Source organism: Camelus bactrianus, chromosome 2 (assembly GCF_048773025.1).
Source record: "Camelus bactrianus isolate YW-2024 breed Bactrian camel chromosome 2, ASM4877302v1, whole genome shotgun sequence".
NCBI lineage: Eukaryota > Metazoa > Chordata > Mammalia > Artiodactyla > Camelidae > Camelus > Camelus bactrianus.
In genome coordinates, this window is record NC_133540.1 from 38,330,853 (window position 1) to 38,619,210 (window position 288,358).

At 36.4% G+C, this 288,358-nt stretch overlaps 2 long non-coding RNA genes and 1 pseudogene across 2 annotated transcripts; 1 reads left to right on the forward strand and 2 right to left on the reverse strand.

Annotated features, from left to right (window-relative positions):
* The first annotated feature begins 20,362 nt into the window (after positions 1–20,362).
* Positions 20,363–150,366, forward strand: LOC123616717 (uncharacterized). The gene is made up of 4 exons (XR_006724722.2): positions 20,363–21,792; positions 31,879–32,002; positions 53,765–53,872; positions 147,154–150,366. It is a non-coding gene; the product is annotated as an uncharacterized LOC123616717 (long non-coding RNA).
* Positions 150,367–162,431: 12,065 nt separating this feature from the next.
* LOC141579794 (uncharacterized) lies at positions 162,432–164,070 on the reverse strand. The gene is made up of 2 exons (XR_012511794.1): positions 163,942–164,070; positions 162,432–163,909 (listed from the first exon to the last, which is right to left on the reverse strand). It is a non-coding gene; the product is annotated as an uncharacterized LOC141579794 (long non-coding RNA).
* A 56,943-nt stretch (positions 164,071–221,013) lies between these two features.
* Positions 221,014–221,849, reverse strand: LOC105070494 (calmodulin-binding transcription activator 2 pseudogene; annotated as a pseudogene).
* Positions 221,850–288,358: the final 66,509 nt, after the last annotated feature.

The window sequence follows — 288,358 nt, forward strand, 5'->3', positions numbered from 1 at the left end:
GATCCATTTACATAAGGTAAGACAGGGGGAGCTGGAATCAATAGAGGCAGAGACTCAAAGAGAGGCACACCAGAAGGAAAGGGAGGGACAGAAGGAAGGGGACAGAGGGAAGGAAGGAGAGAGAAAGAGGGAGGGAGGGATAGGGAAGAGACAGTGATAGAGAGACTGATTTTCTCATGGGATTTAGGTCATGGAGCATTATTCTATGATTCCAGGAAGAAAAGGTCTGGAAAATGTACATCCACATGCATTCACTAGCAAAGTGTCCAATAAAATCTCCTAGGATCTGAGCATTTCACAGCAACACTCTTCCTCTTGGTTGAAGAAAAGTGAAACTTGTTGGGTGCATTCTGTAGCCAACACTTGACACATTGCAGAGGCTAGTCGTTGAATGTTGAAATGAAGAGGTGGCAGTAAGGATGGATGGATCTTCTAATATTTCAAATGGATTTGAGGTAGATTAGGGTATTTTTTTTTTAAGAAATAAAATCTTTGGCTTTTATTCATCACTATATTAAGTCTTTTCCCCAACCAACTGGAAGATTTATTATCAAATTTTCGTGCATAAATTTTATGAATAATATTAATGAATTCTAACATGTAACAGATCTCTGAGAAGCATGTATCTGAATTATCATATTAATAGTCACAAAATGGACAAAACTAACACTTCAAATGGACAATCCTCTGTTGTACTGACAGCTTTACTAACTACTATTTGCATTATTTTACAAACAACTTTTAAGGATGTTATGGTTTACTGGAGTAATACATTTGTATTATCATGGCTTTTCTGGCTGTTATAAAATTCCCTTTTGTGAACACATCAGAAGATATTTCTGACTTTAAAAATTCAGGTCAAATTATGAAAATTAAAACAATCCTAAACTCAAAACTGACCATGGAAGGAGTGAATAAAATTCAGCAAGAGGAAGAAAAGTGAAAGCAATCTGTAGTAGTTTAAAAGAAAAAAAAATAGGATTTTTGTATAAGAAGAGAATTCTTTACCGGCTTAATCCGTTATTAAAGGTGACCATTCATCCTTAGTAATCAGATCAATTTGTGCTGAAAATTTAGTTCTATATGTGTGAATTGGAAGTGATCTTATTAGTGTTCTACTACATCAAGTTTGATAAAATCCCCAATCCATTTCAGTTAAGTTTCTATTGATCCACTTAAGAGATCAATTTCAACTTGTTCGATTCTTTTGTCAAGGGATTTCATCAGGCTTGAGTTTAACGTTATGAAATAAACATGATTTAGAAATGTAAGATGGAATAAAAAAGAGTCCAGAAGAGTGCTGACAATTATTTGAACTCAAGAATTTGCATTTGAGCATTTGATAGGGCACTGGCACTTAGAAATGGACTAGAAATACAATAGGACAAAGAAGTCAGAGTGCCTTTCAAAGTAGTGAGGAGTCATACCTCCCCTCGCTTACACTAGTCATTATGTTTCTGTGTCATTTAACAGTTTGAAGTCTATTTGTCAATAAAAAGAGAGTTTTAGCTTTATTCTTAAATATGTTTTACATCGAATTATATACTGCCTTTCATGAACTAAATACTTCCTTCATTTCTATTTTTAATTTCCTATTATTGTCTGCATTTCACCCTAATTTTTCTTAGGAGAGGATGAATGGATGTTAAAACTGTGTGAAGATCTCAGGAACAATGACAGGAGTTCCTCCTGATAACCATTTTTCTGTCTCCTTCTTCTCTTCAGGAGCAGTTTTAGAAGGGGTGCTAAAAAAGAGAACTGCCCGGAAACATTTCTCTTTCATACCTAATTCTATTCTCATCTTCACAGAATAGACAAGGAATTCCTTTTAGCAGGAAGCAGTCTTCAAGACCTTCTGTTGCACCTGGTAAATAACATGTGTGCAGGTAGGCAGTGATTCAATGTATTGCATTGTCGGGGAAGTTCAAAGTAAACCGAGGACAAAGATTTAAAGGTAGAGACCAAACATGCAAACAGATCAGAGGCTATAAATGCTGGTCAACGTGATGTGTCTGTCATGCCATTGTACCATCAGCTTTCAGTTAGGAGAACAGAGCTCCTCTAAGTACCATGGGATAAAGAATTTATTAGAATTTGTGGAAGAAATTAGACCATAGACTAACATGGGGGCTTGCTGAGGAAGTGATGTTCTGGAAGTGTGATATTGGAAAATTAGGGAAGCAGTTACTAAAAGTCATGCAAGTCCTGGTACAAGCAGACAAACTGAATCTTGTGGGCAACCCGAGAAACTAAGCCCTCGTGGCAGTCAAAGTGGGACCAGACATGCGTGCACACACTCTCCCGCAGGTTCCAACAGCGTAACAAAGAGGAGGAAAAAATGATGAAGAAGACAAGTTCCTGGGTGAGGACTGAGATAAGAGGCCCCCTTTCATCACGTTTTTATTTCAATTATTGTGATTATTAGTTATTCAAGGTAGATTGGAAAGACTTCTGTGATGACTGTTTCTCACATTCGTTGGTTTACTAGATGAAAGGCAACAGGCTACTTAAAAAGTGTCACCCAGACATACAGCGAAGTTTTGGGGGTTCAACTTGTTCCATTTTACAGATAAGTAAGTTGAGACCTAGAAATGTAAAGCGATTCATGCAATATGACATAGTCAAGATAGAGTTCTGTCAGCCAGCTCCTACCTCAGTGCTCTTCCCGCTATACATCATTCCTCCTGGAAGAGACATTTTGATTTAAACTGCTGGTCTTGTACTTCAGAACTCTTTGATCCTGTAACTGGTCTTATTGACCTCTACCTTAGCAAATCCACTTTTCAAGGCTTAGGTCCCAAGTGGCAGGATGGTGTCTTGCTTCTGTGAAGACCATGTTGAAAGAGGTGGGAGATAAAGTATAATTTACTGTATTCTTACAACATAAGAATGTTCATCTTTAACCAGTTTCACCCAGCAATTCTGAGAACCTGTTCTGTGCCATATACTGTACTAGACAGTATGAAGAGATACAGAAAGAATCAGAACTGACCCCCTGAGTGAGGATTGATGTAAGTTTCAGATAATTCTACTGGTTCATCCTGTTTTCTTGTGTTGCCTTCAGCTGGTTTCTCGCCAGCTTTTTCATGACTGGAAATGCTCACTGTGCTGGCGAGCTTATACACCCCCTCAAGTTTATCCCAGCAGGTAGAAAAATCAAGGGTGTGAAAAGGGGTTAAGCAAAGTATTTTTGTCAAGGAGAGCAAAAATAGTGGGAAAAGGACTTGCAGTAATTGCAGACTATGTTTTTGGCATAAGAAAACTTTACGTCCTTGAAAATGGGAACATGTTATGAACCAAACTTTATCCTGAAATTTTACAACTTAAAATCAAACTCTGATGGTGCAGTAGTAATGAAAATCAGAACGCCTAGACTTCTGTACCCTTTGCTACCTCTTTTGTCTTCCATTTTCAGGAGATTTCTAAGATTACCTGAATGAATTACAACCCAATTTAGTTGCACTTGCTGATTTTTCACAATTGCTCTGTTTCTGTCACGTGAAGTAGCAGGTTGCTGATGCCATTGATTAATTCTCACAGCAAAACTTGGGAGCTTAATCTGATCTTCAGAAGGATTTTTTTTAGATGTCTAGAGAGTTTTTTTTTTTAGTTGAACTATAGTTGATTTACAATGTTGTGTTAGTTTCAGGTGTACAGCAAAGTGATTCAGTTATACATATGCATATATATCTATTCTTTTACAGATTCTTTTCCATTATAGGTCATTATAAGATCTTGAATTTAGTTTCCCATGCTCTACAGTAAGCCCTTGTTGTTTATCTATTTTATATAGTAGTGTGTATCTGCTAACCCCAAATTCCTAATTTATCCCTCCCCCCACCACTGTTCCCTTTGGTAACCATCATTTGTTTTCTATGTCTGTGAATCTATTTCTGGTAAAACAATTTATTTCTTTTGTGTAGTTTACAGCCAATGCTGCAATAGAGATTTTTCTTTTCATACATTTAAAAATCACAGAGGAATCATGTTTCTTTTTCCGTCAGGGTGATGGGCTGTTGCTTCCCTGACTTTCTGGAAGTGGTTGATAGGAATGAATTATTGTTAGCTTTTCAATAAGTTTCTGAAGATGGAATCCACTTTTCAGGAAAATAGTGGCCTTTCTACCACCCTGTTTCTTATGTCAAGAGGTTGAGAGCAAAAGTACGTTTGGGCAAATGAAAATACAACTAATGGAAGTGATGCAGCATCAATTCCCAGGAGACAGTTACTGAAGAAGGAATGGGCGGAGAGGGAAGGGGGGGGGGGGTGTATGCTTAACACGCTGAGGCATTTCTGCTCCAGACTGTGTCTTGTGTACTCTTCTTGATTTCTTCTGCTTCCTGTTGCCGAAAGCCCTCCCCTAAACCCGTGTGTTCTGGTCTGTTCTGCAGCTCCGCTTCTGCTCCATGTGCTGCCCTATCTGCTGTGACATCTGAGCTAGTTCCCCGCTGTTCCTTCTGGCTGGAAGGGCTTCTACAAGCACAGGGATGCGGCTGGAATCCAGGCCTGAAGTGGGTATCGGGGGTTTGGCTGATTTGTATCACAGGGAAAGCACAAGGGAGAAAAGGGGGAAGAGACTCCCAGGGCCAGGTCCCCACTCTTTCTGCTTTGACAGCATCCCCTCAACAAGCTGAAGACGCGGGGCTTACACTCTGCTTTGTTTCAGTTGCTTTTGTGAGATCTCCTCTGTTTCATTCCCTCATAGATTTTCTTGATGTTCATTTTAACCATACCTCATAGGGGAGTAGGGAAACCAATTTTGATTTGCCCCAGGTCTGATGCCTCTGCCCTTTTGAGAGCACCATTACACTGAACTGAGAGAGCTTCCCAATGGTCAAGGAAGGGCCTAAAGATGATAAAATTAGAGGGAGGTAGAGACCTATGAGAAAAATCTATTGAGTCATTTTTCATAAAGAAATGAAAAAAGAACAGAGACAATGAACATGTGGTGGCAAAGATTCCAGGCAACCAGCGAACAGTGCCTAAATAGAAACATGAAACAGCTAAGAGTGCATAGGATGGAAACATAAACCCCAAATTGTATTATTGGACCCTTGGTAAGGAATTGGAAGTGATTCCCTGGTTCTCATATGTTGAAATCACATTATATTTCTCAATCACATTTTTAAAAGACTCCCCTCCAATGCTACCTTTTCACAGGTCTTTATTTCTCCTGCTAGATAACCCTTCCATTGTGTGCCTCGTGAGACAATGTCATCTCTTCTGTGGCACTGACAACCTGCCACCAGTTATTACAGAAGTTTTTATTCAGCCGTATTGCTTTCATGGTGACTTTCCATAAGGACCCTGAGCTCTGTGAAAACAGGAATCATATTTCTTAAATATTTTTATAATTGAAAATCTGTCATACTGCTTCATGTATAATTGGTGCTCATTGAGTATTTTTTTAAAAGTCATCTGAAAGAATTTGTTAGACAATTCGCTTGATTTTGAAACAAAGACTTTAGTGAAAAAAAAAAAAGGTTTAATATAGGGATCTCTCTGGAGCATTAGGCAATGGGCAACTCAGCTGGTCACATCTTTGTACCAGCCTTGAGTCTTTTTCCAGCTTCTGGCCTTTTCCCACCATCTTCTCAGATCCTTATCAGCAGTCCTAACTGGCTACAGAAACTTGATAATTAGCAATCAAAATGAACTCAAATCAAAGTTTTAAAACCCCAAATAATGGAAAAGAAAATGAGGACATAGAAGTGGTCCACTGCCATTCACCCACGATTCAATGACTTTTCAGTAGAATCTAGGGCACCATATGGATGTGCTGAATGAACTGATTCTCTGGGCAAGAAAACTGAAGCAGCAACTCTTTGTGCATCTATGGGAACAAAATAGTACCAAGAACATGTCCTCTGTTGGAAATTGGCCCACAGGACTAGGAAGGCCATTTATTCAATATTCAGTTATTTGTATAACCAGTCACAATTATTTCCTATAAATAAAAGTGACCAATATAAATATTCAGAACTAATCCTCCAATCCTTATCCTAAGTACATGTAGTATATTCTTACCTTCATTAAAAACTGAACCAAAACAAAATGCTGACCCCGTGAAGTTTGTTTTTGACACTTAGGTCAGCATCTCCTTTCCTCTGATATTCTCCACATACCGCCTTCGCGCTCTGCTTTTTGAGGGCATGGCCACCATGTTTAATACAGCACTCCTTCGTATAAGTGAGTTTAATTGTTAGGTCTAATTGAGCAAAGGAATGCCATGTTCCTTTTTAAAGGATTTTGGGAAAAATAATAGAAATCAGGGCTTCAGTGAACACATAAAAAGGGAAACAATATATTTGCATTGGGGTGAGGAGACCATTCAACGGCACTGAAATCTGAGTCGGTGGGTGACCACCTCATCTGGATAGGTAGGCTGGTCATGGCATTCAGCAACAGAGGATAGCAAGCAGGATTTTGAAATATTTGTTCAAGTTTAATAGTTGATTCACTTCCCTGAATGGCTGGTTTCTTAAAGAAGCTTTTAATCTGAGCTTTATTGTATCCTGACTACATGAGGGGATATGAGTCCGTTAGTAAATAAATAGGCTTTCTATGTTCTAAATGAGTGCAGTATTGACCTCTCCTCTTCCCAGCAGTGTAGTGGAGCAGAGTGGTGGAGATGACTTATGAGGCGAGCCTACCACATTAATTTAGGTGACACCCTCTTCCCTTCACAAATAGCTTCCACATTCTCTGCCCACACAGCAAGTGTCTTCTTTTGAGTCAGCAGTAATGAAACATTTGCTCACTTCCACACATTTAAATGACTGGTTTATAAAAAGCCTCATAGTTTGTTTAAACATATATTTTTAAAAATTCTGTTTTTGTGAAACTTCATATTTTGCACTGGCCTTTCAATGACTGTTTTTAGTTACAACATTAATTTTTGAAACATTTTAATTGGAAATGAAGATATGCAAATAAAAGCAAAGCATATATGTCATAGCATTACTAGGAATAGGAAGGTTTTGGAAATAAAAAGAAGTTATGACAAAATTTCATTACACTTGCAATGATTTTGCTGTTAATTAGCTTCAAGTTCTAAGTTTCCATCTTATTTTAGTGAAAGAACTACATAGTTTAAAGGTGTGTAGGGTCTTTCAAATGCTGAATAGCCAATAGTGTATCAGAGTTATAGTTTATTTTCTTGATGCATGCCTGTAGCCTTGGAAAAGAAGGTCCTTAATGAATATGACCACTCTGCATTTCTTAGAATCATCCAGCTCTGTATTACAAAGAATTTTGAAAGCCAAGACTTCTTATCTTTATACTTTATGATAGAATTGTAAAAGTGAAGTGGCCAGGTGAGACTTTTATTTACCTTACCCTTTAGAGGAAAAAAAGATTAAAATGAATAAATGACTTCCTTCAACTTCCATTCTACTTTTAAGAAAATATACTAAAAGTGACAGTTACTTTTTTACTTAATAATATTATGTTCCTGTGTAATATACTTGACTTTAGGATATCAAACTGTAAATAAGAGTGGATTACTTTAATTTTATGTTTATTATTTATACCCTTCATTGTTAAAATAAAAAGTATTTAAAGGGGCTTATAGGATACCATTTTTAAAGCAATAAAATGGGAGAATAGGTAAATAAGTAGAAAAAATAAAATAAATCTGGGGATAGTTTTAACCATAAAATATATTTCATAATGTCCAATAGACTTTGCTATAGCTTGGCTGAAAATTTTACTTCAGTTGTCCTAGCAGCTAACACAGAGAATATTCACGGAGTGCTTTATTCATGTCAGCAGTATAAGATTTTTCCTATGGATCCTACATTATTTATGTGAAATATATATTTTAAGCATATATTTCCAAAATGGTGGATGTAACAGAAGGGTAATATAGTGAAATATATTGTTCACTTAAGTAAGAAAGCAGACTAAATTTTAATCAAAACATAACCTAAATTAGTCTTGGTATCAGACTTTTAGGTGGGATGAAATAGTTTCCTGGCTATGCCAAGAAAAACTGAAGAGAATATTAAAATGGACATTTCTATATTTCTGCAGTGATATTTATTAAATACCTTCCATATATCATGAGAATATAGTGAATAATTTTATTCTGACAAGTTAGAAAATTGATTGACTAGGCCCATGAAGAACTGTAGATAACAAGATATATTCAGCTTATATTGAATATTTATCTCTATAAAACCTATTGTGGGGATGCCAGTGATGCTGGCCAACTGAAAGAACATCCAGAGAAATATTCTGACCCTGAAACCCCTTTCCTTGTTCCGTATCATGCAAATATTTGTTCCCTACAAATGTTCCCTACAGATGTTAGTTAAAATAATGTTAATAATATTTATTGAGCAACAGTTTCACATCAGAGTTTGTAGTTGCTACAGTTGATATTAAGAAAGAACGCATCCACAACTTACAGTGTATATAATATAGTAAAGGTACAAGATAAATAAATCAACTGTAAAATACCAAAAAAATGCAATACACAGTCAGCATAAAAAAGGTGATCGAGAAATACCAACCGTGTCTGATGAAATGAAAATGAGGGAAGGTCACTTCTTTTGAAGGGATAGGAACAGGTTTCATGGAGAAGATTGTCTTTGAGATGGGTCTTGAAGAATGGGTTTGATTGGAACCAGTGGAGGGAGATGCTCTTTGCAGAAAGAGTGTTATGAGTAGGAGAACCAAGGTGGCATTTAGTTCCATTATATCCTTAACCCTGTCCTCGGCCACCCAGAGAAGCAGCCCCTGTAGGAATTCATTTTATCCCTCCCCTCATTTATATGGCTTTAGACTGCATCTCAGCCCCTCCACTGTCAAATGTTTCTGGTCCTATCTCTGTCTTCCTGGTTTCATCACAGAACCCTCATTTCTGCAGCACTCATTGAAACTGCCAACTTATATGGATGGTCTGCCTGACTTTTCTCATTGGCAACTCAGAGATGATCTGGCTCAGATCACTTTCTTAGTTGCACACCAGCTGCCTGTTGATAAGATTACAAGGAACACCTCTTCCTTCCTAGGCCCCTCCCTCCCTTCTCTTTGAAACAGGCATCTAACAGCCCATCATACTCTAGACTAGTTGACTCCAGGGCCCTGATTCTCTGCTTATCTAGGAGGCAGGATCAGATAATCTGAAAGTGCCAATGACACAGGAACTGTGAGTAATCTTGTTTCCTAGGAATATGAGATACACTCAGGAGATTGGTAAAACATAGGCTGGAAAGATAATCTAGGTTCATATTGCAGGAGTCCCTGAATGACATGCTAAGAAAATTGTATTTGATTTGATAAGAAATGGGAATCCAATGGAGGATTTTGAGCAGGATTTACTGTGTGCATGCATTTCTCTCTCTCTCTCTCTGTCTCTCTAGTGTGTGTGTGTGTGCGCGTGTATGTGCGGGGGTGTGTATGTGTGTGTGTGTGGGTGTGTGTGTGTGATACGTCTTACAGTAGAAAGGAAGGGGTCTATTAGATTTTCTTTATGGTGCCATTCATAACTGTGTGCACACAAGAAAGGCCTTGTAGAGATGAGGGTGAGGATGAAAGCTGGGAAAGTTTGTTAGACCTTAATACTATTCAGACTGACATCTTCATAAAAGGCTCAAGCATCCTTGAGAGGGAAGTGCACCGCTTGTAAAAGAGTAAGTAGACAATGCCAGTAAAAATGGAAATATGTATTTACCCCGGTGGAAGTCTTTAGTTTTAACTGGCAGAGACTGGATGGAAACTGAAACAAATCTCAGAGTTTCATGCTCTGCTGACAGCAGAGATGTGGTTCAGTTAGCTTCTAGCCGAGCATTTAAGGGATATTGAAACCCTTCCAGTTTACAGTACATTTGGCAGCTCTCTCTTGGATAATCTTTTTTATGTGGATTCTGTTTGGAAGTAAATTGGACACCAGTTATTTTAAGTAGTATTTTTTTAATCTGTTGCTGTGTTAATTATAGCAAAGACAGCGGCAACACAGTCATAGACTGATGGGAATATTTTATGCAATGAACCAAAGAAATATCCACCCGGGCTGTACAGAAATGGCAGTGGACTGAAAATAATCAAATATGAATGGGTTTAGGTAGCCAATGGCACTGACAGCTTATGAAGCTGAACACCAGATTTTTTTTTTTTTTTTTTTTTTGCTTCTGCAGTTTATATGAGAGTCACTGAAGAAAGAAACCCTTGGCGTGATTATATTTTCTTGTGGAATGTAACTAATTTCACAGTGGAATAATTTTGACAAGAGTTCTTCATTTCCTTCCATATGTTTTATTTCATTTTCTAGAAAAGGGGTCCTTGCCCTGGCACATTTGAGTGCTATTGAGCGCCATAGGAAAGCTGTTTATTTTTTTGTGCAACCATCGGTCGCAAAAAAAAAAAAAAAAAAAAAAAAAAAAAGATACAAACAAACAAAAAGGGAAGGTGAGTCTGGGTGAGTCACTATTCAGCGGTCACATGCTAGTACAGAGACCTCAAATCCTTACAAAACAAGGGGACATCTTGGCTCCTCATTAAGGTCTGAACCAAAGAGAAAATTATGGATGAACATGGGTGTGGAATTCTACGCCTTCCTCCCACCCCGGCTGAGCAAGTAGACAACAACCTTTGTTGTCAGTGTGTCTTTGTTCAACTCCAGAAACACTTGTGAAGCAATAGCATGAGAATAAGTGGCTGATACTAGAAAATTAAAGTTTCATTTTTTTTTCTACAAAAAGATAGCCTAAAATTTGTGTCTAGAATAGGCAAGGAGGGAAATAAAGAACAAACAGAGGTGGTACTGAGTGATGTTAGATTCACTGAAGGGTAGGCTTCTTATTTCCTTGAATTTTCTGTTGATTGACTTCAAAGTATCATTTCTAAATAGATTTCTGGGACTAGGAATCTTTTATTTTTTTTAATTGAAGTACAGTCAGTTACAATGTGCCAGTTTCTGGTGTTCAGCACAATGTCCCAATCATGCATATACATACATATATTCATTTTCATATTCTTTTTCATTAAAGGTTGTTACAAGATACTGAATATAGTTCCCTGTGCTATACAGAAGAAATCTGGGGATAGAAATCTTGGCACAAAATCTTCAGCATGTTTCAGGAGGTTTTACTGTGACACTTGGTCATTTTATATATTAAAAAAGAAACTTACATCCTTCAACGGTTACATGAACTTGCCTCCTCCACTCCATCCCCCCCCACACGTGTGTGAATACACTTACACACTCACTCATGACATTTTTGGAATTGGACCCCAAGTAAAAACCAATCTGCTGAATAACTTCTGCTTGTTATTGTTCAGTTAAGTATCAGCAGAATAGGAAAGGCAAAAGCAGTGCCACAACACAGCACTGCTGTAAAGGCTGTTTATTTAATAAATGTAGCTAACACGTCTTAGCCTTTCCAGTTTAGCATTCTTTTAAGCTTAAAAGGGAAAAACAAACAAGCGAGCAAACGCTAATGCTTTATTCACAGAAAATTTATTGCTGACTTGTAAGTGCCTGGCATTGTGCGAATGTGCAGAAGGAAAGTTGAGTAAGAAATGTTATCTGTTCTGAGATCCTCCAAGTCTAATAGCAATAGCATTTTATGTAATAGCAAATATAGACACATTTGTGACATAATATACTGAGTTCAATAGTAAATAAATAGGTAATGGACAGCTAGAAAATTAGGTGGATTACTATAAAGAGAGTCAAAAGCAAACAGTACAAACTGGAAAAAAACCTGCAGCTCATTTAACAGAAAAAAAGACCTGATTTCCCTAAAATGTAAAGAGCATCTCTAAATGAATGAGGTTACCCAGGAGAAAATGCGGAAATGATACTAACAAAAACTTCATTAAAAAGGAGATATTCATAACCTTAAAACTATGAAATGGTACTCAATTTTAATCGTAATAAAATAAATGAAAACTAGTATCACACCAAAATAACATCTATTACCTATTAAGATTGACAAAGATACGTAAGTTTGATAATACTGTGTTTATTGTGTTATCAAGAATGGGGAGCGAATAAGCACTTCACATATTATTACTTGAGAAAGTATAAATTTCTACAACACATATGTGCAGGGCTTTTTAAAATGTTTATCAAAATTTCATACTCTCTGATAGAACAACTCCAATTTATTCTGTAAGTATAATAGTACATATGTGCAAAAACATTATGAGACTGTTAATTGAATCATTGCTCAAAACAGCAAGTTAGAAACAACTTGAATTTCCATCAGTAGGAAACTAATTAAATACACTATGTTATAACCCTGCAATAAAATACTATACATAAGAGAATATAAGAGAATTATGCTATACTCTATATATTAATATGAAAGCATCTCTCTCCAAAACACATCATTAAGTGGGAAAAAAAAAAGCAATGTGCAAAACATACTGTGGAGTATGCTAAAAGTTGTGTAAAGCTAGAAGAAACTTATGCTTGTCTTTGCTGCGTAAGTACCTTTGGAGACCCCAAAATCAACTGATGGGAAGAAAATTTGGGTGACAGAAAACAATGATGTAAAGGAGACTTCACTGCATGCCCATTTGTATTTTTGGCTTTTGAACTCTGTGGATTCATTCCCTGTTTGAAAAACTAAATATATTTTTTAAAAAGAAAAGAGACAAGAGCAAGTCATTCCAGCCTGGATGGTCAGGAAAGACTTTAGAAAGGACGTGGTATTTGAGGTCAGTCTTGGAAGATAAGAAATTCAAGCAGAGAGGAGGCAAGAAAAGAATATCATGAGCAAATACTCAAAAGTATGAAAATATGTGGAGGGTCAGCAGAGCCATAAAGTGGCACTTAGAAGGAAGCTTCAAAGAACCCAGACGAGAGCAGTGACATATAAAACAGAGGGAATGGGAGGTTCGGAAGGAGGGCACGGTCATTAGCATCAGGAGCTGCAGGGAGGTCACTGGGGCTGCGCACCTCTGCAGTTCACCTGCAGCTGATTTTACTTTCAGCCCAACTTTTAGTCACTGGACTCTGGTGAAGGGTGTTGGTTTTATTTCTAGTTTCATTAACCAGTCATCTGCAGATTGTTTTCTGTAAATGCGTCTCTTTGTAAGACATCTGCATAATAAAAAGGTAATAGGAGGTGTAACAGGCGACTTCAAAAGTTTTAAAGTCTGTTTTGTGAGAGAAATTGCACATGCTAGGCAACTTGCAGATGGCTGTGAAGCAGTCTGTCTAAAAAATGCAAAGTCGTACAAATTCTTGATTTTCCCAGCACTCGGTTTATTTAAGATGCTTCATAGTTCTTGTTGACTGGTCATTGAACAAAGTAACATGTGGGTTAATAAACCACTATAGATTGCCATATAAATATAAGAAATGATGATGGAGAGGATGATGATGACATAATCACGATAATGGTGATGAGACTGGGAACCCTGAAGTGAAGTGAATGTTTCCGCCTAGCTTTGGCTTTTCTCTCTGAAGCCAGTTCCTTCCTGTGTTTTCCTTCAGACTTTGGGTAAGTGCTCAGCTGTGTGGTGACATAAATAAAATTTCCTGGGATTCCAAAAGGGCTTTGTGGATTTATCCTGGGAAAATGAATAGGACATAATCAGGAGAAGAGAGGGGATCAGGTAATGGAGACAGAAGAAATAACAGCAAGAGCAAAACTGTCGTCTCCTGAAAGGGACTGATGTGTTGCAGTGTCAGGAGCAGGGGGAGTTTTACTTCTGACCTGGTCATTGCCTGGGTGGGCGACATTGGCTTGATCATTTCACCTTTCTCAACTTCAGTCTATTTACTTGTAAAATGAGGAGTATGGACAAGATCCATGGTTCTTCATTTTTCCCTTAACAGTACCATTTTATTTTCCCAAAAGAAACTCCACTTAAAAGACCAATAACAGATAGACACTACTGTATATAAAATAGGTAAACAACAAGGACCTACTGTATAGCACAGGGAACTATATTCAATATCTTGTAATAACCTATAATGGAAAAGAATCTGAAAAAGAGTATATATGTATAACTGAGTCACTTTGCTGTACACCTCAATGCTTTCCTTCATTTTAGTATTTTTTTCAACTTTTCATTGCATTAAAGCCATTTACCTGAGTATCCTGGCGGTTTAGGTCACCCTACTGAGCTTACTGAGAAATGGATCTACCAACTGCAAAATCTTATAACTGAAAGCTATGTGGACTGGCCATTATATAATATACAAATTCCAAAAGCAAAGGTAATTTGAGCCATTTAAAACAATCTCACCTTAATTTCATATTATATTTATTGGCATTATACTATTCTATTATTCTCTTATATCTGTAGGGTGGTCAATTATTTTAGAACAGAGGAGTAATGTATCAAAAAGTTCATTTTCCTTACAGTGTGGCCAGCTTTCTATCTACAGTTGATTATGACACACACATTAAAAGGTCATGAAATCTAAAGTGTCATCACAATTTGGGCTAAACTTTTAGGCTATTCTTGAAGCAGCCCAAGTTAGTTTATTATAGAGAAATGGTACCAGCCAAAGAGTTAATTGATCCATATTTCTAAACCTCTTGCGTTGTTTAACTCCAAGTTGTAAGTCAGCTTCTTGTTTACCAGAAAGATGGACTGACGTTGCCTAACTGAAATCGACCAACATTCTCAGAGCATTTGCTGAAACGAATTGTTTAGGAGAAGAACTCATGGTGCTTTAACACCCAATTTACTCAATGAAATGGACTGGAAAGGGTTAACTGCTGGTGGGTGAGGACTGTGGTGCCTTGGGGTGCCTCTTGAGAGCAGGGACGGGCATGTATCAGCAACATGTTTTATCTTGGGCTGAGAAGTCAGGAGATACCCTTGTACCTGTGCCCAGGACTGGCTCCTGTGGCTGAAATAAATACTGTCATGTTGCGTAGTCCTCACAGTTCTTAGTGAGTGCTGTGCGTGATTGGCATGTGTTCCAGAAAGCAGCGGGGCTGGAGCTGAGGCAGAAGGGAAAGCAAGAATGATATCAGGAAGCCCCCACAGGGGATTTATTTTAAAGTCTGCCATCTTGTCAACATTGTTTCAATATGACAGCTGAGGCTTTTGCCAAGTATTGAACATCTGACCCCATTTGGCTCGTCACTTTAAGCTGTGCCATAGTCTAAATGCAAGGGCTGACCCTCTGAGGAGCCGTAGTCTGAATGTGAGCTTGGTTCATCACTAAATTCAGGATGATTATCTGAAGTTTGTTTGAACCTCAGGGGAGAATACAATTGAACTGAAAATCTCACCAGAGTGAAATTCTCTAGTGATTGTTGGCCTTTCAGCTTTGGCTTAGAAATGACATGAAAGCAGCTCTGTTTTCTGGCCACTTGAGACTGGATGGTAGTTTCCAAATATATCATATGCCATTCTGGGGTGAATCCATCTGGGAAAGAAATGTATTTGATCATTTCTAAAATGATAAATAGGACATAGACTTTAGTGTCAGGTTTGAACCTTGTTTTAAATTGTGTTTCTTTAGCTGACAGGTAATTGTCATATACAACAGTGTATATTTCAGCCCCTAGAGACTGAGATTTTTCCTACTAAAACTTCAACAACTAGGATTAGTGAAAACTCGCAGAAATAGTCAATAAGAATGCAAACTTTGATGTTAGACCTGAGTTTGAATTTTGGCTTTACCACTTCTTAGGGATGAAACCAAGAGCAAGTTACTAACCTCTCTGAATTTCTACCTGCTTATGTTTGAAATAGGACTGGCAGTGTCTCCTCTACAGGTTAAACATAATGTCTGGATCCTAGTAAGTTCTCTAGACATGTTAACTATGTTTATGTTAATAGAGCACACTGTAGACACATAATCTATGCAATTAACCTACAAATACTTTTAGTCACATTTACCACTGTCCCTTCCAAGGCAAGAGGTTTTATTGAAAACAATAATGACAGTAATGCAATGCTGACTTTGGAGGGAATTATTATACTAAATATTGCCATTATCAAACATTATAATGTTTGTAAGATAGGAATCATATTATATTTCACTGCATGTTGTTGGTATTTGATCATTTTTGCCTTTAAAAGAAAAAATCCATCATGCCACTGTACTCTACCAGTCAATATTTTAACAATTTTTAAGGAACAATAATTCTGTTCAGAATGATGAGACATGGGAGGCTTTGTTTACATTAAAAATTACAATTTAAGGAGTTTTGACCCTAAGACTCCTGTCTTCCTAAATGGAGGAACATGACCATTCTTTGGATTGTAAACGACTATGTCAAGAGTGAGTAATAGTCCCAAGCTGGCTGCAGAATTTGCACTAGTATTGAGCTGGTTTAAAGTGGCAATTAACTAAAATATATTAACTAGCTTGAGACATTTCACCTGCACAGGATAGGCCACTTTTCTTCCTAAATGTTTATCTGATGATATAGAGGAGCCTCACGTAACCAAATCAATAGTAAACTAGTAGATTAGGGCATTGGCTCATGACAATTCACAAAGCACATTATGACACCAATATTTAAAGACCATGAATCTGTATTTAAATTGCTAGTTCTGAGTTTTTAAATATTTTTAATTCTTTTAATTTAATTGTATGGCTCTGTGAATAAAATGAGGAGGCAGCAAATATTCTGAGTAAATAATATTTGTTTGGCTGTATTGGGGGAAGCAGCAGAATTTGAGCTGTTACACGGGATACGGCAAAGCTCCAGTGCCCGATTTCCTGTACAGCGTGTATTACGTATGAAGTCAGTTCTGAAGTGGTGTTTTCAAAATAATTAGGACAAAGTCATCATTAGAGTAATAGCTTCTTGTGGCGATCACCTTGAGGGAAAATACCCATTTATTATGTGACAGGTAGTTTTAACACTTAAACACTTATATGGTCACATATTTCATTGTTTTTATTTAAGAACTTTTAGTCTTTCTCCTGAATATTAGCCTTATGCTGCCCGTTTTCCCTGTCACTTCATTAGACACCTGAAAATTCTGAAATAATAATTAAAAACTCTTCTAAGTTCCATATAAAAAGAAAACCACTGGTTGCTAGTAGCCAGTGATTATGTTGTCCTAGTCATCCTTAAACATCAGTCAGACTTCACAGGAAGAGAATACAACGGAGGCCTTGATTGTTTTTGGTTCTCTAAAAATAGGTACTTCATTTCTTTCAAAGGAAAACAAAAACACCCCCCCCCCCCAATATTGACTAGTTAAGTGTATGAATAATCAAAGCAACCAATTTGGGAGCAAAAGACAGTTGCTTATGATTCAGTCCATTTACTAAGTGCACAAACTTATTTTCTAAACTGTATCATAAGAATAGTAATAGGAATGGCCATCATGAATAGGCCTATAAGAAGGATGGCGTTCAAATGTTTCACATGACAGTGCATGTGTTGATAAAGACTCAAAGGCTGGTGTCTTTCAGGTTCTGTGTGTGTGGTCCTAGATTCAACTTCATTCTCTCGTATTACATTCTCAATTTTTTTTTATTGTATGTTCTTTGGAATTATGAAAACACAGAGTTACCCCTTCTTGCTGAAGTCTGCTACATGGTAGACGATCCTCTGGGTATAATACATGCTATTCCTTCAAAAAAAAAATACACACACACACATATAATTTAATCTATTCTCTCCTCTAACCTCTGTGAATACTTCTATCTCCCTGATGAATTGAGAGAGTAAACTGACCACTGTTTTGCCAGATGTCTAACCATTCCAGTGGCTCCTGGATTATCCAGATTTTCCCCCAAAAGATGACTGTATGCAATAGGAAAATTATTTCTTTTTTCTTCTTCATCACATGAAAGCCAATGATGTTCCTGCTATTTTTCTTTTAACAATAGTATTGCCTTGTTGATAACTATTTCTTTTAATCCTACCAAAAGGCATTAAAAAAAAAACAAACAAGTTGTTCTACTCACCCTCTTTGTAACTGTGTTCTTTCAGTTTTGGGTCACCTCTCCATTTCATCAGTGCTACTTTGAACACCACTTCAATCTAAGAATGGCTGGGTACTTGGAAGGTGAGGGAAAAAAAAAATGAAGGAATTGGATTTAATGATCACTAAAACCACCATGAACGTTTTATTCTCTCTTTATTAATGTGTGTGATCCCATCTCAGAGGGGATTTATCTTATTTCTCATTGAATGATGGAGTTGACAAAATGCTGTAATTCAAATTCCACTCAGGTTAATCTTAAAAACTTAATTGTCTTTTGTGCAGCCAGTTTTAGGCTTCAAATCTCTACCATGCTTTCTAATTTACTCTTATGGCTCCATGAGCACACACAACACAGCCATGTCTTCTGTGGGTTATTATGAACTAAAATGAGATGCTTACTGAGTGCGCAGTGCCACTGGCCTGTGTCTTTATAACGTTGCTGCTCTTAAACACATTCTGTTAATGGGAGGGGGTGCTTTAGACCTATTTTTCTTTCTTGTTCCAGTAATTCTTTCTTCCATTTTTCTATTATTAACTGGTACCAAGGAGTAGTGCTTTCACGTAGCGTCCAGTATTATCCTCTTTAACCAGCCACCTTGGTGTTCCTGTCTCCCCTGCACCCTCCCTCCTGGCAGGGGTTCAGTTTCTCATCTGATCTCACACAAAGATGAGGAGACGTTTTCCTCCCTGGGCTTTTCAGAGTCTTTTAATGACTCTTAACGTTGCTCAAAGATACTTCTTTCCAACCTGGAGTCTTTAGAAATCCTGATTTCATTTTTTTTCCTTGTTTGTACTTTGAACTGATAGGCTTTGCTTGGAAAGTTAAAATTCCTAGTCTAAAACTTTGAACATGACAAGCTGAATATCAATTTCCCAATCACTATTAGAAGATGGACCGTTATAGAACATGGGAAAATATTTAGTTTGTGAAGAAAACAGACAAATTCGGTCATAGCGATTGAGCCAAAGAAATGAAAGAAACTTGACAAGTTGAGGTAAAAGAATGTTTTCCAGTTTAGAAAAAGTAATTCATATTCTAGGTCTGTGGAAATCTCTTTTAGAGTAGTGCAGAGGCCAGAAAATATACAATTATTTCTCTCCCCTGAGAGTGGTTTAGGACTGGAACAACAGAATAATTTAGGGGAAAAATAAATCACTTCAGTTATATTTGTGCTTTGTTCCCATGAACCATTTCCCTTGGCTGCAGCCAAAGGGCTACTAACCTAGTCTGTGAAATTTTGCGGTGCCCTGGAATCCTGTTTTCTGTGAACAGCTAAAACTATCTGGCATACTAGGCATAAAATGAAATTTCAGCAACTGAACCCACAATCTTAAGATCTTAGGAGGGGATGATAATCAACGGAATTAATGACAGGGTTCGATTTCATGCAGCAATTTTCACAAAAGGCAGCGCGCCGTGGTATGCGTCGGGGTTGGGCTCCTCTTGTAATCCATGAAGGCCCTTAATTTATTGAAACTAATTTCGAAATCTTGGTACTGTGCATACTGTCTACTGTAGAAATAATTTATAAACATTCATTGCAGGAAAGAGAGGAGCCATTTGCTTCAAAGAGCCCATCAGCAAGCTGTCCTTCCTGTTTTATCAGTAAGCAAAGCTGAGAGCAAATAACAGATGGAACCGTCCCTTGGCAGTGGCACAGAGCACTCATGAAATATAGCACAATCTTCCTCCAGTGTGTTCTGTTTTTAACAGGGGAAGATCAGAAGCAGGCACGGTGTGGGCTGGGACGAATGACCGGCCCTAATGAAACAGCCTTTTCTTCTAGGAAGATGCCCATGGCAGATTGGGCTTTGGCAGTTGGTCTCAGCGGCTTGATAGAGTGTCATTACAGAATGCACCTGGAAGATTCTGTGGGGGAGGGACAAACCTCAGAAGACCAAGGTGAAACTGAGGCCTGATGTGTCCTCTTAATGGGTGGTTAAATTCTCGTTCCTTTAAGTAGCCATCAAAGGCACCGCAAAACCAAAGAGAAAGCTGTCCCAGACACGGAAATTTGGTACTCATTTACCATCTGTCAGCATCATTTCATGCTCCTGCAATATTTTATTCTACTTACTATAACTACAAGAAGGTATCTGTGCATTTGATGTGTGTGGGTGTCTGGCTAATATTTTCTTCTGCATCTGTTGTTTGTATAATTACATTGAAGGCTGTTACCAGAGTGGGGAAGCTGAATTCAGTATATACTTTTCCTTTTTCCCCCAATGGAAAAATTATCAGCCCAACTTCGGTGAGTATTCAGAGACAGCTTTTTCAAAAAGGAAGGGGTCCTCAATTCCACTAGCAGATCCTGTATTCGAGCCTAATTCATTATTACTTTTCAGAGTAGCTTTTCTCAATGTTCCCACTCATCCGCCCATTCCTAACTCTGCCTTTAATACTGAACACACTCTGATCTGTAAGAGGAAACAGATCAAGGCTGTCTGAGAGAATTACATCAATAAACAATTGCAACCTGCCCCTCCAACTCATACTATCCTCAACTTCATTAATTCCCTCACTTTCCCCAGTTTTAGGGAGAAATTTACCCTCCTTCTTTATAAAGTTAATCCAGACACATGTGTTATTAATTTTATCCTTCTATTCATTCTTCAGTTATTCCTTAATTACTAAAATATTCAGCCTTTTTCTCTTAAATACATCCTCTGATTGACTTGCATTTACCCCGTAGAAAGGAAAAGAAACAAAACGTTGCTTCCAAAACTAATTGCCTTTCCGGCTGCTGTTGCTTCTATTCCTACAAAAGTTCTTGAAAGATTAGTCTGCAGTTTCTGTCATCTTTCCTCTTTCTTTGCTTTTCTCTTTTTTGTAATCTCTTTTTCTCTTCCCCATTCTTTGAAACTATGCTATGCAAGTGCACAGTTCCTATCGAGTACTGTTGTCATGGTTGTGGACTATAAGTCATCTGAGTGCTCTTTCTGCTAAGGGTGAATTCTTGAGTTTTCACATCTTGGCAGAAGGCAGGGTTCATGCACAGGGATGAAGAGATCAGATGCTATGTCTTTCTACGCCCAGGCACCTAGGGCCAGGTATGCAGTCTTGGCTTGGCAGTCAGATGATCCTACCTGGGGACAGAAGAGAAATTCTTAACAGAGGAGTGGCAGCCACAGAACAGAGCCTGGGACGCAGACACTCGAGTCCATGGTGTCCCAAACTGGACTTTTCCTCTGCAGTGTTTTCTGTTGACTCATCTCTTTGATTTCTTCCTACTTTCTTCCTCTCTTTCTTTTAAATTGTACATTTTATTTATTTATTTATTTATTTTTGTTTATGTATTGTTTAGTTTTTTGGAGGGAGAGGTAATTAGGTTTATTTATTTACTTCTCACAGAGGCACTGGGGATTGAACCCAGGACCTCACGCATGCTAAGCTCACACTCTACCTCTGAGCCACACCCTTCCTCTCTCCTTCTTAGTTTCTGAGCCTGGTTTTCCAAGTTTCATGTAATTCTGTGAGCTAACTAATATCTTTTCTGTAAATGTCTTTCATCCCTTAATTGAAACACATTTGGGTTACGTTCCTTTGAGTTAAAGACCTCACTGATATAGAAAGTGGTACTTGGGAATGGGTTTAATGCAGTGGATCCTTAGGGAAAGTGGGGTGAAGAGTGAGGATGTAGGACTCAGTATCAGACTGGGGATGAAAACAATGAATTCTGTTCGTCTTTGGTGACAGGACTCTGGCAGCCCATTGCGTACTGTGATGAAGAGCTAATGAAACAAAGCCTCTGGTCTCTGGAATGAAAGACTCCCTTGGAATGAAATGCCTATTCTTGAAGGCTTTGGGGAAACTTACCCCCAAACTTAACTAAATTACCAGTGTCATTAAACAGATAAAATAGAAGACTTTGGGCGTACTGGGAATGTTTTGAGAACATTGAACATCTGACAAAGGTAATAAGTTTCTCCCCTTAAATTCTTGGTTATGGGGAAGACTGGATCTCAGGAACTCTAACAATGCTAAAAGAGTCTCCATTCTCTCAGCTTCTTTCAACTTCCATGTACTTGCAAATGAAACTCAGGGTTTGATAGGTTTGCTGAATTATAATACCAATGAACTTTACAATCCTGCTGGTCATTATGTGAGAGTGGCAGCACTGGCCAGAAAAATGTAGAATCCTAGGCATCAGAACTGGACCACGTGAGCTGATTCTAAAGACTTGCAATGCCCTGAACCCCAGGCTTTTCCTCCCGTCTGCAGTGGTGTGTTGGGGCCAGCTCTTTATGGCTCATGAGGGCTGAGTGCATTACCTCTTCCCATTCCCATGCTCAGTGATGTCACGTGGACAACTTGAAGTCAACTATGGTGGAAGTATTTTAAATGTTACAGGTCAGAACTCCCTATCCCCCTCTTGCTGGAGAGTGGGTTGTTAAACATTTACCAGCACATCACTGTGCTTGGGATTTCAGAAGTGTCTTTTACCTTGTTTGGTAGGGCCGTCTCTTCTTCTTGTCTGGAGGCTGGATTTCTTTTTCTCCAGGGCTGACTTTGTAAGGGAGAGCCAATTCACCACCTGGAACCTACAGATCTCCCATTATCTCCAGGCTTCTAACTACTGGTTAGATGCCGACATGTCCCAGAGGAGTCAATTGTGTTGTAAAGCCTGGGTGGAGAAGCTTTTTCCTTTTATTTTTTCACAAAACTTGAGTCTATATGTAAGAACAGTAAGACTAATAAGAGTGATTGAAAAAAAAAAAAAGAGTGATTGACCTTGAACAGATAAAGCATAGTTTTTCAAAGAGGTGGTCGTATCCAGTCTGAGCTGGCAGGAGTGTGTCTGATCCTTGGCTCATTTGCTTGACTATCATCTGAATTCACTGAAGACTTAGGACAGTAAAGCTGAGATTCTAGAAATCCTTATAAATAACACAGAGAAGGGTAGCAAGTGCTCTGGAGTAAAACTGTCATATACAAATCACTGTCACTCCAGTTTGTCCCCCAAGAGGTTCAGGATCAGTACCAAGTTCTTAAGAAATGTGCTGGTGAGGGGAGTGGCAGAAGTTTTGAACAGTTTGTGCTACTGTCCTTTCTAGGCTCTAGGCTCAGGGTGTTGGTGGCAGATGCTATGGTTGAGATGGTTTCCCTGATTGAAATGAGGAGGAAACTTCTGTAGGGTCACTGGGGCCACATGGCAGCATTCAAAAGTAAAATTGTTGTGGTTACCATAATATGCAGCAGGGCAGATTCATCAGTCGGAATGTTCTGAATTACAGGAATTTTTGGTAGTGCTTGGTGGCTCGTAGGGCCCCTTGTTTGAAATATGTGCTAGTCCTTCTTGATTTGTGTTGTGGAAAACACTCCACAACTGGGAAGTATACGCCTGACATGGTCCACCGTTACAGGGAGTCTCTCATTTTCACTCAGTTCTCAGCTTTGAGTTATCTCCATAATCAAGAATTACTTGATGATGGGCTTGGCAATAATATCACCTGCATGTGCAATAAATCGCCTTCCTAGACTTCACCAAAAAAATCTGTGGCCATTTCCTCTGTATTGCAGATAAACAGCCCTTCCTCTGGTTAGCCTATTCTTTGTTCTGGGTTTATTCAGAGTGGCTGGGAAATGCTGTCTTTTTGGAGAAAGAATTTCAAAGAACTATCGCTCTTTCATGCCAACGATCTAGCAAGCATTAAGAATAGCACTATTACATCCTAAGGGTAATGGGCTTGCACGGGTCAACATTCACATAAACATTTTCAGGTACCAAACGTTATTGTTTTGACTTTGTAACAAAAATAGACTGCTTGCATTTCAGGTCACGCTGCTACAAACACATCCTAGAATCCGGCTACACAGACATTTCACGCTAGGTAGTATCTGTATATGAATAGAATGCAAAAGAGCTGTAACATTCCATATAGTAACTATATATACAAGACATGCCCTGGGAAAGGGGGAAAAAAAAACCCCGGAGCTTTGAGATTCTGATAAACACTGATTCTGAGCTACCTAATTCCTGAAGACTAAGAAAACTACTGATTGGAACAGCAAATTGTACCTCCAGTTATAGATGGAGTTTTCATCTGAGTCTGCCTCTAGGTGGTCCAGTCCTGCAGTTGTTTTTCTGAATACATGAGAGGAATACGTCTCTTAAGCAATTGGCACGATTCCCCTATTGGCTCCCTGTACCATGAGTAGGGCTATTATGATTGGAAAAGCTAAGCTTCTGGAGTTGTCTTTACCTACCAAAGTACTAAAATCCAAAGGTATTGCATCCAGAGGTGAATCACAAAAATTAAAGACATCATCAAAAGCATAAAAGATGATTATTCTCATGTCTCTATTTAGGTCATCTAGAAGATGAACATGCTTGGAAGACATGGAGAGATATTGAGTGATTATAAATTATACCCAGTTATCCATTTCATACAGATTTATTTGGTACCAACCAAGGTTCCTGCCCTGTGCTACATGTCAAAGGTATAATTATGAGCAAATCCTGACATGCCTTTGCTTTTGTGGCACAGATATTTTGGTTGGGGAGACTGGCACTGCTCAAGATAATTCTATGAGCTTGTTTTGTAGGAGACCCCTGTATTGTCCTGGTGTTTGTGTGTATGTGTGTGTAGAGGGGATTTGGAGGAGGGAAGATGAGCAAAGTCCTCCTTTAGCAAGTGACACTTAGACGAGCTCTGAGGCAGAGATAGGTGTTAGCTAGGTAAAGGGAAGGGCCAAAACACTGTAGACAGCAGGAAAGGAGTGTGTGCTTGAGGAACCAAATGAAAGACGTATACTTGGAGTGATGGGTGTGAGGGGCAAAGTGGCAAGAGAAGAGCCTGAAGTAGTAGACGGGGGCTAAACGTGCAGGATTTGCTCCTATCTGACTATCCCTAAAGTCAAGTGCATGGTTATTAGTAGGGAAGATGTCACAATCAGATATTTAAAAGACTTCTCTGGCTGCAATAGAGGTTTCTGCAGAGTGCCAAGGTATGTTATTGAGCTGTTGCAGCAATCCAAATGCGAGCTTGTGGTATGGACATAGAAATAGGGGGGTAGATTTATGAGACATCTAGGAGGCGCTCTTAACAGGATTGGTGATGGTCTGTTGATGATGGATTGCATATTGGGCAGGCAGCAGTGGAAAATGTAAAGCAATATTCTCATATTTCTGGCTTGTATAGCAAAAGATTATCTATCTGTATCTATGTATGTGTATATACTATCTGAACTGGCTGGAGTAGGTCTAATTTTTGGCTCATTTGCTTTATTATAATCTGGATTCAGTGGAAAATATCTGTCTATCTGTCTATCTACCTGCGTATCACTGAGTGAGAATAAAACTGGGGCAATGATTATATGTTAATTCTTGGGCCCGTAGAGATTAAGGGGCATGACACATGGGAAAATGTTGAGTGAAAAATTAGACATAAAGATGAGGGATGAGAACTGGTTTGGTGATGAAATAAATAATAAAGATGGAGGTCACTGGCCCATAGGTGGGAAGTGAGGCCAGAGGTGTGGAGAAATGCTCAGTGAGGAGAGAAGAGCCTGGCACTGTGCCCTGAAGGAATCCGGCAGATAAGGCGCAGGTGCCCCTGGGAGGCAGTCAGTATCACATGATGCACTGCCAAGAATTCACTAAAGGTTTATGGGCTTAAAAAAATAAAAAACAAGAAACAAAACTGATAGAAAAATAGAGCACCTCGTTAGGCCCTCTCACTTTTTCCTAGCTTACTCTAAAATAGTAAAAATAAACGCAGAACATTCCAACTTGGATTGTAATGTTTTGCTCAGTTCCTCTGTTCTGATAATGTTGGCTACTAAGTATTGGATCTGGTGATTCAAATAAAGTTTAAAATGTTTCTCATTTATCCAATGACTTTCTGATTCTCTCTGTTTTACTCCCATCCCCGCATTTCTTTGAGATGACTTTCAGTACTTAGAAAACTCTGCTTTATATTTGATTTGCTCAGCTGGAAATCTGTCCACCCTCCAGACCTGTGAAATTTGGCAGAGGACACTCTTGTTTCATTCACCTTTGTGTTCACAGTGCTGGTGGGGTGCCTCGCTGATAGTAAGTGCTCTGTCTCTTATGAACATTTAACTTTTTTTTTTTTTTAAATGTGTTTCAATCCCTAATGTAAAAAAAAAAAAAAGTATATATATTTTATATGTAATATACATATTTTTTCAAATTTGCAAAAAATTAAATACAAACTCTCCATTTTATTATTTGGCTTAAAAGTAAACATCAGGTACATTAATAAGCTAATGATGTTCTTTGCATATTTCACCCAGATGGTCCCGTTTTCCTTTCCTTACTATAAAAGTGCATTTCCAAAACTTGGCCACTGGGGGGAAGCATGGTGCAAAGCTAGCGTTTTGTTCATTCTTCCCATAACCAGTGGAGACTCTCAGTAAAATCTCCCTGTCATAGACTCATACTGTGCCTTTAATGGAAGCAGAGCTTTTGTCTGTCTGTCTGCCTGACTGTCCATCCGTCTGTCAGTGGTCAGATTTCCTTTGTCAAATTCTTTCCTCTGCCTCTTTTTCCAGGTTTTAAAATTTATTTTTTATTTTGAAACTTAATAGTTTCAGGAGCTTAATTAATAAACATGAAAACCCATTCAAAGCTGGCACCGTGCCCTTTTTTGGCTCAACCACATGGGCATGTGAGGGTAATTGTAGTTATTTACATTTGGCATCCAGCTGACTCCAGGAGCAACATTGCCTTTTTTTTTTTCCCTATGAGTACTGAAGCTATTAAATTAAACAGGTTAATGTGGCTACAGCATTTCGCCCCCTACTATCCCCACAGCTATAGTAAATCTGCCACCTGTTTATTTCCATAAAAATTCAATTACAGCACCACCAGTTATTCTTCTTATGCGAGCAATTAACTTCAGGCCGTTTCAGGCCCCAAAGAAAGGCCAGGCTGGCCTGCTCCTTTTTTACCTCTTTGCTGCCTTTAGCCGCCGGTGGTTTCCTTGGCTGAGTGACTGTGCACCCCTGCACCAGTGAAAAATGAAAGAATAGACTAGACTGCTGTGCACTGTCATTTCAGTGAAAAAAAAAACTGAAAAAATCACAAACAACCCTTCTGCCTCCTCCTGTCCAAGCAGTCGGGGAGCCTTAGAGGCCAGAGAAGTGAACAGCAAGCCCGCAGCCAGGGCTGCACAGACAGCCCAGCATTGCCGGAAAACACACCCAAATAAAGAAGGAATTGCTTTAAAAATTGTTCGTTTTCTTTCTTCTTTATCTTTGTAAAAGATGTGTCTGGGTAGGGAAAGGTTGGTAAAATGCATCACATCCTGGCTAAATCAACAACATAATTAAGAAGAGAGAAAACCACATTCATCTGTGCTTCCCAACAAAATTGATATAACCAAAGGCACCGTGAGGCAGCTGCATTTCTTTTCCCCTTTAAGAGGAATGAGTCCTTAGTACCAGGTTGAAAACGCTGACTTTTATCTCTCTCTCTTTTTTTTTTAAATGCCTGCTTTCTCTTTGTCATATTTCTTTCTCTCTTCTCAAAAATCTACCAGTAAAAATTATGATTACCAAATCTTACCTGAAGTGATTTTCTATGTGATTTAATATTTCTTGAACAGTGATTATGGTATTTGCTTCCCATGAATCCCTTTAAAACTACTGACACTGATTTTGTTCAAATAAATAGTATTGATAGTAAATGTGTAAACATAGCTTTAAAAGCAAATTAGGCTGAGATGATCATTAATTAAATCATACCTAGGTTTCAGGATAAAACAAATGCTTCTCATAAGTGGGTTCTTACTAACTACTATTGAGGTGTAGTTATTATGAATAAATTCAGAGAATGAGAGAACATCAAAAAGGAAAGAAATAGGGTGTGAGTAGATGATAGAACCCCTGGTGACTCTACCTGCTGGCTCAGACAGGGGAGTGGGAGACTCTGGTGGCTCCTCCCAGTTGTCACATGTCCCAGTTGATCCTTGAGCAGTAATTACTCAGGTGTGTTGCTGGGGCTGGCATGGATGTCCGATGTCAGCTGGTTCCAAAATACTCCCAGGGGATAAATGAGTATATAAATATCTCCTTCTCTTCCTCCTGCATCTTGAACGTGCCCTGTGCCAGCCAGCATTAGTACGCTTCTGCTTTGGTAGAAGAATGTGATAAAGTGAACTTTGAAGGCAGCATATCCCAGGAAAAAGATACAGTCTAATTAAATTTAATCTTCTTTTAAATGCTTACTCAAAAGAGAGACTCTATTTGAAGTTCAGAAGGGCTTACATAAACCCTCCCCAGGCAAGTCCCTACCTAGTGCTAACTCATGGCAGGTGGAAGACTGCGGGAGATTTTAGGACCTGTGTTTTATCTTGATAGGGCTGATGGGACTTTAATGAAGAAAGACCAGTATTCCGTGGCCCTGAAACCACATCCTCTGCTGTCAAATGGGTGCAAGTTCATGGTCTTGAAAATTGTACTTTTCCTGTCTTCAGATGTTCTCATGTGTCCTTTTCTTTTCAGTTCAAAGTAGAAATTAAAATGGGTTTTAAGTGTTTATTCTTCAGCCTAGATTTTGGGCAGATGCCTAATTTCCACTGCTTCCTTACGTCCTGAAGAGTTTACAGGCTTTTTGCTTCTGCCAAAATGAAGCAAACATACAGCTTGGTACTTTGAAGTCTGAGTTAAAGCAAAACTAAATGGACCATGTTTATCTGATCAATTAAGGCATTGCCTACATCCTTAAAACTGATGTTTCTCATTTAGGCAGCATTCTATACAATCCTCAGGAAATTAACAACAGAGACTGAGTTTGGGGAATGGAGGTCATTATACAAAAAAAGCAGGGAGAGTGTGGGAGAAATTGACTAGGCTCCAACACAAGCTTCATAAATTGACTGGGCTCCAATATAAACTGAAGAATGTCTTTGTAGAAGTGGGGCTGTAGAAAATATTAATGACAGTTCCCAAAATAGAAGTTTGATGTAAAGGTCCTATTATGTAAAGTGATCTACTAGATTCAATAGTCTTTAGCACGATGGACGTTTATAATTACAAAAGCCTTGTCTTTTTCTCAGAGATTAGCAAGTGCGCAGTTCGGTTTAACCACAGTTCAACGGGGCATGCTCTCTAAACAGCACCAGGCTGAGCAGAGCAACAGATTTAGAAAAACAAAAAGAGCTTATATTAAAAGTCTCTTAGAAGTTTACAATTTTTCTTTTGGAAACCAAACTGATCACCACCAATTAATTAGAGTGATATGAAATGGTAGGTAATTGAACCCTCAGGCTGTCCCCCATTAACCTCCTAGCCCACTCTTCTCAGAAATAGTTTGAAATAGCCCTTCTTTGGCTTCCTTTCCAGCTACCCCAGGACCTGGGAATGTGACCTATTCCAGAAAGACAGCTTTCACTCTTTCCTTAGAAACTCGGCTAGGTTCTTTAACTCCTTGGTTTGAGTGAGCTACATCATCCAGTTGGCGCCAACAGATTTAACTTTAAGCTGTATGAGGATAATGGTTGTGTTTTTTTTCCCACTTGGCAGTCTATGAAGATTGCCTTCCAAATTCTAAGGTTTGTCTCCAGAATTGTGGCTTGGCAGGAATACCAATGTACAATTTTCCTGTGTAGGTTTTTGGGTTTTTTTGGTGGATTTTAATGCTATAGGTCTAGAGGCAACCTGGAATTTTATAAAATAGCTTTCCTCAAGGGCCATGTTTTAAGCCCTCATACTCTTCTACCATAAATGGTGGGGGTAATGGGGGATGGCAAATGCAAGGCTATTAAACTCTCTGACCCATACTTCCCCCTAAAATTTGCACCACCCCCAACCAGTTTGATTTTCTAAATGATTTATTTTATGCATCTATCACTCCTACCAAGGAGAGGATGCCTGTTCAGATTTTTAATTAAGTTGTAATTACCCTTTTACTTGACTGTATACTACACATTTTTATATATTATATTATATACTTTTGTGGGTACCTGTAGAAGAGAAAGCTGCTCTGGGGAAAACTGTTTTAAGATGGTACATTTCTTGACAAAGAGCTGTGTCAATTTAATGAAAAACTTATTTCTCATTGGATTGATACATAAACTTTTTTTGTATATATGTTTATTGAAGTATAGTCAGTTTACAACATGTCAATTTCTGGTGTACAGCATAATGCTTCAGTCATACATGAACATACCTATATTTGTTTTCATATTCTTTTTCCCCATAAGTTACTACAAGATATCCCTGTGCTATATAGCATGAACTTATTGTTTATCTATTTTATATATATTAGTTAGTATCTGCAAATCTCGAACTCCCAATCTATCCCTTCCCACCTCCTTCCCTTCCTGGTAACTATGTTTGTTTTCTATGTCTGTCAGTCTGTTGACACATACACTTTTGTATCATTAAATGGCAGCCTATGGGGCAAATTTGGAAAGCTATTCACTTATATATATAAAAAAATTCATGTATATTTTAACCCCTGAGACAATGCTACTGGTTATATTATATGAACTTATTTGCTTTGTTTCAGCCCGAGATGAAATATCGTGGTTTGTCTGGCGTGGATGTAGGTGTTCTTGACTCTGCCTATTATCCTTCTGTAGACTAGTGAGATGACAATTCTGAAAAGAGTGAGAAGGAGTAAGAAAAGTTTTTATTCTATTATCTCCTATTTTTTTAAGACTATTTCAAACTGCCTTCACTGTTTTAAAAGTGAAGATTCTTCTCTTATCAACAGATGATTAATAAAATCTGGTCTAGTTCATGTTTGGAAAAATGTGGGTCTTGGACGTAATGTTCCTAGTTTGACAAGTGCTATATGAGAAAAGAAAAGAAAAAAAAAGAAACAGCAGCAAAATAGAAAATCAGTGAGGCAAGTGAGACAGAATCATGAAAGGCTACTCCAGATCTTAACCTATTTAACCTTTTTGCATTTTGCTTCCAAATACTCAATATACTATAAGCTTTGGTATAGATGTTGGGTTCGTACTTTCAACTAGCATTGAGCTACATTTCGCTTGACTGTTAATTGGCCATCTCAGTAATGTGGTATTTTTCTTTCTCTTTCTGGCTTAACTTCACTTAGAATGATGATCTCTGGATCTATGTTGCTGCAAATGGCATTTTATTCTTTTTATTGGTTGAGTAGTATTCCATTGTATAAATATACCACAGCTTCTTTATCTAGTCATCTGTCAATGGACATTTAGGTTATTTCCATGTCTTGGCTATTGTATATAATGCTGCTATGAACATTGGGGTGCATGTACCTTTTTGAATTTGAGTTTCCTTTGGATATATGCCCAGGAGTGGGATTGCTGGATCATATAATATATCTGTTTCTATTTTTTTGAGGACTCTCCATACTCTTTTCCATAATGGCTGCACCAAACTGAGGGGTCCATGTTGAATGGCACTGGTAGAGGCTGTGGTCTGTGGTTTAGGGCTTTGGGAGTTTGATCAATAGGTTGTTCTTTTATTATAGCAAAATTGTAATGAGTATTCAGGGAAGATGCGTTTCTTTCTAAAGGAAAACTTTTAGCCCTGCTTTATAGAAATAAGATATATATCTATTCAGGATGGAATTGTGGATTTTTTAAAAAAGGTTGTCAACACTACCATTTACTAATTAGTCTGCTGTGTCTTATAACACAGAATACGTGTCTATAGTCCAGTAATTTGCGAGAGAATTTAACCTTGGAATCCAACTCCTGTCAGAAATCTATGTGGAAGAAAATATTATATCCTCTAGATGTCTTTTAGATATTCCAGGCTATGGTTTAAGTTTTATTTGCTTATTTGCTTTTCACTTGAAGTGAGTCAAATCATCAAATATCTGAGTATGTGAATCACAGTGCCTTGACTACTGGTAGAATCATTTAGCTGAGATAATTACAAATCATGCCCCTGGCGTCTATTTAGAAATGACATAAAAATATGCTTGCCAAATTCAAGTATTACATTCTCTTCAGGTATTTGGGGGGACATTTTCCATTTCATATTCTGTGTTTGAAATTTCATGTGAATAATCAAGTTTATTTCATTTTTTGTAGAGAAGAAACTCTTTTGCAAGTTATTTTTTAGACCCAATGCACCTCGACGTTGAATGAGAATGAGTTGTTAATCTAGTCCAGGCTCAGATGTTACTGGAGCATTATTCATCTATCCATTCAGCAAGTAAGTATTAAGTGCTTACTGTATGCTGGACATGGTACATAAGTCCTGCTAATTCAATGGTGAGTAAATAAGGCTTTTTTTTCTTTTTTTGCTCTCAAAGAATAAAGAGTTAGTGGTGGAGAGAGGCATGTAGTTAAGTAATAAAACAAATAAATGTAAACATGAGTATGGTAAGTACTCTAGAAGGAAAGTACATTGTTATAGACATGCATTTAATTGTTTGGTTATTCAGCAAGAAGAGATGCAAACATGTTCCTCTCCTCCATTCCCTTGTTCTGTGCCACTAGGTCATGATGACTGTTTGGTTTAATACATAGCATGCAAATCATCCCTGTGATATCAGCAACCGTGTGGTGTTGTGAGTCTCTAAGAAGAGAGACAGTCAATTCAGACAGTGTTTCTGCAGGGAGACAGTTGATGCACTGGTGAATCTAATAAACTTGGCTAATGTGGGTGGTTCTTAGCATACATGGCTGTGGTGTTGCTAGAGAGAGTAGTCTGGGGGGTGGGGTGGGGGTGGGGAGGCTAAGTGGTGACTTCAAACAGCATAATGGGACCAGGCTTGGAGAGTCCCTCCTTGCGGGTCAGGGCCAGCACTCTTATAGGCCGTGACTACAAGGCCATCTCCTAGAGCCTGGAGGTCCATGTGGACATGGAAGAGCTCTAGCTAGGGTCAGGAAAGTTACGTCACAAAATAAGCTTGTTTCCTATTGTAGCTGCAGACCACAAGGGGACCAGGATAAGTGCTAACAGATTGCTTTTGTGGCAAGATGTCGGGTTTTGCATTATTAGTCCTGAACCTTGGTAGGCAGCATCGGATGAGCTGCTAACGATTCCACTTATCTTCATCTTGTTGAGACTTTTATTAATCTTTTACCTTTTTCTCCTGTTTCTTAACCTTGGCTGGGGAATAGTGCAGCCAGGTCCTGCTGGAGCAATACTATCAAAGGTGGGAAGGAAAATTTATGCTGACGCCAGGGTGGTGGAGGTTAGCCAATATCTGGGAAATAAAATGCTGAAAAAAAGGTGAGATCAGGACAGAGCATCTGGCCAAGATTGTTGCTTCTCTTTGGGTCTCTAGCAGCTCAGGTTTGGGAGGGTCAAGGGGAAGAACACAGAGATAAATAAAGACACTCTGGGGCTTCCTCGGGTTTTAACAAAGAGCAAATGGCAGCACCACTAACCTCTAATGGAAAAAAAAAATCATAACTTTAAAGAAACTTTAATACCTGCCTGGTTAAAATTCAAATATATGTTATAATGGTTGATGATAAAGTCTTAGAGGGAATAAAAGTGGGTTAGTAAATAATCTCCAAACAGTGACTACAAATGTGTTAAAAATTGCCCAAGAAGCATAAAGGCCTTATTCAGGTTGAATCCTCGTGTGTTCTGCAATTTATCTTTATGAATTTGCCTTCCTATATATTTTACGAAGAAGAGCAGAAACTCTCCTTTGATGTTTGGTGCTTAGCTATGAAGGTTTTGTTGTTTTCCCTGTGAACTGCAAGCTGTGATTGCAAGCAAGCCTTATGAAACATACATGTTAGGAAATCGTATTTGTTCACTTATATTTATAGACTGTCATCAGTAGTTGAATTTTATCACTAACTTTGTGATAATTAACCTAAGGGCTTATGACTTCCTGGTCTTACCTTTACTTAAACTACCAGTATAAAAACTCTGTACATTTTCTTGTTAGTTAGAGGATACCTTGGATCTTGGGTCTGTTTTTCTTTTCTCCTATTGATCATGTAGGAGAATAAATGGAATGACCTACAGCAGAGATGGCTACTGTCCCACAATATCCACGCCATTTTTTTCCTTAGTAACAGAACTCCAACTTTATTCGATGCAGCAGTGTGCCTAGCTGGCTAAGAACCCTTTGTGTTTTCTCAATATTATTAAGGACCAGGGATTATCATGTACTAACCTGCCTACTGACACAGGAAAGACTTGCATGGTTCAGTTCAACTTTGGAAACGTTTAAAGAGTTTCACTTATTTCGGTGGTGGCTGTATTTTTCAAACCTCACAATGCCTGTTGAAAGCCCTCCATTCGCCCTGACTTCTGAATGAAATCATGGAGCTGAACTAAGCCGCAACAGGAAATTGTGAAGGAAAGGATATTGGACTTCAATATTTTACCACTTTAACTTACACAAAGATGGGGCTTTTATTTGGCCTTTTAATTTCTGTGTGGTAAAATGATAATGGAATATAGTTCATTATGTTCAAATTTGGGAAAACGTTCCATTCCTGTATTTGGACTGTGATGACCAATTGTGTGCCTGAGACATCTGTCATTTCGGTTATTAACAAACAACCAAATAGCAAGATGATAGATTTAAAATCAGGCATATAGAAAGTTAAATTTTAAATTTAACTGAACTGAAAATTCTATTTAAAGGCAGAGATAATCAAAATAGATTAAAAAGTAAACAAGACCCACCTATATCCTTCCCACTCCCTGCCTCCGCCTCCTTTGCTAATAAAACACTCTTGTTTTGCTTTATTGAGCATCCTTCAACAATTCTCAGGTCATGGCATTGGGGATGGTTGATCTTTTCTCTGTCTGCAGGGCTGGGGCAATTCCAAGTCCTGGCCAGCCAGAGTCACGAGACTCTTGTTTCAGGAATAGGCATGTGACATAAGCCTTTAGGTCATCTCTCTTGCAGGATTAGTGAGGCAGACGGATGTACACACTGAGATGCTATTGATTCGCTTTTTAAGGAGCCTGCCTGGGAATGAAGCCCGTACAAAGGTAGAAGGACTGAAAGATGGAGATCGATCAAATCCCGATGTCATACTTGGCAGCACATGTCTGAGGCTGCACCATATCTGAATTTCTCAGTTACATGAAACCATACTTTCCTTTCTTTGTGTCAGCTTTGTTTGGGATGGTGTTCTGTTACTTGTAATAGAAAGAATTCTGACTAACATATGGTGCCCTACCACTGTCTAGCTCTTTCTTATGTACCAAGTTGGGCCATGCAGCTGGGCACAAATTGGGATTAGAAGCAAAATAGGGGGAGAATTTAATCTAGTATTAAATGTGTTTTAGAGTTAATGTTTGGTGGCTGTTCTGACCTACTTCAGAGACTTAGTGGGAGAAAACTTAATTTCCCACTCCACAAGGCCTCGGAGGCTACAGAAGGAGCACTTCTCCTAAAAGAGACACCGTTTCCCTGGTTGAAACTTTATTGTTGGCTGTAGATTAAAATGGAATAAAAATGAGAGGGTACTAGAGAGATGTGGGGATATTGGACTGTCTCAAGCCACATTCAGCTCTGCTAATGCCTCTCTTCCAAGAGAGGAAGAGACGCCAGTGTGGTGCGTCAGTGTGCAGAGCCGGTACCGGGCCACGCTGATTTGTGGGTGGAGTTACTGTGCATTGAAACCCTGTGCACGTTTGTGCAGCTGGTGGGTCTATTTGTGTGAAGGCCCTTCCTGGGACATGGTACTTTTCTTCTGCTCTGGTTCTCCCTCTTTGTTCCTCTCCTCCTCGTCCTTTCTCAGCCATGCATGGGTGTAATGTTCTTAAGACTTTAGATCCACAGATTAAGTGGTTCTGCTTGGAGCACTTAAACCATGTCCTCCAGCTCAGACTTTACCAGAGTTCTGAAATTAAGGGTCAGAAGCTGGCATACCTTTGAATGTAGGGGTACTTTGATTCACATTCTGCTATGGTTATGTGGACAAGCAATAGTACATTTATACAATAAGAATGGGGTGGATAAACACATGTTCTTTTTGCATAATCTGTCATGAAGCTCTAAGCCAAATGTGTGCCTTAATTTTTCTATATGTGAAGAACCCTTAGGCTTTATCTGTATTTGTAAGGTGATGTGCAGGTGTCACTGGGCTGCATTCTCATCTGGAAGCTCGATTAGGGGAGGCCACTTCTATTCCCATTCAGGTCATTGGCAGAGTTCATTTCCCTGTAGCTATATGACTTACGGCCCTGGCTTTTTGCTGAGTGCCAGCCAGAGGTTGTTCTTAGCTCCTAGAGGTTGCCTGCAATTCTCTGCCACGTGGTCCTCTCCATAGTAGTTCAAAATATGGCCATTTGCTTCTTTGAAGCCAGCAAGGCAGTATCACATACCAGTCTGCTCAGAAGGAATCTTATCCAACAATGTAATCATAGATGTGACCTCCCATTACTTTTGCTGTATAATGAAACCTAACCAAAGGATGGATATCCTATTAACTTTGCCATATTCAATCGGGGAGAGGAAGGTCACAGGTTCTATCCATTTTCAAAGGGAGGGGATTCTGCAGAGTGTAACATTAAGAGGTGGAGATCATGGGGGTCATCCTAGAATTCTGTCTACCATAATCAATATTTCTCAAAGTGTGTTTCATTGAAGATTACTCCCATAGGTTTTAGGTCTGTATTCATCAATTCATTTTCAAAGGGGAATGTCTAGCTCAAGTGGTAGAGCACATGCTTAGCATGCAGGAGGTCCTAGGTTCAATCCTATGTACCTCCATTAAGGAAAAAAAGTAAATAAATAAACTTAATTACCTACCTCCTCCCCCACCAAAGACTCATTTTCAAGTAACAAAGTGGCAGGAGACTGATTCAAAACATCTTAAGAAAATAAACAAAAATGTAATGTTATTTATTCATAGAACAGAAAATCTGAGCTTTAGGCAGACCGGACAACAATGCAATTAGGATTGAGAAGGACTCTGCTTCAGTAGAACCTTGATACAGTGAATAACAAGAGCATAGCAGGAATGGGACATTACACATTGAACAGCACTCAGGGAAAGATCTAATAGAGGAATCAGACATTAACACTGGGTGTGCTGTGGCTAGGATCAAGGGCAATCCACTTGCATTCCCTGTGACTGACACTAAATCTGTGCCATGTGCAGGATGAGAAAGGAGGAGGACACAGGATCACGTCTGGCCACCGGTCATAGTCTCCTATACAAACAAAGCATTGTCCATTATACCTTCTGCATTTGTAAATGTCGTTGCTTTTGCTTCTACAATAGTCTTTGCTCAACTCATCCTTGCCTACTATGCACCTGAAAAACTCCTATTCATTTTTCTGTGATTCAGTTCAGTAACTGTAAGATGTCTTCTCTCATCCCTGTTTGTCATTTAGGTAGATTTGGGTGCCACCCACTGTGTGCCCATAATTTGGGAGACACTGCTCTAAGCTCAACCAATTCCCCATTCTAACCCTCGTCTTTCTTAATATCTCTAGCCAGTCACAGCCATCTGACATGGTTCTTGCCAATGAGACATAAGCTAAATTTTGATGTGGGAAAAGCTTTTGTTTTCTTGAAACAGGAGTCTACTTTTTCTCACTCTATTGTCCTCTGATATTAAACACACACATAATGGCCAGGGCCACACTAGTGATCTTGTGACTGTGGGACTCCATGGTGGAAACGACAGAAGACTCGTAAAGATCTGCTCTCCTACATCCTTAAGCTGATGAGTCAGCCCAGCAATGAACTCTCACTTTACTTCCTATATGTAAAACAGAACAAAACAAAAACTAACCTTTAACTGTTAAAGCCATTACAGTTGGGTTTTTAAACTCGCCACCTAATAAGATCCTAAATGAAATACAGTCTTATGCATTTCAAGATGACAGCACTGATGTTAGAACAGGCAGTTACGTATGTAACTTTCCACCTATCCTGTGGCACCATAATGAACTGTTTCGTGTTATAAAGTTTGTCTTGTTATTTCTATCTTATTCATAGTAGCATCCATATTCTTAGAAGAGTACCTGGCACATAGTAAACATTCATCAAATATTTGTTAAATGTTTCATCTTCCAAATTTTAACAGCTTATTTGGAGAGAATAATGTATCTTTGATAATCACCATAAAAGATGTCTAGTTGTATGATTTATCTAGGTTTTTAGTTATTTTTTTTTCAGCATGTTGTCAATAGCTTAGAAATGCAGAGAATGCAGATGAATAAAATCTGTAGGTGTTGCAAAACTGTAACTATAGCTAAACTATGGATGATAAAAGCAGTATTCAAAATGAAATGCTAAAAAACTTGGGAAAATCTCATCCTAAGTGTGGTAAATTCAAAAGGAATAAATGAACTTAGATCCAAAACAACCACCACAAAAAAACCTCAAAATGGCAATTTTGGATCCAGAGTAGATCAGAAGCAAAAACTAACAAACTTGTTGGCTGAATGCGAGGCACTTCCAGGTTAACACTGGATGGAAGAGCGCTGACAGAATGAAGAACCTGTAACTTGGGAACGATGAGTCTTGTAGATATGGAAAGGGTAGTGAGAGAGAATATTTATAACCTGTGACATATCTGAAGCACTTTCTTTTAGGAGATGAGTTACATTTATTCAATATAGTTTCAAAGGGACTAAGAGAAAAATTTTGGGAACAAAGTATGGAAGCTTCAGGTTGAGAAATTGGAGATCAACATGAGGAAGATGTTAGCAATACAAAATCCCCCAGAGTGGATCTGTCTGACTTGTGAGGCCCAGAGCTGTGCTGGCAGCATCAATTGGCAACAAGTTGTCATGTAACAACCCACTGAGGATAACGCCAACGCTTGCTGCTTTTGTTAGGAACTTGACTAACTTGCCAGTTAAGATGCTTTCATCTAGGATAAAACAAGTCGACAGATTTTTATTGCTTGTTGGAATTTGGGGTTTTTTTTTCTGAAATAAAATGACAAGTTTTTGGTAGTTATGAAGTGAGGACTTGTTAATCAAAGTCTTTGTTCAACTTGGTTCCTATAATAAGGGGGTTCCCTGTGCTGCTCCGTAGTTTTCTCAGGAGGAAAGCGCATCTGATGCTGCCTGTTGGTGTTGGGGGAGGCAGGCGCTACGGTGCTTGCCTATTTCACGTTCCGTGTTGGTGGTTACTTATATACAAACACAAGCATGTTCACATTCTGAGAATCACTAAGCCGGAGGTCATAGTATACCTATCAGCATGCCTATAGCCTATTTTTAATTTGGCTAGTACAGTTTTGGACTTTTTTTGAATTTTAATGCTTTTGAAGGTGTAATCAATGATGGACAAAAGGGGGTCTGCTCCAGGTTTTCCAGCCTTTGTTGTATTTCATTCTTTCCAGAAAGCATTAGCTTTTGCAATCCCTGGAAGCTGTTTTAATTTCCAGGGATAAATCTGAATTTGGCATAATGGGGATGCGTTATTGATCTGATAACTCAGGAATTAGTATTTCTGGCCCTCACTGTCTAGACCCAAGGCAGTATGTATTTACCACATTTCTAGTGCTCAGTGGCCCCAGGTGGCTGGTGGCCACTGCACTGCACAGAAAGGGCACAGAAGCTTCCCTGTATTTGCCATGTGAACAAACCCTCTTTCTGAACCCTACCTCTTCTGCTTCCTCTGTATCTCTCTCTCTCTCTCTTTTTTAAAAAACGCCTTTAAGTCTCCTATGGTCCTGTATACTTCTCTTTCCAAAATAATTTACACCATTTTTAGAAACCATTGAGTACCAAATCCACTTTTGTGTCATGTAAGTTGAAGAACAGTGATTCAGTAATTCAGTACTTGTGTTCACTGCAAAATCCCCCAAACCTAGAACAGTTACCGACACATAGACAGGAGTTAAGAAAAATTGGTCAAGTGAATGAATAGGTGAATGAATGAATTCATGCTCTAGAATTAGCCATGGATTGAAAAATGTTTCCAGTTCTACCAGACTTCTGTAGACTCTGTTCCACCAGATTTACCTGTTTGGGGAGAAGAATAGTCTCTTGGGTGAAGAAGGGATGACCCAGCTTGGCAGACCACTCCCTCGGCTCCTCCAGGAATACTTTTTAAAATCTAATATCCCAGACTATGGAGATTAGTTTCCTCAGTAAGATAGTTTCATCTCATTATCAAGAGATATTGACTCTTTTCCTGATGCAGGTTATGTTATAAATCCTCTTCAATTAATTAGGAAATGAAGGGGTCCAGGTCTGCTATTATTGCTCATATCTTGCTACAGTGCTATTAAAAAGGCTAAGCTTATCAAATATATTTTAAATGTATATACCTTGAGGGCTATGACTACCTTTTTTTCCTTTACTAGCTTAGCCAGGTGCCTTCAACATAGTAGGCAGTCAGTAGACATCTTTCAATCATGCAACAGAGCCAAGCACCATCCAAGTCACAAGAGTACCTCAGTCAACAAACCAGGTGAAGATCCCAGCCCTCATGGAGCTCACATTTAAGCAGAAGAATAGGAAGAAAGAAAGACAATAAGCCACACTCACAATAAATAAGATAAAAATATAATTTATTAGAAAGTGATTGGTGTGATAGAAATAACTAGTAGAACAGGAAAAAGAATCATGATGGGGGAAGGGATAGCAGTGAATTAAGACATTTTGATGGAGGCCACTATGCTTTGATCTTATATAATATAATATGATTTTTAAAAGAGAATATAGCAATAACATGCACACGTTTTTTCCATGTATTACATGCAACTGAGTTAATTTTAAACTGAAATTTTATTTGTATAATATTACTTGGCCGTCCTTTAGCTTGGATGAGACTGAATTGCTATAAACAGAGGTAATAATAGAGGGCTTTGCAACCAACTGAGAAAAATATAATAAAGGAAAATATTATACGCCTTACTCAATAATCCTTGGTTGGAAAAGGATAGAAAAATCATGCCAACAAATTGTTACTGCAAATACCAGTTATGAGAAACCAATAATAACAATGAACTAAAAAGGGTAAAATTACAAAATGGAATTCTACTTGAAAAAGACATGTAACATACAGAATCAAAATTATAGAGATTTAGAAAACAGTAATGAGGAAACAGGAGCTATAACAACTTAGAAATTACATATATTAAGTGTTTTTTTTTTTCAGATTATATGTTAAAAATGAGCCATTGGAGCAGGTTGCTGCCCAGATGTACGCATCCTCATTCATAACTAGATACAAATTAACTTTTTAGCCATATTAGAACAACCATTAAATTGAGAACAATAGTTTAAAAAAGTAGCATGGTAGAAGAAATTATAGTGCTCTGTCATCAAAAGATGTGAACTTGGTCTCACCTCTGACAAGTGACCTCTCATATTTGTAGCTATAAATGAAATGGTTGGGCCAAATGCCCAGTGAGTTCACTTCTAACTCTAGAATTATATGAGTCCAAATATTCTTCTGGATTATTTCAATTAATAGAAATAATTATCTGGGCTTAGAGAACTGGGTTGATGCTATTTAAAATCATGTAATTTCCGTCATAAACCGAAGGAACATTAATAGCATAAATACTCCTTTTAGTTGGCCTCTTCTGCAATCTGAAGCCTTTCTTTCATTTCTGATACCAATCTATTCTGTCATTATGTTGGAAATAATAATGGTGGAGGATTAAATGGGCATATAGCTATATGGTTAGTCCTGATGCAAAACATACTTGTAAACATATTTTTTCTTAAATCAAATAGGTAGCAGAGAAATAACGATGCCCCTAGTCACAGTGGCCTCAAGACCAGGGATATGACAATAAACTAGTGGGATACAAAAAATAAAAGCCACTGATAGAAGGACTTTAAATAGTGTTGGACCATCATCATGTTGTCTTACCTTTAAGACTGAAGCCCAGGAGAGCTATACTTTCAAGACACGAGCATGAAGAGTTCAGTGAATTGAAAACCCAATGAAACAAACAAGGCTAGTGCAAACTATAAAAAATAGTAATCCAATCATTTAAGTTTTCTGGAAATAGTCCTAAGGGCATACAGCAAAGCAGTGGAGGGAGAAACATTTATTCAATAAAATCTACTAAAACACAGTAAGATGAGTGAGACTCTGTGATATTTGAATCACAACCCACTTCATCTTGCTCCCTTTTTCTAGCTCAGACTGGCAGAAGCTTCACCCTCAGTGGGTGTGGCCAAGAAGATGCGGCTCCCTCTCCCCTCAGTTCCCAGTCAAAGCTTACCTTATTGCACTGAGGGGGAAAGTTATCAGAATTTCTCATCCCTTCCAACTCCATGTTGAAGAAGCTAAGTTTCTGGTGAGTGTGGCCGAGAGGTTGGGGGCTACTTTCTTCCACCCCGCTCCTATCCACAGGTTGAAGACTCGACCCCACACAGGGAAGGTTGAGAATACCTGGACCAAGACTGCCCTCCCTCCAGTTTACCTTAGGAAAGAGGTAGCGTCATGTGGAGAGGCAAGCTGAGAAGACCACATGCTGCCACCATGCCCGGTGCCCAGAGCAGTGGCTCAGCTCGTCCAGGGGAAGAGGCAGTCCATAGGAAAATAAAGTTCTGCAGCTCTTCCCAAAGGAACTGATCCACTTGAAGCAGAGTGTGGAGAAGTATAAGGCTGAGGGATCCCCTGCCAACGATAGTTCCTTTTTATTAAGAACAACACTCAAAACCATAGGTGAGCTAGTTCAACAGACAACTAGGAAAAGAACCACCTATGAAAACCCCCCTAAGATCAGTATAAAGCTCAAAGATTGGCCTCAGAAAACGACCCTTACAAGGGAGCCCACATTAAATTGGATTAGACTGCCGAGCAACGTGTTCTCAGTCAACAAAAACAGTCAGCTGGTGATTAGAAAAGCCCAAGGGGTGGGGGCTAACACCAAGTGAAGCAGACAGCTTATCGGAGAAACCTAGGAAAGAGACAGCCCTGTTAAAACTGCTGTTATCTCAGGATGGTTCTGCCCCACCCTAAGCTGCACCCAGGGAAGGATGAAAAAGGTAGGAACAGATTTCACTGAAAGAGCCAAACCAAGTCACCAAAATATAAACAAACAAACAAAAAACAGACCTGGGGGGGGGGTGAGAATTAGTATCCAGAGTTGCTACAATAAAATGTCCTAAAACCTAAAAACCTAAAATGTCCAGTTTTCAGCAAAATATTATAAGGCCAGCAATGAAACAGGAAAGTGTGATCCACATATATGAAAATAAGAAAAAAGCAGAAACAGAAACTGTGAGAGGAACTGGTATCAGATTAAACAGGCAGAAGAGAAAGAACAGAAAACAATAGAAGGAATCTTTGGAGGCTACCGAAGACTGAAGTCAAGAAAACCATACAGCCACTTAGGAGGTGGGACAGGGTTATCTGTACATTTGCTCTCAGCTCCACTTCTGATCCTCTGTGCACTGCTCTGAATCAAGGCTGGATGCCTGAAAACTGTCTTCTGAGATTTCTTTGCCAGCTGGCTCTGTTAGGCTCTGACAGTGTGGCAGAGGCACTGGCAGGTGATTAGAGGTTGCAGGAAGGAAAAAAGCCAAAATCCTGTACCTTTTTTGATGGGGAGGGTAGGGCTTTTAGCACAGCCTTCAGCAGCATTTGCAGATGGTGGTGGTGAGCACTTGGGCCCCTCCTCAGGCAGCATGCTTCCAGCGGCAGCAGCAGCCCAGGCTTTGTGGGGCGCAGCAAGGCAGGGGCAGCAGCAGGTACTTCAGCGGCTGTGGCTCGTGTGCCCGGACTCCGTTGATTCCCGTGCCAGCTGCAAGGAACCTTGGGCCCCGGGATTCCTGCACTAGCAGCAGGAGAATGGCCCATGGATTTCTGTAAGACGGCTTCAGCAGTGCTCAACAGTGGAGGCTGCAGTAGGGCTCCAGCCGGGCAGCGAGCACGTGCTGTGGGTGACAGCCTTTCCCCTCTGCTCCGAGAGGGGGCGTCGGAGGGCAGCGGCTTACTGCAGATACTAATGGTTGGGGAACGTTTCCTTTTCCCTTCCAGATGTTTTGTAACTTATTCCCTGTATTAAATTTCCTTCAATTGAACAGCCAATCAAAGTTTCTGTGGTCCTGACTCGACGATGATACCAGATACATGATGAAAGCACAATACTGCAGAAACCAAACCGGTTTTTCCTTTGTCTTTTCTTCCACAATTACTCACAATTTAATTTAGTATTAGGTATTTTAAAATTTGCATATATGGAATAAATCATCTCATTGATTTAATACATAGTGTGTAAATAAATGAACAAAAAATGCATAGTAAAATATATACCAAATAGAAATAAGACTATTAAGTCAAAAATCTTTTATTTTTTGTATTTTAATAAAGATGTACTAAGTATACTTAATAGTATATTGAAAATATCCTTACTATAGTTAAATACTAAAATATACTAAGTCTTCCTGGAATTTAATACATGGAATATAAATAGTAATGACTTAAATCAAGATAGGAATCACGTAAGTAAATACATCTTCCTTTCTCCTAGTTCTTTATTTGGCACATATAGAGAAGAAACTATAATTATGCTGTTAGACTAGAAATCTCTTCTAATATTGTACACTTGAATCCAAATTCCAAATTTTGATTTTTTGTGACTTGTCACGATGAACCGATTAACAAGTATTGTACTTCCTGATTGTGTTTGAATTATGATAGTAGCCTATTTCTCCATTGAGTTTCAAGGATCATGATGTGATTCATTATGTATACTTTGAGTTGCAAATACAATTACAGAGAGAAACAATACATATAAAATGAAAACGTAACTTAGGCATAGGAGAAAAGCTTAACTTTTATGAACATTACCAGTGAAACATGTGACACAACAAGAGAGAAACACACCATGACATAAGAGAATGTGCTAGCCTAGTTTTGTGCATTCTCGTGCATTCCTATATCTGGAAAAGTTCTCAACATCCAGGAATAATAGATAATTGTATAGGAAAGTTCTTTGATCCAGGATTTTCAGAGGATGACTAAAAGATTTGTTGAAAATGATTGAAACTTCAATCAGAATTAGAACTATAAATTTCACTACACTGAATTAAGCACTAGTCAATATATTTGTACATTTACAGGTGATATTTTGATAAGAGATTTCTACTTTTTTCTTTCAGTTCTTTGTATGCAGCTGATCCCCTTATGGATCAGTACAGATTGTTTTTAGGTGCTGTAACAGAGAGGGCAAAGAGTGTGGGCTCTGGATGCAATCTGTCTGGCTTTGATTCCTGGTTTCATCACCAACTGTCCAGTCCTGAGTGAATTTCTTAATCTTCCTTCAGTAACATCATTTGTTAAATGTTATGAGTGTAAAATGGATCACACACGCCAAGTACTTTGCAAGATGTCTGCTCTAGTCTCAGTATATTACTGCATTAAGATGGTTATAGCTGGAATTCCGAGGACAAAGTAATCAAGGTCAACTCTTTCCACTATAAAACAGGCTCTTGAAGTCCATTTCATACATTAAGTGACTAAAACTAGGCTTTCAGTTGTAAAGGACACTTGAGAACAGTTTTCTAAATTATCGAATCTTCTCTTTAAACATCACATCAGGAACAAAAGCTTGGAAGATTGAACATGAAGTTTTTACTACAAACTATGGAACAGGAGGAATGATTTGGGGCAATTTCCTGCTGAACAGTGATTAGATAAAAGTCCTTGGCTAGGAGAAATCATTGAAGCAAGAGAGAGAAGAGCACACTGAGGCTTCAAAGGGAAGCCTGCTCCCATATCTTAGGTAAATTTCAGGGAGAGGGAGTGTGTTCTCTGTTTCCATCTGGGAGGCAAGGCTTTACAATGCTCCCCAAATGGGATGACCGTAGGATTTTTCTGTGGCAGTTTTGCACATTCATGCAGAAACAGGGCTTGGATTACATCCTTGCTGCATTGCAGATTTCTGAAAGGCCTGGTATGGAGAAAATCACAAAATTGCTTCATGCCCAAAGAGAGAACGTCCGATTGTAAGAAGGTTAGTAGATCTTTGGAGGCCTGGGGTTGACATAAGGAGCAAAATAAGAGCATAGACATCAAGGCCATGCTAGGGGCTCTGATCACCACTCCCTCTGTTGTGATGACCTGTCAGTGACTTCTTGCTTTTCAAAGCTTTCCTCCAGAGGAGCAGGTTAAGAGGCAAGTACACAAGAGGAGAGCACATCATTAACATTGCTATCAAGTACATACTGAAGAGAACCAAAGGGAACGTTGTTTCAACCAGATGTGACTAAATTACTTGCAGAAGACTGAATTACCTGGATTATATTTACTAGAAAAAGAGACTTTAGTTTATAGAGCAGTTTTAGGTTCACAGCAAAATTGAATGGAAGGTACAAATATTTTCCATACAGCTCTTGCCCTACACATGCATAGCTACCACCAGTGTCCACAACCTCCATCACACTGGAACATTTGTTAAAATTGATAAACTCACAATAATACACCAGTCTCAGTGAGAGTCCAAAAACCTGAGGGTTTTTCTAAGAGTCTTTATTTGTCCCTTACTTTGGAAGGATGATTTTGCAGGATACAGGTCACTGGGTTGGTGGTTTTTTTCTCTCAGCACTTTAAATATTGCTTTCCTCTCTCTTCTTGCTTGCTGGTTTCTGAGAAGTCAGATGGAATTCTTATCTTTGTTCCTCTGTCAGTAAGGTGTTTGTTCTCATGGTGTATTTTAGAATTTTTCTTTATCTTTGATTTTATGTAGTTTGAAAATTATATCCTTAGCTGTACATTTTAGGGGTATTTATCCTGCTTAGCATTCTCTGAGCTTTGTGGATCTGTACTTTGGTGTCTAATATTAATTTGGGGGAAATTATCAATCATTAATTTTCCAGTATTTTTTCTGTTAATTTCTCTTTTCTTCTTCCTGTTTCCACTACATGTTTGTTACACCTTTGGGAGTTGTCCTGTAGTTTGTGTATGTTCCTTTCTGTTTGTCTTTATTTCAGTCTTTTTCTATTTGCTTTTCAGTTTTGGAAGTTTCTAGTAAGATATGCTCAATTGCAGGCATTCTTTCCTCACCTGTGTCCAATCTGCTAATAAACCCATTAAGGCAGTCTTCATTTCTGTTACAGTGTTTTTATTCTCTAGCATTTCTTTTTGGGTCTTAGGATTTCCATCTCTGCTTATATTGCCCATCTATCTTACATGCTGTCTACTTTATCCTTTCAAATGCTTAAAATCTTAATAATAATTATTTTAAGTTCCTGGTCTGATAATTTCAATATCCCTGCCATATCTGTTTCTAATGCTTGCTGTGTCTCTTCAAAGTGTGATTTCACCTTGTAGTATGTTTTGTTTTGTTTTGTTTTTGTAACCAGATGTAGTATGCTGAGCAAAAGGAACTATATTGTCAATAGGCTGTTAGTAATGTGGGGGGAGTTCTGGGGGAAGGGAGGCATGCTATAGCCCTTGATTAGGTCTCGTCCTTTCAGTGAGCCTCTGTTTCTTGATTGTGAGTTTCACGTGTGCTTTTCAATTACACACCCTGTTACTGGGAGGAGGGGAATAAGAGTTACCTCAGTTCTTAGTCACCCGAAAAAAATGAATTTTTAATAAGAGACAGAAAGCATGATATAACAAGATTTTATTAGTAAAATAAAAAAAGTAATAAAATATAGTACACTCCCAAAAATTGGAAGCAGGCCAATCCAAGAGAGGACAAATGGCGCCACTCCTTTGTTTTTCCTGTTTTTATATCCTGGCTTAGGGGGCGGGCCTTTTCGTGATTGATTGGTTGATTTCCATCTAGGCTCAGGTTTTTTGCGTGCTCAGCCTAATTGACAGCTCAGATTGCTTGTGCTCAGGCTGATTGACAGCTCATGTGCCTTGTGCTCAGGCACGCCTATCTCTTTTGCGCATGTTCTTACCCATGATGCACATGGAAAAACCGACGGGAGGGGCTCAAACTGCAATGTTAATTATTGAGCACTGGGCCGGCTTAAGCCGGTCCGTCTCTCTTGCGCAGCCGCAGTGTTCCATCCCAGTCGGCTTTGTTGGCCCTCATTTAGAGAAAGTAAGTTTTTGGAGCCCCTTGTCCTAAGCACGTGTGTACTTTTATTTTCTGGGTTGCTCCCTCCCCCTTCCTCTCCCCTGTCCGGGTGCTCCTTTCTATGTAACAGCCTAACACCCCCATCTCCCTATCTTCAACCCATCAGGCGGGACAGGGAGGCAAGAGTGGGCTGGAACTGGGAACTGCCCTTCCCCCAGGTCAGTTAGACACTGATGAAGCCCAGCAGGTGAGGCTCAGGTTAAATAGCTTCTCCTTGTTAAGAAAATCAGAACGCTCTGGTGTACTTCAAAATGGCCTCCTCTTCGTCCGCTGCTAAAGGCAGGCGAGGATTTCCCCCTGCTGTCAGACCCTGGTAGACCTCCAGAAGGTCAAACTCACAAAAGTGTGGGGTCCTCGCATTGGCTGGGTCCTCCTGGAGTTTTCATCGCTCAGACTTGTCCACACGGACGAGCAATTCGTCAGTTACAGTTCAGGTTTTCATACCCCGGCACTGGTTCCCACAGAGGTTTCTGCTCCTGGGCTTCTGCGCCGGTAAGTTGTGATTCTTTGTATTCGCCTGTCAGTGAATTTGGTAGCAGCAGTTTGTCCTGTGACCTCACTTCACTTAGGGGTCTAAGAAGAGTTGTTGGTTTTTCACTTGGTTCAGCTTTTCACTTCTTGTTAGGACAGAATGGCAACTTGCAAACTTCTCTTGCATGGAACAGGGAACTGGAAGTCTGTATTACATTTTTAAAAGGAAGCTCAGAGAGCAGGTTGAACGCAGCAGGGAGAAATAAGTAAAGTTATTTTTCTGCCCATCTGAATCAGAATGCATAAGTATCAAACTTGCTATAAGTAAAAATAGCACCATACAGCACACTGAAACAGGAACACGTGCGGGAAAGGAAAGGGCTCCTCTTCCAGGTGCTTCTCTTTCTGTCTGCATTGTCCTCCTGCACAGCTCTCCTCCCTCCCTTGCCCCAGGCTGTGTAGGGCTGAGATACTACTTCATTTTAAAGTCTTGCTTCCTGACTTCTTAGTCATTGAATTTGAAAACACTTGATATTCCCTGCCTGCATGGGGTTTATATTTGCATTGTTTTTCTCGGTTATGTTATTCTTTAGCCTTGGTGACGATTTCTACGTGTTTCTAGGTTCTGCAGCTCTGTCTAAAGCAAACACCCTTAATCCCACATCTCCCTCCTCTGTTTCTGCCTTGTCCTGCTATACAATCACGTTCTGGGTGATGCATCAGCGAGAGGGTCATAGTAAATCACCTTTGTCAGGATGACTTGGTTTGTGCTTAGAGTTGAACTGAAAGGTGATTCCTCATTGCAGAGCGAGATAGCGATTCCTATTTAAACATTTAATGTTCCCATGCCAGCAGCAGCTAGCAGATGTTACCCCTCCAGCATTTTCCATCTGATAGTGTTTAAGTGATACAGGAAAAACAGATGTGGGGCGTGAGGAGGGCCCTGTCTGGGTCTCATTTGAACCCCTGGGACATACCCCCCAAGTGTGGGTCCTTGGCTTTGTGCAGGAAAGAATTCAAGAGCGAGCCACAGTTGAGTAAAGATAGAATAATTTAGAGAAATACATACTGCATAGAGTGTGGGCTGTTTCAGAAAGCCAGAGAAGGGCCACGAGGTGTGGGGGTTGGGTGCTCAGGTTAAAGTAAAGTAGACAGAGTGCAGGCCATCTCTGAAGATGGAGCGAGAGAGGTGGCTGCCAGGCGCAGTGTTGCCAGTTTTTATGGGCTTGGTAGCTTCATATGCTAACAAGTGGGAGGACCATTTCAACCACCCTGGTAAAGGGGCTGGGATTCCCAGGAATTGTGCCACTGCCCACTCTCACCTTTTGTGGCTAGCCTTGAAACTGTCATGGCACCTGTGGGCATGTTATTTATCATGCTAATATGTTACAGTGAGTTTATAATGAAGCTCAAGGTCTACTAGAAGTTGAATCTCCCACCATTTTGAGCCTCAAGGCTCACTGGGGGTTGAATCTTCCGCCTTTTTGGTGTTAACTGCTGTGTCCTTTCCTTGAATGGCTGTGCCCTGCCCCCTTCCCTCTTGTCTCATAGGCTACTAAAGATCTAATGTAGAAATGATAATACTTTTCATTGTGAAGATTAAGAATGCTGTTTTGTGGTATTCGTTTTATAAGACAAATTGAAAAACAATTTATGGCTTGCTACTGTTTTTAATTTTCAGTAGTTTTGAGTGGATTTGAAAGGTATGGACTATAAGTCACTGAAGAAATTAATCTTCCTTGTTGAGGAAAGATAATCACAAAGGAGCCGAAGTTAAGTTTCACACACCAATTTTGATTACCTTTCTACAAGCAGTTAGAATGTTATTTTCTAAGCTGCAGAGCAATTAATGGCTAGAACTGCAGGAAGTATTTAATTGAGTATTGATTTAAGTCCAAGCTGTTGTTTGGCTGAGGTATTGCATTATAATTAATAGACCTTAACCAGAGTTTAATTTTTCTACACTATACCTGAATTTTCAAGGATTGTAATAACAACCCTCAAACAATCTATAGAGGGAGCCTTGAAGTTTTCCTAGGCTTTAACTTTTTAAAGTTTTAACTGAATTTTTAACATACCCAGAAGACTTTTAGCTTTTGATAGTAACTTCAAAGTCTGCTGCCTTTTGCATACATTGAAGATTAAATTCTCCCATTGACATATTGCAAATTATTCAATAAATTCATTCATACAAATTTAGTACAGGGTAATATTATTAACAGCATGATTTATTGAAGAGGACTGTGCCTGATCCTCCCCTGGAGTTCTGTAAAGGAAGGACAAATTCATTTTTGTTTGAAATAGTCCTAAATGCTGAAGTAATGCTGAATGCTTACCTGAAGGGCCAAGGATGGGCAAAAATTCCTTTCAAGGGCTCATCAATAATAACATCCAATGATTAGTCCCCAGAGAAAGACAGAACTATATGAGTTTGTAATTTTAAGAATAACCATCTGGCCACTTTCTGATTTAGCACATCACTTAAACTCTAGCCTTGCTGTGTTCAAGATGATGTCTTAAATTTTTATCAACTTAAGTATCAAATGCATAGCCTCCTTGGGATCTACAAGCACACAAAAATGAACAGACAGATGGGAGTGACCACCGCTATGGATGGCCAGGATGGAAGAGGGCAGGGCACAGCCACTCAAGGAATGACAGCAGTTTAACACCACAGTGGTGAAAGATTCACCAGAATGGTGGAAGATTCATTTCCTAGTTGATCTTGAGGATTGAGAGGTTTGGCTTCTAGTAGATCTTGAACTTCATTATATGCTCATTGTAACAGCGTGATAAATAACATACCTGCAGGCGCCGTGACAGTTCCAAGGCTAACTGCAAAAGGCCAAAGAATGGGCGGTGGCCCAATTCCTGGTAACCTCAGCCCCTTCCCCTGGGCAGTTGGAATGGTGCCACTTGGAGGCGTGTGAAGCTACTGAGACCATAAAAACTGGCAACACCACGCCTAGTGGCCTCTTTTTCACTCCCTCCCCTTGGGAGATGGCCCGCACTCTGTCTATAGAGTGTGTACCTTCTTTTACTTTAACCTGAGCACCTGATTCCCACACTTCTTTCCTTGCCTTTCTCTTGCCTTACACTCAATGCAGCATCCCTCTAAATAAATCTGCCTTTACTCAACAGTGGCTCGCGCTTGAATTCTTTCCTGTGCGAAGCCAAGGACCCACATTTGGCGGGGCACGTCCCAGGGGCTCAACCGAGACCTGGGACACAGCCCTCCTCATGCCCCACATCCGTTTTCCTGCATCATCTCTCCTGCCCCCTTCCATCCGGTCTCATATGCATGTTAGAGCCTATTTTGAATATAAACATTGCAAAAATAACTAAACCATATAGCAATATGTGATACATGTTATAATAAAGAATGCCTTATTAAATTTGTTAACAAAATCTTCTAAAGTGATCAGCCATCTCATTTTCTGGGTCCTGTTTGCAAGTCCTTACCTTTCTCTCCAGTCACTCTTAGAGATACATCCCCTTAATTTCAGGTCTTATCCATGTTACCCGACAGTTGCCTCAAAGGATTCTGCGAAGTAAAGGTTTCAGTCTCTTCAATCTCATCTTGCTATTTTAACATACGAGCCTAGCTAGCTGTTTGTTTCTGCTGCAGGGTGTTTTGGGAATTGGTTGTAATCCCAGCAGCAATTTCAAGTCTGGCAGCTGGTACTCCCTTTGTGAAGTGTGGAACAGCTACTCGGTGTCAGCTCCCCGGAGAGCTTAACTTTGGGGAAAAAGCAGTGAAACACTTGCAGGAAGGGTTATACTCACTGCATTTTAAAACACTTAAACGGATTCAAGTACATTTTAACGATAATGGAGCCCAGAGCATGACTGGTTGAATCTATCAGATAGTAGGTGTTCAGGATTAACCTTGAGGATTTTAGCTATGAGTCACTGAGTGACCTTTAATTTATTCTGCATCTTCAAAATTAGGTGGTGTGAAGAAAAATGAGGAGGTAAATTGTAGGTATATTTCCATTGCAGATCAACTAAGTTACCTGCTGGTAAAACAGCATAAAAATTAGCATGTTTATAACTATACTCATTTCGGTTTCCAATCAGTACATTTTAGGGGATGGAACTGTGTTGGAAAACGTAGGTACTGATGAAAAGGGTAATTCTTATCTTTTTGTGAATGTGTTTTATGTATAAACAAGTCTGAATGTCACTTAACACTTGTAGAATTGTCAGTTCACTTAGGGAATTGCACTTTTTCCTCTTTAAACCCTGGTATTTATTCCTATAGCATTTGAAATATATGATGAAAAATCTAAACCTTTTTGAGTTTGTGTTTCTATGACTTGGTTGTCGAGCAATGTTATAGAAGAAAACACTTTCTTAAATACTGATTATCAACATACTAGTTCCAATAGCATTGTGCCTTTTATTTTTATATTGAAGTATTTTCACTAGGAGCACAGAGAATTATAGCAGTATTGCAGAAGCAGAGGAATTCTGGACTCTGAGCTTTTCCTAACTGACTGAGTTAGCAATTGAGAAGCATGTATCAAAAGCAAGTGCTCTTACAAGCCGATGAGAACATGGCTTCTCCTGGGGAAGGAGTGGGCATTTGGGCCTCCAAGTGCTTGTGGGTTACATGGTTACCATTTGGGGCACAACTAGGGTGAATTGGGTAGAGAGTGGGTACCTTGTTCAATGAATGAGTGAATGAATGATAAAATGAGAGAACAGGCAGGACTTTTGTTGACCCCCATGATTAAGTTATACTTTCTGTCACCCACCTGTGTTTCCTCAGGGCGCATAGAAGACCGGGGAAATACTTCTTGAGGTGATCTATCTAAGTAACAGTAACAATGATATCAAAAAGACTGGACACTGACAGGGGAGGCCCTAGGAGTAGTAACCCAAGCCTCCCCTTTCCCTGCCAGGGATTCTGTAGAGGTGGAAGCACAGACTGCAGCTAGAACAGGCTGTTTTTTCAAAGCTCGGTGTACTGTTTTTGTTTTTGTTTTTGTATTTTGCTATGTAAACCACAGGTAAATAACTTAGCCCCTGCCTCTCAATTTCTTCATCTTAAAAAGAGGATACTAATTGTTCCTACCTCAAAGAGGTGGTTTGAGTATCAAATGAGATAATTTATATAAACTATTGAGAGTACCCCTTGACAAACTGGAAAATTTTTCTAAGTATCATCAATGATTATTTTCACCACCGCCAACTACATCATTGCTTCATCGGTGGAATCCTGAAGGTTTTATTGATTCCCTTTTGTAGCCTTTAAAATAATCTTTCCGAAAATGGTGTTGGGCATTTGTGTTCCTGTCCTTACCTACTGTCCATGTGACTCTGACGGGGACACTGATCTGAACCACACTGCTGTTCTCGGGATGTCCCAGCTCTGATGTCACTCTCCCTTTCCTTGTGTGGTTCCTAATGTTTGTCCTCTCTGAAGTTTTTAGCTGAGGGAAAGGATGTCCTATTAATGTAGGGCTGGCATTCTCAGTTTCTCATAATACCTTGATATTAACACAGTACTTACTAGCCTTTCCCTTTCTCTTGTAGGTATCTGTGCAAGATTCTCTAGGAATCCGTTGGAAAACAGTAAAAGGTGACGCTCACTCCACTAGCTAGCAGCCCAGGCTGGACCTCAGCCACTGGCCTCCCCTGCAGGTATGTTTGCTCAGCACTCAGACTGCACCTTAAGGTTTCATAGAATGTCTTACTTGAAAGACATTTTGTGCTTTTGACTATTTGAGTCATTTTGAAGAGGCTAAGTGCCAGTCTAGATAGTGACCAAACAGGGGAAAGTGTTGCTTTTTTTTTTTAATGATAAAAATCCAGTGGAGTGGATAAAGAGGCTAATTTGTTACTCTGTCATGAGAGATTTCAGCAAAAAATCGCCACCATTCAATAGTATTGACTGGAGCATCATTATGGGAACAAAGTATGTAAAAGAATGAAATGCATAGAGAGACAGAAATGATGAAAAGGAAAGGCATTGCTCCAAAACTACAATCTTTCTCATTCTTAAAAGGGATATGAGAATGTGAAATAAAGTGATGACTTTGAAAGCAGATGTACAGTGCTGTGTGTGCTGTTCTGTTGGTATAAATCATAAAAATGCTCCACAGTGTAAATGTTGAGGATACTTTTGTTGAATTACTGCAACAATACTAACGTGCTATGAAAGAAAGGCATCCATATATATGCTAATGAAGAAAAGGCAACACACTGTAACTACGGCACAAATCATAAAATACTCACTTTGTGTTTGTTGAGAATCCAAAGAGGTTCTGTTTTAACTTGATACAAGGTGCAATTTGGCTGGAAAAGAGGTGTATGTGAAACAGATTGTTAAATGCTCTTTTACTGCTACTCGCTGTTTAACAAGGTGCTCCAGTGTGATGAGAGGGAAGGACAACTTGACTTAAATATGCTTTTAAATCACTTTGATGAGTCTGGAGGAGGATATTGACCCCAAAAGAAGTGGCTTTGGAAATCCCTTTGATGAGTGTGAAGTCTGTTGGGTAGCCATTGACCAAGTGGATGTGGTTGAATAGTTGGAATGGTTGGCTATACATTTGGTTGTACCTGTTTTTTTATCTGCCTGTTAAACTCAGAATGAAAGATTCTCATGAGCCCCCTAACGCATTCTTGAAGTGGCCTTAAAGGTATCCCACCAAATTGTCATTGTTCTTTCTACATCTGGGCATGAGGGAATTTAACTATACGTGACTGAAATGTGTCATTTCCATTGTCACATTTTAGGGTGCATTGAAATGAGTTGACAAAATATACTGTATCTTTTCTCATTTGTTGCTTTATATCTCTTTTAGAATGTTAATATTTCAATATTTCTAGTCTTTGAGCCAGACTTATAAAACTTTTGGACCCTGAACTTTACGTTTTCTAAGTAACATGCCTAAATTACTTTTGCTTCTGCGACTTTGTAGATAATAAAATTTGCTCCTTAACTCCTTTCCCTCCCATACCGATCACACGGGCGCTGTCTTCAGAGTTGGTGAGGAGATAGCGAAAATGGCTCAGCGCACCATGCTCAGAACTGCTGTTTGGGGAGCTCCACACACCCTTTCACCTGCTGGTGACTCTCTTTGTGTTCCGAGTCCTGTAATGATCAGGGCAGTTTTAGCCTGGTGCTAATAATTTTGTAGACCAACTGCTTTAACTTAGTTTCCTCGCTATGGCATAAATCCTGGTCCCAGCAAAATTGCTAGTAGAGGTCAGAAATTACCTGAGTTGTGTCGAGGGTTTTGCACCAAGTAGTGCTCTGGCCTAAGGAATTCCTCAGAGGGTATGTCTGCAGGGACACTTTATAGAAGAGAAGCGCATTTTGTATCCTAATTATAAATTTGCTAATAAAAACCCTCAAGGCTGGACAAGGCATATAGATTCAGCTCATCATCTGAAAGAACCTGGTCTTACTCTAGCTGATTAGAAATATATTTGAAATGTATCCAGAGTGCAGACTTTTTCTCTTCCCATCAGGTCATGTTTACTCAATGTGGAGACTACTTTGAATTAATGCTAGAGGGATCTTTTGAGTCTTGTTCCTTTTTTACGTCTCCCTTCTGGAAGTTCCAGTTTTATCCCTCCCACTCCCTTTGTAATGAAGCCAGCTCATCTCATTTTTGTTGTCTCTCCCGGAATTGGCGTGAGAAGACTCGTTTTGCTCTGAATGTCACCTCCTGCGGAGTGGAGTGTTAATGATATGATGGTGGCTTTGTAAGGTGTCACCTTGGCCAGGATGAACTAACTTCCTAAAATTGCTTTTCCTGTATGTTTCTGGTTAGGATGAGATTAGGAGAGATTCTTGTGGGAGATGAGGAGGCGGGAGGTGAAGCAGTAGCCGTATCTTGCACATGTCACTGACCTGCTGGGGCATCTCGTGGGTGGGAGGCAGTAGTGGGGCTGCTAATACTCCACCTTCTGCTCGATCCTGTGTCAGCTTCTCTGACTCCTGGGCCAAGTGTGTGTGCTCGGCACCATGAAGAAGGGTCCTAGCCTCTGTAGGACACCCATATCACCAAGGTCACACAAGCATATAGAACCGATGTGGGTTTCCATTTGTCATTGTGGGACATGGCTTAATATTCATCTGTATTTATAGCCTTATCTACATATCTATCCTAGTGAAGGCAATTAATTGTCAAAGTAGACATGCTTATCATAAGATACAGTATATAGCTACCTGGTATATAGCTATTCACCTGCACAAAAAACGCAAGAAGTAGTATATTTTCAACTGGCAGGGCTGATGATACACTTCCACTGTCCTACTTCAGGGATATATGAACTTCATATGTTACAGTCTGTGCCACAGAGATCCCCAGCAGTTCTGTTCCACAGGACAATAGCCTTGTCCATTACAGCAATTACATACTTCTGGTTGGGCTGGTGTGCGGGAAATAGCAACCACTCTAAGCATATTGGTAAGGTACGTGAATGATGGTGAGAAATAAAATGCGCCAAAATCGTCTGCTAGCTTGGAGAAATTTCTAGGCATCCAGCTATAGAGGGGCATGCTGAGATAGCCCTTTCAAGGTGAAGGGCAGGTTATAGCATCTGACTCATCCAACCACCCAGAAAAAGGAACAGTATCTAAGCAGGCGTTTTTGGGTTCTGAAAACAACACATGACTCCTTTGTGAGTGTTACTCTGACCCATTTACTGAGCGACCCAGTAAGTGGCCAGCTTTGAGTGAGGCTCAGGACAGACCAGGCTCTGTACCAGGGCCAGCGGTGCACAGCCTGCTTTGCCAAACGGACCATGTGACGTTTCCTTTGGAGGGACCTTCTGTGTGCTTTGTTTGTGTTTCTGCCTCTTCTCTGTACAAAACTCAGAGCCACTGTTCCAGAGCTGGAACAGTGACCTACTTGTTTCGGCATGACCTCCTGCATTATGGGCAGGGCACTGGGCAGGACGGGCAGTTTTGACCTTTTTGCTTACCTCTCCTAACCTGAAGCCTCTACCCATTGAAGGAGCTGGGGTGAGGACGCCTGAGACCCCCATGTTCTCAGCCCCCTGTGTCTGGGCTAGAGCCTCTGCCAAATAGTGGGGGCTGCTTGGAGAGCCCCCAACCCCTTATCTGCACTCATCTGGCATTTAGCCTGATACAGGCTGTGGGGCGGTGGGAAACACTAGAAGCTTGCCTGTCTGGGGGGCTGCACAGCCCTTGACCCGAGGGGCAGTGGAGTTCCCTCTTCTTGGCCACACCCACCTGAGTGCATCTCCCATTAGCTGACCTGTGGAGGGGACAGGGTGAGCAGGTCATGCCTCAAGTGCTCCAGGCTCTTATTGTCCCTATCAAGATGAAACAGACTTTTGAATCAAGTTGTCTTCATTTGATATATGTCCCTAGAACAGTTTCCGAGACACTTCTTTGGTAATTTTTACCAACTAAAATTCCTCACACTGCCTTCCTGGTCGTGTATCTCTATGCTCCATGTTAACTTGCTTTTTTTTTTTTTTTTTTTTTAAGTGAAGTATAGTTTACAATGTTGTCAATTTCTGGTGTACAGAATAATGCTTCTTTCATTCATGAACATACATATATTTGTTTTCATATTCTTTTTCACCATAAGTTACTGCAAGATATTGAATATAGTTCCCTGTGCTATACAGAAGAAACTTGTTTATCTATTTTATATATAGTATTTAGTATCTGCAAATCTCAAACTCCCAATTTATCCCTTCCCACTCCCTTTAACACTGGTAACCATAAGTTTTTCTCTATGTGATTCTGTTTCTGTTCTGTAAATAAATTCATTTACGTCTTTTTTTTTTTTTTTGGATTCCACATATAAGTGATATCATATGATATTTTTCTTTCTCTTTCTGGCTTACTTCGCTTAGAATGACAATCTCCAGGTCCATGCATCTTGATGCATATGGCATTATTCTATTTTTATGGCTGAGTAGTATCCCATTGTGTAAATATACCACAGCTTCTTTATCCAGTCATCTGCCGATGGACGTTTGGGTTGTTTCCATGTCTTGGCTATTGTTTATAGTGCTGCTGTGAACATAAGGGTCATGTTAGCTTGCTTTTGATTGCACTTGATATTTTATTGTATCTCATTAAGTGGAGGTGTGGCTTTGCTTTGATCTTTATTTGGAAGTTGAGGATGGTTTAATGAAATGTCTGTGTATACCAAATTCAGAAGGGGTTGATCATGGTCATTGTGTGTTGTGTCCATTTGGCTAGGCTGAAATACATTTCCCAGAACTCTCTTTTCTGTATGTATCTGGTTAGGGTGGGCTGCATGAGACATTCTTCTGGGATATATAAAATACAGCAATAGCTATTTCACACACACTGTTGCTTATTTGACGATTCATGTTATTGTTGTGAGGGAGCCACAGGCCTGTGACTGTCCCAGCTTTCTCTGGAGCCGCGCTCAGTTTCTCTGGTTCCTAGTCTGAGGTGTGGCTTTAAGATGTCCCAGCTTCTGGAGTTCCACCGAGTTCCAGTGCAACAAGTCATGGGTTTCTGTGTGTGGTCATGGGCTTTGCTTGTGTTTGTGGTTCCAGTGTATTCGTGCTCTTCCTCCCAGACTTTTAGCTCCAGCATCAGATAGGAAGGCAGCCCTTCACAGACACTGCTTAACCAGCTCCCGCAAATCTATAAAGTCAAATTCCTATTTAAAAAACCATTATCTATCTCCTAGTGTTTCTGCTTCTTTGAAACCTAAATAATATAAACATCAGCAAACCTTCCTCTTGTTTACACTGAGGAGCTTTCTAAACATGACTCCAAAGCACAACCGTGCAAAAACAGTAAACATAAACACTTGAGTGTCTTTGAGGGGGCCAAAGCATCTGCTGTGGAAAATAAACTTCAGGACCTCTCCTATTGTAGAGGGGACGTGAAGAAACTTGAGTCAGAACGTTGTGAAAACCTCATGCCTCTTCTGAGGGACACTGCCCTTCTCAGAAACATGACCAAGATGCTCTTCCATTGGCTTTAGTGGAGCGCTGGTGACCTAAGACGGTGTTTAGATGAACGATTTCTAAAAAGGAAAGAAAAACCTCAAACAAAGCTGTTGTTTCAGACACACTTGGATGAGTTGGAGACTTTTCCACAGAAACACATAATGGGTGAGAATGTTGGCTTCACCCATTTGAGACCTTGAGCAAGTTGTTTAACCACCTGGCATCTCAGTTTCCTTGTAACACATAGACTTTTGTTAGGATTGCAGAGTTCATGCTAGCTACTTACTGGGATTTGCTCCCCTCCCTCAGCCCTTCAGTTCACCTCTGCAAAGGAAGTTTGGGATAAACTAAGGAGATTCTCTGGCAATCCTTCCCAGCTGACTAATCCGGGGCTTTTTAGGTCCTGCTCTTGGGGTCACTGGCTTTCTCAAGCACTAGTGTTTCTATTCTTGGGTTCTTTCATTTCCAGATCTTGCTCTGGTCTTCTTGGCGTCCCTTGTTGTTGGCCCAACATCCAAACTCTTTGCTTAGGACAAATGTAAGTTTTGCTCCTAGAGGAAATAGTCTTTCCCTACAATATAATGTTTCTTTGTGACCTTCTGAGGGGTTTGGGCCTTTGGGATGCTGAAGAACGCTGCTTTTATAGGTGTATTGCCCCCTCTGCTGGCGACATTTATAATAACAGCAATAGCTGAGAGCTGAACTCTTCCCATGTTCCTGGTGCAGTGCGAGATTTGTACATACCACATCATTTAACTTCACACCAGCTCTATCAATCCTATCTTATGGACAAGGAAACTAATGCTTGGAGGGAGTAACTTGACATCACACAACTGGTGAACCAGCATAGGACCCAGGTAGTCTGGTTCTAGAAATTGCTCATTTCATCAGTATTCTACACAAAGAGCTGCTTTGAGCTCTGTTAGGATTGGCGTATAAATCTTTGCTACCTGCTGACAAACATTGAACTCTTATCCCACGCGGGACCTTCCCAAAGGAACCTAAACTCACGTAATCAGATAAAAATATCTATCTCATGAGATTGTTGTGAGGATCAAGGAAATTTTAATGTAAACAATCAGCATAATATCTGACATGTAGTAGGTCCTAAATAAATACTGCTTAATTTTCTCCCAGGTCTATCCAGTGTCTTTGCACTTCTAGCTGCCATGGGAAATTTTCCTAACAGCCCTGTAGCCTTTAAGCATCTTTCTAGAGAACTAAAGATATTTTAATCCCTTTTTATTACAGAATATTAAGCTTCATGGTGTTTGAAACTGTCCTTAATTCTAAAATCTCCATTCACCATTTTTCCCACCCTCATCCTTTTCATAAGACTTATAGCCCTTGATGCAAATTAGAGCCCTGATGATTTGCCTTGATACCTCAGGGTGACAAGACAGAGACAAGATCAGTTTGCTTTTCATACAGGTAAACCAAGGACTATCATATAGCAGGATACACACTGTGCAACTAGTACACAAAATGAAGTTCAGGTTCACTAGGTACCTCATTTAGGAATACTTGCAGCTGCAAGTAAGAGATTTACTGTGGCTTAAACAGAGTTATTTACCTTGTCTATTCCCTCAGGCTTGTCACATTATGACACCAAAATGGCTGCTGTAGCTCCAGGCATCATGTCCACATTCAAGGCAGGAAAAAAGGGAAAGGAATTTTGGATCATCAGCTGATAAGTGCATAGGTAGACATGGTAAAATGTTATATTATGTTTTTCCACTTCTCAGGAAAAGCAAAAAAAAAAAAAAAAAAAATCAGTTTGCTCCTTCATTCCCTGTGTCCTTGTTCTAGATTGAGTGATGTCAAGACTAATTCATGTTTGCAAAACTCTTTTTAAGTCCAGGTTTTTGTTTGTCTGTTTGTTTTTTCCTGGGCAAACGAGGTGATTCAGGATGCCTGGCATTTAGTTTAGCATGTAATGTAGTCATTTGGATGAGTCAGTGGAAACTATGAGTCCCCATACCTGCTATTAGATCCAAATATGAGTGCACACCTGCTCTCATATCAGAATGGCTTACAACATATATGGTCATTGTTTCAAGAAAGTGAGGGAATTTGAGTGCCTTTGTTTCCAGTGCCGACTTTGCTAAGTGAGGGATATTTAAACATGCTAGGCCTTTGCCTTTTAACCTTTTTGTGCAAATTAGAGGGGTTGGAACCAGTGATCTCTAAAGTTCATTTCTCTTGAATTCAGCGGTTATCAAATTTCAGATCTCTTCCTGCAGAGTTACTAGCAAAAACCTTGACATCCTGCTGGGTGTTTGTCTATCAGATTCAGAAATAGGCACTAGAGTTATTGTTTGCATATAACTTGAAACTATAATAACATAGAAATTAAATTTATAATACTTCTAGTGACATTTTACAATGTTTTTATTGCAAGTGAATCGTTTTCTTAAATCTTGGGTTATCAATTATCATTAAAAACTTGAATACAAAAGCTTGGCTGAGCTGGCCAAGGAGAGGTTAGATGACTGAGAAACAAAGGATTCTTGGTGAAACTGAAGACTTCATTTGAGAACCAAAAATCTTATCAAATAATCTCTTGGACCTTGAGCCACATATTTTCCCTGAAAAGTATGCATTTTTTTCCAGCGAAATTTTGTTGAGGTTTATGTTATTGAGGAATGAACTGAGATGAAGATATAGAAATGTTATTTAATGGCATACTGTCCTAGAAATCTGGAGACCTGCAGGAGATTTAAAAATTCCAAGCCTTGTGATAACTTTTCAAAAGACTGTCAAATTATCAAAATGCACATGAATCAAGTTTTAATATACTTGATGGGTGGGTGAGGCTGTCCTTTGTACCATTTCTTTCTTTGAATTCTCAAGCATGGTTTGGCAGTGCAAGAACTCTGTAACTTTAACAAATTCAATGAAAAGTGAATATATGGGGGAAAAAAGAACTTTTATGTAACTCTTGATAGAAAAGTGTACTAGGTTTGAAATACAATGGAAAATATTTTATAACTCTAGAGGTCACAGTTGTAATTTATTTTATTCTATTTTTATTGAAGTACCATCATTTACAATGTGTCAATTTCTGGTGTACGGCACAGTGTCCCAGTCATGCACGTATATACATATATTCATTTTCATATTTTTTATTAAAGGTTATTACAAGATATTGAACATAGTTCCCCCTGATATACAGCAGAACCTTTTTTTAAAATCTATTTTTATATATAGTGGCTGACATCTGTAAATCTCAAACTCCCAAATGTATCCCTTCCCGCCCTCTTTCCCCTGGTAACCATAAGGTTGTTTACTATGTCTGAGAGTCTGTTTCTGTTTTGTAGATGAACACAGTTGTATTTTAAAATTGTAACATACTATCTCTTACTACAGTATCACCATTCCATGTATAATTACGGATATTGCTGAATAATTTAAGTAGATTAGTTAAAATATACCTTGACAAGAACGTTTTAGGTTTGTTACCCCTTAGTGGGAGGATAGTTGGCGTCCTTGAGGCTAGTGATCTGTGGTTCTGATCCAGATCTTCTTTATAAGACATGAATAAACTTCAAAGAATTTGAGGATAATCTTATCAAAAAGGGTTAAAAAATATAGTAGAGGAAATATGATTTGTCTGAAGATGATTCACACAGTTCTAACTTCGCACAGTATAGTACAACAGACTGATTACAGCTTCTAGCTTATCAGGATTAAATATTATAATTTCAAAACTGCTCAGGTATATTAAACCCTTGCCTAGCCACTCTTTGGCTTGTTGACATTTTGTGTTGTAATTAGCATGCAAAGGAAGTTTACACGTGTCTATTGTAGGAGACTCCATACCTGCTCCCCCTGGCTATCTCTTTCAACAGATTGCATTAAGGACAATACAAAATACTTTGATTTTACAAATAGTCGTCTTAGTAATATGGCACTGCTCGGATAACTAATCAATTATTCTACATCTCAAACCCGGTGGCCAGGAAGACAAGGAAGTTCCAACAGCAGTGAGGGGAAGGAGACTCACACTCACAACAGCAGGACTGGCGTGCCATTCTGCCTGCGTGGAATCAACCTGTAGTGTTTTCTATTTGTGTATTTAAGAAAAATAAGTGAAATCAAGAAATTTGAATTTATGTGTCTCAGGGAAAGCCCAGTAAACTTTGCTTATATTGAAAAGTTAAGAACAACTAGGTAGACTTCTACCTCTCACCACTTGCTACCAACTGTAACACTGTGCCCTTCCAAGGCCATTCATTTCCCTCTCAGGACATGGGACCTGGTGTCCTACGGCACATTTATCATGCACCAGCATGATTTATATGCCTACATCTTAGAATTCCCTTGCTTCAGAGATGAAACAGCAACCGAATACAAAGTTAAATATTTGGGGTTGGAGTGTCAATACACAGAAATAGTGAAAGTCTTAGTATTAATTGTTATATAACTTAAATAGAGTAAGGAGCAGAGGAGAGTTCAAAAAAGAGAGCAAACAAAATAAAGCCTTTAAGGTACTTTGCTTATCTGCATTTCTTATTCCAGCTATAACTTGCCTTATAAATCAGTACTTTCAGATCTCGCTCTTGATGCAACGCTCGAGCTGACTGGGCTGAATAACAATTTTGTCCTTAGGTGGAGAGAAATGAAGAAGGGGTAAACAGGCCTTCTAGGTAATTGCATCAGCCTTCTCCACTGTTCCAATGCCATGCTAACATTTCAAGTAATGTCCCTTTTGTCTCGCTGAGAAAAATCATTTCATGATTTATTACACTGGATTAAAGACCGTATACTCTCTGGAGCTAGAACATGATTAAAGGGCAATCCGGCAGGAAGGATGTCGACAAAGTTGGTATGTTTAAATTTTTCTGAATTCCTAAAATAAATTTTTGGGGCTACTTTCTCAAGAAGGCAATCGGATGATAAAACAGACATGAGTTACATAAATATAGATGATGATGCCTGCCTTGTTATCTCCATATTCTAGAATTAAGATAAGAAATCGGTTCTGCAGAAAGCTTGCTTTTTTTGAGATGTGTGTTTCATCACCATTTGTCAAAATGAATTTCATAATGCGGACTTCTTTCAACAGCTTTCATTGTCCTTGAGGTCAAGAGCCTGAGGTTTTGCACCCGTTGCTCAAATGTGCAGAAAATGCCATAAAAATGAGCCTTTGATTTTTTTTCTAGATATCACTTTTAAAAAGTATGAAAATCACAGTTTATTATGGCTTTCTGTGTTCTCCATGCCTGAAATAAGAGAGGGGCTTCAGTCAGTATGGGAGTGATGAAATGTGATTTCTCATTTCTGTGATGGTTTCGCTCCAGATAAGAAAGTTAGCCATTTTATCTACTTATTACTCAGTGACGGCCTCTTTGATTAAATAAGATGACAAGTTTCCTTCTTAATATGAACTTTAAATTTTTAAAAGCAAAAGAAATATATTATTTTCAATGCTTTGTGTGGAAAGCTGAATCCTCTACTATATACTCCAATACGTGGAATATTTAAATAGTTAGAGGTTTCAGCAGAATCCAGTTCTACTCTTCCAAGAACACAGTCCATCCACTCTTTTCCACTCAGGCATTTCACAAAATTTTGTAAACAGAAAGAGAAAACCTGCTTAGCCAGCCAATTATCTGTTTAAGTCAGATTATTTATCACAGAGGGTGATGGGTATTGTGTTCCATTCCCATTCATTCATGTGTATCATTTGTACACTTTATTAAAACATAAATTCAAAATAAAAAGGGAGCCATGACATATCATCATCACCAACAAAGTTACACTAATCACAGAAACCTTATGTTTTCTAGGGACTAATCTACTCTGAAAGCATAATTTTCAAAATAGTTAAGACTTGATTTTTACGTAAGTTGAATGAGCATGAATAAAAGGTTATTTAACTCATTAACAAGGTAACCAAAAGGATGATCAAACTAATTAAAAATTTACAGACTGACATATTTATAATCACTGAAAGATAGTATTTGGGCATACAACTGCTAAATTAAATAAAAATGTTATCAATGCCTTTCTGGGATTTGTGGGTATGGCTTTTGACTGATGGAATAAACCTTCATGAGACTCACTGAGGGCCACAAAGTTCTTCCCATACTTGGACTGAAAGAGAGAGGGACAGTACAAAATGAAAGCAGGTCACTCAGCCCCAGAAAGCAGGCTGAGAAAACTAGTTAGTGGCAAGCTTGTGCCAAATTTCTCAAAGGAAACATTTTGATAAAGATTTGTTGCTTCCAGTCATTATGTTTTGGAGGAATTTGTTACTCAGCTGTAGATAACTAAGATACAATGAAAGATTCAATGTTGTATTTTAAATAAGTGACTTACACATAATTTAGCAATAGAGATGAGAGGTGCGCAGACGTCCGTAACACAAATTAAGAAAGATAAGGATCAAAAGAGAAGCTCATAGGAAGACTTACACTAGCTCATTGAAAAAGAATGAGCAAGGAGCACATCTGACCATGGGGACAGGAACAGGCAAGCCAGATGTGTAAGGAGTCACTGAAAACACAGGAGCTGGACTTGAACCCTGACTGCTGATTATGAGTAGTGCATCTGGGTCTAGTCAACTTCCTTTACCAGTTTCTCTACATATAAGATGTGAGGGTTAAACAGGATGAAGATGCATCTTGTTTGCCAGGGACAGTCTGCCTTTATGCCACTTCCTTAGCATGTGTATTAATAAGTGATCTCTTTCACTCTCAACACGGTCTTGATTTGGATGCTAAATTATATGGTGAAATTATTAATTGAAATAATACATATGCAATTTTGCAAGTTATATTAAAGAAAAAAGACCCCAAATTTACTCTTCACAACAAACATAATTAACATTTAGTGAGTTTTATCCAGTTAACCCTTTGCACGTACATATAGACATGTACAGAGATATCATCTGTTTTTGCATGTGAGTCTATACGTGAATGTACACACACTATATGCCTATAGAACATATAAAATTAGAAACCATGTTTACACAACAGTTTAGAAGACTAGTTTGTTGATGGTAAGTCATCTAACTCAGAGGAGGGGATGGATATCACAGCAGATCTGGTACTGGGTTATCCCACTTCATGTACAAGATGGATCTGTTTCTATCTGATGGGATGTAACGTGTGAAATGAGAACTTTTACAGTCAGTCACAGCTGTAGTGATGTCACACCCAGAATAAAATATTTAAAAAGTAAACCCAACAAAACAAAGAGCTAAACTTCAAGCAGAATCAGCTGGGGGTGGGGGGTGGTGGAGGCAATGGGAATAGGAATTAAGAAGTAACCAGTCACCTCTGTTTTCATCAAGTATCACTTTGGTGATGAGGACTTTGATTATTCTTACAACAACTAAGGGTACATAGACATGAACACCTTATTTGGGGGTTTGGATATTCATCCTGTTATAACTTTATACAAAACAAGTTCTTAAAACTACTTTAGTGTCACACTCACCCTTCAGTGACGATGAGGAGTGGTACTCAGCTGACTTCACCTTGCTGATTATGGAGAGTAGTTTATGGAATCACTCCTACTGTCACTCCAAGGTGATTCACTGGAAATCTAAGTCTTCAGAATTAAAGCATTAAGAAGAGTGTTTAATAAAATCTTTAACTTAAAAAAAAGTTCATTGTCTTGGGTACTGTCTCAGGACATGGATTTAACAGTCTGGCAGGACCATGGGTGTGGGGCAAACTCGCCACTCGTGTAGCTTTTAGAAAACTTGAGAAAGTGATAACCAAGTGAACAAAGGAAAATGTGTGTGGCAGATGGTAAAAGAAGTAATAAAAGGCTTAGATGTGAATGCTGCAATGTATGTATGCAGTGAGACCGGAACACTTGCCAGAGGATTATTTTCCATTGGTGTAGGGGGAGGCGGGGTCCAGAGGACAGACCAGTCCCCAGGGCCACCAGGAACAGCACCAGCATCACTGAACTCAGTGTGGCCGCCCCCGCAGACCAGGGCTGCCTACCTCACGTGAGGGGTTACTTCCCTGTGTGTCGTAGTCTAAGAAGCACAGCTGCCGACTTCATGCTTTTAAGACAGTGCTCATTCCCTGAAATTCTCTCAAGGCTGGTTCTTAAGCCCGAACTGTACAAAATTACTGTTAATGTACTTTTTCTTAAGAAAACAATTGCTTTTCTCTTTGTACTAATGTATTTCTTGACTTCTAGAAATTACTGTCCATAGAATATCATCATAATATCCTGAGTGGTCAGAAAAGTTTAGTAGAAATGAGCACAGGTCTCAAATTAGAAAGAGCTTTTTTTTTTTTTTCTTTTTTTGTTACCAGATATGTAATTTTGTCTATAAAAGTCTCTAACTTTTAAATTCCTTATATTTAATAATAATAACAACAACAGCAGCAGCAGCAGCAGCAACAACAAACAGTGACATTTATTGAGTGCGTAATTTGTGCAAAGCACACGTCGAAGCACCTTACCTGGAATTATTTGTTCAATCCTCATAAAACCCCATGAAGTTTGTACTGTTACCTCCAGTTTACTGATGAAGAGACTGAGGGAAGGCAAAATTGGTAACTAGTAACATGACCAAGTTTGCAATGGTTAGATCATTCCAGAATGTCTGACTTCAGGACCCACAGTTCTTAGTCATATGATAACTTGCCTTTCCACTTTGATTCATTATTTGAAAAAGTGTTTATTAAGTTCTTACTCTGGTCAAAGTCCCGTGAATACAGTAGAAAATCAAATAGAAAAGGTCTCTACTCTCTTGTAGCTCACATTCCAGTGAAGAGATGAAAATAATGAGAGGATTGTTGTCAGGTTCAAATACATAATCCAGGGTGCCTGGAACATGGGATGAATTTTTAATACCTTCCTCCCTTGAAATGTCAGAGGAAAGAATTAATATTTGACAAAGAACTGAAAAATTCAGAATAGATGGAATCCCAAGACTTGCCATTGTGAATTTTGGCAAAATGCAGTAAAATTTATGATTTAGTGATTGAGGTTTGATGCAAACTACTGCTCCTCTGTGCATAATAACAAGCTTGTTACAGGCAAATAATTCTGTATATTAAATGATAGCTTTTCCACATTTTAGGTGAATCATTATCTCTTCAATCTCTGACGTCATAACAGCTTTCATGTTTATACACTTTTTATCAAATTTGCCTTGATACGAAAGGCTTTTACAAATTTACTGATTATATCATGTATGATGTTATTGGGAGTAGAATAGAAATATAAAATAGATTTTCATCTTGAATGAATTTATAATCGAAAGTAGGGTGGAAGGGAGAGAAACCTGTAGCAGAATATTTCACTGGCAGCTTTGTGGTAATATATATAATTTTAAGGAAAAGTACAGAGAAAGAAGGAATTGGTGTGTACTGACATGGATTTAGCAAGTTTTACTATATAGACTGGCATTCTGACATTCACTGATTTTTAATTCCTGTCATCAGAAAAAAAATTATGAGGGTCCTCAGAAAGGACAATATAATCTACTGATGTTTCTTAAATGTATAACATAGAAATGATATGTCTAACCACAAGTAAAATTCATATTAACGACAAGTTAAAAAAAAAACGACTTCACACAAAAAAGCAAACACCAGGTGAAACAATAAGACTGTATTAATTTTCAGGATTTTCTTTTTGTTGTTAAGCCACATGTAATTTAGATTTGTCCTGTAGATTTGCAATAAATGATTGATATAACAAAATTTATGGATTATAATTGCTTACTGGGCTCATGCTGCGCATAGAACAAATACATATATTTTTAAAATTTAATGACGGTTCACTTATCAGAATTCAACCAGCTGCTCATTATGGAACCTGATGGTCCTACCCTTAGGCCCCGCAGGGAGATGTCTGTAATGTGGTGCTAACCCGGCAAATAATGAAGAACCTTTAGTCCTTATTTGGCTCAAGTAGGCACTGAAGATCTTTTTGAGGAATATAGACATAAGTTGCTATTTTATATATATATATTTGACATTTCCAGTCTCTGTTACAAGCACACATTAGCCAACTGCTGAAGTACAGATGTTGCTGGGTGACTGTGTCTGGAAACAACCTATGATCACTGCAAAGGATGGCGTTCTCAACATACTTGTTATGGTTGTCAAGGAAGGCATGATAAATACATAAAGGCTGCCCAACAGGGGGAAGGATTAAAACTGTAAATTTATTTTTACTTCAATAGAAAATTGTCTAAGCAGAAGGAAGCAAATATTAATTCTTCGAGAGTCTATTGCAATGTTAATTTTAACTTAATATTTTTACTTTGTGATCTATTTTTAGTAGAGCAAAACTTGGTTGATATTGTGAGTATTGATACTGAGTTAAATTTTTGACTGTCTGGGTAAGTATTACTCCTATGATGATACCCTTGCTTTTGTGTTGGAAACAAATGGGAAAATAAAATTCACTAAAAGCAAAACAAACCAATAGATTTCTCCCAAACTGAGAAGTATTTTCTCATTTTTTTCCACCACTACCATTCCATCGCAATGACCACCTCTTTTCTTTTCACTTTAAAGTGTCGTTTGGCCAAAGTTGATAGCACAGTTCTAGACTTCTGAAGTGTCCAAGCACATAAATTAACAGTCCCTGTGTCACTGCCTTAAGATTGACAGGTTAATCCTTGGATATTCCCATCTGAGCATCTATCCTCAAAGAGAAAAGATCTGTGGGAGTTCTTGAGCCCCAGTGCTTCTTTCAGAAAGCACACGTCTCTTTCCAGGAAGCAAATGTTTTGAAACTCAGTGAATTAAAATTCCCACTGACTCCTCATACTCCTCACTTCTTTCCAGAAACACTGGCTGAAGACGTGCAGTATTCTCCCAGGATCAGTTCAGACTCTATCCAGTCAGCCACACATGTCAAGTACACTTGGACAAACTGATGCTTCATACTGTTTTTAAATGATGGACACCTAAAGGCTCCTCAAGGGTTCCTCTAGCCAAGCAGTACTGATTATTTTATGCCAAACATTATTATTGAGCACATAATGTGCCCCAGGCATTGGGGGATATGAGGGAGAAAAATGAACAAGATTTTTCCATAACAGCAATTATGGTTCCGTTACAGTATTGTGTGCAGTAGCTTCATTCTATTTCTCATGTATATTGAGCTTTCTTTTCCAAGATGATTTATACTGATGCAATTTCTAACTAAAATATTTTGGGGAAACTACTGAATTTATTTGAAGAAGTGCAAAGGGCAAAATACAGGCCTGTTCCTCAGTTCATATTTGTCTAATAAACCAAGGGAGAGGGCTAAGTATAACTTGTTCGGCAGGCAGTATCACAGACTGTAAGAAGAGTAGCTTACTTATATTAACTCCAAGCACCTTCCAGAGAGAGAAAGGAAAAGACCATTATGTGGCCTGATGGAGAAGTTGGCCAACTTCTCCTTTTCCCGGGTGGGTAGTCTTGAAAGGATAGAGCCTTAACTCAAGAGATTGATTTTCTTTTCCAGCTGTCCTAACAGTGGAGTGAACACAATTAACTGTGAACTATTCTAATCAATTGCTCAATGATTGACTCAAATAGACTAGAAAAGAGTTAATTCTTTGTCATGGATATTTAGATACCTTGATGTTTCTATTTTGAACTCACTAGAAAGGCAGTCTATACCTACTGTATAGAAGATTCAAAGCTAAAAATCGTTGATTCTCATGTGATTTTTTTACAGTAACTTTATGACAATGAGATTAAAATTTTACACACATTGGTCTTTTTTTGCTCCAATATTTTATTGGTCTTCCTGAGCAAGACTCAGAAAGGAGAACAGCTATTACATAAAATACTATAATTTTGACTTTCTCTGCCATTCTTACTTAGAAGTTTCCTTCATCTTTATTTTTTCTTGGATGTCTAGGATGAAACAGACCAAACTGTATTACAAATAAAGTATTTTGAGGGAAAAAATATATATATAAATTTTGAGAATGCCAAGAAATTAAGATAATGCTTTAATAACAAAGATGATTCTAGTTCTATAATTAGTACTGAATTTTAAAAGATACTAACGATGAATAAGAATTTTCTTTTTTTAACATTTTTTTTTAATTGAAGTATAGTCAGTTTACAATGTGCCAATTCCTGGTGTACAGCACAATGCTTCAGTCATACATGAATATACATACATTCGTTTTCAGATTCTTTTTCATTATAGGTTACTACAAGATATGAATATAGTTCCCTGTGCTATACAGAAGAAACTTGTTGTTTATCTGTTTTATATATAGTAGTTAGTATCTGCAAATCCCGAACTCCCAATTTATCCCTTCCCACCCCCTTCCCCTCTGGTAACCTGCAGTTTGTTTTCTCTGTCTGTGAGTCTGTTTCTGTTTTGTAAATACAACTGCCTTTTATATGAAGCATCTGCTTCTCCATGCCCAAAACAAAAGCCTTTTCCAAAAGCATGTTTCTGTGTTCTGGAGCCCAGGGCCCTTTGCTTTCTTAAACATCTGACTTTACCTATGTTACAACACTGCATGAGTTTTATTTGCAAATCTCAAATTCCCAACTTATCCCTTCCCACCCCTTTTCCCCCCTGTAACCGTAAGTTTGTTTACTATGTCTGTAAGTCTGTTTCTGTTTTGTAGATGTTTGTTAGTGTCTTCTTTTTTCTTTTTTTAGATCCCACATATGAGTGATACCATATGGTATTTTTCTTTCTCTTTCTGGCTTACTTCACTTAGAATGAAATTTTCCAGGTCCATCCATGTTGCTGCAAATGGCATTGTTTTATTCTTTTTTATGGCTGAGTAGTATTCCATTGTATAAATAAACCACAGCTTCTTTATCCAAAGTCATCTGTTGATGGACATTTAGGTTGTTTCCATGTTTTGACTATTGTATATAGTGCTGCTGTGAACATTGGGATGCATGTGTCTTTTCGAATTAGAGTTCCCTCTGGATATATGCCGAGGAGTGAGATTGCTGGATGATATGGTAGTTAGATTTTTAGTCTTTTGAGGATTCTCCATACTGTTTTCTATAACCACTGCACTGGACTACATTCCCACCGGCAGTGTAGGAGGGTTCCCTTTTCTCCACACCCTCTCCAGCATTTATCATTTGTGGACTTTTGAATGATGGCCATTCTGACTGGTGTAATACATCATTGTAGTTTTGACTTGCATTTTTCTGATAATTAGCAATATTGAATTTTTTTCATGTGCTTATTAGTCATTTGTATGTCTTCAGTGCTTGTTTAGGTCATCTTCCCATTTGGATTGGGGTTTTTTGTTGTTGTTGTTCTTGTTATTAAGTTGTATGAGCTATTTATATATTCTGGAAATTAAACCTTTGTCAGTCACATCATTTGCAAATATTTTCTCCCATTCCATAGGTTGTCTTTTTGTTTTGCTTATTGTTTCCTTTGTTGTACAAAAGCTTATAAGTTTAATTAGGTTCCATTTGTTTATTTTTGCTTTTAATCTATTGTCTGGGTAGATTGCCCTAGGAGAACATTGCTAAGATTTATGTCAGAGAATGTTTTGCTTACATTTTCTTCTAGGAGTTTTATTCTGTCCTGTCTTATGTTTAAGTCCTTAAGCCATTTTGAGTTTGTTTTTGTGTGTGGTGTGAGGGAGTATTCTAATTTCCTTAATTTTCATGTAGCTATTCAATTTTCCCAACATCACTTGCTGAAGAGACTGTCTTTTCTCCATTGTATATTCTTGCCTCCTTTGTCGAAGATGAATTGACCATAGGTCTGTGGGTTTATTTCTGGGATCTCTAGTCTGTTCCATGATCTATTTTGGGGATAATACCATGCTGTTTTGACTACTGTAGCTCTGTGGTATTGTCTGAAGTCTGGGAGGGTTATTCTTCCAGCTTCATTCTTTTTCTTCAGTATTGCTTTGGAAATTTTGGGTCTTTTGTGATTCCACATACATTTTAGGATTATTTGTTCTAGTTCTGTAAAAAATGTCCTGGGTAATTTGATAGGGATCACATTAAATCTGTAGATTGCTTGGGCAGTATGGCCCTTTTAACAATATTAATTCTTGCAATCTGAAAGCATGGGATATCCTATTTCTTTTTTTTTTTTTTTTAAATATGAGAATACAGATTTACTATACATACACGTAACATAATGCCTTATACAGAGTCAACATCTAGGAGACATTTCCCATTTCTTTAAGTTATCTTTAATTTCCTTAATTAATGTTTTGTAGTTCTCTGCATATAAGTCTTTCATCTCCTTGGTCAGATTTATCCCTTAGTATTTTATTGTTTTGGATGTGATTTTAAAAGGTACTTTCTTTACCTTCTTTATCTGGTATTTCATTGTTATTTCTGTATGTTAATCTTGTATCCTGCTACCTTGCCCAGTTCTTTTATCAGCTTTAGTAGTTTTTGTGTGGAGCCTTTAGGGGTTTCTATATATAGTACTATGTTATCCTCTTATAGTGACAGTTTTACCTCCTCTCTTCCAATTTGAATCCCTTTTATTTCTTTTTATTGCCTGACTGATATGGTGAGGACTTCCATTACCATACTGAATAGAAGTGGTGAGAGTGGCATCCTTGTCTTGTTCCAGGTTTTAAGAGGAAAGTTTTCAGTTTTTCACCATTGAGTACTATGCTGGCTGTAGGTTCGTCATACATAGCTTTATTATGTTGAGATATGTTCCCTCTGTACCCACTCTTGTAAGAGTTTTTATCATAGATGGGTGTTGAATTTTATCAAATGCTTTTTCTGCATCTATTGAGATGATCATGTGATTTTTATCCTTTTCTTGTTGATATGGTGTATCACATTAATTGAGGTGCATATGTTGACCCATCCCTGCATCCCTGGGATGAATCCAACTTGATCATAGTGTATGATCTTTTTATGTTTTGTTGGATTCTGTTCTTCCTTCCTTCTTTCTCTGCTTCTGTATTTTTAAATTAAGTGTAACACGTATACCAAAAACTGCACAAAATATAAACAGCTCAATCATCTTATATTTTGTTGAGGATTTTTACATCTATGTTCATCAATGTTACTGGCCTGTGATTTTCTTTTTTGGTGGTGTGTTTGTCTGGTTTTTATTTAGGGTGATGGTTGCTTCAGGTGAATAAGAATTTTCTAAAATAGTACACTTTTATCATTAACTAATCATTGAATAATTAAGTATATATTTACATAAATATTATAATCTTCATTCAAGTTAATGCAAATATTGTAAGTAATAAAAACCTTCCAATGGAAAACAGTTTTTAAAAATATGCCTTCACCACCCTTAGTTTTCTGAGGCAAGAGAGTTTTTAAATTATAGTTTTGATAACTCAAAAATTAGAAGAAAATGTTATAATAAGAGTCTTTGTAACATTAATAAGGAGTGTAAGGGAAGAGGAAAAAGAGCAAACATTTTGAGTGCTCACTTTTGACTAAGTACTGAGTTGCATATGTGATATATGGTATTTCATATGTTATAAAGATAATACTTTCCATTTTCTACAACCAGGGATAATGAGACACACAGAGGTCAGTGTCATTTGCATACAAATGATTACACCCATTGGACATTTTGAAAGGGATCAGTGGTAAAACCATTCTGCTCTCAACATTGCCATTGACATAGTAGTTCTGTGTTCCCCAGTGTGCATTTTCTCTTCACCTGTCCCAGCCTAGCCATGTGCCAGCTGTTGAACCCATTAATTCAAACAATAGAAATGCTAACTCAGGAACCATTTCCACTGGGTCCTTACACAGAGCACCTTCTCCTTAGCAAGAAGCTAAAATCCACGTGCATCAGAAGGAAGTTTTCACTAGTAAATGTCTCCTTATAGATGGACTTGTCACAGTACTTTGGTCATGCTTAAAGTCTGATATATGGCACTTTGATACAGCAGTTTGGATTTGGGGACTATTTTAACTTGCTTGAAAAATTAACTGTTGGACTTGTAGCTCTAAAATTTCCTAAGTCACATGTGAAACCCACATTCTTAGTTTCCCCCAGAGTCTTACCTGCTCCCTGCCTGAGTGTTAGGGATGTAATTAAAAAAAAAAAAAAAATTGGTAAGAGAAACAATGAATATGAAGACTGAGTTAAAGTTAAGGATTGACTATGGCTTATGTCTCTTATACATATTACTTGGTAGTAAAAGATGATATATACAGGCTTAAATTATGAAGCTTCTCATTATTCTGAGACTCTTATCTACAAAAAGATAAATGAGGATACCACCCAGAAGCTTACAGAAAACAATGTGGAATAAACTAGGAGAGAATCTACAAAATGTAAAACTTTTATTTCTATTTTAAAATCTTATTGGACTAATTTGAACTTCTAGAAAAATGTAAAAATTAAATAACAATAATAGACTTCTTTCTGATTTAAATGTGAATTCTTAGAGCATTCATCATATAAAACCAATTTTAACTATAATTTAGAAGTTGCTTTGATATACTTTTATCATGTTAAGAAATTTTCTTCTTAAAACTTAAAAATCATTAGCAAATTTTATTAAATATTTTCCCCAATCTGAAGAGAATTTCTTAACTTTTAGAATTATTAATGTGATATAATATTTAATAACTTTTCTAACATTAAAGCATGCTTGACATTCTACTTCTAAATTTATTTTGCTACAAATTCATTAAAATTTTATACTAACAGTCACAACATTAATATGCAATCTTTTAAGTGATACTTTCTTATAAGAATTATTTTGCTCAATAAAATAAATTGGGAGGCTTAATGTATTTTTATTTTGAAATACTATTATATATAGGGTGACAATTATTACTTCTTTGAAAATCTGAAAGAACTAATACCTAAAGCATTTGGAGATAATACCATAGGCATTTGTATTGACTTCCTACCATTGGTCTGTTTAAGATTCCTTCCTCCCTCCCTCCCTCCCTTGCTTCCTTTCTTCTTTCCCTCCTTCTGTGTTTTTACATTAAGTATAACATGTATGCCAAAAACTGCACAGAATATAAACAGATCAATCATCTTAAAAAATATATATGTATATTCTTTCCCTGCAAATGTAAACACTGTCTCAGAGTTTCCAAACCTCAGCACTATAGACATTTTGTACCAGATAGTTCTTTGCTGAAGGGAGCCCTCCTGGGCATTGTAGGAAGTTAAGCAGCATCACTGGTCTCTGCCGACTAGATGTTAGTGGAACACTCTGTCCTCCTCTGACTCACCCGCTCCCCTTAGCCCCACAATTGTGACAAGCCAACATGTCTCCAGACGTTGCCAAATGACAGGCTGTTGCGGGGAGGGATCACCCCTAGGTGAGAATCGCTGCACTACACTGACCTTTCTGGGAATCACTTCCTGTCTTTAGTCTTCTACAGCATAACCATGTATCCTTAAACATCATCAGGTAGTATTGCTTGAAGGGGATTCTTTATAGAATAATTTTACCTGTTAAGTAGGCTCCTGATCATGGGCCCCTAAAATGGTCCTTATAGGTGATCATATAATTTATAACCCAAACTGGAGCCACAGACATTAAACATGATGGTTAAACCTTCATGCTCACCCTACTTCTACGGGATATCAGCCGTGAGCATTATCCTCACAGCACACACATTGAGGTCTTCCTTTTCCAGTGGATAATAGTGCATAAAATGAGAGCAGAACAGTGAAAAACAAGGTATCCCCAAGGGCAAAATAAGGCCCAACTCAAAGCATTAAGGATAAAAAGTTGCAGGATACAGCATTCATCCAATTTGGGTCTTAAAAAGGTGATATTCTTCAAATGATTTTCTCTACCACTCTATATAATAACTGTGTTCACCACATTAGCACAACATACTTACTAAAATAAATGTCTTCCAAGATTTGCACATAATTTCAAAAAAGAATCAGTTATCACGTGTAAGAGATTTGGGGTCGGCATGTGTGTTTTATTGTGGTATAATTCATACAACATTCAGTTCACACATCTGAAGTTTTTAGTATATTCATAGATTTATGTGTGCACCTATCATTACTGTCTAATTTCAGAATATTTTTTAACACCCCAAACACAAGCCCCAAACCATTTAACGGTTCCAGTTCGTCTCTCCCCGTAGTCAGGCAACCACTGATCTACTTTCTGTCTGTATAGGTTTGCCTATTCTGGACATTTCATATAAAAGGAATCATAGAACGTGTCGTTGTGACTGAATTCTCAGATGTAGCATATTGGTTTCAAGGTTCATTCATGCTGTAGCATGTATTGGTATGTTATTCCTTTTCATTGTCAAATAATATCACGTGTATATATATTTTGCACTTTGTTCAGGCACTCATCAGTTGATCGACATTTGTATTTTTTCCAAATCTTAGCTATTATGAATAAGGCTGCCGTGAACGTTCATGTACAAGTTTATGTGTGAATGTATGCTTTCATTTCTCTTTGTTCTATACCTGTGAGTAAAATTTCTGGTCATAGGGCGACTCTATGTTTTACATTTTGAAGAATTGACAAATTGCTCTCCAGTGTGGCTGCATCCCTTTACAATCCCATAGCAATGTCAGCATTACAGTTTCTTTATATCCGTCAACACGTGTTATTGTTGATCTTTTTTATTTTGTCATCCTAGTGGGTGTGAAGTGGTACATCATTATAATTTTGATTTGCATTTCTCTTGTGGCTAATGACATTAAGCATCTTCTCACATTATTTAGCCGTTTATTTATCTTCCTTGGAAAAATGTCTATAAAGATTTTTTCCCCAATTTTGAATTGGGTTGTCTTTTCATTACTAAATTATGAGTTGTTATATACTAAATCTTTATCTGAGTTATATGTCTTATAATTTTCAAATATTTTTTCCCATTCTGTGGATTGTTGTAATAAAAAGTTTGACTCTTTTTAAAAAAATTTTTTTTTTTTTGCTGAATTCCCCTTCTCCACAAGAAGCTTTGAACAAGCTGATATTTTCTTGTAAGAGTTTTATCACTTACCCTTAGTCTGTGATCCATTTGAACTAATTTTTGTATATGATGTGAAGGAAGGATACAATTTCATTCTTTCGCATGTGGGTATCCAGTTGTCCTAATACTATTTGTTGAGAAGACTATTTCCCCCCACATTGAATTGTCTTGCCACACTTGTTGAAAATCAACTGACCATAAATGTTAAAGTTAATGTCTGGACTTTCAATTCTATCTCATTGGTCTATATCTCTATTCTTACGGCAGTATCATATCATCTTGATTGGCATATCTTTGTAGTAAGTTTTAAAGTTAAAAAAAAAAGTGAGTCTTCCAAATTGTTCATTTTCCAGATTGTTTTCGCTATTCTAATCCTTTCCAATTCCGTATGAATTTCAGGAACATCTTGTCAACTCTTAAAAAAAGAAAGCTAGAATTTTGATAGGGATTACCTTGAAAAGATCCATTTGGGGAGTATAGTCATTGTAGCAGTATCAACTTTTAAATCTATGAACATGGATAGTTTTCCCATTTGTTTATATCTTCTTTAATTTCTTTCAAGAGTTCTGTAGTTTTCAATGTACAAGTCTTACGCATCTTTTGCTAAATGTATTTCTATTTTTTTTTTTTGATGCTATTGTAAATAAAAAATGTTTTCTTTTTTCCCCCGGCTTTATTGAGGTATAAGTAGAAAGTGTTTTCTTAATTGTGTTTTTGGATTGTTCATTGTTAGGTATACAAACACAATTGATATTTTATCCCACCACCTTAATGAATTTGTTAATTTGTTTTAATATTTCTTCTGTTCATGCGTTTGGATTTTCTATGCACAAAATAATATCTATAGATAGAGGTAGTTTAACTTCTTCCTTTTCCAATATGGATGACTCTTATTTCATTTTCGTGACTAACTGCCCTCCCTAGATCTACTCCAGTACAGTGTTGAATATAAGTGATGATACCAGTCTTGTATTTTTTCTTATTTTAAGGGAAAAGCATTTAGTCTTTCATGATTAAATATGATGGCATTTGTCAGATTTAATCAGTGTCCTTTATCAGGTTGAGGAAATTTCTTTCTATTCCTAGTTTGTTGAGTGATTTATCGTGAAGGACTGTTGAGTTTTGTCAAATGCTTCTTCTGCACCTATTTAGGTAATCATGCAGTTTTTTTCTTTTAATTCTGTCAATATGGTGTGGAACATTGACTAATTTTCAAATGTTAAAGCAACCTTACTTCCCTGGCATAAATCTCACTTGGTCATACTGCTTAATTATCTTTGTATGTGTTGGATTCTGTTTGCTAATACTTTTGTGAAGATTTTGCATTTTTGTTCTTTAGGGATCTTGTTCTGTTGTTAGCTTTTATTGTGATATCATTATTTGGTTTTGGTAACAGGATAGACGTGACCTCAGAATGTATTGGAAAGTGATTTCTCCTCTTCTGTATTTTGATAGAGAATGTGAAGGATTGATATTAATTTTTAAAGGAATAGTAGAATTCAAAAGTGAGCAGTTTGGTCCTGGCTTTTCTTTTGGGGAAAAAAATGTTTATTACTAATCCAATATATTTACTTGTTATGGTTCTATTCAGATTTTCTAGTTTTTAAGATAGTTCTAGCAGTTTATATGTCTTTCTAGGAGTTTCTTCATCTAGGTTATCTAATTTGTTTGAATACAGTTGCTTGTAATAATCTATAATTCTTTTCATTTCTTAAGGTTAGTAGTAATGTTTCTCGTTACTGATTTTACTAATTTGAATCTTCTCTCTTCTTGGTCAATGTAAAGTTTTGTTATTTTTTAAAAAACTTTTTATGGGATATACATTCTCTTTTGCATGGCTCATAAGTTTTTGATAAAAACTGAACAATTAAAATAATAATAGCGTAAATCTTGAAAATCACATGTACTTCCCTTGGTTGTTTTTTTTTTTTTTTTTTTTTTTTGGTCATTGTTGCTTTTACTGTTTATTTTTAGTGACTTTATAGGAGAAATTCTGTTAAAACTACATTCTTTTGTCATATGCTACTACTGAATTCTCTGGCAGTTAGCTTAGTTGTCAGCTAATAATTGAATAGAAATTTCTTTAAATACACTGAAGATATTAAAGCCTCCCCCCACCCCCACCTTCTGTTCTGTGCATATGATGGGGCATACTTTCATTGCTCTGGCAGATTACAATTCTGCCTTAGTTTATACTTCCTTCTTGTACAGAGATGAAAGTCAGCCAGAGTGAGAGATTAAGGTCTTCTCAATCTTTCATGGTCATGTGCACAGCACTAGACATGTAAGTGACCATCTTTATTCCCTGGAGTATGTTGGAGGTTTTCAAAGCCCCCTATAGACATCTCATTTGCCAGATGTTCCTAATACTTTTTTTTTGTTCCTGTTTGCTCAATTTTGTTTCACTGCTTCAAGCAGCTGCAGTTTTAAATAATTGCTGTTGATTATTTTTGATAAACATCCTGGGGATAGAGTTTTTCTCCCTGAATGAGCTGTGAGTCAGTTCAAATAAAGACAAGCTGTATATATGAGATTTTTCCAAGTAACTCCCAGATCAGATAGAATTTTCTGACGTAAGGCTTTCGGAGAGATCTAAACCCATACCCCCACTCCTTTGGCTGTAGGCTGCTGGTTTTCAATACTGTGGTCACGATGCTATTGATTTGCAAAGCTACCACACAGGGGTTAGAAATAGAACAGATTAACATGCTGCGAAGCTCATTGTTCTTACATGGTATCCAGCTCTTCTACTGAATAAATCCTCTCAGATTGCTGCAAGTCTTTAGTTAATTTCCAGAGTTCAGAAAAGTCAATTTTGAAAAGTTCTGCCATTGTTAATGCTTTTGTGAAACAGCATGTTTTCTGAGCATTTTGGAAATGCTTCTTTTTTTAAAATAATTTCGGAGTTTTATGTTTTTCTAGAAGTCATATAATTCACTAAGAATTTTCATATTATTAGGATATAACAAACATTATCTTTTAATATTACTTTTATTCAATATAATGTTACTTTGATGTTTTCTGATGGTGCTTTTTCCCCCAGTGGATTTCAGCATTTTAATACTCCTTTTGGATATAGTTTTCCTTATAAATTATTATTTATTACTTTAATTCTAATCTTTATTATTCTTGCCTTTGTTTTTTAATTTGTTAGTTATTCAATTACTTTTTTTCTGATTAAATAAATACAGTTATATTCACATGAGAGTACATCAGTTTTCCCCAATAGCTGTCCTTTTTTTCCTCAGTGATAGATCCTTGAATATTAATTGAGTATATATAGCTTAGAATAAAGGCAACATTTTTTCAGCTATCCTTACAACTTGCTGTTCAAGTGGGAACAGCACATGCAATTTCTGGGTCATGTCTTTAAAGGAAACCATTGCCTTTCTTCTCGATTTTTTACTCATTCATTTTCTGCAAAGCAAAAATGTGGTAGCTGATGCTAGAACAAACATATTGGAACAGCAAGCTGGAAGGATACTGATTACCCTCAAGTTGATTTACTAATTTTGGATTTCTTGTTTTCAGTATTTTTTCTTTAATGGGAAAGAGAAAATTCCATTTTGTTTAAAGTACTTGTTATAGAGGTTCTGTCAATTACAGATGAAAATAATCCTAACAGAAACAATCCCTAAGTGCTGGTTTCATTAAATCCTATATGTTTAATGTAGTGTTACTTTTATTACTTTCCAAGAAATCTCATTTCTATGTGATTCTATCATTTACTCAGTTATTATTCAGAAAAGCCTCATTTTATTAAAATTAAAAATGACTTGGGGTTTATGTCTTATAATTTATTTCTAGTTTTTTTTTTTTTTTTTTTAGAAGCATATTATAGACATTTGGGTAGAATAGTAAGAGGTCACATGAAACAAATACATCACACACAATGTATTGGCCTTTTGGAATGGCCACATAAGGAGCTCTGTGGATTGCTCTCCAGTGAAACAACTACATGGAGAAAATTATGTTAAAAACAACCATACAGTGTCTCTGAAAGTTGTCCTAAGGGCGTACAACAAATGAATATTTACTTATTTTAAAAAATCAACTAAATCTTGCAAGAATAGTGAGTGTCTGTAGCACTTGAGCTACAACCTATTTTTCCCTCCACCAATGCCCCCAGTTTAGTGGGATGGAAGCTCCATCCTGAACAGAAGTGCAAAGAGGTTGAGGATACCTCTTCCTGCCCTGTCCAAGTCAAGAACTACAGTACTTCCTGAAGAGGGGAAGATGGCCAACATGTCTTTCACCTCTGTGTTGCAGAGGATAAATAGCAGGTGCATGCAGTCAGTAGGTTTGGGCCCCTGTCTTCCACCAATCCCTAACACACAGGCAGAGACTGCATTTCAGGCATGGCTGACTGGGAATACCCTTACATTTACTGTCAGTTCAAAGTGTGCCATGAAAATTCAGTGGAGGAAAGAGTAGTCTTTCCATCAGTGGTACTGGAACAACTGGCTAGTCCTATGAAAAAGAGAAGCTGGACCCATTCTTCACACCACATACAAAAATCAACTCAAAATAGACTACAGACCTAAATATATTAGTTAAAACTCTAAAGCTTAAAGGAGAGCATAGGAGTAGATTTGTGATTCTGGATTAGTAGTGGTTTATATGATATGAAACTGAAAACAGAAGCAATGAAGAGAAAAATGGATTAAATTCTACTTCATCAAAATTAAAAATTTTTGTCCTTCAAAGGACACAGTCAAGAAAGTGAAAACACAACACATAGAATGGGAAAAAAATATGTGCAAATCGTATACGTGATAAGGAACTTCTATGCAGATTATATACAGAATGCTTTCTATTCAATAATAAAAAGTCAAATAATCCAATTAAAATGAGCAAAGCATTTGAAAAGCTATTTCTTCCAACATAATATATCTATGGCCAATGAACACATGAAAAGATTCTCAACAAAAGACGCTCAAGGCAGATTTTTTACTACACAGAGAGTGAGCACCCCTAACCCCTCATTGTTCAAGGGTCAACATGTATTCATGATAAAAAATTGGTTCACATAATTATAGAGACTGAGAAGTCCCGAGATCTGCACCCAGGATTGCTGGTATGTAATTCCATTCCAAGCCTGAAGGCCTGAGAACCAGGAGAGCTAGTGGTCTAAGTCCCAGTCCAACAGCCAACAGGCTGAAGACCCAAAAAGAGCCAATGTTCCAGTCCAAGTCCGAAAGCCAGAGAAGACCGGTGTCCTAGATCAAGCAGTCAGGCAAGAGGAGTTTCTTCTTACTCAGTATTTTTGTTCTGTTCAGGTCTTCAACTGATAAGGCCGACCCACTTTAGGGAGAACAGTCAGCTTTAGTCAGACTACCAATTCAAATACTAATCTCACCCATAAACACCTTCACAGACACACCAGAATAATGTTTGACCAGTTACTTCTGGGTACCCAATGGCCCAGTCAGGTTGACACATAAAATGGCCCATCACAGAAAGTTAAAGGGACAGAATACTGCCCCCTCCATCTTCTAGAAGTTACCAATGTCCAGATCCTGTGACCTATGACTGTGTTACGTTACACAGCAAAAAATAATTGATGTTGCAGATGAATTAATGTTGCTAAACAGCATATAGAGAGATTATTCATATTATCCAGGTGGGTCCAATGAAATCCCAAGAGTTCTTAAAAGTGGAAGAAAGAGGCAGAAAAGATCAGAGTCCCTTGTTTCTGATGAGAAATTAGTCTTCATTCTTATTGTTAATCCTACATATGGAATGAGCTTTTTCTTGGGCTTCTTTTAAATTTGTCTTTTTATATTTGGTTTCTAGCAGTTTGATTATGATGTATCTAGGTGTGTATTCCTTTCTTTGTCCTTCTTGTTGTTCACTGAGATTCTTGGAGCTGAAGGCAGTTGTTTTGCATCAAATTTAGACATCTTTGGTTATTATTTCTTAAGTAGTTTTGCTCCATTGTTTCTGGAATTCTAACTACATGAATGTCAGACTACATGTTACAGTCCCATGGGTCAGTAAGTTATATGCAATCATTATAACTGTATTTATTATATTATTATGATAAATAATTATTATTATTTCTCTATGTGCTTAAATTTGGATAGTTTCTGTTTACATGTCTACAGGTCAGTGATCTTTTCCTTTGCAGAGTCTAATTACAAGGCTGCTGTAACTCTTCTGAAATTCTTCATTGTTTGATTATATTTACCTTTTTCTGGACATTTTAAATGTATTTATAATAGTTATTAAATAACATTGCTAATTCCAATATCAAGATCCTCTTCAGATCAGCTTCTCTTGATTATGGATTGTATTTTCTTCCTTCTTTGTATAACTAAAATTTGATCTACCACTGGTAACTCTGGATGATATGCTGTGAGACTCCAGATTATGTATTTTTTCTAAAGAAAATTGAACTTTGCACTATCAGACAATTACATTACTAATCACCTTGCTCTGGTGGAAGCTTGATTGTAGGGTTTATTAGAACAACAGGCAAATTTCAGTTTTGGACCTTAACATAGTGGGTGACCCTGATTCCTTGGCTATTTTCCTTATTCTGAATGTGTGCCTTTTCTGGGGTAACTGTTTTTCAAGCTTCCCTAACTTGGTTGGACTTGGTGGGATCTACGGACTGTGTCCTAGGTATTGGGCAGCTGCTGAAAATCTCTATTTAGCTCTTTAGCTTCCAGATGTTTGTTTCTTTGGATTCTTGAGAATATCTTTCTGTGCATACACAGATTAAGAATCAGCTAAAGGTTTGAGGGGAATTTATATGCAGGATTACTCCTTTCTGAGATTACCCATTGCGATTCTCCATTCTATAAGCATCAATATTCACCTTTTGACAACATCTCAACCTTCTGAGATTTAGCTCTCTCCTCCAAGTACTATACGAACTGGGCAGTGCTTTCATGTTCTGGATCTCAATCAGTAGGATTTTCATTTCTCTTATGAGCCACATCCCCTCATTTCTGCTACATTTTGTACACTCTCCCATAACTTTCAGCAGTTATCTTTTTACTTTTCTTCTAGGCTTTTCATTGTTATTTTCGGGAAGTTTAGTGCTAGATAGGCTGATACGCCATTAGTTAAGGAAAACTCTCAATTTTTTATTGAGAAAAAATTATCTGGTTGGAGAGTCATTAAGTACACTAACATAAGACAATATCTAAAAGAATCAAGTCTATTATGATGCTGGAAGCATAGGCAACAAAAGAAAAAAATAGGTAAATTGGGCTTTATCAGAACTGAAAAATTTTGTATATCAAAGGGCATTATCAAGACAGTGAAAAGACACAGAATGGAAGAGAACATTTGCAAGCCATTTATCTGATAAAGGATTAATATCCAGGATACATAAAGAACTCCTACAACTTAGCAACAAAAACTAATAACTTAATTAAAAAATGGGCAAAAGATTTAAATAGACATTTTTTTTTCCCAAAGAAAATACACAAATGGCCAAGCACAAGAAAAGATGCTTAACATCATCAGTTATTAAGGTAATGAAAATCAAAACCACAATGAGATAGCTCTTCACATTCATTAGGATGGCTATAAACAACCAACCAAAAGCCAGAAAATAACAAGTGTTGGCATAGATGTGAAGAAATTGGAACCTCATAGACTTCCAGTAGGAATGTAAAATGGTTCAGTCACTGTGTAAAACAACTTGGCAGATCTTCAAAATCTAACATAAATTACTATATGATTCAGTAATTTCATCCTTGGTATATACCCAAAAGAATTGAAAGCAGAGACTCAAATAGATATTTGTACACCAGCATTCATAGCAGCATTATTCATAATAAGTAAAAGGTGAAAGCAACCCAAAACTTCAGCAACAGATGAACTGATTTTAAAAAGTAATATATACATACAATGGGATATTACTCAGCCACAAAAAATAAAAATTCTGGTACATGTGTAAACCTGGAAAACACTTTAAATGAAATTAACCAGATGTGAAAGGACAAATATTGTACGATTCCACTTACATGTGGTCCCGGAATAGGCAAATTCACAGAAACAGAAAGTAAAGTAGTTACCAGAGGCCAGGAGGAGGGGAAAATGGGGAGAGGACTTATTATTTAAATGAGTATGGAGCTTCTGTTTGGGATGGTAAGTTCCTGAAGTCGATGTGATGTTTACACAACATTGTGAATATATTTAATTCCACTTAAAATGCCAGTTAAACTGTTTAGAATGGTAAATTTTATATCATGTGTATGTTACCACAATAAAAATTCAAATCTACCCTTAAAATGAGGCTTTGTTGTTAAGTGAGGATATTCAGTGGTAGTTGAAAAAATTCAATAGTATTTGCCAGCAAAGAAAGCATTCTCAAAAGCAATTTGAAAACCAACCAAAATCAACCATCTTGTGACAGAAAATATATGGTGAGATACACTTTTGAGTAATGTATGTCTTATAGCTCCAGCTGTTTTAAGTTCTTATAAGCATAGAATTTGTCTTATTTTGACTCATTCATTCATATTCACTGAACAGTGTTTCATAGTAATGCTTTTCTTATACATATGACTTTATTTTCTTTTTGCCCTTCACATAAATTCACATTCAGAAAAAAAAAAAAAAAAAAAAACCACTTCATGAATTCATCTATGTTTTAATAGGTTTTTGGAGAGTTTTTATGTTTTCTGCTATTATGGTTCATTTAACTATCTATAAAATGTCTTTTTCTTGTAAGTTATTCATCCTATTTTGTGTTATGATATTTTATGTGATTATTTTGTTAGGCATATAATCGGTGGATGTTTAGTAAGACACTGTTTTACGACTGACTCTCTTCATCCTTAGTAATTGCTTTGTCAACACAAATCATCCAAACCCTTTGCCTAATCATTTCTCAGAAATTCCCCAGCAGGTTAAAGACAATTTTTGGTTATGTAAATGGGTCAAATAGTTTGAAATTTATTTTTAATATGAAATTTATTTTTAATATTGTCTTTTTTTCTGTGTTAATTTTATTATGAATCAAATAAATGTACTTAAAAGGTATTTAGTAGTAGACGTGTACTTCAGAAGTAAGTCAAATATTTATGATAGCATCTACAAGGGGTATGGTACATCTGGAAATGTCTTATTAACTATTGTCACTGTATTTTTTTCCTTTAGTGTCTTTGTGTTCAAGTAACTCAGTTTTCATCCTTTAGGGAATCTCTTTCCATTAAACATAATTCTCTTTTCTTCTTTTTTTGTCATGTAATTCCATTTTGACTCCCACCCACAAGAACTTACTATTTCCTAACAATAAACTTACTCTTTGAAGAAGTGTTTCTATAGCCTAGGCAATGTTTTAACAAATCCAAGATTATTTTCTCATTCTTTTATTCCTCAGATGTTCTATGACATTGAATTCTAGTTTTAGGTTAGAAGAATAGGAAAAATAATCACTAATATTTATGGTTGCTGAATTTTGCTAATGAAAGTATAAGACACCTGTTAAATTAGAATCTTAGATAATCAACACATACCTCTTTTTAGTATAAGTATGTTCCATGCAATATTTTGGATATGCTTATACTAAAAATTTTTGTTTTTTAAAATTCAAAATTAACATTTAACTGAGTGTCTTGTATTTTATCCGGTAATCCTACTGATATACCCAAGATACCAGTAATTTTAGTTTCTCTTGGGGTGATAATTTTTTAGAAACTTATGATTTCTGAACTCCAAAGTGTTTCTCATGGCAAATAACATTCATATTTGAATACTGTCCAGTGAGTAACTCTATAGCAAACTCTTAAAGCATTTTAGATCAGTTTTATATTGTTTTCAATGAATAAATCAAAATTCTTTTACAAATTAGGAGTCATATGTATTTTAGTGGAATTAAAATGAAGAAACAAAGAAATGTGAAAACATAACTATCACCTAGATTTATTGAATTTCCTGTAAACTACACACAAGTATGTTTCCATTTTGAAAAGAATAAAACACACCTGCAAACATTTTTATGGAACTACATTGGTTTTAGGGGGAAAAAAAACGTTTATTTTTATCGTGAAAATGAAGACCTACATGCTCATCAGTTTTGAAATAGCTTTTTTCCAAATTTGTCTTTTTAGAGCTAAAAATAAAGAGCTTCATAGCTCATATCATGTACTCTAAACATGTACAGCCCAGAGCACAATTTTACAGCTGAATTTTAAGCCCCTGTGAAATGGGGTTTCTAATGGAAATGCTGACAGACTGCTAGCTACAGGGACATCAGCAGGCACCATTATAATAAATGGGTCTGAGGGAGACATGATACAGGCCCACAGGTAATTAATGGCAGGAGTAAAATAAAATATAGGCACACCATCCCCCTGAGAGCATGATGCAATGGAAAAAACTTGTAATAAAACACACAGAATGTCTTTAGCAAAGAACTGTGAGGAAAGACTTGTAAAATAAATCATGAGCCAGAACTGTAGCTATAAGCAGTCACTGCATATTCCTTTATAATTAGGATTTTTAAAAAACACACTATAAAAATCATTTTTGGCTAAGCAAAAATTATTCTGTATAATGGATTGAGAAGTCAATGAAATATACTCTACTTAAACAGCTAATAATATACACTACTCAAGCAGCTAATAATAACCAGGGCTTTCCATTTGGAAAGCTAGCTGTAAAAGGTCCAAGATTATGACTCCATTTTGCAGAAGAACTGATTGTAATGTATGTTCTTAAACTCTGGAGACCAAGAAGATCCTAAGAACTTTGGGGCATAATTCTTGAGCTTTGAAATCTGTTGTAAATTTTGGTTCTTTTTTCCCCTTGATTAGTGGATAGCTGACATCAATTTTAGTGACTGAAATCAACTTTAACTTCATCTCTACATGGGACTTTAGCTCAGCCATTTTCCAGAAAGAATCAGTGTTTTAAATGTACACCTATTCCTTTCTAGACTGAAATGTGTCTTAGAAGATAGAGCATGCAGATTAAGACACTACCGCTCACTTGAAAGGATACATGGTGGGGTGTGTGGTAGGTGGCGGAGGACAGTAAGAAAGGAAGGAAGGAAGGAAGGAAGGAGGGAAGGAAGGAAGGAAGGAGGAAAGAAGGAAAGAAGGAAAGAAGGAAAGAAGGAAAGGAAAGAAAGGAAAGAAAGGAAAGAAAGAAAGAAAAAATTACTATGACAGATTATTGACCTAAATCTTGAAAAAGATTTCCATCAATCCTCCATCTTGTTTCCTGGCCTCAGGGTGCTAATAAATTAATTCTATATGTTTAATGAAATCACTGAGTCCCTAAAAGTTTGGGTGACCTGCCAAGGTCTCATAGCCAAGAAACTAGAGAAGTAATGACAAATATCAACCACATCCTCCTGCTAAAGTTTTTCCATTTTAACATATTGCCCTTGTAATTTCAAAAAAGAGTAAAATTTTTGCCTGAGTTAGAGATATTCTTAATTGATTTATAAGCAGAGATTTGGGCTGAATAATTCAGATAAACTGGCTTCTGCATTTTTTGATAGTATGTGCTTCCAATTTCCCAGCTTGAAGAATTATAATTTTGGAGTTGGAATGTGGTGATACCTAAATTGTTTTCAAATTGTTTATCTTAAGAATACAGTGGAAATATAGTGGTCAGTATTTTAAAATTCTATTTTAATTGCATTTCAGACCTTGTATGAATGTACGGAAACTCCTTTAAGATGAAAAATAAATAGAATGTAGGGATCTAGGGAGATGAACAGGGTGAGATGAGAGACTCTACCATCTCTGATCACCTTACACTTCTGTTTTGACAGCCACATGAGGTGACAGTTGTAGGAGGCAAAATCGAGCCCCACCCAACATAGGATATTGGCTGGAAAGCATGTCATAAGGGCCAAAGGGGGTACCTTCAGTGAAAGAATGAACTCGAGGGAGCCCACTCTACGGAGAGAGGTGGTAGGGAACCTGGCCTTTTTTCCCCAAGTGGAGGAACATTATTTCCTGTGAAATAACTTCATGGAAAATTTGTAAGGCATCTTTCATATGAATTTGTAGCCCAAGCACACATGCTTTTTTGTTCCAAAATACCTTCAGCCCAGTGTTTAGTTTTAAGTGACCTCTGATATATAAAGCATTCACTATGTAGCCAGTGAACTTACTGTATCTCAGGGTTTTCATTTCTTCACATTAGGGTGTGTTCATTAAAGTCCTCAATCAATAAACCAGGTTCCAGGCCTCATAAGATTATCAAAGCATAAGTAATAATTTGGCTTCAAGTTATTTATAAAAATGATATTTACCTTTGTATTTTTTATGGATATATACTAAAGCAATGGAAATTCAATTATTAGTGTCTAATTGGAATTTTAGTATGTAAAATGACTATTTGCATCACTCACGTTTAAATTAATAATTGACTTATTAAAACTACAGATTTTAAGAACTACTTTTATCAAGTTTAAGTGTAACATAAGTTTTGCTTCTAATTTACGAATCTGATAGGTTTTGTAAAAATATTAAAAGTTATTAATTCCTTGATCATTATTAAATTAACTCAGTTATTTTACAGGTTAAAATCTTCTTTAATGTATTACATCATTTACATAGTTGATTACATTTATAAATATATTTCAAACTATAGTCACAAATTTACTATATTTTAATCTCAAGACTTTGAATACCAAAAAGATAAATTTACAAATCTACCAATGCACTTAAGCTCACAAATTAATGTCTAATTTTTTTTTCCAAGCATGGTTTGAAAACCTAAACATTTAAAATTAAATCCAAAGCCTTACTATGGTAGGTCTTCAAATATATCAGATTTTTAAAAGTATCTCAAATGTTTAAATGACAGAATGATCACCATAGTTAGAAAACATATTGCTAAGTTTAATACAAAGCTATTAATACTGTTCTGATTTTTTCCCTTATTTTTGTATTTATTTCTGTACTTTCTAGGGATTACAAACTGATTTATAATAAAAATAAAGAGATTGGAATTAAGATCTCAGACTAGCTAAAGTTTCTTGATCTCAGACTTGGTGCCAAAATATATTTACAGATTTGGGTTATGGCCCAAGATTCTGGACAGGCATGTGGGATCTGGGGTTGATTACTTGATAATTTCCAGCCGAGCTGCAGGTTAATGTGGCTATTTTAGGAATGGAGTTCTGTCTGTATTGAAGAAATCAAGGGGAAGTGAAGACTTAACAGTCATACTTTTCAACTTGAACTTTGTATTTTAATTTTTCAACTCAGTGCATAAAGAGTTCCCTTGGTAACTTTTAAGACTCATCCTTATTATATTTTGTTTTTAACCTGTTTTGAATTTTTAACCTTATTTGGAAGATGGGATGCTGAATCCTACAACCAAGTGCAACTGATCTTGCTCTTGGATTGCAATGAATAAAATTCATACTGCAGATCCTGATAATAAAACTCTTCGTTGCTCAAGTGAAAAATAATTGATTTCATCATGCTTTATATATTTTACTTTCTCATCTGTCTAATTGATTATCATTCTTTCTATACTTACTGAACTAAATAACAAATTACTTTCAAAACTGCTGAATTATAAACGAGTGAATGAAAATAACCTTTTTTTTTTTTTTCTTGTTGATCATAGTCTTGTAAGCCAGGAATTTGGAAGGGGTCCAGCTGTTGGCTGTGGCTGTAGGTATTTTTAGGCTTGACTGGGTTGAGCATCCAACATGACTCACTCAGGTGACAGGCAGCTGATGCTGACTGTTGGCTGGGAGTTCAGCTGGAGCAGTCAACTAGAGAGCCTGCACACAGCCTCTCCTTACGGTGGCTCATAGGATGGTGGCTTTAGGGTAGTTGAATTTCTTATAGGGTGGCTCAGAGCACCACTGTGAGTGGCCCCATGGGTAGGTTGGAAGCTGCATTTCTTTTATGACCTAGCCCTGGAAATTAAATAATTTCACTCTCTCTGTGTGCTACTAGTCAAAATAGTCACAAATCTAAACAGATTCAAGTGGAGAGCTTAGACCCCATCTCTAAGTAAGAGAAGTGTCAAAGACATTGTTGCCACTAAAAAAAAAATTCTGTACGTATCTATTGATAAAGCTGAAATCACTTCAATGAAATTGATATAAAAACTAAGACATCCAAACCTACAATTATATCTTGTTACGTGGGCTTTTTCATTCAGGTCAAAATTCAGGAAAACTCTGTGTGTGTGTGTGTGTGTGTGTGTGTGTGTGTGTGTGTGTGTACGTACTGTTTCATTCGTTAAATTTGCTACCCAATGTAAATTAAATGGTACTTCTATAACTTATTTATAAGAAAAGATAGGAAACTATGATTCACTCTCACAACGCTTTTCCATTTAAGAATACTTTAATTTTGACATTATTTTAACAAAGTATTTTCTTACTACTAGAAATAAGACATTCTTTACTTGATTAATAAAACTTTAAGGGCCTTATTACAGATGTTACAAATAATTTATCAAAGGCACTTCACTCATCAAGAAAGCAGAATGATAGTGCTTGAACATAAGGTACATCAAATCACACAGGTAACAATGCAAATCAAGTGTTGCTCCAAACTGGAAGACAAGGCAGATGCTTATGAAGAATAAAATGGCAAAGACACTTTTAATACTAATGTTTTGATTTGTGGTGATCAGGTTGTCTTTAACCAAAGAGTTTGCTCAGGAATAGGATGTTTTCTGACACTTTGCAGCGGCTCAAGACTGGATTCTCACACGACTGCTGAATTGCAGGGAGTCTAAGCTGGAAGTATGTAGCATAATTGGAATCTGGCTGGAAATTGATACCTCTTTGTGTTCATGAATCTCTCAGACCTCTCCCCTCATGTTAGTTTTCTGAATTACTTTTGTTTCTAAAGTACTTATAAAAAGACTTTTTTTTTCTTTTTAATTTTGAGATAAATGCAGATTCACATGCAGTAGTAAGAGAATGCAGAGTGCCCTTCACCCAGTTTGCCCCAGCGGTAACATCTTGCAGTAGTGGACTATGATACCACAATCAGCAAGTTGACATGGGTATCATCTGGCAACCTTACTCAGATTTCACCAGTTCTACATGAACTTGTGTGTATGTGTATTTAGTTCTATTCAGATTTCTAACATATAGGTTTATTTATTTATCGTCATAGTCAAGATACAGGAAAGTTGCATCACCATGGGGATCCCTGTGCTGTCCTTTTATATTTACACTCTCCTTCCCTTCCCCCACTTATTTGCTATTAGATTCAACAGACATAAAATTACATTTTAATAAGCATAACTAATACAACTAAAATATAAGGTGAAAAATGAGAATTACAGAAATTGCAGAGATTTTTAATAGGAAGTATTCTTCGAGATGATTAACATGGAGAATTACTATCACACTTGTAATTTTGTTGTTCCACAAATGCAACAAACAAAATGTGTAAATAAAATAGCAATTCCCCTTATTAAATGCCTATATGAATACTTTGAATGAACATTGTGCATATGATTATGTCAGATTTTAAGTGACCAAGTATTTACTTCCTGTTTGCTGATTTATATACTCCAGAATTTTTTGTGTGTTGTTCTAACAGCACTCATAGAAGAGGAACAGTCTCACAATGGTATGTTAAGGGGAATGACAGAAGAGTTTTTAAAGTAATTTTAGTTGTTGGTCTAAAACAAAAAGACTGCTAGGTATTTCTCCAGCAAAGATGGGTTTATCTGGATTAGCAGAGAATTGAAATTCAGGGTCTGCAACCATAGCGAGACACGTGCAAGTCCCCCGCATGGCAAGGGAAAGAGAACACTTTTATAGAGGGGAAAGGAAAAACTTGGTGAGGGGGCTATGGTAAACAGAGTCCAAGGCTCTTCCTTGACTGAGTCCCTGCCAGAAAAGAAGAGGAGTCATTCTTCCTGTTGGGCTTTGCTGTTGTCATGGGGTGTGAGTTCCCCCTTCTGGTCTCCTGACTCTATTTAACTGTGGATTCTGTTTATCAATTTTTTACATAGCAATCTCAGGACATTTATTATTTTTTATCCAAAATGAGGCAAGTGATTCTTTATTTTCAAAACTCATCTTAAATTCTTGGTCAGTATTTATTTCCAATAATTTAGCCTTTAAAACTAGGTTCAAACTTAAATTATCTTTAGTTGAATAAAATGGACTTTGGATCTATTACTTTCACATGTTTGGATCTTCTTTTGATGAAGAATAAAAATTTTTAAATTCATAAGTCATACTTAATAACTTTCACTAACTGCAATATTATCTCCATGTCCATCATCTGTTTCACTGTTCTTTCATATGTCTAACTTTGTTTTAGTCCTTCAGTCTTATCTTTCATTAAGAAATACCTGAAGCATTTATGATTGCTTAGATATATTAAGATAAATTTTAAAATACCTAAACTATCAGGCAAATAATCAAGTGTGGTGAAATAATTTACATTTTTTTACAATTTGGACAAAACTTAAATTTATTTTCAGCCATGCTAGAAGTTTGTTCCATGATTCAACAATAGAATCTTTCTCCTGGATAATAGTCGTACATCAGTATGCAATAACATTTATTTATAATCAGTTTCCATTATCATACAGTGAAGAGCATAATCTGTAATTCAGCGCATTAGCCTTTATATAATTCACAATTTTTGCTGTGGTATGAAACACACTGTCTAGTTTAGCTGACATTCATCAGATTTTCTGTGAAAAAAGCAATGAGTTGATTTACATTCTGGTGCAATCTTCTTAATCTGAGTATCGACTCAGAACTATTTTCCTGTGGTTATAGCTGGACTAACAGAAGTTAATCCTGTCCAGAACTAAACTCCAAACCACATGTACTGACATTGAGGACATATTTAGGTGTCACAACAAAGTCAGATTATTATAAAGTGCACACTCAGTTTCTGAATTTAGCTGACTGATGGGTTTAACTTGTGTGTGTGTGTGTGTGTGTGTGTGTGTGTGTGTGTCTCAGTGTGTACCAGCACTGGTCTGTATGTCTTTCACACACACAGTAACACTGTTTCAGATCCTTTCTCAGCCTAGTATTAACGCTTTTCCATGTCTCCTGAGAGTGAAGACATGCTAAATTATCACACTTAATATTCCTTAAGAAGCATTTTGGGGGGACCCAAAATATTAAATTTTAAAAACACATACCTTCATATTTTTAAACTTTCTAAGGTGAACGATTTGAGGGAAAATTACTTCTGTACTTTTCAATATAATGAAAGGTTTATTAGAAAAGTTTATCTCAAATATACCACCCATCAAGTAGCTCTTCCTTTCATTTACAAACTGAATAACATGTCAGGAAATGGCTAGAAATATTGCCCTAAAATTTCACTTTTGATGTATCTTGCCTTAGCTTTCCTTTGCTTTTTATTTTAGTGTGTCTCATCACTGTCAGTGCTCTGATTAGTTTCCCCTGGTATGAAATAAAAGTGATTCGCACATCATCTGTTAGGTGTGATCCTTTCATATGCTGTCCTTAATCTCAGACACAACTTAAAAATTGTCCTGGAAAGAGAATCCCTTTTCAGTTCAATTTTGGTCAAGTACAAACAGGTTGTACGTACAGTCAATTCTGCTGTATCCTTGAGCAGAGTATAAACCCAGTTTCAGGTATTTTTTTTTTAAGTTGCAATCATAATACACATTTATAGTTTTATGTTTGTAGTTAAGCAGCCTTTGAATTATTAAAGGCACACTGAACGGTTTGTGGAACTATTGTTGACATGTTTCTTCTAGTAATGTAGTTTCCTTTATACACAGATTAACAAGACAACTGATCATTAAATCTTTCTCCATACGTAATTTCTGAATTTTATTCTTCCTGCATAGCTAGAAAATATTTTTAAATGCATTTTAAATGGCATACACGGTATCCAAATAATAATATCCTGGGCTAGATTTTAAGAACAATATTACCTGCTTTGGAAACGTCTCACACACAGCAGCAAACTTTTGAGCTGAGGCGAGTATGGTAGCGCAGTGCCATTCAGGATATGCCAGTAGAAAATCTGAATATCGTAAATGTAAATGCCAAAATGTTTTAAATTGTACTGATTACATTTCACATGGAAAATTGTGTCATTTTACATTTTATTAGAAGCAGGAGAAACTATATCCATTTCTCTTATTTATTCAACCTAAAGTTCTTCATATTCAAAATACTACTTATTTGCCTTTTGGAATGACATATTTGTTAGCAGTATGGAAAACTACCTCTAAGGGTATAACATAAGAATTGAAGGTCTTTCATAGTTTAAATTTATTCTGTGAACCACTTCTGCTCATGCATGCAAATGGGCTTACAGTGCTGTGACTGTCATTAACCCAGAGTCACCTGCAAAATACGACGCTGAGAGATGATTTTCCGTGATTATAGTCTTGGACTTTCAGTTCCATGGCCTATTTTTGAGTGTAATGTCTGTTTTTTGATTTTTTTTTTTTTGTCTCTTAGCAAAACACAAAGATTTTGCTAAAATGAATTAACCCTGTGGTTGATTGCCTCCCAATTGCAGATTCTCTCAACGGCAGCTACTGTCTCTCCCCAAGCTCAGTGTGTTGCTGTAGGTCGTGCCCCAGTAAGTCACTGGCATACCTTTAAATGTGCTTGTCTCCGTCAGTCCACTGAGTGGCATGTCCTGTTCGTCATCGATTCTTTTCACATGACCCACCTAGCAAATCTGAATCCCAGTGAGCAGCACCTGGGTGCTGAGGAAGTCCCTGTTCTGCAGCACGTTGCTGCATCCTTCTATTTCATGGTAGGGATTTTTTAAAGTATGTAGGTGGTTTTAGTAAAAGCAGCTAGCATCTGAGCAAAATTTTAGACTAAAATATGAATGTTTTATAGTTCACTGGAATTTGTATGTTGGCCCTTGAAAGCTAACTTCATCTGGAATTATATCCCTTGCTCATTTATCTTTATAATATCTATATCGTACCTATAGGTAGAGCTAATCATTTCATCCGAAACTCTCTTATATTCCTACATCTGAGTTTTGTCAGAATCATTGCTGCTCGTCACCAGATGTGAAAGTCGGGAGCCATCTCTACCTCCTTGTTCACCCTTAGCTAACCGTTCCCACTCTGTCACTCAGTAAGTCTTGTTTTTACTTCTTGTGTTCCTCAAATGACTTTGCATCACTGTGTTTCACCCCTTCAGTGACTCCCTCCCTGTTTCACGCAGTAAGAACTGAAGTCCTTACGTGACACACCTAGGGAGAAGTAGAGCATGGTCAAGTGGCAGGCTCAGGCTACTTATGACAAGGGCACATTTCCTAAGAAAATCTGAGATGAGCACAAGATTTTATGTATAAATGTACTGTACACATTGAAAATTGCTTTTAATGATGATCTTTCTTCCGATGGCTGTTCTTTGTGTCATTGCTTCCAATGAAGTCATGTATATTCAGGGTGTCCTTGGTAGAAATTCAGCTTTGGAGAATCTTCACAGAAAATTATAATTTTCAGATTCCTTGAAATTCCTTCCGAGTCCACTTTTATCATCATTTCAACCTAATATTGTCTCATGGATCTTCATTCTGATTTCATACATGCTGTATCTTCTTGCATTATTTTTTGGAATGGCAAATGCTTTCCTGAAATTTTTTTCTGGATACAGCAGTAGAGTATTTTCAGAGGTGTTTAGTTTTCATAAATCTTTAGGATGTTTTCGTGGCCCCTTTCTTTTTTTTTTTTGTAGTGTTCATCAACCACGAGGACTTTTTCTTTCCTTTCTTTCCTTTTCCTCCCTTCTTTTCTTGCTTGCTTGCTTCCTTCCTCCCTCCCCTTCTCTTTTCCTTTTTTCCCTCCCTCATTTTAAAGTGAGATAACCTCCCATAAGACTCAGTTTTGCTTAGGAGGTAAAAGGTTGGAATGTCCTTGCCTTGGCTCCCTGTTGTCTGGGTGGTGTTTGCAGGTTCCTCCAGCCCCACAGCTGAATTTAGGTTGATTTGTTCAGGTGCCAGTCCAACACTCAATTTCTGGAAAACATTCTTTTCATTTGAAATGTAATTTTTCCTACCCCTATTACTCTAAAAAGACACTAAAACAAAAAACAAATAAAACCTTTCATTCTCCAAACTCGTTATCATTAGGGTTGTATTTTCTCAAAAATACTGCACTTTACTTTTTGGAATCATTTGTCCCAGAAGTGGTGTAACACTGGCAACATCCCTTCCCAAAAACCCATTTTCCTTACTCCCCACTCCCACGTGGTTTGTTCCAGGTCTGTTGACTTTAAGGCCAGCTGTTTCAGGCTTTCAGCTTTCACCATTGAGTATTATGTTGGCTGTGGGCTTGTCGTAAGTAGCTTTTATTATGTTGAGATACGTTCTTTCCCTACCCACTTTGGTAAGAGTTTTTATCATGAATGGGTGTTGAATTTTATCAAATGCCTTTTCTGCATCTGTTGAGATGATCATGTGATTTTGTCCTTTTGTTGATGTGGTGTACCACATTGATTGATTTGCATGTGTTAAACCAACCTTGTGACCTGGGGATGAATTCGACTTGATCTTAGTATAGCTGTTTCAGAATTAATGTAGAAAGCTAGAATTCTGGGTGTGGAGAAGAACTCTGCCTCAAAAAAAAAAAAAATTGATTAAGATGACTGCCTGTTTTTTTCTGATTGGTAAAAATTCTAGATCTAAGGTAGAGGCAACTTGCCAGGTTGTGAGCCTGTGCTATAATATTACATGTGTATATTACCAGGGCAAAGCTATGATTTGCTAAGACCAGTGCTACTTTTTAATAACAAGTAAGTATTCTCCCAAATTTCTGGAATAAGTTGTCTTTGAGCCTTATTTTTAAGGTTTCATATTTTCTGTGTCATTTAAAATATTTTAGGAATCTGAAAGAGGTAAGGCAGATAACATTTAAGCTGAGGAATCTTGTGGTCTTGGTTTGGCTCACTTGTTTTTAGATACATTCCCAGAATTTCACTGCAGCCTTCCTTTTCAGATCTCAGTTGTGAGAGCAGATTATTCAGTTTGAGCTCTGTTCTAAATGCAGTAGTAGATAAACTCTGGGCTGCAGACAGTTCAGCCATATTGTTTTAAAGCTGTTGAATTGGGAATATTTCTGGCCATTAAGATATGTAAAAATGTGAGCTCAACTAATTTAATTTAACAGCAATGATTCTCTAGTAGAATACTATAAGAGGTGGAAAAATTGAATACCATTTCAAGAGGGTAGATAGAATCATAATGAAACATTTGGCAATGATGAGCGTAATATTTTCATATGTGAGAAAAAATAAGGCACAATGCAGGTCAGTCACTCTAGCAGAGACCTGAAATGAGTGCTGAACTGAAATTTGAGATCGGCAGCTCTATGGACTTAGTAACTGCTCTGTTTGTAGCCCCTAATAAGGAAGTGTGAAATTGCTGATGGAACAGAGAATGTGATTTCTGACCTTAGGAAATTTGCAATTTGATGGATATTCCAACCTTTTGATGTTATGCAGACCAAATAACTCAAATATATTTTTTAGAAAGCAAAGCCATATACATAGCTGATCCCTGAAATGCTGATTTTTCAGCACAGATCAAAACAGCAATAAACAGAGAAAGGAAATGGCATATTTTCCTACAAAGGGTAGATGATTTAAAAGAACTTATACTCTGAAGGTTTCATCAAGTCAGTTTATTTTAAGTGAATTTAATTTGTTCATAGATACTTACCTTCCATTAGAATCTGTTGACTACACTGAACTTCCAAAGGTTAGGAACACATGATACTGAATACATAGTAGACTTTTTAAAATGTTTCTTGCTTGGTAACTAAATGAATGAACATATAATGTTATTTTGAATAAGGGAACAAGATTTACCTGCATTTAAAATATTTTTCTATGGAAAAAGTTTTTGACCAATTTCTTTAAAACTCTGTTAAATGCCTAAGAAACGTACAGGTGGTTAAGCTGTTCTTCCGCATTGTTTGAACAATAAGCAATCGATTAGTGTGATAAAAGTTATGCTTTGACTCATTATTAACCTCTTAATGCCTACAATTCTGATTTTGTGTTTTCTTACTATTCAGTAAAATCTGCTATGAGAGGTTGCCATGGATCTTTATAATGTTGGGTTTTAGTTTAGCAGAATCCTAGCCGCATGTTTGTTTGCCAGAAAACAGACTAAAAATCTAGGAACCTACTCCAAAATTCCGCATGCTAGATCAATCCCATTTGCCCCTCCATGTCGGCTCTCTGTTCTTCTCTGCCTTGTTCTCTGCTCCTGGAAGGCTGAGTAGGGTGGACAACGTCATTGGCTTCCAAAAGAGTTTGGGCAATGGGGAACCTAAGAAGCAAATCGAAAGAAAAGGGGAGTGGGATATGGAGACCTTTTGAAAGAAGGTTACAGTTTCTCTCAAGGCAGCTCTTCCTGGTAACTATAGCAGCCTTGACTCCTCCAGCCTAGCTTTAGGGACATAGGGACAGCCCTGTGATCTGACATTCCTTCTAATGATTTCTTTACACACTTTACACTTGTTTATTAATACTTTGTTAAATTCTGTTGGAATAATCATAATTTGAGCATTCAATTTGTTTCCTATTGGGATCCCACAAGAAGAAAGTTTTCTTACTTTTATGCTCAATACTACAGTATCAAAACATTACCTTTCTCAAAAAAGACTACAACATAACATGATAACGTTAAGAGAACCTTTAGGAAAAGTAATAAAAATACCTTTAAATCCTTATTTGAATCTCTGCAAAGCTTTCTTCTTTTTTTTTTTTTTTCTTTTTCAAAATGAAATTACTGAAAGACAGAAAAATTTCTCATTCGGTGACTTTTTTCTTTCTCTTTTTTACAAGCTTATTTACAGAAAGAATGCAACAGTTATGCATTATGAAGGGAAGTTGTTCAGTGGGAAATGCTCACAGACATCTGAATTAATGAACTAAATCTGTCAATTTCAAAATGCTAAACTCATTGGGTTTTTCAAGGAAATGAAATCAGGTCTACTGCCTGAAAATTTTTTTAAAAGAGATAACAGATTCAGTTGAAACACTGCAATTGGCATTATAAAACCTATTTTAACAATGCAGTCAAGGGACTTTTTATTAGTGTTGTATAAATCAAACTGCTTCACAATATTATTCATCAGATTTTTACTTTGAGAATGTTATTTGCCCTTGAGTTCAGGCTGTATAAATCAATTTATACTCAGGATCTTGAGGTAAACACAATCCACATTAATCTTTTGGTCACATGATATTTTCTTAACGCCCATGCGAGAGCCTCTATACATCATGTGTACTTGCTTATTGCTGCCTTAATCCTTTTTTCAAGCTGTTTCCCATGAGAAAAATTTCATCTCTCTTTCAGGATTATGAGGGTCTTTTGTTCATGGACTGTGTTACATACTACTTTAGGATTCTCTAAAGTTCATGTTGCAGTTCATGTGTACGCTACAAATGTTTATTGTTAGAGTTCAATGATTAAAGCCATTAACTTATAACTTCAGTGAGCTTATTTTATGACTTAAAATATGGTAGACAACCCCTAAGCGTTTTAGCTTATTCAAATTTAAACATTTAGGAGGAGCTCTCATAAAGTAAGTTATGCTGAGAGTCAAGGCTCCACTGCTACCATATTGAAACTGAGAAACTTAGATATTCCTTCTTCCAACAGCTGGGAAAGAAAGACATAATGTGCTGAGACTTTGAATCTTAAGGATTTAAAGCAAATACATAGGGAGATTAAGACATTATTTTTGGCATTGAGGTTGAGGTACGAAGCAGCAGAGACACACAGCACATCTCATTCAGACTGTTTCTGGAACCAACCTGGACTATTTTCCTGTTTCCTAGCATCCCTGGATCCTGCTTCTATCCCAGGCCTGATTCTACAGGCTTCATTAATTATGTAAGTTCTTTGTCTCCTGAAGTTATCTAGAGTTGGTTCAGTAACTTGCAGTCAAGAAATGAAATGGATGTATAAGATAGAAAAAAACTAAACTGTATACAGATATTTAGAGAGTTAAACATTACTCATGGTAGTATCTGTATGTGACATAAAGGATGAGTGTGGATCTGGTTTTCATGAAAGGTTCCATGGATTAGAAGATATATGTGTTGAAATTTGATGAATGAGTAGAATTGAATAAGTAGAAATAGAGAAGGGAAGGAATTCCAGGCCATACAAGCAACATTGCCAATGCCAATGGTTCAGGAATGAGTGGGGTTATGGAGAGGCAGTGTCTTTTTTTCCAGAATGAAATTAATTGTCATTATTTCTTTTGAATCTCACTATAAGTTTCTTACATATTTTAGTCTTATTAATTTATATATAATCTCCAAATTTGTTAAAAAAAAAATCTCGTGATGAGCAGTATACAGTATGGTTTATGTATATTTAGAAAACAAACATCAATAGATTATTAACTACATATGTATGTGAATCACACACACACATGCTCATATATGAACACTTTCTTACTGAATCAATTAAACTCCATCTTTTGGGTTCTTTCATTTAATGAATCCCCAGCTGCTGCCCACTGTCCTTGCCGTGTGGTGGCAGTGGGAGGAGGCAGGTATAGGTACTTAAGAAGGACTTTGAGCCAACCATCTCTTGAACTCCTGATCCAAGGCCAGATCAAAGCTATTTCAATGACTTTGGGTAATGTTTACAGAGGTTAAGTAAATAAGGTTAAATTTAATTATATCAGGTTGAGATCGAACAACAGAAAACTGAAGTTCAAACTCACACATTTTTATATAAAGAGGTGCTTTGAAAAGGTGCTTTCTTCCTCTCAGGTATTTAGTTAATTGTTCTATCCACGCTTCTCAATTTCAAAAAACATGATAAACATGAAAAACAAGTTTCATTAAGCCTATTTTAGTCAATGAATAAGAGCCAGATATTAAAATTTGATTGAAACTGGCTAAAAGTAAGCAAATGTTTGTAATTTAAAATTCAATTAAGTTAAGCAAAATTTTATTAAGTATCTTCCAAATGCTAGTTAATGACTTAGTGGGAGAAGAGCAATGATAAGTAGGAGGAAATCCTGGGCTTCAAGAGGCTTGCATCCCAGAAAAAAGGACATTATTTTGTCCCACCCTTGGGGTCAGGGTGGGCTTCATGAAGGCTTATAAATGGGAACTCACCTGCTATGTTTCAGGCCAACATTTTTTTCCCATTAAATGTGGGAAATCCTCAAGCAAGTGCAATTCCAAAAATGCTACCTCAAGAATATGCCCCTCCCCCTACCTAGGGATTAATATTTCTCAGTTAAAAATTGGTAGGTAAATTACTTTTTATCAGAGTCATCAGACACATTTTATAACTGTTTTTATGATTCTTCAGGAAGGAGGAAATGAAGTCTGAATCTAGGGGCACCTTGTCTCTTAAACTTAGAGCTGCCTCTGAATTCATGTTTAATAAGTTTTCTATGCTAAACCACTATTTAATAATACCCTTCAGATGTCTCATTGTTTTAATGATAGCAGGTCTTTCCTGATAAGTTGCTATAAAGGAAGTACAGCAGAGACTAAGTCTCAAAATTCTTACTGTAGTCTTAGTTCTTGTGCTTACAAGCTGTGCAACCTTTAAAGAGCGCAATAATCACACCCAATTTTCCTTCATCAGAAGCTTGTTGTAGGATTATATATAATAATGAATATAAAATCTCAAGTGAACTGTGAAATGCTACAAATAGAAGCAATTATATTTTTAAGATTTTTAAAAGATGCTCAGTAGAAAATGGTACAGTACATTTAACAATTAGTTTCTACTCTTTATGGTCCCTGACGTTGGAGAGCTTATGATTTCTTAGGGGAGAAAGACAGGGTTCTATGTTTACCTTACATATAATAAGATAGTGCTATTATCCAACAATGCTTGGTATAAATTTTTCACAGAAAGAAATAATTCAGCAAGGATTCATAAAAGAGGTAAATTAACCTTAGTTCAGCTTGCCAAGATGTACGCCCTGACCCTGGACTACATCAGCCTTGAGGAGGGGATACTTCTTAAATTTGTACCTACTTCTAATTTTCACATGATTGTTGGGTGTGTTAGGGGCATCCTAAGTGCCTTCTATAGATTAGGAATGAATTAAAATTATCAATTTTTATTTCTATTGTCCACAGTATAATGTTGTCCATAGTACATTTTGGAGATCTAACATCAGGTTTATTACTTGAGTGAGATTAAAGAAATTGTTCTGATGATTTTTTTTTGTTCTTCTTAAGACTAACAAACATAATGTGTCCTACCTCTATACTTTGGTAAATTTAATAAACCTATCAAATTGTAACATTTAAATTATAAACATTGTTACTTAGCTATTTAAGATTATCAAAATATGGTGACAAACAAGTATTCCTCTGTGATCTAATAGTAACTATATTTAACTACTGATCATCTTAATGATTAATTTATTAATCTTTCAAATTTATAAAACAATGACTTCTCATTTATTATACTGTGTATCTCGAATTATACTGAATTTTTGTTACCCTTCAGTATATTTGCTACACCAGTGATTACTGCTTGAAAGCTCAATGAATATGAGCTTTGAACACTATGATGAATTAGGTAACCATTTAGTAAGAACCATATAAAATCAATAAATATGTGTGTCCTATATTAAAAATATTCTACATACTCTTATTCAAAAATCTTGCAGAAAGCAAAAAGATTGCTCCCCTTCAAATTTATTATCTGTAGGATGTTTTTTTCATTGTAAACTTGTCTACTAAAATTTCAAAATAGTACAATATTCAACAGGGACATAGCATTCAACACTTCATGTCTCTTCTTGTGCTGGTGAGAAACACACATTGCATAGTCACAATCACATTCAACTTTGTGTATATTTTTACCGAAGTAACATGCTGAACTTTAAAACAAAAATAAATATTTTAATCCACTCTGCTTTCTCTGCTTTATTATTTCATCAAAGTGACCCCTTCTCTGTGAAATCCAGATGAGACATCATAATGGAAAATGCCATCAATAATGGAGTATCTGTCTTTTCATAGAGAAGAATAACAAGGCAGCCTAAAATTCTGAGACTGCCTCCTCTCATTTGTCTACTAAAGGGTCTCCTCTCCTTGCTGGATAAAGTTTCTTACACACGTACTTACATTTTAGTATTAGAATAATCACAAAATGCATACTAGTAATTAGTTTAAATATTTAAACAAGCAGTCCCACTGATATTTAATTAGTTTTAATTATTAGGATAGAACTTAATATATTCTTTTTGTTATTTTTCAAGGATTGCCAGATTTTGTTCAGAAATTAAATATTAATCATTTTCATTTGGAGGACTTGTAATAGTACTCCCTAAAGAAGATCCTACAAAATAATTTTTCTAATGAATTTCACATGCTGTAATGAACAGTTAAGATATTCTGGAGACTTGAGTTCAAGTAACACACATGCACATCATGTGTAATAAGACATGACTTTTCAAAGCCCCAAGAAAGATGATATTATAAACCTTTTCTGGGATAAAACCTTTTTGTATGATGTAGTTCATGATCTTCTCCTGGGAGGAAATTAACTTTCCTGATAAAAAGCTTAAAAATATATAATGAATTACAGTGAGACTAAAACTTGTTTTTAGGAAACTACTCACTCACCTAATTGATTCTCAGTTGACTATGAAACAGACTGTCTTTAAAAATGCATTCATTTCTTTTTGTATGTAGTTTAACAGTGACTATTGAATAATTCTTTCCCTATAAAACACCAAAAGTGAATCTTTGAATTCATCTTAGTATTTTTTGTTTGTTTGTTTGTTTTAATTTTTAGAGCAGCTTTAGGGTCATAACAAAATGTAGAGGGAGGTAGGGAGATTTCCCATATGTTCCCTGTCCCCACACATGCATAGCCTTCCCCATTATCAGTAACCAACACCAGACTATTACATTTGGTGCACTCAGTGAACCTGCACTGACACATCATCACCCACAGCTCACAGCTTACATTAGGATTCTTGGTGCTGTACATTTGGGTTTGGACAAATGTATCACGACATGTATCCACCATTAAAATAACATGCAGAGTATCTTCACTGTCTTAAAAACTCCTATGATTTTCCTAGTCATCCTCCCCCCACCCCCAACCCCTGGCTACCATTGATCTTTTTACTGTCTCTACAGTTTTGCTTTTTCCAGAATGTCAGATAGTTAGAACCATACATTACTATGTAGCCCTTTCAGATTCACTTCTTCCACTTATAATATGCATTTAAGTTTCCTCTGTCTTGATAGAGGAAGTTTCATGGCTTGATAGCTCATTTCTCTTATGGAATGGAATAATATTCTATCGTCTGGATATACAATAGATTATTATCCATTCACCTATTGTAGGTCATCCTGGTTGCTTCCAAGTTTTGGCATTTATGAATAAAATGACTATAAACATCCGTGTACAGATTTTTGTGGGGGGCATAGTTTTAAACTTCTTTAGGTAAATAGATTGCTGGGTCCTAAGATGAGGGTGTGATTAGTTTTGTAAGGAATGGCTAAACTGTCCTCTACAATAGCTATACTATTTTATATTTCCACAATTAATGAATGAGAGTTCCTATAGTTCCACATCTTCACCAGCATTTGGTGGTGTCAGTGTTCCAGGTGTTGACCATTGTGATAGGTGTGTAGTGGCATCTCACTGTTGTTGTAATTTGCATTTCCCTGATGATATATGATGTTGAGCATCTTTTAATATGCTTATTTGCCATCTGTATATCTTCTTTGTGGTGTTTCTGTTTAGGTCTTTGACTTTTTTTAACTTGGGTTGGTTATTTTCTTATTGTTGAGTTTTAAGAGTTCTTTGTGTATTACGGATAATAGTTCTTTATGAGATGTGTCTTTTGCAAAGATTTTCTTTCAGTATAAGGCTTGTTTTCTTCTTTCTTGATATTATCTTTTACAGAGCAGAAGTTTATAATATTAATGAAATCCAGTTGATCAGTTTTTTCTTTCTAGACTGTGCCCTTGGTTTTATATCTAAAAAATCATCACCATGCTTAAGGTCATCTAGGTTTTCTCCTATGTTATCTTCTAGGCACTTTATAATTTTACATCTTACTTTTAGGTCTATGATCCATTTTGAGTTAAGTTTTGTGAAGAGTGTTAGATCTGTGTCTAGGTTCTTTTTTTTTTTTTTTTTAATGTGAATGTCCAGTTGTTACAGCACTAATTGTTGAAGAGATTATCTTTGCCCCATTGTATTGCCTTAGCTCTTTTGTCAAGGAGTGGTTGACTGTATGCGTGAGTGGCCATTTCTGGACTCTCTATTCTGTTCCATTGATCTATAATTGAATTGTAGCCTTATAATAAGTCATGACATCAGGTAGCGTCAGTCTTCCAACTTTGATCTTCTCCTTCAATACTGTGTTGAATAGTCTAAGTCTTTTGCCTCTCCATAGAAACCTTAGAATCAGTTAGTTGATACCCACAAAATAACTTCCTGAATTTGCTAGTGGATTTTAGCATTAAATTATACTGAAAAAAATACCTAAATGGGCCAAGCAAATGGGGGAAAAGATCAATTATTCTAGTAACTCATAATTCAAAGTTATTAAAACGTAAATTATTGTTGAACTCTTCAAATCGAATGCACCTGGCTAAAGCATGAATTGGTAACTTGCATTGGCTCAGAAACTGAGGCAGAGATTCCTAATGAGTTTATCAGGTGTGCATAACCAGATATTTGTCCCATGTTTGCTTTTAGTAGTATCTTTATTAAGTAATTTGGAATGATAGGAAGAAGATTAAAAGAAGTCTGGAGGGAAGAATTTTAAAATGTTTATACTGTACTTGAAATACATAGAAAAAGAGAAATATGACATATGTGAAAGATTAACCCACCACGGAAAAGATTTTGCCTACTAATTATGAGGGGTATCTTTTAGTATGAGATGTTAAAATATTGACATATTGTTGATGTTTGACTTCCTTGGTATATAGCATTTTAATTAACAAGAAAAGGAATGCAATAGCAAAATGAAAAACATATTAAAAGGGAGGCATAAGATGGTATTTTTGCATATGTATTAAGTTTTGGGTAGAGTTTGTATGCAGAAAAGATCTCATGGGTTTATCATTTATATATTTAATATACAGATACATAAAGCTACAGTTCCAAACCTAATTCTTTTTTATGCTTTTAAGTTCAGCATGGAAATATTACTATATTTTATAAAACTCAGATTTTAGTAATTATTTTCATTTCAACATTGAGTCATGTCTGGTCTCATTTAAAATTATATTTAAACATTTTCCAATATTTTAAACTTCATAAGTTTAATATTCAGTTTAAGTAGTTCAGTTTTTAAATACCTTTCTGCATATTTAAGGAATACTTAGAAATGTACTAAATTAAACTTAAATAGAATGAAGCTTAAAGTCTCCTTGAAGTTTGAAAATTGACTATAAATATCTTTATTTATAATCACAAATCCAAGCTCGTTACTTTACTACATATTAGAACTTAAAGTTACAGGATTCTAATTCTTGTCAGAAAAATGTCAAATGTTTGGAAAAGACATGAGAAATTACTGGCTATGGAGTTCTGGGCCATGTCAACTAGACTTTCTAGACACTATAAGGTTCCATAGTGCGGGTGCACTTTTGATTAACTGATTTACAACTTGATAGAGATAGAAGTTACATTGTAGAAACTGATAACAATTCATGTTTGTTGACCATTGAAACACAAATCACTCCTGCAGATGATAATACAATTGAGTTTTTGTCTGATAGAGAATAGAAAGTTCAGCAAGGCGAATTCTTATTTGAACCAGTTTTAACATCTTGTGGGTTCCATCAGCAATTAGTAAGTTAAATACAATCTTTGACAGTGTTCATTTTGTATTTGTATGATAGGATTTTACTCTGTTGAAAATTCCTCTTTGCCACTCCAATAGGCCACATTATCTAAAATATATTCAAATATGTAAAATAATTATTTTAAAGGAACAGGTTCCTTCATAACACAAAGCTATAAATACTAGGGTTTTATTTTAAACGTTACTGTAACTGGTTTCCTCTCCAGAGTTAAAAGGTGTGTACACACTAAAAAGGACACAGAGGAATCCAGATAAATCATGTCAACAGAAATTTTGGCCTAAGGCTGGAAGTATCTGTAGTTGCTTCTCAACTCCCTAGCTATCACACTGAGCTCCTTTTTAGAACTGTAATATCCTGGGCTAAAAAAATCATAACCTACTAACATCACCTAATTGGCATTTTCTCCTCAGTCTGCAGCTCTTACTAAGTTATTCACATGATGGAATTATTTATTGTGTTTTCTCTTAAAACAGTATCAGTGTCTTCTCTTTGAGTCTAAAAACCTTAGAACTTAATGAAATCCTGAACTCTTGCATATTTTCAGTATCAACTTCGGAGGCTATTTAAGATATTATGTAACTGATTTATAGATACTTCACATTATTTTATCTTTGTTAGGTTATTCTGTGACAGGTTAAACTCTTCATAAACATCCACATGCATTTTTAACAAATATTTGATAAAAAAATAATTTTAGGAGAGATGGTTCAACCTTACAGTCTAGTTGAGTGTCTTTAAAAGGAAAGGACATAAACATGTTCATGTTTTATAAAGGTTTTTTGGAATAAAAATTGGAGCTTTTATTGCAATTATATATTATAGAAATGCTGCTTTATTCAAACTTTCAATCAGGAAAACATTTTCACGCTGAATTAAGTAAATTTCAGAAGATCTGTTTTTCTACTGTTACTAGCCAAATCATATGAATAAAATCACAGATAGATTACATTAAAAGTTGAAAGTCCATTTGATATATTTAAGATATTTAAAATACTTAGATCCTACGAACTCAGAAGATTTTCATGAGTATTTACAAAAATCAGTAGTTGACCTTGACTAGTGACTTGAACTCTTATTTTAAGCCCAGAAATGGACACTTTTATTCAGCATGGGTTTGGAAATCATAAGGTCCTTTGCTTTGGGGAACTTCAAGGCAATTGCACTAGTTTGAAAAAATAATGAGCTCTCTATAAGGCTGACTATGGAAACTTATCTGTCATTCTGACATGTTAGAAGAAATCTGCTGGAAATGTTTGTGGCAAGAACATGAAATGGACTTGTTGAGATATAAGATATCCAAAAGGAGATACATTTAAAGACATCCCATTAATCAAACTGACAATGGAAAAGCCCAAACAGAGAAAAAAATATTACAGATGTCTTACTAAACCATGGCTCATTAGTTTTTCCTTTTCCCTCCCTTTCCTTCGCTACATTTTCCATTAGAATGTTTCTGAATATAGTCAGTTTCACATGGATGATTTAAAGCTTGGCAGTTCCATTACATAGCAATTTATTTTAGAAATGTAAATATTTTTTTAAAATTTAATCTTACTCTCAAGATTCAAATTTCTTTTTTCTAATCTAGGATGAAAAATAGCATATAATGAAATGTTAGATGGGAGATCTGTAACGTTTCCACGCACAAGTGGAATCCAAAGTGTTAATAAGCCACGTGCTTTGCAAAGAGTGTCATAGTCAATGTTAGTCAAAGTGCTGACTCTGACATTAGCAATAACTAAAGTCTAAACATGATGTAAGTTTTAAAAGACATTTAAAAACTTATCTTTTAAATGTTTTATTATTTTAATACATTGTAATATAGTAAACTATATAATTAAATAAAAGATGTAATTGTATATAATATATAGTTGAACAAACATAATTCATGAAATGTGAACATAAAGAATCTTTTTTCTTCCACTGCCACTTTAGATTTTGTGATTCCAGTTCTTCTAACTAGATGAAAAGAGTACTTTGTCTTTTTTTGTGAATATTAAGTATAAGAAAGTTCTTTGACTGCTTAGATTCACAGAAAACAGATTCGGTTGAGGAGTCGATATGCCTGGTTCAGTGCAACAGTTATAGAAGTTCAAATTCCACTCGAGTCTCCACTTTTGGAGCCAAGTCAGTCTGTCACAGAGCTAGCAAGGTCAGGCTCTTCTCACTCTACTTTGTCAGTTCCAACCTTTCTACTCAGCCATGACTTCTGATCCTGGAAAAGAAAAGGAAGGAAAGGGACAGGAGCAGTTGTACCTATGAGGCACTGTTCTGGAATTATCCTTTTCTGAACCTAGTAGACTCTCATCAGGTGCTTTCATTTTTCTTTTGAAAATGTTCCCATCTGCCATCCCCCAATCTCAGTGAATTGGTCAACTGTAGTTTCCTTGAAAGAGTAAATAAATCACTGTTTCCCCTGGTTCCTTATTTGTTCTTCAGTGGCTATGCATCCATTATCAACTTCAGCTTATTTTTGCTAAGGTTTTGTTGTTGTTGTTGTTGTTGTTGTTTTACTTTTACTTTTATCTGGGTGTTTGTCTTGAAGTATCCAACACGATCCCATACCAGCTCTTTCATCTAATTAGGGCCCATAGTTGGTCCAAGGAGATACTAGTTCTCTCTCCTTGCTAATGTTGAAAACGAAATCCTAAAACTATGGCTTGTGTTCTGCTCTTTTGAAGACCCTCAGCCAGCCCCTCTATCCATTTAAATTTCTAAGGAATGGCTCAGACAGTAGTTTATTGATCATCTCACAAATAACAGAGATGTTGACCAAGATTTCTACTGAATAGTTTGGAAGCCCTTTCACTGGGCTTGTGTTCAGGAGGTATAGTAAACTCTGTATTCCTCTTTGGAGTGGTGAGACTCGTAGAGAAACTCTTTTCAAATAAATCCTCTTTGAGTTCCAATTTAAGTTTCTAGGAACTTTTAGTTTAGAAGTGTGTGATTAAGTAAGAGTATATGACTGGTTTTCTTACAACTTCTTTGCAAGTCCTGCATCTTGGTCTCAAACCTAATTACCCCTCATCCCCCCCCTCCAAAAAAAAACCCTAAAAAAAAAAAAAATCAGACCAAGATACCTTTAGGAGACAAAACAAATATGGATGGTCCTGAGGCTCATTTCTTCCCATTTCTGGCAATTTAACAGAGTTGGACCAATAGCAGAACAGGGAATTATAAGTTATTGAGAAAACTTCTCCACCAGGAGCCTTCCATTGCTACATAGATGTTCCTTGATCCTATTCCTTATAAATGATAGGGCATTTTGAAGATCAAGTTTTTCTCTATTGGAATATTTGTCATGGTGCATACAGTCTAACTCTATCCGGTCTAAGTATTCCTCTCTGGAAAAAAATAAAGTCTGGAGGTTAGAGTGTGCTCTGCTACTTCATTAATTATTTTTTCTTAACAAGCCCTATTTTTATACTTTTACTAGCTGGATGGGTGTGCCATTTATGAAAGAGTTGGCAACAATGAAAGGACAAACATTATACTGTCCCTGTGCAATATATTCTTGTAAGTAGTAGTGTTCAACTGGCTTATCTTGGAGATGAGAAACATCCCCTCCTAGGGACAGTGGCTGTAGGGAGACTATAAAAAAGTGGCAGAAATGCTGAGAAAACCACTTTTCCTGCCACTGGTAGGGGACCACAATGTTATTTCATAGCCTAGGATCAAGCTGGGTGGGCCAAGTATTCAGAAGCCCTAGAGTAAGCAGGATAACCATGGAATCCAGAAGCCAGGACCTGTGGTGGCTGCTCAGTTATCATAGTCAAGGCCTGGAATGGGGGGGGGTACTCAGTCACTTTTCCCCCCAGACAAGCAAGAATCTTTACAGAGAAGTAAGTCATAAAAGTGAATCATGGATAATTGGAACTGCAGATCAGCAGTGAAAAGGAGGCTAGCTTTTGCAGTGTGGGGGGAATCTGCAAGAATAGTCATATGTTGTGGCTGAAAACTGGGAGGTGACACAATCACAAGGGTGAGTCACCTTAGCTATTGTTGCAGACCTTTCTCATAATATGAAAGGGACAAACAGTCTTAGTTCAAATGGATCTTAACCAGCTCATGGAAAGAAAACCAAACCCTGGAATTGTTTTCCTTGGCTATTTCTAGGGGGCAAAGGACACAAAAAAAACCAGTTGGTTGAACAAAAATCCAGACTTCAGAGAACTGTGTTGACAGAATAAGCTAGAGCATGTCCAAGACCTAGTGCACACAATCTGAACTCCCTAGAGGAATCCCTCCAAATTCTTAAACTTGGTGGCTACCAGAGCTAAGGTGGCTGTTGTTTTAGCTTTTTGTTTTGGGATTTGCTGGCTGTTTTTGATGTCAGGCTGTATAACTGATAATAATACCCAGGTGTGTGAATGTGTGTTATTGTTGATGAGATAAATTCATTTACAACCTGCTGTAGGATTCTGTAATTGTGAACCACATGTATAGTCAAGAAAGTCTTAAAAGCCTAGAGGTCACCAGGATTGAACAATGGAGACATTATTCCTGTGCTAAGAGGAGAACAAGAATTTAGTCTTTTTATTACAAGGCTTAAAATAGGTGGGGATGACATGCAGTGCTGTCTTTTACTTTAACAGCCCTGTCTGGCTGGTGAAAATGACTGGTTCTGTACACCACAGAGGAAGTAGTCTCCATCGTTCCTCCTGTGCCTGACATCATGGCAAATTGCAAACACTGTTGGCCCTTGACATGCTCTTTTGAATATTACTAATACTTTCTTTTTTAATTTCTCTTTTTTATTGAAGTATAGTCAGCTTACAATGTTGTGTCAGTTTCTGGTATACAGCATAATAGTTCAGTCATAAATATACATACAAATACTCATTTTTATATTCTTTTTCACCATAAGTTACAACAAGATATTGAATATAGTTCCCTGTGCTATACAGAAGAAACTTGTTGTTTATCTATTTTATATATAGTAGTTGGTATCTGCAAATCTCAAACTCCCGATTTATCCTTCCCCACCCCCTTCCCTGCTGTTAATGGTAAGTGTGTTTTCTATGTCTGTGAGCCTGTTTTGTAAATAAGTTCATGTCTTTTTAGATTCCACATATAAGTGATATGTGGTATTTTTATTTCTCTTTCTGGCTTATTTCACTTAGAATGACAATCTCCAGGTCCATCCATGTCGATGAAAATGGCATTATTTTGTTATTTTTTATGGCTGAGTAGTATCCCATTGTAGAAATATACCACTGCTTCTTTATCCAGTCATCTGTTGGACATTTAGGTTGTTTCCATGTCTTGGCTATTGTAAATAGTGCTGCTATGAACATTGGGGTGCATGTGTCTTTTCAAATTAGAGTTCCCTCTGGATATATGCCCAGGAGTGGGATTCCTGGATCATATTTAATTTCTTTCTTTTAATTGAAGTATAGTTGATTTGTAATATTATATTAGCTTCAGGTGTACAGCATAGTAGTTCAGTATTTTTACAGTTCTAGCTACAGCAATCAGACAAGAAAAAGAAATAAAAGTCATCAAAATTGGAAGGGAAGTAATAAAACTGTCACTATTTGCAGATGACATGATACTTCATATATAAAACCCTGAAGTCTCCAACAAAGGCAATTAGAACTAATACATGGCTTCAGCAAAGTTACAGAATACAAGAATATTATATGGATATCTGTTGATTTTCCATATACTAATAATGAGCTATCAGATAGAAAAAGTAAAAAAAGAAAACATTAAAAATTGCATCAAAAAGAATAAAATACCTATGAATAAACTTAACCAAGGAGGTATAAGACCTATACTCTGAAAACTATAAAACACTGATGAAAGAAATTGAAGATACGAAGAAGTGGAAAGACCCCATGCTCTTAGATTGGAAGAATTAACATTGTTAAAACGACCATACTGCCTAAAGTGATTGAATGCAATCCCTATCAAGATATCCATGACATTTTTCATAGAACTAGAACAAATAGTTCTAAAATTCATATGAACCCATAAAAGACACTGAATTGTAAATCAGTCTTAAGGAAAAAGGACAATGCTGGAGGTATCACTGTCCCAGACTTCAGACTATAGTACAAAGCTACATCAAAATAGCATGATATGGGCACACCAGACACACAGATCAATGGAATAAATAGAGAGCTCAGAAATAAACCCATGTACCTATGCTCAATTAATTTATGACAAAGGAGAAAAGAATATCAGTGGAGAAAAGACCGTCTCTTCCGTAAATGCTGCTGGAAAAACTGGACATCTACATGTAAAACAGTGGGATTTGAACATTTTCTCACACCATACAGAAAAATAAATTCAAAATGGACTAAGGACCTAAATGTAAGATTTGAAGCCATAAAACTTCTAGAAGAGAACATTGACAGAACACTCTTTGACATAAATTGTAGAAGGTTTTTTTTTTTGGTTTTTTTTTTTTTTTTTTTTTTTTTGGCTCTGGCTCTGGCTCCTAAGGCAAAAGAAAGAAAAACAAAAATAAACAATCGGGACCACATTAAACTTAAAAGCTTTCACTCAGCAAAGGAAACTATCTACAAAATATATAAACAGCTCATACAGCTCAATATCAAAAAAAACCCAGCCCAATCAAAAATGGGCAGGAGACTGGAATAGACATTTTTTTTCCCAAAGAAGACATACAGATGGCTAACAGGCAAATGAAAAGATGTTCAGCATAGCTAATTACTAGAAAATGCAAATTAAAACCTCAATGAAACACCACCTCACACCTGTCAGAATGGTTATCATCAAAAAGTCTACAGGTAACAAGTGTTAGTGAGGATGTGGACAAAAGAGAACCCTTGTACACTGTTGGTAGGAATGTAAATTGGTGCAGCTGCTGTGGAAAACAATATGGAGTTCCTCAGCCATATGATCCAGCAATTCCACTCCTGGATTTGTACCCCAAAAAACCAAAACCACTAATTCGAAAATAGACATGCACCCCACTGCTGATAGCTAATGCTGTCTTTTTAAAACACTTTTCCAAAAACACAGTCGATGTCTGTTTGCCTTCATTCAGAAAGGTATTCCATAGACTGTTACTACTTGAAATCCCAAACTATGTTATCAATCAGTTGGACCAACTGTAGAATACTATACTGCTAGTTGAAATTTGAACATTCCATTACACTGATGAGATGCTGATAGTCTTAGAAATACTGATAAAAATGGCTTCATTATATTGTAAGTCATCCAAGCCAGTTGACTATAAATGGGCCATGGATGGGGTCGGTATCTAAGGCTCTGCATTCCAGTGATTGCCTCAGAATCCAAGGGGACATTCCATCTCCTCCTCTTAATAATAACAACAAAAACAACAGCAACAATTCTATATCTCTAGTTACTGAATACAAAGATAGAGGCTTGATCCTTGATTGGGCTTTTACATTTTGGAAATGGTACATTCTAGACCTGGACATTTTATTAAATCCTCTCTACCAACTCACCAAACAAATCTGAGTGAGTCCCCTACAGTAAGAAACTTTGGAACCAATCATGAGAGCTGTGATAACAAAGTCTTCTCTGGAGCCACATATTTCCTTCAAAATCTGTAAATTACAGGTGTTTTTGACCAGGTTTTTGGTGTTTGGACGCAAAAATTTCACAACTAGTTGGTGCTTTTGGTACTGATCCTCACCTGTGCTTTAGGTGTAGAGCACAGCCCTCCTCCCCTTAGCCCACCGCTGTGTGCTAAGTCTGAATCTGTTACTAGGCCCCAGTAGAGAGCTGACTTATCTGATAGGAAGTCAGGACCCTCAGGAGTTTTACGCAATATCCAACTCTCTAATGCATCCTTTCTAAATCACAACCACATAGGCTGGACAAAGTCCTAAGAAGTTTCATTGTGAGATGGAACTTGTGCCTCTGATCAAGGGACAGCCTCCATATACTTTAAACAATGCACATCAGGAGAAAATAAAAACCAATAAAAAAACAGAAAATTGAACCAAACCTACTGAAAGTTTAATGTAGAAAATTATCTTTGCAATATATATACAAGTAAATATTTGATCCATGGGGATCTCCTCTATAAGACCTGCTTGCCCAACCAAAAACAATTATTTTCTTAGTGTGTAGAATTAAGTAATTGTGCAAATTTCAGTAGAGATCTAAAAACTATAAAAATAACCCCAAATGACTTCTACAACTAATAGACACCATAATGAAAGTAAAAATAAATAAATAAATGAATGAGAACTAAAATTAAGCTGAGTAGACAGAGCAGAAGAGAGAATAAATGAACTGCAAAACAGATGAGAAAGAAATATCCAAAATGTGGTGTAGATAGATATGTAGCAGGAAAATAAAGGGAAAAAACACCTTTCACCAAAGGTAGAGTAAAATGGTTGAATAGTCACACAATCTGCTTCTTAGGAGGAGGAGGGAGAATTGGGGTAGAAGTAATATTTAAGGAAATAATGGCTAAGAATTCATCAAAACATTACACATAATAAACTCTCAAAATTTTCCTGAACTCTATTCTTGTGTCTATGGGTCTGAGGTTCACCACCAAATGGAGTGACATGTCTACTGAGGGAAATAATAATGGTCCCAATCAATTTGAAATAAAACCTTGGAAACGTGGGCTCCTTATTACATACGAGAACACAATTTTGTGTTTGTTTTATATAAAGGTAGACAAATTTACATTGTTGGATGAATAAATGACTAATTTTCAATAGTAAATAATATTTCTGCTGCCTAGTGGAGGCCAAATACACTAAGGGTAAAATGCAGATGATTTCCAAGTGTATATTTATCTTACCATTTGTAAGAATAACTGAACATTACAGGGCAACTACAACATGGACTTAGATTCATCTGTAATAAAGATAATCTGGCAAGGAGTCTTCTCGGAAGTACTGGCTCAATGCCTGTAGAACATAGAAATGGGTAAAGGAAAGACCTGTTAACTAGCTGCAGAGGTTCATACCCACTAATGAGATTCATAGTAATTTCTTCTTTTCTTAAAATTAAATAGGAATTACAATTATTGAATGTTATGTTTGCTTTCCCCAATCATTCTGTACAGGATATATTGGTAATGACTAAAAATGTCAAAGGTCACAGAATGGCGTTAACATCAGGATTGGCTTTTGATACTAAAAAGAGCATAGGCCATGAAACTGTATCATTAATATGGGATGAGTTGTCTGAAGGTCTGAGGAGAGAGCAGGTGTCTTTAATCAAACATGGGATAATATTATGTGTATGAGTAATATTAAAAAATATTGGTAATCATGGTACTGAATTATTATTTCTCATTCCTGCTGGCTCGCCATCCATCCTGTCTGTTCAGCCATGTGGGTGAGCAATAATTTACACCATGTAATGACCCCTCCCTCTCACTCTTATAGCCGACCAGAGTTGATTGAATTTGATCTAAGAAAATCAACCAATCAACAGATTAGATACATATAATTTATGTACTGATTAAACAAAAGCTTTCAGGAAATATTTCTCTTTTGGTTGAATAGAGATTTGGGGAAATAGTCAATAGTAGAAATAGAGTCTAAATATAGACTAAAGATGGGTCTAGGGAAGCAATTATGGTCAAGCTGCTGGTCTCATGAGTTATTATTGCATGTTTATTTATATCCTTAAGTTTTCCTACAGTAATTATTCATGCTAAGGTGTGGAAAATTTAGAGGAGCCAGTCTCTATTTCTCCAGAGGAAAAATCTGAAGACAATGATGGTACATTTCTATATCCTTCCAGGATCAATATTCACAGAATTGGATATAGGTCAGTAATACTGGGAATTCCTAACTTTGAATAGAGGCAATAGTGAAAATACAAACCAAGTTTTCCCTATTGAGATTGGATTCATGCTTCTCTTTCAAGTTAGAATTAGTTCATTACAACTTAGAACTTTGAGATGAGGATAAACTAAGAGGTAAAAAGCAAAGCAAATCCATTTTTTCTCTCTCAAATCAAATCAAACCTTAGCAAGATTTTTCTGGATTTAAATACTATATAAGTATCTTCTGCAAAGTGCAGAAAGACTGAAAAGAAATCGGGATGGGAATTCAGGAAATGCAGAATAAAGCCAGTAGAAGAGAGAGAATAAAAGACGGCAGGATTTGGTTTTGGTTTTCATTGCTGTTTGGTGTTTTATTTTGACCTTGAAGGAGTCAACTGAAAATGGAAAGTTCACAGCTGAACACAAAAGCCAGTTTTTAATCACATTTTTGACAAACTTAATTCCTTCCCCCCTTCCCCAACAATTACACAAGTACATACACATGCCACAAAGCCCTTCATCAATGTACCGTCTAGTCTTCCTAGGTTTCAAGTAACTTTATGTAAAAGGGTCTGTGTTAAGTGTATTTGTGGACTGTGTTAGAACTGAAATTTCCCACGAAATGAAGAAACATTGGGTACTTTCTTTCCTCAAGAGTCCCATAATTTCTCTTTCTCTCTCTTTTGCAAAATCCTAGGACAACCACCATGGTGCTCACCCCCCACCACATACAGATATATGAACGCTGTTCTTACCAAGCCTTCTGGGAATCTGATCCTGTCAAGAATCTCCTCTTTCTTAAAAACTACTTTTTCCTTGGTTTCTGATTTACCTCTTATCATTTCAAGTAGTTCTCTGCATCCTGGAATATGAACTCTATTTCATCTTATGTAAAGAACTCTCAAAGCTGGAGCTTCAAAATCAGTTTCTGTAATTCTTTCCTACAACTTTAACTTTCACCTCTATGTGACTGTTTCATGAATTCTTGTTTTCGTTTCAAACAAATCAACTGTTTATTTTAAATTTCTAAACACTAGTGTATTGTATATCAGTCTTAATGAATGTTTGGTGCTTGAAGAAGTCAAAAAATACGACTCATTTTCCTATTCTGAGTTCTGAACTAATTGACAAAACACAATAGGCAAACTGAGAAGCCAAATAGAAACCTTATGAATGGTAAAGCTGTTTTGGAAGATGTGGCTTATGCCTAATCCTAATATTAAGACCCAGAATCAGACAGATCTAGCCACCTCATCACTGACAGCTTTGGCCTGGGGCAGGGCCCGCACTGAGAGGTTCAAGATTGATTCTCTAGAACTGGTGGCTTGGCGGTGGGGCAGAGCAGAATACTCTCTAGAGCTCATCCCAAAGGAAACAGGGAGGAAAGGATGGGGATACTCTGCCAAGATCCTCTTTAAATCATTCCTCCATCCTTTGGGAGGAGTGAGTGAGTAGGAGAAGCCAGGAAGGCTATATGAATGACCTGCCCTCCACAGGGGAGAGAAACTCAAGGAGGAGAAAGAATGGATATTTACACCGCAGGGATATGTAACTGAATTCATTCATGACCACTTCTTCCTTTCAGTCTTTTTCTTTTATGATTTAAGGTGTTTTGTCTTCTGCCAAAGAAACTGGATATTTCCACTTCACATTTTTCGGGGTATTTATTTATTTTTACATTTCACTCCATGTTCTCTCGTTTTGGCCATCTACCATTTTCTTTTCTTTTGTTTCCCATCAACAGTAATACATTCTGTACTCTTCATCTTGTGCCTTGGTTGTTGTAATAACTTTTCTCATTTATTTTTTTCTCCCTTCATTACACCTGCCTTCAATCTACATTTCAGGCTAACAAGTCTTCTTCTATATACACAATTTTCACTATGTTTGTTTATTTGATTCTCCTTTCATACTCCATATTTAGGGAGGATATTGTCTAAACGAGATAGGGCTGAATGATAGTTATTACAGTGGTTAAGAGCATGAGCAATGGAATCAATGAAACCTTAGCTAAATTTTTGTCTCTGTCAGTAAATGGCAACAGAAAATTGGGTAAATTACTTTTCTCTCTGAGAATGAGAAAAAAGAATTTGAACAGATCAATAAGCAATAAAGAAACTGAAATGGTCATTGAAGTTTTCCTCTCTCGCAAGGCTACAGCATGAGGAGGTTTTATGTGTGAGTTCTACCAAACTTTCAAAAAAGAGCTATTTCCTATTTTATATTAGTGGAAAGAAATGTAAAATTTATAAATAAATCATTGGCTAAATGAATGTAATAATCCATTTAAAATAACAGATGAAGAAAATGTAGATTTTATCACAAAAATGTAAGTTTTTTGATATCATAAATTTGATTACTGTATTTAAGGATGTGAATAGGCTAAATAAGAAAAGTCATAAACAACTTCAATCAGTGTAGAAAAAGCATTTAATCAAGTTAAACATTTATTTTTTGTTAAAAATAAAACTCTTAGCATATTAGGATAAGGGAAAAAACTTCATTAATTTGAAAAGGTTTTATATCCCAATCCCTAATGAAATATTATTCATTCCCTTTAAGATAGGAAACACGACAAAGATGCCCACTATCTTTACTAGTATTTAAAAGAATACTGACAATTATGTCTAATTGCATAAGGAAAGAAACATAAAAGAGCAGCATTGAAGGAGAAGAGAAACAGCTCACTCTTTACAGACTATGTGACCATCTACCTAGAAATGGCAACAACAAAACCAACAAACAATTAGAACTTAGCAGTGTGATCTATTAGCTCTGGAAAGAAAAACAATTTACAAAAGCAATCACCAAGAGGAAAAAAATTGTAAACTGAACTGTTCTTTATAATGACACACTGTAAAATACCAAGAATTTAACCTAATTGAAATTACAAATGTACTGTCTGGGGACCTGGAAAGACAGTAGATGATCTGGCATTACCAGGAGACATTCCATGCGCCTCTGTGGTGAGTTAGTAGTATGTTAACGCCAATTCACAACCATTGCCAAGTTGTGCTCAGTGTTGCTGGGCATCCTTCTAGATGATGTCCACACAAGTCACTTCAGTGTAGACCTGAGCCGGACACTGAAACACACACTCGAGGAGTGCAGGAAGGACAAGGGAACCTACTGGAGAAAAGCTATACATTGTTGTAGAAAAAAGAATCTATGAACCAAGAAGGAGGAGGAGGAGAAGAAATGATGATGATGATGTTGTTGTTGTGGACCTTGGTGAGAGAAAAACTGGATTTTCTTCTGTGTAGTGCTTTTAGAAAGCACATCCCTCAAGTACTATTAAGGGGTGAAATGGAATATGTGATTGGGGGTGATAACAGGGATGCAAAGGGATTAGCAGTGTGCCATTTCTTAAGCTGATGCTTATGCACAGTTGTTTATTTTATTATTGTTTAAAAAATACATACAAGTGGCAGGGAAGGGTGTAGCTCAATGGTAGAGTGCGTGCATACAGGAGGTCCTGGGTTCAATCCCAGAACCTCTGTTAAAAATAAACGATCTAATTACCCCCCCAAACAATTCATATAAGTTACATAAATTTCTATGTACTCTTCCATTTATTTAAAACACTCCATTTATATAAAAAGGAAAAAATATATGCATGTTTTCATATATAAGCATGAAATGTTACTATATTTAAAATTTTATAACATTGGACACTTGTTTAAGGGAAAATGTTTTGAAGAAGAGAAATTAGAGAAAGACTTGACTTTTGAACTGCATAATTATATTAAATGTTAAATAGTAAGTTAATAAAATAATTTAAAATAAAGGTTGAAAAAGTCTACTGAAATAGCAGCAAATTTAGACAAATTAGAAATAAAGGATTGAAAAAATCATGAAACAATAGTAAGAAACTAAAAATAATGTCAAGATGTAAAAGGAGTAAAATATCTAATTGTATGGGAAGAATAAGTTAATCAGTATCTCAAAGATGTCAATTCACTGAATTACTCTATATATTCAGTCAAAAACCCAAAGAATTTTTAATGGAACTCAGTAAGTCTATTTTTCAAGTATCATGGAAGGGTATATTATAGCCAGAATAATTCTGACAAAAGAAAGAACAGATGGTAGACCTGTTCTACCAAATACCAAGAAAAACTGAAGACATAATTATTAGGACAGCGTGGCTGGTTTACAGATACAGAAGGGGACTCATGGAATGAAACAGAAAACAAAAAAATAGGCCCATATAGTTATAGATTGGTAATAAATGACAGGGCTGCCACTGATGATCTGGATAAGAGAAAAGACAGTTTAATAAATGATACTGGGACAACTGATAAACTCATAGCAAAAATCTATTCTAAACATTTAAAGATACAAATTTGAAGGTAAGAATTATAAAAATTAGAAGGAAATTTAGGACAGTATCTTCCTGATTTTGGGGTAGGGAAGCTTTTCTTAAAAAAGGAAGCTTCAAAAAGAGATTGATAAATTCAGTTAAACTAAATTTTAAAACTGTATTCATCAGCAAATAACAGTACAAGATGAAAAGACAGCCTGCAGACTGGAGAAAATTTTCACAAATACTAGTATTGAGAATTTATAAAGATTTCCCACAAATCAATAAGAAAAGGACAATTCTACAGAATACTCAAATATATATACAGACATTTCCTAAAAGAGGAAACCTGAATTATTATAAAGAAATGAAACAATGCTCTACCTGATGAGTAATCAGATAAATGAAGCTTGAAGCCTCAGTGATACTGTTTCATACACTCGAGAAATCAGGAAATATTAAAATATTAGAATACCAGTATTGGTAAGAATGTAGACTATTGTGAACGCATTAACTCCCCTTGTGATACTGTGAATTGCTTCAACTACATTACTTTAAAAAAAAAATTGGCAGTTAGGTTAAAAATGCATATACACTTTTCCCAGGCAATTTCTCTCCTGGGAAGAGTCAAATTTAGATAAATATTTTCAGGCACAAGAATGCTGAGAGCTGCATTTTTTATAGTTAAGAAATTTTAAAAATCCTTGAAATACCATAGTTAAGGAATGCTGTGGAATGATTAAATTAAGACTAATAAATATCTGTATCTAGCATCTATTTATAAATGTTATAATTCTCAGAAACTCTGAAAAAAACAAATTTCTGAAAGGTACAAATAAGTTAATACAGTTTCTATAAATTGAATAAATATTCAAACAATATTGTATATTATTTAGACATACATGCATATATAGTAAACACAGATGAACATATAACTAATACCTTTCTAAGATTATTTATCTCTGGTAGATGTAGGAAAGGAATATGATCAGGGAGAGTGTCTTGGGTTGGGTTTCCTAGAAACAGAGGTTGAGATGGGAATTTTTATGAAAATGACTTATTAAGAAAATGCTCTCAGTGTGGGGAAGGTGAGGTAAGCAGGACAGGGCGGGAAGAAGAAAGCAGAGACTCTGGTCTCTGCTGGAAAGTAGGTTAAGCCTGGTGCCATAGGAGTGCTGGAGCACAAATTGTATGTCATAGGACAGCACCCCACTGGTCCCACCTGGAGGCCTCATATCCATGTCAGTCATTGGCCAAGGATTGCTGGTGGGGAATTAGCTGCTTTTTTGCAGGAACAGTTCTCCAGAGAATGGGTAGCTATGACTCTGATGGTGATACTCATAGCAGGTAATTGAGGGATGAAGTCCTGGTCTGGAAAAGGGGATCTGGATGGGGTACCAAGAGCATCTCTTATTGTCTACCACTTGCACCACTCAGGTCCTCTTGCTTCTTACATTTAGTTTACTACATTCAGGCACAGCTTATTTACTGACAGTGGCAATGAGTATAAAATGGTCACTGTGATCATTACTTTTGTTGGGAGATGTTGGAAAGATTTAATGAGATCCTTTATTTGCAGTTAGCAGTCTTGTGATGATTGGGACACAGTAGATATTGAATGAATGGTTATTCCACTCCTTCTAAACTCTAATGTCGAGGGATTTATTCTAAGTTCTAAAATCCTCTGTGTTTTTACCTACATTTTATAATGGAAGCTCAACTTTAAAAGTCATTCAATTAAAAGAATTCCAATATCTTTTTTAAAAAAGTTCTGCTTATCTGTGTGAACTATGTACACCTAAGTAAATATCAGCCACCTTGAGTCTCAAAAAAAAAAAAAAGTTTCTGGTTGGCCACAATTTCTAGGAAACATATATAAGAGGATGGTTTGTGGGATGGACCACAACCCTAGTTGTTTGTTCCTGAGGAGGTAACTACTCTTCTCTCCTCCACCACCCACTCTATATTCCCTCCCTCCTTTGGCTAGCATTTCTGTTTATCTAGATGGCTTGCCTGGTGGAGTAACTTTCTGATAGGTCATTGGTTATGAGGCTCTTCTTATGAGGCTCTTCTTATTGGCTGCTATACTTGTGCATTTACAATTAAAATTGGATATAGGAGTACCATGCTTCCACAGACTATCCGAGTACCAAACATACTTGTTCCTGTCATCCAGTTTGTAGCAGCAGTCTTAACATCATCACGAAGATGAGGGTCAGTTGGCCCTGCCAGTATGGCAATTCCTTTCTGTTTCTGCTGATCCACTTACACGAGGAACTCAAAATGGCCAGGCAATAGCTCTTTCTTTAAGTTTAGTGGGACTCATACTGTGTCCCCTGGAAGAAACCTCCCTCTTCTGGGAGATAGTTCCTCCAGGATGTCAGAACCTAAAGCTTCAGGGACTAAAGGCATAAATTTCTCAAGTTGGATACTGTGAGGTTACCACAACTATTTCCACCCCTTGTTTCCCAGACCTTTCCTTTCTGACATCAATCTATTGATAACATTGAATCATATAATGTTTCTTGGTTTAGGGTTTATGCCTCATCCTGAAGTAGGACTCCCATCCTTCCAGGGTGTCCTCTCTAAACTAGTGCCCCAGCTGTGCTCCCAAGAGACTAATACTCTGTCAAGTCATCAGCTTCTGGATAGTGTGGTGTATGGTAGAAACATTGGGCAGCATGGTCACGACACACCTCCTTTGCTGTAAAGTAGGTCCCTTGCTTTGAGGCAATGTTAGAAGGACTCCTGTTAAGATAAGCCAGTCTCTCCACAAGTCCTCTGATAGTGATAGTGATATTGCCTAAGGTTTTGTGAGCAGGAAAGATAAACCCATCAGTTCCATCAGAATGAAAGGTTGTCCCTGTCAATGTGGAAAGAGTCCAGTATTGTCATTTTGCACCAAGTAGCTGGCTAATCTTCTCAAGGGACCATCCTCCTTTAGGGTTCAGGTTTTGCCTCTGTTGTTGGATTGTCAAACACTCCTCAGTGACAGTACCTAGATCTCTCTTGTTGAGAGTCCATGCAATTGGCCTCATGTAGAGCCTCCACCTCTGTAACATTCCTACTTTGTCTATGAGTCTATTACACAAGTACTGAGGACAAATGCCATCTGACACCATTTTGAATAACAGCTTTGGTTATTTTGTATAATGACTACACGTTGTACCAGGAGCTGCTCTAGTGAAATGATCACAGCTGAAACAGCAGTGATAACTGGGATTAATCTTGGTTAGGTTTACAGTAGTCTACTTTCATTGACCACATTTTACCTAGTTTTCCCAGGGGCCAAACTGATGACTTAAAAAGGAATATGATCCCTCTGCATCCTTGTGCCATTGGAGGTGGCACTTGTTTCTGCCATTCCTCACCAATTGCAATTGTTTTTTAATTTATTATCTAGGCTAGTGGGTGCTGTTTCAGGGTGTGGTAGGCAGAATTTTGTGATGGCCTCTGTGGTAGATGGAGTAATGGGCCCCTAAAAATGTCAATGCCCTGATCCCCAGAACCTGTAAATGTGTTAGGTTACATGGCAAAGGGTAATTGATGTTGCAGATGGAATTATGAATGCTAATGCTTACCTTAAAATAGGATAACATGGATTGTCTGGCTGGGCCTGATGTAATCAAAAAGTTCTTAAAAGGAAAAGAGGGCGGCAAAAGGAACCAGAGAGATGGCAATGTAAGAAAGACTGAGTTTGATATTGCTGATTTTGAAGGGACAGTGAGCTAAGGAATTAGGACTGACTCTAGAAGCTAGAAAAGGCAATAAAAACAGATTCCCCCCTAGGGTCTCCAGAAGTAATGCAGCCCTGCCAACACTTTGATTTAAACCCAGTGAGACCCATTTGAGATTTTGACCTCCAGAACCATAAGACAATAAATTTGTATCATTTAAGCCATTTTGTGTTTGTTGGCAGAGCAGTAGGAAACTGATCCAGTCTGCAAGATCTTTGGCCCCATACATTACTTCCATGATGGGGCTACATGACACGGTAAAAGAGAGATTATCTGGGTGGTCCTAATCAAATTATATGAGCCCTTTAAAGCAGTGTTTTTCCCAACTTGTGGCAAAAGAAGTCAGAGAAATTCCCGTAAGAGCGACTGAACTGAGGGAGGCTCTCCATGGCTGAGATAGAAGGGGCACAGGGCAAGGACAAGATGGTAGCCTCTAGGAGCTGACGTCCATCAAGAAAACAAGACCATCAGTGCTACAGCTGAAGGAAGATGAACTGTCTCCCAAACTCTAATGAGCCTGGAAGGGGATCCTTCAGAGCCTTCTGATAAGAGAACAGTTCAGCCTTGTGAGACTCTCAGCAAAGATTACAGTTGAGCCCACCTGGACCTTTGACATTAAGTCTCTGTGGTAATCTCATTTAATGCAGCATGGATAACTAATGCATAGAGCTTCCATTTCACCTCTCTACTACAATAGCTCTTACTTTATAGGTCAAGGAACCTATAGGAGGGTTTTACCAACTGTAAGTCTGTTCATTTCAATCATACATTTGAGAACCTTGGAAATTACTACTGCTTGGGTCTGTATACCCAGTGGACCTACCATGAGATGGATCCAAGCCTAAGCTGGGACTCCACTTATTGCCTGACTCCATATACTCTCACTTTAACAGAGGAGCCAGGAGGGCACTTTGGCGTTCCAGATACTGGGGTCAGATCCAACTCTATTCAACAGCCCTAGAAAGATCTGAACAGTCCTCTTCTCAAGGTATAGTTACCTAAGTATGTGACTATAGGTCCCTCAAGGGAAAAGGACTGGGAAAATTACCACTGTATGTAATTAGCGTGGTGTTTCATAGTCCTTCTGAATGGGGACTTGGTCACTCTTTCAGTTAGTGGGCTCTGAGTTTGAGGACTGGCTTAGGTTTGGAAACTAGGGGAAAGGATCATGATTTTCCATTTGTATAGCTGACCTCAGCCTTTTCGTCTATACCTGCTTTTTTTGATTATGTATGTTAAGAAATATCCTTATGGCCACCCATCTAACATGCCCATAGGAAATTTTCCATGACAATAGATCCCTACAGATTGATCTTTTTAAAACTGTGTTCTGACCTTGCTGCTCATTCCAATAATGATATCCACTGTTGTTTGGGGTACTGTGGTCTCACTGCTACTAGGAAGCCTTATTCTTTGTTAGCGTCTCTTCCCATCAGTCCCAGCCTTCAGAGAGCAACTGTTGGTGAGCTTCTCAGCGATGCGAGTGCCCCTTTGCAATCTGCTTTTCTCACTGCTGTGGTAAATGGAGTGTGTTCCAGGCTCTTCCAAAAAGTGCAGTCAATTATTGTTTTCTTAATACTTAAATAGTAGAACCATTCTAGAATGCCCACCACTCTAAGTTTTTTATTTCTTCCTCCATGGTCTCAATTGGCAGCGCTGGCATCTCTACTTTATTTAATTTGAGCCCATCACCTTTTGTAAGCTTCTAAAAGCTGTACCAAGCCATGTATTTGGCTCATCTTCTCAGGGATGTTCAATCTTGTGTCATGGGAGTGTGTCTCCTATACTGACAAACTCTCTCCTATCTAGTTTGATATTCTACCTCTATTGATCCAGCACTCTCAGAATTCACTCCCAGGAGTATTCTTGTTTCCTGCTATTACATGTTAGCTAGATTCTGCAGTGCCTTTGATATGTAACCTCTGTCCTCTCTTGGTAGACTTAGAACACTGTTGGTCAGATTTTGCTGAAATTTGACCCTAATTGTGGATGCAGGGGGCCAAGAATGGAGGTGGAGGTAGATCCTAAGGGGAACAAGCATTGTCTTACAGGGTTATGTATGGGAACTCTACATGGGCTTTAAGTAAAGGGTTTACCCTATCTTCAAAGGAACGTGGGCTCCATCTGTCATCACACAGGGTTCAGGGGAATCTGGAAGTTCAAGAACTCAAGGGGATCTATCCCAGGTGAGTCCATCCAAAGTCTTAGGATTCCCACTTCTTGTCTAGTAGGGCTGTGACTTTGTTATGGAATACTTGGCTAAGCCAAGAATGCATTTTTCTTTCAACTTCTGCCTCTCTTACAATTAAGACTCATGCCAGAATTTCAGCTCTCCTGCCCTTCAGCTACAGTGAATTGTTGGCATTTTAAATGCTGCCAAGAAAGCTCTGACTCATACTTTGATTGAAACGTTTTTATTATTAAATGTGAGCCTCTCATTTTCTCTTCCCAATATGACAGAACACTTTGCCATAGCACCTAACTCCCCAGTACTGACAGTTCCTGTATCCCTCTTATTGCACCAGCTAGTCCATGCCCTTCCACTTAGATGCTGTCTCAGTTCACCCAATGCAAAGGAATAAAGATGGTGAAGGGGGCACCAGCACAAGGTTTCTGCTGGAGGCATGCTTCAAACTGGTCCCCTGGAAGATCTGAAGTATGAACTGCACCATGGAGTTGGTCCCATGTTGAGGTACCCTAGGTAGATCCGTTATTGGCTACTGGTTGCCTCCATCCTCCATGGAGTCTTAACCTTCTGGGAAAGGTAGCTCCCAGTTGGCCATGGGCAATTCTCTATAGGAGGAGAGATCCATGAACTGTCAACAGTCATCATTCATAGCAACTGAGGGATGATCTTGCACCTGTTCTGTGAGTGGGATCTGGATAGGGCATTGCTAGCACCTACTGCAGCAGATACTAGCAGCACTTCGACTATTTTATTAGTTGACGTGGATTATGGGTTACCTGATTTCTTAATCAATTTTTATGTTATACTTAATGTTGTAATATTTTAGAATAGTGATAAGATATGGTTTTTGGTTTATTCAGACTTGAAGCAATGATGAAGAAGATGGATAATATAATTTTATCCCCTCTCACTAACATATTAAATGGTATATCTCCATTTATTATGAACAGGTAGCTGAATTGTGTAATTAAAAAGAAAACATCATTTATTCTTCCAGACAATGTTACTGAATTTTAAAAAGGCATTTATTTTTAAAGATTCTAGGGTATGAAGCATATAAAAAGAGTTTAGTGATTAGTTTATGCTGTAGCGAAAGCAGACCTATTCTTAGGGCTAGGAGGTAATTTCCCCCTATTTTCTGCATAGCCTCTGTATTAGCCTGCCCGGGCTGCCGTAACAAATCCACAGACAGGCGGCCGGATAGAGAATTACTAGCACCTGCTACAGCAGGATGCTAAGAGGACTTTGACAGATCATTTTAACAACAATGATTAAAACAAAGGAACTTTATTTTCTGCCAGCTCTGGAGGTTAGACATCTGAGATCGAGGTTGGTTTCTTCTGAGGGGTGTGAGGGAAGGGTCTGTTCCAGGCCTCTCTTCTTGGCTTGTAGATGGACAATTTCTCCCTGTGTCTTCACATACTCTTCTCTCTGTATCTGTGTCCACCTTTCCTCTGCTTATAAGGACACGGGTCATGTTGGATTAGAGCCCACCATAACAATTTCACTTTCATTTAATTATCTCTTTAAAAGCTCTGTCTCTAAATATGGTCGAATTCTGAAGTATGGGGGTTAGGACATCAAAATATGAATTTTAAGGAGGACACAATTTAACTCATAACAGCACCCTAGCTTAATTTACTCTTTAAAGGTTTTCTGGTATTCAAAATTGGTGCTCTTTTAGAACATAAATGATTACAGGGACATTTTTCATTTTGGGACTGGAAAAGGATGAGAGTGATTCCAATTTAGTTCTCATTTTCCCTTTTATACTATAAAGGAATCATCTTTGAATAGAAAAATTAAATTAATATTAAAATGAATAAATGGTACAATCCTGTCTTTTCTTGACATGATTAAGTAAAAGAATAACATCAGGTACAGACTTGTATTTCTGAAAAGCTGGCAGAGGAATTATTTTTGCAGGAATTTAAGTACCAAGAACCAAACATGGTTTATCTTTATTTAAATGAAAGGTTCTAGTTAATTAGAAATGGAAGGAGAAGGAAATACATTTCCAACATATTAATAAAATATTACTTAGTTCAAATTTGAATACAGTTTTCCTACATTGCATGTTTTCAAAGCTTAAATTAACTGAGATCAAAACTATATAAAACCTCAGTGGCCTATCCTTGAAGACCGTCCTTGGTATAGCAATGACAGGAGTCGTGTTTTTTTTTTTTAATTGAAGTATAGTTGATTTACAATGTTGTGTTCATTTCTGATGTACAGCATAGTGACTCAGTTGTACGTATATATTCTTTCTCATTATATGTTATTACCAGATATTGACAATAGTTCCCTGTGCTAAGCAGGAGGACCCTGCTGTTCATCTATTTTATGTACAGTAGTTTGTATCCACCAATCCCAAACTCCTAATTTATCCCTTTCCTCAACCAGGAGTCATGGTTTTGATCACTAAGAAATAAGTACTCCAATGGACAAATTTCTATTAGCAAATAAAAACCTTGTTTTTTTTTTTTTTAGAATTTCTGTCACCTTTAATTTCCACAAACACCATTTTAAAAAAGCTTACAGTAATGTAGGAAAAGAAGAAAAACTGTTGACAGAAAGAAATCAAAGTGAATTCATACACCAAGGCAGAAGAAATAGGAACTAATGAAAAGTATTTTACACAAAAGTTCTATGAATAAAGAAGTAATGATACGAATGTTTGTATTTTACAAAACATTATCACATATACTAGATATCGCTTCTTTAAACTATCATATGAAGCAGCAGGATTACTTTTGTTCTCAGTCTGCAGATCAGGAAGTTAGAGCTCATGCTAGCTCATCTGTTTGTTTCCAAAAATCTGTGAAAGCAGATTATAGCTTAACTACCCTCTGCTAAGTAGGAAGAACCATTACCTAAGGATAATGATGGTAGTAGGTGATCTAGTTACTGGGGACAAAGTGATGATCAAAAATCCCGGAAGTCCCTACTCTTTTGGAGCTTAGAGTTGATACTAAGAAAAGACTCACCTTCCTTCCCAGGAACTGATCAAAATATGCAGAGAGACAAAAATGGGGAATTAGAACCATCCCCATATACACAGATAGGGAAATGGTGCTAAACACAGATATAATGTAGAAATAAAAACAAAAGTTAAAAACATGTAATAAAATCAAGTCAGCCTCATAGGAAACAATAGGAGTGGCCAATGAAATGGGCGCAAATTGATAGGTTCTGAGGTCACAGAGGGAGATAGAAGACAAACTGGGAAGAGAAGTCTCCAGAAAGGGAGACTTAGCACCGAAGGAAAGTTTTCTGCTTGGGTGTCTAACTTACATTATTTAGGAAAATGGTCTGTATGATGTCATGATGGACACTGTGTCTGTGAAGGATTGAGGTCAATTAAGTAACCTGCAAGAGAAATCCTTAGAGATGGGTGCTGGTTATATATATCTATTCAATCAAATATTTTCCACATGTATTTTCTGTTGTTTATTTAATGTTTTATTTGGACTTTAAGTGCCCCTCTTCAGTAATCCCTTGCAAAGATATTGGGGACCTTTTTGGGAGTAGGGGAAACAAACACATAGTTTAGATTTCTTTGCAGAGATTTTTTTGACTGTTGATATTCTATAAATGATTTGAATTTTTTAAATGTTGTTTGTATTTTTAAAATCTATTTTTTTAATCTCTTGAAGGACTTTGCTTCTGTAGTCATATATTTTTAGGGATAATAAATGATTAATAGTGTTAATTACACCTCGAATTGGGATCTGCCTTGTCGATTTCCAGAGAATTTAAAAATATTTTTTCAACTTGGATTTTGAGAAGCTTTTGTGTTTCAAGTTGGTGGATTCCTTCTAAAACAAACCCATATAAAAATGTTTGTATTCTTAGGAACTGACAAGAGAAGACCAAGGATTGCTCTGACTTTATGTTGACATCTAAGGGAAGATGAACCTCTTCATCCAGGCAGGGTTGAAAGTTGATGTTTAATGTGCTAAAGTGCAGATACAGGGCTTACACTCGAAGGACCTCGGACCTGAAGATAAACATGGGGAAAGTGCCAAGAAAGGACAGGAAGTCAGCCAGTACTTTCACATTTATTATAGGCATTTGGAAAAAAGAGTTGTGTGGATAGCAATAGCTGGTGCAAATGGTGAGCTGATTCATTACCTCCTTGCTTTAAACGTATCAGCAATATGAAACAACTGAGTGGCCATAAGCAAGAATACTGGTGACCTAGAGCTACAGTGTCTCAGGGCTCTGGTCATCAATAGCGCTGAGACCTTGGGCAAGTTAATTAATCTCTGTCCCTGTTTCTTCTTTAACATCATAGCGATAATATTGTTCTCATTAAGCTATTGTGGAGATTAAATGAGATGATGTGTGACAAGCTTCAACACAGAGCCTGGTAATGATTAGCATTTGAAAATGATAATTTAAAATTTTAATTGCTCCATTCTTTCTCTCCTACTCTCGATGCAATTCCACCTAGACTGGATCCCTTTGGAGTTGTTAAAAGAATTCTGTGTTAGGCTATTCATAGAAATTCTTGTTAAAAGCAACAGAAATGGACTCTTACTGATGAAGGAGGAAAAGCGTTTATTTTTATTTTTTCAAAGGGTAACTCATAGAATGCTAAGGTGACTAAATAAACAGGCCCAAGACTCAGCTTCCAGGAACATTGCCCCAAACCATGCTGCAGACCTGGCTTGCTGACTGAACTGCTGCCACACCCGCCCTCCACACCTCTCTGCCTGGAATTCCAGTTTACTGCCACCCCTACTGGAATTATTTCAGAGCCAGGTATGCAGGTATGCAGTCTTGCAACCTTAGAGAAGCTCTGTTCTCGTTCATAAGTGAAGGGTCTGCTTGATTTGTAGTGCTTTGCCTCTGATTCAGCTCAGAACATTTTGGCTACTTGTCTCATGATGTATTAGAATCCACTTCTTCCCTTTGCATCATTCAGTAGGACATTTAAAACCCTATGCAAAGGTAGACATGCTGATATGGACAGCTGCTAAATGATCTGTACATATTGTGAGCAGTTTGGCTAATAAATACGTATATTAGGATTTCACACATAAAGATTCCATTCAGCATGGAATAAAGGTAAATGACTTAAATACAATGCCTTGATGAGTTTGCTGATAATCATGATTTGATATTAGTTAAAACTTCCTCTGGTTCAGCATGATGAAACAGCAAAGGAATGAGTCCTGGATAACAAGTTCTATCACAGTAAATGCTACACAACGGAATGAGGGAACCAGAGAAATGTTATTAAAATTTTGTGACCCAAGGAGAACATAATAGAAATGGTTAAAATTTTTATCTTTCAGTTGATAGAGTTACTATAACATAATCTATGTTTAAAAGAATATGCATAAGAAAAAATCTATAAAGTTATGTCCAGAACTGTAACCTTCAATACTCCTGAGAGGCAATCTAAAAACAGCAAGAGTAAATATTTTACCTTTATTCTATAGAAAAAAAGAAATTGCATTTTTTCCCCCAGATGAGCCAATTCACAGGAAGGTTCTTTTCATACAAGTTACTATTAATTTTAATTTCTTGCATTTGGCTCTCTTGGGCATTTGTACCTAATGTGCACTGTAGGTTCATCTATTTTTAATTACAGTAAGTGATAAAGATTTTTAACTGAGGTTAGAGGAACTGAAGCTTATATGTCAGATTTACTAATGCTACGACTTTAAGTGAACAAGATTTCAACTTAAGCAAGAACTTTCCTCTCTCTCAATTCAACTGTCTAATATAGCATAACATTAACATTAGTTGGTTTGTTTTTGCCAAGCATTTTCTGTCCCCTGTTTTATGGAGAAGAGGAATCTGACACTGCAAAAGTGGAGTCACTTGACCAAGATGACAAGATTTAGAGTGTATCAAAGTAAGACTTTGAACACAGTCTGACTCTATATTTTCCCGCTTAAAACATTAGTAATAATAATAAAGATTTACTGTAGCTTTTCTCTGTGCCAGGCACTATTGTAAGCACTGTATTTTATCCTTTAACCTTCACAGTAAAGCTGTGAGGTAAGTATAACTGTCTTCACACTACAGATTAGCAAACTGAGGCACAGCAATGTTTAAGTAACTTGCCCAAGGTCACACCACTAGTGAGGGACAGATCTCAGTTTTGAACCAGGCTGTCTGGCTCAGAGCCCAGGGTGCTAAAAATCCCTCTCCTCCCAATCTGTTGGCTTTTAAAAAAATATTTCAGTTTCTTTCATATTATGTCTAAAGTCTGACCTCAAGCTAGAAGTTTCTGCTTTAAAATCATAGACATGTGATAGAGACTGGCATTACACAGGTGAATGAGGAAGAGAGCCACACCCGCACAGATTTAAAAGCTCACAAGAGATAAGTAAGAGGGACAAGAGAGGATATGAGAGAGAGTGTTAATTATAGGGGAAATACCTTTGGGAATTCAGGCAGGGACATGATTTAATCTTGTAATAGGCCAGAGTAGGTCTCCTGGCCTCTGTAATGTTCAAACTGATAAATGAATGATGGACAGGTGTCACCCAGGGGCTTTTAGGGTGAATTTCAGGCCGATGCTGCAGAAAGTCTGACCACGCAATGGTAAGAGATCATAATTTGTGAGCGAAACTGAAAGCATTGTAATACAGTCCCTGTGAAGGAATGGTGAGCATTCTGGAATTTGAGGGTGGAAAAACATGTTGGGAAGAATTCATGGAGGGAACTTAAGAAGTGTGGATTTTATCCTCTCAGAATGGAGGGTAGATTGTAATGGGGCAAGACTGGAATTGGAGAGAGAAGGCTGCTCCAATTGCCCAAGCAAAGGAATCTGATGGCTGGACTAGGAAGCTTTCACACTGGGGAGAGGGAAGAAGAGATGACGGAAATACTTAGGAGGCAGTATGTACAGGTTGTGGCTGAGTAGATGTGAAAGATGATGGAGAAGTTGATGTCCAGGTTAACACCTAGGTTTCTATCTGGAGTAACTGGGTTAAACGGCAGGGCTATTTACTAAGATAGGGGGCAGGACAGTAGATCAGGTTTGTGGGGAGGATGGTGAGCTCAATTTTAGAATGAGAATTAAATGGATGTGCTGAGAAATAGTAGAGGTTGCAAACCCAGGAGAGACGTTTAAGCTGGGAATGGACATTTTGAAAGCATCAGTTGTACAGTAGGTATCCACAGGGAAAACTTTTAAAGAAGTTACCTGTTTCTTTTTGGAGAGATACCAAGATGAGATGTTTTAAAGAGTCCCCAAACCTGGACTGTAGTCAACTAAATACAGAATACATTTATGAAATACTAAATGTCACAGTGGCATTTTTATGTAAATGATTTTTATAAAGATAGGAAAGTAAATTATTAGCAAATCTGTTGTGTTTTTGATATTGTCGCCATCTGCTGTATTTTGAATTGTTAATATTATTTTGTTATAACATAAAAGCAAGGCAGGAGTTTTGGTGCTGAGATCCAAAGACAGGAATTCTGGAGAATAAAGGTGACAATTTCCTTGTACTGAGAAGGAGGAGTATGCTATCCTTGTGATGACTTTGCTTGCCTGCAGTAATGAGTGAATGACTTTGAATTATACGAAGGTTAATTAACTGGTCATTCTTGATGAGAGTGTAACTCTGTGGTGGGTCATTTGTGAGACACCATAAATTCATGGCAGATTCAACTTGCCATTCCTGTTTTAGGCCATACTTTGTTTTGAACACAATTTTTAAATGCACTTTCTATTAAATTTTGACTGCTGCCATATGTATGAATTAGCCAAGTCTAAGCAGCTAGATGAATGCACAGATTAGATGTGTTAGAGCTGTTCAAAGGCACGGGTGCCTGGAGAGATGGGGGTTTAAAATGTCTCTAATGGAAAAATGGCTTTATAAGCCTCTGCAGGAGCAGCCAGGGCAAGACTAATTGAGGAAAGAGAAGTTTCACAAAAAGTCAGCTGCTCAGTGGATAAGAGGCCCAAACCATTTGAAATGCCATGAAGTTTTTTTCTTTTTTCTTTTGCAAAGGATAAGGAAATATAATAGGCTAGAAATTAGAGAAGACATATCGTTTGTTTAAATAGTGAATTCTGGAGATCATTCCACCCAAAGGCACTACATGTGGCTGTAAACCGCACAACTGTCCAATGAGAATGGCGCCCCCTAGAGGTGAGGTCAGCCTCAACATCCACCTATTCCTTTATGATTTTGTGAATGAGTATGCTTCCAGCAAACAATTATTTTTTGCTCTAGCCAAATATTTCACCTTAACAAGATCAAAAAGAAGAAAATTCTGCTTTTACAAAGCACTACCATTAAGTTATACTGATGATTTTTATAAATATAAAGTGTGTAGTGAATTACAAGCTTATGATTCAGTGTGTAAATCCCTAATACGTAATTCTGAAAAATCTAAAATGTGTTAAGGATATTGATTTATTGATATCATATAAAGTATTATCTTGCAATACTTTATATATTTGGGGTTTTTAATTATTCCACTTAGCCAATTACAGCTAGCTGAAATTGTTCTAGAATTGTTGAAAATGTTGATTCAGTTTAGGGTGGCAAAATGACATTTGACTGGAATCTATTATAACTGACATTATGGCTCTTTTGATTTATTTTCAGTGCTGAACACAGATATCATTTATTTTAATATCCCTCTTCTCTGGCAATGTAATAAGGGCCTAGGAAGCCAAGACTTATAAATAAAGCATGTGCTCATTTCATTAATATTTTCATGATTAGCTGTTTGGGGATTTATGGATATGTTGTAGGGAACTAAGATTGAACTAGGGTATAGATTCCCTCCAGATAGAGCCAGATGCCATGTATTTTTGTAAATATGAATAAGTTGTGTTGATTGCCAAATTTTTATTATAATCATAAATACTCAAATTCCCTAATTTTATTAGTCTAAGGATAACAAAACAAAGCAATACATATGATTGCTTTATTTAAAGGTATCTCATCATTGTCATGTGGGGGAGAAAAAGATTTCTTTTATGTTGTAAATGTTTTTGTGTGTATGTGTGTGAGTAAAATAAAGGTAAAGGAGGGAGGAGGGTATATCTCAAGTGGCAGAGTGCATGCTTAGCATGCAAGTGGTCCTGGGTTCAACCCCCATCCCTCCTCTAAGAATAAATAAATAAACCTAATTACCTCCCCCAACCAAAAAAAAAAAAAGAAGTGAAGAAAGAAAGAAACTCCCACTTGCTACCTTAAAGTTCTGCTACCTTTTATATTCTCAAGTACACACACACACACACACACACACACACACACACACACTTGCCCACATCAAAACTATTACCTTGCTATTTTCAGGACTTTAGTATTTGGTTTGCGATAATGTTGTGATAGTCTGCTTATGGTAAAGGAAGAGTCAAAGCACAGATAACATCAGACACACTGGATTCAGTTTTCATAACAGTGAATACACTACACTCTCTGATAATTTGTGATTTCTCATTTTGATAATTAAGCACATGTTTTAATGCATGGAAATGTTTTCCTCATATGTTACTCAAGTTTTAAAAAGTTTTGATTTAATAAGTCATGCAAAAGTAAGTATGTGAATAAATACAGATTGTGATTTGTTTTATATGAGCATTAAGTATAACATGTTATAAAGATTCTGTTCCTTGGATTTTAATATATTTGTGTCTCTACTCCATCTTCTCCCAGACGTGCATTTATCAATGGTTGTTGATGCTTCTTTTCTCTTACAGTGCTTATCTCTATAAAATGGGATAGTAATTCCCAGAGAGGGTCCTTCAGATATTTAATGACCAGAAAGGCATGGTCTAGTCAGAAGGAAGGGTGCTAATTAAGTCACACGGGGCAAAGCACTTGAATGTCAGTCCCTATAATAGCTACCTTCCATGAGAGGTGAGACGAATTGGAGACGTAAAATAATTAAGACAATATATGTAAAGAACAAGGAAAGAGTGCTTAACAGATGTTAGCCAAGTTAAATGTTAGCAGAGAGCTTTCTTTCCTTTTTTGGCTGCTCTCTCAACATTAATTGAACAAACTATAAAAATTAGGGAGCAAAGTATTTTAAAATGTTTATGTTAAAAATACATAATTCCCAATTCTTGCTTAAACTTGGCTAAAGGCAAGGTAAACTATTACAAAAAAAAAGTTTCTATTTACTAGGATGAAATTTATAATGTAAATTCCATGATAAATGAAGGACACAGGAAGCAATACATTTTCTGCCTAATCGTGACCTCTCCTTGTGCTTATTTGCAATTCCTTGATTGCTAAAATAAAGCTTGGTAAGTTAATACCTCTGCAGAAAACACATTTTAATCTCCCTGGAAAAATCTTAGTGAACAACACAGTGACGGGGATAGCGCCCACAGGTTTACGTTTATCCTTAAACACTAGTGGGTAAATTTCAAAAGCATAATCAAATAAATTGCTGAAAATGACAGTTTCTCTTTAAACTAACTGCTTAGGATCATTTACCATGGCAGATTCAAATTAGAGATTAATCACAAAGCAATTTGTTTAGCTTTTGTAAAGGGTTAATGCCCAGAATGCCATGAGAACTTCTATTTTAAGACTTCCAATAAGGGCTGTGATTATCCATCCTACGTGGCGATACAGTCTTTAATAGCTGTTTATATCATTAGTTTTTCAACTCTGTAGAATTTCCTTCTTTTTTTAAACAGTTTTATCACTGGTGTGCATAAAGTGAGAACTAAAGGAGTTTCTATTAAATTTTCCTGTTAAATCAGCAAAAAGCTTGAGGATAACCTTTTGAGCCTAGATAGTTGTTCTTTTAGTGTAGGGCAACTACCTGTTCTAAGAGACTGGTTCATAGAGAAATTTCACTTGCATGTAGTAAAATAAAATTAAGATATGAAATATCTATTAAGCATTTTTATGTCTTACGTCTTTATGTTTAAGGAATGCTATTTTATATGTGTGTAAATGATGAGAAACAGACTGTGGCAGAGACTGGCTAGCTGTTCATCAAATTTATTTACCTGCCTTTTGGATTCAGAGCTAAATTCCCCTTGCTGTGAAAGGTGGCCATATAATTGAGTTCCTGCCAGTGGCACGTGGATGGAAGCGATGTTGACCACTTATAAGACCCAGCCCATAACTGTTTTCCCTCTACCGTCTGTATCACCCAGTCTGCAGTGGAGTAAGAGACGTATTTCACTTGGAAGCTGTATTTTGAAGATATTGGGGCCACTGACAGCCTCGATTCCTGAGTGACTTTGTAAGGCAGGATCTCCCTCGGCCAAAACAAAAATACCCATTCTTGTTCTGCAAGGTCAGTGGAAGAATTTACATTTCCACTAGTAATGCATGAAAATTCTTCTTGAGTCTCAAGTGAAAGCAGTGCCTTAATCAAAACCTCCTCCTCTGGAAGCCCAGACGAGTTTTTGTCTCCCCAGCGATAAGAGATTGCCGGCAGCTCTGCCTAGGTTCTTAGCCTCCTTGCTTCCACTCTGCCACCTTCACCTTCTCACCCCATGGAACTCTGGAATCTACATGTCTCAAGTGACAGTGCAGCTCAGAACACTGGGTCCCTTCTCCATTATTTCCTTTTTTCCCCTAGGTGCTTGGCTTGCCAAGTCCTGGCTGCTATGGTAACCCAAATTTCGATTATTCTTTCCGTGTGTTGTGAGATTGCTGAAAGCTCTGCTCAACTCTCAGCTTCTCTGATGCCACTTTAATTTTGGATTCTTCTCTTAATGCACGTGGATTAAGAATAAACAAATACTTCAAGGAAAATAATGAGGAAATGTCAGTTCCCTTCAATGATTTTGCCTTTTTCTCTGAGGTCACGAGCCCTCAAATCTTGATGCCATGATCACTCTGTAGTGCCACAAAGAATCTGATTTTCATTGCTTGTTTTCTGTTTATTTTGTTCAGTGACGATGGTGGTTGTCGATTGGAGGGGTGCACTGAGACAAGCTGTTCTGACTGTATGTCTAGGAGCAGGGGGTCTCTTGGTTTCCTTTCAAGTATGTGTGATGTTCTCTTCGTAGCCTGATGATAATTTACCTCAGTGCTAATATTATGAAATGTCCTTTTTTATTGTTTCATTGGTGGCCGTAAGATTTATGCCCCAAACCGTAGGCCATCCCAGGGACTGTGTGGTCATGCCCCCTTCATGTGCTCTGTCAGCCTTTCATCTTCCCCAGTATTATCCTGTAGTAAGTAGCCTCCTCCCAATGTCAGCATTCTTTAAAATAACAAACAGTGGGTTACGTTCAACACCAACAATCTGGAAATACAATGTACATATTTGCAGTTATTCAGGATAAAACTATCATGTTATTCAAAATTCTGAACTCAAAACTCGTTAGGTGAGCCTTGCTTCTTTAGGAGGTAACCTTCCCTCTGTTTGAAGAAGCCTATAATATTGTTTTGTCTCATAATATCACGGTTATTATATGGTCTGCTACAAAGAGGCATTATGATTGTGCTTTAAATGCATATCTTCAAGCAAAGTCTTCTAGGTTTACTCACTAAAATATTTCCATAATTTTATTAGAAACTTTTTTATGTTTATGTAAAACTATGCATATAAACTTTTCTGGGCAAATTAAAGGCATCAGGGGCAAAGCATGATTATTTATGTCTTCCTTTCTTTTGTTAGGTAAAGTATTAACTATGTATAAATAGATGATCGCAACAAACCACACATGAAATAAAATAGAATATGTAATTTCTGAATTGGTGAGGGACTTTGATGAATCCTAGAGAAAACATATTTATCACTTTCACTTAGGTAGATAACCTCCCCTCTCTTAACCTTTTCTTGACTATACGGCTCTCTCTTGTCTGTATTTTACCATATTTATGAAAAATTTGCTACATGTCAAAGACTGCGCTAGGCAGTAAAGATAAACTTTGACTTTGACTTATGTTCGTTAACTTTTTCCAGGTACATAGATTTGATATTTTGTATTCTTCTCTGTAATTTAAAGCCCTATTATATACATTGCTGAGTGTTTTAAAGCATATTGGTTATATTGTTCCTGTTAACTATTGCCATGTGATAAACCATCCCAAAGCTTAGTGAGTGACTTAAAACAACAACTTTTAATTATCTCTCATAATTCCTGGGTGCTGTCTGGGCCCGGCTGGGCAGTTGTTACGTGCAGTCTTTGGTGCTGTAGTAGTATGTGCTGAAGGCTCGGTTAGGCTGAAGGTCCAAGATGGCGCACATACGTGGCCTGTCGTAGATACTGACTGCTGGCTGGGGGACTGTTGACTCCCCATGACTCAGGCTTCTCACGGCATGCTGGCTAGTGTCCCACAGGGAACAACCTGAGACTGAATGTTCCAAGAGAGCAGAAGCAGAAGTGGTCAATCTGTCAAGACGTGAGCCTGGGAACTGTTTCAGCATCAATGCTGCCATATTTTATTAGTCAGTACAGCTTAATAGACAGAGTCCCGATCCATGGGGAAGGTACACAGATGTCACCTGTCAAAGGAAGGAATCTCAAAAAAAATGTGTGATCACTCTTATTCCACTATATATATGTGTGTGTTTATGCATTTACAATTATACAATACATAAATCCATGGTTATTTTAAAATTTCAAACATACGAAGTAAGAGTGAAAACCTTCTCCTTTCCTCTCCCCAAATTGCACTCTTTTCAACTATTATTAATATTAGTTGGTCTTTATCCATGTGAATGTTTTTCTACTTACTAAGTATATTTTGATTTTGCTTCTACACAAATAAAATCAAGTCCCTATTTTTCTGAAAATTACTCTTTTCATTTAACAAAATATTTTAGATATCTTAATTTATACATGCATGTGTAATTTGAAATTACTGCCTATTCTATATTGTATAGATATATTTATTATATCTTGTAGATTTAGATTAGTTACAACTTTTGGTTATTGCATGCAATATTGTTTCTTTTCATTGCTCTTGGTACAGTGCAGAAGTCCACTAAGATATATACCCAAAGTGGAACTGGTAAATTGATGGCTATTAATATTAAAAAAAGATGCTGTTTAAATAGGCATTATCATTTTACATTTTCTTCAGCAATACTATATGATACTGCCTCTTTTCCCTCATCATTGTCAATTCTGGATATTATCTATCTTTTCAATTTTTAAAAATCTAATGGATGAAAATGCTACTTAGGGTGTGCATTCCAATTTTCAATCCTTTGGCTATTGCGAGTTTATGTATTGAGTCAATTTTGTGTTTTTCCTGTGAGTGCCTGTTTTATAATTTACCTATTTTCCTATTGAGTTTTATGTCATTTTAAAAATGATTTAAACATACTATTTACAGATTGTATATGTTCATTAATTCTTAGTTCATCCTATATCACACATAATTCCATCAAATGAATACATGGGGGCTCTATCTTGCTCCACTTTTTATAAATAACTCTCGAGGATGTGTTCTCATGGTTCTCCAGCCCCTTGGGGAGGTCGGAGCCAGTCTCAGGTTGGTGGTTTGTGACCTGCAACATGTTCCCCTGGAAAGCAGGCTCTGCATGGTGCAGAGCAAATGCAGCTGGGCTGTTAAGACTGCCACACACTGGATGCCCCTTAGTGGCAAACTAGTCAGGTGACAGAAGCCAAATATATATTTTTGGCTTCTTTTTCAACAGTGAAATGAAAGATTATACAAACAAAATTGAGTCATCATTTTTATCAGCATCTGAACTTAGACGGAACTTTGTATCTGGCCAGTTTGTTTGATGCAGTCTACAAGATAGGCAAGGAGGACATCATACTTTAAATGGAGTAATTTTTTTTTATCGCACTTGAGTGATGAACTCTATGTGAAGGCATTTAGAGAAAGGTTATGGTGTGGGAGGCTGAGTCACTCTCTGGAATGTTGTGAATGATACCAGAGAAATTTTACAGTAGGAAAGGGTTGGATTCTGTACCTTTAGCCATGTGGAGTGTTCAAAGCTTGGCTTGGCGGCCTGTGGCACACGAGATGAAGCCTGGGTTGTCTCAGGTGTGATGGTCTCACAGACACATCTGGAGGCCTGGGGGGCTGAGCTGGCCTTCCCGGGGAAGCCACTGCTCCCCCACCTTCCGCCATCCACCTGTGACAGATGGCTGTGGTCGAAGAGCACCTCCTGGTGAGAATCCTCCTCCGCTTAGGTGTACCCCTGGGTAGAGTTATCAGAGAAAACATGGCACTCACTGTTACATTTGAATTTCAGATAAACAATTAAAAATTTTAGTATAAGTGATTCTCCTGTAATATTTGGATATACTTACTTGGAAAAAAAATTAGTCATTGCTTATCTGAATTTCAAATTTAACTGGGTGTTTTATATTTCCATTTGCTGAATTTGGCAACCCTCTACTCGACTTTGAATTTCAAGTAGTATCTTTTCTTGGGGGCTGTCTCTTGCAGCTAGTTTAGAACTGGTGTAGAACAGAGAATTATTTGCCAACATTTATCGTTCAGGATTCCTTAACGGAAGTCTGTGGAACTTGCCGAGTCCAGGTGGGCCTTTGACTGTGTTCTCTCCCGTGGGGTGGCGAACACACCCTTGTCAGTGAGTCCTACAGAGTAAAGGTCAACAAGTAAGTCTTGAGGAACTGTCTGGTGGAGGCAGGCCAGATCATCACCGCTTTGTACCTCAGGTAAAACACATCAAGTCACTGAAAAGTAAAGCCTTACAAACCCAAAGAGTTTGTTGAATGTAAAATGCAAATGTGTTTCTGCCAGATTATACTGTTGTCATTCCTATGTGCCATCGGGAGCTGGAGGCTGGTTGTCCACAAGGGCTGGACACCCATGTTCACAATCAAGGTATGCTCTTTGGAAAGTATGACAGGCCCAGTGCACTAAAACTACCAGTAGCCTTATGATGTGAGAAAGACCTGGAGCGTGGAGATATGCAATTTATATTTTTTTACACAACAAGAAGGTAGGTCCTGGGATGTTGGCGTACCTCGTCCCCAGCCGCAAGAAATCCCTTGAGCCATGAGTTCAGGCTTTCTCTTAATTGACACATCCCTCGCTCCATGCTGGCTAAGAGTACAGAACTTCAAGAGTTTAGATGAGGTTCCCAAGACAGCCCAAGCTGGGGATTGTTACTCACGGGGTTTGGGGGAGTATTCTCAGAGAATGTGAGACTAGCTTTATCCTGATCCCAAACAGGACTCTGGAGCTGAATTATACCACAGAGTTGATCCAGTTTGGAGGCTGGTGAAGTGAAGGGTTGAGGATAAGGGGCAACCTTTTTTCTCTCTCATCAGTTGAACTGTTGGGAAGAGGTGATGGCGATAAACATTCCAAGGCCGAGGTCAGTTCTCTGGAGAAAGGGGTAGCTGTGGGGAACCATTAGTAAGCAACATCCACGGTGGATGTGGTGCACCAGCCCAGTAAAGGGGAACTGTAGGAGCACAGACGGCATCTCTACACAGCCCTCAGTTCTGTGTATGTCTTTTACCATGGGTTTTGCTGGTTAGTTTTGATACAGTTCTGCTCATCATCTCCAGTATTGGACCTACTCTCCCCTTGTCTTCTGGCGCATCTCTACCCTAATTCACCCAAATATCTTAATTTTCCTGCCAATAACAAAAGGATACTTTATACATTGGTTAGATTCATGTGCCTTTGAGTAAATGGAAAATTCCATCTACCATGACATTAGGGACCATCTCTAGAAACCTACGTCCATTTCTGTCTCTTCTATTCCAATTCTCTTAAATATTTTTCTTTTTCCCAGTGTAGTTAAGATCTGCTCTTACCTGTGTCTTTAATCATTCTTGTACTTTTCTTTCCCTTACAAGAGGAGAATGATGCTTATTAATAATTCTACTCAAAATCACTATATGGTTAGTCTTTCTAATAGATGAAGATGAATTTTCACTGTAAGAATCACAATAATTGATAGCATTTGCCTCTCTGCTAACATATTCAAGACATGAAGATGATGATTAAATCAGAGTGCACAACAGGGGGAAAAAATCCTCCAAGTGAGTGGTAAACAGAAATATCTGAGCTAGGCTTAAGCATCTGTATAAAGAATTGTCTTGAAAAAACAGTCTGTTTTCAAAAACTGAACTAAATAATAAAATGTCTTAAAATCTGTGTATCTGTGCTGAAAAGGGTCAGCTTAGTCAACCTTTTTGAAAGTGGTATAATATAAGTAAATGTCTCCAAGAAAATAATAGGCAGCTTCTTATAACTTAAGTATAAGAAATATGCCTACATTTAAACTCAGAAGTCTTATACTGCAGGACTCTATAGTTGGTGCCCACAGACTTTTGATTTACATTGTATGATTCAGTTAGGAACATACTTTCTAATAATCATACCAGATCTTAGTTTTTGTTTTAAGAGTCTAAATGGACTTTCCCATCTATGAAAGGGGATGAACCCACATCTCATTTTTTGCCTATTTGGTACACGTCTCATGGAGACTGAAGAGTGCTTTTTCAATGTCATTGTGAATTGTAAGTAGTTTCACGACCATGACGTGATCGTTCAGGACTCCGTGGTCAGTGGGGTAATGCATGCTGATGTATACTTGTGACTGATATTTTCCTGAGTTGTATGACTTTACACAGGATTTTAACCATAGGTTAATCCATAGGTTCCTCAGTGGTTTGTTCATTTTACGGTTTTTATATACATAAAACAAAGGCTTTACCTTAACACACACACAAAAAAAATGAACCTTTACGACTTCAGACCATCAATCCTCGGTAGGCTAGCTTATCCAGGAACAAGTAAAATTCCACCCACGTGGGGCAGACTGGATTTTTCAGGGTAGAGTGATGGGGACTTGTTCTAGGATGGTTTTTCTCAACCTTCGCTGCATTTTTAGAATCTCCTGCCAAGATTTTTAAACTTAGTGCTTCCTGGGTCCCATTCCCAGAAATCCTGATTAAATTGGCTTGGGTGTGACCTGGGCATAAGAATGTTTTTAAAACTCCCTAGGTATTTCTAGTGTCTAGCTAAGGGTGCAAACCACTGGGGAAGTTCTTCTGCATGTGCCTGAAATTGTTAAGGCCCCAGCTTTCCAGCTGGTAGTTATGTGCTTGAGTTAATGTACCAGACAGAAGGGCAGGCTTCATTAGGCTCTGCTGTGAAGATGGTCCTCTTAAGGTCGCATAGGTCGGGAGACCTTTTAGGGTGGTGAGCTTGTAGCATCTGCTCAGTAAATTATTGTAGGCCCCTCAGTTTTAAGAACTTGCTTGTCCTTCTTTGTGGTAAGTGGATTTAAATACTGTACTTTCTCAGCTGTTAAAGTTAGTTTTATCAGATTTGTCTGTGTGTGTCACAGATTTTACCTGTCAGAATAGTTAAAAAAAATTAATAATTACAATCTAAAGGTCATGCATAACAAATATTTTTTTCTCAAAGCTAATGGCAGTATCCTTTGATTAATATTGTTTTAAAGTGATTTTTATTACTCCATGCCAGTATAGCTAACATTTATTGAATGTTTCCTGCATGACTGATGGTGTTCTAAATTACTATTTTACAGATGAGGAAACTGAAGCAGAGAGAGGTTAGAGATGTTGCCCAAGGTTACAGAACTAATTAGGGAAAAAGTCATTATGCAAACTGAAGCTGTCTGCTTTTAGCATCTTTGCATCTAGGTAAGTCTATTGTTGAAAGAAAAATACTTAATTTTTTTTTTTTAAAAAGCACTACTGTATGCATGGTTATATATTTTCTGATAGCTTTTTAAAGCATCAAAGGCATACAAAATACCTACGGTAAGCTATAGAGTAAACAGAAGGTATACACGTGTGAAGCTGTCAACCACCCAGAGTAAGAAATAAATAGCATTTCTATGTTCCTATATATATTATATATGCTATATATATTATTAATTATATTCTGTTATTCTGCATATATTTCTATAATACTATTTCTTTTTTTCTCTTAAAAATTTTTTTTTAAATTGAAGTATAGTTAGTTACAATGTGTCAACTTCTGGTGTACAGCACAATGTCCCAGTCATGTGTATGTGTATATATATGTATACACACACATATATACATGTGTATATATATATTTTTTTTCAAATTATTTTTCATTAAAAATTATTACAAGGTATTGAATATAGTTCCCTGTACTATACAGAAGAAATCTGGTTTTTTATCCATTTTTATATACAGTGGCTAAAATTTGCAAATCTCAAACTATCAAATTTATCCTTCCCACTCTCTTTCCCCCAGTAACCATAAGATTATTTACTATGTCTGCGAGTCTGTTTCTGTTTTGTAAATGGATAGTGTCCTCATTTTTCTTTTCTTTTTTTTTTAATTCCACATATCAGTGATATCAGATGGTATTTTTCTTTCTCTTTCTGGCTTACTTCACTTAGAATGATGATCTCCAGGTCCATTCATGTTGCTGCAAATGGCATTATTTTATTCGTTTTTATGGCTGAGTAGTATTCCACTGTGTAAATATACCACAACTTCTTTATCCATTCATCTGTTAATGGACATTTAGGTTGCTTCCATGTATTGGCTGTTGTATATAGTGGTGCTATGAATATTGAGGTGCATTTATCTTTTCAAATTAAGAGTTCCCTCTGGATATATGCCCAGGAGTGGGATTGCTGGATCATAAGGTAAGTCTGTTTTTACCTGTCTGAGGAATCTCAGTACTGTTTTCCATAATTGCTGCAACCAACAAATTCCCACCAACAGTGTAGGAGGGTTCCCTTTTCTCCACACCCTCTCCAGCATTTATCATTTGTGGACTTTTGAATGATGACCATTCTGACCAGTATAAGGTGATACTTCATTGTAGTTTTGATTTGCATTTCTCTGATAATTAGTGATGTTGAACATGTTTTCATGTGCCTATTGGCCATTTGTATGTCTTCCTTGGAGAATTGCTTGTTTAGGTCTTCTGCCTATTTTTGGATTGGGTTTTTTGTTGTTGTTGTTATTAAGTTGTATGGTATTTAGCTATATTATTTATTTCTATATTTTGAGTTCCTTTGAAATCCCCAGTACTCTTTACTGATCCTGTCAGGTTCCCCTTCCCCTCCATACACAATCTATATCTGAAATATTGTTTCTTATTTTCTTATTTTTCTTTATGGTTTAATACATTTTTATTTATAAATTAACACATGTGTATTTACACATATGTATTTATACATTACTTGTATATTTTAAAAAATTGTCTAAATTAAATCACTATATGTACTATTCTAGAATTTTTCACTTAGCATTGTTTCTCAACTTCATTTTCATGTTACTGCCTGTAGCCATATTTAATTTCTTCTAACTTTCAAAGAGTGTGACTTTATATTAATGTAAGGCAATTTATTTTACTCAGTTTCTGATATATATTTGGTTGTTTTAGTTTGTTTGCTATTACAAAGTGTGCTTCCATAAACATTTGTACATATGTCTTCTCGCTCTAGGATATATGTCTAGAGTGGATCTTTTTTTCTGGACACTGTTCTATTGTATTAATTTATTTTTCTATTTCTACATTCATAACATTTTGGATTGGTTTCTGTGGCATGGTACCTATGGTTGGTAAATCTCTTCACCTTGTCTTACTTCTTCAGGAGTGTCTTTAAGATGTTTAACGGTATTTTCTCAATCCATTAATTAGTGAACTTTCACAATGTCGTTCCGAACTTGAATTCCCAAGATAAATCCAACTTGGTCATGGTTTTATATATTGAAAGATTCACCTTCCTGATTATTTACTCAGGATTTTTTGTTTCCATATTTAAGAATGGAATTTATCCATATTTTTTTCTTTCTCATATGTCCATACATGGTATTGATAAGATTATGCTGGTTTGCAGTCTGAAAAGGCTACAAACTGTGTGATTCCAAACAGATGACATTCTGGAAAAGGCACAGCTACAAAAACAATAAAAAGATCTTGGTTTCCAGGGGTTTGGAGAGAAGGAGGGCGGGAGGAATAAATAAATGGAGCACAAGGGATTTTTAGGGCAGTGAAATTATTCTATATGATACTATAGTGGTGGCTACATGTCATTATGCATTTGTCAAAACCCATAGAATGCACAACATCAAGAGTGAACCCTAATGTAAACTATGGACTTTGGTTGATAATAATGTGTCCCTGTTGTTTCATCGATTGTACCAACTATGCCACGCTGATGAGGGATGTTGAGGGTAGGAGAGTATGTATGTGTAGGTGGGGAGGGCTATGTGCAAACTCCCTGTATTTTCTTCTCAATTCTGCTGCTAACCTGAAACTGCTCTAAAAGTATAAAATCTATTAAAAAAAAAAAAACAAAGATTATGCTGGCTTGTACAATAAGTTGAAGCTATTTTTTTTCCTATTCTTTGAACGAATCATAATAGAGTTGTAATCACTTGTCTTTTGATTATTTGGTAATCCTGATATCACTTAGATCTGTGGGTTTTAATGAGAGAAAGATACTCAGCTATCAGTTCAATCTTAAATAGTTATTGTACTATTCAAGTTGTCAGTTTCTTCCTCAGCCCATTTTGATACAACTTATTTTTCTAGAAAGTTGTCATTTCTTATAGCTTCTCAAATATATTAGAGTACATTTTTCTTAACCACTCTTACCATAGATTTTAAAATATTAGTCTTTAAAAATATTTTTATTTTGGCTTTTCTTTTGTATTTTTGTTTTCTGTGTAATGAATTTTTGTTTTTATTATTCCTTGTTTTTATATTCTTCTGATGTATTCTAATCTTTTTCTTTCTTATATTAGTGAATTAGTCTTTTCATTTAATCCTTTACACATATCTGTCCTAAAATTAGCATTTAAAATATGCTTTTAACTTAAAGTTTATTTACCTCAGTGTATCACATAACCTGAATCCTGTAAGTATTTTATGATTTACATCTAAATTCATTGTATCTCAGTATGATTTATCTTTGATTCAGGATTTATATAGGTTTGTATTCTTAAACTTTAGCTAACAGGGAAGATCTACTTATCTTAAATTTTTAAAAATTAACTTAGGGCATGGTGTTTTATAATGATTATTTTGAATTTATAGAAATTTACATAAATTTTCATAAATGCTTGATGTATGCTTAAAATAATTCCTCAGGAATATGTTCTTTACATTATTATTTTGTTCTTTAATTTTTCTATATACTTTCTGGTTTGGGTAGATGGATCTATCCAAGAGAGCTGTGTTAAAACCCTCTTGCTGTGGTAAATCTGTGAATTCCTCTTTGTAATTCTTTCAGCTGGTTTTTACTTTACAAAACTTTATTTGGTGAATAGAAGTTTAGAATTTTTTTTACTGGAAAAAAAAGTCAACTCATTTATCAATATATAACTTTATTTTTAATATTGGTTTTTGTTAAAATTCTAGTCAGTACCAACTTTCTTTTGGATAAAGTTTTCCTGTTTTTGATTTTAAAAAAAATTGCAACCTGACAACTTTTCTTTTTTACCATAGGAGTACCACGGCTACCATGGGTTTTTCATTTACTCGTATTTGTCATAATAACTTTACATTTGGATTTATCCTATTATCTTCCTTTGGGCTTTATGCAGGGTCTCCTCCTAAGTGCCCTGGTGTCCTAGTCTTTGTCTCTTGCTCGCCTGTCCTTGGCAGGCATGTTGATGGCAGGTTCACAGCTTACTTACCAAGGCTCTGTGAAATTGCTGAGAAATACAAAGAAGCCAGCAAATGTGTTGCCAGGTATTTCCTCTTACCCAAGATTTACTTAGCAAACTCTTAAGTACTTAGTAAGCTGAAAGATGTTAGTAAAAATATCAGGGTGAGAATAAGTGGTTTGGGGTACTGAGAAGCTGGGCATGTTTTTATGAAAAGGGCATTTGAATTATTGGTTATGGATCCATGATTTGACTAAGAACAGTTACTTGTGTTTAAGTTTCTTAGGAGCTTTAGAAAGTGGAAATGTTGCTGGCCGCCCTTGCTGGTACTCAGTTCTCTGCCATCCTTGGGCACGCTGCTGCTACTTGGCCCGGTTTTACGGCTGTTCTGCTCCACGCTGCCATCTCTGTCTTCTCTTCCTTTCCTCGCTGCCAATAGTAACAGCTGCTGTTGTGTGTTGCCTGCTTTCCCAGATGTTTTTTTATGTTGAGGATGGCAACAGGAGTAAGAAAAGGCTGTGGTGATTTCAGAGGGTGAATGAAGAACAATGGAAAGCTAGACTTGGAGTGTTTTGCTACTGCTCTCACCACTGTTCAGTGTCCCCGGGATGACTTTTAGTTTCCCACCCGCTGTGGAATCTTACTTCGTGACTTGGCCTCTTTTCATTCACTTTGTGCACAACTGTTTCCAATTCTACTGATGAGCTACAGTTCTAAATCTCTACTGTGGGATAATCCGGATATTACTCTTTCTCATTTTCTCTTTAAACATTGTGGTGCACTTTATTGAAATACACACTTTATTGAAATAAACGTATACAGCTTGATACGTTTTTACACATGTCCACTCCTGTAATGACTACCCAGATTAAAGATAGGAAAAGTTTCATTTCTCCAGAAGGTTTCCTCGTGCCTTTTTGCAGCCGATACCTGCACCCACTCGCAATCAGAGGTAACCACTATTGTGACTTTTATTACTACCAATTAGCTTTGCTTGTTCTTGAATTTCCCATAAATGGAACATACTGTATTATCTTTGTGTGTGTGAAATTTTTTACCCATATAAAACCACTGTGTGATGATGGGGAAATGGAGAGACAAGAACAAACAAAACTAAAACCAGGTTTATTTAAATGCATTAGTCAGGGTATAAAGGTGTATACTTTCTAATAAAAGTATCTACTTTAGTTCTACACATGACACGAGCTATGGATTTGTCAAAGTTATCATTATGATAACACAACAAATGTATATGGCTTAAGTTAAATAAACTGAATGTATGACTATCAATAAAACGTTATCTCACACTGCTAACAATGTTGCCAGTGAAAAAGAAAATTCCATGAATATTATCACATAAGCTGAAAGCAAACCTAAAAGCAGAAGTAAAAATGAGCTACAAATATGCAAATATGCAAATATATTTATGAATTTAAGCAAATTTGTACCAACACATCCAAATTCATATCTAATCCTAAAATTTCCTGGAAAGGCTAGAAGTTGCTGCTCTTTGAATCTATTTTTATTAAATACCTAAACAGTTAACTTGCCTACAGAAATCTTGTAAAAACTTGGAGAACAAAAATGAAAAGACTTGATTTACTATTCCAGGAGACCTGGATGCATTGGTAAATTCTTGTGTTCAACTAATCAGTATATTGGAGAAAATTTTTTTGTGTTATTAAAAGCATTAAATTCTTTAAAAATATATGGGAGGGAAAATATAAATGATTATATTTCTTTATATTCTAGCATCTTGAGTTTATTTTGTTAAGTGGATTTTAAAGGTTAAGTGGATTTTAAGGGTTAAGTCAAATGGGTTCAGGAATACAGACTATAGATTCATTTTTTTGCGTAAACTTAACCCCTCCACTATGTTAGGAAGAAATTCTTTTCTATTTCCAGTTATTTTTAATCTCTCACCTACTATGTACATTTTTTTCTTATCCTTTTTTGTACTTTAAGTAATATTCCCAGGATTAAAAATCTCTCTGCCATTGCCCCTTAATCCTTCATTAGGATTTAATATAGACAGATTTATGAATTAATTTACATTGTGAGATTGTTGTTATATAATATTTGTGAATTTTGAAAGCTATTTTTGTTTTTCCAGAGATCAGTGTTGAAAAAAACACGTATGTTTAATAATATTACACAATCTAAATTGGAAAGGACATCTGAAAAGGAAAAAAACGCTGATTTTATTGTCGGTAGTCTCAGGACCTGCCATGTAATAATTCATGGTATTCTCACCCTCTGAGCTCTATGTTGTTATTGTTATAAACTGAGTACTGACACACAGAGACGATACATCAATTTCCCAAGATCACAGACCTGGTAAATGGAGGAGCCAGGCTTCAAAGCCTCTGCTCTGAGGAGCTATCCAGCCTCTTAATAATGAAAGCTCGGTTTAGGAAACTTCTGTAGTATAGTCTTAAGCACATTTCTTTCTTTTTCATTCTTTCTTTTTCTTTTTTTGTGAAAGGCCTGCTAGTAAATATTTTAGGCTTTGTGGGCCATATGGTCTCTGTCTGTCACAGCTGTTCAGCTCTGCTGCTGTAGCATAAAAGCAGCCAGAGAAAATATGTAAATGAATGGACATAATTGTGTTCCAATAAAACTTTATTTATGGGCATTGAAAATTGAATTTTATATAATTTACATGATGTGAAATGTTATTCTTTTGATTTTTCCCCCCAACCATTTGAAGATCTAAAGCCATCCTTTGCTTGTGGGTCGCACGAGAACTGTTGGCTGACTCGGCCTGCAGGCTCTGGTTGGCGGACCTTTCCTATAGTGTATAGTGGTGACAGCCAGAAACCTGACGTGTGGGAGGCGAGGTTACACACATTGTGAGGATGAATTTAGTAGCAACTGGCATGTCTCAGTTGGGATCAATAATTGCTAAGGAGCAGCAAGTCCCACACTAATAAATAATCTGTCACTGGGACAGCCTAGAGGCACATTTGTTAAGGTAGCCTAACTATCACAGCAAATCAGCCCTAAAATCTCAGTGGCTTATGGAAGTTGATATGAGGATGTGTGGAGGGAAAGGTTGATAGATGGTTTTTCTTTTTTTTTTTTTTTTCCTCCCAAACAATGGTCAGTTCAGTTCCAAGAATAGCATCAACATTATGATTTGTATTTTCTACAAACAAGGACATTTTCTCACATAGTAACAATGCAACATAAAAGTCAGGAAATTAACTCATACCTGTTACTACAATCGAATCCCCACACCGATTCATGTTTTGCTAATTATCCCAGTGTCAGGATCACACATTTAGTTGTCATGTCTCTAGTTCTTTTTAATCTGGAACATTTTCTCAGTGTCCTTGTCTTTCTTTTTTTTAAATTTATATATATAATATATACTATTCATTGTTTCTAAGAACAGTTTAGAGCTTTAGCTTTTTATTTTTTAAGTTTATTTTTTTTCCTTTTTCAGTTTTATTAGGTAGAATTATTACAGTTCAACTGCACATATGTATTATATTGCCTGTAAATACATATATACAGTACACTGCACTTTTTTTAGTTTACATATATGTGCTGATTATTGTTTTTAAGAATATTAGAGCTTTAGCTTTTTAAACTTACATAGTTATCAAAGGAATAGAGCCAACTACAAAATAAGAATCAACAGAATATGGTAATCCAGTCATAAAGGACAGTCAAATGTGCTTACACATATTCAAGAAATCAATCATCTAAGTTATAAATAATAAGTAGTTCATTTGTATCTTTTTTAAAAAATCACACATATAAACAATATCATATGGCACTTTTCTCTTTCTGGCTTACTTCACTTAGAATGACGATCTCCAGGTCCATCCATGTTGCTGCAAATTGCATTATTTCATTCTTTTTTATAGCTGAGTAGTATTCCATTGTATAAATATACCATAGCTTCTTTATTCGGTCATCTGTTGATGGACATTTGAGTTGTTTCCATGTCTTGGCTATTGTATATAGTGCTGCTATGAACATTGGTGTGCATATGTCTTTTTCAATTATATTTTTTCTCTGAGTATATGCCCAGGAGAGGGATTGCTGGATCATATGGTAAGTCTATTTTTAGTTTTTTAAGGAACCTCCATACTGTCCTCCATAGTGGCCAATGTAAAGTGTACCAATTTACATTCCCATCAACAGTGTAGGAGGGTTCCCTTTTCTCAACACCCTCTCCAGCATTTATTTTTTGTAGACTTTTTAATGATGGCCATCTGGCTGCTGTGAATGCTCAGAATGAGTTTGGAAGTGTTCCTTCCTCTGCAATTTTTTGGAATAGTTTCAGAAGGATAGTTGCTAACTCTTCTCTAAATGTTTGGTAGAATTTTTGTTTATTGAGAATTTAATTACTGATTCAATTTCAGTACTGGTAATTGGTATATTCATATTGTCTATTTCTTCCTGGTTCAGTCTTTCCAAATTATACCTTTCTAAGGAATTGTCCATTTCTTCTATGTTGTCATTTTTTTGGGGGGGTTATGGTTGCTCATAGCAGCCTCTTATGATCCCTTGTATTTCTGTGGTATCAGTTATAATTTTTTTCATTTCTGATTTTATTAATTTGGGTCCTCTCCCTTTTTTTCTTGATGAGTCTGACTAAAGGTTTATCAATTTTGTTTATCTTTTTAAAGAATCAGCTTTTAGTTTCATTGATCTTTTCTATTGTTTTTTAAGTCTCTATTTCATTTATTTCTGCTCTAATCTTTATAATTTCTTTTCTTCTACTAACTTTGGGTTTCATTTGTTCTTAATCCAGCTGCTTTAGGTGTAAGGTTTGGTTGTTTACTTGAGATTTTTCTTGTTGCCTGAGGTAGGCTTGTATTGCCATTAAGTTTCCTCTGAGAACTGCTTTTGCTGTGTTCCAGAAGGATGGATCATTGTGTTTTCATTTTCACTTGTTTCAAAGTAATTTTGGATTTTCTCTTTGATCCAGTGATCCATTGGTTGTTTAGTAGCATATTGTTTAGCCTCCATGTGTTTGTAGTTTTTGAAGTTTTTTTTTTTTTTCTTGTAGTTGATTTCTAATCTTACAGCATTTTGATCTGAAAAGATGCTTGGTACAATTTCAGTTTTCTTAAATTTACTGAGGCTAGCTTTGTGGGCGAGCATATGGTCAATTCTGGAGAATGTTTCATGTGCACTTGAGAAGAATGTGTATTCTGTTGCTTTTGGATGGAATGCTCTGTAGCTATCAATTAAGTCCATCTGGGCTAATATATTATTTAGGGCCTGTATTTCCTTTATTGATTTTCTGTCTGGATGACCTGTCCTTTGATGTAAGTAGGGTGTTAAGGTCCCCCCACAATTATTGTGTTATTGCCAACTTCTCCTTTTATGTCTGATAACAACTGCCTTATATATTCAGGTGCTCCTATGTTGGGTGCATATATATTTACAATCATTATATCCTCTTCTTGGATTGATCCCTTAAGCATTATGTAGTGTCCTTCTTTGTCTCTTGTAACAGTCTTTATTTTAAAATCTGTTTTGTCTATATAAATACTACTACTCCAGTTTTCTTCTGTTTTCAATTTGCATGGAACATCTTTTTCCATCCCCTTACTTTCAGCCTGCATGTGTCTCTTGCTCTGAGGTGGGTCTCGTGTAAATAGCATATATATGGGTCTTGTTTTTATATCCATTCAGCCAGTCTATGTCTTTTGGATGAGCATTTAATCTATTTACATTTGAGGTAATTATTGTTATATATTTTTTTATTGCCATTTTGTTAATTGTTTTGGGCTTGTTTTTGTAGGTCTTTTTTTTTTCTTTTCTTTTCTTTTTCTCCTTCTTTTTGTTCTCTTGTGGTTTGATGACTAGAGAAGTTCCTTTAACATTTGTTGTAAGGCTGGTTTGGTGGTGCTGAACTCTTTTAGCTTTTGTTTATCTGTGACGCTTTTGATTTCTCCATCAAGTCTGAACAAGAGCCTTGCTGGATAGAGTATTCTTCGTTTTAAGTTCTCCCCTTTCATCACTTTAAGTATATTGTGCCACTCCCTCAGGCCTGTAGAGCTGCTGCTGAAAAATCATCTGATAACCTTATGGGACTTCCCTTGTATGTTATTTGTTGCTTTTCTCTTGCTAATTTTAATATTTTCTTCCTGTTGTTAATTTTTGTCAATTTGATGACGATATGCCTTGGTGTGTTCCTCTTTGGGTAGATTCTGTGTGGAGCTCTGCACTTCCTGGACTTAAGTGACTGTTTCTTTCCCAAGGTAGGGAAGTTTTCAATTATTATCTCTTCAAACATTTTCTCAGGTCCTTTCTCTCTCTTCTCTTTCTGGGACCCCTATAATGTGAATATTAGTGTGCTTCATGTTGTCCCAGAGTTCTCTTAGAGAATGAAAAGAAGTAAGGATAATTTTTTTTCTGTTCTGAAGTAGTGATGTCCACTAATCTGTCCTCTAGATCATTGATCCATTCTTCTGCTTCATTTATTCTATTCTTGGTTCCTTCTAGTGTGTTATTCATTTCAGTAATTTTATTCTTCATCTGTGGATATTCTTTATATTTTCCAACTCTTTGCTAAAAATATCACTCTGTGCATCTATACTCCTCCTGAGTTCTCTGAACATCTTTGCCATCATTACTTGAAACTCTTTCTCAGATAAATTGCCTATCTCCTCATCACTTATGTCTTCTTCCGGGATTTAACCTTGTGCCTTGGCCTGGAAGATATTCCTCTGCCGCTTCGCATTGTCTGTCTTTCTATCTGTATTTTTAGGTATGTTAGTTATGTTTCTTGATCTTGGAAAAGTGGCCCTCTGTGGGAGACGTCCTATGCATCCCAGCAGTATACTCCTCTTTTGTCACCCAAGGCCAAGGTCCAGCTGGTCCCAGTGTATTTGTGGATTCCTTCCACAGGCTTTGGGATTACTGTTTTCTTATTTCTGGTATCTGCCTCCTGGTGGAAGAGGCTGGGCTAGAGGCTTATGCAGGTTTCCTGGCAGGAGGAGCCAGTGCCTGCCTACAGCTGGGTGACACTTAGTCCTGGACCTCTGGTGAGCAGGGCTGTGTCTAGAGGCATTTGTGGCTCAGGAAGTCTGCTGATGGATGGGTCTGTGTTCCCACCCAGTATGTTGTTTGGCCTGAGGCTTCCCAGCCCTTAAGCCTATAGGCTGTTGGGTGGGGCTAGGTCTTGGTGCTACTGATCCAATCAAGATTCAGCCTCCAGGAAAGCTCATGTAGATGAACACTCCTGGAATGTCTGCCACCAGCTTTTATGTCCCCTGGGTGAGCCACAGCTGTCCCCTACCTTCCCAGGAGATCCTCCAAAACCAGCTGGCAGGTACAGCCCAAGTTTCTATGAAGTCACTGCCTCTGCCCTTGGACCTGGCACATGCAAGATTCTGTGTACACTTCCCAAGAGAATGCAGTCTCTGTTTCCCCTAGTTCCATGGGGCTCCTGGAGTTAAGCCCCTCTGGCTTTCAAAACCAGATTTCCTGGGGTCTCCTCCTCCCAATGCTGGAACCCTGGGCTGGGGAGCCTGACATGGGGCTCAGAACTCTCACTCCTGTGAAAGGGCCTCTGTGACTTAGTTTTTCTTCAGTTTGTAGGCCACCCACCTGGGGGTATGGGGCCCAATAGTATCATGAGCATGCCCCTCCTACCATCCTGCTGTGGTTCCCTCTTCATCCTTCCAGTTGAAGGTCTTTTTTGCTAGGTTCCAATCTTCTTTTCCAATAGTTGTTTAGCAGTCAGTTGTGGTTTTGTTGTAGTCATGAGGACTTGCCTGCTCTTGTCTTTCATGACCAGGGAATCTTTGAAGATTACATAACTATTATGTTGTAAACTGTCCCTCCATTTTTTTTTGTCTAACATTTCCTCGAGATTACCTTCAGGTGATGCATTTTTGCCAGGAATATCTCAGAAGTGATTTTGTGATTTCTTTACATTACATGGAACATGATTACAGTTTGCCTTAGTACAGCTAATGTTAATTTATTTTTTCTAGTTTTATTGAGATATGATTGACATACAGCACCATGTAAGTTTAAGGTATATAATATAATAATTTAATCTACATATATTTTGATATGTACCACAATTAAGTTTACTTTACATCCCTCATCCCATATATGTATATATAGTTTTTTCTTTTATGAGTAGAACTGTTAAGAGTAAATTCTAACAACTTTCAAATAGACCATAGAGCTATGTGAACTATAGTCATCATGTTGTATGTTGCATCCCTGGTACTTATTTATTGTATAATTGGAAGTTTGTGCCTTTTGAATGCCTTCCTCCAATTTCCCCTCTCCCCATCCACCTTGTCTAGTAACCATAAATCTGAACTCTTTTTTCCTATGAGTTTTTTTTTTTTTTAAGATCCCATATATAGATGAGATCATACAGTATTTGTCTTTCTCTTTCTGACTAACTTCATTAGCACAATGCCTTCAAGGTCCATCTGTGTTGTTGGAAATGGCAGGATTTTCTTTTTTATGGCTGAATAATACTTCTTTGTGTGTATGTACACACACACACACACACATATACGTATACTATGACTTCTTTATCCATTCATCCACTGATGGACAGAAGTTGTTTTTATGTCTTTACTATTGTAAATAATGCTTGTGTGAATATGGATGTGCAGATACCTGTATGACATAGTATTTTCAATTCTTTTGGATATATTTCCAGAAGTGGAAATGCTGGATCATATGGTAGTTCTATTTTTAACTTTTTGAGGAACCTCTAAAGTGTTTTCTATAGCAGCTCTACCAATGTACGTTACCACAACCAGTGCATGAGGGTTCAGTCTTCTCCACATCCTCTCCAGCATTTGTTATCGTTTGTCTTTTTTATGACAATATGGGTGAGATGGTGAGGTGATATCTTATTGTGGTTTGATTTGATTTCGAGCATCTTTTCGTGTACGTTTTGGCCATTCATATTTCTATTCAGGTCCTTTACCTATTTTTTAAACAGATTATTTGGGTTTGGTAGGTTTTTTTGATACTGAGTTGTATAAGTTCTTTATTTTGGATATTAACCCCTTATCAGATAAATGGTTTGCAAATATTTACTTCCATTTTGTAGACTGTCTTTTCATTTTATTGATCATTTCTTTTGCTCTGCAGGAGCTTTCTAGGTTGTAGTCCCCTTTTATTTTTGATTTTGTTGCTTGTGCTTTAGGTGTCATATTAAAAAAAAATTGTCAAGACCTGTGTAGTGGACCTACCACTTGCTTTCTTCTAGGAGTTCTATACTTTTGGCCTTATATTTCAGTCTTTGATGAATCTTGAATTAATTTTTGTGAAAGATGTACAATAAGGGTTTAGTTTCATTTTTTTATATATGACTGTCCAGTTTTCTGGCACCATTTATTCAAGAGACTATCCTTTCTCCACTGGATATTCTTGGCTCCCTTGTCAAAAATTAGTTTATTATATATGTGTGGCTTAGTTTCTGGGTTCTCAATTCTGTTCCTTTGGTCTATGTGTCTGTTTTTGTGCCAGTGTTATAATGTTTTGATTACTATACCTTTTAAATATAGCTTGAAATCAGGAAGTATGATGCCTCGTGCTTCATTCTTAAGATTTCTGTGGCTGTTTGTGGTCTGTTTCTTTATATACATTTTACTATTTTTTCTACTTCTGTTAAAAAAAAAAAGCCTATAGAATTTTAATAGGAATTGGTTTGTGGTAGTATAGATCTGTTAATCCTATTGATTCTTCTCATTTATGAACTTGAGATATCTTTACATTTATTTGCATCTTTTTCAGTTTCCTTCATCAGTATCTTGTAGTTTTTGGTGGCGATCTTTCATCTCCTTGGTTAAATTTATTACTAATATTTTATTATTTTTGATTGTATTCTAAATGAGATCATTTTCTTTGTTTCAGATAATTTGTTGTTAGTATAGAGAAACAATTTTTGTATGTTAATTTTGTCCTGGAACTTTACTGAAATGATTAACTTTTTTTTTTTTTTTTTGGTGGGGCATGATTGCTATACATAAAATCATGTCATCTGAAAATACAGCCAGTTTTACTTCTTCCTTTCCAATTCTGATGCTTTTTATTTGTCTTGCCTGATTGCTCAAGCTAGAACTTCCAGTGCTGTATTGAATAGGAGTGGTGAGAGTTGGGCACTCTTGTGCCTTCCTGATCTTGGAGGAAAAGTTTTCAGACTTTCACTATTTAGTATGATGAAAGCTGTGGCCTTTTCACATAGAGCCTTTATCAGGTTGAAGCACTTTCTTTCTGTACCTAATTTGTTAAGAGTTTTTATCATGAACAGATAATGAATTTTGTGAAATGCTTTTTCTGCATTTATTGAGATATTCCTTTCATTCTGTTAATATATTACATATATTGATTTATATATGTTGAATCATCCTTCCATCTCAGGGATAAATCTCATTGATCATGGTGAACGATCCTTTTAATGTGCTGCTGAATTCACTTTAAGTTTTGTATCTATATTCATCAGTAATATTGGCCTGTAGGGTTATTTGTTTTCCTAGCCGTATCCCTTTCTAGCTTTGGTGTCAGAATAATGTGGATCTTGTAAAATGATTCTGGGAGTGTTCCTTCTTCTAGGATTTTTTGGAAGAGTTTGAGAAGGATTAATGTTAATTCTTTAAATGTTTGGTAAAACACATAGTTATTCACAGTAGGGTTTTATAAGCTTTTGTATTTCTATGGTGTCAACTATAATCTCTCCCTTTTCATTTGTAATTTTGTTGATTTGGGTCTCCACTCTTTTTTGATTAGTCTAGGTAATTTTCTTTTCAATTTTGTTTATATTTTCAAAGAACTAACAGTAGTCTTGTTAATCTTTTCTATTGTTTTCCTATTCTCTATTTTACTTATTTCTGATCTAATCTTTTTCTTTACTTCTGCTAACATGGCATTCAATTTGTCTGACCCATCCCCCGCCAACTTTAATTTCTACTTTGATCTATTGGTTGTTTAGGAGAATGTTTAATTCCAAGTATCTGTGAGTTTTCCAGTCTTCCCTCTTACTAATTTTTAGTTTCATATGACAGGGTCAGAGAAGCTATTGGTATGATTTCAGCCTTCTTGAATTTACTGTCTTTTTGAGGGGTTGAACATACGACCTCTTCAATAAAATGTTCCATGTGTGTGAAAGAAGACTGTGTCTTCTGCTGCTGTCAGATAGTGTTCTGTACATGTCTCTCATGTTCATTTTGATCTACATTGTTCAAATCTGCTACTTCCTTACTGATTCTGTCTTTAGAGCAGAATATTAAAGTCCTTAACTATATAAATTGTGGTTTATTTCTCCTTAGAGATCAGTGAGGTTTTTTTTTTCCTCTTTCTTTCCTTCTCTCTGTCCCTCTGAATCCACCCACACAACTATCTATGTATCTTTCTTTTTACCTACTTACCTTTCCATTCATCCAGCTACCCACCCTTCCATTCATCCATCAATGTACACATGTACCTATCCAGGCACCCACGTAACTTTTTAAATTCCTTCTTCCTTTCTCCTTCCCTCCCACATACCTATCTTTTTACCTACTTACGTCTCCATTCATCCAGCCACCCACCTGCGTTTATTTCTTCCTTCCTTCCTTCCTTCCCGTCTCTCTCCTCCTCTGCATCCCCCAACCCACATATCTATCTTTTTAACTACCTACCACTCCATTTGTCCAGCTACCCATCCTTCCATTCATCCATCAATCCATGTAAGTACCTATCCAGGCACCATATTACTTTCTTTCTTTCCTTCCTGCTACCCACCTTTCTTTCTCTTCCTTCCGTCTCTCTCCCTCCCACATATTTTTACCTACCTACCTCTCCATTCGTCCAGCCACCCACCAATCCATACATCCAACTATATACCAACCCATATACCTATCTTTCTTCCCTTTCCCTCCCTTCCACATATGTAACTTTTTACCTACTCAACTCTGCATTTGTCCAGCCATCACCCCTTCTGAACATCTATCAATCCATACACTTACCTATCCAACCATCCATGTAACTTTTTAACTTCCTTCCTTTCTACTTCCCTCCCTGCCTCCCCATTCTCCACCTACCCATCCACCTATGTACCAAATCATATACCTACCTATCCAGCCACTCACTTCTTTCTCTCCTTTCTGTTCATCTCGCTCACTGCCTCCCATATATCTGTTTACCTGTCCATTTGTCCAGCCACCCACACATGTTTTTCTTTCCTTCCACCTCTCTCCCTCCACATATCTATCTCCGAACCCATGTACCAACATATCCAGACACCCACCTACATTTCTTTCCTTCTTTCTTTCTCTCCCTCCATATCCACCCACCCACCTATCTTTATCCCTACCTACCTCTACAGTAGTCCAACTACCCACCCTTCCATACATCCATCTATCTACGAACCCATGTACCTACCTATCCAGACACCTTTCTTCCTTCCCTCTCTCCAACATATGGAACTTTTTACCTACTTACCTCTGCATTCGTCCAGCCACTCACCTTCCTTTATTTCTTTCCTTCATTCCTCCCTCCATTCCTTTTTCTGTCCCCTGCATCCACCCATCTACCTATCTTCTTATGTACTTACCAATCCAGCCACCCACCTTTCCATACATCCATGAATCCATGTACCTACCCATCCAGCCAACTTTCTTTCTTCCTTCCATCTCTCTCCCTCCCTCCCACAATCTTTTTATCTACTTACCTGTCCATTCATCCAGCCACCTACCCATCCATACATCTATCTATCCAGCCACAGAGCTTTCTTTCTGTCTCTCCGTCTCTCTCCCCATCCCTTCGCATCCTCCCCCCAACCTATATTTTTATGTACTTACTTCTGCATTCGTCTAGCCATGCACCCTTTATACATCCAACTATGAACCCATGTACCAACGTATCCAGCCACCCACCTACGTTTCTTTCCTTCCTTTTTCTGTCCCCTGCAGACACCCTCCTATTTACATATCTTTTTACCTACCCACCTACCAATCCATTCATCCATCAATCCATGTACTTACCTATCCAATCACCCATGTAACTTTTTAACTTCTTCCTTCCTTTCTCCCTCCCCATCCTCCACCCATCTATCCTTTTACCTATCTACCTATCCATTCATCCACCCACCCATCCATCTATGTAACAACCCAATTTACCTACCTATCCAGCCACCCACTTTCCTTTATTTCTTTCCTTCACTCCTCCCTCCATTCCTTTTTCTGTCCCCTGCATCCACCCATCTATCTTCTTATGTACCTACCAATCCAACCATCCAGCCACCCCTTTCCATACATCCATCTATGAATCCACGTACCTACCTATCCAGCCAACTTTCTTTCTTCCATCTCTCTCCCTTCGCATCCTCCCCCTCCACCTATCTATCTATATTTTTATCTACTTACTTCTCCATTCATCTAGCCACCTACCCTTTTATACATCCATCTGTAAACCCATGTACCGACGTATCCAGCCACCCAATTACGTTTCTTTCTTTCCTCTCTCTCCCGCCTCCACCAACCCACCTTTTTCCCTAGCTACCTCTACATTTGTCCAACTACCCTCCCTTCCGTACATCCATCTAAAGGCCTACCCAGCCACCCACATAACGTTACTTTTTTCCTTCCTTCCTTTCTCCCTGCCACCCCATCCTCCACCCACATATCCATTTGTCCAGGAACTCACCCTTCCATACGTCCATCTATGAACCCATGTACCTACCCATCCATTCATCCATCTATGTGTCAATCCATATACATATCTATCTAGCCATCCACATAATGTTCTTTACTTTCCTTCCTCCTTCCACCCACCTTTCTATCCTTTCACCTACCTATCTAGCCACGCACATTTCATTCATTCTTCCTCTCTTCCTGTCTCTCTCCTCCTCCCTTTGCATCCTCCCACCCACCTTTTTACCTATCTACCTATCCATTCATCCACCCACTCATCCTTACATGCATCTATATAACAACCCATATACTGACCTATCCAGCCACCCACCTTTTTTCCCCTTCTTTATTCCTTCCTTTTTTCTCTCTCCCTCCATCCACTACCCCCCTTTCCATACATCCATCTATCTATCCATGTAAGTACCTATCCAGCCACCCACATTTCATTCTCTTTCTTTCCTTCCATCTCTCTCCCTCCCTGCTACATATTTATCTTTTACCTATTTACCTCTCCATTTGTCCAGCCACCCACCCTTCCATACATCTGTCAATCCATGTACGTATCTATCCAGCCATCCATGTAATGTTCTTTATTTCTTGCCTTCCCTCCTTTCTCTCTCCCTCCCTCTCTACCACCCCATCCGCCACCCACCTTTCTTTCTTCCTTTCCCTATCTATATTTTTCCTACTAACTTCTCCATTTGTCTAGCCATGCACCCTTCCTTGTTTTTCTCTGTCTCTTCTCTCTCCCTCCACGTACACCCACCCACCTTTTTCTCTACCTACCTCTACATTCATCCAACTACTCACCCTTCCATACATCTATCAATCCATCTAAGTCCCTACTCAGCCACCCACATAACTTTTTTTCTTCCTTCCTCCCTGTCACCCCATCATCCACCCACTTTATCTATCCACTTACCTACCAACCTATACATTTGTCCAGGAACCCACCCTTCAATACATCCATCTATCTATGAACCCATGTACCTACCTATTAAGACACCCAACTTTTTCCTTCCTTCTTTCTATCTCCCTCCCACATATCTATCTCTTTACCTACTTACCTCTGTATTCGTCCATACATCTATCAATCCGTCTATGTACCTATCCAGCCACACACATTTCCTTCCTTCCTTCCCCCTCCTCTCCCTCCGCATCCTCCCACCCAACTATCTTTTTACCTGCTTACCTCTCCATTCGTCCAGCCACCCAGTTTTCCATACATCCATCTACTACCTCATGTACCTACATATCTACCCACCCACCTTCCTTCCTTCCTTTTTTCTGTCCCCTGCATCCACCCACCTATCTACCTCTCCATTCATTCAGCTACCCACTCTTCCACACATCAATCATTTAAGTACCTATTCCAGCCACCCACATAACTTTCTTTACTTCCTTCCTTCCCTCTCTCCCCATCTTCCACCCACCTACCCTTCCATCTCCCTACAAACCTATATACCTACTTATCCAGCCACCCATTTTTCCTGGTCCTTGATTTTGTTCATTGGTATCTGTGAATTTGATTAAGCATTCTCCTCACCTGTTCTCTGTGGCAGAGAGAGTTCTTCACTAGTCAGCTCAGTTTAGCTCTGGATTTGTTCACAGATAACTCCCTTGGGTGTCTAGGCTTGATAACAGGGTCTGTTTCGGGGTGAGGCAACTGCCTGAGCTTTGAGGTCAGAGTGGGGTGGCTGCTAGCTGAGGATTTGGATAGGACTTCTGGCTTGCTTCCCTCACCAAACAAGGATGAAATATGGTTTCTGCAGCTGCCTGGGTCCTCTGGTGAGACAGTTGGGGCTTAGTTCTTAGCAGTTAGGGCTATGAATTAGCTTCCCTTCCCTGGCAGAACAGGAGAAATGTTCCCAGGACCTGCATAGCTCATTGTTTTGGACCCAAATTAGGCAGGACTGAATTCCCTGACCAGACAAACCACCTGTTTAGCTTTGCAGGTGGGGAAAGCCACAGGCTATGCTCTCTGTTCAGCTTACACTGTATGCGGGTCTGCTGAGTGGGTAAGCAGCTTCTCACGTGCTCTGCTTAGGTCACCTGTTCGGGCAGCCTGAAGCTGAGCCATGATGTGGGGGAGAGACAGATGTTACCCTGGGCTCTCGTTCCCCTTTGGAATGAACCATAGGCTCAGGGACAATCATTCTGTGTGGAGCTGTGCTGGCCTGAGGGAGGGCAGTGTAATCAGCATACAACTATTTCTTTTACCTCTAATGCAGACGGTCTTGGTCTCTGTGATGCAGGTGATGCTTCAATCTCACTCCCATGTTCTAGGATTTTCTCATTAATGAATAGTTGTTATTTGTGACTTTGCTCCCCATCACAAGAGGAACAACTGACTTACATCACAACCTTGGTGATATCATTCTCTAGAAGTGTTTCTTTACATGTTCATTAGAAACCCAGCCTGATGGATGCTCTCCCATCTTCAACAGCGCTCCCAATATCACCTGAGAATCAACATCAGCTTGATTTTGAGAAAAGATCAGAATTACAGGATCTTAAGAGGTTTTTATGGGACAGTCCTAGAAATGGCATAAGAACTTTGGCCCACATTCCACTGATCATAACCCAGTCACATGGACATTAGGATGTTTAAGGAAGGCTGGAGAATATGTTGTCTACTTTGGCAACTGCTAACAGCCTGAGTTATACACAATAGGGAGCAAAAATCTTTGGCAGACAACTAGCCATCTTTGCTATAAGACATTGAAAAGTATATAACCTCTCTTCATGTTGTCTAGTATATAAAGAAGATAACTAATAGAATGTCCAGTTAATGTAGCATGTTCAAATATATCATACCTGTCTGAAGAATGATTCCTTTACCTGAAAGAAATGATTTGAATACTTACCTAGAGGCTAGATAAAGGGTGCCAGAGAGGAAAAATCTAGTATCTCCAGCAGTTCTAGAAAAGAACGTATACAGACCAGTAGCATTAAGCATCTAATCCTGACAGGCCTATTCTGTATAGAATGGATACGTCAAATGTGTATGTTGGTGATGGTAGCCATTGAGATTATCCAGTAAGACTTACTGTGATTGTATAATTGCATATTTAACATAAAATCATCTAATAATCCTATGATCTCCCACATAAATTTTTCTTGTAGGAAAAGAAGATACTGCTAGCTAGTAAGTATTCTGTTTTGCCTGGCTGTTTTATTTCTCTGTGTAAAACAATTCATTAGCATTTTGGTTAAGTACATCAATCTCTTATGAGGTAAATTAGCATAGGTTTTAGAGTTTCATAGTACTAATTTCCCTATCCAATTTCGAAATCAATTGAAAAAGAAGACCAATAGAGTTAGGTAGATGAGAGATCATATATGACTTGTTTACATTAATAAAGTTAATACTGGAAACTGGGACATATGTCTGCAGAATTACACAGGTTTACCCTTCCAATCAAGGCAATGCTGGAAGGATGCACACCACCTCCTACAGAGTTTCCCCTATATGGTTTATGACACAAAGAAGCAAAGCATAGCATTGGACACATGGTGGCAGCAGATTCAACTCCCAGGAGGCCTTGAGCTTCATTATACACTCATTGTAATATATTAACACGGTAAATGGCACTCACAAGGCTGATCATAAAAGGTCAAACAGTGGGCAGTGGCCCTTTTCCTGGGAATCCCAGCCCCTTCTACAAAGTAGTTGGAATAATCCTCCCACTTGTTAACATATAAAATAACCAAGCACATAAAAATTAGCAACATTGCATCTCATGGACGCTCTCCCTTCAGAGTAAAATGGCCCACAATCTGTCTATGGATTATGTATCTAAGTAAATCTACCTTTACTTTAAAAAAAAAAAAAGATCAGAAAGACACATTTCTTATGTGTAATCTAAAACATGATACAAGTGAACTTATTTACAAAATAGACAGACTCACAAACAGAAAACAAACTTATGGTTACAAAATGGGGAGGGATAAATTAGAAGTTTAGGATGAGCAGATACAAACTACTATATATAAAATAAGATAAACAACAAAGACCTACCATATATCCCGGGTAACTACAGTCAATATCTTGTAATAACCTATAGTGGAAAAGAATCTGAAAAAAGGATATATATGCATATACATATACACATCTATATAACTGAATCACTTTGCTATACACCTGAAACATTGTAAGTCACTATTTATTTCAATTAAAAAAAAATTAAAAAGGATGGTAGCAAGCATGCCCAGGCCGTCAAACTGGCAAGTCATCTATTTGCCATGAGACTGAGAGGCAGAGAGATGCCCTGAGAATTAAACTAGAAGAGCTCACTCCATGTGACACTGATCTGGTTGGGGCAGGTGAAGACAGCAGCAGCATTCACGTATGACAAACACGAATTATTCCCCTAGAGATAACCAATGACCTGTGAGTGTATGTAAATTAATTTTTTTTTTTTAGTTGTAGGTCTGAGAACCCAAAGTTTATACCACAGAAAACAATGTGTGCCGTCCAAGTGCATAGGCATCATTTTCAAATAACATTTCTATGTTGTTGCTCCTTACCTTCAGCAGTTTCTAATATTTACAGTTTCTTAACTCAAGATTCTTATTCTGTCCAACTACTTTTGAGACAGAGCAGATAGTTTTAACATGTAAACATTCTTTTTCACATCATAGCATTTGTGTATAAGCACAAGTTTAAATCATACAACTAAATGAAAATAGGAAACAACTGAAAATATAGACAACACCATTATATTAATGGTGACTTCAAAGTTATATTGGCAATAGGAAATTTCTTAAGGTAGCAAGAAAAAAATCAGTATCATGATACACTGAGGGAGAGCAGAGTCACATTTTAAAGATTTATTACTGAGGGCTTACAATTGAAAGGCAGATGTGCTCATGCAGAAATCGACGAAAATGATCTGATATGCCAAGGAAACAAAACAAACACTACTTCAGAAGAGCTGAAAAGTTAAGCATTGATTGGAAGTATGATACTTAAAAGACAAAGACATTTTTGTACCTTTTGCCTCACTCAAAAGATGCAAGAAAATCTTTCAGAAAAGAATAAAATTTGACATTGTCTGTGAAAATGATATTTAGAAGTGATGTATTTTAACTTTAATATGCTCTCCTTATGAAAGACTCATGCAATCTCCAACAGTTGCTAGTTCACTTAATTGTACCATAACTCAGGGTGTGAATAATGCTATTAATAGGTCCAGAAATATTTTCTTGCCTTAAACAATTTAGAGTTCTATTTTAAATACTTTTCATAATTTTGCATTATGGCATTTGAATCACAACTGCATTTAAAACTACTGTGAAAAAAGCAGTGAAAGTGACAGGCCTTACCCCAATGGACAGGCAGTTGATACTTTCGCATGAAGCATCAGTGCAGAGCAAGAAATTCACTTCTGGTTTCACGGGAATACTAATTAGGCTGTGTCTGTATACAACCAAGTGAGTTAAGATTCAATTTATAAAGTGAAATTCATAAGAGACACATTTAGTGGTCAAAATGAGGAAAAAAAGAAAAAGATTCTTGGTAAAGTAGTAGCCTATTTATAAATATGATGGATGAAGGAAGGATATTGATGGGCCATCTCTATTTTTTCCAGACTGTTTCTACACCAAGAACAGCAATGGTGGTGGTGAATCATAATGGAGGCTAGACTATGAGTAGCATCCAGTGTTACAGCAGGGGACTGAACTGACTAAGCAGAAATCAAAACTAACCATCAAACAAAATACCTAAGCACTACATGCTTCACCAAGAACTAACAAACATCTTCTATCTGGGTGACTGCGTGTCCTGAGGGTGGAATGCCAAAAGCTGAATTCTCAGCATTTTCTTCCTGGAGTTGTGATCCCAAATCAATATTCATCTGTTTGCCTTAACTATTGCCGAGCAAACAGCTGTACCACATAAAATTACCTCGTTCGAAGACGAAGTGGAGGCAAAAAGTTCCAGCTCAGAACATATGCACTGATACTGTAGGAAAGGGAGGAGTGATAAATATAATAATTAAGCTTATAAGCTTTTGCACAGCAAAGGAAAGCAAAACAAAAAGACAACCTACAGAATGGGAGAAAATATTTGCAAATGATACAACTGACAAAAACTTAATTTCCAGAACATATAAACAGCTCATACAACTTAATAGAAATAAACAATCTAAAAATGGGCAGAAGAATTAAGCAAGCAATTCTCCAGTGAAGACATATAAATGGCTGATAGGTAGATGAAAAGATGCTCAGTATCACTAATGATCAGAGAAATGCAAATCAAAACTACAATGAGGTATCACCTCACACCAGTCAGAATGGCCATCATTAAAAAGTCCATGAACGATAAATGCTGGAGAGGCTGTGTAGAAAAGGGAACCCTCCTACACTGCTGGTGGGAATGCAATTTGATGTAGCCATTATGGAAAACAGTATAGAGATTTCTCAAAAAAGTAAAAATAGACTTACCTTACAATCCAGCAATCCCATTCCTGGGCATATGTCCAGAGGGAACTCACTGCAAAAAGATACATGCACCCCAATGTTCATAGCAGCACTATATACAACAGCCAAGAAATGAAAGTAACCTAAATATCTATGGACATATGACTGGATAAAGAAGTTGTGGGGGGTGTTTGTGTGTGTGTGTGTGTGTGTATAATGGAATACTACTCAATGATAAAAAATAATGCCATTTGCAGAGCGTCATCTAAGTGAAGTAAGCCAGAAAGAGAAAAATAATATATCACTCATATGTGAAATCTAAAAAAAGAAAGAAAAAGACACTAATGAACTCACCTACAAAACAGAAACAGACTCATAGACACAGTAAACTTACGGTTACTTGGGGGAAGGGGAAGGGATAAATTTGGGAGCTTGAGATTTGTAAATGTTAGCCACTATATATAAAAATAGGTTTAAAAAATTCAAATAACACACTTCAGAAAAAATAATTCTACCCAGACAACAGGAAACATTTCACACAAATACATCTCCATACCCTTAAACAAACCTCTCCTTTAGAAAAAAATTCTAACATAAAATGAAATGTAAAGGATAAAGGAGATTGAAAATAGTGATTAAAAAAGAGAGAAGGCACAGTAGCAGATAAAATAGGAACCAGCAAACCACAGAAAATGTAGAAATGAAGCAATCAAACCACTACACTAATGTAAACTACATTTGAACCAGGAAGAAATAGAAGAAATACTACTGAAAACAGAGAAAGGAATAAGGACAAACACAACCAAAGTAGGAAAAACAAAATAGTTTAAAACATTTTAATGAATGTGATTAATGGGATGATAGACATGGAAAAAACAGAAAACGAGTGGAATTCTAAAAAGAGACTATTTTAAAAATTCACAAAGAACATTTCCTGAAATAATAGGAGAATTGGCTCTCTAGACCAAAAATGCAAAATTTGTCCCAGGAAAAGTTGATTTAAAATGATGAACCCTGGCATACGTTGATAACATTATTGAACTTGAAGGCTCAGGAAAGAAACCTATGGCATTCAGACAGAAAAATTAAATTACCTGTAAAGATGAAGCATAAAATAACTGGCTTCAGGGTTCTCTTCAGTAAATGATATTAGCCAACAGTTGAGCAATATGGAGTACTCCACACAGACATATCCTAAATTTTTTTTATAACACTTATATTTTTATTCATTTAAAATATGAATGGGACTTCTGGTTTAATATGATGATGCAGAAATCCTGAACTCACCTCCGTCCACAGACACACTAAATCTAGGCTACATGTGGAACAATAGCCTGGAAAAAGAGAAACCAACTAGCCGAGTAACCCCTGCACGCCAGGTAAGTGAGAAGGAAAGCCTAAGAAGCGGGTGGGAGTGGCGGAGAGGCAAACTGGCCACCAGCCCACCCCCTGCACAGTGGCTCAAATCCCCACCTTCTCCTTGAGAAGCAAAAGGTTGGAACTCCAGATCAAGTATTCCAACTTGTAAGCGTCCAGCTGAGAGACAAGACCCCGAACCATCTAGTTTTGAAAGCTAACAGGGCTTGCATCCATGAGAACCAGAGGGCCACAGTGAGCTGAGAAATGGTCCTTACAGGGCCCTGGCACTCCAGACTCAGCTGTCCTACCGCCCAGTACGGAGGCAGGCATCTTCTTTAACCCACATTTAGGAGCCTGCTGAAATACTCTCCGGGGGTGGAGTTTGGCAGGTGCCAAGTTTATCCTCTCCCTCTACTCCCTCCAGCTCACTGGTGTCTTCCAGAAGGAGCTTGTACCCTTGCTGGCACCCTCATTTTTGTGGCTGCTACCCAAGGGACATCCCTATGTCACCCGGCTCTGGTGGCCAGAGAGGCATAGGCTCTCGGGTCCCCTAGGACTATAACAAACTGAGAAAGAATTCTTAGCTATCATCACCAGGGCACAGCAAGAGGCAGCAAACAGAAATGCCCAGTCTTTCTATGAAAGATGCCTATTAGCTAATACTCACAGCTGCTGTCGAGAGGCAGGGTTCTAATTAAATATATATCTAAGAGCCAACTTTAATCCTTTCCAGAGACCCTAGAGGGTGGGCAGTATCTTTGTCCTCTCCCTCTGCCATGCTCCAGCCAGCCAGTACCTCTCAGAAGGGAGCCTGTACACATGCCCCGGTTGTGCAGGTGCTGCCCAGGGGCTGCTTCTTGATCGTTTGTGGTGGCCATTGGGGCTCGAATTCATGAGTCTTGTGTCACTGTAACAAAGGGAAAGACAGTTCCTGGCTGGCTATCACCCCCATGGCAGCACAGGCAGCAGACTGAAACATACCCAAAGTCTATGAAAGAGGACCACTAGCTTGACCTGGAGCTTCTGCCTGAAGGGCAGGCTTCTCCTTTGACACACAACTAGGTGCCATCCAGGGACGAAAGCTATTCGGTACCATCTTTGTGCTCTTTCTCTGCATTACAACAGCTCACCATTATCTCACAGAAAGCAGCTTGTGCACACTTCTGACACCCAATTTTTGTGGCTGCCACCCAGGGAACACCTCTAAATGACGTAGGTCTGGTTTCCAGTGAGACTTGTGCTTGCAAGGAGCCAAGAGTGTACAGTGGAGAAAAGGACAGTCTCTTCAGTAAGTGCTGTTGGGAAAACTGGACAGTCTCATGCAAAAGAATGAAACTGGGTCACTGTGTTATACCATAAACAAAAATTAACTCCAAATGATGAACGACTTGAATGTAAGACCTGAAACCATTAAACTTCCAGAAGAAAACATACGCAGTAAGCTTTTTACATTGGTCTTGGTGATAATTTTTTCAATTTGATACCAAAAGTGGAAGTAAACAAGTGCGACCACATCAAACTAAAATGATTCTGCACAGCAGAGGAAACCAACACAATGAAGACAGCCTACTGAATGAGGAAAAAAAAAATCTTCAAATTATTTATCTTATGCAAATATATATGCAAAGTATGTGTAAAGAATTTGTACAATTCAATAACAAACAAGAAATCTATTTAAAAATAGGCAGAGCATCTAAACAGACAATTTTTCCAGAGTAAAAATATAGATGTCCAACCGGTACCTGAAAAGATGTTCAACATCACTAATCATCAGGAAAATAAAAATCAAAGCAATGATGAAATATCAACTTATTATATCTGTTAGAATGGGTATTATAAAAAAGGTATGAAATACCAGGTACTGGCAAGGATGTGAGGAAAAAGAACCTTTGTGCACTGTTTGTGAGAATGTAAATTGGTACAGCCACTAGGGCAAACAGGATGGATATTCCTCCAGAATATAAACAGAACTACCATATAATTCAACAATTTTACTTCTGGGTATTTATCCCAAGAAAATAAAGATAGTATCAAAAAGATATCTGCACTCCCAGTTCCGTGAAGCACATTTATCATAGCCAAGATATGGAAGCGTCCTAAGTTCCCACTGATGGATGAGTGGATAAAGAAAGCATGAGTTTGTTTAGATGGATAGATAGATAAACATACATACACTGGAATATTATTCAGCCTTAAATGGAAAATCTTGCCATTTGCAGCAACAACATGGATGGATTCTAGGACATTATGCTCAGTGAAATAAGTCAGGAAGACAAAAACCACATGATCTCACTTACATATACAATTAAAGAAAACCCTACAAAACAAGAAACAAACCAAGCTTATAGACACAGAGAACGGATTGGTGGTTGCAAGAGGTGGGAATGTGGGGTGAGTGAAATGGGTGAAGAAGATCAAAACGCACCAACTTCCAGTCGTGGGCTGTAATGTACAGTATGGTGACTCTGGTTAATACTGTATTGCATATTTGAAAGTTCTAAAAGAGTAAATCTTGTAAGTTCTCATCACAAGAAAAATTTTGTAACTGTAACATGATGAATGGTAACTAGATTGATTGTGGTGATTATTTTGCAATATATATAAATACTGAATCATTGTACACCTGAAACTAATATAATGTTAGTGTTATATGTCAATTTTATCTCAATTAAAAATAATTAAAAATTTAAACAAAAACAAAGTCTTTCCTAAGTATATACACTTAACAAATAGAGACATGTATTTACCAAATAACCTTTCTTGATAAAGAAAAATTAAGATATTCAACCAAGAGATAATTAGCACATACAAATCAGGAATGATGAAGCTATGGTTTTAAAAGTGTCATTTCCTTATATAGAAATATATTCCATTTATAAAGTATAAAAATAAATCTTGTACAAATTTGGGCATTATTGATACCGAAATGACAATGGTTTAAGCCTTTGTAATGGGAGACCCTATTTCTCTCTCAATATACCATTTACCCCGCCTTCTCACTCAACAGTCCATTATTATATACAAGATTCAAAAGTTCATCTGTTCTGTGTAAGAGCCAGAACTAGCCTTCACTGTGTTTAAACAAATCTTTCTGGAACTCTATGTACATTCTTTGTTCCTTATTTGTAACATTACCTGTGGAATGGAAATTTACAGACTCTGCTTTGAACTTACGTTTCTGAACACAATGCCTCTATTCGACCTATTTTAACTTCAAATTACTTTATTAATTCTACATCCTTATATCCTAAACCATTATGTGTACCATAGATTTCTTTCCAAAGAATCTTTTTTCTCCTGCATGTAACCACTAACCTCTTCAAAATTTCTAAAATTTCAGGAAATACACATGAAACAGATGCCAGATTTAATTCAAATTCAGTTTGATCATATTGGGCAAAAAAAATCTATATTGGAGTAAAACACAATGGCTTTTTCTGTGGGTAAACCACAAGAAAGAAGAAAATACCAGTTTTACTGCTCACTTATCCAAAAATATTTATGGGGAATCTTAATTATCAGTGACAATTTGATGTCTGGCAAATCATGTGATCTGTGTTTATTTGTTAAAAATTAAGTAATGATAATGCTATCAGTAAAATTTTTAAAAGGACATTAACTCACAGAATTATGATGATGATTAAGTTAAATGATGCAATGAGAAATCTCTCAACTTAGTGCCTGCAATTTATCAAATGTTCAGTAATTACTGTTTTATTCTCCCAGAGTATTGGCCCGCACAATGCATTCACATAAAACAGCCCCAGTCTCTCTAAGGTGCAAAGCCAAGTAAACAACCTGGAAGTCCCCAAACACAATGCTTCTAGCCAGCAGTCATTTGGGGGAAGACAAAACCACATTGCCTCTTTCCTTTTAGGTCTGAGAAATGTAGCTTGGATATGTTCACCTTCCACAGAGTGACTTTTTGGCCTTTGCTCTGCCTTCCTGCTTGTCTCCTAAGTCCTATTTTCTGCCAATTCTATTTCAAGACTGACATGATTCCAGGTGCTCCAGCTGCCAGTTCTACAACACCGTGCTTGCTTGCCATCACAGGACTGGAAGGACAGTTACAGCAGAGAGACGTCTTCCCTGCCTGCTGTGGCAGTGAGCCTGCCACTGTGGCCACCCTGGCTTTTCACTTGCTGTGTGTAGGATCTGGCTGTCCTTTTGGATTGCCCTGTCTTGCATTTAGATGCAGAGCTTTTGAGATTAATTCCATGAGCCTTCCCTGGTACATTACCCCAGAGTATTTTTTTCCCATTATATAAATGCTCATAGCACGATTGTCATTTATCAGACATTTAGGAAGCCAAAATTATCCAGCACCACACTAAGTAATACAGACATAAAGATACCTAAAGATCAGTCACTACCTTCAAAACCTTCAGCTAGTAAAATAATCCTTAGTAATTTTTTCTAACATCCCTAAGAGGACAGAGATCCAGGATCAGAAACCTTAGTTCTTATCCAGCCAAACTGCTGTACCAGATTTCTTAGCATAGATGGTTGGGGATGTCGTAGGAAAGAGCTTCAACAAAGGAATAAGAAAAATAGCAACCAACGTTTACTGAGAGTACACAACTACCAGAAGGGTTTTACATGTATTAACTCATTTATTCTCCCTAACAATCACAGAAGTGTGGTACCATTATTATCTCTGTTTTACTGATGAAATGAAAAGCACAAGAAAATTAACCCAGGTTACCTAGTCAGTTAGAGCTGTATTTTGAACTGATGAAACAAACATTCATATTCTAAGGCAAGACAAGGAAAATTTAAACATAAAAAATTTTCTCTGCCCTTTGGCCTCCTCCCTCCCTCTACTGTGCATTGTGTGTCTCCATTATGACTCCACCAAACCTCCCCATTGGCAGCAATACCTGCTCAGCCATAAAGAACAACATTCTCCCAGCACCATCAAGACAACTCCTTAGATAATCTTCTTTCTTAATCTTACAAGGGGCCACGATGACCCATGACTCACTACTCGATTTTTACATGCAGATCCGGACTCTGCTAACTACCTACATCATTTAATGCACAGCCCTCTGTCTCAAAAATCTATAAAACATGCTTTGAACTTTAACGGGTGGGACAGTTCTTGGAGCTTTCTGAGAGGCTGTTCCCGGGTTATAATCCTCAGTTTAGCTTGAATAAAATTTTATATTTCTTAGATCAACTAGTTAATTTTTTTGTCGCTGGAACTCAGCTCTCTAGTACTGGAAAAAGTCACACGCATGCATGAACACACAAGATCACTAGTGATAGAAATATACATAGGGATATTGCTTGACTTTGGGAATGCTGGATTATGACTCTGCTAAGATCATTGCGTCGCTACACTGGTATTCTGAGATTCAAGTGCTGTAAACTGTACTACAGCCATTTCAGTAAATATATATATGTGCTTTGATTTCAATGAATCTTTACATTATACAGCATAAACATTTCCTCTACACAAACGAAGACCGATAGCATAACAGAGACTGGTGCATAGCACACATACCCTATACATTCACTGAATTATTTTCCTGGGTTTATACCTTTGTTATCCCAATTAGACTGCTCTTTGATAGCCCATTTATTTTTCTACTTAAATTTGGACTTTCTCCAAATATCAGACTTTCTGCAAGACTGTGAATTTCATAAGACACTTGATGGTGCTGTCAATTTCTGTATGATTTATTGATCCTGTGAGTTTGAATTTTGTTGATTTAACCAGTATTACATTTTCAGGTGCATGTATCTCACCTAATAAACTAGGAAGGAAATAATTTCATAATTTCCACAAGCTTTAGCACTAGAATGGAACAATTTCAGAAGATAATGGTGGTTATTTTTAGTGCAGGGATTATTTCAAAATACCAGACACACACAGGTATAAAGTGATTACTATAATCTGTGAAGCAGCTTTTTATGTTTTTACATGCTTTTATTACTAGAATTTTATTACTACATTTAAATTGCTCTAAGGTAGGATTCCCAGGTAGGGACAGCAATGTTTTCAGCTATTGTAGCTGTTCTGGGACCAATGTCAAGCTTTACAGGTTGCTTCTTATAGACTTTTTCAGGGTTAACCAAAGCAGTCAAAAATCTATGGCCTGACACATTCTGTACATTAGCCCTGTCAATATTGTGCATTGATTTGAATCCTAGCTAAATTGAAAGTCCTGAATTCCCGAACTTTAGAAGAAATCACAGCTACCTAAACTCCATTTTCTATGATCTCTAGAAAACGCATAGTGGCAGTTATCTCCCCCCCCCCCCCCCGAAAGCCATTTCTTTAGCTCATTTTCTCCTCAAAATCTATTAACAAGCTTTCTATGCCCAGCTGATTTTGAGCAAGTTAAAAATCTTATTGGGTATAAAAAAAAAAGCTCACATCCCTTGGACTTTTATCCCTGTAATGTGGGAGTGTGGCACTTCGAATGTGAAAAGAATCCATGAATAATTGAGAATTTACAAAGCTATGGAAAAGAAGACCCTTTAAGTATAAAAATGATTTGAGCAAATTAAGCCTTACCATCACCTGTATGTTGACTGCTGGATAACAATGAAGGCTACAGCAATAATTGGAAGATTTTAAGGTGCCTAGAACAATTCCTCAAGAGACATAGAAATTATTAAGCTATCAGATGATTCTGATTGACACGGGTGTTATAACCCATGTTTTAAGAAAGTTTATTAGAAGATCAGGATACCCTGGGGAAAATTTTTTAAACATCTAAAACAGAACATGCTGACAAGACCAAAAGAGAGAATGGAAACTAATAACTTTCTTTGTCAAAAAAGTGCAGTGAAAAAGAGCCTTTAAAGGTGCAACCCTGGAATATGCTGCTCATAGTGAAAATATGCTCTGTAAGCTTATACTTGCCAGAAAAGATTGCATATGAGGTTTGATTCTTGGCCTTTAAATTTTTACAACTGGCCTGATTTGTAAATGTGTGATTAATTTACAACCTATTATTTGAGAATGGAACTGGCTCCTTTCTTTTGACTTCCTCTGAATGTCGAGCAGTGTGGTTGAGTTTAGCCCAGATGTTAGCGATCACTCGCTTACGAGGAATTATCATGTTGTATGTTGGCAGAAATATAGGTGTTTTGCAGCTGGCACTTAAATGGCTCACTTTTTAAATAGTAAGGGAAAAAATGAACAATCAGTAGATGTGACATAAGCCTCAAAAAATGCACTCAGCAGTCAACTTTATCTACAAGATTTGACAAGCTTGGGCAATACTAAGTTTTAGACAGGGTTGTTTATAATTTGCATATAATTTATATAGCTTTCTGAGCACAACTTTAAATACTGTAGCACTCTGGCATCGTAACAGAGCACATCAATCATGAGACTCTCCAGGAAGGCAAAATGAAATTCCATCTGGGTTTTTCTTACTTAAAGTGTATAGAATATTTTAAGCTGTAGGTAAGACATGTGAAAGTGACTTAAAACATTAAAAAAAAAATCACTTTTTCCAGGATATATAATTAACTCTTTAATATTTTATTTAATAAATGTTTGGTATGGCTTAATTGCTCTTTAACAAGATAATGAGCCTTTTATGAACATCTCCACTGTTTTGTTTCTCATAAAAAAAGCTCCTGAAGCATCTGCTGTAGACTTTATATCCAAGAGACTGTCCTTTACGTAGAGTAATGAAGACCCATCTGTCTCAGTTTTACAGTCATTAGCACTGTGCTACCTAAGAATGAGACTTAAGATTTTCTTAGAGTTAGAAAATATGACTGATTTTACAACTACTTTTTGGAATCTATGATTATCTCTTCTAAATGGGAAGACAGAACTTTTGAAAAAATATGTTTTCTTTTAGATATATTTAGATATATTTTCTTGGTTAAAATAATGGGAAAGTTCCAAGAAAGGTGATACTAGTGAAAAAAAAAATCCTGTCTGTGCATAGTGAGGTTAACAAAAGCTCATATTTATTATGTTTTAAAACATTATCACATTTGTCTTCTTACTAAATTTTATAGTCTCATATCAGCAAACATAAGTGTGTGTTGTAGAATATATTTACCTACGTAGGAGAAGTAACAGTGTAATACATAGTAAAGAACCCCTATTTTTCAAAATGTATCGTCATCTTAAAGATAGGCCAAATCAACGAATCAAGCAAGAATACACCTGGGCGGTTGAAGTTGAAGATGCGAGACTCAAAGATGTTGTAGTTTGGGTAGGGAGAAAAAGAACTGAATAGCAGGATAAGTTTTGTTCACTGGCGAATAAGGAATCAATTCTAGAAAAGCAACTAGCTATCAAAATTAGACTCCATGGACAGCCCTAACCAATATAAATCCAAGAGACCTGATGGTATAGTAAACTGCAGAGGTCAATTACGTGAGTCTGATTGAAAAGCTTAATCCAGAAGATGGGGAAGTCAATCTAGGGGAAGATGAAAACACACAGGGGAGTAACTTAGTCTAGAGAGTTGCCTATTAACAGGACAGCAGGGCACACGAGGGAAAGTTCCAGCCCTTCAAGGAAAGAAAGTAATGGAGAAGTATTCTTTCTGACTACTCTAAGATTAGCTATTCTTCTCAAATACATTTAAAATTTGGGGTTTCCCCCCTCATTGTGTATTTTGCCAAGTTGTCTGTTGTTTTTAATTTGATTTGTCAAATATTTTCTATAGTATTTCTATTCTCACTTATGTGTGTAGCAAGTATCTTTTCCCTGTGGATGGATTGACTTTTAACTTGTTTATGCTGATTCAGGTCAGAAAATTTTAATTATCAAGTAGTCAAGTGCGTTAAATGTTTACTTAATGGCTTATGCTATTTTGATTTTTGCCAAAAGAGTCGTTCCCTGCCTTGCATTCAGGCAGATTTTTCTCCTATACTTCCTACAGTTTTCATATTTTGCTATAAGTATTTAGGTTGAATTTCACTGCAGTTATCTGTATACATATGCACATGTGTATATAGTGAATAGATCCAATTTAAAAAAAAAATGCTATTTCACTGTTGATCCAAGTGGCTTATGTATATACTTGGCTTTTCTTGTACTATCTCCTAAGCTTTTCTCTGGCTTAATTTCCTACTGGTTTTCTCTTGCATTTGTTAAATCTCTGGCTAATTTTGGATATTCTTGAATCTTTCTGGAAATCACCTCACAATCGAACATTTCCCATACTTAATATCTTTGTTATCTCACCCTGAGTTATATCTTTGTTATTCCACTCCAAGAGGCTAAAATAAAAGAGCAGAAAAATAAAGTTGGAAAGTGGAAGGCCAGGAGAGCAGAAGAGAATGAAAGCATCGAGTGATGATGCATTAGGAGTATTTTCAGCAGCAAGTAACAGACCAGTCCAAAAAAACTGACGTAAAGAAAATAACAAATGGCTGTATGATTTAGCAAAATTTAAGCGTTCCCAGAGCTTTTTTGGAGACTCATTCATAAGTTATCGGCGGCTAGGCTCTATCTTTCTTGTTGGCCATCCTTAGTGCATTAATGGTTTATCTGACAAGGTCAGCCATAGCTCTACACTGCATCCTTACATGGGATAATCCCAAACAGAATGCAAGGGTAGGAGGGAGATCAGGTGAAAATATTGTCCTGTAAACCAAGCAAGAAAAGGGGGAGTAGCTGCTGTATAGATATCCAGCAGCGTCTTCCACGATCCTCTGCATAATTTATTGAATAAGAAATGGATGTGCAAGTACATTATGTATATGTACCTAGTAAATTTACTTAAGGTTTAAAAAAGAGGAATTGCAAATATACTGACATAACTATGTTGGAAGAATAGAGGAGGAAAGGGAAGATACGGAAGTCTGTAGTACAGCTATATTCTCATTTTTTTCCAGAGTAAAATGTCTATGGATAATGATTCAAATTGATTAAGAAATATCTATAAGTAAATACATTTTGGATAAAATTAGGTTTTAGAAGAAAGAGCCAAGAGAATTCAAAGTATTTTTTCTTGCAAGGATCAGGGCAGAATATAAAAAAAAGATTAGAGAAGAGACAATTGCTTTTTATGTCAAGTATATTCCATTTTTCAGATCATGTGCATACTTTATTTGATCAAAACTTTAAAACATTTGTTTTCCCACAAGTTCTTCCACTAAGATAGAAGATGAACTGTCATCAGAATAGATCTTTTATTTCCTACTCTCGGTGTATTAAAAAAGAAATCTAAACATCTCAAATCCATTCCTTCGTATTTTAGTTTCTTTGAAGCATTTAGTAGTATCTCAGAAATTGATTGCCACATCTTCAATTACACTATAATTCAGTGAGAATTCCATGTCACTTGACTTTGAAGAGACAATTATGTTCCCCATGCACCAATTCTGAAGCTAACTGGGAAGTCTGTAGTGAAACCCTGTTACATTGATTGTTCTCTTTGTCATTTTTTTTTTGGTTCCCTAACTCTAGGTCTCTCTCTACACACATGTGAGAATGTGCACATGTGCACACACGCACGCACACACACACACACACACACACACACAGTTTCTTAAGAGATATAATTCTTTAACTCAATAATCCTTTCAATCTTCTGTAGCTTCTTTAAAGCATTCCCTGAAAATTAAATGGATCATCGAAGCTCCCTGGCAGTACTCATACATCTACATTTAACATCACACAGACATCTTCTAATGTTCTCAACAAAGTCAGCAGTCTGTGGGTTTCATTGCATCAGAGTGCTTTTTAAAGAACTATAGTTTTGAAAAAAGACACTTAGTAGGATTTTCAAGGTGTTCCTCAATTGGCACCAAGGACTGACTTCTAAGGAGCAAGAGGATTTATGTGCCTCATAAAATGAGCTTCAAAAATTGGGACCAGACAACCCTCCAAATCTTTGTAAAGAAGCTGAACGGGTCCAATGCTACCATGCACTACCAGTCAAGCACAACCATGATTGCCTTAGAAGTGGCACTCCTATGTCTAGAAACTACCTTGGGCCTTTCAAAAGAGTCACCAGAACTTTTCAAGATAGAGCCAGCATTTTATATTTGCCCCATGGAAGTCATCAATCGCCAGACATTATTAGCTAAACACAGTGTCAATCAATCAACAGACAGGTCCTTCAACTGGCAGTTGAATTGAAAGAGTTGCCACTTCTTCCCTGTCTCCTTCCTATTGCACTGAACCAATGTAGCAGAAGAGATGCTGTAAGACCAGTCCAGGCATCTGACTCTTAAAGCAGGAGAAGGGATATTGTAGGGCCAGTCCAGCATCAGACTCTTCTGCTCTAAGATGGTAGAGTGAGAAGAGTAAAGAGCAGAGCAGGCTGGCTCTCACAAGCCTGGAAAGTGCCTGCCAGAGGTAGGAGAGTAGGGATGGGGAAGGTGGACACCAATTTAAACTGATCAGACTCTTAATAACCACAATATTACAAAGCACTTCATAAACGGTGGACTATACTCCAAATATAGAACATTGGCATTTAATTATATACTATTTAGTATTCCTGGAGACACTCATCTTGATATAGATAAGTTCAATGGTACAAATGGTTTCTGGGAATTGAGGTGTCAAAACAATACTATAGTTTGAGCTGCCTTTATCAAGAATTAAACATATTCCTAGAATACAGCCATACAATCACAGTCAATACACTTCCTTACCTAACCCTACTACAGACATTTACAGAAGGATTCTTTTTGTGAAGTTCCACATAAACGCCCCTACAGCAGGTGAATTCCCATTAGAAAGGAAGGAATTGAGGGAAAGACAGGTATGAAAAGAGAGAAGAAGGGAAAAATGAAAGGATAAATAGAACAGAAGTTGACATACATATAGATGGTAAGAGAAGGAATCTGAGTTTTCCAAATGTCTGTGTATTTATCTACTTATTTTAGTTTGTCAAGGTAAAATTCTGATTAAGAAAATTGACAACACTGATAATATATAGTAGGGTCTGGGTCTAAAACTGCAAGTTTCTTTATGCCGTTACTTGTGTTGTGGGAGAAGTCGCTAACCTCCTGCTAAAGTCAGATTAAATTTCACTTACCATCCCCTTACTGGCAGAGCAAGAGCTGCTCCCAGAGCATTTTGTGCTAGATCACATTTTATATATAATACTTATGATTAAGTAATTTTGGTGTAAGATTCTATCTGTTCAAAAGTCAGAAATTCATGTTAAAATCAGCCCAGCTATGCATATGGTAAAAATCTGAAGAAGCTATAACTTTTCCTTTTCTGAAAAAAATAATTGAAGAAGAATACAAAAGAATACAGCAATCCATTATGGTTAGACATATGCATTACACAAAGCAACTATTTTTTTTTAGCAGAACATTTCATTTCTGCCAATGCTATCTTCCTAATTCAGCTCATCTGTGGAATTTAGCAGTGCCCGAACTCTTGCTTTATTTCATCAGTATTTCACAGATTCTTTGTTAAATTTAACATCTATGGTGTGTTTCTGAAAATAAAACTTTACAAGATTCAAATTTTATGGTCACTGAGTTTTTTCACTGGGATAACTAATCAATTGTTTAACTTAACAGAAGCTATAATGATAAAGTTATGTTCTGCCATTTAAATTATCAAAAAAGAAGAAAAATTAACAGCTCGACTAAGCTTTGGTGAGCTTCCCTTGAAAGCAGCATTTATTACCCTTACTGATAAATAGTGCTCCACATGTAAATGCTATATAATCCGTTTCCATGCCTCGCTTGATTCAAGTGCTCAACTCCCTAATTAGGCATCTGTTAGACAATGAAACTTTGTTTCCTGCACATAATATTGGTCTCTTTACTAATGTAGCTTGAATAACAACTTCTCTCTCAAGAGATTAATTTGATGCCTAAAGTGCCAGGAGGAAAGATTCAACATTTGCATTACATTAATTGTCAGGGTGTGACTGTGGCCTTGTTATCGCACAAAGCCGCGTATTCTAAGATGTAGTCATGGAAACCAAAACCCAACAACTGTGAACCCAGGAAATATCACCTTAGCAGCATCTGGGAGATATTATGAATATGGTTTCCATGACTTTATTTTAGATGCTATTATTTTTAAATAGAAGAACTTACACTCTCCTTTATTTATAAATGAGTCTACCTAGCCAGTATTTTTCAGTCAGAGCACATTTTCTCCATTAGAAAATGGACAGTATACAAAAATGTCTGTTGAAACATGGTCACTCATTTTACAAAAGAAAGTTGTTTAAGGAAAACCGCCAAATGAAAAGGGAAGAGTTAGGAATAGCGTGGGGCTCTCAGGAGTCCAGGTAGTCAATCAGGACAAGCCCAACCGAAGGTAACAACCAAGCCTGTTTACTTACTGTAACAGTAGAACCCAAGGCAAAAGTAGATGCCAGTTTCCAATGTGCCCACTGTCTAATCTTTTTTTTTTTTTGACAATTACTGAACTTTATTAAGATGGAATCACTGAAAATTACACAGAAGCTACTTGCCTAAGTCAAAATCCTTGAGGTTCACATGAACTTAGTTACACAAATGAGAAACAAACAGCACGTTCAGAATGATAAGGAAATACCCCGATGCCCAGGGACTCCAAAACAGAAGATTCCTGTCTTCTTATGGACCCTAGGGGCTTGGGGGAGAGAAAGGGGAAAGGCTAAGAGTGGAGACATACTGAGTCAGGACGGAGAAGAGTGTCTTAGTCAAGGTCCCCACTAAGAAGGTCTTGGCAGAGACTTCTGAAAAGTGCCCCAGGCTGATCCCCCAATAAAGACGCTTCTGAATGGAGGCACCCAGGCAAGGAATGCAGGTGTGTGTGTGAGCATGGCTGCCTGAGGGGCCTCAAGTCCTTAACTTGATTCTTTCCAGAAACTTCTAACATGCAGACTGTAACAGCAAGTCTGGTGACAAGAGGGCAGAACCTGTGTAACTGCCTATGGGCAGGCCTGAAAGGTCACACAGGAACTCTGGCCTGGATCCAGACTCCTCAAACCAACCCTGTCAGATTCAACAGATATATTCCATACTGCTGAAGACCTGTAGCCTTCACAAATAGCACAGAGGAAACTGTTTTTGCTGTTTTTCATCACTGAAATTAAAGTTCAATTCTTCAAGTTTTCTACTCTGTAAGAAAAGAATGGCTTACTTTATATTGTTGAGCTTGGTATGGGCATATTGACGTGTAATATAACTATCATTTCAGTGTTCAAAGAACGCCTGGCCTCAGATGCTACGGCATGTGACATTTACAACATGGATGAAATACTATCTCAGCCTGTGAATGACTGCTTTCTTGGGCTGGAATTTATTGCAGCAATGGTATGGCTTCTCTGAAAGAAAAGCAGTGTTTTTTTAAAGATGCATCATTATGAAGCAAAAAATCTGATGGCTACAATGATGCAGTTATAAACCAGCAATAATGAGGAAAGCAGAAATAATGTTGAGCTGGGAGTCTTTGAAAGGAATAGTTAAATAGTTTTTCATTAAAGTGAACTGTACATGAAATGTAGTAAGATGAAAATTTCACTGAAGTAATTTGCTCTTCATTATGAAAACGTTTCTGACAATATTGAAAAGCGATGCAAAGGAAGAAAACAACCCTATTTAGCATTAAAGAATTGTTTGAAAAGGTAATGGATAAATAGAGAAGCTGTACTGCTGCAAATCCAAACAATTATTTCCTTACCAAGAAATCTCAGCATTTAATCAAATGCAGTTCCCATCTCATTTTAAAATTCAATTCTTTTAAGCAAAAAGAAATGTATGAGTTATATGGAATAGTGAGGACAAAAAAATAAGAAGGAAAATGAACATAGTTAATATCTGTATATATTATACAATATACACCCCCCCACACACAAGCCCTAATCCTTGAAAAGGTATTATTTAACAATTTTTAATTGAGCAATAATTTTGCTTTATTTTTTAATAAGTTTTAAGTCAGAGTTTCCTCTGACTTATCAAAAGATATGGATATGAATGTGAAAGTACTAAGCAAAGCACTGGAAGTAAGTACCACAAAAATACACATATGCAAAACTACGACATGAGAGGATATGAATATGCACTATCTTACAGTCCCCTTTATAAAAGCACATGACATGGGGAGACGATGTGCCGCCTAGAAACAGGGTATGTCTAGTTCCCAGCTATCACGGGTTTGCCACCTGGCTCATCAGGTGACCTAAGACACTGACTTATGACAATCATGACATTGAAACTCACTGAGTTAATGGGTCTGTTGTAAGTAGCATAAGAATAATACGTGCAAACGACTTGGGAATTATGTAGGAATGTTTAGACTAATCTTAAACTAATAACATACTTGGCAGAAAACTGAGTCATGAAAGCAATACATTTTTCCTAATTAGAGCTGAAAAATCAAATTTAGAACATACAAAATAATATAAACAGGATTCAAGTTCCCTTAGACTGTCACAGGTTATATTTCTTTATATATCTCTTCTCAAACTAATTTGGTGGTGCTATGTAAAAACTTCAGCTGTCTTCTTTAAATAAGTTCCTTCACATTTGATTTATGAAAGTTTTGTTACATGTGGTCCTGTGATTCCCACAAATGTAAAATATTGCAGACAAGTCTAACAATAACTTAGTATCACACAGAATCAAAATGTTACTCTTCCAAATTTATTTGCCTGCATGATCATTTCAATTGCAGTGAATGCATTCATAAAACTGGAAATGTAGTTATTCAATAGAACTAAATATGTATTGTCTTATCAAATGCAGTATGGATGCTCAAAAACAAAGACTCCGTTTAGAGCAAACCAAATCATACTCTTGTCCTGATTCCTGTTTCAATTGCACTTAAACATTAACCATGTTAAAATGAAGCCGACAGGGCTGTAACAATTTTTGTTGTTGTTCTGTTAGCACATTTTTGGTTTCCTGAACAGGCAAATAGCACAGTGAATTACATGGATCTTCTTAATGCTAAATCAAAGATGATTGCTTTTCAGTAGCAAATTATCTTTGATATTTGAATTGAAAACTCAGTATAACCAAGCATATAGCATTCTAAAAATGACTGATAAAGGAAAATTCAATTAGTCACATTTATCTCAGCGCCTTCTTCCTTGCAGCTTAAGCTTTATAACTCATGAAACTTGTAACTTCTGCAGAGTCCATAACATCATAACAAACTACTTTAAAATAAGAATACCAGGAGAGAATCAAGATTATGATATAGAAACTAAGACCACTTCTGACAGTTTTACTTTACAAAATAGCAGGACTAATTTAGCTATTTTGCTGAGAATGTATTCATTTTTGTTTCATCTATCCTACGTCCTATTAACATAATGGAAAGTCATGTGCTAGGATAAAGAAATGATAGAAAAATAAGGATTCAATAGTCAAATGATAAGACCATCATGTTGTCTTGTCTTTGGCATTCCAGGAGACTTTCACCTTGAGCTGAAAGTGTATACAAACTACAAGTTGATCTCCAACTATGCAGATTTGACTCACGTGTGTTTGTGTATGCCTTCCATATAGCTGTGACCAATCTTCTTACATAATCTTGGCATAGAATCTCAGGCTAGAAAACCTATGTAGAGTAATTCTGGTTTTGGTAATATGGTGAAATAGATAATGTGGCTTCAATCCCTGAACCTGACCTAAAAAACGAACCCTGCTAGAGATGTGGGATAAATTTCAGAGGCATTTTCACAAGGAAGAAAGGGAAATTCCCAAGCAAAAAAAACAAAATAGAACGTCAGTGGATTAGAAGTGAGTGAGCTGGCAGCAGGGCTGCAGGGGGGTCTCATTTGTTGTTCTTCGTAGCCTAAACAAGGAGGTAGTACTGAGGCTCCCAGATAAAGCTGAGACCCTCAGAGTCTCCCTAACTGCACATGGGGATGACGTGGAAGATGGTGTGTCTTCCTGGATCCTGAGTGGGAAAACATCTCGAAATTCAAAACAATGGATCTTTATCTACTGGGCTTTTGGTTCAGTGTCTATTAACCAAGTGGTTCTGGAAACTCTGCAATAAGAAACCTACACTATGAAATAAGTGTTGGCCCAGAAGACAGTGGTAGGCTTGGGGTACTAGGGAAAAGCAAGTACAAAATCTCTTTGACCGTACAGGGTCCCTATAAATAAAGCCCAGAAGGCACGCTCACATCCAAAGTTACAACACACGCAAACAAAAACATCCCCTGTAAGAGTCACACGGCCATGATAAGCCAGTTGAACAGAACCTCAGAAATTTAGGTTTTAAAACAACCTGGTGGACATTATGAAATGTATGTTTAAAATGACTATAAACAAAATCTAAAAATGAAGCTATAAGAAAGAATAAAAAGCAAAATTAAGTAACAAGATGATCTAAAAAGAACTCAATACAAGTTTCAGAAATTAAAAATTTTCACTGAAATTAAAAACTTGAGTTAAACAGTTGATTAGAAACAGGTAAACAGAAAATTAGTGACCTAGAAATGAGATAATAACTAAGGCCTCGAGTGCTAGCCAAGCCTACAAGTGCTGAACAAGTAACTGCCATGCCATGTTTTCTATTGCTGGTTGTTATTAATTTCATTATAAGTGTGTTTGTCAGTACATTCTGGCTGGCTGGAGTTTGTCAGTGACAGGCAGACTGGCTCTGCGACCTGCGCTATCAGCCACTCTGCTGTACTGCCCCTAAGGAAAGTACCCAGAATTCAGCGCTGAGTCACAATAAATGGTACTATGGAAGGGATTATAAAATGCGGAGAATGAAATGTAAAAGTTGACCCTGTAAGTCTAATCACGCTTCCCCGACACTCACGTGACATGCACACTCCTGGATTTCTGGCTTCTTCACTGGCTACTGCATCTCGCTCCCCTGCTGGTTCCTGCTCATGTCTCTGACCTCAGCACTGGGTCACCCAGGGCTCAGTGTGCAGACTCCTTTTTTTCTCTCTGGATTACTCACCCACGTGATCTCACATGGTCCCAGAGATTTAAACATCTCCAGGATGTTAATTCCCAATTTCTATCCTATGTATATGTATGACATACATACAACTGCCTGATGGTACCCCAAATTAACATGCCCAGAACTGATATCATTTCGCATCCCCACAGTCTGGCTCTGCAAGTGTTCCTCATCTTAGTTCCTTCCAGTTCTTAAAACCATTTCTTCTCTTTCTCTTATAAACCATATCTAACTTACCAAAAAATCCTGTGGGCCCAAGGTTCTAATACCTCCTACCACCTTCACCACTAACCACTCTGGTCCAAGCGACCATTATCATTATCCTGGATAATTGCAAAACACTCCTAACTTCATGCCTTCAGTCTGCACTCTAAAGCCTGTACGATCCTACTTGAATGTAAGCCAAATGCAGTCACATCTTTGCTCAAAGCTCTCTAATGGCGTCCTAATTCACACAGAGAAATAAACGTTTAGTAGGTTGTAAATCATCAGGCTGCCGTCAGCAGCATTCTCATAATTTTCCACTCTTCTTTTTCACTGTGCTCCAGCCACACGGGGCTCAATATGAAATCACAACCATCATTTCCTCTACCTTCTTTTATTTATTTAAAGAAATTTCTCTCTAGCATTCACTACTGTACATAAAACATGTCCTTTTAACTTTTTTTCAATCTGCATCTCCTAGAAGGTAAACTCCATACGTCACTGCTGAGTCCGCAGTGCCTAGAAGAGGTGGTCCTGAAGAAGGTCCTGAAGACACAACTGTGCTGCTTGAGCAGGTTCCTTGAGCTCCCAAGTGCGTGCACTCATCCCTGTTTTATTGCTGTATCTTTGTCAACCCTTGTCATCTCACGAAGAGTTCCTATGACTGGGTGACTAAGAAAAAAAATTGTACCTGTCCTCTAGATGGCGCTATATCTCTAAACTCAAATGGAAGTCTGTAGCATTAATAGACACACAATACTATAAATAAAATAGATAAATAACAAGGACGCACCGTATAGCACAGGGAACTATATTCAGTTTCTTGTAATGAGCTTTAATGGAAAGGAATCTGAAAAAAATGTATGTATATGTATAGCTGAATCCTTTGCTGCATACATGAAACTAGCATTGTAAATTGACTACACTTCAATACAAAATGAGATTTAAAAAAAAGAACAAACCTTCTTTAGAGAGTCAGTGGGAAGAGAAATCTTTGCAATTGGTAGAATTTTGACCAGTGCACCTGGTTGTCCACTTTGCCTGTATTGATCTATACTTACTCATGATGACAAACAGTGGTTGAACAGTGAGGAACCTCAATGAAATAAGATTAGTGGATTGGAGAAAAAGGCTGCAAGCCCCTGACTCTGGTCTCTTCTGGTCTATCAGATTATTCCCATCACAAAGGCAGTCCTGACCAAAATATGTGTGTACCTCTTTGAGGCTCTAGGAAGGAATTGGGGACCTGCTTCCAATCACATTAATTCTTTCCTCATAAATTCTTTGCCTGGCTTCTGCTAGTTTGATAATAACAACAACCCTGAACCCACCTGAAGCTCTCCTTTTCATAACCTTTGTAATGTAGTTGGCCCCCAAAGGTATGGCAGAGTTTGCTTTAGGTGCTGTATGTTGGATGTATTTCAGAACTAAAGTACAGGTATTTATAAATAGAAATGAAAATCTATGCTAATAATTCAAAAGTAGTACAGTGGTCCAAAGTAGCTGGGCGCTAGATAAAATGGCTATGAGAGGTGTTTCACTTTCAGCTGAATAGTCGAAATCTGTTTGTCTCCAAGACCTTCAGTAACTTTTACTTTACTATTTTGCTTGTGGTTGACCACCCCCCCACCATGACAACCTACCCAGATTTCCCCACCCGTCTATTGTTCCACACTTCCAAGGTTCTTCTATGACTGTTCTTTCTATAACTCTTATTCCTAATATTTATATAATATATATAACTCTTTCATGTCACAAAGTTTTCACAATTAAATTCCGATCAATATGTAGAAGATTCCGATTCCTTCTAATTCCTGGGAATTATGAAACAGGATGCCCTTGATCCTAATGGATTACTCTCCCTCAAATTCCATCTTCTAAAATGAGGGACCTCTTTTCACCAGAGAGCCAGGCGACAAGAAGATCAGCTTCAGTCAAGGGAGAACGACAAGTCGTAACCGTTTCGGCCCTTCCTCTTTTCTTTCTGTCTTTCTCTTCCAGCTCCTGTCCCACCATCCCAGCTTCCTGATGTTTTTTTATCACAGGGAAAAATTTATCTCATTTTAAAAGATTTTAATAAAGTTAGTAATTAATTACGTTACTTATTCTTCCTTCCATATAACAATGATTATTGCTTAAATATTCAGAGCCTCTGATTTTTCAGTCTCATTTCTTCAGTTTATTCTGAATGTGGAAGATTTTAATTTGACTAAATTGCTGCTCAATAGTTTTAAATTTCAAGACAACTAGAAGAGACTGGTTATGAAATTTTTATAATTAGCTCATTTAAATATTAAAACTTAAATAAAACCATAAGAAAAAGGTAAGATACTATTAAGGCAAGTTAGGAAATAAGATTCCACCAATAAATGAAGCTAAACACTGACAATTCCTTGCTGAAACATGCAAGTATTTACATGTTCCAACTGCAATCAGTTTTTTAAAAAGCAACATTTTTGTATTTATATAAAATGTTTATATTTTCCAGAAAAACAGGGAAATTTTAATTCATTAACTTCATACTCCCAGTATTTTGAAGTTTCAAGTATCCTTGGAACTCTGTATAAAATAAGACTTCACTTTAAGAGCATTTTCAAACTAATGAAAAGAGTTTTCTATTATGTAAATTACTTAAATTTTATTTTGGAAGAGCAGAACACATTTCTGTAATTGAAATATTAATTCTATCTTTTAAAAAGCTAAATCATTAAAGGATAATACCATGTCTTGTATTGTAGAAGGACATCAAACCTGACTGTCCAGCTAGGTGCTTGAGATACTTTGAAACAAGAATCTATTGAAGACAAGAATTGGCTATATATATCTGCTATACATATTTTTATGGTTAGACCTAGTATACCAAGAATTGATTGTGAAGAATAACTCATTTATGATGAAAAGTAGCCATTCCGATGATTTTACTATTATTGCACGGCAAGCAGACAACTGGGGCTATCTGTTCCTAGCCTGTCCCTATGTGATAACCATCTGCATTTTAATAATCAAAGTGCTGGGTTCCAGTTCAAGAAAGCAACTTAGCAGAATTCTGAACTCACTTCCCACCATGGACACACCAAGTCTGCAGTTACATATGGAACAACTTCCTCTGGAAAAACTTAAAACACTGGCTGAGCAACTCCTACACATCGGGCAAATGAGAAAAAAAAAAAAAATCCACCTTTTATTGGGTAGGAGAGGCTGGAACACAATCTCACCATGAATCCCACTCCCAGGGCTAGGACCCACAATCAAAAGGGAACTCAAAACCTGGAGGTTCTCTCTGTGGACTGAAGGGTTTGAACCACACATTGGGTGACCCAACTTTTAAGACCTGCACCTGAGAGATGAGCTTCCAAAACATTTAGCTTTGAAACCAATGAGACTCAAATCCATGAGAGCACAAGGCTCTTAAAGGGCCCATGCACAAACTCACCCACTTCAGGGCTCAGTGCAGAGGCACCCAACCAAGAGATGCCCAGATTTTAGGTGGAAGAGGCTCATTTGCTAATCTTGAAGCATCAGCCTCAGGGACAGAAATCCAATTTAGTAAGGATTGGATTTAAGGACTTGCTGGCTGGCAGGTACCATCTTCCTGCCCTCCCTCTGTCCTCTGTCTCACTCCAGCCAGCACCATCTGTCCTCTCTCCCTCCCCACAGTGGGTGCCATTTACATGCTTTCCCTCTGCCTTGCTCTAGCCAGTGGGTTCCACCTTCTTTTCTCTTCACTTTCCTCCCTGGTGGGTGCTGTCTGTATACTCTCCTTCTGTCTAGCCCCCCAGTGGATGCCATCTTTTTTTTTTTTTCTCCTCCCCTAGCAGTTACAGCCTTTACATTCTACTTCTGCCTACTTCAGTCAGTGGGTAACTTGAGAGCACAAGTATCTCTCAGATGGGGACTTGTACACTCATCTAGGTCCCTGGTTTTTAAGTCAGAAGCCCCAGTTTTAATGGCTGCAGCCCAGGGGACACCCTTTGATCACCTGGCTCTGGAGGCCAGGGAAGCTTGTGATCCTGGGTCCTGTGGGACTGAAACAATCATGGAGACAGTTCTTGGCAGACTATCAGCCCAGAGTGCTGCACAGATACCAGATGGAAATGCACCTCAGTCTCTCTGTGAAAGAAGCCTATTTGCTTGTCCAGGAACTCTGGTCTGAGTGGCATGCTTCTGGTTTGACACACATCTAGAGCCCTGTGGCGGTGCTCTCAGAGAACAAAGGCTGGTGGATGCAGTCTTTGTATGCTGCCTCAGTCTAGCTCAGTGGTATCATTCAGAAAATCGCTTACACCTTTGTCTGGCACCTGAGTTATTGCCTGTGGCTAGGGGACATCTGTATATTACTTGGCTCTGGTAGCCAATGGGGCTTATGTTCATGGGTCCCACTGGTCTGTAACCAACGGAGAAAAAAAAAAAAAAAGCTCAAGTGGCTAATTCTCACAGGGCACAGCAAAAGGCAGTAGACTCAGGTACTCAGCCTCTCTTAGCTTATCATCACAGCTGTAGCCTGAGGGGCAGGATTTTAATTCAACACACTGTAATCTTTACGGAGACCTCGGAGAGTGGATGCTATCTCTGTGTTCCCCAACTGCCATGCTCTGGAGGAACAGTGCCTCCCAAAGGGAAGCTTTTACAAGTGTCTGATGCCTCAGTTTCTGCAGCTGCCACCCAAGGGATGCCACATGATCCCCTGATTCGGGCGGCCACGGGAACTTGTGTTCCTGGGTCCCATGGGATTTAACAATCAGAGAGAGAGTTCTCAGTGGGCTACCACCCCCATGGCATCACACACACAGCAGACTGAAACACACCCAAAGTCTTTGTGTGAAAGAGGACTCATTGCTTATTCTGGAGTTTTAGCCTGAGGAGCAGGCTTCAGGTATGGTGCACACCTAGGGGACTATGGAGCTACTCTCAGGTAATTCAGAAAGGTGGATGCCATCTTACTCTCCTTCTGCCTTGCTACAGCTCACAGGTATCTCCTGGGAAGGAGCTTATACACTTACTTGGAGCCCTGATTTCTGTGACTGCTGACCAGGCTATACCCCTTGGTTCCATGGCTCTGGCAGTCAGTGATACTTACACTTGCACTCCCACAGGACTGCATATATTTGTATACCTTAACAGCTGCTGCCTGAGGGTCTGGTTTCCAATCATTTTGAATCTAGGTGCTAAATAAGATCCTCACCTTTAGGACAATGACAAGTCTTGCACAACATTAACTACTGGGAACCATTAAAAGTAAAACAGACTGCACTGTCAGTCACACAGATTTAAGAAAAACAAGAGCCAGGACAGGATAGAACAATAAGATCCATCTCCTACATGAAGCCACTCCTTCAAGACTGGGAGAGGCCACTGTTTTATGTAATGTGTAAAAACCAACAGAGAGAGTCAAGGGAAATAAAGAAATCGAGGAATATTTTACAAAGGGAAGAGTAAGATAAAACCTCAGGCGGGAGAATGAATAAAGCAGAGATAAGTAACTTACCTGATAAAGAGTTCAAAGTAATGGTCAAAAGATGTTCATTAACTCTGATAAAGAATGCATGACCACTTTGAAGTAAGAACTTCAAAGAGATAGAAAGTCTTATGGTCACCACAAAGCAAAAGCCTATAGTTTGGTACACAGCAGATAAAGAAGAAATCTAAGCATACCAGTAGAAAAAGTCATCAAACCACAAAGGGAGAGAGCAAGAGAAGGAACAGAGAGGAACTACAAAACAGTCAGAAAATAATGAACAAAATGGCCATAAGTACGTATCTTTCAATAATGACTTTAAATGTTAATGGACTAAATTCTCCAGTCAAGAGACAAATGGCTGAATGGACAAAAACAAGACCTATTCATATGATGCCTAAAAGAGACTTGCTTCAGATGTAAGGACACACACAGACTGAAAGTGGGGGCATAGAAAAAGATATTCCATGCAAATGGAAACCCAAAGAAGTTGGGGTAGCTATACTAATATCAGACAAAACAGACTTTAATAAGAGACAAAGAAAGTAATTACATAATGAGAGGTCAAATCCAGGAAGAAGATATAGTATTTATAAATATGTATGCATCTAACTTAGGAGCACCTAAATAGAGCAAATATTAACAGACTTAAACAATGATTAAACAAAGAATCAAAAGGGAAATTAATAAAAAAAACTTTCAAAACAAATAAAATTGGAAACACAACTTATCAAATCCTGTGAGATACTGCAAAAGCAGTTCTAACAGGGAAGTTCATGGCAATAAATGTTGACATCAAGAAAAGAAAGATTAAGTAAACAACCTATATCTCAAGGAATTAGAACAAGAGGAACAATTTAAGTAGAAATGTAGCAGAAGGAAGGAAACAATAAAGATCAGAATGGAAATAAATGAAATAGAGATGAGAAAAACAATAAAAAGGATCAATGAAGCTAAGAGCTGGTTTTTCAAAAAGAGCAACAAAATTTAGAAACCTTCAGCTGGGCTCACAAAGAAAAAGAGAGAGAAGACTCAAATAAATAAAAACAGAAATTAAAGAAAAGATTACAACTGATACTACAGAAATACATAGGGTCATAGGAGACTATAGGCATAACCCAGGGACATTATGGATTCAGTTTCAGACTACCCCAATAAAGCAAATACTATAATAAAGCAAGTCACACAAGTGTTTTGGTTTTCCAGTGCATGTAAAAGTTATGTTTACACTATACTGTAGTCTATTTGTAGTCTATTAACTGTGCAATATTATGTCTAAAAAAACAATGTGCATAACTTAATTCAAAATACTTTATTGCTAAAAATACTTTATTGCTAACCATCATCTGAGCATTCAACAAGTCTTAATCTTTTTGCAACATTAACATCAAAAGATCACTGATGACAGATCACCATAACAAATATAATAATGGAAAGTTTGAAATATTGTGAGAATTACCAAAATGTGACACACAGACATGAAGCAAACACATACTATTGCAAAATGGCATTGATGGACTTGCTTGACTTAGGGTTGCCACAAACCTTCAATTTATTAAAAATGCAGTATCTCGGAAGTGCACTAAAGCAAAGGGCAAAAAAATAAAGTACACCTGTACTGCGAACAATCATATGCCAACAAATTATATAACCTAGGGAAAATGTTGATTCCTAGAAATACACAAGCTACCAACACTAAATCAGGGAGAAATAGAAAATCTCAATAGAGCAATAATGAGTAAAGAGATTCAATCAGTAAGGAAAGGACTGCCAACACAGAAAACGCCAGGATCAGATGGCTTCACTAGTGAATTCTATCAAACATTTAAAGAAGAATTCATGCCAGTGCTTCTCAAACTCTTCCAAAATATTGAAGAGAGAACATTTCCAAACTCATTCTATGATCCAGCATTACTCTGATAGTAAAACCAGATAAGAACACTATCAAAACCAAAACAACAACAAAAAACTAGACCAATATCCCTGATAAAAATATATATGTAAATTTTTCCAACAAAATATTAGCAACCTGAATTAAAGAACACATTAAAAGGATAATACACTATGACCAAATGGGATTTATCCATGGGATGCAAGTATGTTTCAGCATATGCAATTCAATAAATGTAATATGTGACAGTGGAATAAAAGATAACAATTACATGATCATCTCAGTAGATGCAGAAAAAGTATTTGACAAAAAGAAACATTTTCATGATACAAATTCTCAACAGATAGGATACAGTAGAAACATACCTCAATGTAATGAAGGCCATATACAACAAACCCACAGATAACATTATACCCAGTGGTGAAATACTGAAAGTTTTCCTCTAAGATTAGGAACAAGACAAGGATGCCCACTCTCACCCCTCTTATTCAATAATGCACTGGAAGTCCTAGCTAGAGCAATAAGGCAAGACAAAGAAATAAAATGCATCCAAATTCAAAAGGAAGAAGTAAAATTGTCACTGATGGCAGACAGTATGATTTTGTTTATAAAAAAAATCCCAGACTTGACCAGAAAGTTGTTGGAACTGATCAATGAATTCATTAATGTTGGAGGATATAAAATCAACATACAGAAATCAATAGCATTTCTACATGCTAATAATGAAACATTTGAAAAAAAATTAAAACTATTCTATTCACAATAGCATCAAAAGCAATAAAATACCTAGGAATCAATTTAAGCAAGGAAGTGAAAGATCTTCATAATAAAAACTGCAAGACTGCATTGCAAGAAATCAAAGATATCATAAAAAAAATTAAAAGACCCCGCCCCCAATGTCCATGGATTGAAAGAAGTAATAACATTAAAATGTCCATACTACCCAAAGCCATCTGTAGATTCACAAAATTTCTACCAAAATTACAATGGTCTTCTTCTCAGAAAACAAACAAACAAACAAAACCCCTAAATCTTGTATAGAACCACAAAAGACCCCAAATAGCCAAAAGAACTCTTAGAAAGAACAAAACCCAAGTCACCATATGTTCTGATTTCAAACTAGTACAAAGCTACAATAATTTAAATGGCATGGCACTGGCATAAAAATAGATGAATAAACCAGTGGAACAGAATAGAGAACCAAGAATTAAACCCCAAATATACAAAAAAATTAATATTTGACAAGAGAGTCAAGAACATCCAATGGGAAAAGGACAAATCTCTTCAACAAATGGTGCTGGGAAAACTGTACAAATGCATGCAGAATAATGAAATGATATCCCTATCTTACACCACTTGCACAAAATAACTCCAAATGGATCAAAGACTTAAACATAACACCTGACACCATAATACTTCTAGAAGAAAACAGAGGGAAGAAGTACTCAATATTAGTTTTGTCAACAACTTTTTGTCTGTGTTACCAAAAACATAAGCAAGAGCAAATATCAACAAAAGGGACTACATCAACTTAAAAGCTCTGAACAGAAAAACAAAAAAATGAAACAGCAACTAAAGGAATGGGTAAAAAATGTATTTTCAAACCATACTGGATAGAGTTAATATCCAAAATATATCAAGAACTAATACAACTCAAAAACAAAACAAAAATCCAATTTAAAAATGATCAGAGGAACCAGAGACATTTCTCAAAGAAGACATCCAAAAGGCCAAGAGGTACATGAAAAGATGCTCAACAGAACGAATTATCAGGGATACACAAGTCAAAAACACATTGAAATATCACTTCACACATATCAGAGTGGCTATCATCAAAACAAACAAACAAACAAAAACAAGAAATAAGTGTTGGCAAGGATGTGGAGAAAAGAGAAACCTCACACATTGTTAGTGTGAATATAAATTTGTGCAGCCACTATAGAAAACAATGTGAATGTTTCTCAAAAAATTAAAAATCGATCTACCATATGGTCCAGCAATTCCACTCTGGGGTACATACCCAAAGGAAATGAAAATAGGATATAAAAGAAATATATGTACTCTCAATTATTGCAGCATTATTCAAATTAGCCTAAGTAAGGAAACAACCTAAGTGACCATCAATGGATGAATGAAGAAAAAAAATGTGATATTTATACACACACCCACGAACAATGGAATATTACTCAGCCGTGATAAAGAAGGCCATCCTACCATATGCAATAACATGGATAGAACTCGAGGACATTATGCTAAGGGAGATAAGACAGATACTGATAGACAAATAATGTATGGTATCACATATCTGTGGAATCTTTAAAAAGTCAAATTTGTAACAAGAGTGACATGGTGGTTACCAAGGAATCGTAGGTGAGGGTGGAAGGAAAGGACAAACGTTATTTAAGAATACAAACTTGCAACAAGTAGTAAGTCCTAGAGATCTACTGCTGCACAGTATAGAGAATATAGGCAACCATATTGTATTGTAATCAAACCTGCTAAGAGATTAAATTTTAATTATTCCAACCACTAAAAAGAAATGATAATTGTGCATTGTGATAGAGGTGCTCATTATTGCCATGATGGTAATCCTAATGGTAATCCTAATAAATGTATCAAATTAACATGCCATAAACCTTAAATTTACACAATGTTCTAGGTCAAATATGTTTCAATTAAGAAATAAAGAAAAACAATGTAGTAAAGATGTTTATAAGTGCTATATATGAAGGAAAAAAATTGATTTATTTTCCAGAAAACAAAATAGAATTGGAGCAGGGAAGTACTGTTTTTTTTAGAAAATCACTCAAACTGTCACTTTTTTTTTTTACCTCATGGAGAAAACTAGTTCAAAGAAGTGGAAAATTTAAATTATTAAATATTTCAAAGATAATAGGGCAGCGTAAGTAATTAATGGAGTAGTACATATAGTAACCCTACCAAGTTAATAAACTCATAGTGTGCTTTATTAATACTAGTACTAAGGGCTAAGAAAAACTGAGTATTTATTACATATCAGCTACTGTTCTAAATTTCATACAACTTTTTTGATAAGGTTTATCTCAATTTTACAGAGGAGTAAAATGAGGCAAAGCAAGTTTAAGTAATTTGCTCATAGAGATAGAGTCAGAGTTGTAATTTACACCCAGGCAGGAAAGCTCCTTACCCAACACTTTCAACCAATATGCCACAGGCTCTCAAAGTGTGTTCTGTAGAATCCCAGGGTTCCCTGAGAATTTTCAGGGGGTTGTAAGGTCAAATTTATTTTCATAATAATACTGAGACATTATTTGCCTTTTTTCATAGTGTTGCTGTTGCACTGATGATGCAAAAAGCAGAGACAGGTAGAAACACTGGTGCCTCAGCATGAATCAAGGCAGCAGCATCCAAGTGTACTAATAATCATTATAATCATCATCACCATGCATTTGCTTATAAAAGGAAAGGAAGAAAAAGAAGAAAGTCAGTTTACTTAAGATTCTCCTTGTTGAAAACAGTACAAATTATTAATTTTTGAGAATTTCTCTGAGCACACATCTTTTTATTAACCTGTATGGCTAAATAGAAAGTACATATAAAACATTTCTGTTAAATAGTATAGCATGCTGGTTGTTCTATGGAAGAGCAACTGAGTTATGAACTGAAATGACCACTTTTTCATGAAACGTCATTTTTTAACTGAAAATCAATTGTCATATCAACTAAGGTAATCCAGATTTGGGTATTTTGAAGTCGTTTTCTCAAAGAATAAATACAGTAAACTTCAGGGAAAACTAATGATGGTATCTGTTGCCAATAATAAGATTTGAACTTGACAGCTCAAGTTGGACTTTTAAAAACCTTGTATTCACCAGCACTATGAAATTCACAGCTTCCCAATACTGAAATGTTTTTCTGATGAGACTGGTGGTAGTATTACTGAATGTGATTTTTCGATATTCTCTAATGAAATATGTCACCCTTTGGAAGATCTGCCTAACTCACTGAACCAATATTTTCCAAGTAACGAATGCATGATGTTTACAAAATGGTTCATTTTAACCCACTCATTCAAAGTGTAAAATATTAAATCACCACATTGTATACCTGAAACTAATAAATGTTGTGTCAGTTTACCTCAAGGAATTCTTTAATTTGAAAAAAGTACTAAAATATGAGGGTTTTTTTCCTTTGAGAAAAGGTGTAAAAATAGATCAAGGTATTTTATTAAAACAGAAGGAAAAAATTATTTGATATAGTTTTAGATTACACCTTGCAAATAACCTTTACAGTAATACTACTTGCTTAATTTTGGTATAATATCAACAAAAATATGTATGATTATCTGAAAATGCTATTAAAATACTCCTCTGTTCCACCTGTGTATTTGTGTGAGGACAGATTTTCTTTATGTACTTCAACCAAAACCCAGAGTATAACAGATTGAATACAGAAGCAGATATGATAATCCAGTTGTCTATGAATGACTCATTTGTAAACAGATTTGCAAAAAGCCAATTTATCACTAATATTTTTGCTTTTAAAAATATACCTGTTTTTCATAAAATGTTATTTATGTTAAATAGGTTAATTATTGTTACATTTGATTGAATTAACACGTATTTTTAAAATGTCTATGTTAATTTCTTATATGATAAATATTGATAGCTATAATCCACATGAAAACAAATCTTTGGGGTTCTCAATATTTTTAAGAAGTGTGAAAGTTTCCTGAGACCTAACATTCTTAGACACCTTACGTTATATTAGCCATTTAAGTATCTATAAATAGCATAGCAATTATATATATATATATAAGTGGTTACTTCTAAAGTGCTTAACATAGCATGCATATCTGTCTATCTATCCATCCATCCATCCATCCACCCACCCACATTCCTAACTACCTACCTACCTACTTACCTATCTATCTAGATACCCATCTACCTATCTATCTCTTATTATGTGTGGATTGTTTATTTGGATATACTCTCACCAGAGTTTGCACTTTTGAGAACTTCAATAGTTGAGAACAGACAATCTACAGAGGAAATTTATTTCATCTTTGGATAGCTCTGCAATGAGGAAAGTTTTGGCCACTTTGAACCCCAAGTCAATATTCTGAAATTCTGCAGTCTAACACAACTACAATTCTATTAATCTAGGCTAGCACTGTATTAGTTACATGGATTAGTATATTACACCAATATACTGAATGTCAATTGAGACTGATATTGAGCTTAGTATCTAACATTCAGATGTCATAACTTCTTACTTCCCAGGTACTGCTATCCAATCAAATTACCATTTTCTTCCATCCTTTCTGGAACCAAATGCAATAATTTATATTTACCTACTTTTAAGTTCATTCTACTAGGCTGATTGCTCTAATACTTTGAACTTCCTTTAGATTCTAATTACTTTCACTAATGACCACTTCCTGTTATTTGCAAATTTTGTAAAATGTATTCAATTTTTATTCATATTATTGGTTAAAATTTTATGAAAAAGGCTCTATAAACTTCGTCACCCATATTTCTGTTCCTATCCACTAGGTTATATGCAAAACCTTGACAAATACCTTGCTAACAGCACATAAGAAAAAGGGAGAAAATTAGGTTGGTCATAATGACATGTACTAAATGAAGCCATTAATACTCCTAGTGAGTATTAAATATCTAATTCTAGAAAACTAAGCAGGATCTATATAATCACATCTGCTTATAATTATCAGAATGTGATTTATCTGTCTTCTGGAAAACACAAGCTTCATCTTTCCTTCTTTCTCTTCTTCACAATTCTTTCAATAGTAATGCAACCCCTGTAAGTAACTTTATCTGATAATTCTCTCAGTATCCTGGTAGACAATTTATCAGAGTTTTATTGTCAAATGATTCTCAGATCAGGTTCTTCCTGTCCAGGAGACTTTTCTCTTCTTCACTAATAAACCCAGAAGCCTTCTCTTAAACCTGAGGGACAGCTCAGGAGCAAGGCAAGCACCTGTGCTTAAGGCCAACTTGCCTCAGATGCCAGTGCTGCCTCCTATTGGCTGAAGAAACTGAAGGGTGATTTGCCAATTTTATTGAACATAGCTACCTAATTACATAAGGAAACTCACACTGCAGGGATGTAGGGATGTAGAAATCATGTATACAAAGCACAGTGCATAGCACTAACAAAATTTTCAATCAATTTCAGCATTCACAGTCATTCAGCACCCAGTTTCTAATTCTTGTATTTCCCTGTTCTGTGTGTAGTTGGTTTATAGAGCTGCATTGGGCATTGGATTTTGTAATCAATGCTCTTTTTTTATTCTTTCCCCAAGATATTTTGTAATTTCCTTTTTACAGAGAGTATAGCCTTGGGTATTCTTTTATTTTAACATAAATATAGGTGAAGTAAAAATAATCATGTGATAATATTAATGATGAAATACAGAAAGTATTAACCGAAAGTGAGAACTGAGTATTATATTAATGATTTCAATTATTCCTATTCTTGTTATCTTTTATCCCCCCCATCAATAACATAAATTGCCAAAAATCAATAATAAGCTAAATGGACATACATTCTCAGGATCGAAGGAGGAAAGACATTTTTGCATTGCTTATTAAACTTGCTTTATTCTGGAGACTGAATATGGGATTTAAATGTTTACACGGATGCCTTGAAGAACAGCCTTCTTACCTGTGTGAGTAATATGCTTACACAGAGTTCTGCAATTCAGAACTAGGCAATTAATTCCGTAAGTGCCTTCATGACCCTCTACATATTTCATGAAGCTGCTGTGACTCCATTTGCCTTTGTACTTGGAGATTACATCATAATTATTTTGTTTGTAATTTAAGTATTTCCACCCGTTCTTAATATCATAATTTTCCACATTTACAATATAGAGTAATTGAAGCATAAAATAGGTTACTGTCCACACTACATAACAAAGGCAACATCCAAGCTCCGTTTCTTTGTTTACATTAAATCAGCAATGTTGCCATTTTGCTAGGAATTTTCTTTTCAATGCTACTAGGCTAGAGCATGTTGTTTTTAGGAAGAGAACACATATGACATTTATGTGTTCACAGTCTATGTGCTTACTACAGTAAATAAAATACACGAAGCAATAAAAAAGTGAAAATTCATTTTGACATCTGACTCTCTATCATAATTTAGGTCTGGATCTTTGAGTCTAGATTTTCCTGGTTCACTCCGCTGCCATAATGACTTTATTCACCATAAATCAAGTGATGGCCCTATCACAGAGGATCACCAGAATCAGAAAGTACTGACTTTTTTTTTTTTTTTTAACTTCTCATCAAAACTTCTGCAACATGTAGGTACTGGCTCTGAGTTTCTAAAGTTGAAAGCTATAGAATGTGAACATTTTTCTTTCTCTAGGCTATAACTTTATTTTTCCCATCCAGCTCTAGGGAGAGGTTACAGAGAAAGAGGGGGAAGCCATTAAACCTTAGTATTTAGCAGTTGCTCAGAGAGCCTAATTGGAGACTCAGCTGGCTGTGCAGCCGCTGTAACAAAAGATGCTGCCTACGGGCAAATGTCCACAGAAGCCAGTTTTTTTCCTAGCTTGCCTAGAAGCCCTCCTCCAGGCTAAACTTACGGCTTTGGTTACTTTTCAAATCTGCATTTCCAACAGTTTTATTTGAATATGAAGTCACATTTAGGTTTCCTATATTTAAAAAAATTATCATTAACACACTCCTGCTCCCCCACCTCCACAGCTCAAATATTCAAATGATTAAAAAAAAAAACAACTTTCAGAGTAATCTCTAATAATAATGTAGTACTAGACCCTACAGAGCTCATCAATATATGAGTCTATTTACTGGAAAATTCTCAAAAACAAGGAGAAAAACAAATGTTTTATAGTATTTATAGTGCTGACATTTTGAGACTGACTCAGAAATCAGATATGTGGTGATAATTAAAGTCTCTCTGTTGGAGCGTAATACGCTCCTGTGTACTCTGTAGTAAGAAATAATCTGACATTTTAATAAAGATGAATTAAATGATAAATTGGAAAACTCAATTGTATACAAAGGAAAGACGGAAAAGACAACCAGAAAATCCTTAAGACTGGCCCATATTTATACCAGATTCCAAGGGAGAAACTAGGAAGTTGACATCAGGACCCCACAAAATGCTGCATTTTAATGATTTTTTTTAAAAAAACAAGTAAATAGACATTTTAAATGTCTCAAAAATACCTTTTCACATCTTCAGTAATGTGGCATATAGAACACAAGACTGGGTGGTTACTATCAGGGTTATTAAAGTCAAGATTAAATGTCTACAATAAACAAGAATAAGCAAAACCCCTCTGGACAGAAGCTGTCATAGGAAACACAGTGATGTCACCTGTTCCATTCTGTCACATACTCTGTGGCATCATGAAATTTATGCAATTTCCTGTGGATGTTTTTACATGTGCCCAATGTAAATTTCAGTTCATCTACATACTATTTTCAATTATCTGTGTAAGATTTCAAAACCATTTAAAAACATCCTCCAGAAAATTTATTTTTGCCTGAGGGTGTTCCTCATTATGTTCAAATTCTGCTAGCATTCTCATCTTGTTTGTATTATCACCACCCAGTTTTCTTCTTCTTTTGTGTACTCAGAAATACATAGGCAGAAGTATAAACTTTAAAAACAAAAACAAACAACTATATGGAAACAAACTGGACAACCTAGAAGAAATAGACAAGTTTCTGAAAACATACAGTCCACCAAGACTGAATCAAGAAGAAACAGACCACTTGAACAGACTGATCACTAGAAATGAAATAGAATTAGCAATAAAAAGACCTCCCTATAAACAAAAATCCAGGACCAGTTGGCTTCACTGGGGAATCTTACCAAAAGTGCAAAGAACTCATACCAGTCCTCATCAGACTCTTCAAGAAGACTGAAAAGGAAGGAGTACTTCCAAACTCATTCTACGAAGCCACCATCATCCTGATACCAAAACCAGATAAAGATGCTACGGATAAAGAAAATTACAGGCCGATACGTTTGATGAACACAGATGCAAAAATCCCCAGCAAAATATTAGCAAACAGAACCCAACAGCACATAAAAAAGATCACACAACATGATCAAGTTGAATTCATCCCAGGGACACAAGGATGGTTCAACATTTGCAAATCAATCAATGTGATACACCACATCCACAAAAGAAAGGACAAAAACCACATGGTCATCTCAATAAATGCAGAAAAAGCATTTGATAAAATTCAACACCCATTTATGATAAAAACTCTCACCAAAGTGGGTATAGAGGGATCATATCTCAACATAATAAAAGCTATTTATGACAAACCTACAGCCAGCATAGTACTAAACAGTGAAAAACTGAAAGCCTTCCCACTACAATCTGGAACCAGACAAGGACGCCCTCTCTCACCACTTCTATTCAACATAGTCTTGGAAGTCCTAGCCACAGCACCAGAAAAGAAAAAGAAATAAAAGGGATCTAAACTGGAAGAGAAGAGGTAAAATTGTCACTGTATGTGGATGACATGATACTATATATATAGAAAACCATGAAAGCTCCACACAAAAACTACTAGAGATGATAAAAAAAATTCAGCAAGGTAGCAGGATACAAGATTACCACACAAAAATCAGTTGCATTTCTTTATACTAACAATGAATTAGCAGGTAAAGAAAGTAAAGACAATCCCTTTTAAAACTGCATCCAAAACAATAAAATACTTAGGAATCAATCTAAGCAAGGAGATGAAAGACTTATACATGGAGAACTAAAAAACACTGGTTATGGAAGTTAAAGATGACTTACAAAAATGGAAAGATAGACCATGCTCTTGGATAGGAAGAATCAGTATCGTTAAAATGGCCATATTGCCCAAGGCAATCTACAGATTTAATGCAATCCCCATCAAATTACCTAGGATTTTTTTTTTAAACAGAACTAGAACAAACTATCTTAAAATTTATATGGAATCATAGAAGACCCAGAATTGCCAAAGCAATATTGAAGAAAAAGAATGAAGCTGGAGGAATAACCCTCCTAGACTTCAGACAATATTACAGAGCTACAGTAATCAAAACAGTGTGGTACTGGCATAAAAACAGACATATGGGTCAAAGGAACAGAATAGAAATCCCAGAAATAAACCCATAGGTCTATAGTCAATTAATCTTTGACAAAGGAGGCAAGAACTTCAGCAAGTGGTGTTGGGAAAACTGGATAGCAGCATGTAAATCAATGAAGTTAGAACACTCCCTTACTCCATACACAAAAATAAAATGAAAATGGATTAAAAACTTAAATATAAGACAACATACAATAAATCTCCTAGAAGACAACACAGGCAAAACATTCTCTGATAGAAATCTTAGCAATGTTCTCCTAGGGCAGTCTACCCAGGCAATAGAAATACAAGCAAAAATAAACAAATGGGACCTAATTAACCTTACAAGCTTTTGCACAGCAAAGGAAATCATAATCAAAACAAAATGACAACCTACAGAATGGGAGAAAATATTTGCAAATAATTGGAATGACAAAGGCTTAATTTCCAGAATATATAAATAGCTCATACAACGTAATAACGATAAACAATTAACCCAATCTTAAAATGGGCAGAGGGACCTAAACAATCTATTCTCCAATGAAGACATACAAATGACTAATAAGCACATGAAAAAATGCTTAATATCACTAATTGTCAGAGAAATGCAAATCAAAACTATAATGAGGTATCACCTTACACCAGTCAGGAATGGCCATCATTCAAAAGTCTATGAATGATAAATGCTGGAGAGGGTGTGGAGAAAAGGAAACCTTCCTACACTACTGGTGGGAATGCAGCCATTAGGGAAAACAGTATGGAGATTCTTCAAAAAACTAAAAATAGACCTATCATATAAGCCGCAATCCCACTTCTGAGTCTGTATCTGCAGGGAATTCTAATTTGAAAATATACATGCACCCCAATGTTCATGGTAATACTCTATACAACAGCCAAGACATGGAAACAACCTAAATGTCCATCAATAGATGACTGGATAAAGAAGTTGTGGTATAGTTATACAATGGAATACTACTCAGCCATAAACAAGAATAAAATAATGCCATTTGCAGCAACATGGATGGATCCAAAGATCATCATTCTAAGTGAAGTAAGCCATAAAGAGAAAGAAAAATACCATATGATATCACTCATATGTAGAATGTAAAAAAAAAAAAAAAAGGACACTATGAACTCATCTACAAAACAGAGACTTGCAGACATAGTAAACAAACTTATGGTTACTGGGGTAAGGGGGTGAGAAGGGTTAAATTTGGGAGTTTGAGATTAAATGTTAGCCACTATATATAAAAATAGATTTTAAAAAGTTTCTTCTGTATAGCACAGGGAACTATGTTCAATATCTTGTAATAACCTTTAATGAAAAAGAATATGAAAATGAATATATGTATGTATATGCATGACTGGGACATTGTGCTGTGAAGTAGAAATTGATGCATTGTAATTGACTGTACTTCAGTTTAAACAAAACAGGAAAAACCAAAAACAACAACTTATTTATGACAGGCATGTTAGTTGTGTATGTATATATTCGCACACATTTAGTACCATTTACTTTGCTAATCCTTTACATGTTTTTATTAATAATGTTCTATTAGAAAATAAATATATGTATATGATAAATAAAAAAGGGGTTAAAAGGAGAGATTCCTTTCTATACAAGGTTCCACTGGGTTCTTTTTGATATGCAAACATTGTTATTATTTTGTGCATCTTACAATAATTTGCTTATGAATATGCACAAATACATTTATATTTCTAAGAAAAATGAGATCATCTTTTGCACATACACATATATATATATGTTTTCTCTCATGCAGTTTTCTATTTTCAGTACATAATCCAATATATATTTTGGCTTATTCCAGATCGTCAATCATTAGATCTACTTCATTATTTTAACGTCAGCAGAATGAGTATTTCCTTATACAAATGTATTATGATACATTTATTGAGCCCTATATTAATGAACATTTGATTCATTTCCAGCATTTTGCTAATATAAACTCCTACAATGAGAATTTTTGTTCAGGTGTCTTTGCACAATTTTGTCCCTTTGATGTACCTTAAAAGAATGTGGAAGATAAGACATCATGCTGCTTTTATGTTATGGGAAGCAAGTTATCAAGCAAGAAGCACAATTACCAGGGATTACAATTCCCTCCCCACTTGCAGAATTGTGAGTAAATAATATAATGTATTAAGCTGCTCATTTTGATGGTATGTAATTACACAGCAATGGAGTATTGAAAGAAGCTTAAACTTAAGAATTAAACTTAAGAATTTCTGTTCATCAGAAGATGCAGTAAGAGAATTAAAAGGAAGTCATGGATTGGAAGACATTTAAAATACATACAACTCAAAAAGGACTTATACTCAAATTTTATAAAGAACTTCTACAAATCAGTGAGGAAGTCTAAACAATAAATGGGTGAAAGGCTTGAGACACTTCACAAAAGAATATATTAAAATGATAATAATTATATAAAAGGTATTTATCATTAGTAATCTGAGAATAACTAATTAAACTGCAAGAAGATATCAATACACACCCATCAATGGCTAAAATAGAAAGTCTGCCCATATCAAATGTCAGCAAGGATTTCTGTAGCAAGTGAAAATGCTTGCATAGTTAGTGAGGGTGTAAACAGGTACAATCAGACTGTTTAGTGAATACTGCCAAAAGTATTTCCAATCAGCAATTCGTCTCCTAGGTAGATTCTCAAGGGAAATGAGTGCATATGTGTGCCAAAGACAGATAAAAAAATGTTCATTAACAATTTTATTTGTAATAGTCAAAAATTAGAAGTAACCATAGAATAAGTGTTACATTTGTGCAGTGAATACACACCAATGAAAAAGAGTAAACTATCATTATCTAAAATCACACTGATGAATATTGTTTCTCTTTTGTATTTCATACATGGCATAACATTTTTGAAAGATAACCTTTAATAGTTTTCTCAAACAATTCTTTAGAATTGTTCTTTTAGATTTCCATTTCTTTTGGGTAGTTTTTCTAATGCAGTTTTTCAAATTAACTCATATGGAGCTGAGAGAAGTAAAGAAGTCTTACATTCTGCCATTAACTTTTCTATTATCATTTGTGCTTAAGCTTTGCCATTTTTCTGATTTCTATTTTATAAATTTTGCTTTTATCTTTTAAAATTATTTTCTTCTCCATTATTATGTTTTGCTGCTTTTCAAATTATTTTAAACTCAGTATTTTCCTTCATTTCCATTTTTTCCTTTTTCTTATAACCTAAGTACATAATAGTATGAATAGTATTTTTTATCTGAACATTTTCACCAGATATCACAAAAGAACTGATAGTGTTACTGCCTTTGTATTCTGCAATTTCAGTTTTTTTAATTTTATGAACTAACAGTTAAGATTTGATTTTACATTTTTAGCTGGTATTTATTTGGTCTGTGTTCAATTTCCATTTTTGTTAATGTATTCATTTCTAATGTTATTACACTTCATTCAGATAAAAGTGGTCCTTTAACAATAATTTCTAAGAATTCTGGAAAAATGAATTCTTAAATTAAAAAGCTTGAGTGATTTCAAAGTATGCTCTGTGTGTTTAGCATGTAGAAGTACATAAATACATTTCTATATCTTTGTATCCTATCATAAATATATTATTTAGTTCTTATATATACTTAATTTTATTGGAACTATTTCATCTATTATTGACTAATAGGTAAGTTTAAGTTCCTGGTGTTTTTTCTAGAGAGTTCTTGCTTTGTTAATTTTAATGCTCCTTAATTATTTAATATATGTATAATACTCACTATGTAGCTGATTTCATTCTAAGTCTTCCATAAGTATTAATTCTGGAAGTAACCTTTTGAAAAAAGTACTATCATCTGCATTTTAGAGATAAGGAAACTGAGATATTGAGAATTTAAGTGATTGGCTCAAGTTTACATACTATAGTTGGTGGACCTACAATTTGAATTACTGAATTATTGGCACGTGAAGAGTATAAAATATTATGCTTTCTGATATAGCCCTAAGAACACTGTAGACATTGCTCCATAGTATTTAGCACTGAATGGTGTTAACGACAAGTCTGATATGAGCTCTATATTTTTTATCCTCCTTTTAAGTGACTTGATCATCTACCTAAATTCCCTTATAATTTTACTGTTTGTTACTGAAGTTCTATAACTTCATGAGGATTAGCCTGATAATCTTTTTTTCTCCTCTTTTTGGGACAGTGTGGACTATTTAAGGTAATAATACAGGCCTTCGTTTAAAAAATTCTTTGATTATATATACAAATTTTTTTCTAGGTTCATGTATTCTGTTCCCTACAAACACTAATTTCTTACATGCTACTTTCCATATTGCTCATCATCTTTCTACTTCTTTACAGTGTTTGTTTCTAATTTGATTTTGCACATTTTCAAACCTTTGCTCGATAACCCTTTTACTGACTGATATTATTTGAATTTTCATTATATGTTTTCTTTAGCTTTTTCATTTACTTCCTGGAACTAGTTTGCTTACTTTTCATCTCTATATGTTATCTTGTCATTGCTTTTTTGGACAATTATTTCAGAGAGGCCATATCTTTCATTGTTCTTTGTATTCAATGTTAATTTTTAAGATTTGACCTACTTTATGGTAGAATTCATTTGTCTTTTTTTGGTCCACCCCAGGTCATTTGTTTTGGAGTGTCTTGGCATACGTGCTCTGCTCAATCCCTTCTAGATTTCACTCATGCCTGAATAGAGACAGTTCTCCATGGTCTAGCTTTTCAAAGTGTTTTTGAGAGAGGGGTAAGGTCCATGAACTATAAAAGCCCAGACTGAATATTTTTTTCTTGTGGTTTCTTGATTTCTCCATCCTTGAGGTAGCAAACAATCCCCTTGGTTCTCTGTCTTGCTTCACAGACCTATTGTATGATAATACGGCATTTTCTTCTTTTTAGCAGACAAGATGGAAAACTGCAGGGCTGCCAGCTCCCCAAAGGTGCTTTATCCTTCCTCCCAACAGCATGCTTCTTGCAAAGACAGTATGTCCAGGTGGATCCTTCTCAACCCCTTTCCCCTGAATTACCTCTGAGATAAATATGGTTTAAGGCCATCTTCTTACTTGTTTATACATATATTGTAATTTCAATCAAGGACACTTAGAAATGGCCTCTCAGAAAGTTACAGTGTGTGTATATTTCTCTGTGTTCCTCTCACTCTGCTCCAGATACACTGAGACAGTTTCCTCTCTTGTCTCTCTTTATCGCTCTGGTCCGATACTCTGCTGTTGGCAACCTTACTCCATGTTTATTTTTTTTTTTCCCTGTGTGTTTCATCCTCAGTGTATCATAGATGAATTTTCTTTTCTATTTCTCATTTCCTTGTCTTAAAGAATTGGATTCAGGAAGAAGGTAGACAAAGTGACCTTTGTTATCTACAAATAGAAGTCAAATCATGTTTTAGACTTTGATGTAAGGCCTTGCAAAATACTCAGGACACAGAATAATTAAAATATAAAATGAACTTGATGTAAAAGTAATGGATGAGTGCATTAACATATTTAACAATTCTATCCTTTTCCAAAGCTTGCAGCCTTACGTCTCATCTATATATGACATTATCATATATCATATTCAGTATAAAATATACCACAATACGAAATTCAAGTTCTGTATTAAATTGTGTTAATATACATTCCCAATAACATATTAAGTATCCCTACATCCATTATGTAAATGTAAAAAATATGCATGATACCGAGGGGAAAATGTGCTATATATCTGTAATATTGTTATTTGAAGTGTTTTGATTGTTTTGGTATTATCTGGGTCTTAAGAACTACATTGTCTGTGTCTTTTTACAGAGTATGCATAAAAACAAAACATTTTCTCAAATTACATTCCTATTTCCAAGACAGTATATGTTTTTTCTCATATATTTTGATTTATTTCAAATTTAATTCCAATAGTTACTACTGACTTTGGTTACCTAATGTGGGTACTTGAATAGTGACTTCACATGTTGAGTTCAGCAGGTTTAGATGCTCCATGACAATTTGGAACATTTGGGTTGGAGAGAAGATTGCTGTGTCATTAAGAAGTGAAAGAGTGTGAGAGTCTAACAATGTTTTATGCTACAGTACTGTTTATCTATTGCTATGTACCCAAATATCTCAAAATTCAGCCATTCGAAAATAACAAATATCTCTTACTCCCAGATTCTGTGGGTCTGGATCTGGTCATAACTTAATTAGGTGCCTCTGAATTTGGTCTCTCTTGAGATTTCAGTCTACCTCTTAACTGGGGCTGCAGTCTCATCTGAAGGCTCTACTGTGGGGTGGGATCCAATTTACAGGCTCACTCATATGGTTGGTGGCTGGCCTCAGTCCCTTGCCCTATGGGCCTCATCATGCTTCATAAAGGAATAATGCAACATGAAAGGATACTTCATGATGTGGCAGTTGCTTTTCCCCAGGGTAACCAAAGTTATCATTTTATTGTCTGATCTCAGAAGTGACATATCATCATTTTGCCAATTCTCTTTGTAAGAAGGGGGTTGATAAATTCAGCCCACATTGAAGGGGATTACACAAAGGCATGAATATCAAGGGGTGGGCATCACTGCTGCCCATCACAGCTATTTTCTGAAAAAAGTGTGAATAAGGATCAGAAAAACCAGCTCTAAAATACCCTATTACCTCCAGAATTTTCTGATTATTATCTTTTCATCCTTTCACAGTGGCTCAAGGTGATTATCAGTAAAACTCTTTCAGAAAAGGGTGGGCAGTGGGTAAAAGAGGCTGTACATCTGTGTCTGATGGACACAAGAATGCTTATGAATAAAAAATTGCTCTACTCTCTAGACTGTCTCAAAAATAGCTTGACAATTTGGGGTTTGTTTAATAAGAAAAAGGAGAACACAGAAAACTAGATAGATTCTAAGTTGTTCTAGATTTTGGAAGAGGAACACTTGTGGGAGCCCCTGGAAGTTTCTGATGGAATAATGGAAAGAAGATTTCTTCAATTCTTTAATCTTCATCTCTAAAATGAAGTGTAAAGTACCAACATTTCAGGTTTGTCATGAATATTAATAAAGAAAGAAATATCCTGGCAAGGTAGGCATCTTCATACTCTCTTCTTTATCTTCATTCTCTCTTGTTTCCTCTATCATTTCCATAACACTGAAGAATTTAACCCATCAAGTGTCATGTAGTTTTTCCCTTCCTCCAAAAATCTATAGCAGTTTGAGTATCTAATGCTACTGATTGTGTTTATCATTATATTTAACATTCATTATTATTGCTTAGCTCTATATTTTGCAGTATTTAGCCTAGTTTTTGTACATTATAGATGTTCAACATATATTTATTGAATTCTATTGAGTTGAATTCATAAATGAATCTAAATGTTTACACAATTGCACTAATCAAAATAAAGACTGTATGCTAGTTTACATTAGTATTCCACAAAAATAATGAATACCAAATTTATACATTTCTACTATTTGCAGTAGTTGCAATACTGTCCTTCAGATGTGGTAATTTTGCTGTGAGCCCTGATATTAATTCAAAATCAATTTAATTCAATTTTTAGTTTATTTTTAAAGACTCAAGATGATTTCCAAAATGAAATGAATCCAGTGAAGTGATATGAATAATGTTTAAATTCTTTCATGTAGATTTTTGGCATAGAAACATTTTTTTCTAGCTTTGTTCCTTTGAGAGTACTTACAATTTTAATATAAATAATAAATTCATGTACTCATGTATTAGAATAAACTCACAATTACTAAGCAAAACTATATATAGCAAGAGACTTTATCCTTTTTTTCCTAATAAAATGCCATCTTCAAATCATGAGTTACTTGTTTAGCTAAGGGAAAGTACCAAGTCTCTTAGGAAAATGTAAGCCACTTTTATTTGCTGTTCAGCATGACGATGTTAGCTAGTTTGGAGAGACTGATACTGCTTTTTATGGCTGTGACATTGATTTAATTTTATGATACAGAAGCAATTTATATTGGAGAAAAGTATAACTATATTTCTTTTCTTTTGGAATGGTAAAATATGCAAGATAGGGAAAAGTTACACAGTTATTCTAATTGCATTTCTTTATTCCTAAAATTATTTTCATGAAACAACACAAGTCATTCAGAAGACTGCCTGGAACCCAATAAATATTTTTAAATTAGTTTTTATGATTATTGAAATTTTAAGAGTTATATTATATTTTTCACTAACAGTAATTAAAATGTAACAACAAACCAAAATGCAGAAACTAACCCTTCATATTTTAAAACCAAATCTCTTCAGATGAATAAATAACATTCAATCTTGTCTTCTTACTACAATGTGTGTGTGTGCGCATATGTATTGCATGTACAGGTGTACGTATATTTATATGAGAATAAGGATTTATATTTACCAACTGTTAGTAATTTTGAAAATATTAATTCGTAATTTGAATTCTAAGTAGTAGTATTACAATGTATTCTATCATTATTACAAGTGTGGTAAAATTTCAATTAAAAAATTCTCCTAAACTGTACATTTTACTTGCCATCTTCCTTCTTGTCTTCTTTCAAATATATTGTGTGTTCTTCCATACATCATTTCCCCCATGTAAGTGTGTGTGTGTATATTTAGATAGATACAGAATGTTTTGGTCATTTATTTTTTCACAAAATTGGTACCATATTAAATATACTTTTCTGAATTATAAAAGTATATCACCTAATAATAGGGCTTTAAAATATATGAAGCAAAAATTGACAGTACTTATAGGGGAAATCAACAAATTCACAATAATGTTTAGGGACCTTAACACACTTCTCTTAGTTATTGATAGAGGAACTTGACAAAAGTAATGATTAAGGATAGAGAACATCTGATTGACACTATCAACTATCTTAGCCAAATTAACATTTAAAGAACACTGCATCCAATAACTACAGAATGTGCATTCTTTTCAAGTACACACAACACATTCAATAAGGAAGATTATCTGCTGCACCATAAAATAAGTCTCAATAGATTTCAAAAACAAATAATGAATCTCCCAAGAAATCTTTTTTGACTACATACAATAGAATTAAATTAGAAAGCAGTAAAAATGTAACATTCAGAAAAGCACTCAACTATCTGGAAATCTGACAAATCACACATATCTCACAGGTAAAAAATAAATAATAAAGAAAATTAGAAAATATTTTGAACTAGGTAATTATAAAAATAAAACACCAAAATCTGAAGCATTTATCTAAAGAAACACTTAAAAGGAAATGTTTAACTTTAAATGTTTCTTTTGGAAAAGAAGAAAAGAGTCTGAAATTAATTACCTAATCTCCCACCTTGTGAAGTTTGAAAACAAACAATGAAACTTAAGTAAGTAGAATGGTAGAAAATAAAAACAAGATTAGAAATTAATAAAATAGAAAACAGATGAATAGAGAAAAAATTTTAAAGTCCAAAGTTGTTGTTAGAAAACATCAACAAAATTGATCATTCCCTAGACTGAGATTAAGAAAAAAGGAGAGAGAATACAATTATCAATGCCAAGAATGAAACAGTGGGCCCTGCTGAAAATCCTGCAAAAATTACAAGTGTAAGGGAACATTAGAACAACTTTACACCAATAATATTGACAAATGAAGAGAAATTCCTAAAGACATAAATTACCAAAACTAGTAAAAGAAATCTTAAATAAATCTTAAATAGAAAAATTTAATCCTCATGTATCTATTAAAATAATTGAAATAGTAATCAAAACCTTCCCACAAAGAAAACTTCAGGCTCAGATTGTTTCATTGTTGAATTGTATCAGATATTTAAGAAGGAAAAGATTTTTGAAAAATTTCTTCTGTCTAGCACAGGGAACTGTAGTCAGTATCTTGTAACAATCTTTAATGAAAAAGAATATGAAAACGAATATATGTATGTATATGCATGACTGGCACATTGTGCTGTACACCAGAAAGTGACACATTGTAACTGATTGTACTTCAATACAAAAATTTTTAAAAAGAAGAAATACTAAGCCAAGATGAATGCTTTCTACAAATAGGTAAGTAGGAAGTAGTTCCCAACTCATTTTATTTGGCTAAGATTCCTCTAAAACCAGGTAAAGACATCACAAAAAATTAACTTGAAATAACTTCATGAACATCAATGCAAATTCCTTAATAAAATATTACCAAATAAAATCCAACAATATATAAAAAGAATAATATATTAGGACCAGGTGGAGTTTATCCCAGAAATACAGCTTTAACATAAAAAAATCAATCTTGTATTTGGAAGATTCAAAGATCTCTTTAAACTTAATAAGAAGTAAACGCATAATCTGATTAATAAATGGGCCAAAGACTAACTGATACCTCAACAAAAAAGATATGCAGATGGAAAATAAGCATGTGAAAAGATGCTCCACATCATATGTCATCAGGGAAATGCAAATTAAAACAACAATGAGATACCACTCCACTATTGGGATGGCTGAAATCCACAATACCTAAACATTAAATGTTAGTGAGGATGTGGAGCAACAGGAACTCTATGTTGCTGAGGGGAACGCAAAATCACATAGCCATTTTGGAAGTTGGTTTGGCAATTTATTATAAGCAAACATAATCCTACCATATGATCCATCCATTGTACTCCTAGGTGTTTACCTAAATAAATTGAAAACTTAAGTCCAAAACAAACAAACTTATGTCCTGCATACAAATGTTTATAGCAGCTTTACCAAAACTGAGAAGCAACAAAGTATCCAAGGTGTCCTTCAACAGGTGAATGGATAAACAAACTGGTAGGTCCATAGAATGGACTATTACTCAGTGATGAAAAAAGATGAGATTTTGAGCCATAAAAAGAGATGAAGGGACTTTAATGCATATTGCTAAGTGAAAAATCTAGTCTGAAAAGTCTTCATACTGTATAATTCCAACTATATGGCATTCTGGAACATGTAAAATTGTAGAGACAGTAAAAAGATCAGTTAAAAGATCAGGCTTCCCGTGGTTGGGGAGCAGAGGGCAAATGGATGCATAGGTCAAGTTTAGGAGATTATCAGGGCAGTAAAACTATTCAGGATGATACCATTGTGGTGGATACATGATGTTATGCATTTGGCAAAAGCCATCAAACTATACAAAACAAAGAATAAACCCAAATGTAAACTATGGTCTTAAATAATAATGTATCAATGTTGGGTCATCACTTGTGACAAATGTACCATAGCAGTACAAGATGTAAATAATCAGGGAAACTGTGGTGGCGGGAGAGGGTGCATATAGGAATTGTACTTTCTGTTCACTTTTCTGTAAACTCATTACTGCTTTAACAAATAAGGTCTATTAATAAAAATATTTAAAAATACATTTGATTCACCATATCACTAAATAAAGGAAGAAAATTACCTAATTATTTCAATACGTGCAGAAAAAGCTTTCATGATAAATAAAACATCTTTGCAAATTAGGAAAAGGTATGTGAAAATACATTTGCCTTCAAGCTGGCCTAGGGTAGCTCCATGTTTAAGTTTGTTAATGCTTGGAAATCTGGTACTGACTCTTGGCCACGGTGAAAATAAACTGTGCTACCTAGTACTTTCAATGTGCTGGTTAAAGTTCACAGTTTCCCTGGAGACAAAATACTCTTGTGTCTATTGTTAACTGAAAATGTATTATCAATGATTTACATCTAGTTTAATTGGTTACATAGCCTGGTTTTAGGTACTTTACCAGTGGAGTACAGAGGATTGTGGAGTATTGTGTTTTGACTTCCCTGAAACTAAGACTAAACACATAGTTTGAAAATGAAGGATATTCTGTGTAACCAAGAAAAATCCCTGGGGGCTGTGCTTAAAAATTTTCTGATCTCTGAGATGATTTCTTGCAGTTCCTTTCTCTTGCTGTACCATATCCCTTATCTTTATGAACACCTTTACAGGAGTTTACCCTGTGGATGTTCTTTCAATTACCTGATTAATTGCTGCAGTTGGCATGGTGAGCAAGTTAATTGTAATACTCTTGACTCAATAATATAAATAATTGCTAAGACTTAGTTTAGGAAAAAGAAAGATGAGGAATGGCAGAATGGAGAATATGCAGAGCCAGGATGGCTTCCTGACCACCTCTGCTTTGAGGTCCTCAATCACTGTGACAACTGAAAGGAAGAAACACTTATCAGTGGGAACTGGAGACATTAGATCTACAACAGCGGGGAGTAGCCAAATGGATTCTTAAAAATTCAAACAAAGGGGAGGTTAGCCCCTTAATATGGTACTTTGGTTGCTTTTGATTGCTTTGGAGAAAAAAAAAGTAACTGATAAAAATCTCAAGGCTGTCAAGCTCTCAAATTACAGTCCATGAACCTGTGTGTTCAGAGGACAAACATGACACCAAAGAAAGGTAGGCTTTTTTTTTTTTAATGAAATGTGATTCTCATCCAATTATAAATCACTGCAAGGATTATATGGATTACAGTAGATATGAATTAAGATACACCTAAAAGATGGGAATATTGATTCAAATGGTTAAGTCATTTTGTGGAACATTATTAGTAGATTTATTCTAAGACATTATTTAAATAGATCATTGGTGATCAGGGAGCTATTCCCTTGTATTAGATGTTACTAAATGAAAAGGCACATTTGGTCTTAACTCAGGATCTTCATTAACTTCCACTTTGCAGGAAATATAGCTAGATAGACAAACTCCCAAACTGTTGAGTGACATAAAGTAGAGATAGGTAATTTACAGCCTGAGAAAGAAATTGTCCAAATCCATCCCAAGCTATTAAATGGAATACTGTTTCTGAGGCTGCTGAAATGTGGGACGTGCAAACACACGTGGATTCGTTTTAATGATGATACAGAAGTAGTCAGTAACTCTATGCCTTTGACCAAAGTGATGTTTGATGCTGTGAGAAAGGAGTTTCCAATTGCTTATTTGGAGACCGAGGACGGGCTCCAAAAGAAGTGACGGGAAAGCTGCCGACAGGGGGCTCCCCCTCCCCCAGAGAGCCCTCTTCCTGTTAAGACTGCGAGAAGCGGCCCCCAGGGCGATGAGAAAGGCGGTGGAAAGGTCAGGTGGCCAGGCCCGGTTGGGGAAGCCCTTCCAGCTCCTGGTTCTGCTTCAGTTCCCTCATCCTGTGTCGGCAGCGCCGCAGGAATCTCATTATCTTCCGGGCTGCCTGGTCTTGCTTTTTGGTGAGAAAGGAGCCTTTGTTTCGGGCAGGCAGGCTGCCTGTGGGCCGGTGGGGAGGCCCAGGCCGGCGGCGGTAGGAGCGGTAGTGCTGCTGGATGAGTACCGCTGCTCTGCGGCTCTGCTGAAATCGCTTCTGTTCGTAGTAGCTTCGGAACTTGCTCTGGATCAGGATGGCTGCCTGGGTCATCTTCTTATAGAGTGCAAACTGCTTGTACTTCCGGTAACAGCGCTGGATCACAGCTGCTGCTACCTCCTGCTGCTCCTTCAGCCGCCGGCCCTTGTACTTTCGGAAGGCTGTCTGGATGACCCGGGCTGCCTCATACAGTTCCCGCTGCTCATGATCCGATAGCGTCAGCAGGGCAAAATCACTCTCCATCTTGCCACTGGCAGACGCAGAGAGAAACTCGGCCCAGGAAGGTGCTGGAGGGATAGCCAGGCGACCCCGCTCTAAGGGCAGTTCGCTGGGAGGGGCTGAGCTGGGGAAATGGTCCACAATCTCCAGGTAGCTGGCCAGCCAGGACATGGTCTCGCTGAGCCCCACAGCCCCCGTCCGCTCCCGCATTGGGTCTCCAATTCCCTATTGTCAGAACAGGGTCACATAAGGCAGAGTGATGTGACAGGTGTTGTGGAGTACTTCCTTGCTGAGCTTCCCCAGTACGGGGTGGAGTAATGGGAAAATAGTTGCAATTTAAGAAGTAAACAATACAAATTAAATGCATGAAATACCCATGGAGCAATTAAACCAAGTAGAAGGGCAATTAAACCAGGTAGAAGTGTTCAGATAGTTAATTAAAACAAGACATAAAAAAGGAAGAGATAGATGAAATAGCTATTAAAAATTTACTGGGTTACTATAAAAAAAATAGGTGGTTTAGCTACTCTCCACCCCTAATACTGCACAAAGACCACCGTGAATTTATTGTTTGCTATAGCTTTGATGAATTTTAAAAAATAACACAAAGGAGGAATGTAAAATTCCTTCTAAATAGTGCCAATTAAATGTTGTGAAGTAAAGGAGATGCTATAATTTTGAGTGGCAGGATGACTAGGATCTTTTAGTGTAACCCCAGCAGGGGACCAAGTCCATTTGCCTTAATAAAATGGTCTAGATATGGTGAATAAACTTTATTGTGACTTCTTGACACTAGTGCACAAAGTACTGTCATAACTAAACTCATTAATCAAAGCCTAAAGGGCAATAGAATTATGTTAAGAAGATACAGTGATGCCACTATAAAAGACTTCAAAGTATGAGGAAGAATTTAAGAACAAATGTTACCTATGATTACTGTCCCACCCCATCAGTGTGTATAACTGTAATGGGACAGATGTTTGAATGGGAGACTATGTCCTTTTCCAAACCATTGGAAAAGGGATATCATTCAAATCTGCTGTCATACTATTTTAATTTGTATGCCTAATAAGAAACTTTACATTACCTAAACATACTTCAGTGGTTAATTTAAAGCAGTATCAGATACCTTGGAGAATATCAACACATTTCAGCTTTAATTAAGGATATTTTAGATCCAAATCTCTCAGTACCCACAAGTTCTTTCTTTAGCAGTCCAGTATGGTCTAGAGAAAAGGTGATGGGTCCAGGAGGTTAACTTTAGACTACAGAGGACTACGTGGAGTGTTGCCTTCAACAGCATCAGTTCTTCCCAATGTGCGGTTAATTCAAACTGTCCTAGAAACTAAAGCAGATTCGGTGTTCAATTTGGCTAACATTTTCTTTTCAGTAACTACTTCAATTTTTTTTAAAGAAGAAAATTGGGGGTAAAAAGCCAGAACCAATGTGCAATCATGTGAGACAAACTCTAATATACATTCAGAATCTATAATATTGTGCTTACATAGGGATATTTAAATTCCCTTATTGCCAGAGTCTAGAGAGAAGGACTTATACTTGAAATTAATATTAAATTGGAAGTACATAATACACACGTGTGTGTGTGTATAATATTGATGATATGTTGATTCTCGATTGGTAAATCAAGCTCAGATTGAGTTATAAATTCTGGTTAATCATATAATTTCCAGTGTGAAGCTGGTTATTCTGGATAAGGTATACTGTTTATCACAAATGGGAAAATTCTTGGGAATATTCAATTAGCAAATCAAATCCAATAATGTATAAAAGTAATCATTCATCATGATCAAGTAATATTTATCCCAACTATGGAAGGCAGACCCAAGATTTGAAACTCAGTTATTATAATTTATCACATAAACAGGCTAAAAAACCCTGAATCACATGATCATATTAGTAGATGTAGAAAAAACATTTGACAAAACCCAACACTCATTCATGATAAAAACTCTAAGGTAAACAAGGAATAGAAGAAAATTATCTCAACTTTATAAAAAATATACACAAAATTACTACAGCTAATATCATACTTAATGGTGAGAAAACTGAAGCTTACCTACTAAAATCAGGTACAACACAAGATGCCCCCTCACCAGTCTTTTTAAACATCACACTAGAAGTCCGTGTTAATGTAATAATCAAGAAAAGGAAATAAAAGTTATACAAATTGGGAAGAAAGAAAGAAAAATTGTCTTTGATCACAGATGATGTGATCATCTATGTATAAAATTTTTAAAAATTGACAAATTTCTGGAATTATTAAGCAAATCTGGCAAGTTTGCATGATATAAGATTTATATATGAAATCACTTCTCTATACATTAGCAATGAACAAGTGAATTGGAAATAAAAAACACAATGCCATTTATATTAGCACCCCCCAAAATTGAATGCTCAGGTATAAATCAAGCAACATATGTACAAGATCTATATGAGCAAAACTACAAAACCCTGCTGAACAAAATTAAAGAAAAACTGAATAGAGACAAATTTCATGTTTATGGATAGGAATATTCAATGTTGTCAAGATATCAGTTCTTCCCAATTTTATCTGTAGATTCAACGTAATCCCTGTCAAAATGCCAGCTAGTTATTTGTGAAAATTGGCAAACTAGTGTTACTTTATATGGCAAGGCAAAAGACCTACAATAGCCAATGCAATACTGAAGGAGAAAAACAGAGTTGGAGGACTGATGCTCCCAACTTCAAGCCTTCCTCTAAGTCTATGATAAGCAAGATGGTGTGGTATTGGCAAAAGAATAAACAAATCAATGGAACAAAAAAGAGACCAGAAATTGACCCATGTAAATATGGTCAACTGATCTTTGGCAAAGGAATACAGTCCACACAATAGAACAAAGACAGTTTCTTCAACAAATAGTGCTGGAACAACTAAACATCCACATGCAAAAATAAATACATAGGAGAAAAGGGAGATCTCCTACATTGTTGGTGGGAATGCAGTTTTGTGAAGCCATTATGGAAAACAGTATGGAGATTCCTTAAAAGAACTAAAAATAGACTAACCATATGATCCAGCCATCCCACTCTTGGGCATATATCTGGAGGGAACTCTAATTCAAAAAGATGCATGCACCCCAGTGTTCACAGAACTACTATTTACAATAGCAAAGACATGGAAATGATCTAAATGTCCACAGACAGATGACTGTATAAAGAAGTTGTGAAAATTGGAAATTTTCCACCTGGAAAATTCCATATATACAGTGGAATACTACTCGGCCATAAAAAATAAAATAATATCATTTGCTGCAACATAGATGGACCTGGAGATTGTCATTCTAACTGAAGTAAGCCAGAAAGAGAAAGACAAATAACATATGATATCAATAATATGTGGAATCTAAAAAAAGACACAAATAAACTTATTTATAAAACTAAAACAGACTCATGAACATAGAAAACAAACTTATAGTTACCAGGGGGCAGGCAGGAAGGCAGAGGGAAGTGATAAACTGGGAGTTTGAGCTTTGCATATACTAACTACTATATGTAAAATAAACAACAAGTTTATACTGTACAGACAGGGAACTATATTCAGTATCTTGTAGTAACCTATAATGAAAAAGAATATGAAAATGAATACATGTATGTATATGTATGTATGGCTGAAACATTATGCTGTACGCCAGAAATTGACACATTATAAACTGACTATACTTAAATAAAAAATAAATACATACACAAATAAATCCAGATATAGCCCTTACACCCCTCACAAAACTTAACTCAAAATGGATCACAGGCATACATCTAAAATCCAAAACTATGAAACTACCATAAGGTAATAAAGAAGAAAACCTAAATGATCTTTGGAATGATGATGACTTTTTAGATAAAACGCCAAAGGCACAATCTACAAAATAAAAATGGGTAAGTTGGACGTCATTCAAGTTAAGAACTTCTGCTCTATGAAAGACAATGCCAGGCAAATGAAAGATGACTTACAGACTGGAAGAAAATACTTGGAAAAATATCTCTGATATAGGACATTCATTGAAAATATACAAAGATCTCAAAACTCAACAATAAGAAACTATACAACCTTATCAAAAATGGGCCAAAGACCTTAAAAGACACCTCAACAAAAAGACATACCAATGGAAAATAATCATATAGATAGATGCTCCAACTCTTATTAGGAAAATGCAAATTAAAACAATAATGAAATACCACTACATCTATTAGAATGGCCAAAATCTGGCACAATGAGAATACTAAGTGCTGATGAGGATGTGGAGCCACAGGAACTCATATGTTGCCGACAGAAATGGAAAATAGTAGAGCCACTTTGGAAGAGTTTGGCAGTATCTTACAAAACCAAACACACTTTAACCACAAGATCCAGCAATTGTAATCCTCAGTATTTACCCAAAGAGTCTAAAACTTATGTCCACAAAAAGTCTGCACGTGGATGTTTATAGCAGCTTTATTCATAATTGCCAAAACTTGGAGGCAACCAAGATGTCTTTCAGCAGGTGGATGGGTTAATTAACTGCAGTACATACAGACAATGGAATATTATTCAGCACTAAAAAAAACCCCCATCTATTAAGCCATAAAAAATACAGGTAACTTAAATGCATATTATTAAGTGAAAGAAGCCAATTTGAAAAAGCTACATACTGTATGATTACAATTCTGACATTACGGAGAAGGCAAAACTATAAAGGCAATAAAGAGATCATTGATCTCTAGCAGCTGGGAGTAGAGGGGACAGGTAAAGAGGTGGAGAACAGAGGATCTGAAGGTCAATGAAAATACTCTGTATAATGTCATGATGGATACACGTCATTACACAGGTGTCCAAACCTATGGAATGCACAACACCAAGAGTGAACCATAATGTAAACTACATAATTTGGGTGGTTATGATGTGTCAATGTTGGTTCATGAATTGTAACAAATGTACCATTCTGTGGAGGATGTTGATAATAGGGGAGGCTATGCCTGTTTAGGGGCAGGGGATATAGGGGAACTCTCTGTACTCCCTCTCGATTTTTCTGTGAACCTTTAACTGCTCTAATAAAAGAAAAGTCTTAATAAGAAGAAAAAAAAGCAAGCCACAGCTCCCATCCACAATCAAAGGGAAGGGATTATGTGGGGATGGAAATAGTGGGAAGTGGGCATCATAGCAGCCATCTTAGAGTCTGCCAATCACAATGTTTCTTTTTGTCCTGTACTACAGTAGATAATTTTACTCAGTTTATTCTTTAAATAATACTTTTCTATACTGCCTGCATTCTTCAATATATCCTTTTTTCCTTTTTCTTTCTTTCTTTTTTTTTCTTTTTGGTAGCAAATTACAGTCAAAATTGTTGTGCATATATGTGAAGGATATTTAGCAGGGAAGGTTCGTTTTTAATTTTCTTTTTAAAAAAACTTATGGTAGTGGTAAACTGAGTATAGTCAAATGTAAAATTAATTAACTTGCAGCTGCTCTGATCTTATCAAGACCACATGCCACCAAGTCCTGATACTAATCTAATGTGATAACGTCAAGGTAAACAGTCTCAGAAACATACTTGAAAATTAAAAACTTACAAATTTAACTTACTAGCAACAGCATATTTTTAGATTAAGAAATTATTGTTCAGTGCTCCAAAAATGCTCATGCTGTATCCATTGGATTACTTTGGTAGATCACCAACTATTTGCCAGTCAGGCTCTCTGTACCCATAAACTCATCATACAGACCAAATTGAAATGTCCATCATTTGTAAACACTCTGAAGTACACTGAATATTACTCAAAAAGTTAAATCTTTCTTTTTCAGGGAAAATGATTTTAAAGCATAGAGGTAGCTGATCTTGTGAAATTTAATTTGCTTTCTGTGTAAATTAGTTTTAATTTAAAAAATTTTAAAAGTCCTGTTTCACTTATATCTCTTCTGGTTATTAAAAAACATTCTGAAACAATGTTACTCAAAAAAATTGTTTTTTTCCAGTCTGAATTTTTGTCACAACCTACACATAATAATGGTCAATTTAGTGTTAGTTCATTCTTTTCTAGATTTCTTACGGCCTCAAAAATTATCAAAGATTTTAGAGAAACAGCATATAAGTTTCTATTGGACTGTAATGCTTTTCTTTATTCTCATCCTCATTGCATTTCCAAATTAGAGAAGGAAATTTTCATTTTCTATACTTTGCAAATATTTCTAGACCAATGTTTACATGCAACAGACCAACATTTTAGCTTTTTTTTTTTTTTTAATGGGTTACAATAGCGAAAGCCATCTTATAGATACAGATCTAAGGAGGACACTTGTGATTATATTTAATGAGCCTACATGACTAATCCAGGATAATGTCTCCATCACAAGATTAACTTAATCACAACTGCAAATTCCTTTGCCATACAGGGTAATATTCACAAGTTCCAAGGATTGGGATCAGGATCTCTTTGGGGACCGTTACTCAACATACCACATTTTATCTATGACTTTCATTACGAAAAATCACAGGTGAGAAAATTATACCCCTAATTAACAATACATATATTATTTTACATGTATAGAATATTACATAGGTAAAGTTATTTCATTTTCCCTGATATGAAATTTATAGATGGAATGGAATTTGCCAAATATGCAAAGAGGTTAACAAAGTTTAGTTTGTATTTTGACAAGATTTTAGTAATATTTTATGTTTTCTGTGGTTTCATTAAAATCTTCATAGAAACAAGGAAATGATTTTAAGCTATGTTTTTTGGAAGTCCAAGTATCTAAGAGTTAGGGAGAACAGTTTGGGATGCTGTGATTCAATACATCACTTTATAAACTCTAGAAAGCATGATGGTAAGATCTGACAGGATGAGCTCTATACTTGTATGAGTTTCCTGTGGCTACCATAACAAATTATGGTAAACTGAATGGCCTCAAAGAACAGAAATTTATTCTCTCTGTTCTGAAGGTTAGAAGTTCAAAACCAAGGCACTGGCAGCACCATGCTTCCTCTGAATGCTCTAGGAAATAATCCTTTCTTCCCTTGCTTCTTCCTAGCTTCTGTTGGTTGTTGGCAATCCTTGGTTTTCCTTGACTTATAAATGCATCCTTCTAATCTCTGCCTTTGTTATCACATGGCATTCTCCTTGTGTTTGTGTGTCTGTCTTCACATGGCTTTCTTATAAGGACATCAATCATTGGGTTTAGGGCCTACTCTGATCCAATATGCCTAAATTTAACGTGATTAAATTAACCTGACTACATCTGCAAAGACTCCATTCCCAAAGAGACTGATATTTTGAGATATGGAAAGATATGAATTTTCAGAGACACTGTTCACCCAAGTATAATACTCTAAGACACTAACATAACTGTTATCAATTTTTTTCTTCTGTTTGCTCACAGTACATTATAGTTGCAATCTGTGAGTCAGGAAATATAATTATCCTGTTTTAGGAAGCAATAAAAGAGCAGTATGACAATGCATGTTCATTCCCATGGTATGCCCAAGCTAATTCAGTGCTATTTCTGACTGAGCATTGGTGTCTTTTTGGGAAACAAAAAATGTTTCCATTGATCTAGAGGCACTTGCCTATATCATCCTAGACTTGCGAGATTCAGTCTCCACATGTGATTTCGTATCTCCTTCTCCACACTTCGGCCAATGTCAAATTCTTTTTTGCATATCATACAGTATGCTTTATGTTGGTCCTAATGCATTGTGTATGTCCTTCCTTTGCCAATAAAATAACCTAGTTGTTACAACTCTAAAAGTCCTAAATAATTATTATTATTATTTGTTTTACAATAAACTCTTGAGTAAATAAATCATAATCTGTCTCAGTGGTTGACAAACTATGGCCTATTGGTCAAATCCTGCTTTTGTACATGAAATTTTATTCAACTCATTTGTTAACCTAGTTGTTAACTTTGTCAGTGACACCCGAGACTTGCTGGCATTGGTATTATAATCATTCTCATATTCACCACCTGAACTCAGAAAACATCACAACATCCACAATGTTATAAATAAAACTAGTAATATTTGCAATACAAGGCACAACAGCTAATCCACAAATGATCACACCACACTTAAATTGCATCATTCAGAATAATGCAACAATGGATGATTCATGATTGTGAATTGTCAATCATGGTTACCCATATTAGCACTCAAGTAAAAACAGTGACCATGATTATGGAAGTTATATAATCTATACCATATCCATTTGATATTCAAAACAGTGTTTCCTTCAGTCCCTATATTTGGCCCATCATACGGGTTTTATACTTTTCCACTACTTTCTACATTGACTACTGAAATCTTTTGTAGCCAGGGTTGGGGATTTCTGGGATTCAAGATTTTCACTTATACAGTCCAGATGAATCAGGATAGTTGATCACCCTTCTTAGGATCTCAATATTTGAATGATATTAAAAGTGACAGTAACTTAACATCATGCTGACTGCTAAGATTTTGGACTAGAAAATTATTTGAGTCTTCTTATGATATACACCCTTTGAAAGTCAATTAGTGGGTTGTTTTTTGGCTTTAGTTTAAACTACTTCTATTAACAGAAGAACCTAAAATTATTTTGAGATAATACCCGTTATACCATGGTTTATGTTACAACAGCATTCCAAAATAAAAGGAAGTGCAAAGAAAGGTTTCCACATCAAATAGATATGGTATGTTTAGGACATTTTCACAGTGGGTTACACTTGGGAATAGTTATTGCACTTATGAATAGGTAACTGGCATAATTTGGGGTCCTAAATTAGATACTCCAAAGCTAAATAGTTCCCACCCAATGATCAGTATCTGAGGGTGCCAGACAAGCTGCATGATTTAAAGATGGTAGTTCAAGAGCAGAGTGGTAACTGGTAACTTGGAAAATAGTTTTATTGCCTATGTAGGGGCTGATCAAAGAAGGAAAAGGTAATTCTGCTTAATGAGCAAACTTCAGATCAGTGTTCCTAGTGGCATCCAAAAGAACTAGACAATAAGAATAATTACATGGAATGGGTTTTCAGCAATATAAGAATGGGAAACAATGGATTAACAGTATGGCTGAAAATGAATGGGTCTTAGATACCTGGAAAATTGAATTTAAATTTGGGGTGCTATGTTATACAAATTTGGGTTTAAAGAGGGAAAATCAAAAGGGGCATGTTGATAACCTCAAAAGAATCCATCTTATGACTTCAGAGGGGACTGGAACCAGTAAGTGGATGCCCTTATTCTTTCACAGAAATATCTCCCATATATGAGATGAATGGCATGGAGACATTTAATCATTGAAACACCTGGTGGATAAAAAGGGATTCCACTAATTTATGACACTAAAAAGCTTGAAATATAGTAATAATTATTCTGTTTTCAACAGAAATGTAAGAGACAGGACAGCCATGACAAATACCTATTAAGAATGTCTTAGTCAGTGTGGCTGCTATAACAAAATACCATAAACTTGCAGGGCTTAAACAACAGACATCTATTCTCCGCAGTTCTGGAGTCTAGGATGTCAAAGATCAAAGTGCCAGCAGATTAGATTCCTGATGAGGCTCCCTTCCTGGCTACAGACAGCTGCCCTCTTGCTAGATTCTAGCAAGGAAAAAAGTGAAAGTCCTGGTGTCTCTTTCTCTTTTTATAAGGAGTTTTATCCCATTATGGGAGCTCCACCTTTACGACCTCATCTAAACCTGATTACTTCCCAAAGGCCTCACCTCCTAATACCATCACATTGGAGGGGGGGGGTAGGGTTTCAACATGTTCATTCTGGGGGACAAACATTCAGTCCAGAACGGAGAGATTCCAAGTTGACCCAGAGCTGGCTTATTATGCACGGCTCCAGGTGATGCTAGTAGGTCTTGCTAAGATATGTACTCATTCTGGATTTGTATTTGCATACCCAGTAACTGACACAATTTTTTAAATGTTACTATAGGTCTAGAGACAAAAGTATTATTTCGGATTGGATTCCCTGCTTATTTGTCACCTGTTCAATGAATCGGTTTTTATTAAAGATGCAGCACAACAATGGGCTAAGAAGCATCATATGCACTGTATTTATCATACACTTTATCATCTACCAAAGCAGTGTACAGATTGAAAACTGCAATGGGCAACTGAAACACCCCTTTACTAAATTAGTGGAGTAGAGGAGCAATGAGGGACTGAAGGGGTAGCCTGCATGACTGAATATATGTTAAAACTTAATTTGTATGGAAATAAGGTGATCATCATTGGATAGATTATTGAGATATTGTGGGAAATATACGGGAGAGGAAGTAGGGGATGACTCAGGAACTTATATAAACTTCTTTCCATTACTAAATTTTTATTTTTCTCTGCCTGGTTATATAGTGTTGAAATCCACACTGTATGTAAAATTCCAAAGATGATCAATTGCTGAACATGATACCATGTAAGTACCTCTAAATAAGATATAATAAAAAGCAAAGACTCCATTTACTATCACAAAAATAATACATGATATATAAAACCATAAATATAAATTAAAGGTGGTCAAGTTATTAAAAAAGGGCAAATTTTTAACTATCAAAATGATAGAAAATAGACATATATCATACTCTTGGATATAAATACTAAATATTAAAAAATATTTATCTATTTTCTGAGTTAGGCATATAAATTTAAACAACTCCTAGATGACAGTTTTTAAGAGGACATTTTTAAAACTTGACAGAATGTTTACAAAACATAATGGAAATAAGAAGACACTGTTGCAGAACATTTTGAAAGAAAAAGACGGGACAGCTGGCCTCTTTTCCTTTCAGAAACTAAATTTAAAATTAAACTTTCAAAAAAAATTAAAAAAATTCTCTTTTGTACAGGCAAACAAATAAACTAGCAGAATAAAGAACTCAGAATGCAATCAATTAGCTGCAATCAATATCTCTTGGTTATATACACTTAACAAAAGTTAGTGAAGAATGTATTTAATAAAGAGTTTTATTTTAATACAGTGAGTTACAGGGAAATATTGAATTCTAGCCATCTTATGCGAGTTGTTCTCAAGGTATAGAGTTCTTTGGTAACAACTAAGGCACTTGTAAAAAGGAAAACTGGAAAACCAAAACTAACAAAAATTTAAAAAAAGACTTGCCCTCATATAGCTAATACTCTAGTGAAGAAAATGACAAAGGTAACATTTATAAGTTGTGCTGTAGGAAATATAAGCTCAAGGAAAGAGGGATGAAAACAGTGGACTGTGTGGGACAGATAGCAATTTTAAATAGAGAGGTCAGAGTAGGACTCAGTGAGAAGGGGCGTTTAAGCAAAGTTGTAAAAGAGACAATGTAGCAATCATGTGGAAGAACATCCTAAGCACAAAGAACAAGCAATTCGAAGACTGACGGGAGAATGCTGGAATATTAAATAGTAGGAAATCCGATGCACTAAAAGAGCATGAGTAAGGGGAATATGTCACAGGATGCAGGTAGGAGATGAAAGTAAGGGACAAAAATGATTAGTATTTTAAAATCTCTTTTTATATACTTCTAAATGAAATAAATTTTAAGGATCGGTATAGGGAAGGCGCAAGACCCCACTAATCCCCCTCTTCTTCCAAGTATCTTTAGCTCCTCTAAAGCGGAAGCTTGATAAATACTTATTTAAGAGTGGTCCATCTGTTACAGTTTATAATGTTTGGGCAAGTAATGACAATATACATCTAAAATATATTACAGGCAATGGTTATGCTTTATATATACTTGAGTTTGTAAATGCTGTGTGGGGTTATGCATAATTTCACTCTAACTCTGTACTTAAGTGATCATTTTCCTTTGGTAACACAGTGTATTTTGTGTTATACACGCATTCAGATGCCCGCTACCAATTCCAGGCCCAATGTAAAAGGAAGATGTGTGGCATAATTAGTACTGATCTAGAAAATATAAAGAGTTGTTCCAAAATGTCACTGTAACAGATCACATTAAACAAAGGATGCACATATTCTAAATAAAGAGCCATTTATACAACAAAAATGTCACTGAAGACCAGGGAAACGAAAAAATCAACTCCATTAAGAACAAAACAGGCCATAGCGTGAGCAGAAGGGAATTATGTATGTGTGGCATTTTCTATAGGCATTTAAAAATACTAAGCAGAAATCCATCATATTCACATCTTACTGAGCCTTAGTCTCCAGAGAAAATAACAGATTTTATCTTAAATATTTTATTTCTTTCCAATACATATCAATATAAAGGTCACAGCAGATGTTTAGAGATATTTGTAATGAGTACCTGAGACAAAAACTCAATGAAGTTACTTAATTATATTTTATAATTACAGTCAATGTTACCAGTAAAATGAAACTTATTTATATTTTGACATAAAAAGGTATATTCACTCAGTGTAGCTCCTTATAATTGAAGTTATTAAATTCAAATGACTTGGGAGAATATTTGTGCAGATAAATGTGTCAAGTTTTTTTTTTTAATTTACATTTGCATCCCACATAAAGTGTTTCCTATATTTAGGAGGGGATTCTGAAAAACAACAGTACCCTAAACAAAGTAAGATATAAAGTGATTTAATAGATGTAAACTGTGACATCAAAACATAAATCATGGGGAGGAGAAGTAAAAGCTGTACAGCTTTAGAATGCATTCAAACTTAACTTTCTATCAACTTAAAATAGACTGTTATAAATATAAGTTTTTTATATGATCTTCATGGTAAACACAAATCAAGAACTGATCATAGATATACAAAAGATAAAGAGAAAGGAGTCTAAGCATACCACTACAGAAAATCATCAAATCACAAAGGAAGGGAGCAAAACAAGAAAAAAACAGAACTAAAAAACAGCCAGAAAACAATGAACAAAATAGCAATAAAGACATTGTATATCAATAAAGATTACAAAAGTAAATGGAATAAATTCTCCAATCAAAAGACAGAGTGGCTGAATGGATAAAACATGACCTATCTGTGTGCCGTTGACAAGAGACCCACTTCAGATGTAAGCACACACTCAAACTGAAAGTGAAAGGATAGAAAAAGATCTTCCCTGCAAATGGAAACCAAAAGAAAGCTGAAATAGCTATGTTTATATCAAACAAAACAGACTTTAAAATAAAGAATATAATAAAGATGGTCATTATATAATGACAAAGGGTCAATCTAACAAGAGGATATAGCACCTTGTAAATATATATGTATTCAACATAGGAGCACCTAAGTATGTAAGTAAATAATTACACCAGTACAATGATGAGAGGGGACTTTAATATACCCTTTTTACTAATGGCTAGATTATCCACACAGAAAATCAATAAGAAAACATTAGCCTTAAGTGACACACTAGTCCAGAAGGACTCAAAAGACATGAGGAGAACATTCCATCCAAAAGCAACAGGATATATATTCTTCTCAAGTGCACATGGAACATTCTCCAGGATAGATCATATGTTAGGCCACAAAACATGTCTTAAAGAAATTTAAGAAGACTGAAATCATATCAACCATCTTTTCTGAACACAATGGTACAAAACTAAAAATCAATTACAAGAAGAAAACTGGAAAATTCAAATATGTGGAGATAAAACAACACACTACTGAACAAGCAATGGGTCAAATAAGAAATCAAAAGAGAAATAAAAAAAAACTTGAGATAAATACAAACGTAAATACCACATACCAAAACTTAAGGGATGCTGCAAAAGCTGTTCTATGAGGAAAGTTCACAGCAATAAATGCTCACATCAAGAAACAAGAAAGATCTCAAACAACTTTACACCTCCAGGGACTAGAAAAACAAGTAAAATCCAAATTTAGTAGAATAAAAGAAATAATAAAGATCAAAGTAGAAATAAATGCAAGAGACCGAAAAGATGACAGAAAAAAATCAATGAAAGTAAGAATTGTTTTCTTGAAAGGGCAAGTAATTGACAAATATTAGCTAGATTCACCAAGATAAAAAGAAACTGAGCTGAAATAAAATCTCAAATGAAAGAGGAGACATTAAAACTGATATCACAGAAATACAAAGGATCACAAGAGACTATTATGAGCAATTAAATGTCAACAAATGGACAACTTAGAATAAATGGATAAATTCCTAGAAATATATAACCTACTTGGAAACATACAACCTACCAAGACCGAATCATGAGAACAGAAAACCTCCCAACAATAAAGTTCAGGACCAGATGTCTCACTGGTGAATTCTACCAAACATTTAATGAAAAATTAGTATCAATTCTTCTCAAACTCTTCCACAAAATAGAAAAGGAGGGAACACCTCCCAACTCATTTTACAAGACCAGCATTACTCTTATACCAAAACCAGACAAGGATGCCACAATAAAAGAAAATTACAGGCCAATATTTCTGACAAATATAGATGCAAATATTCTCAACAAAATTTTATAACACCAATTTCAACAGTACATTAAAAGAATCACGTGGGATTTATTCCAAGGTTGCAACGGTGATTCAATATCTGCAAATCAATTAATGTGATATACCACATAAACAAAATGAAGAATATAAATCTTGTGATCATCTCAATAGATGCTGAAAAAGCATTTGAAAAAATTCAACATTGATTTTATAATAAAAACCATCAATAAATTTAGTATACAGGAAATGTATTTCAATACAGTCGAGGCCATTCATGACAAGCCTACAGCTAACATCATACTCAACAATAAGAAACTGAAAGTTTTCTGTTTAAGACCAGAAACAAGACAAGGATGTCCCATCTTGCACTTGTTTTCTGTATAGTATTAGACGTCCTAGTCAAAGAAATTAGGAAAGGAAAAGAAAGAAAAGGCATTCATATTGGAAAGGAAGAAGTAAAATTACCACTACTTTCAGATGACTTAATATTATATAAAGAAAACCCTAAAGAGTCTTCCAAAATACTGTTAGACTAACAAATGAATTAAATGAAGTAGCAGAATGCAAAATATACAAAAATCTGTTGCATTTCTATGCACTAATAACAAACTATCAGAAAGAGAAATTAAGTAAATAATCCCATTATAATTGAAATTGAATAAAATACCTAGGAGCAATATATAACCAAGCAGGCAAAACAACTGTACACTGGAAACTGTAAGACAGTGATGACAGAAACTGAAGAAGTCATTAAGTAAATGGAAAGATATTCTATGGACATGGATTAGAAGAATATTGTTAAAATGTCCGTACTACCTAAAGCAATCTACAGACTCAATGCAATCTCCATCAAAATTCCAATAAGCATTTTTCAGAGAAAGAGAACAAACAATCCTAAAATGTCTATGACAACCACAGAAGACCCCAAATAGCCACAACAATCTTAAGAAAAACAAAGAAGGCATAATGCTTTCCGATTTCAAACTATATTACAATATAATATAAAAAGTAATCAAAACAGTGTGGTATTGGCATAAAAACAGACACATAGATCAGTGAAAGAACAGAAAGCCCAGGAATAAACCCATACATACAATGGTCAATTAATTTATCACAAAAGAACTGAGACTATTCAATGGGGAAAGGACAGTCTCTTTAATAAATGGTGTTGAAAAAATTGAATAGCCACGTGTAAAAGAAAGAAACTGGACCACTATCTTATACCATACACAAAAGTCAATTCAAAATGGATTAAATACTTGAACATAAAATCTGAAACAACACTGTTAGAAGAAAACATAGGGAGTGGTTCCTTGATACAGGGTTTGGCAAAGAATTTTTGCATTTGACACCAACAGTAAAGGCAACAAAATGAAAAAATAAAAAGTGAAATTATATCAAACCAAAAAACTTCTGCACAGCAAAAGAAATGATCAACAAAATGAAAAGTCAACCTACTTGAATGGGATAGAATATTTGCAAACCATAAATCTGATAAGGGTTAATATTTCAAATATACAAAGAACCCATACAACCCAACAGAAAAAAAAATACAATTAAAAATGAGCAGAGGATCTGAAGACATTTTTCCAAAAAAGACATACAGCTGACCAACAGGTACACGAAAAGGTACTTAACATCACTAATCATCATGTAAAATGCAAATCAGAACCACCACAATGAAATATCACCTCACAACTGTTAAAATAGTTATTTCAAAGAGATGGAAAATAACAAGCATTGGTGAGGATGTGGAGTAAAGAGAACCCTTGTGAACTGTAGATGGAAATACTAATTAGTGCAGCCACTATGGAAAACAATATGGTGCTTCCTCAAAAAATTGAAAGTAGAGATAACACGATTCAGCAACTCCACTTCTGGGTATTTATCCAAAGGAAAACAAAATCGCTATCTCAAAAAAATATATGTACTACCATATTTGTTGCAGCATTATTTACAATAGCCAAGACATGGAAATAACTTAAGAATCTACTGAATGGATAAGAAAGAAGTGGTCTGTAACTGTGTGGTGATGAATGTTAACTAAACTTCTTGCAGTAATTTTTCACAATATGTACCATATATCAAATCATTATGTTGTACACCTACAACTAATACAATATTATATGTCAATTATATCTTAATAAACATCTTTAAATTTTTAAAAACTGACAAAATGTGTGGTTAAGATATCTACAGAGCTCAACTGGACTAGAACTCAGGGAAATACAAACTAAAGCAACAATAAGACATTATTTCATAACCATCAGTTTAATTAAAACATAAAAGTTTTATTATTGCAAGTGTTGGTAAGAAATATAAACTGTCCTAGCCAGATGACAGGATTATTAAATTTCTTAAAAAATAATGCTTAGATAAGATTCATTCTCAAGCTGATGTGCACCACCATCATTATTATATTAACTTTTCAGTGTCATAACTAACATTTATTGAGAGTTTGTGATGGCTCCAGTTTTCTGCTGAGCTTTTCATGGATTATCTCATTTATTATGCATAAAAATCTGGAGATAATTACTATTACAGAAAGCAAATTAAATGAGTAAAAAATATTTTCAATTCATCTTTAATTTGTTCAATGTCAACATTTATATAACTGTATCTAAGGAGAAATAAACTCTAGCATAATTATTTTTTCTAGCCATGATTCTCACTGGTGACTATAATACATTAAACCCAAATAATGCATATACCTTGTAAATAACATAGTTTTTCTAATGCTAAGCAACATAGAATTTCTAAAATTCCCATTAAATTGTCCAGAATCATGGCATTCTTGAGGAAACAGACTTTCTTTCCTTGTAGTTGTTGAATATTATATATATTTTATAAATATATATAGCAAAACTTCAACTTAATAAACCATATCCTTGGTAAAAAATAAAGTAGCCCATATTCTAGTCTGTATTCTATAAAAACTTAGGTCTTATATAAATACATATTATATGGATGGCATTCACAAAGATAGATACCTTTTTTTAAGGTAGAATCAAGGTAGAAACTATTTTATATGTATACATGAGGTACTAAATAATATTTGATTTAATTTACTAATTTATAAGGAGTCTTCTCAACATCAGAAATACATGGGAGAAAAAAATCAGTGAACAAGGGTTTCCTTCAAAATAAAATTTCATGTCAGCATTACTCATAGAAGTAAGAGGTATATCTTATTAAAGGCATTAATATCCTGGTACTTTCAACCACATGCCTCTGTCACGAGGTTTTATACCGTATTACGTCTTCAACTAAGAAATATGGTACCTGTGCTGTTTTTTTGTTGTTGCAAGCCTCATAAATCACTTTAACAAAAAAATCAATTTAACAAAAACATTTACTTGAAGGATAAGGGTTTCTTATAGAGCCAAGAGTAGTTGATGTATCAAGCTTAGGAAGGTTTAGGAATCAGGGCGGATCCAGGTTTCCAGATAGTTAAGAGCAGATTTTCTCAGGAACCAATGGATATAAATTAGCCTAAGAGCAAAATGTCAGGAGAGAGGAGGCAGTTGCCTGAATCTGAGTTAGGTGTTCACCTCTTGAAAGATGAAAGGTAGGGCACATTGAATTAGATCATTTCTAAGAGACAAAATTTACTAATGTGAACATAAATAAAAGGTAATAGTTACTAAATGGACCAAGGAATCCAATGCTTACTATCACTTAGAAAAGTATATGCAGAGAACAGAGGTGTAGCAACACTGAATTAATAACACATCACACCATAATCTAGTAATCTGCAGTAGAGCAGAGTGTGGCAAACCAATTAGGGTTCTTAAAGAACTTCCTGTGTTTATTTTGTGCTTGATAGATATGTAAAGGCATGCATTGAGAAGTTAATCTCCATGTAAGCGGTCAAGTGGAACAATCAGAAGTCAATAAAAGATGAAAGTTCATGGTTTGCATTTTTTGAAGGCCAAAATTCATGTTTCTGGGGTAGGCAAGATTCAAAAGAATTGCTTTCTTCCTAGTTTAGCTTTATTCTGTTATATTTCTTTGGTGTTAGCACACTGCCAGCAGCTTTCCGTCATTATGTCAGGCTAGTACTTCATAATATTTTTCACATTTTCTGCCTCATACATCAAACTATAGAATTTTATCCATAAGGCAAAGCTGTCATTCTGTAAAATTTTTAGCAATGTTCTCATTTTTATCTGACATCTAGAAATACCTAAAGTAATAAAAAATCATTTTTACCTCATATTTGCTTTGGTTTTCATTCTGTCCCTGTCAGTCTATATACAGTACAGCAAGAGAAGATTTATATAACATCATTTTGGGTGTTCCAGAATCAGACAAAGAATCCTCACCTTAGTCGAATTTTTCCCCACAGAATTTCATATAAAAGCATAAAAATCTGTACTTAATACTATGGTTCTCTTAAAAATGTTACTTTTTGCAATGAACACTTTCCACTAAGTTTGTAATATATGTGTATGATAATTTATATGTAAAATAGTCAACAAATTACAAGGAAAGAAAGAATTTTCAACAATGTCACTATTCTGGGCAATTTAAGAAAACATGAGAAAATTGCTTTTATGTTGCTTAGTATTGTCTCATGATAGATTTCAACTACTGAGACATTTGAAAAAATGATTTTACCAAACATCTAGGTTTCAATTCAATTCTGATAATGCAAACCAAGCGCTAAAATAAAATCGTTATTTTCAAACAACTTATTTCCCAAATTGGTTTAAGTAAAAATGTACATTCATCCTTAACATGTCCCACTACAAAGACTTGGGGCAGTTAATGAGGAAGTACTTAATTTGATCCTTAAATTCATCAAGGATTGCTGGAGAGCGTGACATTATTTCTGAATACTCAGGGCATAACTGGGTCAACTAGGATTAGCAAAAGTACATGCATGTATTATCAGTTTATGAAGAGAGTTTTTATTCTTGCTGTTTACCACTGTTTGACTGTTTTGCAGGTAAAATTAATGGAAGATACAAAAGCAACTCATTTGTAATGAATTCCAAAAATACTTCGTTTACTAAAGCTTCTAAAAAATGCATGACAACATCAAGTTATTTTGCTTTAAATAACAGCAATACCTAGCTTACCTACACTCATAGCATAAAAGGTTTTTAAGAGTTTTTACTTAGCCTATCATAAGTATACAAAAGCCAAAGTACTTTCACTATTCATTTAAAAATAATAATATTGAATGGTTTTCTTCATTTATGAACTGTTTATAAATCATAGCTTGGTTTTATAATAATGACTACTTTTGCCTCAAAATTAATTGTAAAATGTATGTGATATAAAAGTGATTTTTCTTTAACTAAATAATTGAATAAAAAGGCAAATACCGTATGATGTCACTTATATCTGGAATCTAAAAAACTGAATTCATAAAAACAGAGTAGATTGGTGGTTGCCAGGGATAAGGGAGTGGAGAAAATGGGTGAAACAGGTCAAAGGGCACAAACTTTCAGTTATAAAATGAGTAAGTCCTGGAGATCTAATGTACAGTATCACGACTATGGTTAACAATACTGTACTGTGTACGTGAAAGTCACTGAGAGTAGAACTTAGATGTTCTCACCACACATACATAAAAATGGTAACAATGTGAGGTGATGGACATGTTAACCAACTTTATTATGGTTATTATTTCAAAATATATATGTATATCAAATCACTGTGTTATAACCTTAAACTTACATAATATTTTATGTCAATTATATCTCAAAAAAAGCTGGGAAAAATTACTACACATAGAAACAAGCAAAAGAAATAAAACAAAACTAGTGTTTCTGTTACCAGACCTGACTCTGCAATTGACATAATTTGTCAAGAGGTCAAAGTAGTGTGTCCATTGCCAAATCTAAACAGGCAGTGTGCCTCAGGTAACCAGTTAACAAAACATTGCATTTTGTATTTATTTATAAACATATAATTTTTTTCCTGTATCACTAATACAGTAGCAACAAATAAACATTCTCTTGACTATTGGTAACTTTAGCTATATGTTTTTAAAGGCATAAAAGGGATTGATTCTTCACTGAGATGAACTAGCAAATGGGGTTTTAGATATTCATGAGATAAATAATTCCATTCATAATCCTAATAATTGGATGGCAAAGGAAGTATTTCATTTTTGATATTATAACTGATGAAAAACCTATGCTTAGGTTAACTCCTAAAGTGATGGGTTTGAGATATGAATCCAACAACAACAAAAGTCCTCTTTCTTCCCATGCCTTGTCAACTTTATCAACTAATACCAAATCCCAGGTGAGAGTAAAATTACAATTGTCCATTTTCAAGGGTCAGCCTCTTTAATACTCATCTACTCATGGCTGTCTGGGCACATTCTCACTTCCTAATGCAATGACATCCATTCAGGCATTATTGGAAGAATCTTTGTGGGGGCCAAGAAATATGGTTCATTCTCTTTGTGATAAAAAATGTTGCCAGCCATATTAGTAAACAAAGGATGCTGTGGTCATCCAGTCATCAATCACTACTGCCGTCCCTGACAGTGAGCAAAGGGAGACTGGGGTGGTGACAAGCAGGCAGCCTGGCCTCTGCAGCCACCCCCAACTGTGCACCTTGAGGGAACTTGGGATATGAAAGAACAGGATACTGGTGCATATCAAAGGAAAGATTTCAGTGAGCCCAGACCTTTGCATGTTCCCATACACAGAAAAGAACTAAATTCCTTAACTTGAAGTATCTGTTTTTCTGGTTTTTTGTTTGTTTGTTTGTTTTTTAATTAACAGTACTCTTTTGATGTTCCGACTACGTGGTCTTTGTTGCAGAAACTCACATATTTTGGCTCCTCCCTGCCTCTTCGGTGTAGTCTCTTAGAGTAATCTCAGAGGCTGTCTCCTGCGCTTGAATCCTCAGAAAGTCCAGCAAATAAATGTAACTCTCAACTTACAGGTTGTGCATTTTTTAGCCAACATCTTCATATTGTGTTTAGTCTGTCTTTATTCTCTTACATACCACCTGCCTGATCTTGTCCAGTGTTATCTCTCAAATTGGTGAATATTTTGTTTTCCTGAACCTTAAGTGCTAGAGATGTATCATGGAAAATCCCTGACATTTAGGATTTGGACTCAAATTCCAGTCTGCCACCTAATAGGGCTTCTTAATATCTAAAACTCTGAACTTGGTCAGAATGATAATGTTCCTTTCCAGTTTTAATGTTTTATGATTCTAATTGTCAGTGGCTTGATATAACACTTGTGAATTGGATGTGGCTAGTTTACTTTGACAATAATACAAGTATTATAATAATGATTATGGTCAGTATGTCCTGACACGCTTTTTAACAACAGAATTCTTCAGATATTTCATCAATGCCATTATTCTAAACCCTCTACGTCTCTGAAGATGTTGAAATAAATTTCAATCTTCATGTTCAGGCAAACATTTAATGAAAAGATGCAGGGCATTTCAAGTTGACCTACGTCTATTTTGGGGGTAGAGGCAGAACATCACAAGTTTGCATGTCAGCAATTAGAACAAAAGGATTCTACCCACTCTACTTGTTGGCAAAACAACAAGCCTAGATAAATATCTCCCCATTCAATGAGAGGTGGCTGAAAGTTATTTAAAAAAAAAAAAAAGTATCCTCTTCCCAAAAATGATTAGGAGAAAAGTAGAGACTAACTACCTCTATAAAAATAGCTTTCTAAAACTAAAATGTGGAAATATATAAATATTATATGCTTGGTGCTAATCAAATATATCAAAGAAGATAGAGTCTCTAAGAAAAAAGAGCTTGGACTCATAAAGGGAAATCACAACTGGGATGAAGACAAAAATGCAAAGAGAGTTAACTGGGAAAAAAATGCTTGGCAATGCAAAATACACTAACAGCAAAGATTATATTTGAAACTTTTGGAAACATGAATCAGTGATTTGAAGCATACACTTGAGAGACTTGAAAGACTCACTGAGAAGGCAGTGGAAGATTAAAAGTGAGTTTAATGAAAGAGTGGGTATGAGCATTGAGAACCAGAGAATAGTAATCCAATCTAACACAGTTAGTTGTTGACAGAACAACCATCTCAAAAGGAATGAGAGCAGTAAAATTGTTAATATGAGGGCAAGAGACAAACTCATTAATTCCAAAACTGAGTTTACAAATTCATAAGAATTACATTCCTGCATTAGAGAAATACTGACTTGTTCAATAAACTAAGGAAACTATTAGAATTTAAAATAATATGGATGGACCTGGAGACCGTCATTCTAAGTGAAGTAAGCCAGAAAGAGGAAGAAAAATACCATGTGATATTACTCATATGTGGAATCTAAAAAAAGAAAAAATAAGATACTAATGAACTTACCTACAAAACAGAAACAGACTCACAGACATAGTAAACAACTTTATGGTTACCGGGAGTAAAGTGGGTGGGAAGGGATAAATTGGGAGCCCAAGATTTGCAAATATTAACTAGTATATATAAAATAGAAAAACAACAAGCTTCTTCTGTATAGCACAGGGAACTATATTCAATATCTTGTACCAATCTATAACAAAAAAGAATATGAAAACAAATATACATATCTATATGTATGACTGGGGCATTATGCTATATGCCAGAAATTGACACATTGTAAACTGACTATACTTCCGTTAAAAAAGAATTCTTACTATCAAAATAACCACAGAATTTCAGACAAAATAATCTGTTTAGTCACAGAAAGGAAGCTACAAAGAAATTTCCCCCAATTTCAGAAACTGGGCTAAACATTTTGATTATGATGGTAGACACATTTATTTTTATTTTATTTATTTATTTATTTTAAGAAAAGGGAAAACAAAATAATGTTATATCATCAAAAAGCTGAATCCATAATAGGGGTTTAATAATCATTAGTCTTCGTGTGATTCATCAAAACTTAAAATGGTATAATTTTTAGAAGTACAAAGGGAAAGCTAGAGAAACAAAATTATAGATTTTTTTTTAGTCTTTGCCATTTTAAGTAGACTAAAATGAATCAAAAACCAATATTTTAATTATTAAATACATATGTCCATTTTGATGAATTAAAAAAATAAAGTAACTAATATAATGTTGAAGATAAAGATTAATAAAAGGGCACTTGTATTATCAGCTCTTCAATAATATTTTAAAACTATAGTAATTAAAGATATGCAATTGGCACAATAAGTAATAGATCAGTGCAGCAGAACATAGCTCTGGAAAGAAATTTACATAAAACTGAGCATGTTTTAAAGGCATACACATATGCCAGTATGTAATTAGGTATTTAAGAAAGTATGTGGGGGAAAACGGATATATGGGAGTTAAAAAAAAAAATCAAATCAGCTGTTCATCTCAACATATGCTAAGACAAGTTCCAGCTGAACTAAAAGTGAAACATAGAACATAAAACATTGTGGAAAGAAAACATAACAACTGATCATGGAAAAGTCATTACCTTTCAATATGCAATAGAAATTAAACCACAAAACTGTGAATTTCAACCTGAACTTAAATGTCTGTATTTATTTATTTATTTTTTACTTTTTGAGGAATTTAATGTATAAATATTTACAAACATTAATATATCCAACCCTCAGAATTAATGGTAACATTTCTTCATAACTGTTTCCCAGTTTTTCATCTGAAGGGATTACAAATATGACTAAACTCATCTTTTACTAAGACCTATATTCCTATTTTTCATACATTTAGTATTTATCCTTTCATTCCATTTTACACACATAGGTATGCATTCATACATGGTCTAAGAGCATTGTTTTTGGTGTATTTTTTAACTGGCACAAATTAAAGATATACAGATTATTTCACATCTTGCAGCATTATGTTTTTGAGATGTACCCACATTCTATCTGCTTTATAATGTTTCATCCTGAGATTGTCCCCTATTATATGAATGTCTTTATCCTTTAGTTGTTAAATACTTAGCTTATTCCCTTGATTTTGCTATTAAGAAAAAATGCTTCTTTCTAGACATTGTCTTTGTTTTTTTCTTTTCCAGTTTTATTGACATATAATTTATACAGCACTGTATAAATTGAAGGTGTACAGCATAATGATTCAACTTATATACAACATGAAATGATTACCTCAATAAGTTTAATGAAAATTCATCATCTCATATAGATATAAAAGAAAAAAAAGCTTCCTTTTGATGAGGAGTCTTACAGTTTACTCTCTCAACTTTCGTATTTTGTACACAGCAGTATTAATTTTATTAATTATGTTGACATTATATTCTTAGTGCTTATTTATCTTATAAACGGAGGTTTGTATCTTTTGACCACCTCCATGCAATTCCCCTTCCTTTCACTCCCTGCTCTGTTTCTGGTAACCACAGATCTGATCTCTTTTTCTATGAGTTTGCTTTTTGGAGTATAATAGATCTACAACATTATGTTAGTTCCTGGTGCATAACACAGTGGTGATTTGATATTTCTATAGATTAAAAAATAATCACCACTATAAATCTATTTACCACACCCACATCCTACTCAAAGGTGAAAAGCTAAAAGCATTTCCTCTAAGATCAGGAACAAGGAAAGGATGCCCACTCTTGTCACATTTATTTAACATAATTGTATTGGAAGTCCTAGCTACAGCAATCAGACAAGAAAAAGAAATGGAAGGAATCAAACTGGAAAGGAAGAAGTAAAACTGTCACTGTTTGTAGATGATGTGATACTATATATAGAATATCCTAAAGACACACAGAACTACTAGAGCTCATCAATGAATTCAGTAAAGTTTCAGGATACAACATTAAAATACAGAAATTTGTTGCACTTCTATACATTAATAGTGAACTATCTGAAAGAGAAAATCAATCTTATATATAATTGCATCAAAAATAATAAAATAGCTAGGAATATATCCAACTAAGGAGGTAAAAGACCTGGACTTTGAAAATAAGAAGACACTCATAAAATTAGTGTAAGACTGCTCAAATTATGCTGTTCTCATGGATTTCTGGAATTAATACTGTTTAGGTGACTACACTACCCAAGACAATCTACAGATTCAGTGCAATTTCTATCAAAATGGCATTTTTCACAAAACAAAAAGATACAATTTTAAATTTTGTATGGAAACACAAAAGATCCCAAATAGCCAAAACAATCTTGAGAAAGAACAGAGCTGGAGGTATCAAGCTTCCTGACTTCAGACTTTACTATAAAGTTAGTGATCAGAACAGCATGATACTGACACAAAAACAGACATATACATCAACGGAACAACACAGAGACCCCAGAAATAAACCCCTGCTTATACGGTCAATTAATCTACAACAAAGGAGACAGGAATATACAATAAGGAAAACACAGCCTCTTCAACATACTGTACTGGGAAAACTGAACACTTGCATGCAAAATAATCAAACTGGACTACTTTTTAATACCATATACAAAAATAAACTCAGAATAGATTAAAGACCTAAACATAAGACTGGAAACCATAAAACTCCTAGGAAGAAAACAGACAGTATGCATTTTGACATCAGGCTTGGCAATGTTTTTTTTCAATCTGTCTCCTCAGGCAAGAGAAACAAAAGCAAAAATAAACAAATGAGACTACATCAAACCAAAAAGCTTTTGCACAGCCAAGGAAACTATCAAAAAAAAAAAAAAAATGAAAAGGCCACCTACTGAATGGGAGAAGATATTTGGAAATGATACATCTAATAAGTGGATAATATCTCAAATATATTTATCTCAAATATATAATATCTCAAAAATATACAAATAACTCATATACAACTAAATATATATATATAAAAAAAACCAACCTGATTAAAAACAGGTAGAGGACTTAAAGACATTTTTCCAAAGAAGATACACAGATGGCCAACAGACACATTAAAAGATGCTGAACATCACCTATCATCAGGGAAATGCAAATCAAAATCACAATGAGATATCACCTCACCCTGTCAGAATGTCTACAATCAAAAAGGCAAGACATAACAAGTGTTGACAAGGATGTGGAGAAAAGCATGCACTGTTGGTGGGAATGTAAATTGGTCAGCCACTATGAAAAACAGCATGGTGTATCACTAAAAAATTAAAAGGAGAACTACCATATGACCCAACAATTCCACTTCTTGGTATTTTTCCAAAGAAAACAAAAACACTAATTTGAAAAGATATATGCACTCCCATATTCACTGCAGCATTATTTAGAATAGCCAAGATCTGGAAGCAACCTAGTGCCTTTTGATAGATGAATGAATAAAGAAGTAGTGATACATACCCACACACAATGGAATATTACCCAGCCATAAAAAAGAATTAAAATCTTGCCATGTGATAGCACTGATGGACTTAGAGGGTATTATGCTAAGTGAAATAAGTTGGACAGAGAAAGACAAATACCATAGACTTCACTTATATGTAGAATCTAAAAAAAAACAAAACAAATGAACAGAGTTACAGATACAGAGAACTAACAGGTAGTTGCCAGAGTGGGGAGGAGTGGGGTGGGAGAATGAGTGAAACAGGTGAGGGAGATTTGTACAAGAGGTACAAACTTCAGTTACAAAATACATGAGTCACATGAATGAAATGTACTTCCTGGGGAACATAGTTAATAATAATGTAACATCTTTGTATGGTGGCAGATGATAAATAGACTTAAAATGTCTCTATATATTTAACATCATATTGAAACAATATATTGATGTTAACATTTACTGAGAGTTTATTGTGAATGGGAGAAGATTACAACCCATTCTAATGAAAGTGGGTGTGAGCCCTGAAGAACAGAGAATGATAATCCAATCTAACATTATAGTTGCTGAAGGGACAGCAGTCAATTTAAAAGAAAGATTAAAAAAAAAAAGAGTTTCAGATTTATTAACATACCTAATCCTAAAATAGCCCAGTGATATAGATGCTATTACTGCCTCCCTTCTATGGATGAAGAAACAAAGGAACAGGTTAAGGAATTTACACAGGGTAACATAGCCAATAAGCACAGAGCCAGGATTAGAACCCAGATGATCTAACTCCAGAGCACAATTTTAAATTAGTATTCTACTGTATCACAATGAAAATGGAAAATGAAAAAAAAAGTTTGTTACTAATGTGATAGGGAAATATTAGGTGCACAACTCAAATACATATAGGAGAGACATTATTCAAATTTGCAAAATACAAAGACTTTTTAAATCAAAAATGAATTTTAAAAATGATACGGTCTGGTAAGACTGGTATTTTTATATAGGGTGTCAAATTTCTCGGAATTTTCTAGAAAGTGATTTGACTATATGAATCTGGAGCCTTAAAAAATTTTACATTTGGCCTTTGATCTAGGGATTTCAAATCTGGAGGGCACTCTAAGAAAATATTTAGTGATACAGAATGTACAATGTTCCATTATTTGTCACACTGGTCATTTGTATAAATATATTATAGTGAGAAACCACTTTTCAAACCTGACTATCACAGTCCCCTGGGGAGTTGTACCCAGAATCACAGATTCAGAATTTAAAAAAGACTCACTGCTGATCTGTTGCATAATCAGTGTTAAATAAATTATAGTACCTATTAGAATTCTTTTGTACATTGAATTTTTAAAATAATATTGAACATTATATTAAATATTTTCAAAATTTTGATTTCAAATATATTAATTTTACAGTTAAAAAATATGAAGAACAGAGTAAACATATTGGCTCATGTTGAACAAATATGGCACAAAAATTCACTCTGGTCTACACTTCACTAGGAAAATAAAAGTTTACACATAGCGTATAGGCATTTACTCCAAGGCTCAGTTAATCTCACTATTAATTTCATGATCAAGTAACATACACTCCGTTAAAGGTAGTGTTTTTATCTTGGTAATCTTCAGATCTCTAGGTACTAATAATCTTGCAGAAAGTTACCATTCAAAAAATGAATTAATATTAACAAGAAAATGGCTAATAAATGACTGAACAAATATGAAAACAATTATAATCAGCCCACCATATCCGTGGGTTCCGTATCCACAGATTCAATCAATCTGGATCAAAAATATTTGGGGGAAAAAAAAAAACTCAAGAAACTTTCCAAAAGCAAAACTCGAATTTGCCAAGCAGGCAGCTATTTACATAGCATTTACATTGTATTTAAAACTATTTACATAGCATTTACATGTATGAGGTATTGTAAGTAATCAAGATGATTTAAAGCATAAGGGAGGATGTGCGTAGGGTATAGGCAAATATTTGCCTATAAATTATATATAATACATGTAAAAATATTTACAGGACATTTTACATAAAGGACTTGAGCATCTGCAGATTGTGGTATGGTGGGGGAGTGTCCTGGAACCAACCCCCTATGGATACTGAGGGACGACTGTACAGAACTACTTATGTATTAAAATATCCTTGGAATATCTATGTTTTCTCATCATTTATTTTTGAATATAAAATCCTCTACTCTTATGGGTTTAGAGTAGCCTATTCTGTGTAGTGTTTTTCTTACTCTTTGCATTAAAAAATATATTACTATCCTAAAATATATGCGATTTCTCTGTTGGATTCTTAATTGCCTTATGCTCTTTTTCTAAGATTCGTAGACTTGAGTTTATGGTCAGACTTTTCTGTCAAGTATTAGAATTGCAAATAGGGCCCACTTGCTTTGTATTAAAAGAACAAGAGCTGCCAGTGTCTGAAAAGTTAATTAGGCCAAACAGACAATTAATTACATCTTATTAATGTGTAAAAGACCTGTGACAAATTGCATTAATTGCATGCTCTTATACATCTGAAGAGGTCAGGCTACTTTAAAAGTATGTTGTTAATGGAAGACAAATATATCTTTATGTACTTGATAAGAATATTATAAACCACATTATTTATGACTCCACTGGAATCCTTAATAATTTTAAGCTTTAAATGAAACTGCTCATTAAACAGGAGAGCTAGTACCAAGTTCTTAAAATAGGCTATAAAAGCTGGCTGCAGTGTAAGATAAATTTGAAGGTCTAGCATTTCCCCAGAATGTCTTTATACCCTTATTTTTAAGTGACTGAGCCCTAGAGAAGCTAAACTTATCTTAATGTGCCCTTAGTAAAGGGGAGAATTCTTCCATTAACAGTATTCACCCCAAAGAAATACAGGATTCATTTTTAAAAGCCCCTATTTGCTTAAACTGAGGATATCTATAGTTGAATACTCTCATTAGCTCTTAAGCTTTATTTTCAAACAAAAAAGATGGAAATAAAAAAAGTAATAAAGCTATGGGTGTGTGTTGTTTGCAGGGACAAAGGGAATTTTAGGAGACGGGCAAGACTAGAGGCAAAGAAATAGTAGTGGTAAAAGAATACGTTAGAAAAGTGGACAGAACACCAAACAGAAGCTTAGAGAGACACAAAGAAGTAGATGGAAACAATTTCAAACGAGGAATGACTCAGACTGGCTCTTGCAGGCAAATACTTAATTACATAAAGCAGCTTTAGTCTCTTTCATTGAGTACCTGTCAAGGGGAGGAAGCCCTAGCAATTCGAGAGGAAATTGTTTCTATTTCACTTGAGAAAACCGGGTGCTCACTCAGGGCTCTCAGAGAGGCTTCACAAATAATGTAGGATTATTTTTCTTATGTTTCCCAGAAACAAAGGCCTTCTCAAATGAACCTGTCACCACACTTCAGACGTTTATGGTTGGTGAGCTCGGTTCATCAAAGCAGGGTGCTCATGAAATCACAATGCCAAGCTTCACTCTGTCGGGAGTCTGGAAACTGCACACAGGCTTATAGTTAAAGAAGGGGCAAGGATAAAAGATAAACTCACACCTTCTGCTCTCTGTATGCCCATCCCAGCATCTTCTTGCTGTTTTAATGGGCACCTGCATCAGAGCACACTAGAGCCGTTGCCCCTGTATGAACAAACTCAAGTAGGTGATTGAAACATCTGAACATTAGTAATTTCAATATAAAGCCCATAGAATTCATTTACTTTCTTTTGCTTTTCCATCTGTATCTCTTTTCCTACCTGTTGTTTATAAATTAGACTCAAATGCCATATTACAAAACTTTATAAAGTATCTACAGTAAGGTAATTTTTTACGCTCATGTATATAAAAAGGCCTATTTATAATAGGTATTTAAATAATAATAATTGAACCTAAACCTGAATCATTGGAAAATCAGTTCCAAAAAATTTAAACTTAAGATATTGGCAAAGTATGATGAGGTCTATTAAAGAATAAGTAGACAGATGACCTCTGGGATTAGAAACTTAAGTCTGAAGACGAGAGTGTATTACATCACGCCTGATCGTTCCAATATTTCAGCTGAACAACTTTTGGATCACTAAGAAAACTATCGTTATAAAAGCATAGATGAAATTAGTTGTCCAAATATATGGTGAACAATTTTATAAATGATCCAATCATAGTCATGGTTTTTTGAGAAATTCTTGGTGTATCTTCTACACTAAGCACTTGGTAAAAGTAAGTTTTCAATGCAACCATCTGTTCCACACATTCACATTTCATAAACTTTCTTCCTAGTGAAAATTTGCCATTATTGCTAATTGATTTTCAGTGTATTTCAGGTAAAACACTGAATTTCAGAGAGATTTAAAGGTATGCATTTAGGAGAGGAAAACTCATGCACGTAATGTTGACAGGAAATTTTGGTATGAGCATTTATGTTGAAAAGAATGTGGTTTATTTAGGTCACTGTTATCTCCTTTTTCTGGAAAGTTGAAATCAAGGTTGGACAAAAAACCAAGAATAAGGGTCAGAGACGGATTTTAAAAATGTCACTTGCCAGAATATAAAGCCAGGGATTCAAACACCAAAGGGATGAGATGAGTCAAACTATTAAGTGGTAATATGGTTAGCATGGTCACGGTCAAGCAATTGAAAACCATGTTGTTTCTGATAAACTTTTATGTATGCACTATACTAAATTTCAATTGCTCACCACAAGTAAGATGCAAGAGACAGAACAGATATAAATGGTAATGTTTTAATTTTTTTAATTTTTAAATTTTTCTACTGAAGTGTAGTTGATTTACAATGTTTCTTTCTTTCTTTTTTTTTTTTTTCCTTAATGATGGTATTGGGGATTGAACCCAGGACCTAGGGCATGCTAAGCATTTGCTCTACCACTGAGCTATACTCTCTCCTCCAAATGGTAATGCTTTTAAAAGTTCAATTATAAATTCATTTTCTATTATGGAAAGAATATAATCATCCTATAAACTGATAAAAATAGAAATGACATGAATAGTCTTATTTCCCTGGGTCCATCTCTAAATTTTTGATCATACTTTGAGAGGTCTAAGACTCATCCTTTCTGTTCCTAACAAATACCATGGGTATTAGTTTCCTATTGATGTTATAACAAATTGCCACACTCTGAGTGGCTTAAAAATAAATTTTTTTTTTTTGTCTCAAAAAGATTAAAATGTAAGGAGGATCTGCAGGGTTGCAGTCCTTCCACAGATCCTAGGGGGAAAATCTATTTCCTTTTGCAGATTCTAGAGGCTGCCTACATTCCTTGGCTTTAACCTCTTTCTCCATCTTCAAACCTGCAGTGGATCTTCGAATTTCTCTGTTTTTTTTTGCATCTGTCATCACATCATCTTCGATCTGGTTCTAATCTTCTTGCCTCCCTCCCAACAGGACCCTTGTGAATATTTTGGACCCACCAGGATAATCTAGAATAATCCCCCATCTCAAAATCCTTAATTTAATCACACCTGCAAAATCACTTTTACCATGTAAAGGAGCATGTTCACAGGTTCTGGGGACCAGGATGTCAATATTGTTGGGAGATCATGATTCAGCCTATCACACTCTAGTTTCTTCTGGAACCAATGAGCAGCTAAGCAAATAATCCATATATGAACAATCCTAAGTTTATAAATTAGCAAGATTTGAAAATAATTGTTCCTTCTTGTTGCAGATTTGCTTCCCCAGGAAACTGCTTTCAAGATATGTGTCGGGGGGAAGTATATTGAAAATATGCTAGAGAACAACTTCTTTGAGATTAAGGAAAGTGAGATTAGTCACAAATTAAGCTGTGATACAATTGTAACAGGGACCTCAAACAACCTCATAGAGAGCTCTGAAGGGGGAATGCATGGGGGTCATTAGTGCAATTGTTGGAAGGGAATGGGCAGGGAGAAAACCCCTGAGTAACTGCTTCTGTTTACAGAGGAACACAGCTGTGACATGTTGACAGCCTACAATGCAAGCAGCTAGGGACTGAGAGCCTTAGCTTGGTTCTGAAAGGGGATCTGGTTAGCTCATCAGAGCAACCACTATATTGTTCTTCTATCAAGGGTTGAATCCATGAGTATTCAAAAATACATAAATAGCTAGCCACCTCATTACCTTCCTTTATGGTGTCTAGGGTACCATTTTTCTCTTTCTCCTTCCTCTCAAGGTAATGAGCCCCCCAAAGGAAAGTTCATTCTTAGTGCCAGCCACTTTAATAGGCAAGTGCCTGACCTCTGTCCTGATCCTACAAACTCCATTTTCTAGAAACTACTTCCTCTTTTTCTTTGTTTTCACACAGAATTGTGGAAGATGACATGGCTTTCTATCTAACCTGACTATTCTACTGAATTGCTACAAGTTTCCTCATGTACTATGCTTTCCCATTAGCTTCTGGTTAAATCTCCTCTATACAACTCAATCACCTACTCATTCATTGAGTCATATCTTCATTCCTTCATTCAACAAATATATAATGTTCACCAAATAAGGGTCAGGTTTGGTGAATAAAACAAATATACTCAGTCTCTTCATGGGTATTATTTTTAAGGGAGATTCACAACAATAACAAAAATCGGAGGACTTTCCTAGGATGTAAAAACCTGAAAAGAGGATTGCTTCCACTCTGATAACAATATAGCATTAGATGATATACAAAATCACAGCTTTTTTTGAACCTTTCAGAGAGCTGTGGTTGCAAGGCAGCCAACTAAGCCAATAATAAGGAAAAGCAGACATTTCCAAGGAGACACAGGAGGTTAGCATTTGCTTACCTGGAGTAAACATGGGACACCTTGGAGACCAATAAGAACTCACTCAAAATTTTTAATAAATGGCTAAATCTTGAGTATGGGTGAATGCGAGAATATAGAAGTATTGGAAGCCACACACACACACACACAAGGGGAGTTTTGACAAACTCACAGGTTCTTCCCAAAAGACCTCACTATAAGCTCATGATAGCTTGGGTCTATTTCTTGGGGAATGCTTTTTCTGGTGTATTCCTAGGAAGGATATACATCTAGCTTCCATATCCTCTGTGAACCAAAAGCCTTCAATCAGCAAAAGTTGGGTAGCAAATCGTATCACCTTTAGGGTAAGGGTGAAGACCATTCCAGCTGGGGGAAAAGAACAGAAAATAATTCTTTCTACCCTTAGGGAAGGGGCAGGAATACGTCTTGGGCCCAGATAAATAGCGGTCTCCCACAACAGATGAAGATTGGTAAGAGCACTGAAAAGGCTCCACAATCAAAAATCAGGGACATGGTGCCTATCCATGCATCCATCTATCTGTTATTTAAGTATAGTCAGTTCACAACGTTGTGTCAATTTCTGGTGTACAGCATAATGTTTCAGTCATTCATTTACATACATATATTTATATTTTCATATTTTTTATTACAGGTTACTGTAAGATATTGAACATAGTTCCCTGTGTTATACAGTAGGACCTTGTTGTTTATCTACTTTATATAGAGTAGTTTGTATCTGCAAATCCCTAACCCCCAATTTATCCCTCCACCCCATTTCTTCCGTCCCCTCTTTGGTAACCGTAAGTTTGGCTTCTATGTCTGTGAGTCTATGTCTGTTTGTAGATAAGTTCATTTGTGTCATTTGTTAAAGATTCCATGTAAGTGGTATCATACGGTATTTTTCTTTCTCTTTCTGACTTACTTGACTTAGAATGACGATCTCCAGGTCCATCTATGTTGCTGCAAATGGCATTATTTTATTCTTTTTATGGCTAAGTAGTATTCCATTGTACAAATATACCAAATAGAGGTGACCCAGGACAACCGAGAACCACTCCCTTTTCCTCTACCAGCCAGTTAATAATCTGAGTTATAAATAATAGCAGTCCACTGCTAAAGAAGGTCAAGAGCATGGAGAAAGACCCTCTCTGAAGTGTAACTGAAGGGGAAGATTTAAAGCTATAGATGGAACAGATATTGAGAAAAACCTGCCAAACCCATCTTGCTCCAAATACAAGAAATAAGCACTAGACAAATGGGAAGCCTCTGATGTATTGTAGATAACATAGGATGGGAGATAGAATCCTAAATTTGTCCCTCAACATCCTGAAGTCATAGGGATTTTTGTGTTGACTTTGAAGGAGCAAACTGCCATGGTTTGCAGGGGAAGGCAAGCACTTCCAGCTGCTAAGAATGGCCCCCAGTTAACAGACACCAAGAAAGTAAGAACCTCAGTCCTATAGTCATGAGAAATTGTTTCTGCCAACACCTGAATAGACCAGAGCCTGAAATGCAACTGTAGCTTTGGCAAAAAGTGTGATTTCAGCCTGATGACCCTGAGCAGACGCTGCATCTGCACTTGTGACCAAAGGAACTATGAGATAATAAATGTGCGTTTTGTTTTCACCTCCATTTTTTATCACCTTCAGTTGCATAGGCTCTAATCAGCTCCTTAAGGGAATGAAAATCCTTGGCTTCAACAGATGGTGAACATAACATAAAATTAACATTTTAAGGGGCACAGTTTAGTGGTATTTAGTTTATTTATAATATTATGCAACCACAACCTCTTTTTAGTTCCAAAAATGAGTGTCATTTTAAGTCACTAGGTTTGTGGTAACCTGTTAAGCAGCAATAGAAAGCTAACACAGATTTGGGGGCCCAATATGCACTGCTGGATGGATGATGGATCAAATCAAAGAAATAAAGGTACTGAAGGTGGCAGGAATTCATGTAAATATAAAACAAAAATTTAACTGCTATAGAACATAACTAAAACAAAAAGGAAAGCGATTTACTGTAAACTGATAACATTTATATGAGTAAAATATATGACAACAACAGTATAAAGGATGGGAGGAAGGAGTTAGGAATATGCTGTGTAAGGTCCTTACAGTATAAGGTCTTTTTTTTAAACTGAAGTATAGTCAGTTTACAATGTTGTGTCAATTTCTGGTGTATAGCATAATGCTTCAGTCATACATATACATACCTATTCTTTTTCATTACAGGCCATTACAAGATATTGAATATAGTTCCCTGTGCTATTGCTGTGTGACATGTTATCAGCTAACTTGTTTCAATCTACTCCTAATTTAACAAATATATTGTACACTCTAAGGCAGAAAACTTTTTCATGAAATGCATGAATAACAACAGTGGAAAAAATAAAATCATGAAAACTCATCAATCCAAAAGAAGGCAGAAATGGAGGGGTGGACAACAGATGAACAGATAGAAAATAGCTACCAAGATGGGCATTAATATCGACATTAAATATAAATGCTGTGAACACACCAAATAAAAGAGACTCAAAGAGATACTATCTACAACTAGCCTAATTTAAATGGAATTGAAAAAAAATTTAAATATCATGTAAATGTAAATCAAAAGAAAGCTGGAGTGGCCATATTAACATCACACAAGGAATATTACCAGAATAGAGGGGGACATTATATAATAAAAAAAAAAAATGGGTCAACTCATCAAGAAGACATAACAGATGAAAAAGTTTATGCATATAAGAACAGAGCTTCAAAATATAAAGTAAAATAATAATAATAATAATAATAATAATAATAATAATAATAATAATAATAATAATAATAATAATAAAAGAATTGAGAGAAGTAAACAAATCCATAATTATATCTGGAATCTAATCTTCTAAATATCTCAGGAAACTTTGCTTTAGGTAGTGTGTTCCTATGAAGGTCACCAATGGTTGTAAGTATTCAAAATGCAAATAGAATCTAAGCCTCCCCATGGCATGTATTTCTCTGACTCTCTCCACTCACAGTCACAACACTGTACCCGAGACATGGACAGTCTCGTCCAGTCCTAGCCAGGAGCAGAAGGCTCTCAAAGGAAGGATGAAATCAGAAATTCACAAAGGAAACCATCTTAGATACTCTAGAACAGTCTTTGGATTAGTGATATCTGAGTTTCTCATGGGCATTGGCATTCTTACAGTCAGAAAAAGTTCAATCAAATGCTATTTGTTATGTTTGAGGTAAGTTCCACCATGATGCTGGATAATCCTTTCCTTCCCCTATAGCACTCGTTCTCAGTTTTTTTAGTCTCAAAACCATTTGCACTCTTAAAAACTACTGAGTGTCCCAAATCGCAAAGAACTGTGTATGTAGGTTTTAGCTATCAATACTTAGTGTATTCTCAATCAGAAAATTGAGAAAACTTTAAAATACTTATTAACTTTAAGATAATAATAAATCCATGATATGTTAATAAAAACTATGAAATAACTACATTTTTTCCTAACAAAAGTATCAGTGAGAAGAGTGGCACTGTTTTACAGTTATGTCAAATCCCTCTAATGGCTGGCTTAAAGCAGGAAATCTGGATTCCCAAATCTGCACTCAACCTGTTGTATACGTTGCTTTGGCTAAAGTGTATCAAGGAAACTCAGCCTTATGCAGATACGTAGTTGGAAAAGGGATGAGTATTTTAACAGACTTTTTAGATAATTGTGAATATTCTTCTTTGACAAGCAATAGTTTCTTTAGGATGAGCTCCGATGTGGAATCTGAAACCATCAGTGAATTTTTGTACTCTGTTACGTTAAAATCCATTCAATGCTCATGCATTTTGAATGGATCATCTGCCCATATACAGTTTTGTAATATCATAAATTGGTCATTTGGAAAATTGATTCCTTATGCTATGTAGATATTCCAAATGTTGATAGATTTCTTTATACAATAATAATAAAAAACACATTTGCTATCATCATCAGTCTCATCAGAAAGCCTTTAAACACTAGGAAGTTATCAAGCTTGTGGCGGCAGATACAAGCTTTCCAAAATTCCAATTTTCAATTGAAAGTTCAGATTTTATCACTGTTGCAAATATTGTCAAGCTATTTTCTTTGAAGTGACAGGCTCCGTGAATTTATTTTCAAGAAAATAATTAGCCAAATACCAAAGTCTGCAGAACCATCAGCTTGGAGTCATTCTTTCAAATAAAAATGGTGCCTTATGAAAAATGTGGCCAGTTCACCTCACTATTCAGACAATCATACAAGTGCTTTTCCTCAAGTCAACCAACATATTACCCTGCAGAGTGCTTTATGTGTTCTTCTCACTGTCACAGAGAACATTAAAAAGATGCATGCATAAGGGTTGAGATTTAATCACATCAATATTTCTTACTACTTCATTGGGGCATTCGTAATTGAAATTGTTTTTTGTTTTGTTTTGTTTTATCTGCAAGTGCATGAACAATACCATGATTCCTAGCAGCTCTGTACCACTGCCTTGGTTCTTGCTAAGGTAGCAGCAGTTTTACTGCGGATAATTCACTATTATTGCAAATGGCAACACAGTGAAAAAGTAAGTAACAATGCTATTGTAAAAGACTATTTTGATATCACAGATTACCTGAAAGAAAAAAAATGTTTGGACACCCCTAGCAGTCCATTGGAGTACACTGTGAGAATAACCGCCTTACTTCAAATATATACTGGTGAAAATAAACTTTAGGGGTATACTGACTACAACTGTGAAGGTAAAAGGATGGCAGTGGTTAATTTTATGAGTTAAGTCTACATTAATGTATTTTCTTAGTCACTTTGACTTAAAACTTTCAGTAATTAGTTGCTAATATTTGGCTCTGTAAAAGAAGAAATACACACTTCTTAAATAAAAGGGATAGCACACTTTTTAATCCTAAAGGTGAAACAAAGGAAAAGAGTTTATATCCCCCATCCAGCCCTCCTTCTCAATCTCATCCTAATTTGGAATGGAGATTTAGCTGCTACAGATAGCATTATTGACACAAAGAGAAGACTTGAATTATAATGTCCTTGAATTCAGTGAAGTCAGTCAGTTACAAGTAAATATAAAAAAGCTATCCTCCATATATACTAAGTATGAACAGTTAGAAAATATAACAGAAAAAAACAACCCTTTGACAACCCAATAAAAATGTAAAATCCCTAGCAAGAAACATAATAAGAATATGCAAAACCTCTCTGAAGAAAACTACATTAATTTACAGCATAAAAAGACCTGACAACAGGTAGAGGCATGCCATTCTATTAGGTGGAAAGAATAAACAATTGTACATAATGTAAATCTTGCTCTAATTGACTCAATCTCAATCAAAACCCAGAATGAAATTTCATTAACTTCTCTTTTGAATTTGACAACACGATTTTAAGTTTCTTTAATAGAATAAATATGCGAAAATAGCCAGAATAGTTTTGACAAAGCAGAGAATATTCATTTACTAAAGATCTGCATGTCAAAGCTACAACCATTGAAATGTGAGGTACTGGGGCAAGGTTAAACATGTTAACCAACGCCACAGAACTCAGAGAAGAAATCGACCTAAGTTACATAATAAATGTTGTCATGAAGATGATGATCATTAAAATAATAGTGCATGCTGAGTGTTTATTATAGGCTGTATACTATTCTAAGTGCTTAATATATATTAACTCATTTAGTCCACTCTGAAACCATGTGAGGTAGGTATCATTATTTCCTCACTTTAGAGATGAGTTTTCTGAGTTTAGCAAATTGAAAATGATTGAATAACCAATTTGGGAAAACTGATTTACTGTTAAGAAAGAAATAAAGTCAGAAGTTTTTGGTTTTTTTTTTAATATATCTACTCTAAAATACATTTCAAATGGGTTATATTAAATCTAAAAAACAATTGACAGAACTTTAAAAACATGGTGGGCTATTTACATGAACTAATAGCAAAAAATACCTCTTTAAGCATGATACCAGAGACATAATGCAAAAAGATAGTAAATTTAGGCAAATTATATTTTTATTTCTATCTTCAGGCAAAAATTTAAGGATAGATAATACCCAGAATGGTAGAGTTATAGAGAAATGTATAACCTCTTTCCTGCTAGAGGAATGATAGAACAATAGACTTAAACATATCTGTACACTTTAAGCCAATGATTTTATTTCTAGAAAGTTTTTACTAGGAATTATAAAAATGAAGAAGCATGAATATATGAAAGATATTCATAAATATTTTTATAAGCATAATACATTAGATATAATGTAAATATTCTGTAACAGTGGCTTATTGAAATAGAAATTACAGTATATTCATTTAGGCATTTTGATGATGCTTGTATTTATGGGCATGGAAAGATGTTCTATGGTGTATTAAATGGAAAAATGCACATTAATTGTATGAATAATTTGATCCTATGTTTATTACAGATACACACACACCCCTTCTAAAACAGAGATGCTTAACCTTTGATGCAAGTTAGAATTACCTGGAGAGATTATTAAAAATCCAGTTACCAAGACTTAATTCAGACCAATTTAATCAGACTTTCTGGAGGTGAGATAAAAGTCAGTAATATTTTAATACTTCTAAGATAATTCCAATATGCAGCCAAGTTTAAGAAATGGATACAGAACCATCTGCTAAGTTCTTAGCTATGAATGTCTTAATGGGATAGAATTACAATATAGTTTATATGTTCTTTTTATGTATGTTTTCAATTTAATGTATGAATTAATTGAATGCTGATAATGGTATGGGTATATTGATATGTATAAGAGGAGATAGACTCCATTATTTTGATGTCTGACTTTGACAGCTTTAAGCCTCACCCCTCCCTCTTCTCCCTGGCATCCCACATCTGATCAAGCTGATAAGGAGACGTGCGTTGCCATCCTTTGGCACAGGTGGGAGACTCAAACTATGCAAGCCTCCTCTCACAGGTGAACCCCAACTTCAGCCCTATCCTGTAAAGATGATAAAAACCCAAGCCAATCTCCTTTCTTTGCTTTCTCAAGCCATTTCAGACCTGCTTGAGAGACTACCCTATACTCCCCAGGGGCTGCAATTATGTAAAGTAATCAATTTTTCATTTTTTCATGTGTGTGGCATCATCAGTCTTTTTTTAGATTTCAATATAAGTGATATCATATAATATTTTTCTGGCTTACTTCACTTAGAATGACAATCTCCAGGTCCATCCATGTTTCTGGAAATGGCATTGTTTTATTATTTTTTTTATGGCTGAGTAGTATTCCACTGCACAAATGTACGACAACTTCTTTATCCAGTCATCTATCAATGGACATTTAGGTTGTTTCCATGTCTTGACTATTGTAAATAAGGCTGCTATGAACACTGGGGTGCATATATCTTTTATATTAGATTTAATAGAATCCATATCAAATTACCCAGGACATTTTTCACAGAACTAGAATAATCCTAAAATTTATAATGGAATCACATAATACCCATAATTGCTAAAGCAATACTGAAGAAAGAATGAAGCTGGAGGAATAACCCTTCCAAGCTTCAGACAATACTACAGAGCTAGAGTAATGAAGACAGCATGGTATTGGTACAAAAACAGACATATGGATTAATGGAACAAAATAGAGCCCCAAAATAAACCCACAGACTTTCAGTCAATCTTTGACAAAGGAGGCAAGAACATACAATGGAGTAAAGACAGGCTCTTCAGCAAATGGTGCTGGGAAAACTAGACAGCTGCATGTAAACAATGAAGTTAAAATACTACTTCACACCACACACTAAAATACACTCAAAATGACTTAAAGACTTAAGCATAAATCAAACACTATAAACGTCTTGGAAGAAAAGATAGGCAAAACATTATCTGACATAAATCTCAGAAACGTTGTCCTAGGGCAGTCTACCCAGGCAATAGAAATAAAAGCAAAAATAAACAAATAGGACCTAATTAAACTTACCAGCTTTTGCACAGCGAAGGAAACCAAATGCAAAACAAAAGGACAACCCAAGGAATTGGAGAAAATATTTGCAACAGATGAGACTGACAAGGGCTTAATATCCAGAATATATAAACAGCTCACACAACTTAATATTAAAAAAAAAAAAAAACCAATCCAAAAATGGGCAGAAGACCTAAACAAGCAACTCTCCAATGAAGACATACAAATGGGCATTAGGCACATGAAAAAATGTTCAATATGACTAATTATCAGAGAAATGCAAATCAAAACTACAATGAGGTATCACCTCACACCAGTCAGAATGGCCATCATTAAAAAATCCACAAACAATAAATGCTGGAGAGGGTGTGGAGGAAAGAGAACCCTCCTACACTGTTGGTAGGAGTAGTAATGATACAGCTGTTATGGAAAACATTGTGGAGATTCCCCCAAAAAAGTAAAAACAGACTTACCATATGATCCAGCAATCCGACTCCCGGGCATATATCTGGCAGGAACTTTAATTTGAAAAGATAGCATGCACTCCTCTTGGGTTTTGATGCCATGACAAGAAGTTGACTGAAATTTCAAAATATCAGTTTTAGGGCTTCAGAGTTGATTATATTTTTATATCTTCTCTAGAAGAGTCACTTCTACCATAGTTTTGACCAAATTTCCTTTTGTTTTAAGCAGCCAGTCTTTAGCTATGTCTCTTTTATATTCATCTTGCCATGCACCTGGCAATATTATTGAATTTGAGAATCTTTTTATATTCATTAGCCATTAGTTAGCCTTCTTTATAATCTTTTATATCTATACATATTTTAGTACCTAGAATGATTTTAAAAATCTATATTCTCCTTAATTATATTAAATAATTTACAACACTAAAAGTCCTAAATAATTATTAGTTTTATAGTTTCATAATAAGCTCTTGAGTAAATAAATTATAATCTGTGTCAGTGGTTGGCAACCTGTGGCCCACTGGCCAAATCTTGCTCTTGTGCATGAAATTTTATTGAACTCATCTGTTTGTGTTTTTTGTGACTGCTTCTGCGTTACAACAGGAGAGTTGAATAGTTGTGACAGAGCCCATATGGTCTGCAAAGCGTAAAATATTTACTATCTGTTCCTCTATAGAAAAGTTTGCTGACCTTGATCTAGGTTACTGTGAAACAGCTAGAGGTTCTAAGACTTTCCACAGTAAAGACTACTAAAACAAACAGGAATAATAAAACATTTTAAAATATTTCGTAAGTGAAAAAAGTTGTAAGAACTGTGGTGGCCTGGAAGGGGACTGAGACATTTTATGTTTACCATGAAACATAGAATGCTACGTAAATACCCGTTTTTCACTCACAAAACCCTACAACCCCATGTCTTCCTGTTATGTTTTCAAAGGCAAACTTTCTACGATAAATTCTGGAGGAAATAGGAATTTTTTTTGTCATATTCTCTTCTTAATCCAGATTAAGTCCCATGTTTCCCTAAGTCTGGTTTCCGATAGTCTTGGCTCTGTTAAAGAATATTTTCTTAAGGTAAAATTGTGGTTCTCTTAGAAATATAAAGTAAACATATATCAAATATTTAACTCAATTAATGAGAGAACTTGTAAGATGTTATTACCTATTCAAAGGAGAATTTTAAAAATTGGTATGCAGTAAAGAAATGCTAAAATTTACTTTAAAAAGATGCAAAACAGTCTAGCCACAGGCAAGAATCAATTGCATGCTACTGGGCACAACAAACATACATTTCTATGACTAGGAATCGTCTGCATTAGTATCTGTTTTCTACAACTAACAGCGCTGTAAAATAGCTCCGAAGCCATGAAAGGCAAGGATCACCCAGATGGAGCAACCAGATAGGACTCCTGCCAGTCCTTTTTGGCCCATTTTAAATTCACAATTTTTCCTGACAGCTCAAATGCTCCATTTCTCCTTGCCTGTTTTATTAACAATACGGAATCCTACTTTTTTCATTTGTTCCTGAAATACTGTGGTTCTCTGAAGGGATATACAACACTTTGGGGACTAATGCTAATGTAGCTGTATAACAAAAGCACAGAAAAGGAGAACCTTAACATTTAGTATTATGTATTACTAGCCAAAGACGTAGGCCACTCTTCTCTGTAGTTATTTCTAAAGTTTCTACTGTTAAACTATTCTCAACTATCTCTTCACTGTCAATGGCCTACAGAAATCCAATATTCCTTACTTTATTATGCAAATAAACTGAGCATCCTCTTCATCTCATCCTTGGACCTGACTATGCCCAAGAGGACACAACTGGTCAATTGCAATTTTCCACTGAGATTGATTATTATGTTTTTCTAAATCAAAGAACCAAAGAACCAGCCCCTAGATGTAAAATTACGTCAGTTCTCTAGAGGACAAAAATGTCTTTAGTCAGTTTTTGGTTTTGATTCAACAGCAATTTCTTTCTCTGAGGTAATAGGTATTGTGTGGGGAAAAAAAAATAGGGTAAGGGCTATGGACAATTCTTGGAGCTGAGGCAGGTTTGCTGTTTGTATTGAGCTGCTAAGGAAGACCTGGCAAGAGATTCTGATGAAGGGAAGGAGGATCTTTCCCCAGGTTTAAGACCAGCCAGTGAATAGTCCTTAATTGTCAGTGTAGTTGAGGAAAAGCAAAGAACCAAGTGCAGATGAGGAGAGTGAGTGAGGAGGCAAGTGTTAGAAGACAGAGAACATGGTAGAAGCCATCTCGTGTAGGGCCTCATTGCTAAGGTATCTGTAAGTCATAGTTTGTCCAGAAGAGTTAGAGTTTTGCCTATTTTCCAACTGAATTGTCTATTGCTTTCTTTTACTCCTCAAAGTATTTTGATTTAGATAAAAAATTACATACTCACCCTGCTTAAAAATAATAGCTAAAGTTTTTACAATGATACATAAGTGAAATCAAGAGCCACTGTCGAATTTCAAGCAGTGGGAAGACATGAAGCTATATACATTTTAAAAGAAGAAAATTTAAAAGTTAGGATATTTTCATAGATATTGAAATCCCCAACAATTATGCCAGGAGGAAGAGTTATACTGAGCTGTAGAGGAGGAACATTGTCTTTCCTCTGTGTCTTAGGTTCTCAACTGTGTCTGCTACAAAAAAGATTAGCAAGAGAAAAGCATACGAATTTATTTAATATAATAAGTTTTATGTGACACAACGGGAGATTTCATAAGGAAATGAAGACCTGAATAAATGGTTAAATCTGAACATCTTTATGCTCGGTTTGATGAAGAGTAGAAATCATGGAACAATGGGCTAGGACCAAGGGTCCCAGCTCAGTGTAGTGAACTGGGGGAACTTGGCAAATCCTGTTGGTTCCGTTTCCCTCAGCTCCTCCCCTTTTTGGAGAGAAGGACGCTGCATTCCTCCTGGGAGACGGAGGACACCTCTCACATCAGTCTTACAACCTGCTTCAGGAGAGAGGGTCAGAAAGCCCTTCCTCTACCTGCCATTTCTCAAATTCCCTCAACTTAAAGTATTCTATACGACAAGGCACCATATTTTGGGATGGTGTGTCCTGAATCCCGTCACAGTCCGTTGCTGAAATCTAGGAGTAAGGAGGAGTAATCCAAGCCCTACCGAGATAGCAGTAAAGACAGGTAGCAGGTGATATCACCCATAAGAGCAAGTGAGCTTTGAACCTGGGGGGTTTATGGAAAAGGAACCACAATAGTCTGGAAGCAGCAATAAGGAGCAAGGAAGAGATCTGTCCCACCTCAGGGCCCACTGGTAGGTTTCAGGGCAAACCGTGATTTCAGGGGAAAATCAGATCTCAGTTAGAACAAGTTGGTGAAAGGAAAGTTGCATTTTCTGAAGGTCCTTATTACACAGTACCCTGAATGCAGGCAGTATGCATGATGTCTCAGGGCACAGATTCTGGAGCCAAACAAACTTGACTTTGACTTTTATTACCAAAAGTGTGAACTCAGGGAAGATGCTTAAACTTCCTAAGTCTCATTTATCTCTTCTGCAAAAATGAGTGTAATATACTTACCAACTTTTTGTAAGAACTAGTTGGAATAGCAAGAATCACTTACCTAGCATGAAGTCTGACGTAGTATAATAGGCAAGTAAATAGTAACTCAAATGGATCCTTTAAAAGTTTATATTAAATAAATGGATAGAAGTCTGTAGTCAGATGCTAAGGCAAGTAATTAACTAGATTACAGAATCAAAAACATCTATTGGGCACTTTCTATGTACAGGCTGCAGAGAAAAATGGATCTAATTCCTTAATTTCCTCCTTTTAAAATATGCATGTTTTCTTATCATTCTTATGCTCCAAACTACAATGGCTCTCAATTTTCCTTAAAAGAAAAGCTAAAGTTTTAAAGAACCAATGTAAATGATTTCCCTATGCAAATATAATTTTAATACTGATTGCTACCTTCAAATCAAGATGAAAATGAGACTTCTACTTCAGGCCAAGATGAAATAACACGGACTGGATATACCTCCCACTTCAGATAGCAGAAACAAAACCAAATCAACTAGCAGTGATTTTTAAGATAGTGGATATCAAGCAGCAAAAACCAATTATCCTTGAAAGAGAAGCAACTGAGGATGGCAGAGGGAGTCAAGAGGGTCTCTCAATTGCTTCAGTTTACTGCTGCAAGAGAGTTCCCAGCAACAGGGCAGGAAGGGGAATCCAGAAGGAGCCTGGAAGTCTCTCTGGAGTGAGGGGATGGAGTGAGGTCCAGGAAGACCAAGGCAGCTAGAGTTCACAAGACAGAGTACAGGAGAGAGAAAGATACACAAAGACTCAGGTATGGAGAGGGTCTCTCGTGGAACCCTCAGCTGAATCCTGATAAGCACAAGTGCTTGAAGAAAATGTCGATGCCTACAAGAACCATGTGAAAGGATTAGATATAACAATTCCTGCAACTCACCCAGGGTCTAGAATGATGCTTTTTTTCTACCAGCAAGAATGGTGGGCACAAGCAGAAGAAAAAGACAAAATGTCACTAGCTGATGTACAGGTTGTTCCAGAGCTATGGTACTTATTGTTACTAACTACTATCTATTAAAATAGATTTAAAAAATAGTCTTCCGTATGGCACAGGGAACTATATTCAATATCTTGTAGTAACCCATAATGAAAAATATGAAGAGGAATATATGTATGTATATATATGACTAAAATATTATGCTGGATACAAGAAACTGACACAACATTGTAAACCGACTATACTACAATTAAAGAAAAAAGCGCTCAGCTGGGATAATGACAAAAAGAAGGTCTAAAGAGGGAAAAAAAGGAAGTAAGAGTGGTGCTTTTGGAAAAATTACTACCACTAAAAGCGATTAAATGAGGATACTAAACAGTAGCCACTGGATGGTGATCTGGGTTCATAAGCTATTGATTCTATGCAGTGTGACATGCCATCAGTGAACCTCTCTCCTTGGAAGCCAATATCTTCTCTTTCCAAAAACATCCATCGTTTAAAGGAAAGAGGGGCAGGAGTATGGCTGCCATCCTCTGGGGAAACATGATGCAATATAAAATGTCTAAAGCAGTGCCTCTCAAACTCTAATCTACTAAATAAAATTCATCTAGGAAATTTTGTTAAAATGCAAATAATGATGCAATAGGTCTGGGGTGGGGCCAAGGATTCTGCATTTCTAAGTTTCCTCCCAGAGCTTCTGCTGCTGTTCCACAGGTCACATTTTCAGTACTAAACGTCTAAAAATTTTAAAATGCTCTGTGCACTTTAATTAGTGGTCCTAAAGACTGGGCAGTGGAGGCTAAGTTTTTGTGGTACCAAGGCATATATACTGTTTCTGTTATACTAAGTAGTGCCTACTCCCAAGGGAGTTGCCTAATGCAAACACTGCATAAAGGGTATCAGATTATAATTTTTAGATTAAAAAGGGGTTACATAGATAATTTTATAAACTTTGTTAACAATATACTTTCAGGAAGAAACAGTTATTGGCTTAAATTAAATTATTTATATTAGGTTGCCTTGCCTTACACATGTAAATCAATTTCATCCATTTCATCTTGAACTGAGAAACCTAAAGAAATACAGTAAGATAACCACGTGTTTATATGCAAAAATGGACTGGGAGAAATATGAAAATTCTGAAAGTTAATCTTTTGACAACATAATGCCAGTAATGTACGTGCTTCTACATTATAAACTAAATCAATTCTAAATAAAGCAATAGAAACCATAGATAAATGAACCTCGAAAGTTCCATCTATTGCAGGTCTTAATTGCCATCATTAGTGCCTAGGCTAAAGGTTTCTGAAGATACTAAGACAATTAGAATGAACTTAGAAAAAAAAAATCCCTTTGAAATCATCTCAGATCACGAGTGGCCAGGAGAATATTGATCTTAGAGATCTATCAATGTTAACTGGCATCCAAGCAAGATGCTCTCAACTATGTTCTCTATGTCCTTTGGTTTTTATCTTAAAAAACTGAAGGGAGCCAAGGAAGCTATAAACTGTAGAGTAGTATCATTTTCTTCAAGGCGTTCTTCAATAATAGAACTGGAGCTGTACAATCACTGAAAGGCAGATAGACCAGAGAGAAGCAGCTTATTGTTAAAGGAGGGCACTGAACTGGCAACAAGTGTTTTTAATCTTTCTGAGTCCTCCTACACCTAGGAACTAGGCTGGTAAGATATCAAGACTTTGTGACTTGAGAATGAACTGTGATGTCGTTTGTCAGACTGACCTGGGTGAAGTAAAATGTATGCAGTTTATTTCATAATGAGGTTTGTGGAGCAGTGACATAGCCGTTATCTATTCCGAGTCCAGGCAAGGTGCTATTTCAGTAACTGTAACTGTAGGTGCTAAAGGTGGTGATTTTCTCCCCAGGCTGTCATTGCCCCCTACTTTGCATTTCCCTGCCAGCTGTGCAATTTGCTGGGGATTTGGCATGGCCGCTGGAGTTCATTATTCAGAACTGCATCTTAGAAATGCTATTTTCTGTTTATTTCCTACGGAAGGAAATGAAAAGACTAGCGTTTCTCAAAATTTATTCAAGTAATCATTTCGTTCTCTTTTATTTCCCTTGGGAAAGAGTCCTGTTGGCTCCAGCAGGTATTCTGTCTTTTTCATTAGGTGCCTCTCACTGATAAATAGAAAGAAAATGTTGCATCATATGGTTACTAAAAGAATTTCTTGCAAAGTTCTCTCACTGATGGTCTTCGGCTAGTCTGACTTTTTAAAAGCAAAGCAAAGATTTGTCTGTCAGGTTATCCAATCAAACAGCTGCCCAATTTTCAGGCCATATAGCAATATGACTTAAACAAAGCCTCAGAGGAGATACAAAATATATACTGTGAATTCAGTGTCAGTAACAATTTATGACAGACAATTGTAAAAATATAGTTTAATAAAAGGAATTTTATTTGTTATACTATGGGAATAGTAAAATATTTTTAGCTTGGATATAAAGTAGGAGGGGGAAAAAGTGAGTTCCAAAAGAGTTTGATTTGTTTTTTCCTTTGCTCCTTCTTTGCTTCTTTTCTTCCTCTGTCCCATCACCCATAACAACCAAGATGGCAGGACATTCCCTAGGTGGAGTAGATGTCTAGATTTTTTTTTCTCTCATTTTAACGATAGTGTATGGTTTTCCAAGACTCAGCTTTTGAATATGTCAAAGGAATATCAAGCCCATTTTGTAGTTTGGGGGTAATTTACAAAGTATGTGGTTGTATATTATGTGACTTTTTTTTTTTTTTTTTAAATGTTCTATGTCCTCAATTCAATTGAGAAAACAGTGAGAGCCAAGGACTGTGAAGCATTGTGCAATAAATGACTGGTGATGCCAAACTGATTAAAGATGGCCTCTGCCAATTTATGGAGGAGATAGTTACTTGCAAAAAATGTATAAGACAAATTTGGAAAATCATTGTAATTAATTGATTGATTTATACATTTGCTGAGCTCCTGCTATATGACAGACATGCTATGCAAAGCAGTGGTCATATGAGAAAAAGACACAGACTTGATCTTAAGGAGCTTGTAATCAAAATTTAGATAGACAAGGAAGCACATAAGAAGTGCTTATAATAATTGCTATATAAAAACATAGACACATATATAACGAATCTCTGAACCTTATCTGTATCAAAGATGCTATACACTATATTTATGCACATGCTACCATTTCAGTGGCAGACATTGGATAACAAATTTTAATACTGCTAAGCCTGAACAGAACCCTTTTACTCACAGCATTCCAGGCAGTAACTACAAGTTGAGTGACAATGATAGAAGAAAGCTATTATCCATTTCTTATGTGTCTCCATCATCCCATCCACCCATTCATCTTTTTTCCTCAATTGTTCTCCAAAAAAACAACACATTATATATGTCAAGATGCCCAAATCCGCATTTTCAACAATAATCTCATTCTAGCCAAGTTTGTAATAGAATATTTTTACTATTTTTTCATCCATCCTTCAAATAAATGCATTTTCTTGTTCCTATGCACAATCTTATATTTTATGTTCTTGCTCTCCTTCCTATTCCTTGCCAAATCAATTACCAATTCCAGTGCCTTTCATTATAATGCATTTGTTGCAAATCTGTGAAATTCTTGATTCCTCATCCAGGTCAAGACTGTCATTTCTTTTTAAATCAACTTCTATGTGGCCTTCAAGTTGTACTTCTTGATTTAATCCCCTTAGTTTTATAGCAAATGTCTGTAATACTCTATACATCACTCCCAGCCTGAAAATCAAAAGTATGTTTCTGTTCTTCATAAATTAGAATCTTAATTCTTCAATCTAATAATTAAGGCCCATCATAGTTACTGTAACTTAAACTGCACAACCAACATGCACAGCACTCCAAAGTTTACAAGGCACATTCATGCTGTGATCATAACATTAACAGAGAAAGTTAACATGCATTATTTTTCTAAGGGACAGAATGATTTTTCTGAAGTAATGGGGCAATTGACAACACCCCAATTTGAATTTAGATATTTTGCCTTCAAATGTGGATCTTCTAAAATACAATGATCAATACCATCATATGTATCAAATGTCCCCATAGTGACATTTTTCTTCAATAATAGGTTACACAAAACAAAAAAACCCCTCCACCTGAAATGTTTTTCCTTATTCTTTATTATTCCATATCTATTATTTCCTTAAGAACACAAACTTACCTTCTTTAGAAACTCATTTTTGGATAGAATTTCTTACTTGTATTAATTTTAAAAATAATGAATTAAGTGAATTGTTCTCCATACTTACTTATTTAAATTTTACTACACTATCTTTACTTGCTGTATTAGTTTATAGTTTGTTTCACTTTGGTATGTTTTGTTACCTTTGGCTCTTTAAGAGCATAGTATGTCTTCTGATATTTTAAAATATAACACTTAGTAAAATTTTTTGCACACATCATTACTGGTCTTCTCCATCACACATTGTCCCTTTTAAGGACCTTTTTTGTCAGACTCTACACCTATTTGTGGTAGGCAGAGTAATGGCCTCCCAAAGATATCCAAGTTTAATCACCAGGAACTATGAATAGTTTAGGTTAAATGCAAAGAGCAATTAAAGTTGCAGATGGAATTGAGTGTGTTAATCAGCTGACCTTGAGATAAGAAGATTATTCTGGGTTACTCAGATGGGCTCAACACAATCACAAGATTTTTTATAAGCAGTAGAGGGAGGTGGAAGAGAGAGAACCAGCGACATAGTAGCACAAGAAGGAATCCCCTTGTTAGGCAGTTAGATAAGTGGGAGCACCATGCAGATGAGGTAGAGGAGAGGGAGACGGTCTGGAAAATGGTGATAAGCCCGCCTTCAACATAAGGGGCTTTACTTCCTCTAAACGAGTGGCAGCAAGAAACTGGTTGGGATTGGATGGCCACAACTGCAGTGTCGACAAGGACCTAACCAGACATGACCCAATGCTGACTGCATTATAATTAACACTGCTGTTTAGCCCCACTCCCCCGTGGGTTCTTCTGTGTGCATCATGAGTAAGGAAATGCACAGAGGGGGACGGGCATGACTAAGCATTCCAGGGATGAGAGCTGTCAATCAAGAGGCTGCCTCCAAGTAAGGGTAAAAGACCAGGGACAAAGAAAGACCGGGACTGCCATCCTCTCTTCGATCAACTTGCCCCCGCTCTTGGAGGTGTACTTTTGCTTTACTAATAAAATCTTTAAAATCTTCAACTACACGATGCTTTTGTCTCCCATCTGAAGCCTTCTCTTTTGAGCAAGACAAGAACTGAGGCTCTCCCCTTTTGGGGTAACACCCTCACATTGCTCATTCTGTAGATTCAGGAACGGGCCATAAATAAAAGAATGTTGGTGGTCTCTAAAAGCTGGAGAAGGCCAAAAAAATGGATTCTCCTCTAGCATCTCTAGAAAGCAGGGTAGCCCTGACTGTAGCCCAGGGAGGCCAATTTCATGCTCTGACTTCCGGAACTGTAAGACTATATAAGTCTGTGTTGTTTTAAACCACTACATTTATAATAATTTGTTACAGCAGTCACAGGAAACTTATAGTTAATATGCCATTCATTTTATAAAAATATTAAACATAGACTTTTACAGAAAATCTACTGAGATTTTCTAAATCATATGAAGAGTACATTCATACTCAGCTTAGATTTTCCATAAGTGTCTTCTGCGTGTGTGCAGCCTGATTATTAAACAGCCTGTAGCTAAATGTCAGCTAAACATGAACCATCTTGGCATGACCCTTGCTAACCTCTTCAGCTGCATCTCGCATCATCATTCTCCTCTCATTCGAGACCCACACCACACTCCACATGCACCTTCTAAAAAAGCTAAGCTCACCTCTAAATGTTGGCTTTTTCTCATTGCCCCCCTGCCCTCTACACACTTAGGTTTTAAAATTCAGTCTGGACCTCATGTCCATGGCAACCTTGCAGCCCCCTAGTCTGAGGTGGGCCCTTTCCTCTGTGCTTCATGTGCCTGCTACACTTGACTCGCTGTAGTTTAGTTGCATTTTGACATCTCAGTTTTCCTTTCTAGGTTTTCAACAACTTGAGGCCAGAAATTGTGGTTTTAATTGTCCTTGGAACTCCAGTTTGGGCAGTGCTTTTCAGAACAGTTAATAAAACATTAGACAGTGAATGGAAGAACTCCAGCAAACCTCCGAACACCTCTCTACAGCCTATTTCCAGATATGTTCTGCATTTGATTCGTTCTAGTTACCCATGCCTACTTTGCTGACATTTTAAATTTCTCCTTTTCACAGAGTTCCATGTTAACATTCTATTTGCCTTCTTCCTTTTATTGCCAATTCCTGAAATGTGTGAGCTACACCTGGGCCACAGCTTCTACTCATTTACGTTTTAATCCCTTGTGTCTGGCTGCAGAAAATACCCTATGATGGAAATTATTCTCTTAATATCACCACCTGCCTACCCAAATTCAATAACCTTTCTCAGTTCGTATTTTGTTCAATCTCTTGAACTCTTTAGACTCTTGATCTTTAAGCCTCCTTATGATTCTTGTTCTTCTGCTCTTTTCTGCTGGTTTCTCCTTCTCCAGAGCCGGCACTTTCCCTCTTGATTCATAAATGTGGTTTATACTCTAATTTGGTTCTGTGTCTCCTGCTCCTCTCCCTAAAGACTCACATGATGTGTCCTCTTAGAGCTTCAAGCACCATTTCACAGTCCACTCCCCGGCTTCTCGCCTTTGCTTCAGTCCCATACATGCAAAACTAAATGGCAATACAAATTTGTTTCCCTGACATGATTAGAAACTCAACCTTTCCTAAACAAATATTATTTTCCCTGAAACCAGTTACTCTTCGGAATATGCCCACTACTGCCAGGAAAACAGCTTTAGTTGTACTTCCCTGTATCTCAACTTTTGCAAACAGCATGAATTCGTGTTTTTACTTTATCCATTAGATTCAGTCCTTCACAGAGTTCTCTCTTACCTATGATATAAATTATGTGAGCATACGCAATGCTTTTGCCAGTCCACGATTGTGCATTCATCATTTCCTACCTGTTTTTTAAAATGCTGGGTATGATTTGAGTGCACATTCTGATTCCCTCTCTGCCTCCTCCAAGGGAAGGTTGCTTAACTTCTCTAAACTTTGGTTTTCTGAATTTGCAAACAGGACTATAAAAATACCTGATGATGTTAAGGGTTCATAGAGGCTGTTTGAGAGTGAATTGATGTAAATAAAACATTTAGCACACTTTCTGATACATAAAAAGCAAAAGCACTCCTTAAGTAGTAGATCTTATTGTATTCATCTACTAAATGATGCACTTTTTTCACATTTTAACATCTTAGAAATCAGACTGTGTTTTATAATCAATAGCATGTCATAGATTATGTGCCAGAGTTTATTTTCTCCTGGTTCTAGAATAATCAATATACAATTATGCATATTTCCATAGAGGGTGTTTAAGAGTCAATGAAATAAGGTAATATGCTATTGTGTTATTCTTGTATCAAACTCTTAACTGGTCTTTATTCAGCTTTCTCTGTACTATATTGCTGTCTGCCTACCTTTTCCTAAATATCACTGGTATCATTTTACTCCATGGTTAAGGTTTTACACATTGCCCTTTGTTTCTCAATATTTTCACTTTTAAATGTCCTCCAACACTTAAATTCCTATTGGTGTTTGGTGCTATATACCACTCCCCCAACTCTGCATTCATCTGGCCAGAGGGGTCTTACCACTGCTGCCCACCCTCTAACTTTCACCCCGGTTCCACCTCTATACCTTTGATCCTGTGACCCTTCTATGAATCTTTTTTCTACCTACTTAAATACTGCTTATCTTTACAGATTAGATTCAGTTTCAATAAATGATTCTATTAAAATAGAGAAAAAAATTAAAAAGTTTCATTAAACTGCTCCTACATATATGTTCAGAACATATTTTAACTTGATATATATTTCAACATAGCAGGATTAAACAATTTCAGAATATTTTTTCTTTTCTGATTCCATTAGTAATGCATGCAGTTAATCTTATTTTCTCACCTCATGTCATAGCATCAAGTAGCCAGATGATGGCTCCCTTCATGAGCTCATTTGAAATGATTTGCCTTCTTCCTTGAGTCAGAAGAGGGCAGTATCATTGCCTCCCTCCTTCATGATTTTTCATGTATTTTGGACATTTTCCCAGAGTCTGTTGTGGTAGGTGCCCCCCACCTTTGATCTTTTAACAGTCATTTCTCAGAACCATATACGAAAGTGCTCCCGCCAAATGTCAGAGGGCCTGTCAACCTCTGGCACCCAGTTAATCCAGATAGAACCACGGGCTCAGGAGTGGGCAGGAAGCTGGCAGAGGAAACGGAAAGGACACCTGTTCCCTCTAGTGATGTTTATTCCCTAATGAGCAGGGAAGAATGGGCAAGTGTCCTGATTTTCGCATTCTCCCAGTATCCATAGTAAAATGATGTTCAAGCTTTAGGAAAAATGTAATTTGAACATTTTATATTCAATAAAGTATATGCAGTATATTTCTAGATGAAATACAGTATCAGATGAGTAACTGAAAATTAAACTATTGGATTTATTTAAATAAAAATGTAACTTTGAGCAAACAACATAGACCATTAGGTGATTTGGATAAAAGTACTGCTGAACTTTGGAGAACAAGATTTGAAGTCCAGTAGGATACAGACTGGATAGAAAGGTGCAAAAGTTATTTTCAACAACTAGGCTATATTTATGTGTGATAATTATTTATGCATCTGATATTTAGTAATGTAAAATGATAAAACATCAGAACGCTAGTGATTCAGATTTCTGTCAACCATGTCATGTACCCTTAAAAGAGACTCATTAAAATCACATTTTAAATATTATCTTTTAAGTAAATACATCCATATTTATTTATGAACATTGCCTAATCTTATTAATGCAAAACTATGTAAAATATTATTATATAATTTAATACCTTCATATTTGATTCCTTTTCTTTACATTACATCTACCCTGCCTTTGATAAGCTCTAACTCCTACTCTGCACAAACTGTCAGAATCTAATCACTTCAGCTAACTTAATTGTTCTTATTTTTATTTCTCTCAATCACAAAAATTTCTTGAAAATAGCTTTAGGGATGTTTTTAAATCGTTCTTTAAAAACTCAGTTGGATCTATTCAAATTTAAACACTGTACAAGTTGCCAAAACAAATTTAATTCAACTTACAGTTGATATAACTTGTCCTTCAACTCAGTGACTCTGATTCTGTGCCTACCATATACTTTCCTGGATTAAAGAGTCAAAAATCATTGTTTTAACTAGCTTAAACCAAAAAGAGTAATATACCAATTTCATTTTTAAGGGAAATGTATCACCATATTTACTCTATGATGGGATCTGAGAATGAATCTGAGCTAGTAATGTGAATATTGAAGAAAATAAGGGATAGACAGTCTTGAAAAAATTGCTATAAACAAGAAATTCTTTCTGCTATACTCAAAATATCACTTAGTGAGATAGTTAGAGAAGTAGAACATATACAAATCTTTTTTCTACCTAGTTTTTCAGGATAACCCAAGATCACCCGAAGCATCATTAACTAATGTCTCATGTGCCCCCAGAGAGGTGCAGAGTGGGAGAAGAGACATTTATCTGAATCTCCTGCCTAGGCAGATCTATATAAGTGGCTATAACTCTTATAAAGACTTTTCCTTTGGGATTTCATAGATGTAGTAATACATTTGACAAGCAAATATAATTAGAGATCACACTCTAACATTCAGATATAAATGTTTCTACTGTACATTTATCTCCTAAATAAAAGGGGAGGAGAATCTCCTTCATTTTGTCTGCACTCTGGCATCACACTAACATTCTAGTTTCTACATAATACGGGATCACATTTTACCTCTGCATTTTTTGAAAATATGCTCATTATAGGTGAGGTTGCTTACTTCAGTGGTTTTGGTTTCTCCTGAGCCTCTCTCCTTGGCATGCAGATGGCTGCCTCCTCGCTGCATCCTCGCATGGCTTACTCTGTGTGCACACATCCTGGTGTCTCCCCCTCTTTTTATAAGGACACCAGTCATATTCGACTAAGGCCCACCTGTATACCTTCATTTAACCTGCATTACCTATTTAAAATTACAAACCTAATTTAACCTCCAAATACAAGCATGTACTGAGGTATACAGGGGTTTCGAACTTCAACATGTGAATTTGGGGGTGGGGACACAATTCAGTCTTTAACTTGAAAGAATTTGTGGAACAATGTATTGTTGATTATACTAACAATATTTTTCCATTTGGTTTAGCCATGGTATTCTTTACTATAAGTTAAAATAATGGACAGTGCTCTCTGGGACGAGTAACTTTTTAATTAATAATTTAGGTTAAATGCACATAAAATTAGACATCTAACCAGCCACACCTTGAAGGAATGGAATATCTAACAACAACATCTTCTGTGGAAGAGGATCAAGGAAACCCTGGAGTATAGGTGCTGGACCTGAAATAGGAGTCGTAGGTGGAACATAATGGGGGACACTGTCAGCTACTAAGATGTAGGTAGACGAAGGTACTGGGTAGTTGAGAAAGGAGAGGTTCCTCAAGAGATCCTTAAGTACCAAGATACTGACATTTGAGGAAGAGATTCTTCCAGAGAATCTGACAAAGGAGAGACACACTAGGTCTGGTCCTGCCTACATGAGCCTGGAGGTAGGCAGCACAGCTCTGCACACTTAGCCCTTGGATCCATGCATAATTCTTCAATATGGATCTAGCTATTTGAATTATTTTCAGGCATAGGCCAAAATTCTGCAAAAAAGATATCTCAGAATACTGTGGTCCAAAGCTTAAAAGTTCACTTCTTTCTTACAGGCGTACACATCAGGACTGCGAGGAGACTGCCTGGACTCTCCCAGCTACCCAGCTGCTTCCTCCTAACTTTTTGCTCTACCGTCCCCTACAGACAGCGGTATCTCAGAAAAAGTTTAACCACCAGCTTTCCAACTGTAGTTCTAACATGATGTTCATATTTCCTTTACATTATGAAAGACCAAAAAATGAAATAAAAATATAGGTCAGACTTTCACTACTTGCTATCATGAGTGACTTCTTTGCTGAATTAGATCATTTGTGAGTCCTGGGAGGCTATTTCCTCAGGGTTTTTGTTGTTCTTGCTGTGGTTTGCTATTCACAATGTAAAGGCTATCCAATCACGAGGCAGTTTAAAGTTCAGTCTGTATTATTAACATTTTTTCACATTACTATCTTAACTCCAGACAATTACAAAATGATAAATCAAGCCTTAATTTCTAGCATTTGCTGGGTTCTGTGACAAATAGTTCTAACCTGGTCAGTTTCAGGGTACCAGTGTGACATTACTGGATGCAGCATGAGGAAGAGAAGGGCATTAGAACACCATTACACACACAGTATTTCCGCCACACGAAAACAATAAACCTAAGCACATAGGTAATACTGTGGATGTAGTAAAATAACTACAAAGCGATGATTTTGAATATCTATTAAATTTAAAATATAATTGTATAAGTTTATATGATTTATTTTTACATATGCTTCTGTTTAACAATTAACTCATAAAATTGTTTCAAATCATTTCTTGCAAGCCAGTACAACCAGCTCTTGTACATGACTGCTAGTAGGCACTCTCACTCTCACTTCTCATTCACTCAGTCAAACCTTGTTCAACAGTAACTTATTTGAATTCAAGTTTGTGGGAAGTAAAAAGAAAAAAGAAAAATGGAAAGCCAGAGATCACACAGAACTTACACACATCACTTTTGATTATACTTTGCTAGTGACAGCCTGGTCCAAGGCCAGCACAGAGAAAGCAAGGTATTGTAGTCTCTAGTTCAGTAAGTTATTACTTACAGGAAAAGTGTAGACTAGATCCTGGTGGTCAGGTGACTATCTATGCTACCATCTGCCTCTCTGGCCAATCCTATATCCACACATTCCTTCCCATTTAGATGCACATTGAAAATACTCTTTTCCAAGGGCACCAAACTATAGACTCATTAATCTCTATCTTTTATCATGATCAAAACAAGGATCTTTGGCTACTGCACATTTCTGTTTGTTCCAACTATGGCTCCTCTTGGCCCAATTTCCTACAAACTAATAAACAAGTAATTTGTACCCCTGCCCTCGATGTATAATGGTATCCTAAGAACAGAATACTCAAAATAATACATTCAATTGAAGAAAAAGGAACTCTAGGATTTATACAGTGGTCATGGGACCATAACACTGCTGAAATCTTATTATGCAGGATAACATTTCCTTGCCTTGGCAGGGAAATAAATCCTTGATTAGGCCCTCATTTCTTCCAATTTGGAGCAACTCTACATCAGTGGTCTTCCATATCCTTAGCTTGTCACTCTGGTTGGTTCTTCCTGATCTATCATCCTCCTTGGCCATACCTTAAATGGACATTGGAGCCTCTTGCCCAGCTTCAGAAGCTCACTGATTTTTATAGTACAAGTTTGTGAGTCAAGGGTTGCTTTAGAGCTTGAAAAAAATGTTTTACATGCCAGTTTTTAAAATGATTAACATCAATTCCATCACCAGTATCAGATAGCTGGTTGTACTCAGTTTCTTCATCTTCAACTGAAAATGATTGCAACAGATTCCTCATTGACCACCCAAACTATGTATTCCTTCAGTATATTCTTTAAATTATCACCTGAGAATTACTTTCCAAATTATCAGCTTTGCTAATGTTGCCCTTCTTTATAACTTATCAATGGCTTCCCATCATCTACTGAATCAAATGCAAATTCTTTAGCATGACATGCAAGATTGCTTAGTTCTCAGCTTTTCAACCCTATCCCTTTCCAGCCTGATTGATTTACTTGATTTCCACACTCCAGATAAAGCAACCTACTGGCAAATTTTTAATTCCTTGAATACACCTGACATTTTTCCACACCCAATGTGTTTTCACACACAAGTCTACCTTGCCTCCCCTCCCCTCTGTTGCTGTCCACATATTCACTTTTCAAATTATAGTTCAAAAACTTCTCTTTGATATATCTCTTCCAAATAGGGTTAACCACTCCCTGCCCTGGGCTACAACAGATGTCACAAAGACTCTCAGTACTGCTTTTATCATCGAACTAGTTTTAATAGCCGGAGTGTGAAATCTGGAGAACTTTCATATTTATATATTCTTACATTTAACTTAATGCCTCACATGATTTTTGTGTTCAGAACATTAATTGGGATAGTAAAGAATAATAGTAAGAAATTGTTCATGATAGTAAGATAAGCACTGGCTTAAATTCTGATTTTTTTCCACAACTAGCTTTGCGACCTTGAATAATCTAGTTAACCTTTACAAGCTGTAATTTGTGCATCTGCACAATGGGAATGACAGACTTGATCATGGTTAGAATTTAGTAGTGTCATCTTCATGAGGAACTAAAGCACAATGCCTGGCCTACAGTAAGTAACCATTAGACTATTATTTTTGTTGGATGGATTAAAGAATTGACCTACTTTGATTTAGAATTTTTCACATACAAGGGCATCTTGTCTACCACCTAAGAGGTCTAGTTATGTTAAATACCATCAAGATCTCTTTATAACTGACAACATTTCCCTATGTACTTCTATAACCATCCTATAATAAGTTAATATAATTCATATTTCAATATGAATTTCTAACAGTTAAGACAAGACATGTTGCCACTGTATTTATTATTGTTGGATATATAATCTCTAGGGGGAAATGGATTTTACAGGCTGAGTTAGTAGTAGTGGAGGAAGTTTTCTAATTGGTAGGACTTGCACAGTAATAGCAGCTGGGCTGCTGAGGTGGCTGCCGGATCAGAAACGTGTGCTCCAATATTGACTTTTCATTTTTTGTCTTATTTATCTCAATGCATATTTATAAGTCATTGATGTCTTATTTTTCACTCTGAAAAACATTTTGTTCAGGGCTGATATGAGCATTATGAGGGCTAGGAGATGGGCAAATCATTCCCATGGTATCTTTAAAGTGCTCCAAGGAGTGGATGATGCTGCTGCCTCAGGAGGCAGGAACTGTGGGCATAATGGCAAAAGCAGATTTCTCTGGCACAGTTATCTCACAGCGGCCCTCAAACAGCTCATTAGATCCGGACAACATTTTCGTTTCTAATTTAAACATGGCGATGCTAGGTTATTTGTGGAACCCTGGCCACAGCTACTAACCTGATTCTCCAGAGCTTACTTCATTCCTGTAACTTCAGCATGCTGGCACAAGCTATTTTAATCCATCCACAATTTAACTTAGAGCAGACAAGCAAGTCTAACTTGCATTCTAGAACAAGATCCAAAGTACCTTATCACTGTAGTTTCCCCCTTAATAGCTCAAAACAAAGAATAGTCATGGAAATGAAATACAGAAACTTCCTCTCCATCTGAGATCTTTACAACACTCCCAGCATGTATTAAACATCAACACAGAGAGATCCCTGAGCAACACCTGATGGAGTCTACTTCCCGCCCCCATTTTCATAAGAACATGATGACTGAACCAACCCCAGCAAACAGATGATGCTCCTGATGAAAAGATCAGACCCTTCTGACCTTGGGCTAGGCTGACACAGGCTGTGTTGTTCTTCACTTGGGAAGGACAGACCTGAGTTGAGACCCTTCCTTGAAATGACTGAGTGAATGACAATAACGATTGAGAACTACATCACCAAGAGTATGGTAATGTGTCTTTTCAAAATCCTTAAGAAAAATCTTCATGTCATCAATTTGATTCAAGGAAAATTTACGCATTATGCATGATTTCCACATGTTTCAGCAAGTATTTTTAAGGAAATTATCATGCTTTATAATATATAAGAACTCAATAATCACAAATCAAACTATTAGATAGTGTTTGCTAACTTCTAACTCAAATCTATATAAAACACTTTCAAGGAAGAAACTGTGCTGATGTGTTCATGCTACCCAAGTTTCTGACAGCTCAGACCTGAAAAGAAGTAGTGTGGTGTGGTTTTTAGAAAACTATGGTATGCACACATGTACATGCCTGGGTATGCCCATGACAGTGGTCATGGGAGTCATTTAAGTTCTTTTAAACTCCATGTTTGACAGGAGTGGTCGAATTGCAGCAAGTATGTCATGTAAGGAGGAAAGACTATCTCCATATCCTATTTCATTTGTCCAGTTTGAAGGAAGATGTTAACATCCATCTGTTTCACAAACTTAATTTTATTTCATAGCCTTGACCCTACCTGTACCTCCCTTTCTAAATTTCTGAAGTGGCACTTATTGAAGAGACATCTGTGCCTGGTGCAAAGAAGAGTCAGCTACCCAACAGAGATGCCTAATTAGGAATGAAAAAAAACAAGAACAAAGAGGGAGAATGTCTAAAAGTAGCAAACAGGAGATACCTGAAACTGTGCATGAAAACTGTAAGAAGTCAAATGAACACGGTTATCTGTCACGGGAGGGGGCGGGCGGTGGATAAAACTTAAGGACGCTTGAACTTATCTTCATGTTCAGTTGAAAATGTCAACACATGTTATAGTCCTATAGTTACTGAAGCCCAAGATCTGAGTGACGTAGAGGCTCCCTTAAAACAGCTGAATTTCCTGAGGAGAGGATTTGCAATAACATTCATTTCAGAAATAACACCAATTAAGTTGTGTTTAAAATAATTATAGATGGCACTTACTGAAAGTTTAAAACATCCTCTGCTAAACATTTCAGGTATCTGCCTTATTTAAATTTTGCTATCATCCTATCAGGTAGGGACTATGATTATTCCCATTTCAGTCAAGAAAACTGAGTTTCAGGAAGGTTAAATAATTTGTGCCGGGTCAAATAGCTAATTAATGACAGATCCAGATATCAGGCTCAGTCCTGGGTTAACTTCTAACTATTTTAAAATGCAGTATTGATAAACCAGTGGGAAATAAGCGAGGAATATATGTAATGGTGGTTCAGGGCTTAAATGATTACTTAACCGGCTCTATAAGCACATTCAAATCTCTGAAATAAAACAAGTTAATCTCTGTAAATTAACCTCTGTATACAATTCTTAATGCCACACTGTGATTTCTGAATTTACTGAAAGTGATAGTATACTTTCCAACTCTGAAAAAAGAGAAATAATCTTTCCAAGTTTTGAAGCAAGATGTAGTATTAACTGTGTAATTCTGCCTGGATTGTGCCTGAAATTCTTTACATTTTTTTACATTCTTGCCTTTAAATGATAATTAGATGCCATATATGCTGTGTAACAAAATATAGCATAATGTTTAAGAGTTCCAATGTCTTTGAAAATGGCCAAGGGTAATCAGTAGTTGTTTTTAACCACTGACAACTGCAATGTCAAAATATTTGCATAAAGTCAAGAATCTGTAAAAGATTTGAACAGTAGAAAATACATTTATTTGAAATAGTTTTCCCCTCAAAAATGTTTGAGTAACTGGAAATGTGGCATTAATCTATAGTGCTTTCATTTGGAGAAAATTTCAGTGTGAATCCAGTTACAAGATCAAGTTGTATGCCTTGTATGTATAATTACAAAGCAGTAGGGTATCCAATTAAAGACTTTCAGTGGTAGGAAGTAATGTAAGCCTATAATGATAAGATGCTTTCAAAGACAGATTGAAAAGTCAGGCACACATAGAAGTTAATTTAGACAGTGATATTTCTTTGAGGGCATGAAAAAATGAAATTTTTTTCAAGAGTAGAAATTCTTTTTTTGGGGGTAGTATTTTTACCTCATATATTTCACGAAATATTTATTTGTTCTAAATACTCATTTTGATGGTTAATGTTCTGTGTCAACTTGATTGGGCCATGGGGTGCCCAGATGTTTGATCAAACGTTATTTTGGGTGTTTTAAGATGCTTTTGGGGGTGTTATGAGGTTGCTTTTATATAAGGTTAATAAGTAAACTGGTGGACTGAGTAAGGCACACTCCCCTCTGTGATCATCCAAACTACTGAAAGACTGAGTAGTACACAAGACTGACCCTCCTGGAGTAAGAGAAATTCTCCTAAATGACAGCCTTTGAACTGGGAGATCAGCTGTTCCTTGTTCTACATAAAGCAACCTGCAGAACTTCAGACTTGAACTGAGGTATTGGCCCAGCAGATTTTAGACTTATCAGCTTCCTAACAGCATGAGCCAATTCCTTATTTAAAAAAAAAAAAAAATCCCTTTTCCTCTCTTCTATTGATTCTGTTTCTCTAGAGAACCTTGATTAATACTGGCCTTCTACAAAAGCTTAATTTTTGTATACATTTTAATTAAGACCTATCCCATGTGCAAATAATAGATCCCGCTCCAAAGTTACTGTACGGAACTTATAGAAATAATGTATGGCAACAAATTTGTATCAAGACAACATGTCAATTAGCAGAGAGATCTTTTGAGAGCATTTAGGGTTTAAGAATTCGTAGGGATGCACATTTATAGATGTAAAGGATCACTGCATTTTGGTTTGCAACAGTAAATTTGCGTCAGTTACCTATTGCGGCATTACAACACCCCCCACCCCCATCCCGTAAAACTTCGTTACAGAAAACATGCATCATTTATTTCACTCACGTATATGCAATTTGAACAGGACTCAGTGAGGTCAGTTCTCTGCTTCTCCTAAAGTATGACTGTGGCCTGCAGGATCTACTTCCAAAGTAGTTCGCAGGCAACGCTGGCAAATTAGTGCAAACTGAAAGCTTCGGGCTTGGTTTTCACTTATACTGGCCTCTCCACGGGCTGCCCGAGTCTCCTCCTCCTATGGGGAAGGGGCTACGTCCCGGGACCTATCACAAAATACGGGAAATGGAATCCACACTTTTAAGCCCCGGCTCCAGAAACTAGTATAGAATTACTTCAGCCATCTACTGTTGGTTAAGCGGTTGAAGACCTGAAATTTAAGCATAAAGAACATAAACCTGATCAATAGAACGGCAAAGCAGTTGGAATCATGCTTTTAAAGTGCCACAGTATGCCCTCTGGCCACTAATTATTTACATTCTCTCCACGTGTGAAATAGATTCTCTTTCAAGACCCATCAACGCTTTACCCCATTACAGAATTGGTCTCAGGTGTCAAAGCCTGAGACCAATTCTGTAATGGTTTCATCAACTAAGGCAGGTCCAGGTCAGTCCAGGGTGTAGGTGAGGCTCCTTGGATTTGGGTTTTTTGTTTTTGTTTTTGTTTTTGTTTTTGTTTTTGTTTTTGTTTTTGTTTTTGTGACAGCTCCTTAAGGATGATTCTGCTCATCTGAAGACCTGGGACCTAAGCAAGTTATTTTCTCTATAACACATAAGACACAGAACAAGGGAACAGGCATAAAATAATTGCCATAGACATTCCCATTAAAAAGGGAGTAACAAGAGGCACACAGCAGTCACTAATATATCACAATTATAAACTCCAGCTGGGACTTGGATAGTCAGACCTGAGTGTGGTTCTTCAGGAATTACTGACTATGGTTCCCGTCTCCCTTTTCTAGGCTCACGGTTCTGCTCTCTGAATCCCTTTAAAGTTTTGGGATCCAAAGACCTGTTTCCATTTTATTTTGACCAGAGTTATTTTGACCAGAACAATTCTATTAAAAATTGAGTGAGCTTTCCATGAATGTAATTCATTTCTATTACGTAAGAGCCACAACCACAAGTCTTTCTGCAGTAAGTCCTCTTTCATGCTGGGCTCCCTGAAGCAGAACTTCTGAGACCACAGCTTTAAGACTTCTAGAAGCTTCATTGTTAAATGGAGAGGATTTGTAAGACATGCCCTTCTGATTCCTATAAGCCTTTCTCTTTGGAAGGGTTCCTGAGTCACCACCACCTCAATTCTTTCTGAGATATTAAAAACTATCCCAGAATTAGATTTGGGGCATAAGAGTATTTGTTTTGAGAATTTTTTGGTCATACAAAATGGCCTAGAAAGAAAGTGTTTTGTTTCTGAACTTAGCAAATTCTGGCTCCTTATTACTTCACACTGCATTCCCTCACCTTGCACCCTCTCTCTTCTTGCATTGTTTTGGAGAAGGGGGTAATTAGGTTTGTTTGTTTGTTTGTTTATTTAATGGAGGTACTGAGGATTGAACCCAGGATCTCGTGCATGCACACACTTTACCACTGAGCTATACCCTCCCCCACTCCTCCTGCATTTTGATCATAGCTGTCAGGAAGCAGCTATGGGGTCTTTTTCAATATCCTAGATCACTGAATTTACTAGAGTCATTTCCTATTTTCCACATTTACTGCAGGAGGCAGGCTGCCAACACTTCCACCATTGCATAGTGAGTCTCCTTTTTTCCAGCTGCCAGTACTATTTCCTTTATTCTCTTTTAAACCCTCAGGAACAACCTCCTAAATGGCCTTTGGGCTCTTTTACACCAAGACTCCCCTCAAGGGTTTTCTGGCTTCCACTTGCTGCCCAACCTCTTATCAAAGACCCATGTTGTTTTTTGTTATGGAATCACCCTGCCTCAGGTTAAAAAAAAAATTTCTGTATCACTTATCTATTACTGTGTAACAAAGGAACCCCAAACTTGGTGATTTTAAGCGATAATAATTTGTTATTTTGCTCACAAATCTGCAAGTTGAGCAGGGCTTAGCAGGGAGTTTGTCTTTACTATTGAATAGAAAGGGTACCAAAGATTAAGGGCCATGATTTAAAACCTCCAAAATGTTCAAATAAAAAAATATGAAAAAAAAAAGCTATTTACTTTAGAGCAATGGCATGATACTTTTGATCAACTCAATATAGTGGTTTGTATATTATTAGAATGTTGAGGTGAGAAATGATTCAGACTCAAGGAATAAACCTATTTGAAAAATATATAAATCTTGGATAACTTCAACTTATCTCATCAAAAAGTATTCAAATAATTGATTTATAATTGAAATGAGGGGATATAATTTTGATAGATAAGGAGTTGAGTTCAAGACAAGAAACACACTAGGTGGTAAATTTTCACTTCTCCTTTGGAAGCAAGCATAACCACAGATTTCCTTCGGCTATTCTCTCCAATAATTACTTTTTCATTGACATTATCCAATATCTTCACCACAACACCTTCATTTTCCCTCTATTTCCCTTTTCTACTAATTCCCATAAATTTCCATTTTCATTTGCTGCTGGGTTGAATGACTTCTGAGTTAAGTCATCTTTGCTTATTATGGGTTATAACTTTTATTTTTCTCTAGGACTAACTACATTTTCTCTTTTTTATTGTCAATCTCCTTTTTTGTTTTGATTTTTTTTGTTTTTCAGATGAATTTCCTATCACATCTACAGACCTACTTAAGTTACAGAGTTTACTGAACATGTGAAGGCCAAACAGCCCTCCAATTCTGAAATAAATTTATGTGTTTCATTAGAAAAATAGTGTTACAGAGCCCACAACAATCACAGCATTTTCTTCAGTGATTGAAAACATTAATATTCAAGATCTAAACCATTCCTCTGAAGGTAACCAGAAAAGTCCCAGGGGTGTTAGTTGTACAACCAAATGAAGAGACTATGAAATTCTTGTCTTACTCTAAAAGAAGGCTTC